The sequence below is a fragment of the Cheilinus undulatus genome, linkage group 5, assembly GCF_018320785.1.
Source record: "Cheilinus undulatus linkage group 5, ASM1832078v1, whole genome shotgun sequence".
Lineage (NCBI taxonomy): Eukaryota > Metazoa > Chordata > Actinopteri > Labriformes > Labridae > Cheilinus > Cheilinus undulatus.
This window is the reverse complement of record NC_054869.1, coordinates 45,133,017-45,392,259: the sequence shown is the minus strand read 5'-3', so window position 1 is coordinate 45,392,259 and position 259,243 is coordinate 45,133,017. Positions and strand designations below refer to the sequence as shown.

At 38.9% G+C, this 259,243-nt stretch overlaps 3 protein-coding genes across 6 annotated transcripts; all 3 read left to right on the top strand.

The window, feature by feature from the left end:
- Positions 1–7,697: 7,697 nt before the first annotated feature.
- On the top strand, positions 7,698–72,729 carry ap1b1 (adaptor related protein complex 1 subunit beta 1). 4 transcript variants are annotated; one of them, XM_041787775.1, is made up of 22 exons: positions 7,698–7,759; positions 10,626–10,686; positions 13,108–13,213; positions 13,321–13,456; positions 14,461–14,706; positions 15,472–15,662; positions 15,772–15,993; positions 17,296–17,416; positions 17,527–17,622; positions 18,343–18,458; positions 21,670–21,835; positions 25,310–25,408; positions 26,534–26,793; positions 30,016–30,223; positions 32,703–32,732; positions 32,843–32,980; positions 33,071–33,216; positions 34,660–34,789; positions 42,313–42,397; positions 46,885–46,971; positions 49,545–49,699; positions 71,310–72,729. In XM_041787775.1, the coding sequence occupies exons 2-22, from the start codon at positions 10,650–10,652 to the stop codon at positions 71,382–71,384; spliced, it is 2,850 nt and encodes a 949-aa protein (XP_041643709.1). In that variant the 5' UTR covers positions 7,698–7,759; positions 10,626–10,649; the 3' UTR covers positions 71,385–72,729. The 4 variants fall into 4 exon arrangements, with proteins under 4 accessions (XP_041643709.1, XP_041643711.1, XP_041643710.1 ...); XM_041787777.1 differs by having other exon boundaries at positions 7,746–7,826; XM_041787776.1 differs by having other exon boundaries at positions 7,757–7,843.
- A 9,874-nt stretch (positions 72,730–82,603) lies between these two features.
- Positions 82,604–125,567, top strand: rasl10a (RAS-like, family 10, member A). The gene is made up of 3 exons (XM_041788437.1): positions 82,604–83,455; positions 118,762–118,886; positions 125,116–125,567. The coding sequence occupies exons 1-3, from the start codon at positions 83,240–83,242 to the stop codon at positions 125,384–125,386; spliced, it is 612 nt and encodes a 203-aa protein (XP_041644371.1). The 5' UTR covers positions 82,604–83,239; the 3' UTR covers positions 125,387–125,567.
- Positions 125,568–137,996: 12,429 nt separating this feature from the next.
- Positions 137,997–257,821, top strand: osbp2b (oxysterol binding protein 2b). The gene is made up of 14 exons (XM_041787132.1): positions 137,997–138,335; positions 155,484–155,692; positions 213,777–214,027; positions 227,014–227,212; positions 229,958–230,078; positions 233,299–233,365; positions 233,802–233,954; positions 234,603–234,848; positions 235,396–235,516; positions 238,444–238,547; positions 241,440–241,535; positions 243,292–243,476; positions 243,584–243,804; positions 251,291–257,821. Exons 1-14 carry the CDS (start codon positions 138,178–138,180, stop codon positions 251,431–251,433), a joined length of 2,274 nt encoding a protein of 757 aa, XP_041643066.1. The 5' UTR covers positions 137,997–138,177; the 3' UTR covers positions 251,434–257,821.
- Positions 257,822–259,243: the final 1,422 nt, after the last annotated feature.

Sequence of the window (259,243 nt, the reverse complement as noted above, 5' to 3'; positions counted from 1 at the left end):
ATTCTTAAAGGTTTTAATATAAACACTAATGTAAATTTTGAGCAGAACTAGCATCTTAACTGCTATCATAGTCAATGTCTATATTATAACTTAACAGTTAAGAGAGTTGACTATTTAATTATCTGTGCCCACCTCTGAATATCCGGTTCAGAACCAAAAGACACACAGACCCTAGTGCAGTTTAAATTTGACTTCTTTCTTTCTTTCTTTAAGTGGATTATAAAAGGAGCAGTGAAAGTGGTGTTGCTTTGTGTCATTATCACTGAAACAGAAATGTTGAGCTTTCCCTCTGACCAAACCGTACTCTGGAAAAAACAAACATATTCATGTACAGAAGTGAAGAGAATGAATGTGTACATACATGTTGATGTGCTTACATATACCAGTGGGTTTATGTATATAGGAGGCATTGAAAATACATTTTAATGTACATATTAACAGTTCTGTGCGGCCTTAGCTATGCAATATTTGGTATTTGAAATGCCTTGACAATTCCCTTTGCCTTAAATTTTATTCGCAGGTTAGTTTTTGAATGTTTTTGAGCAAAATTATGAAGATCTGTATGTGGAAAACTTGAGGAACATTGCCAATTCAATTATAAATGATGCTTGGTGTAGGTGTAAAATTCATGTTTAATACATATAATTTATTGCCTCTGAATCCCGATAATTGTGTTTTAACATGAAAAGCCACTTCACTTACTTAACAGATGGATTTTAAGATATGGCACACACTTTGGTGACATCTAGTGGCTAAAGGAAGACATGATTTTTACATGGTAAAGCGGACACCCTTTTGTTCAGTAACTTGAACAACTGTGGCTGATTAAAGCCAATAGAGCTGAGGGCATTGGTACCCGTAGTTGTAAAAAAATTTAATACTTGATGCTCTTTCGATACCACATGGTTTAGAATTAAACAATCTTCAATATTTTAATGATTGATAATATCAAGAAGTACCAGAGCTTTTAAAAAAAACCCTTCAGATTTCTGTCATATTTTTTACCCAAAGATGTGAAGAGCAAAAGACACAGATCTTTTTGTCTGAACTGCACAAATTTATTGGAAACATCCTGAGACCCAGAAAATGTAATTATGACAATTACATTAGTTTTATTTACATGTCACATAAAACATTTCTTAACACATTTTATTTATGTTTTCTGGTCCTTTTTTTTGGACATCAGGATATTAAAGCATAACTTTTCTTGTATTCTAACAAAAAGTGAGTTAACTTGAGGATTGTTAACCTTTTTTGGAAATATTCGGACACTGACACACCTATATCAGCTTAAGCAATGCTCAGCATTTCATATCAACATCAAGAACCAGAGATGGAAAAAGTACACAGCTTAAAAATAGAGTTACCCTGGTTTAAGTGGTTTAAGTGAAAGTAAAAAGTATTTAAAGTTTACTTTAAGTACTGAGTAGATACTGATGAGTTGTACAGTAAAATATGATCTTTTCTTATTGGAAAGAACATCAAGAGAATAGATCTAAAACTCGGTCATTCAGGTAAAGTCACACCTCTGTAATAAAGAAAAATACTCTGCAAAATTGACAGTGTTGATTAAACTCATATAGAGTTATATTTAACACTTTAAAAGTGTTTATGGTCTGCATTACACGTAGTTAAATGACACTTCTGAATTGTTAGATATTTTACAATTTGACAGAGCTGCAATAATCCTTGAAAATCTGTGGCAAGGTGGGTCAAAGCAGAGAGAGTAAGCCTGAAGCAATGCATTGCATACTGATGAACAGTATGCAACCTTAAGGATGACCTAGAGTCACGGGCAGCAGAGTAGACTCAGTGGATAACTTCATTTATAGTGCATATTTGTCTCATATTAAAAACAACTATAATCCACCAGAAACAAGAGCAAAAGAACCACAGCAGGGATCATTGTAAAACAGGCAACATCCAAACACAACTTAACACATCTAACCATTCTGCCCAGGGGCATGATGGGGTATTACACCCACACACCCCTTGATGTGAAATGGCAGTGGGTGGAATTTAGGTGAATTAAGTTTTTACAGCTGAACTAACACTGGTGGATCAACACGGTCAAATAACTCCAACATTGAGGACCATTTCACTTAGAATGGAGTTAAAATTGCACTTTCATACATAAAATCAACTCTGAATAGTGTAAGAAATACGATATCAACACCAGTTTTAACTGGTTTGGGATGTGATGTTTTAATCACTCTCTCTGTGTGCTACTGTAGAATCAGCAAAAGTACAAGAGTATAGTACTCAAATAAAGGTACAGATACTCTGGTTAAAACTGAAGTACAAGTACAATTACTGATTTAAAGTACCCCAAAAAGCTACTCAATTATAGTAATCTAAGTAGATGTAATTAATGACTGTCAACACCTGACAAGAATGCAGTTTTTGCTTTCCAGCTGCAGGAATAACATCTTTAAAAGGTTCTCACTTTCATAAGATAGGTGTCCTTTAATCATGGTTTCACGATGATATTGTGCTTGTGAGCTAGGCAAAGACCAGCATGAGGCCCCTCTCTGTTCAGCTAAAAACCATCAAAGTGAGTGAACAAAATATTCTGAAGCATTTATTCAGTTAAGAAAAAGCCGGAGAGCAGGACATACTGAGATAGAAAAGATTAATGTATATAAAAATGCAAAGTAATAGTATTTGATCATCAGTTCCCAGAAGACTATTACAACTCAAATTCACCACATCAGGATGTCTATGTCTAGAGATGCATGCTCACTATTGGAGCGATATCTCTTCCTCTACCACAGATTATATTTCTTGTATCTACTGCATGACATTTGCCACATAGCAATCCAACATATTATTTGAAATAGTCTATGGAGATCTAGCTATAATTTGATTGATATGAGAAAATTTGGTACTTTTGTGCCATTTAATTCAGTCTTGCCCCTATTTATTTTTAAAATACAGGTCTTAATAATTCAAATAGTTTTAGATATGCACTAAAAGTTGTGGCCCCCTAAAAACTTAAGGCCCAAGGCAGTTGCCTACCTTTGACTCATGATAAGACCACCTATAACCAGATAAACTGAATATCTGCAGCTTTAGTAATAATTCTAACCAACTAAAAGTGAGCAAACATACTTTTTCACTATTCCAGCGTTGTTTGAATGTTCATCTGCAATCCTTCGCAGAATTTTCCCTGCTTCAGTCAAATTCCTGTCACGTGTGAGTTCATTATTTTCCAGAAAAAAAGTTGATTAAAGTTTGTACCAATATTCTCCAGGGAGGTCATCGTTAAACTAGACTATTAGGATGTTACATCCTTTTTTGCATATCAATAGCAGCAATAACAGCTTTTAAAGCTACTTAAGAAATTCCTTTAGCCAAAACATTTCAACTTTTTGCTTTAAAAACAGCATGCATTTGTTTACTTCAACATCCAAACTCTCTTGCCCCCATAAAATGCAGCCAGGATGTTGTCTTTATGGGACTAAGAGGCTTTAGCCTCAGAAAAACTTTGGACATTCTTGTCTCTTAAGAAGGACAGATAAGAACTGCCAGGTCTTGTTGGTGTATTTTTGTGCAGTTTAGACAATGTGTAGTGATTTAACTGACATCTTGGACTTGCATCTTTGTTGCAGTGGTATGGAAACGTATCAATATCATTTGATTTCTACTAGAATCATTTTAAAGTTTAAAATCTGGTATCATGACAATCTAACTGATATAAGGTTGAAGTTAAATGGGTGAAAAATGGATAGAATTTCAGCAGCAAGACTTGTGCAAACAGCACAAGAGGCCAGATCCCAGCCAGTACTTTACTTACGTTTGTGGTATTGAACAAGTGTGGACTAATTTATTTGAAAGAGGGAACATGGGAATTGTAGTGTGAGTGCCCTGCAGAAACTTCAGTCTAACAGACATCTCAACAGATGTTTGTGGACATCTTTTTGTGGGGCACTGACATGATAAGGCAAGAAAAGGAGCGTGCATATAGTTGTGTACATACTGTATGAGGATGTGTATAGAGTGAAGATGGAGGTGATGCTGGTTTAATTTATTTATTTATGAAACTGTGTCTCACTGGGTTTGAGTACCATCTGTTTCTATGGTGCAGACAAATGAGCTGTAAGTGTGTAGGGATTAAGTGGGGATTTCAACAGTTTGCTATAAAATACGGAAGCCCTAAGTGGACAAATGGTAGTTTCACATTAGGGACTTGGGTACAGATCCAAATACACTTGACCCTAGGGATGCACATTATTGGATTTTTTTTTTTTTTTTTTTTTTTTTCAGATATCTGATATGCTGATATTTCCAGACTCATTTTAGCCGGTACCAATATATGCATGACTTTTTATGGTAAAAAACACCAAGTCTTCCTGTAGTAGAGCTGACCTGTTTTTGAAATAAATTCTCTTAATGAGGCAGCAGATTTGCATAGTGCTGAAAATAAAACAATAAAAACACAATTATATTGAACTGCAAGAAATCACAGTACCTGTAGTTCACACCTACAACGTCAGTCAGAGCACTTTTTAAACTTTGAGGAATGAGGATGAAAAAAAGAAGAAAACTCAAGCTGTTTAAGTGTGCTCAGACACAGCACAATGTTACTAATATGAAAGAAGATTAGTGGGGGGGAAAAGCAATTGTGCTCAAGCATGGTACGATACAATCATGCCTAATGTGAAAACACTAATACATTTATAGTTCTCTTTTCCCCCCATGATAACAGGTGATTATTTTTAGGCATATTTTCTCAAGGTATCGTCTTATTTATGCCGTTATTTGGGACAACCACTCTGGTGTTCTTGTAATGAAGGGTTTGTTTATTGAGATATTGAGAAAACAACAGAATTTAGCTCATTATCATGGGAAAAACCTGTGCATTATCCCAACATAGCAGCATAAGTAAGCCCAATTTTAAGAAAACAACAACACTCACTCATTATCCAGTGAAAACAGATTAAAACATATATGGATCCATGTCCTCTAAGGGCTTCCGTAGTTAAGAGACACAATCCTTTAGAAATGTCAATTAAAAAAGAAACTTGCAAGACCCTAGAGACTAACCTGACATAATTGGGCTGTTTTGCATTATTCAGTTACATGATTTTATAAATTCTAACCCCTAATTCTACAAAATATTGATGATATATATATTGGTGATATATTGGTTTAGGGCTGCATTGATTTAAAATGTAGCTGTTATAAGTTTCACTTGTAAAAAAGACAGAATTTTAGGTGTATTTAATCATTATAAATTTGTTTTGGCTTTTTGAATGCATCTGTGTTTTGATCAGCTGTTGTTTAAAATCTTTGTGGACTGTAACATGTCATTACATTTAGTCGCACAAAAGAACTAGTGATTGTCCTTACACCGCCTGCTCTTTGTCCAGCACAACTCTGAACATTTTAAGGAACTCTCTCTCCTTCTCTTTATCCCAAATCAGAGAAAATTTGAATGTTCATGATCAGACAATTCTTTGTTTGCTAACGTTACTGTCACTAAAACTTCAGTTTAATGTACAGATTGCTTGACATTGTGGAATTTGTACGTATGAAATAGCAATACTGCAACATTTCACTGTTTTTTTTTTTTTTGGAGTTGAAAATGCCGTCAAGTTGTTCTTGTAATAAAAATTCTCCTCTGAAGTTAAGCAAGTGTCTTATTTTTTCTTCTGCAGGAAAAGCAGATTGCAGAAAGGACTAGCTAGTGCTTTCCTGAAAAAGGTGTCACATATAAAAGATAACGCTGAAAAATCACAAAATTATTCTTTGTGTGTAGCTTAATTACTAACTTTTCCTACTTAAAACATCAAGTCATGTTGCACAAGGTGTTAAATTCTGAGTAATCTTCCTGTTTATCCAGTTTACTGATGGCATTATTGTTCATTCAAACAAGTCAAACAAACAGTGCAACAAAGTATTTTTCAATAATATATTTTATTAGATATGAAAGGAATCAACTATTTTAGAACCCGATGGTCACACTGACAGAACTCAAGAGAGTGTGAAGATGGGACAAAGTTCCACAAGTACAACCATCACTGCAGCCCTCCACTAGGCTTTATGACAGGGTGGTGCAATACACAAGAAATCCCACTTTGAGTACGCAAAATAAAAAAACAAGTGAAGCACTCTCACACTGTGAGAAATGAGATTCTCTGGTCTGATGAAACCAAGATTGATCTGTTTGGCCTCAATTCTAAACATTATGTCTGGAGGAAACCAGGTACCACTCATCACCTGCCAAGTACCAACCCAGCAGTGAAGCATGGTGGTGGCAGCATCATGCTGTGGGGGTGTTTTTCAGCAGCAGGGACTGGGAGATCACTGTTACAGCATGATGATGACCCTGAGCACCCAGCCAAGACTACACAGGAGTGGCTTTGGGACAACTCTGTGGATGTCCTTGAGTGGCCCAGCCGGAGGCCTGAGTTGAACCCGACTGAACATCTCTGAGAGACCTGAAAATAAGTCTTAGTGCTTATGTCAATGATATATTTAAGTTTTTTTTTTAATTGACTGCATTTATTAAACAATTTTTGTCTGTTTGCACATAGGATAATGGTTAGAATCTGGCATATTTCCATATTTCCATAAATACTACTACTACTATGACTATTTAAAATAATAATAATAATAATAATAATTATTATTATTATTGTTATTGTTGTTATTGTTATTATTATTACTATTATTATTATTACAATTATTATTATTATTATTATTATTATTATTATTATTATTATTATTATTATTATTATCATTAGTGGTAGTAGTAGTAGTAGTAGTAGTAGTAGTAGTATAATTTGGCCCACTGCAAAATGTTTGCTGAATTTAAGATGAATCAGCTTTAAGTTTCAATAGCTGGCAAAAAACAGTCTTTAAACTATTTTGTGAAAACTCAATTAAAATTTGTGCACTGGATTAAATCTTTTTTGTTTCACAACATTTTTTTGCACTTAAATGACATTTTGTGGGTTTGAGTCATACCCCCTTTTATCTTCTTTTTAATTTATCTGTCTGTGTGTAAAGCACTTTGTGCTACATTTTCTTGTATGAAAAATGCTATATAAATAAATTTTGATTGATTGATTGATTAATTTGTGACCCATTTTTTATTATCTTTTAGAAAAAGTCAATTAATCTTAGAACTCTGACTTTTTTTCTCAGAATTCGGACTTTTCCCACCAAGCACTCTGAGTTAAATTTCAGAATTATGAGCTTTTATTTCCTGATTAGGTGAAAAGAATTAATATCAATTAAAAAAGTGAGGGGCTTTTATCCTCTTCATATTTTTGTGATTGATTTATTTGTTTTTTTTTTATATGAAAATATTTCAGTATGAATACTAAAATATTTTGTAAGTGAACTGATTAAGAGTTTGATGAAATATTTTTCTTTCAAAAATTATTTGTCCTTATTTTTCTCTGTCTTTGAAAAGCTTTTTAATATATATTTTCATTCGACAACAATAATATTTATAGATTTCAAAATAATTTTAGAGTCACATATGTATTTGTTTGTCTTCATTTTGTAAATGATGTAAATAAAATAACATTTATGTAGCTGCTCTTCTACAAATTAGTTTTTCAGAGACTACATTACTGTGAAAAAAGTGTATCTTGGTACTGTCTGTGACATCTGTAATCATGAGTGACCCTCTGTGAATGAAAGCTGACGTTGCTTGTCTGTTTGCTAACGTTACTCTGTGGAAACACGGAAGTAAATCGAGTAGGAGGGGACGTAGGCCATCACAGCCCCATCCAAGCCTGCCACGGTAAGATGTTTGTGCAGATTTTCTCCCCCAATTCATTGTGAGGCGAGTCTAATTTTAACTCCAGAAGGTACGCTGATTCGTTGGGTAAGGTTTAAATCTGGCTGATAGATTAAGAGCTTAACTAACCCGGCAAAGGCTTCCTTAAGCCTGTACTTAGAAGGTCATGTCTCAGCTGTAGCACACTGGTCAGGCGCTAGCTGACACTGACAGGCACACTGCACCGCACTGCTAGCCTTTAGCATCACTCTCATTCAGCTCATCATAACACCCGCAAACATGCAAGAATGGGCGAATCAGTTATGCGTGAGTACTCTAAGGATAGATTTTATCAGAAGAACCTTAATGTATAGCCAAACAGGCTCAGTGTAATGTTATAAATTAATTATATTTCTGCTTTAGCCTGCTATGCTAACATGAAAGTACCAGTAGCTTGATGCTAACCAGCTAGCTCTTCTCTAGTTACTCTCTGGTTAAAGTATAACTTTGAGTCAGCCTGTGGAAGTTGCTTATATCTTTAGCCAAGAACATATTCAAAAGTCCGGGTTAAGTTCCTTGTTATTCTCAATAAGTAGTGGTGTGAAATATCATACAACCGTAACTGTTAGCTAAATTCTTGCTAGCCGACGACGGCAGTTTAAATATGATGAAGTAAAGGCTAGCGACCTATGTGATGTTGACAGGTGTTTTAGCTGCAGCTCAGTGAATATCGACATGTTTTAAGTATTATTCGTGCAAACACGGACAATGTTAATCAAAATTAAGTTAAAGTTGAATGGTTTCAAGGCCCGTGGTAATGTTTGAAGTGGATAAAGTACTGTTGACATTAGTAATTATGAAGTTTCATTCAATTAAAAGTAAGGGTTGGAGTAACGTTAGCCCCTTATATCATTGTATAAAGGCTTTGTTTATAAACATTATACCTGAAATATATATATATATATATATATATATATATATATATATATTATTTTATTTTTTTTTTTTTTTACATTTTGGTAGGGCTAGGCCATATGGACCAAAAATAATGGATGAACAATACTATCAGCATGATATCAATATGGTCAGATATTTACATAAAGAGTTAAATATCTGCAGATATGATAATTTCTGCAGATGCATCAGTTTGACATCCTCATAGGCTGATTTTGGCCTGTTTACAACCATCCGCCACTGGCCAAATAATATATCATGGACAAATATCAGTTTCCAATGTTTATGTTGTTTCCATACAGTTTTATGTGGGGATCTGGTATATCTAGCTGCTGAATCAAATACAGGATTTTATAAAGGACAGAAGAAGTGACCAGTTAGACAAACTGATCTGTTTTCATGGTCAAATGTGAAATAATTTGTAAGGACTTGTGCACCAAAAGAATGAATAAATGAAAAAAATCATTGATATCAGCATCTGCATCGACTAAATTGTTTTATCAATGGTTCATCTCTAGTCTGAGCTGCATTTATATACTGGTATCCATATCAGTATTGGCTAAAATGATTTTGTAAGTATCAGCATATTGGATATCTGCAAAAATCCAATCCTGTGCATCCCTGCCAAAAATCATTTAATGATATTTTAGTTGATTGTGCATAGTATATTTCTAGGGATGCTTGATATTATTGGCAAGATATGAACATTTCTGCCGATATTTTGGCTTTAAAATTTTTCCTTTGTCAGCCGTAAATATTGGCTGTACAGACAAATAAGTTAGTGGAGTTGAAGCTGGACTGGCAGACCTATGTCAGCTGAAGTCTTTGTCTTAATCCATCATCATTACTCCCACTTTAAAGTGAATTGAAAGGACTGAAATTTCTTCATTTATACATCCTCAAACTTTGAATTGTGTTTTAAAGACTTAAGTTTTACGTCTGAACTACATTTAAATAGTGGTTTCAATATCGATGTCATGCACCCCTATATATTTCTTTGCCTTTTTTTATGCCAGTAATAAAAAGTATTAAAAACAGAGTCAGCTTTTAGTCAGATCCACATGGCTCCAAAGCCCAATGGTACTTTTTGTGACAGCAAACTGTGCTGTCAATATGCACATGAAAAATGAAAGTTACCTGGTACCTATGGGAAAAGAAGAAGTAAAATGCTTTTGAAGTACAATGAAGTAATTTAAATGATAATTTACCTCTGAGCCTGAACATTTCATTCAGTATATTGATGTATAAGCATTAATTTAGATTTCAAATTTGCTGGATTATAAAAGACCTTAATATTTTTTGATTAAGCTAAGTATGTTTGCAGTGACTTGATATTTTGTACACAAAGAAAAGTTGTAACTGATATGATGTATTTACACAATTTTAAGGAAATAAATGACCGTGCTGGTTAACATAAACAAATAAGGAAGTTAGTTACTTAATGAGGAAAAGGTGGGATTTATTAAGAATATACTTCTCCTTTTTGGAAATGCAAGTTAAATCAAGTTCTTTCAAATTTTCTTTTTCCCTTTATTTGTATTGTCTGTTGCTGTAATTTTTGCATCTGTGATCTAAATTGTATGATTTTTCCTTTTGCATGTTCAAAATTACAATTTAAAGAAAATCCCAATAATCACTGAACATTTGGTATAACAGTAAAGGAGCTAAAGGCAACATAATATAAAGCATAAAATAACATGCACAAGTTGGTCACAAACATGCTGACCGAGATGGTTCATGTTTTCTCAGCAGAATCCATTGTGTTTTTCCTCAGATAGTTCACTGCTATTTGCCCAGAAAGAAGACAGGAATTCCTTTTGTTTCCCTGTGCTTGCACTTCTTGTGTTTCCTGTTGCTCTCATGAAACTCCAAGTTTCCACTCAGGAAAAGTTTTCACGATCATCTCTCTCTCTCTCTCTGTCTCCATCTATTACAGGAGAATCGACAATTTGGATCCAAGATGACGGACTCCAAGTACTTCACCACTACCAAGAAAGGTCTGTGAGCTCATGTTTTTGAATTTTAGAGATAGTGTATGAACTGTTTATACAAGAAAGTTATCTGTGACTTTTATGATACAGTCTGTTTGGAGGTGCGGAGTTATCTCTGCAAGGAGAGACCATTAACTTTTTAAATGCTGTTAAAATTGCTGTTTGAATAATTTTAACCAGTTCACTGGTTTCATAGAAATTAAAAATGCACCAAATAGAACTATCTTATTGATCCCATTTGGACTTGCAATAAACAAAAATATCCTCTATGTTTTGTCCTTGCTGCCAACAACTGAATGTCTCTGCTTTTCTAAATCAGATTAGATGTATTGAGCACAAGCTTTTAGAGATTTAACCATCCTGCTGTGCCTCCTGTTGCATCAGTTTAGCTCATCTCACATAGCTGAAATCTGTTCATATTCCCATAAAGATGGCCAAGAAATGCAAACAAATCCTTTTTAAATTAACAGTTTTAATTTGTAGATTTGTTTGGATTGCTCTTGACACAGAAGAGTGTGATTCTTTCTGCTCATAGTTTGAATTTTCTCTGTGTTGTTGTGTACAGTCTGTTACGAACATCCTGTAGGAGATTTTGGGTGATTAGTGCTTCACAATGCTGGGAAATCTCTAAGTAGATAGACACAAAGTTGAGACCAAAATTGATGGTTTACAGACATTAAATGTTTGTAAGGCTTAATTCAGATGAGCACACTAATGACTCAGCACTGTAAATGAGTCATAATTTTACATAAATGCATCAATGCATGTCTTTAATCTAGGAGTGGATTGTTTTACACTAGGTTTTGAAAGCCTATACAGGCTTAGGGCCACAATACTCACAATTATTTACACTTATTACCAATTTCTCTGGACTACTTTTGTAATAATTTTACTCAAAATAACAACGAAAATTTTACTACCAAGTTTAGATTCTTAAATGTGAAATGTTATGTTGAATTACGGCAAAGCCCTACTCATGAGCAGTCACGGCACATGACTAAGTTTACTTCTAAAGGACAAATCTGGCGTGACTGTGAGCATTCCTGTTTATTAATTCATACAGCACATTAAGATACTTGCATGATGCTTAATGCATAAACATTCACTTCCTGCCTGGACGGAGACAGGTTATGAGCTGTCTGGCTGGCAGAAGGTGCTTATGTAAAGCGCTGAGCAATCGGAAGTTGCTCTGTAATCACCAAATTTATGATTTGCCTATTCCTCAATAAAGACAAAAACATATGGATGCACTTTTTACCCATGACTGGCATCCCAAACCACTAATGTTGTAAAAGTAGTTATTCATGAAAACTTATAACTCATTGTCAGATGAGTTTAGTTGGTGTCTTGTGTTTTTTGCATCTTTACTGATGTAAAGTTTTCCCATTTAGTGAAATGATTCAGTAAAAAAATAAGCAACAACTCCTGGTTGGAGTCCTGGTTTGGCCAACAGAAGGAAATCACTGTGATGACAAAACACAAAATTTTTAATACAAGTTGAATTGACCAAAAAAGTAGTAGATAATAGGAATGGTCAGTAAAATAAAATTTAAAAAATAGCCACCATTTGAAAGCAGTGCTGTTTGATAAGAACATATTTATAATGAATTCCTTCTGAATATGTGACTGCTTCCCCTTGCGGCATTACTGCCTGTGTGTAAAGATGCTTTATCAGTGATGACAGAACTCCTCTAAATGGTGTCAAATAACAAATGCATGCAGATATACCTATATACCTGTGCACCATGGCGCACCACAATGCTAGCACAGTGCTAAATCAAACTGTTGAATGTGCAGTACTGGTTGTAATATTGATTGATTATTTAATAAACCTAAATTTTAAGGCATCACAGAAACTAACTTGTAAAAATTTGAAGAAATAGCTTTTTAACAGTGTATCTATGTCTTTGATATGGGTCTTAATGGACTGAGGACAAAAGTTGTCAAAATTGTCAGAAATTCTATACTTTTACGATACTACTTCTTTTTGAACAACTTCATCTCTGTTATTTTATTGATCAACAGTGTCAAAAAGTACCATAACATTGAGAAAATTACATCTTTTTCTTAAGATAGATACATAGGAGAGGAGGTGGTAAAGTTTTGGAACTGAATTGTTGCCTATATATTGGTGCAAATTTTACAGTGAAGGAGAGTTTGCCTATTATTTTTGGTAATTAGATCAACAAATTACCCAGTATTGTGTTTCAAGAACATCAATTTTGGTGCCTTGGTATTGAAGTAAGCAGCACAAAACATGAATGAGATACAGCAGCATCAAGTCGCAGTTCAGGCTTCCTGATGTTGCAGACTTAGATGTAACATCTAGCGTTTCCATGAGAACGATTAACATCTCCTGTCTGTCACTGCAGCTCTGATAAACGGGCTACTTGATGTGTGATTCTCTGTTGTCTTTTGTGTTTTCAGGGGAGATCTTTGAGCTCAAGGCAGAGCTGAACAGTGACAAGAAAGAGAAGAAGAAGGAGGCTGTGAAGAAGGTCATTGCATCTATGACGGTTGGCAAAGATGTCAGGTGAGTGTGGGAAATAATGTCAGGAACATCACACTGTAATAACATACTCTCACACGTCACCTTTTGCTGTGAGACGGTAGTGATATGACACCTTGTCCTCTCCTCAGCGCTCTGTTCCCAGATGTCGTTAACTGCATGCAGACGGACAACCTGGAGCTGAAAAAGCTGGTCTACCTCTACCTGATGAACTATGCCAAGAGTCAGCCAGACATGGCAATCATGGCTGTCAACACATTTGTAAAGGTAAATCTCAATCTGTCATGAAACTGTATGAAACTTGCTGTTTAGGAATGTTTTCCACTTTTTCACTTTATAAAACAGTGTCATAAGAGCTTTCCTGGTCAAGGTTTGAAAGTATTTTGAGAGGTGACTTTATTTTAGAGCATTATAAATACATATAGTGGCTCAAAGTTCTCTACAGAGTTATAAAACAAACATTTTGAACATAAAAAGCGTTAAAAATGGGAATAAGCAAAAACAAGGTATGGAAAGATTAGCTAAACCCAGAGTTTTGGCTGATGTGTTTCTACCCTTGACTTTCAATAATGACTCCAGAGTATCATGGACAGAGCTGGGAGGGGAAGGAAAAAGAAATGCCCACTCCTTCATTTTGAGCAACAGCATCATATATTCTGTGCTGATTTTGTGGATTTAATTACTAGCAAGAATATCGTGCCTATTTTCCTTTGTCTAACTTGAATCTGATTGGATAATCACGACACTTTTAAATTAGTTGGTGTGCTAAATCAGACAATCATTTGATTTGTTTTCATACAGGGTTTCCCCAGATCCTTAAAATGTAATTATAGCAAATGAAAGAGAGGGAGAGAAGAAAATAGGGAAATGCAAGGTATATAAATATGTCCTCAATATGAATGTAGAAACTAATTACATTCACAAATTACTGGAAGTGAGTAGTTTTTCAATCACTTGTACTTTTTTGAGTACATTTTGAACTCAGTATTTTTACTTCTATTTAAGTTTTAACCACTTACTTGAGTACCAAAGTTGTGTACTTTTTCCACCTCTGCTTATCATGGAACAATGGGAATGAGAGCCATTGAGTCCCACATAAAACTACAACAGTCATGCAAATATAGAATTTCTACTTCTTTATTTGGGTCTCAAAAATTCTTAAATTTGGTTATACGCTGCAAGCTTGTACTATGTCTGTTAGTTATTTTTAATGCAACAAAAAAATTAAACATTGTGACAATACTTTTGACCTTCCTGAACCTTCCCTCTAGGATTGTGAAGACCCTAACCCTCTAATCCGGGCACTGGCTGTTCGTACCATGGGCTGCATCCGTGTGGACAAGATCACAGAGTACCTCTGTGAGCCACTGAGGAAATGTCTGAAGGATGAAGACCCGTATGTGAGGAAGACAGCAGCTGTGTGTGTGGCAAAGCTTCATGATATCAATGCCCAGCTCGTGGAGGACCAAGGCTTCCTGGACACCCTCAAAGACCTCATCTCTGACTCTAACCCCATGGTACGACACTTTCTGCTGACATTATATCTCTCCTAAGGTAACTCTGCTGGCCATGAGCCTGGTTCCTGCTCTTTACTGATAAACTCTGGTTTATCTTCAAATATCTGACACACTACAAAACTGTTTTACTGCAGTCCCCACCCTTTTCATATCCAGAATCCCTTCTGGAAACTAAAGGTGATTAGGGTTTTTCAGTCGAAGTCTGCAGACTGAAAAACACTACAGATAATAATAAGACAGGCCACCTCTTTAGCTTCTTATAGATGCACCCTGAGGGCTTTTTTCTGTATTCCAGTTACTTTTAGTAGTCTTTTAATCAACAAAATGTAACTTCTCCAACAGTTAAGAGAGGTCACAGTTCGGTTCATACCTCTAGTTTGTAGTCAAGGTTTGGTACAGGCTTTGCTCAACAGGAAAAGGGCCCTAATACACATTTATATCTTTCTTTTATTGATTATTTTAAACTGGCGATAGTGATGGTCCCAGTTTGTTCCATCTTGGAACCTTGTTCCTGTGGTATAATTAGCAGTGTGTTGAACATTAAACAAAAGGGAAGCAAAACAAAGTGATGCAAAATAAAAGCAAAACAGAAATGAATCTCCTGATTTAAAATATTGAAATAAACACACAGAGAAAAGCGAATGAATATGTAAATCCAGGAAAAATATTAATGAACACCTTTTATTGTTATTTTTTATTTTCCTCATAGATCATGGCTGCTTTTTTACTGTTAGCACTCATCCGTCCTCTTGTCCTCATCTTTAGGTTGTAGCAAACGCAGTGGCAGCACTCTCTGAGATCGCTGAGTCTCACCCCAACAGTAACCTCATGGACCTAAACCCTCAGACCATCAACAAGCTGCTGACAGCTTTGAACGAGTGCACAGAGTGGGGACAGATATTTATCCTCGACTGTCTGGCTAATTACACACCTCGTGATGACCGTGAGTCCCAAAGGTGAGAGAAAACAGCCTTTTTTAACTCTGAATGTCATTTAGGAAGTAACACCTGCAAACTCTGACTAATTTCTGTCCTTTTTCCTCCCAATAACATCGACATCTGTTAGCATCTGTGAGCGTGTGACCCCACGCCTCTCACATGCCAACTCTGCAGTGGTGCTGTCAGCGGTTAAAGTTTTAATGAAGTTCATGGAGATGCTGCCTAAAGACTTGGACTACTACGGCACCCTGCTGAAGAAGCTCGCCCCACCTCTGGTCACTCTGCTCTCTGCTGAGCCAGAGCTGCAATATGTCGCCCTCAGAAACATCAACCTTATCGTACAGAGACGGTATGTCAGAAGATGAATTAATAGGGTCTTTTATATGGTTGTCAAATGTTAAATATTTGGATATGTTTCAATACCACGTGTTTTAAAACGACGAAGTCTCATTTATTTTTTTTACTCAGCTCCAGATCTGATTCCCTATTGTGAAACTACCCTTATTGCGTGTCCTAAAAGCATATGATGTGAATAGGGTTGGTGACAAAATCAGCTTGATTCTATTGTTTCTTATTTAAGGATCTGAACATTCTGAGAGTGAAGCAGGCCAAAGCAGCGTGAGGCATGTGCTGCAAACGATGTTGCTTTTCTGAATATGAACAAGGACAGGGATAACAAGGTTTTCATATTATCCTGCAGGCAATTTTCTTGATTTTCCTTTGCTGCTCTCACTTGACAGAGCTTGTTTTACAAAGTGGGAATAGTGGTGCATTAATGATACCCATTTTTTTAGGGATGCATGATATTGGGTTTTTGTCAATTTCTGATCTGCTGATATTCACAAAATAATTTGGAACTGATATCAATACAGATGTTTAAATGTAGTTCAGACAAATTAACAAATATCAGTCCTTAAGACACACTTTAAAGTGTAAGGAATGATGATAAATAAAGTAAGACTGAAGCTGCTGATCCAGCCTACAACTCCACTAAAGTATTTGTCCGTATTTGTCCATACAGCCAAAATTTGCGGTTTATATCGGCAGATTTTTATAGCCTCAATATCGGTCGTAAATATTGGCCAAAATTTTCATAACTGCTGATACCGATGTTATACCGTTAATGTCATGCATCCCTATGTGTTCATAAATATTGTGCCCTGACTTTTACTACCACGGAGGCAAAACCATTCAGCTCTCCTCCATCAGAGGCTTGTCATTACAAAGTACAACACCGCTATTTCTTCACCTTCAAAATAAGAGCACTAGATTTCATACAGTTAACAAAGGAAAACCAAAATTCACAGACTGTGGACTGCATGCCTGACACTCTTGTGCTTTTAGAAAGGAGTTTGCCTGCAATTTTTTAGAACTGAAAACTAGAAATTACCAAAATGGAGTGTCTCAGTAATTGTTTTTTTTGGCCATGGTATCAAACACACATCGATATAATTCAATTTTTACCAGCATCTTATTGAAGTTTAAAACTCTGGTATTGTGACAGCCTTAGTCTTTCCCCCTACTCTCTATGCTTTTAGATTAACAAATCATTCAGAATGTTTATGCTAGCTAATGTAACATATTTTGGGTTGTTTTGAAGTGTGAGACAAACAAAACAAATAACTAGAAATGCATCTGTTCCCTGTTTTAGCCCAGAGATCCTGAAACATGAGATGAAGGTCTTCTTTGTGAAGTACAACGACCCGATCTATGTCAAACTGGAGAAACTGGACATCATGATTCGCCTAGCATCTCAAGCCAACATTGCCCAGGTAACACAGCGGCAGCTATGATAGATAGTTTTAAAAGTTTAAAAGTATCATTAGGTTGAGTAAAAATTAAAAAATCATCCGAATGACTGCTGCTCTGTGTTGTGCTGTAGGTCCTGGCTGAGCTGAAGGAGTACGCCACTGAAGTGGATGTGGACTTTGTTCGTAAAGCAGTCAGAGCCATCGGCCGTTGTGCCATCAAAGTAGAGGTGAGTGAAGATTATGACAGTCACCTGATCTGATCTGTTTGTCAAATCCTTGTTGGATCTCTGCAGTGCAATGGTAGAGCAAAGGTTGATCTGTTTATAAAACTAGACAGTCTGACACAGCTAATTGTTTTTATCATAGTCACAGGTTAGCTCTACAGTCACAGTGGTGAATTGGATTGGACTGGAAGCCTTTGTCATTTTATCAGGATACAACTAAACTTAAAGTGCCCCTCCTGTTGGTATTTATCATTTAAATGAAAGGCTTGCATACAAGCATATTACAAAACATTTACAGAGACAAAAGTGCTCTCCACACAAGGATCACTTTAATGGAGATTTTCCAATTTATTTTAGTTTTTAATGTTTTAATTTTGCTCAGTGTTAAATGCCCTCTAATGCTCAGTGCTATAATGGCTTTGTAAAGGGCCTTCATAATACAACATATTGTACAACAAGGTTATAAGAAGAAACTCTGTTTTTCCCCTTTCAAGTTTCTTTGATGTGACAATCTTCAGCCAGATGTTTCAATTTCATGTTCTCAGCTTAAATTGAAATGAATCCTTTTCTGTTTTTCACTTTTTTGCCCACAGCTAAAAAAAAGCCAAATCTTGGGACGTAATTTTAATGAATACATCCTGCACCCATTTATGTATGAGAGCACATACATTTTTTATCCTGTTGGCCCATCATGACAGATTTATCTTCCTCTCTCTTCATTAGCAATCAGCAGAGCGCTGTGTGAGCACGCTGTTGGACCTCATCCAGACCAAGGTCAACTATGTGGTTCAGGAGGCTATTGTGGTCATCAAGGACATCTTCCGCAAGTACCCCAACAAGTAGGTTCACCCTGAGATCTCACTGCTGTCATTCTTTGTTGTCTAGACTTCTTATTCTTAATTTCCATTTACGCTCAGTTTAGATGACTGGGTCCATTATTTAGATCAGTGATCAGCCTTTTCCAACCAAAGATCTACTATTAGATAGACAGAGAAAGCTAGAGCTGTCCACAGATTTACTCAAAAAAGATGTTTACTTTACAGTTGATATTATTTGATTTAACCTCTATTTTAGTTGGTGAATACAGCCTCCCGTTTATCAAAGTAAGAAAAAGGAAGAAATGAAACACAAACACTGGATTGCATTTTTGATCAATTAAAACAAACCCTGCATGATCAGACAAGTTCATCTTGTTGGATAGATACTTGTATGTTTCATATACATATTGAACTAAAAAACTCACAAGATATCTGCATTTTGAGTCATTTGAGTTTATAAATTAACCAGGAGACCGCCATGTTTTGGTCCGCGCTGGCGCTGTGACGTCACAGTTCCGTGGTGTGATCCTCACTGCTCCTAGCAGTAACCTGTTTCAGACTGGCAGCCAGTGTTAGGGCCGCATCTCAGAAATGCAGCACGTCTCACGCACGGAGGATTCTAAAATTTGAGGTTGCTTCTATTTTATATTAGCACCATTTGCACCATGGTTATTTGTCCATCTACACAGGGAAATAATAAATACAGAGCCATGTTTACCTTGTTCTAGCAAATATTTACAGCCACATGGGTAGAAAATGTGTGAAATCTGTTTCTTGATGAACCAGGTGAAGGCCACGAGCTAAAATGTGTTTGTTTAATAAAGTTGTTCCCCGAACTTCTACTCTTTATATAGCTTTCTGTTCCCACACGGTTCAGGTAAAGATAAACACAGAACGAAAGGACTTCCGGATTATGCCTTTCAAAGTAAAAGTCCACTTTAGCATTTCTTTGGAGAAACTCCGTTTGTATGTACATAATACTTTTATTTTGAAAGCTCCTGGCCCTCTTCCATTATATACTGAATTCAGTCACTTGTAGGGAGCTTTATTGAGGTAAAACTTAGAAGAATGACAGAGCCTTGACAGCAGGGAGGCAAAACCAACACACAGCAAACTCATGGCAGCAACAGCTGCAAGCATCAAAACCGTCTGGAAAATGGTTACTGCTTAGCAATGGAGAGGAGCGCTGCGAAACCATGATGTCACACTACTGTGACACGGATCAAAACATGGCGGTCTCCTGGTGAGTTTATGAGCTGAAATGAACTCAAAATGCAGATATGTGGGATATTTAGTGAGTTTTTTAGTTTAATATACATTTGAGACATATATATAATTTTGCAAGGAAGGGTATCATAAAGGCATTCCTTTTCATAACAAAGTGTGGGAAACCCTGGTCTAAAAATAGAAAAAAATAATTAATCAAAATTTCAAACTTTCTTGAAAGTCAAACACCAGCATAAGACATCATTGTGCAGGTAAATTTAAGAAACATGGAGTAACAACATGCTTTGCATTATTCTCTGGGCTACACTATGTATCTACACTTGCACCCTTTTCACATGTGTTCCTGAAAAATTGCAGAAAAATCTACAGAAAGCCTGCCCATGAAATCTACATGAGTGGCATTTTGCATATACCCCTTGTAGTGAGAGACTTTCCCCTTGACAGGGGACAAGGATGGATCTCAGGAGGCAAGACTTGACAACAAAAGACACTGCAGATGCCACAGTTTAGTCACAGTATCAGTAAATTAGAGGGAGAGAACATGCAGACAGAAAAGAGTATTGACATGGTGATTAGTTCTTGTCAAACAAAAACAAAACTCAATATCAACCTAACCACAGAGACCAAAAGTCTCTTGTGTCTTTATTTAAAAATTATTTCTTAGAAAAAAATCGGCAGCCATGTGCTCTGGCATCCTGACTTCCTGACTGTAAATGATTCACCTCTCTTGGCGCCTGCCCATCTGATCTTACTTTCCCATCTATATGCATATCACCTGATGCCAGAACTACCCATTCTATCCAAGTAAAAGCATTAACAAATACTCAGATATTCCGCATAACAGCTCAAGCAAACTTAAACCCAAAGTATCTTTCTTAAAAACAAATAAATGCATAAATCTAATGGTGTGAAAAATGATCAAATAACAATAAACAATGTGAACATCTCCAACAAGCATGAATTGGCTTAATTACATGCATGAATATCCCATCAGCTGTGCAGTGTTTGAAGGATGTGTGTCATTGCTCGGAGTGAATATTCTCAACTATTACCAGCTGCAGGCACACACTGGCTCACCCAGAGTTTTACATAAATTTTACAAAGGGATTAGCAGAAAATATCTGGATTGATTTCAATATCTACGCTTCACTGATCCTCAGAATATATTATTTTTGTCATTGAGTGGTCACATTGAAAGCTCATAACACAAACAAAAAATGTTTCACAAAGGCATTTACTCCAAAAGTGCGCTAAATTGCTTTCATGCATCCCAGGAAATTGTCCTCTGTTACTCTTTGTAGCAGACAGCTTAAACACTCTGCCCTGATTGCACCTGGTCAAAGGTCAGGTAGATTCGGCTGGAGCGTGACTTCTGCTGTAGATCCGACAGACTGGATTCATGTGAAAGACAGAAACCTCACCCACACATCACCGTGGAGTCGTGAGTCTCCAAGGGAGCAGCTTTGCAAAGCTTCCAGCTCAGCACAGCTCAAGCCTTTTAACTGCATTAGTCACTACCCACTCGACCTTCTGCCTTTTCTATTAATTAGAAATCAACTTAATCCTTCTGGCTTGGTATATCTCATGTTATAAAACCATTATGTGAATGTAATGGGTTATTATTGAGCATTTTATACAATCAGAGCTACCTCAAGACTTTGTTAACCTTTGCAGAAGACCTTGACTTGCTGTACATGTAACGAATGAAAGGTATAAAACGCTAACCCTGAGAATGTGTCAGTGAATATTAAATATGTGTTTCAGACAACGTGAACAAACCTCTCAGAAGTTGTTGTGAGTCTGATGGGAGCAAACAAGGACCAGGTGTTTTATAAGCTGGTTACACGTGGGTGATTTATCTATCAGCTTGTCGTGTTTTTGTTTATTTCTGTTCTTTGGTTTATGAGGAATTTGCTGTTTATTGAAATCAGCTTTTTTGTGATTTTACTCGTAATATTTGCAACATGAAGTGCATGTGCTGATGTTTTTGTGTGTCTTTTTGCAGGTATGAGAGCGTGATCGCCACTCTCTGTGAAAACCTGGACTCCCTGGATGAGCCTGAAGCACGCGCTGCCATGATCTGGATTGTGGGAGAGTATGCCGAGCGCATTGACAATGCTGATGAGCTGCTGGAGAGCTTTTTGGAGGGTTTCCATGATGAAAGTACTCAGGTGTGTTTAGGAGAGTGTGGAGAGGCTTTAATTGAAAAAGACACAAAGATAAATTTTAATGTCAGCATCAGGACGAGCCATTTGCAGTCAGCACTGGCAATAGCTGCAAACTTTAGTTCCTGCTGCTGGAAATTATAAAACCTGCTGGACATCTGCTGCAAAGCACTACAATAGAAATAACACAAACCTTGATGAGTGAAATCAAATTATATTGGTTAGAGAAGGGTTGTAATTTTCAAACATCTGGATCAGTTCATTAAAAAAGCAGCAATGCCTTCATCTGTCATCAGTACTGAGAGGAAAAAAAGGTTTGAATGGCTTATGTTCGATTTATAGGGGAAGAAATGTAGAAACAAAGGAAAATGAAAAGGGGCTTTTCTAGGCTACTGAATTTTGGTTTTGAAATCAAGATAAATATAGAGAAATGTGTGTGATAATGATAGATCCTTAGTAGTTAGCAGCTGAAGACTGGGTTACCACCCTGATGAATCATCACCAGTCATACCTTTCGAACACTGTTGACTACCTTGTGCTTGGACTGAGCATTTTTAGACCCTTTTTAGGAGTGCTGGGCCAACCCATAAATTTCATCTCAGCATCCCCAAAACAGGAGAAGTTCCCTGTCACATTATTTTTTCAGTTTGAGAGGAGTGTTGCAAGTATCTTAATTTTGGCAAGAAAAACACTAAAGTCTAAATGATTATTTTCATATTAGGATGCAGGGGAACCATCCCTTCCTTAATATATGGCAGAAAACCTATAAGTTAACCCTCTGAGGCCAATTTTTTCATGTACAACAAGAACAGGAACAGGTTAATTAAATATCTTTCGAACCACAAATTGTAACTACTTACTTTTTTCCCTCTGGAACACCTCAGTTTTGCCGTTCCTTCGTTGCTATCCATGCTTCGTAGCTTTTCTAGCTAGCCTGGCACTTGGGTGACTTTACTCCGATATTGAACATCTCTTCATCCAGCTGTAAATCATTCTTTTGATCATTTCTCCCACCAGTGGCTAATGCAGTCCGCCATATTATTTATTTTGTATCCCACAATGGATTGTGACGAGACTGTGACAACCAATGGCAGGCTGTTCCATCATCACATCACACTTTGTCAAACTGCGCATGGTTGTTCCAGAGGTTAAGGCCAGAATAGCTCATAATTGAGAAAAAAAGAGAAAGGGAGCCCGTAATGTGGCCCTCTGTGTCACTGCAGACAGGAATGGTTTTAAATAATGGCACTAATAAAGCTAACACAAAGAAGCACAATAAGTCTTTTGTCATTATGTAAATATTTTGAAGACTTTTTGTCACAGAATGATTATTTTTTCACTTTTTGGTGCCCCAAAAAATGGGAGAACCAGAAAGTGCAAACAAATTTGAATTTTAATTTCTGTTTAGTTTTTTCTTTTGTGTTTATAGCCACATATTTAAAACAAAACAAAGATGTCTACAGCTTGCGTGTACACCACAGGGTTTATGTTTTACAATCTTTTAAGAAAAGATGTCCAGACAGACATGCCTTTAAAATGTTGGGAAAAGGACTTGTATAATTTACTAAAGAAAAAGTAGAAATAGTACTCAGTGCAGTGCATTCAAACTTTGCTAATGAATAGGTATAATGGTATAAGCATCAAAATATGTCTCATCAGTCATGATCAGACTTATGGTATAGTATGGTAGTAGAAAATATTTCTTGATTTTTATTGAATGAGTGATTTATCAGGAGAAACACTTCAGAAAACTTTTATTTATTATAAAATAATTTATTAAGGAGCTGAGCACCCCTAAAGGTCGATCCTAAAATCACCCCTGAGACTGAGTGTTTAAACTTGTGTGAGTTTAATCTGTGGAAGATAATGAGCAGTTTTCCAGTGGAGGATTGTAAGATCTACAAAAGACAAGTTGGCAAAACTGCACCAGCACAGCTGTACTCTTGAAGCTAAGATGACACTCTTTGTGATTTAGTGCAGACAATAAACAAAGCTTTAAAAACTAATCTTGCAGATGATGGGTATGTTTAATATTTGATGTATACAGCTCCGAAACAAGAGATAAGATAATCCTTCATTGGTCCCCAGCGGGGGAAAAAATCAAGTGTCACAGCAGCACTCATTGCCTGCATACCTTAATCTTTGTTATTTTTTCCCGTTACCAGACTTACTTAGCTTGATTATGGGATCTAATTTGGCACTCTGTAATGCAATAATCTGTACTATGTCTAAATTTTGTATTTTTTTAGACACACAAACAAAACAGACATAATTTTGCAACATCCTTTAAAGATGGTGAAAGTAGACCATCATTCTACACAGCATGACATAGCTTTACATTCTCTGTACTGCTAAACATAAAACTAACAGATACTGTATCATTTTAAAACCTTATAGCCACTGCAGTAGAGTGAACTTTATCTTCCTCTATGTGGAAATGCCAGCCTTCTCTCTTAGAAGTGTTCAGGCACAGTCTGTTAAGGGATTACACCAAGCTTTATGCACTTACACATTACCCCTAAATTATAGATTTTTTCCTCATATAATTACCTTGGAGAGGCTTTCCTGATTGTCTTAAGTGCTTTGTGGGTAGAGGGAGATCTAATGTGCATAGAATGTAACTGTTGTGCTTTTTGGTGATGGAAGATAAAACTAGATTTGAGGGAGCTTCTCGGAAGTGCAACCCAAAATATGATACCTTAGATTTGATTCTCATGCAGTCATTGTTGAAGGATGTAAAGGCTCAAGCAGACATACATCCATGTTTAATTAACTCTTTTCTTTTGAACATGAGTGATTCTCAACTGTTTCCTTACATATGGACCTAAATACATCGTATTTCCAGAGCTACAAAGCACAAATCAAACATAGAAATAGGCTTAACTATTGTTTCACTTTCTTGAATGCTAGAAATGTATCCCAGTTTCACAAAAAAAACAATCTTTATCTCAAGATAATAGATACCCTGTCAAGGTATAATGGAAAAGCAGGATTTGTTTTCATGAGATATCAAAAAAAATGCATTGAGGTTTCAAAAAACAACCAGAAATTGCACATTATCTTTGGAAATTATAAGTTATCTCAAGGTAATGGGGTAAATAAGTGGAGTTCTTAAGAAAACTTGAAGTACCTAATATCATGGTAAATCCAGCGTTGTCATCTAGAGAAAATTTGAAGAATAAGATGACATCTTAACAAGACAAATGAAATAACATCTCTGGGAAAAACAGTGTTGTTCGCCTGAAGTACGTAAGTTAAGATGTCTAGAAAATACCTGGAAATTGCTCACTATCAAAAGAACATAAAGTGAATAAATTGTATGGGTCCATGTCTGCTTCAGGCTTTCGTAGAAAGATTATTTTAAAGAGGCACCTTGGAAATGTGCAGCATTTTAGCCTATAATGTTCTTTTACTACCTGTATATAAAGCATCCCTTTGAGCAGCTGTAACAGAAATTGTATCTCTGGCTTTGCCCTTTAGGTGCAGCTGCAGCTTCTGACGGCGATCGTCAAACTGTTCCTGAAAAAGCCGACTGAGACCCAGGAGCTAGTGCAGCAGGTGTTGAGCCTGGCTACTCAGGTGGGTAAAAATCATTCATTTAATGCCTGTCATTATCTGTTTCTGCTAATATCTGACTCTTTTCATTGTGTTCTCTTTCCATCCTAGCCTCTATTTTATGCCTTTTTCAAGTTCTTTAGTTCTTAATGATACTAAGCACACAGGAGGATTGGATTGGTGTTATGGATCTGAGCCATGCACTTTGCTCAGTAATGACTTAAGTGGTTTATTTTTACTCTACCACTCAATATTTGTGTTATAATTGATTAAAGGAGGAGCTTGTTGTTTTAAAATGAAACCACACTGTCTTTGAAAACAGAACTGTTTTTCTGCCACTACACACTTACTGATCAACATGAACACATCGTGTCTGAATGAGTGCCGTACTATTAACTCTGCAAAGCTGATGAATTAACTAGACTCCATGTCTGTCATCACATCCATCTTGTAAAGCTTCAAGCTGAAAGGCTTGATCCTTGTTAGAGCAGTGTTAATTTTTTTTTATTAAAAAAATGTTGAAAATGTCTGTCAACCTTTATCCATGAATAAGATGGGTGAGAGGATTTAGCATCCTTTCATTCTTCAAATATTAGGAGAGCCATACAGATTTAATCTCATATAAATTTATTATTTTTAGTATTATTATCCACAAGCGAATTATATTTATTAGCCTTGATTGTGGCTTTACAGTGCTCACTCACCCACTGCTTTGCTCTCCTTATGCTCACTTACATATCCATTTGATCATTTTCACACTTAGGTTTTGTTTTCTCTGGAAACTCTTTTTTCACCATGTTTCTTTAGTTTCTAAGCTGAAGCAGAGTAGGGTGTGGTGCCAGTAAAATGTCATTATAAAGCAGACAACCAATTGGCTACTGCCCCTACTCTATGTACCAGTGCTTAGCAGATGTAGATTGCCAGTCCAGCCTGGTGTAAGAGTCACTAGTGGTGTCGATATCAACAGAAATTAACAATCTCCATCCCTAGCTCTGGCACCACCAAGGCTGCCTTATTTTTTTTTATCCCTGAATCACTGCTCAGTGTGTCATAACTGAGCCAAGATAGAGTCTAGCATTAAGTATTAATTTAAAAAGCTCTATGAATACTAATAACCCATCTTCCTAATGGCTCTATCTGTCTTTGCAGGACTCTGATAACCCAGACCTAAGGGACCGCGGCTACATCTACTGGCGTCTGCTCTCCACAGACCCTGTAGCAGCTAAGGAGGTGGTCCTGGCCGAGAAGCCCCTGATCTCTGAGGAGACAGATCTGATTGAGCCCACGTTGCTGGAGGAGCTCATCTGCCACATTGGTACTCTGGCCTCTGTGTACCACAAGCCTCCCAGTGCCTTTGTGGAGGGCAGTCGTGGAGTTCAGCACAAGAGGCTCCCTGGCAGCGCCGGCTCGTGAGTCACACTCTGTTTTTCTTGTCGTAAGCTCTGCTTACAGAAGCACTGAGTTTGTTTAGCGAAATGGGTCGATCTTGCCCCTGGACTCTGCCATTAAATGTGCTGAGTAACTCTCCATAGCAGTGTCAAGCTGTGCTGCTGTTGTACTTTGTTCCACCCTGCTTCTCAATATGCCATTATATCTACATCCCATTTTTTCAGTTGATAAGAATGAGCTATTTCAGTAGTTTAAATGCAGTGTATTAACTGAAAGCTATATAGATTATAGTGTCGGTGACATTCATGGTTTCTGAAGAGGCAGTATAAAGCTTAATGATGGTGGTCACCATGTTGGAAAAGTTATCTTCCTCAGCCGTTCAATTGAGTAATAACAGGCAAGTAGGTGAAGATGAGGAAGGTGTTAAGCCTGATATTTGCCCTGTTTACAGACAGCAGCAAATGTGCAATTGTGGCATGCACTGGTATGGGTTAACAATGTCTGTTTGTTGTGCAGTGCTTCAAAGCTGGCATGCTTGTATACATAAATGCTGATTCAGATAGGGAGCTTTTAGTGAGAAGAAGAAGTCATCTGTTGGACAGACTGATTTGTTTTTATGGTCAGAGGTGAAAGAAAATATTGGCAATGTGGGAGTGTTACACTTTCTCAGAGAAAGATCAGCAACATGGGCTTTATAAGACTTGTTTGTGTGACATTTCTAGAGAAAGAGCAACTGATAGTATTACATTGCTCAGTTACTCACAGCTGGAAGTAACTGGCTACACTAAAAGTTAAAGAACTATTGCATTACTTGGTAATAGGGCTGCAGTAATCATTACCTCCGCCAAGGAGGTTATGTGATCAGGTGGGTTTGTTAGTTAGTTTGTTTGTTTGTTTGTCAGCAACATAACTCAAAAAGTTGTGGACGGATTTTCATGAAATTTTCAGGAAATGTCAGAAATGGCATAAGGAAGAACTGATTAGATTTTGGGAGTTAACTGTCTGGATTCAGGAATTTTTTTAAGGATTCTGTACTATTGGGAGATAAGGCTAATGGTGGAGCTCTGCCCTGTTACGACTTCACACCAGGAGATGGCGGTTATGAGTAACTTCAATCCCAGCAGCATTTTGGCTGTGTTTCTGTTCAAATTTTTGGAGTTTATAGAGTTCGAAAGACGCACGCCCGGTCGAGGAGACGCGTCAGAGGGTAACAGAGAAAGATAGCGAATTGTAGCAAGAATACTCACAATGCTGGGAGGAATAGAGGAATATTCACCCTCTGCCATGACTTCCAGTCGTCCAGTGAGACCATGGGTGAGATTGTCAGTGCATCTGTTGGTACCAGCAGGCAATTCTTCCACCATGACAGTCCACCCGTAGCGAAGCCAATGCTTTGCCTCACCATGTTCCCACCCCACTGGGGAGGGAGTGATCGGCAAATGCTGTGGTGGGGGGCACATGGGGACAGATCCAGGAATTTTTTAAAGGATTCTTCACTATTGGGAGGTAGGGCTAATGGCGGAGGTCTGGGCTGTCCGAGTGCTTTTCTAGTTTCTTTATGTAGTTAAGTACTCTATCGAGTCTTCTGTGGATTAGTTTAGGACTCTAATAAGAAATATAGCATTTTTTAAAATCAGTCGCTTTCGCTTTTTTCAAGAACAACAGTACTAGACAAATGGGAAAAGGAGAGGAGACCTGTAAATGGACTACTTGTATATTAAAAATTGAGATTAACAGGTTCTCTAAAGAAAGTATATTTTACAAAGTGCAAAAAAAGGTCGGATGGCAGATTACATTTATCAAAGTTAAAAGGGAAAGGAAGGTAAATAATTAAAGTATGCCATAACTGGGGTTAAGGGTCTTCTTCCAAGAAATTTTGCGTGCTTATACTTTTTTTTTATATTGTAGTTTAGTTTTATTTTCAAATGTGTTTTTTGGAAAAAGGAAAAAAAACTCTTTTAAACATTGTAAAGCATATATTATTTTTTTGTGTTTATTCTGTGTCATTTTAAGGCTATTTAAGCCTTTTTCTGTTATAAGAATATAGATATTAAAATTTCACATTATCTCGCAGCTCTTGAATATATTTGTTCTGTTCTTTAGTAAAGGGAATTTAAAAAATCTCCCTCATACAAAGCACCTAATTCATTCATGAATTGGTAAAATAATCATCTAGTGAATCTATGATTGAAATATTTATTTGTTGCAGCTCTGACTATAACTGCTATTGTATCTGTGCATGAAATTTAAGCCTAAGTAAACCATTGTGTTGCCTTGAGATGCAGCCACAGCTTTGTAGCAAAGTGTTAAAGTTTCTTGGTTTATAGATTTCATCAGGACTGAGTCAGTACAGGAAAGGTTGAATAAATGTGTGCCTAACTTCATTATAATTACTCCTCCATGGACTTGAGCCTACATCACAAGAGCACAGTTGGACAAGTGCGGTATAGGACAAGCGGGTATGGAAAGGGCCGTCTGATTTGGTTTTCTAACCTCCCATTATGTATTTACAAGCAGATGAAGAATTGAAAATAACGCAAGTAAGCTGATAATTGACTCGTAACAGTCATGTAATTGACTAGAGCCAAAAACGAAGTCAGCTATAGAGGCAAAAACTGTTTCTTGATCTCATCCTGTAGTATGTTTATTTCTGATGTTTAAATGGACAATTTCAAAGGGTATTTCTGTATTTTTGAAGTAAGGCTGTAGAAGGTACTGGTTCTTAGGAATTAAGTCAGGCACAAGAGATTTCAGTCGGTGTTGCCCTTTCAAGGAGAGAATGCTCTGCGAATTTTATAGCAAATTTTTGTAAAAAAAAAAAAACAAAAACCTGTTGGCTTGAATATACACTTTACAGTTAAACAATTAGAGCTGCAAGATTTTATCATTATGATATCAATTTCTGCCAGTATTTACAACCCATATTTTGGCTATAAAAATCTGCCTATATCAGCAGTTAATATTGGCCATAAAAACAAAAACATTAGTGGAGTTTTAGGCTGGGCCAACAGACCTGCATCAGCTGAAGTCTTTTTCTTTATTCATCATCATTCCTTGGACTTTAAAAAGTTTAAGGACTGAAATTTGTTCACTTGTTCATCCTTACTCTTTAAATGTGTGTTTTAAAGACTAAAATTTTAGATCCGAACTACATTCGAATATTAAATATTCAAATACTTTAACATCATCCAAACTGCCTGCTGTTTGGCATCAATGAGGATTTCTGATGTTATTTCCATTAGTGGGGAGAGTGTTGACAGTCCAGACCCTGCTTCTGCTGCTGGAGTTTCTGAGGCGCCCCCTGCTGTCATCCCATCCCAGGGAGACCTCCTGGGAGATCTGCTCAATCTGGACCTGACACCCCCAACCACCACTGGACCACCACCAGCCCCCTCTGCTGGCATGCAGTTGGGTGCTATGGACCTTCTTGGAGGAGGTCTGGACAGCCTGGTAGGTTTTCATCACATCAGTTTGACTACAGCTGATAGGTTCTGAAAAATACCTGCCTGGGTTGCTCTAATAAGATTGATGTCTGTAAGGCTTATAATGGTAAAGCTTCTTTGTGTTAGTCTTATTTTTCCTCTATCTTTGGTGCTATTTCTTCTTCTTTTGTTTGACCTGTGTGTGTTTTCCTTTCTCTGTTCACTGCTGCACCTGCAGATGGGGGATGAGTCTGAGCCGGTAACTACACAGAGGGAGAGGAGATAACCTTTACTTAAGAACATTTTATAGGATTCATTGTACCCCTTCTGTTTGACTCCAGTTTTCATGCATCAGTCAGACGTTTTTCATCATATCATCATTATTCATTCTCATGGTATATGTACAGTACCCATGCTATTAAATCCTTGAGTCCATCTTTTGTCTTACCTCTGGGCTCTGGATGTGTTTCATGTTTCAATCAGCCGCCCATCCCTCTGCGGACGGACACTCCTCAGTCACCTCAGCTCCATCAGTCCCCATCGCCCCCAGATTACAGCCCCACTGAGGTCGGTCCAGGGGCCACAGCATAGACTCCCCTCATGTCCTATGTTGTGCCACTGTGTCCTCTGAATAGTCCCAAAATTCATCTGCATCTGTTTGCACTTTGTAGTTTAGGTTTCTTACTCAATGTAGGTGTGATTTGAGTTGATCATGCCTGTGTTTTGTCTTCAGTGCACTGTAGTTTAGTTTTGTCACTGTGTTGAGTCACTACACCTTTGTGCACCATCAGTTTTGGTCATTGTATTCTCAACCTTTTCACCACCAGCGTAGACACACTTATGTAGTAGCAATTAAAGGTGACCTATTATTCTCCTTGTCCACCTTTGAACACAGCCTCCCTGTGGTCTAAATGGAAAGTCTGTGCTGTGCTTTGGCCAAATATTTTATGGATCAAACACCAGAAGAGGTTTTTGGCTTTGCTCTCAGCTGGAAAGCTCTTTTAAAACACTCTGTTTTGGTGTATGCCCCTTTAAACCCAAATGAGCTTCTCTCCTAATGCCTCTCTTTTGTGGGGTGTGCGTTCCCTTTGGAGAGAAACATGCGTGTTCCTGTTTGCCAGTGTAGAGCCTGACATTGAACATTATTCTCCTCATCAAAACACGCTGAAGTCGCCAACCCTGATCCTTGAATTAAACAACACAACTTTGTATGCAGACCAAAAGCTAACGTTGCTAACCACACAACATGAATAAAGCATGTTTGTGTGCAGGCCAGCTGCTAACATCACTGGCATAGTTGGCTTGCTAGCTAAACAGCAAAGAAATACAAAGCATACTAGTATTTTGAAACACATAAGCCTCCCTCATCGGTGGATTTGCCACAGACACTTTATGTTTTCCTGTCTTTCAGAGGGAGTTTGGCAGCCAGTTGTTGTACTGCCTAAAATTGATGAAGCGGTTGGGTGTAAAGCCCACTTAAGATTGGGCACACGAGACCCACATCTGGGCCTCGACATAACTTGATTTTCACATGTTAACAAGTTGACTGCCTGTGCAAGCGCTGTGGCTCTCCTGTTTTTTTCCCAAGCCCTGTTTGGTTCTTGGCAGAAAGAGACAGAAAAATGATCCATGGAGAGCCATATTAACCTAGTTTTAGAAGATATGTATGCCAGCATTGGTAGAATATGCCTGCACTGTGTTTTCTTGATGACCCTGATGAAGACCATAAGCTAAAATGCACCAGTCTAATCAAGCTGTTCTCTTAACTTCGACTATGAGTGGAGCTTTCTGTTTCCACACTGGTAAAATATTTCACAGGCAAGATAAACACAATTTGAGTATACTTCCAATTTGTGTTTATCAAAGTAAAAGGCTGGTTTAAAGTGAGAAACCCCCTCTTTTGTGTAGAATGCTCTTATTCTAAATTGTTTTTTTTTCACTGCTCAATTCAGCTATACAACAAATCAATTGTAGGAAGATTTATTGTGTTAAAACTTAAGGATAAGTGTTGGTCTTAAAAGCCAGTGACAGAGCAGCTTCTATGCTAGATTCTGGACATAAAAATGGCTGATCTAGACCAAAGTATAACTCCTCAGCTGTGGGTTGAGATACTAGGGGGGTCAGGTATTATTACAGTTGATTTTGAAGCAGCATCCCAAGAACAAAGAACTACTTTGCATTATTACACATTTTGTGATTCTGTAGACACTCCAGATACCCACATATTGATATTATATGCACAAAAATACTGAAAAAGAATGTTTTCATAATATGCCTACTTAAAATAAATTAATTGATTTCTATAGTTTCAACAATAAATCGTGTTAAATTGATAGAGAACATTAGCTGTTTTGGTGGTTCCTCTTGTTGTTTGTTTACAGTGTAAACCTCATAGCTGTAAATCACAAAGACATTTTTGGCCCTCACACCCTTCCATCAACTTTGTCAGATAATCCATAACTCAAATAGGATTCTGAATTTTCTGTATTTTTCTCTTTTCCTACCAGCTTGGCGGAGACCTTGGAGGAGGTTCAGCTGTAAGTCTGACTCTACGTATATTGTGCTTTGATTGCCAGTATAAATGAAGAAGACATTATGAGTGACATTAGATATGTTGTGGTGTAAAGAGTTAATTTGTGACCCACAGATGGGTGCTGGTTTTGGTGCTGCTCCCGCTGCCATGCCAGCCTCTTTCAATGCCCCAGTGAGCGGCGGTCTGGATGACCTGTTTGATCTTGGAGGTGGAGTTGGTATGCCTATGGGAGCCTACAGCCCGCCTAAATCAGTAAGTCCTAACAAACTGAACTCGCACATACTGAAGAATTAAGTTAGAACCTTCGGAGCCTCTCTGACAGAATAACTGATCTTTGTTCAGGTTTGGCTTCCAGCCATGAAGGCCAAAGGTCTGGAGATATCAGGCACATTTTCCCGCCGTGCTGGGGTCATCCAAATGGAGATGACCCTCACTAATAAAGCTATGAGTGTCATGACTGATTTTGCCATCCAGTTTAACAGAAACAGGTAAGGAAACTTTCACATGATATCTTAAAGTCTGGACCACAGTAAAAGATTTTTAAAACCTGAACGGATGTTGTAATTTGTTAGCATCCACATGGAATGGCAATACACATTCAACATTTTTTTTTTTCTTTTAGTGTGTGTAGCGCAACATGATGATTATTACAGCACACCCCAGATTCATTCACCTAACAAGAGTCCTCACTCTAAAAGTGGAAATCTTACCAAAAATAGGGGTATTTTATCAAATGCAGCCTGATCTGGAATTATCAATAGCAAACATTATGTTTTTATATTTAAGATTTGAGACTGGGGAGACTTTGACTCTGTCTGGATCACTAAATTAATCATATTGACAGCACACACGTGAGGATTATTTGGACAAATTACTGGTTGTGACAAGCCTTAACCTCCCACCAATTATTAGGAGTTGGTGTAAGCAAATCGCCTAAACAGGGCTGAAGATCATTTGGTGTGTAGCTATCCTAACAGTCATCCTAGTACATGATAATCTCAATTGATCTTTGTTTGTTTAACGTCAATTTGTATCTGAAGTTATCTCAAGACACTGTACAAAAAGTACAGGCCTAAACTGTACTGTCTGTTGTGGCCTGTTATAAAAGACCAATGTTAATCCGTTTATTTGTAATATTACCCTATTAGAGACCAGTGTTAATCACCATGAGGACAGCACTAGCAGTACTTTGCTTCACTTTAACAGGCAGGAATGCTGAGTAGACAAGACTGTGTTGACAGCCCTCTGCTGAAGCTGTGCCGGGGTTGGAAAGTGCTTTCTGGAGGGTTAGGGATGGGAGAAAGCAGGAGGAAAAGGACAAGAGAAACGACAAATGAAAGTGACAGACAAATTTATGGCTGTCATGGCCATAAACTTATATGCCATTTTATAGGATATGGGTGTAGCATTAATAATAATGGTGACAATATGTGAAAAATTGGCAATAACTATTACTGATTGAAAACAGAACATTGCTATTGTAGCATTAGCAGCAAGGTAATTACATAGAGAACTATTATTAATTGTTATTGCAGCAAAGCATAATTGCTCTTAGATTCAGCTAACTGTTCTAGTAATGGCAATAGAAATCAGGGAAAAGTTTGTAAATGAAGCATTTTTATAGGGAATAGATCCTTAATACTAGCATTAGCAAAAATAATAGCAGTGAAGAGAAAAACGTATAGAATATATGAAGGTGGTAATGGCAATGCAAGTTGAACAGTTCTTAAATTCACTTTAAGATTTAAAAAAAAATAATGACAATGATAATTGCACTGGCAGCAAAAATTAAACATCAGAGAATCACGACTCTGTACTGATGGACGGGCAGAAACAAGCTTTAAATCAGCCCCAGTATCTCCTGCCATGAACCTTGCTGATGATGAACACATTTTGTGACTTCTTTTTTCCCCCTCTTTGCTCATCTGTAGCTTTGGTCTCGCTCCAGCTGGTCCACTTCAGGTTCTCACCCCCCTCAGCCCAAACCAGAGCATTGAAGTGAGCCTTCCCCTCAGCACTGTGGGACCAGTCATGAAGATGGAGCCTCTCACTAACCTACAGGTAACAGCTTTGTAATATTCAGAATTTTATAACCTCTGATTTTTATCATGTTTGTAACAGTGATGCAGCTTGTTGTTTCTGGTGACTAATTTCCCTGGTGAAAATGTAAGAAAATATAAATTCAGACTGTTCAATTTATTCAAAGTAACAAAATCATTATACATTTTGCACAATTTGTTTAACACAGCAAAACACAAAAAATGTCATCCAAGTCTTGAGTAATGAAGCTGGTAGTGAATTGGAAAAGCTGCTGAAATGTGTGGCACCTTGTGATGCATTTCTCTGTAGGTGAACAGTGTGAAACTGTTTTGTGTGGCCAATGTTTGCAGTGCCAGCAACACTTGCCTCCTGTTCTCATAAAGTTTATGTACCACATGTGGTGGAGTAATTACTGGTCAGTTTACCTGCACTGCTCTCTCTAGATGCAGTCTGCCCACTGTGAGGTTTATATTTGAGCAGTAGAGTCAGGAGAGTAGGCCCATGTACCAGAGCTCCAGCCACAGCTAGTGGATGGCTGCATTATAGCCTAGACGCATCGCCTAACTGGAACTATGAGCCTAAATGAATAAACATATTGTAATTGGTGTAACTGACGAGTAATTTCATCCATTTCTGTCATTTAGATGACAGGTGTCCAAACTGCTGCCCATGGGTCAACTAGACCAGTGGTCCATTTTTAAGTGGCCTACAGCAAATTCTGAAAATAGATGAAACATTGCTCACATTGCTCATGAGATGGCAATGTAGATGATACGTACAAATAATATTAAACTAATGATAACTTGATTTGTAGTGCCTTAGTGAGTAAATGCAGAGGTTTGTAGCATCAAATAGCAGCACAAATCCCACATCTGCTCCATCTCCAGGTCCAATTTACAAAGCATGTCAGGCTTATCATGTTAAAGTACCAACACTACTTTTTAGTTTGACAGATAAGCTCAGTTTGCTCTTGTTCCAATCTCTGCTACATGCAGCATCATTCTCATCCTGACTAAGGGTTGATCCAGTGGTAGCTGGAGCCAACCAGGGCCACCCTGAAATCTGATTGGCCACCCTAAAATTCATAACAGTCTTTAGTTATTTGCCTTGTCAGACATTAATGTAAAGCTGTGACGTAGACTGCTTCCTCTCTTTGGGCAGATTAATTTACTATGCATATCTTAACCTATATTAACTCTAATACACTGAAGGTGAGGTATATCAAGGTTGTATTTTTCTGCATGTGGCCCTGAAAAAAGTTTGCCCATCCCTGATTAAGATGACAAATCTTGTACATCCCTATTTTCAAGCTAGATGTGTGTCAGATGATGGGTACCAACTAGGGGCACATTGTCTTGTATAACTGTTTTCATTTTGTCATCACTGGTCTTATCAGGACCATGATGCCTGAGGTTTACTGTCCTCACTTGTCTTCATACTGCGCCTGGAGCCTTGGACATTGTGACAGCACTCTGTTAGAGTGCTACTGAAATGCTGACAGAGTGTCCAGAAGTATCTGCAATACATGTTGAATTTCAAATAATTATAGTAGCTAAATTGCACGTCAGAGTTGACAGTGATTTAATGCCTCATTCAGTCATCATCATATATTTGTAGTTTTCAGAGCTGATACACCAAAATGCTTCATGGTTGTGATTTTATGGGCTCTTATATGCTCAGATTTCTTGAAACTAGTGTTTTCAGGACTAGAAAAATGTAATTACTTGATTTCATGGATCAAATGTTGCCATGAAACGTTTGCAGACTGTCTAAATTACACAAAGTATACAGAAAGTTGCCCTCTGTCTTTGTTTTACCATGCAGCAGCATTTGGTTAAATGTATGATAATCTGTCATTTTTTTGTACATCTTTGGTTTTATAGCAACTTAAATTGTACTGTTCCAAAACACTTTGTAATGAAAATTTTGACTACAGTGCTTGAAATATGAAGTTTTTCCCTCCTGAAAAAAGAGTGATGTGTCTTAAACCACTAGTAATGCATCCTCTTTGTCATTGAGTTCTACTGTTGAATTCCCATGTTGTGGATAAAACAGAATTAAAACATTAAACAGCCTTCAGAACAGCTATGATAAGGAGCAAATGAAAAGAGCGGCAGACACTGGGATGTATTTGATCAGGATGGTTCTTTTAACTGGGCAGAATGGTGTACAGCCGCTCTGTGCAGCTGGAGGGAGAAGATAAGAGTATCGAGGGGGATGAAGGAGGTGGGGGCGGTCATTAGTGGTCACACAACACATGGCTCCTTTGTTTTTCACCAGCCTCTGCAGACCTGCTAACCTTTCTTCTCTGCTGCCTCCAGGCTTAGCTTTGATGGGCACTTTTGTCTGTTTTGACATTTTCTCAGATGTTTTGTTTTTTGAGAGGCTCTGCAATGTTTTGGTCTCCGTAGTAGATGAGGTTACTGAATATTATTTTGAGTGCTCTTTTAACTGCTGATGCGAGGAAGCAGTGTTTTGATGCTCCGCAGTCAATAAAACCCTTTCATCACAAAACAGCACACTGTAGGGAAATGTTGAGGGAACTTTGGAGGCAAGTTTCTCAGCTATTTTTGCTACTGAAGGGCCGTTTAGAGGGCACTGATATTAAATGCAAAAACTTCAAAGCTCTGACTGTCACTGAGGCAGCTTGCTAAATGTATTTGGTACTGCAGCACACAAATTATCAAAGTATTTTAATGCGAATCAGGACTGATGTGCAGAAAAAAACATAACAGTTACCTGCTGGTCAGGCTTAAACAACATCCCACAAAGGATTAATTCATGGTTAAGTGGCAAAGTGTTACATGAAAATAGAGACATTATTTCTGCTGTTAGTGTGGTGGTGCCAATGATAGTTTTAGTTGTTGTTGATTTATAATCTTAAATGCAAATAGGATCTGAGTTAATGAAACAGAAAAAGATGCGAAAAAGCATATTTACACTGTCTTAGTTGATGTATTTGGAAGGCAGTCCAAAACTCAAAGACATTTAAGCTTCAAGAAAACTAAATGACATAATGATGCTCTTGTACTTTTTGTTCTATGACGAGTTTGGCGTCCTTTCTGGAAAAAGCAGCACATGTGATCTCTTTGCTGATCTTAAATCTTCTGATTTAAGATCTTGTCATACTGTCAGGCAAAATTAGTAATTGATCTCTACTATTTTTTTTGCCTGTTTGTAAAGTACTTTAAAGTTTTATGTAAAATACACACTTTTAATACCTGTGTTCTTATTTAAAGAGTGGGCTGGGCCTTGATATTTTAACTTGACCCGCCAGAAAGGCTGTTTAACACATTTATATCATGGTCTATATTTCAGATCCATCTTCATAAACAGTGTTTGGAGAGGGAAGAAACAAAACAAAATAAAACTTGAAGGACCATTGCTTTTACAGGCCACAAAAAGCAACAGAACATGATGTAGAATTACATCGGTATGTGTCATATGACATAGTAAACTGCATAGAGTGAGCTTTGACAGGCAGGCATATCTCTGATCACTAGAGGCAGTTGGTCAAACTCTTGCTGGTTGGGAGAAGAGCAACATCTTTCCTGCCAAGAAAAGCTTTTGCTGCAGTGTATGAAGTGTAAAGAGCCAAAAAATGAATTACAAAAGATAACATGACACAGAAGACAGCACAGTAAATCTTCAAGGGACATTTCAGGGTTTTTGAGTTTGGGTTATATTAGGTACTTGGCTATAGTAGTGGCATTAGCCTCGGGTCGAAATCGCTCATATTATCTTTGTTTTAGCTTGATGTGGTGTTGTTATCCCTGTAGAAGCCTGCAGACCCACACAGCTGATTAGATAACCGTGCACGGAGGTGAAAGGTGACAAAATGCCAAAAGCTGCATCGTAATTTAGTGCCTGACACAGAGGGGTTTTTTGGGAGAGATGAAGCGCATTGTACGTTTTCAACACAGCGTACAGGTGAGCCAAAAAATATTCTTGGCCCATTTTTACATAAAACGTGGTAAAATGTTTCCATATATAGCCACTATACCCCAGATCCCTCTGAGCTCGTAATAACCACAGGAGCAACTTTCACAGAAATCCCTGGAGGCTAATGCCACTACTATAGCCAAGCACCGCATACAACCCAACTTCAAAAATCCCAAACTGTCCCTTTAAACATAATTAACAAAGGTTACGCGTGGTAATAGCCATTGCTCCTTTGTACACATCTGGTGTGGTGCATGTCAGTGTAGTGGCATAGCCACAAAATCACCAGCTGAATCATGTCATGCAGGTATTGCATGGGTCTCACTGTTAGGTGGCAGTATAAAAGCTACTAAACCTTTGCATACAATTAGGTTAAGAAAGTTTCTGTAATCACACAGTTGAAGTTTCTGGCTGTTTTATCCCTGTTTGTTTGAACAACGGTAACTTTCTTTTTCATGGCAGGACATCAAACTTAGACCACCCACAAGAGCTACACCTCTTAGTTTTGTATGAGAACTTGAAAACTTTTTCCACAGGGTTTTTTCTTATCTTTCTAATCTTAGAATGAGACCAGTTGTAACAATTGTGTTGGCTTCCTGTTGATTCAGATATGTAGGTCCAAGAGATTTTTTTGTAGATCCTGGCATTATAAATGTGCCTACCAAGTTTCAAAACCCTCGGTTGACTGTGCTGCTGGGGCTGATTTTTTTTAACAGCCATTTTGAAAACAAACAGTATTGTATCCAATGTTGGACAAAACTGAGATTGACTCATTCTCATGAATAAAGCAAATTAATTCAAATATTAGGTTGGTCAAGAGCCTGGAGAAAATTAGTTTGTTGTACAGATACAGATAATTCGCTTGCACTGCACCATCTAGGTGTAATGTCAACATTACGTTTTTATCCACCTTTAGCTTCACTCGTATTATCAGTTGTGTTTGGCATGATTAACAAATCAACACTGAATTGAAAGTAGGTCTAAGTGATGTCAAGTTTGTTTGTACTGATAAATACTGATTTTTTTATTCTTATTTAGCTTATTCTTGTTCTTATTTAGCTTTATTTTCACGGCATAGCTGCGTGTACCTTTAAAGTTTACACACTTCTGTATCAAGCCCTAATAAGGACATCAAAATAACATTTTTTTCTATAACTGAACGTCAAAGAATACCCTAAACATATGCTTTACTGAGTCCAAGAAACATCCCTTTCTACAGCTTTTTGTGATCTATTTGTCCATTTAGAGCAATTGATGTAGATCAAAATTGAAAAAATACTTTTAAAAGAGTTTACTGTCATCACTAGCAAGGTTAGTTGGAAAAACAAAGAATAGTTTCTGCGTGAATTTGTCCTGACAGTGGAATCGTGCTGTCTGTTTACTCAGTACAAAGACTGATGGAGCTCTTTTAGCTCTGTGTACTGTGTGTGTGACGCACCATGTCACTGGCAGTCCTGCATTGCAACCAGGAATAAGACACCGTGTTGAATAATTCAGGAGTCCTTCTGCTCTCCCCTGGCTGAACTCCCATTCTTTACTCAGCACTTCTTCTGCAAGCAGCTGGATCGATACTGCTCGCTGACACTTGTTACTTTAGGTGCCTCCATCATCCCACTGTTGTTCTCATGTTTCACCATCTTGTCTTTTTGCCACCTGGGTCTATAAAGTAAAGAAGCTCTGCCTTGGGAGTAAAGTCTGAAAAATGTCTCTGTTTGTGCGACAGCTACATGCTGTTACACTTGACACTCTTTTGTGTCTTGTCTTTGTATCAGACACTTTATTTTTAACCCCAGTCTGCTATTTTTAGCTCCTCCTTTTCAAATTAATTATATCCTCAGATAAAAAATGTTCTGTAGGCTGTCTGCAGAATAAAAACTGTTCAACGTGCTATGGTTAAAAGTGCCCAATAATTCAGTGGCACCTTTTAAAAAGCTGAAGTCAATGAAAAAAATCTTAGTTTACTGAAATTACACCCACACACCCACAAATCGATTGGTTAATTTAGAATAAACCACAACTGCATATTATCTCTTGATCAGTGGTTCCGAAATTGGGGTCCAGTCAGCCCTAAGGGGGTGCAGAACCATGTATGCTCTAAAGTTTTCAAAATTAGATGTGCATATATAGTAGTATTCATTATTAAATAAAGAACGCTAAACAACAATAAAGAGGATCTCTTCCTTTTTTAGGGAAAAAAAATTGAGATTGTGAAGTTTTATATTTACAAGAAAATAAATTAAGAATACCTTAGTTTTATGGGTCACAAATTTACGAGAGACTTTTAAAAGTCTTACATTTTGACATTAGAAGCTGAAGTATGTCAAGTTTTTAAAATCACAAATTTAAAACAGTGTGAAGTCAAAAATTTACAAGAAACCAAATGGAAAACAGTAGTTGCATTTTCTGGCTTAATAATCTAACAGAGGTCAAATTTTGGTTCATGTGTGAGTTCTGGGGTGATTATCTTAGCTTTTTCTTGAATGCAAGTAGTAGCTCCCTAAAGAAAAAGGCTGGAAACCCCTGCTCTAGATTGACCTAACTTTGACAGTATCCTCAGAGCACCCTCACGTTACTCTAAATGAACTTAAACACAGCAAGCCTTTTGCTGCATATATTTCTTCTTACTTAATACAATATTGTGAACCTTATTTCACTGTGCAGGAAAACCTGACTCAAACAATGAGGCACCTCCTGTATTTATATGATTATATTTTATATGATATTATATGATTTCCACAATCCCAGTACATCAACTACATTATATACAAAATAACTTTAGATAATTGTTTAGTCTTATTTTACAACAGTAACAGGTAAAAGGACCCACTTGTTCCAGCCAGTGCTTTATAAAAAATTAGAAATAAAAATACTGTATTGAGACAGAATGCCGTGTAAATTTACTAAAAATTAGGCTGCAGGTTAGGAGGTACAGATACTCTCTCGTTTGCGTTCTGTCTACCTGCAAAAGACATCAGTGTTAGCATGTGCATTTTAGAGAGATGATAAAGGGACTTAATACATATTTGCTGACAGGTAAATAAAACACCTGTGACAAACTTCTGTGTTTTTAGCGCCCCCATTGTGTAATTAAATTATTGCAAATGTTATTGTCCATTTTATTATCAGAATAGGTGGTAGGGGTAGTAAATTTAAGTAAAACTCTCAAATCCTGTTTCAAGGTCATACAAAAAAATCTTAGCACAATCAAAAAATAGTCAAAAGGTGTAGATGCAGAAGACGGTCAAAATGGGGCCAGGTCCAAGCAGGACACAGTTGGAACTGGCAGGCTGTGCCTGGCCCACAGGGCACCTTTGTGTTTCCACCATGCAGTGTTTACATACATGGTAGAAAAAAAGTATGTTCTGTTTGTAATTTTGAAGTTGTATTTTGTAATTCAGCTTGTTTTTTCCTTTGTTTTTTTGGAGAATGAGATGCCTAAAGCACGGTACATTTCTTGTTCAGTAAACAGCACACATAAACAAGCAATGTCTATTCTTGAAGGGCACTTGAAAAGTAATTACCCATGTGTTGCTTCTTGTTTCTCCTCCTGTCCTCCTGCTCTACCCCTACCCCTCCTCCCTGGGATGTAATCACTCTCGCAGGTGGCTGTAAAGAACAACATTGACGTCTTCTACTTCAGCTGCCAGTACCCTATCAGCATGCTGTTTGTAGAGGACGGGAAGATGGGTGAGTGTCACTTGGCTAAATCTCTTCCCTCGTGAGCGTCAGAGCCTTGCTGACGTCAGAGCACATCAGTCTTTCTGTTAGGTTAATATACAAGCATGTGAAAAGTGAAGTTGAGAGAGACTCAAATGTGAGAAATTTTCTTCTGTCTGTATTCATCCACCTTGTGAGCTGTGCAGTTCCTCCTAAACTGCGCTTCTGTGCCAGTTTGGCCTTGTTTCCCTTCTTTGTGTGTTTTGGTTGATTTATTCTGTGAAACTATGTTGGCATTTTTCCCTGTGGAGCCTCCTGATGGGGGTGAGCTGCAGCAGGAGGCTCCATGTTTAATGTGGAATTAAACCACACACAGACTACATTAGTAATTTTTCATGGCAGTTACTGTGGAGTCCTAGAGGTCTTAAAAATCTCAGATATCAAATTCAAGGCCAGGGAAGTTTAACACTGAGTTTCTTACCCTGGTGTATTGGAGGGTGGGAATTTGATGGTAACTCTGATGTGATGTGATGTGATAGAAGGGATAAGCAGTGATGGCAAATATTTGAATAATCTTTAAATGATTAAAAAAATAAATTTAATAGTTTTCTATTTTTCCCATTGTTTTTTATAGCATCAATGTAGTACTACACCCTGATGGTTATGCCTGGTTCAAGCCTGGTTTAAAGGCTTATGCCATGCCAAGCACTACATGCTTGTGTGTTTGTGTTTGTGTTTATATAACTCTGCAGTACTCAGCCCAAATGCAATAAATGTCCAGTTCCAGTTCCTGCTAGCTTGTGTAAACTCATGACATCTGAAACAGAGTTTATTATGTTGGAAATGAAGTTGATATTTAATAAGTATTAGTTGGTAGTACTGCAGTTATTGTAAAGATCAAAGAAGGGAAACATTGGTAGAGATAGGAAGTAGTACTGCTGATTCAACAGAGGCAGAGAATGGGGAATATTTTGCAGTCGTTCTGCCAGTAAGAAGGAGATGGATCATTAGTACATGCCTGATATTTTTGGATGTTGGCAAGTCAATTTGACTTGTTGAATCACCATCTGCACCATTTATCTCACGTTAGAGTGCACACAACATGCCTGCCGACATTATGTCGAGGCTGGCTGTCACCAGTGCTAATCTGCGGACCATTCTTAGAGCTTGTGGTCCGTGCCGTTTCGATGCGTAGTCACACTTTTTGAGAAGTTGCGTGTTGGCTACATGTGTAGGACTTTAAGTATGGTTCAGGGCATCATGGACCTTGGCTGTAGGCTGCAGTATAGCCCTGATGCAGGAACATAAATAGGGCTATACTGTAGTGCATCTGAAAGTGTTTGCTGTTTGCTAACTAACTGTTTGCTTGTCGCCACTAACTAGAAGAAAGAAGTAGAAGTTAATTTTCAATGAAACACAAGAGTTGGTAAGACACTAACTTTGTTCTCCTAACTTTAGCAATGATCTATTTTACTGAACATTTTTTATGTTAATGATTAATGTAGTAGTCTATTTAACTCTGAATTAACATTGGCACAAAGTAATGCTAAATCTGCCAGCCCATTAATGGCAATTTCAGTCGAGTGCTAGCATCAAGCTAACAAACTACAAATTTGGTTTGTAGTTAATCCCCATATATCTCCTAAAATGGTTTAATTTTTCTTCAAGTAATTACCAGTGACTTTTAAAGAGTAGTTGTCCTTTCAGTGTCTAGTGTTTTCAGTGTCCACAGTCAATGATGGTTTGGGGTGCCATGTTATCTGCTGCTGTTGGTCCACTGTGTTTTATCAAGTCTTGAGTCAACGCTGTCAGCCATCTACCAGGAGATTTTAGAGCACTCCATGCCCCCATCTGCTGAGAAGCTTTATGGAGACACTGATTTTTCTTTTCCACAGTAAAGACAAAACTACCAGAAACTGGTCAGCTGACCATGGTAGTACTGTGTTTGACTGGCCAGCCAACTGGTCCGACCTGAACCCCATAGAGAATCTCTAGAGAAATGTCAAGAGAAGTATGAAAGACACCAGACTCAGCACAGACGAACTGAAGGATAAGGATAAACTTTATTGTGCCCTGAGGGAATTTTTTTCATGGACAAAAGTGAAACTTAGCTGCTCACAGTCAATACATCTTAAAAAACAGAAAACACAGAAACAGACAGTCCACAGTGTCCCAAGATAAAGGATTAAAGATAAAAAAGAAAATTAGAGGTAAAAGTTTATATTGCACAAGCCCTGTAATATTGCACAGACCTCACTGCCATAAGCAGATTGAAATATATTGCACATACACTTTATACAAGATGGCAATATGCCTGAGAATTGAAAATAAAAGAAAGCACATAATAAGATAACCCAGTAGAAAAACAAAACAGTTTAAGAAGTGCAATTACACAAGAATACAATTAAAATGAAATACTAATGCAAGATAGATGAGCAAGTTCAAATCAGGTGGAAAATGTTGCGATGAAATACCAGTGAAGGCTGCTATCAGAGCAACCTGAGTTTTATCCTCCTAAGACCCTGCGTGCACATATGAGGATATTACATTCTGGCTTTCTTACAACATACCATAGTAATACTCTCTACTATTAAAACTTTTGAGAAAATTGTCTAGACTGTCCATTGAAATATAAGTAATTCACATGCAATACTGGGAGAATTTTAATGAAAATTTTAGGGATTTCCATGGATAATTTTGGGATTATTTCTTGGAAGTTTTCATTAAATTTTTTTGTATATTATGTATATTATTTTGTATATTTTTGTCAGTTTCATTTTAAGTTTAATTGCAGTGGAATTTTAGAGTATTTGCATGAACATTTTTGATTTTTTTAAGTTTTGGAGATTTGAAGGGTTTGTCATTTTTGTGTTGATTTGGAAAATGTGTTTGTATTTAGGGGGGAATTTTATGTGATTTTTTTGGGAATGATTTGCTTCTATATTTTTTAGGTATGCTCACAGAAACTTAGGATTTATATATATATATATATATTTTTTTTTTATTTTGGGAATTTGATAGGGAATTGGGAGGCAGTGTATCCTTTGATATTGCTGGTATGTAATGGAATTTTCAGAAGAATTTGTTGATTTGTTTTGGGGAATTTTCTGACATTTTTCATGGAACCTTGGAAATATTATTTTGGGGAATTTGCTTTGGGAATTTTTGATGAAAGTTTAGTTGAAACATTTGTGGAATACGTGAAGAAATTTGGGGTACTTTTAATGGGAATTTTAAAAATATGATTAAGAGTTTTTCACAGAAATTTGGGTAGTTTCTTTGGAATTTTAGAAAATTTGTGTTTATATAGGAGATCAATTTTTGTCCAAATTAATTCCTATTAAAATACTAGGCTGAGTTTTTCGAACTTATCAGGTCCTAATTATCCCAAGTAAGTTGAAGAAACTAAAAATGCATTCCAAACAAAAGCTCAGGTCTTAGGAGGTTAAAACACCCCAGCAGTGCCACAGACTGATTGGCTCCATGCCACGTAACATTGCTGCAGTGATTTGTGCCAAAGGAGCTCCAACCAAGTACTGAGTGCATAAATGAGACTAGTTTTTTCAGAAAGTCAACATCTCTGTATTATAAATCCTTTTCAGACTGATGTTTTGTGACATTCTAAACTTTTAAGATGCTTGATTTTTTACTTTCATGAGCTGTGAGCTGTAATAATGATCAAACAAAAAACTATTATTTCACTCTGTATGAGATGAATTTAAAACATAATGGAAGTTTCACTTTCACAGCAAAATTTTTTCAATGATATTCTCATTCTTTGAGATGAACTTGTATATATCTAGGACCTTGGTTGTTAACTGGTGGGTCAGGACCCAAATGTGGGTGGCGAAGCCATCATCAGTGGGTTGCAGATGTTTGCCTGGAAAAAATATGGCAAGTTGACGATGATGTGCTTTTATTTTGAAGGATGTCTCCATCTCTTTGTTCCATCATATGATGAATGGATGGATGAAGTACAAACTGCCACATCTTTGATTAAAAACATTTGGTTATACTTTAAATTTTGGTCTTGATTTGATGTTAAGGAAGTGGTAGTGGGTCCTGAAGCTAGACTGGTTCAGAACCACTTAATACCTAATAATACATAAAAAGCCTTTCAAAAGGTATCGTGAAGAAAAATTGTGTTTATCCTCTGTAATTTGTTGTCAGAATAACCCCCCTATTCACGCTTCATCTTTATCTTTTCAATGCTCTTTGTCAACATCCCACTGCCTTCTTTACCATGTTAACTTCTTCTTTAACCAGTTAATTTCAGATCACATTACCCATAATGAAGTAGTGCAGTGTTGAGTCAAATTGGCAGGGAGATCTGTTAAACTTTTAAAACAAAATATCAAATTTGGCATGAATGATTGGATAATTGTGTATTGAAATGCCATAAAAAAATTTTTGTCCCACCTCTAGTGGGCCTCCATGGTTTTTGTCATGCTGTTCACATCACAGTGTGTATTCTCTGTTTCTGGACTCATCCTGTGATTGTCTCTCTTCATCCACAGAGCGACAGGTGTTCCTCGCCACATGGAAAGACATTCCTAATGACAATGAGTCCCAGTTTCAGATCAAAGACTGCCATCTCAGCTCAGGTGAGGAGAATGAAACAAGATCAGAGAGTCCACCACCTAAAGGACACTGCGTGCTGCAGCCACATCCTGCAGCTTGTTAATATGTGAAAATAGTGTGACAGAGCAGTGACCATCACAAATTCAGAGCTTTGCTAATGAAGCAAATTGTATTTGATGAGTACTCATCAGCTGCACTCCCTATTTATGTGTGATAGAAGCGTGAGAGCAGCCGAACTGCAAAAGAATTCCTAATGACAGCTTAATGGAGATTTCCTCCTGCAGATTAAATTTCTTCTTGGTGAACAAAGAGAGAGGATTCACATCCTGCTGGGCCACAGCAGCAATACAGAGTCTGAGCTGAAAAGATTTTTCCGAATTAGTGACTGAATCTTTGCAGCACAGACAGCCTGGAGTGAAATTTTAGATGATAACAGGGGAAAGAAGTCGTGCATGAACTGATACTTAAATGACTGTTAGAATGAAAATTAATTTATATAGACATTTATTGTCACTGCAGTGGATAATGGACTATACCGAAAGATTGGTTGGCTGTCCTTAGCAGTGCAGATGGCATTTAGAAAAAATAAAAAAGAATATGGACATCATCCCATCCATTTTCTTCTACTTATCTGGGATCAGTTGAAGTGGGAGCAGACTAAGCAAGTTAACCCCAGGCATCCAGCATCATTTTCTAGCGCCTTCTGGGTGACCCTGAATCATTGCAGAAGGGATATTTAATCCCTCCAGCAAGTTCTTGGTCTACTCTGAGTCCTTCTCTTAGTTGGCAAGCCAGGAAGACCTCCAAAAGGAGGCACACTGATCGGATGCCTGAACCACCTCAACTCGCCCTTTTCGATGTGTAGTACCAGCGACTTTACTCTGAGCTCCCTCCAGATGTCTGAACTCTTCACCTTATCTCACAGGCTGAGCTCATCTTCCCTCCTGAGGAAACTCATTTCAGCCGCTTGCATCTGTAGTCTCATTCTTTTGGTCATTACCCAAAGCTTGTGACAATAGAAGAGGGATAGAACATAGATCATCTAGTAAATCGAAAGCGTTGCTATTTGGCTCGGCTCCCTCTTCATCACGACAGTTCAGCACAACGCCTGTAGTACTGCCCAAGTCCATCTGTCAATCTCACAGTCCAGTCTACCGTCACTCGAGAGGCAGACACCAAGACACCTAAACTCTTTCACCTGGGACAGAGACCTGCTCCCCACGCAGAGTGAGCATTCCCTGTTTTCCAGCAGAGCGCCATGGCCACAGACTTTGAGGTGCTGACCCCCATCACAAATTTGTCACACTTCTACACAAAGCACCCCATTGCCTGGTGGAGGTCACTGGCTGAGAAAGCCAACATCTGCAAACAACAGAGATAAAATTCCCCCACAGAAGTATAGACAGATCACTGGAAGGCAATACTAAAACAATAATTAAAAGGAAGATGGTGCACATTTAGATGGATGGATGGATCAGTAATTGTTAACCTTGGGGTCCTACCCCCTGCAAGAGTTTCAAGATACTTGCTAGAGTTCATCAGATGTGCGTGTGGAGAGATAAATAGACAGTGCCTGTACCAGTGAATTTAGTCCTAATGGTCTGTTAGGATGTGTTTTTGTGTGGGGTTGCAACTGAAAAGTCAACGAATGGTGGGTTAGATGGGTCGAGATGGATGCACTTTACTGATTGCAAACAGAGGATTGAGGTGTTACAGCATCAAGATAGAGTAAATAAAGCAAATAAGGAATAAATACACTGTAAATAAACCCTAACAAAAACAAAAGACACACATGCATAAAAAAGTTTTGCTTAACATGACTTATAAAGTCTTGAAATAAAGAGAGCATTATGAAGCCATAACCACTGTAGTGTTTTTAGAGTGGTGGCCTGCCACCTGAAAACAAGCCCCTGCCAATCCCAATGAAGGCATGAAATACTTTATTTAATTGATGTAGGTAACTGATTCTCTATTTAACCAGAGAATGAACATCTTTTATGCATTTGGCTGTTGTGACCAATTTCTCTGCTCTGCTCATGTTTCTACCAAGGGGAGCATTTTTGTCTTTGACACAATCCTACTGACTGACACGTCCTTGTCCGAAGGCAGTGTTTTAAATTTTATAGACCAATAAATCTGTTTTTTTGTCATTTTTTTGATTCTGTCTTCAGAATATCCTCTCTTTTTGTTATTTGGATGGCAGAAGGGAGCATAGATCGTCGTTGGGCAATCTAATTCGACTTTGAGCTAAAATCAGGCTTTATTTTATCTAGTTTGATGCCAGCCTTAAACGCTTAGTATTCAGTGAAACAGTTTAAATGCTGACTGTATTATAATATACTGTTCTTGTTTAATCCATAGGTTTTGTCATATGGTGGATGTTTCAGTGTTTGTTGTAGTATTTTGGTCAAAGGAGTCATCAACCTTTCTCAGAATCATTGTTAACATTTTTTAACTAATGCATTGCATGTTCTTATTAATGCATTTGAATATATATGTAAAATCAGTGACTAATCAGGTTTTTAAATCATGACAATCTGATTAAGATTTTTGCCATAATTGAGTAGCATCATTGGGATGTGTGTTCCCTCAACAGATGCAGCATCCAACAAACTACAGGGCAGTAACGTCTTCACCATAGCCAAGCGGACAGTGGAGGGTCAGGACATGCTGTATCAGTCCATGAAACTCACCAACGGCATCTGGGTGCTAGCTGAGCTGCGGGTGCAGGCAGGAAACCCAAACTACACAGTGAGTATTCAGTGATATTTTATTAAATGGAACTTGTGGCAAGGAATCTAATTGCTGTGGTGCTTTTACCAAAATATTTGGTGTATAAGATACAGTTTTGATACCTATTTTTTGTGTAAAAACAACTTGTTGAAATTTCATTTTGAATAAAAACCCCAAATTGATCTGAACTGTGATCCTTCAAAGTCTGACTGGCAAAAAGAGGTTTTGAGGACTATTATAATGTAATAGGGTTTTTGAGAGCCCCTATGTCTCAGTATGTTCAGGTTGAAAGTAATTGTATTAACTGTCCCTGCATACAAACTGAAAGTAAGCATTTTTATGACATATCGCCCAAATTGTGTTATAATCATAATATTAGTCAAAAATTGTGATATATTTTCCTCTATGTTCAGTAGACCCAGATGGTAATCATCAATATGAAAACCAATGAGAGACAAATTAAGTCAGTCCCTATCACAGGAGGTTCTTATCAATAAATGAAACCTTACCGTGCTCTTCATCACTGCTAAAATGGTCCCAAGGAGAATTTCAGTCTTCTACACTCAATTTTAATTGACTTTGCACATGCTGATGCTTTTTCTTTTACTGCTTTAAACTTTATATGTGAAGCCTTGGCTTTTTAGAAGCATTAATTATAACCATTGAAAGGAAATAAAACTGCTACTGAAGATTTGTTCCTTTAGAAATCAAAGAGTTCATTTTACTAACTAAAGTCCAACCAGGACATCTTTTACTTTGATGCTGAATGGCCTCATTGGTTTTTTTTATAAGTTTAACAAGGAAAAGCTTGTCGAGATAAAACCTTCCCTTTTTAGAGACTTTTTATACCTTCATCATAGAGAAGGAGAGACAAGTCTGAGAAAGGGATGAGAGCACAGAGAATAACATGCAATAAAGTGGCACTACACCCTTCTGTGGTCCCAACACCACGTTTCCTGCTTGTTTCCTGCACAGCAACTAAACCTGAGGATATGATTCTGGAACCAAAACCTTTTAGCAGCAGTTGATTATATGAAGTTATCACAAAAAAAGAGAGGAAACATCAGAGGAGATAAAAAAGTATAGTCACTGAATCGGCTGAGTCAGAGGATGGGGAGATGTTTGCACTGGTTTAGTCACTGAGATGAGGAAATGCAATGATGACATGCACAGGCATGCATGAAGGTTCAGGGCTATGTACACTTATATTAAATGCCACAGCGTAGATTCAGGGTAGAAATATGAACCAAGCCTTTGCCAAACCCGCGTTGAAACATATGCACTTATGTGCATGAAATATATGAAAAAACATTAAAAATACAACAAATAAAAAGTACTAAAGCAAATGCATACTAGATATCTTTTAACACATTAAGTTAGTGAAGTTTATGTAAAATACGTAAAAGTATGTTTGACATGATTTGAGGATAGAAACCAACCTGCTGCTGAAAGTTAGGCAGTGGTAGATTGCAGTCAGTTTACATCAGGAAGTTATGGAACATCTCAACACCAGAACAATGATCAGTGTGTAAAATTTGGTCTTGCTGCATTTAGCAGAACAAACTTGGTAGATATGGAACATAATATTCATTAGTAGGCCTACAAAAACTAGTGTTTATTCACCTGAATATATAAAAGTGTTTTAATTTTTCATTAATTCAGAATAAGCATTTTATTTATAGCTAGGGAATGTCCCCTAGATGAAGTCTACGATTTTTACATCTTGCATGTTTCTACAGTACCACAGAAGAGGCCAGTGAACAGCTATGTATTTCATTAATGTGATTGCTAAATGTTTACAATAACAATTTAAATCACTAGAAGTGCTGAGGCTGCTAATATATATTCAATCATTTATGTCTGTTTTGCCTTGAAAATGTTGCCATGGTCTTGTTTTTCGTGTTGCTTTCCAGACATCTAGTGAAACAAAAACATTTTCCCCACATATTTATATCAGGGATCTGGTCTGCTTCTCCATTATCTCTCCATTTGCTCCCACAGTTTCTCTGTCACCACAGTATTTGCACCAGCAAGGATGTGAGCATGATGTCAAATACAAGAATGTTCCAGTGCTTTTGCCTACATAAGAACAAAGAAGAGCGTACAGAAAACATCCACATATGGAGTAGGAGTGTATTTCCTGCTTCTACTTTGCTCTGGAGTGCAAGGCAAAAGCCTGACATGTTGAATTAAATCAGTATGATGCAGCAAACAACGCTGTCATGACTGAGCTTCATGAATAAAGACAAATGACGGAGCAGCAGCTGATGTGAACGAGCAGAGACATGACAGGGACTGATGTGCTGTAAAGAGAGTGACGGGCCAGCTGAAAGGTGGAGGCTGGTTGATTGTGCAGTGATTGAAGTGTGGCACTAGTACTGGTGACTCGTATGTTTCTGTCTGTCTGTGTGTACAGATCTATTTGTTTGTTGTCTGCATTGTGTCAGCACGTTTGCTTTGTCAGCGTGCCACGCTCTGCAGAATGATGGATAGTGTTTGGCTCAGAAATTCTGCATGACTAGTTGGGAGCGATGACCTTGGTACGACTCTGCTGCCTCTTCATCACTCAGTCTGATCTCAGATGATGTTTTATTTTATGAGGGCAGCTTTAACTCTTTGTGTATTTGTCTAGACTATGTAATTGTCGCTCACCAAGCTCACTCTTAAACCATTCCATTTTGAGATCTAGAAATGTTCTTTTGGTTGTTATTAGGTGGAGAATCGCAGTGTAAAGCCTGGTTTACACTTGTGTATCGAAGCTACACCGTGGTGACAGTGTTGTTTTTATTACAACATACTTGCATGTTGGAGTGTCTGCGTTGCTCTGCAATACTCCCCTCAACACTAAGCAGCAGTAAAGTTTTTATGCCAGTTTCCAGCCAGGGCGTTGAGGGCATCTGGTTTGGTGGCCTCAGGATTAGGTCTCTGCTTTTTGCGGATGATGTCGTTCTGTTGGCTTTATCAGGCTGCGACCTGCAGCTCTCACTGGAATGGTTTGCAAACGAGTGTGAAGTGGCTGGAATGAGAATCAGCACCTCCAAATCTGAGGTCATGGTCCTCAGTCAGAAAAGGGTGGAATGCCCTCTCCAGGTTGGGAATGAGATCCTGCCCCTAGTGGAGGATTTCAAGTATCTTGGGGTCTTGTTCACGAGTGAGGGAGGAATGGAACAGGAGATTGACAGGCGGATCGGTGTGGCGTCGGCAGTGATGCCGTCTCTGCATCGGTCTGTCATGTTGAAGAAAGAGCTGAGTCGAAAGGCGAAGCTCTTGTTTTACCGGTCAATCTACGTTCCTACCCTCACTTATGGTCACGAACTGTGGGTTGTGATTGAAAAAAAGAGATCATGGATCCAAGCAGCTGAAATGAGTTTCTTCCGCAGGGTGTCTGGGCTCTCCCTCAGAGATAGGGTGAGAAGCTCGGCCATCTGGGAGAGACTCTGAGTAGAGTCGCTGCTCCTCCGCATTGAGAGGAGCCAGATGAGGTGGCTCTGATGCCTCATGGACACCTCCCTGGGGAGGTGTTCTGGGCAGGTCCTACTGGGAGGAGACCCCGGGGAAGACCCAGGACACGCTGGAGAGACTATGTTGCTTGGCTGGCCTCGGAACGCCTTGGGATCCCCCGGGAAGAGCTGGACAAAGTGGCCAGGGAGAGGGAAGTCTGGGCTTCCCTGCTTAGGCTGCTGCCCCCACGACCTGACCTCAGATAAGCGGAAGAAGATGGGTGGATGGATGGGTTTCCAGTCCTACTGCTGCAGTTTGATTGTTTTTGAAGAGGAAGCCATTGCATCTGAAAAAGAGCATTTATGTTGGAGTTGGAGCTGTTAAATATTAGTCAACAGTCGATTAAACTGCAATTATTGTAAAGACGAAAAGAAAGCAGACATCAGAGGAGAAGGAAAGTACAGATGCTGAATCCACTGGAGCGGAAGACATCGCCCAGATGAGGAAATGACCTTCCGAGATCTTTTGGAGCTAGCAAGTAATTGTATCACCGTCTGCAGCCGTTTCCTGCAGTACCCATATATACCTGTAGAGGGGCTTGGGGCTTGCAGTTTGCACCATTTCAACATGTTACACATTTAAGGTACACATTGGGCTATCTGCCTTTGTAATGGTTCAGGGCTATCAGTCAATCAGTCAGTCTTTATTTGCATAGCCCCCTTTTAAAACCAAAGTTATCTCAAGACACTTTACAGGCAGGCAGGTGTTGACCATATCCTCTGTTCTACTATCTACATTTAGCAAAGTTACCTTCCCTTCACTGGGTAGCAACCTCAAACAGAACCAGACTGATGCTCAACAACAATCTGCTAAAGCTGTGCTGGGATTGAAAAGGGACAGAGGGAACAGCAGAGGAAGTGAGAGAGAAGAGAAGGGTGCAGAAAGAGAGAAAAGGGAAATTGAAAAAAGAGAGAGGCAGGTGAAGGTAGTAAGAAAGGGATGGGGCTACAAAGATGAAGAGAGAGGTTCAGTAGTGTGGATTCAGCACAGAAGTATGAATCAGGCTTAAACACAGGGACAATTTTACATAGGAGACCAGGGACAGTTTGGTGCATAAATGCCCACAAATTCAGCTGTTTTTTGGCCCCTGTGCTGACAAATTTCTGTTTTGGACAGATATACCCTTCATCAACTCTTCAAATTCAACAAAGGGAGGGACTTCTAATATCAGCTTTTAAACGATAATGGCAGATGAGAATACAAGCTGACACACCATCAGCCTTTATTTATTTAACCAGGAAAAAAAACTAATTGAGATTAAAAATTTAAATTACAAGTGTCCTGGCTTTAACATGCAGCAAACTTTTGAAATGTCTGCAAATAAAACCAGATATTAAGCATGAAAAAAAGAAATACTTTATTATTTATTATTACCAATTGTGAGAGATTTCCTTGAGCGTTGTGTGTTTGTCATTATCTCACTTGAGTGGTTGCGTTTTTATTTCCCATGAGTGTCAGTAACTGGTGTAATCTCATTAATTCAGGGGGTTATTCTCACCAGTTTGCGTTCTGTTCCCCCTCTTTCAGTTTGACTTTATATTAATTTTATTGTTCAGATCCTTCCTGAGTGCAGTTGGAGGGCTGGTCTTGTTTTTGTGTATGGATCATGAATTGTTCAGCGAAGAGGAGACGAGACTTCAGAGTTAACCATGCTGCATGTACAGCTTGTTCCCTGATGCTCGTCTCTCTGCGTCGCTGCCTGCTGCATGGTCCCTGCACTCTCTTGGCACAGAACATAAAAGCCGAGCTGCTCGAGCCTTTTGTCGGCTGCTATTTTTAGACCTGAAGGAGCGAAGCCATAGCGCATGTTTTTTTTCTCTTATTTAATTGGGGTTCTCAAAATGAGAAAAAGAACATGTATAAATGACTGCTCTTGTAGAGACATGTGAAAGTTTCTTACCCGTTATTTTAAGTTTTTCCTCATTTCTCTTAACTTGATTGGTTTAATCTCTGTCATGATAGATCACCTCCAACTGTGTCCCAACTGTGGGTTTGAATGCTCATTGCATTAAAAATAGAGTCAGTGGTCACTTTTTCCAGTCTGATAACTAATTTTAGAAAATTTTCCATGATGTAAGTAGCATTGAGCTTTTATAGATGATGGAGATAAGCAAATGAAGCAATGCTGAGCTCTTTTATTGTATGTTATATGTTTTTAGTAACAATAACATTGAGTAACTTTATTTTTAAGGGTTTTACAGAAGCATATTTTTGTATTTAGAGCTAAATGCTTGTCATTTTTGTCACTGGATAGGATAAAGTTACTCTGCATGTGGACCAAAAGTCCTTTAATAACAATTTCAACAGACAGGAGTCAAAGAGAGCGATATGATTGTCATTTCACTCAGTTTGAGATCACTACATATACATGAACAGTGTGTAAATACTAGGGTGGACAACTTCCACTTGGTCGATCAGTCTGTTGGTCGATATGCTCTTATCTGACTAAGACCCTGCTGTTTTGTTGGTTGTGCGTGCATGTGCTTGTGAGAACAAAACAGCTGGAGCATGCAGCTAAAAGACTGAGAGTCAAGCGGCAGAAGACAGAGAGGAGCAGTGCAGCGCCGTGCAGTACAGACAGAGAAGCACACAGAGTGACACAGAGCATGTTATATTCTGATTTTTTCTAAATGTCTTAATTCACAACCCGTGAAATGTTTCTCGTGGCTCCATTGTGACACGTTCTAGGATGAGCCTGGTTCATGACGGAGACATATCTATACATTTCAACTGTATATACACTGCAGGATGCAGAGTACATGATGTTACGACACATGCACAAAAGAGATAGGAGAAAAGGGAGATTTTGCACAAGTTTTAGTCACAGAAGGTGATTGAATGTCAGCAACTGTACCTGGATAGTCCATGCACTGGCTGGTGAGCCACCATATTTATGTGAGGGAGACACAGCTTTATTACAGTCACCTCTACTCACATCTGCCAAAGAAGGATGCATATATACAGTGCTTAACAAATTTATTAGACCACCTGTCATAAACACAAGAAAACATAAGTATTTTAGAAATCTTTCAAAAACTTGTTTAAAACCAAAAATGTTATTTTTATTTATTTGGCAAATAACAAACTGAAACAACTAAATAGTCCTTTTTCACACATAATAACCAAAACACTTAATATTTTGTATGCCCTCCTTTGGCCTTGATAACAGCTTGCATTCTGCTGCCATTGTTTTTATGTACTTTTCTACAGTCTCTTTTGTTATTGAGTTTCAAATAGTTTCTAGCTGTTCCCACAGACTTGCTTTAGATGAAACTTTTGTGCCATCAATCTTTGAATCTACTAAAGCCCAAATTTGTTCAATAGGATTCAAATCTGGACTTTGACTTGGCCAGCCCATCAATTCCAGTACTCCAGATTCCTTTTTCTTGCTCAAATAGTCTCTGCACAACTTTGAAGTATGCTTGGGGTCATTGTCTTGTTGGTGTATGAACCCATGACCAATCAGATTCAGTCCAGAAGGGATTCCATGATGCACTTGTTCATGATACCGTCGATTTTCACTCATTTGCCCCCGCCGTATCCCAGAATGGAACCCCATACCATAATGGAATCTCCACCGTGTTTCACTGTGGGTGAAATGCATCTGGTATCAAAACGTTCTCCAGCTTTTCTGCGGACATAAACACGACCATGCTGACCGAAGAGTTCAAAATTGGACTCATCCGTCCAGAGTACCTTCTTCCAGTCATCAGCAGTCCAGTATTTGTGCTCCCTGGCAAATCTGAGGTGTTTCTGGATGTTTGCGGGCCTCAATAATGGCTTCTTAGCAGCTATTCTGCCCTTTAAGCTTTGTTCCGTCAGTCGCCTGCTTATGGTCATTCTGGAGACTTTCACAGACTCTGATCTAGAAGCATTCATCTCTGCCTGAAGATAAGCAGTGGTCTTCCTTCTGTCTCTAGTACTTCAAATCTTGAGCTGTCTGACATCTGCTTTAGTTAACTTTGGTTTCCTGCCTCTTCCTTGGCGCGTTTTGTAAGTACCAGTCTCGGCAATTAATTCCAAAGCATACTTGACCACACTGTGAGAACACTTTATGTCTTTCCCTATTTGTCTCAGAGACCATCCAGCATCATGAAGTGCTTTAATGCGGACTCTTTCATTTTTAGTGAACTCTCCATGTTTTACCATTTTGAACAGGAATGAGGAATTTCAAACTGAATTCACCTTTTTATACCCAAATTTGAGCTGGCTCACTGAGCTTCTCTGAGAAGTCAGAAATCAATCAAGCATAACATTCAACCACTAAAACTCTTTTTTTTTTTTGTAAATCAGTACATTTGAAAATTCTTGGGTAACAATAATTATATTTTAGCATTAAAATATCATTTTGGTTAAAGAGCTTCTACATGTTGGTGTATTAACCATTGCAGAAACATAAAAAATGATGCAGCTGTGGCATAAACCTTGCTTTGAGTGGTGGTCTAATAAATCTGTTAAGCACTGTATGTGTTTGAAAAAAGTGCAAAAAACGATCCGGACTTATGTTGCCCATCTGCTGAAACCCTTTATCATTTCTTCAATGGTGCAAATGTTTGTGATATGATTTTAAAATTATAGTTGTGGTATTGTCTGACATTATATAAGAAAACTGAATATATTGTGCGTGATTCCCGCAATCCTGCACCAAAGTTCAGGCCCAGTAAAATTTGTTGTTCCCTTGGGGAAGCACACGAATCCAGGGTACAGGCAGGGCAGCATCATTGCATGAGCCTCTGCAGAACTGATGGACATATTACATAGCATCCTCTGCTATCAGTGTGTTAGTGGTAAAGTGTGACCTGGGGTGTAAAAACCACTTTGAGTGGTCAGAAGACTCAGGTCCATTTCTATTTACATACAGATGATAGGAAGATATGTGCGGAAAATAAAATTTGCTGGTGCACATGCACATGTGCAAAAAAGAAAAATGGACACAGTGGTGACATACTCATGGGTGCAAATGCTTTAAGTGAAGGGGAAAAGACAAACCACGGTATTTATATTGAAATGTTTCAAATCTTTTTATTCTTTACTGGATAGCACCTAGCTTGATTCATGTGTACACAGCTCCCTGCTGGGCACTTCAAAACTGCGTTTCCCCTTTGTGCACAGTATGAATAGACATAAAACTGCTCGTGTACATGTGTTTGGGATTGCCAATAAATCAGTAATATAGGATGATTACCTGTCATGAGTGAGCAGGCTTATACTTCTGGACATAAGCTGGTCTATCAGTACAACTTTGCCCCTAAGCTATCAGCAACTTTCAGAATAATTGGTGCCAGTCAAGTGACATGGAATAATCTTTTTGAATATTTATGGGATTCCTGCAGAAAAAAACAGCAGACAGACTTTTAAACCGTGGGTCATAGCTAATATGCACTTATAATTTGGTCTATTAAACCTTTATCACAATATTGTACCGTATTTTCATGGATTGCATGCATTCTCTTTACATGCTGGCCCACCACCCGTAACTAGGTATCAATTCCAGCTGATTTGCTAAATCTAACACCGTGTCCTAACTGTATGATAAATATGGATATTATCAATGCACCTCCATCTCCGTTTTGCGTTACAAGCTCTGTTGGACAAATTAACTGTAGAAAATCAAGTAAATCTCTCCATAGGAACCCCCCTGCACTCACTTGATCTTCCTTTTTCCCTGCTTTCAGTCCACGTCAACACAAGTAGTAGAAACAGAATGTTTGGGTAGAAACAGCGCGCCCCACTGCATTGCTCATGGGCTGTTGGGAAACTAATTGGATCAGGAAATCAAGCACCCGGCAGTCACTGTGCTGTTAGGACACAGTAATGAATCTTAACAGTTTGACTCAGCTTAGTCTTTATCAACAACCTTTGGCTAATAAACAAAGTTGTGTAAGTGGGTCAAATGCTGGGATTATGGTGTGTTTATTTTTAACTAAGATGCCTTTCTTGGCTCTGCCCTTTGCTGTGCTGCAGTGCTGCATCAGACAGCTGCAGTGGCTTCAGGTCTGGAAAAATGGAAGTTTCACAAAAACCCTATTGCAATATTGTCAAACTTTTATTTCTCATATATCAACGATACAAATCTATTTTATGCCCACCTTTCTAGCATTTTTGGCATTATGGTCACACTGATTTGTTTCAAAGCCTTAGAAACACTGAGTTATAAAGACCTTGATACTTTAAGTCCATTTTTAAACTTAGCTGCATTTTTCTTTTTCAATCTATACCAGATAAACTGAATCTTCTTTATTGTTTCTCCAGCTCCCTGCTTTTGTTTTTGTCTCCTTTTTTTCTGTCTTGTCACCAGTAATTTCATCTTGATAATATTTTAGCAGCAGGCCTTAAGTTGAAAACATTAATGCACCAGTTTGCAGCTCTCCTAATAGCAGGTTTCTACACAGCGGCCGCAGCGTTTCCTCACATCTCTTACCCCATGCTGACAGGAGAGCGGCTGCCTAAATGTTGCCAGCAGCAGCATGCATTAGTAAAGAGCCCTGAGTGCTCAGAGGCAACACTTAAGGAGCTGGCCAGTATTACGCTTTTTATTCCTCTGCAGCTCTGTGGTATCCAAAATCACACTCTGCATCACTTTTGTTTGATATTAGCATTTATTGAGGCGAGGAGGGGCACTCTTCAGAAAGTCTCTGGTGAATTACTGATCATGTAATTATTGTAACAGTGCCAGACTTTAAGAGAAAATGCAGAAATTTCAATTTGAGACACTGTTAATTGAAAAATATTGATATTAGACCCCAGAAGTAGAAAATAAAATGTTTAAAAAAGAATAAAAGCAAACCTTGGAAATTCTCATGATGTTATTCTGAGGAGGATTACTAAACATTTTAATCAGATGAACAAGATTAAGCCTTATTACAACCAGAGAAATATTTTTCGTACTTTGTACCCGTTGGTGTTCTCATGCATTGATTATGTTTTTACTGGCTAGAACAGCTTATAAATACAAATTCAGCATTTCTCTTGCATTGACTTTACTCAATGAAGGCGGGCTTCCAGTGATATTAATGACTGCCAAAGCAAATGTAGTGACCCATTTCAGCCTTTTTATATACTTAACCTTCATAGAGAGCAACAACCAGGGATGGATTAATCAATGAACAATCATCCCTGAATCAACTCACGCGCCTGACAGGAGGGCTGCTCACAATCACACACCCTGCAGGAAACCAGAGAGATGTCCTCTGATTGTGCCACCATTTACATGAATTTAGTAGAGAGATAGCATAACAAGATAACTGAATAAGACAGAGAATTGAGTTAAACTGACCTGGAGAAAGAAGAAAAAACAGTTAAAATATGGTGCTACGTTGATGTGCTCTTTAAATACTTTCACTTGATGCCATCGAAAAACATGGGACAGCTTCACAGACTGTGTCATCACAACATGTCTGCTTTGAATCTGGCTGCACAATGTTGCTTTCTTAGACTTTTCCTGGGTGTGCTCTGAGTAAATGTGAGAGAGCAGCTGTGGTCCATTCAGATTTACAGGTTGGCAAAAAGTGACGGTTCTCAAATCCTCTCTGCGTCTCTTAAAGATTCAGAAGTTTATCTGTGTGTCTGCGAAAACACAGAGCAGAGGAGGAGATGCAGAAGGTGACACTATCTAAACTGCATGAATACACTACAGTGTTTACCACAGGATTGTGCTCTTCCTGGCCGGTAGCAATGGGTATCATGAAGTTTTGTGGATATAGATGCCCTTATCAGTACTCCTCATTGACCCAAGTCCTTGTCAATACTACTGTCAATACTTACAGTATCTGTTGTTTAGAAAGGCAAAACAGCACTGTTTTAACAGAAGAGAGAGCTGAGTTAAGAATTAAAAAAAAGTCACAGTTCCATTTATTATATCTATTTCATACTGAAATAATGATCAACTTCCTCTTCCTCACACTCAAGTTTCTGGTCTGACCTTGAAAACATCATAATATAACATCTGTAAGCTTGTTAGGTGATCTGATTAACATTAATTCTGATTACTTCAACTTTGGATTAATATTTTTAACTGACGGGACTTGCTACAAAGTTTGGGAGCACTTTTCAGCACAGATGAGGAGGATAACTGTCAAGCAGCAGCAGCTAAAGCCAGTGTAATGAGTGAAAGCTACTTCCAGCGCAGCAACAGTTTTTTTCCCCTTTTCAAGCAAATAGTCAAAGTACTGCATTTAATTTGATGAACAATGCTGATGTGCTTTGAGCTTTTGTTCCTTCTTAACTGACCCCATGTATGTTTGTTCACCAGTGGTACAGAACCCTGAGACTCAAAAGCTGTATATATTAAGCTAAAATGTTAATAGTTTTCTGGTTTTGTAAAATCCCAAACCGTGCCCCTCTGCCACACTTATCATAGCATTCATGTTTTAATTATCATGATAACAGTTAGTGATAACCATGCTTTCATATCATGGTAAATAATGTCCAGACGGCATTTTACATAGGTTTGTTTAATAAGGTGAATGGGGGGACAACAATCAAGGAGGACGAGGCATGCTGTGTCTCTCCTCTGCTCTTGTCCGCACCTTTGACTTTGACTGCAGGCTTAAAGCGCACTTTAGCTGCAGGCTAATCAATTCATAAACTTAAAACACATCAGAATTGTGAATAAAATTAAGTCAAAAGCAGAAGTCTACCTTCAACTGTCGGCTTGATTAAAAAAACCATCCATACTGTAGTTATAGTATGACACTGGCTTTTTCTGCTCCTCATCTGCTCAGAAGGTCCATGGAAAGCACTCCCAAACTTTCGAGCAGCTCCTGTTATTCAAAGATATTTTCCAATGTTAAAATTCAGGTTGAAATCAGCAATAGATGTTGATTAGTTAGCTCACTTAATGAGCCGACCAACTGATGTATTTGTGATGTGTCCAAGGACAGTTGGATCAAATGACTGTGCAAGTCTAAGTTAAATGTCATCTATTTACATGTCACATCAAGAAAACACAGTGTTTGTCCAGAAACTTAAATAAATCCAGTTGTGAAAATGAGATATGTGCTTGTTTTTTAGCAGTAAGAATTATGACCTTTTAAACTTTACAACTCAAAATCTACTTATACCACTTATGCTACAAACAGAGTGTCAGTTGTCTTGCCACCAAACAACAGATAAGTATCAATAGTGGTACTGGTAAGATTGATAAGGTAGCATTGTTTATGACCAGAAGGCACTGTCTTTTCTCTCCTCTGCTCTCTGTCTGCCTGTCAGACACTAAAGCTGACATGTACATTTTAACCAGACGATAAAGGGACTTAGTATCTGTTGAATTAAATAGGAGTTACAGCTGTGCACTGACACTCTCAGCGCCATTTCAGTACAAATAGTTATTTACAGCCTAACCACTATGAAACAATCAAAATACAACATGTTCTGCATCACTTTGTATGCCTCTCTACCTGGTTTGACCAGGACTGCATTGCTCCTCTCTGTCTCCTGCTGCACATCTGTCAGTCAGCTATGTGCTCCCAACGTGTCATTTTCACGCACATGCACCCAACTGACCTTGTTTGGATGAGCGCTCATCATCCAACCTACCAACCAACTGAAAGTTCTCAGCCCTAGATCTGTGGTATTCTGCTACAAGACAGAAGCATAGTTTTATTTACATCTGTCCAGTCTCACTTGGAGTGATGGGACTGCAGCTGTCTTCTAGATATTACTATTACTATGCACTGCTCAGTAATAAGAGCTGGACTTTTAGCTCTTTATTTGGTACCACTTAACCTTTTTTGTTTCTTAGAGCAACAAAAAAAATTGGAAAAAGAAAACACCTGAACAGGAGCCAACTCCTGTCACAAACATAACTGTCTGTTAAAACTGTTCATGACGACATGTCTCGACTCCCTCATAGCTTGTCATCTTGAATTGAGCTGACATTTCTAACTGGTACCACACATGATTTATTTGCTAAAAAGTATATCATTGTGTCCTTGAAATCATGTTCATGATAAAATGGAGAAATGCTGTTAAAGAGGCACTGCTTAGCTGGGATTGCATATAAATCCCTGTTATTGTGCTGTATAAACAGAGTGATTTGGTATTGTTTGTATGGTACTGAGGTTTAGAATTCTTGCATGGTAAAACTCTTATTCCCAGGCTACATAGTCTCATCATCTCTGGTTTGACAAAAATGCTGTGTCAATCCAAGTCTCATTTCCCAGGGAGCTCTGTGCTGTCTGCTAACATAATGACTGAAAAAGAACTAGAATTAACCATTTAAAACCAAAGGCAGGCATAAAAACTCAGTAGGAGTTTCCCTGAACAGCGTCTTTAGTTTCTCATGTGTCTACTTTGTTTGTGTTTGTCAGTCAAAGCAGTCACAGGGAGTCTGTACCTGCTATCTTAAGCAAACTTGCTCCGTGACCCTGCAAACTTTCCAGTGGAAATAATCGACTGAGAAATGACAGTAATGAAAGCTGAAAGAACAGCGCTGTGAGAGAGAGGCAGAGCTGCTCCATGTGGACAGAGAGGTGGGCGTTTCTGTCAGCGAGGGTCTCAAACATGCTGGCTGTGTCCCGACTCGTGTCTCGTTTCAGACATGTGGGTTATTAAGACATCCATTAGTCATCTGAGAGAGCACAGCTGGGTTTAGTGTGCCGTAATTAATAAGAGAAACATTTGAAAATATTCCCCATCACCGTCTCCTGTATTTTATTGTCAGTGTTAACCGCAGCATCAGCACACAATATGTCCTGATTTAATAAACTCCAGCTGCCTGCTGTTTCCTAAGCGTCTGGCTCTGAGGAAATAAAGTCAGCATTATGATCACTGATGGGAAAAGAAACTCACTTTCTGAGGCTGTATCAAATCCTAAACCTCCTCCCAGCTGAGACCAGCTTCAAAGAGAGGCTTTGGAGAGGCAGCTACTGGATATCTACTGTGTTGATGTGTCTGTATTTCTGTCTGCAAGAGTCTGAGTGAGGAGACTTTGAATGAAAAATTATTTATCATCAGAACAATAATGAACTTGTTTACAGAAACTACGAAACTTTTGGAGTTTATTCTGCTCATTTCTTCTACGTTAGTGTCATTAACAGTACAGGATGTTGTACGTGGTGCCACTGGGTACCATCACAAGAAAGCCTGGGCTATCTTTTAACTGTTTTGTGGATGACACACAATTATATCTGCTGCTAAAAAGCCACAGCCTGCAGTCTTTAAAATCACTGTTCCCTTGATTCCAAGACATTAAAGATATAATGGCACCAACTTTTAAATTTAAACAAAAAATTATGGGTTTTCTGCCTTCATTTGGAGTGTTTTGTGAACTCCAAATGGGCTATCACGCTTTTTGCAGTGAGGAGAAGCTTCTGTCTAGTGCGACCACATCACACCAGTTTTAGCGTCCCTCCACTGGCCCCCAGTCCGCTTTCGCATTAATTTTAAACTTCTTTTAATCCCTCTTAAAGCCCTCAATGGTCTTGCCCCTCTTTACTTGTCTGAACTCTTGCATCGCCACTCCCCAACCAGAGCCCTAAGGTCCTCTGACCAGATGCTGCTGGAAGTCCCCAAAACCAGACTAAAGTCTAGAGGTGACAGGGCCTTTGCAGTGGTTGCCCCCAGACTCTGGAATAGTCTCCCCATCCTTATTTTCCCCATCCCTAGAGATTTTTAAATCTTCCCTAAAGACGCACTTCTTCTCTCTGGCGTTTCATAAATGAGCTCATGCAAATCACAGGCACTGTAGTCTTTTTTTGTACTTTTACTGTTTCACTGTACTGTTTTTTTCTTTAATTCTTATTGTTTTTATTGTTATCTATCTATTTATCTACTTCTTTTTATGTATTTTATGTACAGTACTTTGATGGACTGCTGTCTTCTTGAAGGTGCTTTATAAATAAATTTGACTTGACTTGACTTGACTGTCTAGCCACTCAGCCATAAGCCCAGATCGGTTGAGGGCTGCAGTGATGGTCAACCTTCTGGAACTTTGTCCCATTACCACACAGGATCTCCAGAACTCAAATAGACGGACCATCGGGTTCCTGGTCACCTCTCTGACTAAGGCCCTTCTCCCCTGATCGCTCAGTTTAGCCAGGCAACCAGATCTTGGAAAAATCCTGGATGTCCCAAAATATTTTCCATTTGAGAATTATGGAAGCAACTGTGATCTTGGGAACCTTCAGTGCAGCAGAACTTTTTTGTAGCCTTCCCCAGATCTGTGCCAGTCAACAATCCTGTCTCTGAGCTCTGCTGGCCATTCCTCTGACCTCATGGCTTGGTTTTTGCTCTGACATGCATTGTCAGCTTTGAGGCCTTCTATAAAGAGCTGTGTGCCTTTCCAAATCATGTCCAAACAGTTTGATTTACCGTAAGTGGTCTCCATCAAGGTGTTGAAACATCTTGGGAAGCATCAAGAGATATGGGAGGAGCCTAAGCTAAATTTCAAGGTTTTTTGCAAAGAGTCTGAATACTTATGTACGGAAGAGGATTAGGGACACTGAAAAAAAAATTTAGAGACAATTTTTTTTTTTACTTCTAACAAAAATGCCGGAATTCTGACTTTTTTCTCACAAGTGGAAAAAAAAGCATCTCAATTTTTTTTTTTTTTCCCGTGGCCCTAATCCCCTTCTGTACTTACGTAAATGCAATATTTAAGTGTTTTTTATGTTGGATTCATTTGTGAAGTTCAAAATTTCTGTTTTCACTTGGTCATGATGGGGTACTGAGTGTAGATTACTAGGAATAAATTTATTTATTTATTTTTTCATCTTTAGCATCAGACTGCAACATAAAATAAAAAAAATTGAAGGGAGTCTGAATACTTTCTGATTGCACCTCATGCTTTTATTGCCTTTCACCAAGTTAAGGTGATGGTCGCACTTGCATTAATATTTCAGCATTTTATGCTGCTATACCGTTTACATGATGAGAATGTATATACTTTCTAAAGTATATACTTCCTGATATATGAAAATGTCACAAGTATTTCCTCATTTATGTCTTCAGTGGTTGATCAAGCACCAAAATTCCCCTGTCCACTGCAACAGCCATGCTTTTCTTCTCCTCTGAAGTCTCCAGAAACTGTAGTTTTAATCAGCTGCTGCTCAATATTTATCAGCTCCAAATCCAACATACTGTAATACACTCAGTTTCAGTCTCCATGGTTTCCTGAAGACAAAAGGGCTTTGCACACTGAGTCAGGTTTTTTTTCAAGAACAAAAAGCCACATTCTCAAACCTTGCACTCTGAGTTTAATGCATTTTATTTGCATTTACTGTGAAAATGCATAAAGCATGGCAATTTGTTTCGTCTGTCAAAAGAAAAAAGAGTGAAGATGATGCTGTGTCTCTTTCACTCCTTAAATAAAACACACTGGGTCCATCCATCCTGACACAGAGCTTCATACAGCACCAGTTTGCATGACAAAGTGCTGTGTCTAGTTGGAGAGATAGAGGGAAACTCTTTAATTCAGTGTTTTATGTGGCTGTAAGTACAAACTTTGGCAGTCTCACCCTGATGTCCTGCTCACAACACAGTCTGACTGGCTTGTCATGCACCTACCAGCCAATCACCTCTGAGGCCTGGGGGACACTGACTCAGGGAGTGAGTCTTCCCGTTTCCTGCTCAAGCTGACAGAGCTACTGCTAAAATGCTTATTTTCCTTAACTCTTGAACATGTAGTTTTACTTTAGTCACATTAAGTATGTTTTTTTTTTTGTCATAAAATATGCATAGGGATTCCAAATACTGGATATTTGTCGCATGCACATCTAATAATCTGTATTGATTTCGGCCCTGAAATAAACAGTTGCTTATCTCTTAATCTGCTCTAGTCTGTCATGCACTAAGGAGCTGTAAACTGCCATTTGAAAGGCATATTAAGTGTTCATAATACACAGCTTTTAGCCTACAATTATTGTTTTATAACCTGATTACATTAATACAAGTAGACAAAAGAAAATCAAAATTAAGATAACTTTGGTCCCAGATTTGCAAAATAATGTAGTATGAATAAAATTGGTGTGCTTAAGCCAGTTGAATAATTTTAAGAAACTTGCCAGTGGAAAAATGACATGATCCTAGATCTCTTGAAATAAAACATGATGGATTTTGTTATTTTATTGTCTATTCATCATTGTTAGATCCCTGAAGTGATAACCATCAGTTGTTAATGGCTGTGGCGGTTCCTAAAGTACCTCTCTTTCATTTAGCAGAATTAGGATATTGAATATTTTGGGTCTTTCTTCCTCTTACCCTAGAGATTATTGAATTCACAGTTGATCTGAACACTTTTCTTTTTAAAAAACAGGATTGGATGAGTGTCTCATAGCTCTGTGGTACTAGGAATGCATAATGTTATTGGGCTGTAGGGGTGTGCGATAGGGCGATCTTCAGTTGTGAAGAATAGAAGGTATCAACAATCTGCCAAAGCACAGAAACCACCTTATCACTCATTCTACCGTTGCAGCTCTAACTGCTCCACATGAATGCTACATGGCTTTCTAAAGCATCAGGGTGCCAAAAACATTTATGTGCACAATCTGCACAAAATTTACAAACTTTTTGGCAATCTCAAGATCACTACAGTCAGCATAGGTGAGTGAAGCAGAGGCAGACATGATCCTGTTGTTCTAATAGTTACAGTTGATATTATTTTGCTCTCTGCGTTTTGCGTTATTATTAACAAGCCTCTTCATTCCAGATAGAGCTTTTGTTAGGGAGGCAGATTGTGATGTCTGTTAAGTCCAAACCTTGGACGTTATTAAAGAATGTTTGGACACTGTAATCACAGAGTTCAGTGCTTTTATTTACACACAGCGCTGCTCAAAGTCCCCTCCCATTCTCAGTGTGCAACAGGCAGGTGAAAGTGTAACGTCAACCACTTTATAGATAGAAATCAAGATTATGTTTTAAAGAAAATAAGGTAACTTACTCACTGCAGGACTATGTGTTAAAGATACGAATCCACTCCAGGCTGTGTTTTAATTTGCTAATTTTTTCATTTTTCCTAGACTACAAACAAAGTTGACAAAACTGTTGGTACCCTTCTGTTAATGAAAGAGAAACCCACAATGGTCACTGTAATAACTTGAATCTGACAAAAGTGATAATAAATAAAAATTCAATGAAAATTAACCAGTGAAAATCAGACATTGCTTTTGAATTGTGGTTCAACAGAATTATTTTAAAAAACAAACTCATGAAACAGGCCTAGACAAAAATGATGGTACCCTTAACCTAATATTTTGTTGCACAACCTTTTGTGGCAATCACTGCAATCAAATGATTTCTGTAACTTTCAATGAGACTTCTGCACCTCTCAGCAGGTATTGTGGCCCTCTCCTCATGAGCAAACTGCTCCAGTTGTCTCAGGTTTGAAGGGTGCCTTCCCCAGACTGCATGTTTCAGCTCCTTCCACAGATTTTCAATAGGATTTAGATCAGGGCTCATAGAAGGCCACTTCAGAATAGTCCAATGTTTTGCTCTTCACCATTCTTGGGTGTTATTAGCTTTGTGTTTTGGGTCATTATCCTGTTGCAAGACCCATGACCTGCAACTGAGACCAAGCTTTCTGACACTGGGCTGCACATTTCTCTCTAGAATACCTTGATAGTCTTGAGATTTCATTGTACCTTGCACAGATTCAAGACATCCTGTGCCAGATGCCGCAAAGCAGCCCCAGAACATAACAGAGCCTCCTCCATGTTTCACAGTAGGGACAGTGTTCTTTTCTTGGTATGCTTTATTTTTGCGTCTGTGAACATAGAGCTGATGTGCCTTGCCAAAAAGTTCCAGTTTGGTCTCGTCTGTCCATAGGACATTCCCCCAGAAGCTTTGTGGCTTGTCAACATGCAGTTTGGCAAATTCCAGTCTCGCTTTTTTATGATTTGTTTTCAACAGTGGTGTCCTCCTTGGTCATCTCCCATTAAGTTCACTTTGGCTCAAACAATGACGGATGGTGCGATCCGACACTGATGTACCTTGACCTTGGAGTTCACCTTTAATGTCTTTAGAGGTTGTTCTGGGCTCTTTTGTTACCATTCGTATTATCCGTCTCTTCGATTTGTCATTAATTTTCCTCCTGTGGCCACGTCCAGGGAGGTTGGTTACAGTCCCGTGGATCTTAAATTTCTGAATAATATGTGCAACTTTAGTCACAGGAACATCAAGCTGCTTGGAGATGGTCTTATAGCCTTTACCTTTAACATGCTTGTATATAATTTTCTTTCTAATCTCCTGAGACAAATTTCTCCTTCGCTTCCTCTGGTCCATGTTTAGTGTGGTACACACCATGTCACCAAACAGCACAGTGACTACTTGTCACCCTTTAAATAGGCTGACTGACTGATTACAAGTTTGTAGACACCTGTGATGCTAATTAGAGGACACACCTTGGTTGAACATGTTCCTATGGTCACATTATTTTCAATCTTTTCTAGGGGTACCATCATTTTTGTCCAGGCCTGTTTCATGAGTTTGTTTTTTTAAATAATTCTGTTGAACCACAATTCAAAAGCAATGTCTGATTTTCATTGGTTAATTTTCATTGAATTTTTATTTATTATCACTTTTTTCAGATTCAGGTTATTTCTGGGACCATTGTGGGTTTTTCTTTCATTAACAGAGGGGTACCAACAATTTTGTCCACGTGTGTAAATGTATTTATGAACAGAGGGTTGCGTATCTGTACCAAGCTGCAGCACTAGTGATTCTGCTTTTAGTTAGAATGGGCCTGATGAACACTTAAATTGATTAAAAAACAAAGAAAAGAGGACATGCAAATCATAATTCTAAAGTGGTGAAAATAAACACAAATTTGCTAGATCAAATAGATCAGAATTCAGGAAAGAAATGTTTAAAATATTCAGGAGAAAACCTCCAGACTCCCCTTACCTGATGGTGAAAACAAAATTGACACATATGTTGATGTTAATGCACTGACTTTCAGGTTATTGTTAAAGGAAAAGAAAGAAATTAATAGACTTGACTTGTAAACGCAATATTTGTGCATATTCAAAGATATATGGAAAATATGTTTTTTTGGTCTGTGACTTACTAATTAAAAAGAATCAGGCAAAATGATCATGATCTGGCCATGAAAAAAACCTTATAGGATTTTTTTTTTTCCATGTAGCCCTTTATTGGGATGATACCAGTATCGGCAGATATTAGCTTAAAAAGTGAAATATATCGGCAGATATAAAAATGACTGTCAATATTTACAACCAATATTTTGGCTATAAAAATCAGCCTATATCAGCTGTAAATACTGGTGTGACAAACAGATAAGTTAGAGGAGTTTTAGGCAGGACCAACAAACCTATATCAGCTGAAGTCTTTTTTTTTTTCATCATTCCTTAGACTTTAAAGTGTTTTAAGGAATGACGTTTTTGGTCTGAACTACATTTAGATATAGGTGTAGAAATCGGTATCAGATAGTTATTTTAAATCAGCAGAATCCATTATTATGCATCCCTAATTAGTATTTTAAAAGTATGTCAGACACATCACTGATGCTGGGAGCTAGCTGCTAATTCTAGGAGCGCAGCTTACGAGCCACGTTGGTGCACCTCCTGTAGCAAGGGAAGTTGGAGATGATGTATGGAGGAATCAGCAGGGTTTGCAGCACTGAACTTGTTTCTGCTGGAAAATTGCATTTAGGATGAAAAACAGAATGTTTTTAGAATATCAACTTCATGACATTTTGACTCGATTCACAGTCTTGAAATTAATATTTGCAATTCTGACATGGATCCATCTTTTTTTTTCCAGCACCTTTAGCCTCTACCTTGTAGATTTAGCACATATGTATAAATCAGACTCAACACTCTGTTTTTTGCCGTCAGACTATAAATGTGCAACAAACAGAAACCACACCCCTTTAATACTGACAACTCAAACCCCCAAGCACAGATTCTATATATCTATGCAGAATCTGTAAATAGGCTGTCACAATGTTTTTGCACGTTTTCTCTCACATTGGCAGACCGACTCCATCAGACTGTCTCTTGATTGTTGATTCTTTCTGCATCTTGTTTTCGCCTGTGATAACTTGTGTATATCCTGCAGCAGGTATTTATGAGTCCTGCTCCTTGCTGATGCGTCTTTCAAACCTTGCATTTTAATGTTTAACTTAACAGTCCGATCATGCTCATCTCCGCTCGTCTCTTCTCTCCCTCAGGTGTCTCTGAAGTGCAGAGCTCCAGAAGTTTCGCAGTGCGTGTTCCAGAGCTACGAGGCCATGCTGAAGAACTGAAGACACGACCCTTCATCGACCCGGCCGCTGCCCTCAAAGACTCCTTCTCCTGCTCCCCCCTCCTGACCCTCCGACCATATCACACTTGCACGCAGAGCAGGGGCCTCTACCTGCTGTGTCGGGGCCCAGAGGCTGCACTCTGTGTCATCCAGCTGTTAAACTAGGATTAATGATTTCTGTTCCTTTTCAACCCTTCTCTTGTAGTTTATCCTTCAGAAAACTTTAGAAAGGTCTGATTTTTGTCCTTTCTCTGTCACATAGCTTCAGTTTCATTTTCTTAATCAACACTTTCACAGTGTTCTTCGCTCCTCGAGCCATCCAGTGATTCTTTCGGGGACAGACGTCAGTAGGACTTGTATTTCATGTCTGTTTTCTCTGCATGAGGCTCTCTAATCATTATCCAGCCCCACTTCTCTGCAAATTGAGTCTATTTTTAGCATCTGCAAATCAGCAGGTGAACCATCGCTGTCGGCACATTTATTTCGGGTACTCTCAGTTCAAATGCGACAGGCTTTAACCCTCTCCTGCCTGTGTGAAGGCCTTGGAAGTCTCATAAATTCTTCCGTATTTGTTGTCTTTGTCATTTTGTTGAGTTTAAATTAGCATCTTTTGGACTATTTCTGGGCTGCTCCATTCAAGCAGATGTGTGCCGTGTGCATGGAGACTGTTTTGATGTGTTTTCTTCGTTTTTTTCTTTGATATTTGGACATTTTATAGACGTGCAGCATTTTTCCGCTGCCTGCTCTCTTAGTCATTCCAAGCTTTCGTTTGTGTCTGTAGTCTTGTTAGCACACATGTGGCAGACGGGGAAAGAGCCACAGGTGTTGAGGATTTTGTTTTTGCTGCTTCGCCCTGCATCAGTGTCAGCCACTCGGGCGCTCTCTGCCACTTTGCTCTCCTTCCGTATCCTGATAGCAGCTCTGTACAGTACCACCACGAGATGAAGGCTCAGGTGAGATATCTCCACACTTAAAAAGATATCATGCTTTGTCACACCCGAGTAATAATTTGCGTGCATGTAGGAGGCAGAGAGGAGGCTAAAACAAGTGGCAGTGCCTCTGTTTTACATTCAGACTCGAGATGAATTGGATCCTTTTTTATGAGTCATTACACCGAATCTCTTTTTATCAGCTCTACAGGATGTATGCACTCACTTTAACACCTTGTTAAGATAACAGAGGAGGCTGTGTATTCTGAGTGTGTGTCTTTGTGTGTGTGTGTGTGTGGTAATGGCTGATTCATATGCTGTAAAAAAAAATCAAATATTTAATCAAATGCTTTTGATTTTTTTTCATCGTGTGTACATCATTTGAAAAAAGACCTATTAAAAGTCTTGATAAATTCACATGTATGAGTCATTTTTCCTCATTACATAATTTTGCTGCACACATGAACAACGGCAAAATAGAACAAAAAACACAACACATGCATTGCATGAAAATTAAGAAGTCGATAGTAATAACTAAGGACATGTGGTGGTGAAGCCAAGTAAAATAAGGCTCTATGAATATAAAGGTGTTAAAATGAATACATATTATATCAAAAGCAGAAAGAAGGAAACCAATAAAAGAGACACAAGCATTAAAGAGATGAGGTGAAAAAGGATTGAAAGATTAAGAGAAATTAAAATATGCTAAATAAATAAAAAATATTTAAAAATCTGTTGGAAGATAAAAACCAAATAAGAAGACAACATCACATAAAGGCACATACAAATGCGCCTTTGGCTGTAGTCACAGCTCTGAGTCTGTGTGGGTAGATCTCAATCAGGCTTGCACATCTGGACACTGCAATTTACTCCATTCTTCTTTGCAAAACTGCTCAAGCTCTGTCAGGTTGCAAATGGATCAGGTATGAACAGCCCTTTTCAAGTCCAGCCACAAATTCTCTGTTGGTTTGAGGTCTGGGCTTTGAGTCTGCCACTCCAAAACATTCACCTTGTTGTCTTTAGATCTGAACGAACTGAAAAATATTGTCCTCCAGGATTTTCCTATAATTTGCCACATTCATTTTACCCTCTGCCTTTACAAGCCTTCCAGGGCCAGCTGCCAAGAGGCATCCCAACGGCATGATGCTGCCAACACTGTGCTTCACAGTGGGAATGGTGTGTTTGTGATGACGTGCAGTGTTTGGTTTCCCCCAGTCACAACCCCGTGTCTGAAGGTCAAAAGCCTTCGGTCTCATCACACCAAAGAACTTTCTTGCACCTGACCTTGGAGTCTCCCACATGCTTTTTTGTGAACTCTTGTCAAGATTTAATGAGTTTTCTTCAACAGAGTCTTTCTCTTCCCCACTCTCCCATAAAGCTTTGACTGGTGAAGAGCCAGAGCAACAGTTGCTGTATACAGATATTCTCATCTCAGCTGCTGAAGCTTGTAACTCATTCAGAGTAGTCATACGTGTCTCCGTGGTCTCTCTCACTGGTCTCCTTCTTGCATGGTCACTCGGTTTGTGAGGACGGCCTGATCTAGCCAGATTTACACATGTGCCATATGCATGTGTGTCATGGTGGATGAGGGTTGCTGCTGGAAGGAACAAATCGATTTTGTCACAAAGAAGACCTCTAAAACAGTTGGAATCATCAGAAAAATCATCCCTTATGTTAATAGATCCACCTTGTTAACGGTATACTACAGTTTAGTTTATCCTTACCTCACTTACTACAATAAAGTATGGGCTAGTACACCCCCCTCCAATCTTAACAAACTACATCTAATACAAAAACGCTTTGTAAGACTTGCAACAGATTCTACACCCAGACAGCCAACAGCACCTCTTTTCTCTCAACTCAGAATCTTACCGATTTATAGCATAAATATTTTACAAATCTGTACATTCATTTACAAAACAAAATACATGATTCATAACCTCCCAATTCACTTTGAACTATATTTTTCTGATAATTCCAACTATCACAAATACCCAACTAGAAGAGCAAACCAATTGCGTGCCCCTCAGTGTCACACCTCCAGAGCACAGTGCTTCATTAGATACAGAGGTGTCACACTGTGGAACACCTATTCACACCGCCAAGAAAAAACATCCTTCCTAAAGATGTTCAAAAACTGTTTAATTAATAAATTGATTACATGACACATTGGCTGTCTATACACACACCTAAACAAATGCGTAATGTACTTTATATTTTGAGTGCAATAGTCTAGCACCTCCTTTACAACCCTAGTATGTGCATATCTGTTTATATCTGTGTATGCTATATTATGTACAAGGATGTTACTATTGTTGGAAGTAGGAAATAAGAACATCAAATTGTCATCACAGAAAATAATGCCTCGAACTTAGCACTTTTCGTTTTCTACACTGCCTTACCTGTTATGTGTTTTTCCATTGTTCATTTTAAATTTTGACCATAATCACTACTGGTTAATAGTTATGACTACTTACGGTGAGGTTTAACTAAAAGCCCTTCTCAGGTTTCCTTACCTCACCAGCACAATCTCACATGTGTGCTTTCCTTGTGAAAAATGTGCACAAACTGTAAATTGTTATTTCTTTTGTGCAAATGCAAATAAATAATAAATAAATATGCCTTCTATATCTTAATGAAGGATTTACCTGATTCACTGAACGTTCAGTGGCTTGGACATTTTTTGTGTATCCATCCACTGACTTGTACTTTTCAGTAACCTTTTCTCTTAGTTGCTAGGTATGTATTCATGGTGTAATGGTAGCCAGGAATACTGATTAGTGACTGGACCTTCCAGACACAGGTGTCTTAATACTACAATCGCTTGACATAGCTTCACAGCACTCAGGTGATCCATATTTCACTTATTGTGAGATTACTAGCATCAGTTGGCTGGATTTCAGTTGAAATAGGTCGGCCACGTTAAGGTGGTGAATATTTATGCAGTCACTTTTTTTGCATTAAAATTTTTTTGTTTATTGACATTACTTTGTAGACATCTGTTGTCACTTTAACATTAAAGAGGGTTTTTATGTCTTTTTTTGCCAAGAAAACCAAATTCTTTTGACCATGATTGAATTATTTTAATTCTTTTATTTTATTTAACCAGGAAAACCTCTTGAGCTCAATAATCTCATTTACAAGAGTGTCCTGGCCAAGATTGATTATAAAATCAATAAAAGGGTAAAAAATCCAAAGGGGTGAATAGTTTTTATAGGCATTGTATGCTCTCTTTTCATATTTTCGGGATTTTTAGCAGATCTGGTACGCACGCCGGTCAGTCTGAGCACCTGTAGTATTCACACATTTTAAACGGTAAAGTGCAGATATGGTTTGTTTTTGTGCCAAACTCCCTGTGTCACAGGCTGCCTAACGTTATCTCAGTGTTATTTGCTTGGCACAGTTCACACTCCCAGAGTCCCTGGGAGCTGGCGTGTCTTGTTTTCACACATCATACTTTATAATCATTGATGACCTTTGAGGCTTTCACTCCTCCTCTCAGGCTCTGCTGCGCTCCACTGCTGCACACTTTGCATACAAAGTCTTTGAGTGCTGTTCGACCTTGAGAAATGAGCCAAGTCTTGAGATGACAAGTCAAATACATTTTTGAGCTGCTCCTCTGAAGCCGAGTCGGGGTTTTCAGAGTCCGAACTGCATGATAAACTAAACCTAGACTTTACCTGCATCCCTGAACACCTCAAAGATCTCTGGTCAATTTCTGTCAGCATTATATGTGCTGCATTCAGAGATTCAGACTTTATGGCCAGAAGTGACTCATTTGTCCAGGACTGTGACAGTCTCATCTTTCAATAGCTGATCTATAATATTGATCCTGTGTGATGGATGCAGACCAATAGGGGGCACCACTGCACTGCCTTTCAGTCCATTTAGAGGAATGGTCGATGACTTCAAACCTCTGAGACAGTGATGGATGTATTATTACACTCTGAGATAGAAGCATACCAGATCAGATCTGAAAACATAGAAGCTTTCAGTTCAACACGAAAAAGGCCCAAAGTTATTTACTTGGATATTTATATTTAATTCAGTAATCCTTCATTCCTCTACATAAATTATTTGCCAGTGATGTAGAACCAAATATTGCTTCATTTATCAGCACAACTAAACAAAAGGGCCTGAAGTCAGATTATTTATACAGTATTTATCTCAACAAATAATACACTGTGGAGTACATGTAGAGGCTGGTGGTTTTTACACTGGAGGTCAGGACCCCAGAGGCGTCCCAGGGACTTAGAGTAAAGTACATGATCTAAACCGAATTGCTTACTTATTCTTTACTGACATAAACCTAAACAATAATTAACTTACTTGGTCTTAGACCATTAGGCTTTATCAAACAATGAGATAAAAGTTAATTTTAAAAATCTGTTTTCTTGATAAAAGCAACACATTTTTACATAAAACCTTATTAAAAAATAAACACTTTATCACTGAAATATAAATCTTCATTGAAAATAATCCTTGATTTGTTTATCCTTATTAAACGTGACTTCATGACACATTTTTTATACCAACAAATCAAAAGAAACGGATAAATAGGCATGATTGTTTGCACCATAGATATTTTCCAAACCCCAATACCAAAAAAGCTGGGACATTGTGTAAAATGTGAATAAAAACAGAAAAAAAGTGATTATTTTCTACCTTTATTCAACAGAATAAAGCACAGATACAAGATATTTAATGCAAAACTGATCAACTTAATGTTTGGTAACTATACACACATTCTAAATTTGATGTCTGTGAGATTTCTAAAAATGTTGGGATGGAACATATTTCACACAGTGTTTTATCACCTTTTTCTAACTCTGTAAGCTTCTGAGGACTGAAGAAAGTGGAATTCTTTCCTACTCCTTCTTGGACATTTTAAGTTGCTCAGCAGTGATGGGTATCCATTTTCACATTTTGCACTTTACAATGCTTCATATTAGGGCTGGGCAATTAATTGAAAATGAGGTTAAATCCTAGCTTTTTTTTATATTTCTTCTTAATATGAGAATGACAAAAACCCTTTAATGCAACAATTCATTTCCAATTTGCAATATGAGTCACAATCATCAGAATAAGATATTGTTACGAATTGTTCAACCTTTGTTTTGGAATATAAGAGAGCTAAGGAATTACCGCATATCGAATCACAATTGCAATACTGGTGAAAAAAATCGCAATTAGATTATTTTCCAAAATTGTTCAGCTCTACTTCATATTATGTCGAGGGGAGACAGGTCTAGACTGTATACAGGCTGGTCTATACTGTGCAGCCATGCTGTTGTAACTGGTGCAGAATTTGGCTTGCATTGTCCTGCTGAAATAAGCAGGGATGTTCCCAAAAAAAAAGATCCCTCTCAGCATTAATGGAGCCTTCACAGTTGTACAAGTTACCCATGCCATAGGCACTAATACACTCCCATACCATCACAGATGCCGGCTTTTGAACTTTGCTTAGATGACAATCTGGATGGGTCTTTCCTCTCTAGCTCAGGGGACTTGACAGCCATGATTTCCAAAAACAATTAGAAAACATGGACTCGTCAAACCACAGCACACTTTGCTATTCCAGGTCAGTCCATCTGAGATGAGCCCAGGCTCAGAGAAGGGGAGGGGCTTCTGGATGTTTTTGATAGATGGCTTTGGCTTTGCATGGTAGAGTCATAACTCACATTTGTAGATGCAGTGGCATACTGTGTGAACTTGCAGCATTCTGAAATGTTCCTGAGCCCACGTTGTAAATTCCATCACAGAATGATGCCAGTTTTTTAAATGCAGTGCTGCCTGAAGGGTCAAAGGTCATAGGCATTCACCACTGGTTTTCAGCTTTGCCCCTTAGGTGCAGAGATTTCTCCAGATTCTCTGAATCTTTGGGTGATACTATGGACAGTAGATGGTCAAATCTATAAATTCTTTGCAGTTTCACATAAAGGACAGTTGTTTATATACGGTTGAACCATTTTTTAAAAAAAGAGAGAACCATTATTGACAGTGGTTGACTGAACCTTATTTTTGCCCCTGTCTCAACTTTTTTGAACGTATTGCAGGCATCTAATTCAGAAAATGTGTATATTAAAAAAAATTAAAAGTAAAAATGATTTGCAAAACAGTGTCCATAAAAATACTGATGATTGTTTTCTGTTTTTACATTTCTGTATCTGTTTGTATTTCATGGAATGTTTTTGCTTTTCACTAAATATTTCTGTGTTCTGACAGCTGTTTTTGCAATTGACCTTGAGGACCACTGTAGCAAATTTATCTCTATTAAATTTTTCGTACTGACTCCTCAGACCGTCCCTGAGCTGGGCAGCAGCGTGCTGTTGTCATCCTGCAGTGATTGATGGGACGGAAGGCCTCTTCCCTGCCAGAGGAGCCTCTCCAATAAGAAATCATCTTCCTTAGAGAGATGATATTCGGGCTTGCACTGCCTCTCCATGACCCTCTCACACTCCGGGATGATGTATGGTACTGGTTCCCAAGCTGAGGTCCGGCATCGCATTGTCAGGGTGCCATAGATCTTGTGACAGTGGATAGAGTCGGAAATGGGAAGAGACATGCAGTAAAGGGCCACAAGCCAGATTCAAACCCAGGCCGCCCGCGTACATCGGTAGCGCCTTAGACTGCTAGGCTATGGCTAGGCTAGGAGGAGCAGGGGTATTTTATTTCAATCTATTTGATATAAATTTCAGTCTGTTGTTAATTACTAAGTAAAAATAAATAAAAACACACTTTCATTGCAGGCTTCTCAAGGGCCCCTCCCTACTGTGGACCCGGGTAATCAGTACCCTTTTTCCCCGCAGTGCTACACCCATGCATGTATGATATGTTTTATTATATGCTTATATGTAAATTAGCCCCAAAGCTAACTCTGGTTCAACAGCTGTGTATTCCATGGCCACTGTCATGAGTCTATATGAAACTAAACTTAACAAAACTGACATTTCAACAGAACAATGCATATCAACATCCAGCACTGGCACATGGACTTTAACCTACAAGGAAGTCTGTATCTAGTAAAGTTTAAATACATTATCTTTGATTTTGACTGAGTTTTTTCTTTCATATAGACTAGGGACAGATGTTTCATACAAAGTCAGTCAGCAAAAGCCAGTGGTAATTCTTTAAAAAACTCTGAAATGACCACACTGCTTCTCCTCACCTTTTTGCTTTTTATGCCAAAACACAGAGCATCATTCACCTACATTAGCATTCAAAAACACTACATGATGTTAAAAAGACTGTAGCACAGCCTGGATAGAGAAATGTATGTGCACACATTTTACAAGAGCAGTGATGGGAACAGAATGAAGTGAGTAACCAAGATCTTGTTAAACAATCTGCATGATTAACACAGATCTACATTATGTTGAAGGCTGCAGTAGAAAATAATGGAGGGAAGCAATTTTTAAGATATGAAGTCACGTAAAAGTTTTAATTTTTTAAACCGAAATAATTGACTGCTTAAGTATTTGTAAACTATGCCCCATCTTTAATTTAAACCAATTGGCCTGTCTGAATTTGAATTTCTGTTAAGCCAAAAACAACCATAATTCCTAAAAAAGTTGGGACACTGTGTAAAATGTACTTTAAAACAGAATGCAATGATTTGCAAATCTCATAAGCTCAGATTTGTTCACAGTAGAACATAAACAACATATCAGATGTTGAAACTGAGACATTTGACCATTTCATTAAGTATATAAGCTCATTTTGAGTTTGATGGCAGCAACAAAAGTCAAAAAAGTAGGGACAGGGTCATGTTAACCATTGTGTGGCATCCCCTCTTCTTTTAACAAGTCTGTAAATGTCTGGGAAGTGAGGAGACCAGATGCTTGAGTTCCGGGGGAGAAATGTTGTCCCATTCTTGTCTGACATAGGATTTTAACTGCTCAACAGTCCTGGGCCTTTTTTGTCAGATTTTTTTTTACTTTATGATGCTCCAAATGTTTTCTGTTGATGGGAGGTCTGGACTGCAGGCAGGCCGGTTCAGGACCCGGCCTCTTATATTGTGAAGCCACGCTGTTGTGATGGATGCAGTATGTGGTTTAGCATCGTCTTGCTGAAATATGCATGGCCTTCCCTGAAAGAGACATTGTCTGGATGGGAGCATATGTTGCTCTTAAACTCTACATACTTTTCAGCACAGAGTGCCTTTCCAGTGTTGTACTCAAGACCAGACCATCTGAGACCAAGACTTGCCTGAGACCAGAGTGCATCAAGACCAAGACAAGACCAAGACTTTTGGGGGTCGAGACCGAGTCAAGACAAAGAACGAGACAAGCCGAGACCAAGACAAGACCAAGACCATGAAAATCAATTTAAAAAACCATGACAAGGTTGAACAGTTAAAGAGCATTCTCTCTTTATTTTTGTTTCTTTTAGATAAATTTGATAGATAAAAACAAGGGGTCTCAACTCTTTCAAAGCACAATATGCAAAAATCTCAAATCTTAACAAATTTGTTCAGCTAACTTCTTGTAAAAAATAAATCCTCGTATGTATTTAAAAGCCCCTGACAAATCCAGAATTATTTTAAAAATCTGAAAATGAGATGTTTCTTGAGATTTGTCAGGTGAATGAGGCCTTAAGTAAGTGTTCAGAGGTATCTCTGACTAGAAATAAGATGGACTGATATCTGAGTTTTTGCAGGTGTAGCTATATGATGTTTTAGCAAGTGCTTCTCCTTCTTATCACATTAATGAAGCCGAAAAAAAGCAGATCAGTGCTGGTCTCGACCGGTCTTGATGGAAAATTCTGAGTCTGGCCAGTCTGAGGCCAAGATGAGACCGAGTAAAAATGCTCTTGAGTCTGAGACAAGACCAAGACATTTGCAAAATGTGGTCTTGAGACCGGTCTCAAGACCAAGACCGTTCTCGAGTACTACAACACTACTTTCCAGATGTGTAAGCTGCCCTCGCCATAGGAACTTATGCAACCCTATACCATCAGAGATGTTTTTGAATTGTACGCAGATAACAACCTGGATGGCCCCTCTCCTCTTTAGTCCACAGGACACGACATCAGTGGTTTCCAAAAAGAATTTCAAATTTTGGCTCATCTAACCATAGAACAGTTTTCCATTTTGCCTCAGTCCATTTAAAAAAAAAAGCTTTGGCCCAGAGAGGACGGTGGCATTTCTGGATCCTATTCACATATGGCTTCTTCTTCGCACAATACAGCTTTAACTTGTATTCATGGATAGCACAGCCAACTTAGTCGACAGACAATGACTTCTGGAAGTGTTCCTGAGCCCATGCAGTGATTTCCAGTACAGAAGCATGTCTGTTTTTAATGCAGTGCCCCCCGAGGGGCCCAAAAAACATCAGCATCCACTATTGACCAATGGCCTTGTCCCTTGCAGGCAGAGATTTCTCCAGATTCTCTGATATCCATATTTTTTAGATGCACTTCTGAGAGACTCCTCCTCTCTCCTACTTTTTTCAAATGTATAGCTGCCATCAGATTTAACATTCTGTCACATCTCTATGGGCTAAATCAGAGCAAAAAAGCACGTGACGTAGCCGCTAGCAAGCTGCGCATGTGCAGCTACTGAGGGGGAATAACGGGAAACATGGCGACTAGAGACATGTAAGTACTTGACTTTTGTCGTTTTTGAGAAGAAAACTACTCACTGCTGTTCTTTGTTCTTCTTTTAACCAAGAAATGTCGTCAAGTTCTGATAAAACTGGCGCTTTAGCAGCATCCACGCTAATCTCTTCCTCCATAACTGCACCAGCACTTGCTGCTGCTTGTTTACATCACGAATCTGCTGCCTGAAAGTCTGCCCGTCGCTGATTGGTCCTGTCACTTTCTAACCGGGCCCAATTGGTTCAGATGGGAGCTTTGCAAGATGGATTCGCCAGTGAAAAACAAGGAAACGAGCGTGTCCATCTGCTTCGCAAGGATACAATTGAAATGCTTTTAAGTAATAATAACTTCTAGACCATTTCTGACTGGATTTTATAAAAAACAATGAATAATGATGTTCATTCTGACATTTATGTATCACATCCTCCTGTTGGGGTCCTGGGGGCCTTAAAGGAAGCAGGTGATGTTACGGTGTGTGGCCTGCTCCAAGCTTTCACACGCTTCGGCAAGAAATGATCCTATTGGACGAGAGAGAGAGAGAGAGAGAGAGAGAGCAGTCCTCCTCGGTAGCTTATGTGTCTCTGAAGACACAGACACACATTTCTTGCTAACAGGCTCCAGATGCCTCCACACTCTCAGAAAACGCGCATGAGCAGCACGCGCGGTGCTTCTTCTCTTCTTTTACGCGCTCGGATGTGAATCTATCGCTCCTTCATCGCCAGGAAACACAGATTATGGGGTTGTGCGCGATTTCAGAACACGTGGAGAGCTTATTGGCGAGGCCGGCGTTTGCTGCGTGCGCGTCCTGGCTGTGATGGAGGTTTGTGGCTGTGGTGCATCGCTGGGAATGAGTGAGAGGTGCAGAGGAGGAGATCATCAATGAAGACACCAAGGGCTCGTTTGGACAAGGTCAGAGTGTAGCCTGGGTGAGATTATGTCCATGTGGAGACGACAAGGACGGACTTTTACGCTTCCTCCGTGGGGAAAGGGTCGCTCGGGGATGTCTCATCCTGGAAAAAAACAAGAGTTTGTGTCTCTGTGTTGGATCGCAGAGGCAGAGAAAATCCCTCCATCTGCGTGATCATGGCTGGGATTAATTTCTGATCACCTCCACGCTGTATGGAGATAAAGTTTGTGCGCTCTGCATGATCCGCTCGGTGTAATCTCGCGCAGTTGAAGCCAGTTAAGGTGATTCTGCGGGATTGAAATTCCTCCAGAGCAGCAGCAGTGAAGCAGCAGCAGTGAGGCATCCAGCTGTGAGTGTCTCTGCTCGGTCACATCTCGTGGTTGTCGTCGCCGCTGTCCATGGTGCTGAACCCGAGCTCCAGGAATGGTGGAGACGCTGAGTATCGCAGTCATCGGTGCTCCCGGAGTGGGGAAAACTTCTATAATCCGCCAGTTCATCTATAACGATTTCTCGGAGGTGTACACGCCGACCAGGACCAGATATGTGTACAGACCCTCCGTCATCCTTAACGGAAACATGTACGAGCTCAAGGTTTTGGACGTCCCGCCAATCTCCTCCTTTCCATCCAGCTCCAGCCAGGTAACAAGCCTCTGGTTCCACTTCATCACGGATTTAAACAAGCTTTGTAACCCTTTACATCTCTGCTGTATTCCCTGATAACCTATAGAATTCCTTAAGACAAAAACACCTATTTTATTTATTTCCCCCCTCACTGGAAGACGTCTCTAGTCTACTAGTTGCTATGGAGACTAGGGCTGGGCAATATGGACCAAATATCATATCTTCATATACATCCCAAAATTGTTTTCTGTAGGCCTAAAGAGATAAATGGTGGTTGATAGGCTACTATCAAATTTTCTTCAGTCAGGAACACTCTTAACCGTTTCATTGCAAAATGGACATACAGTTTTACTTGGCGGAGAAGGTTCTGCTCAAAAGATGCTCCCTGGGTTTGTCAAGCAGCATGCTTTGACTTTCCATGGCGACAGACACCCATGTGGTTAGATACATTTATGACAATGCACATTAAATCCAATAAAATTATTTCAAAAGCAATTGCACCATAGTAGCATGGATCTGAATATGAGGGTGCAACAAGCTTTGTGCTATAAAGGAGGAGGCTGGGGTGGAGGAGGTTAAGCTTTGCCAGCAGCAGCAGTGTGTGCATCAGCATTAATGCAAGCAGTGATTAGTGAGAAGCATGTTGTATTTAAATTCACCACTATGGTTAGAGAAAGAGCTGTGATTGGCTGCGGGAGATGATACAATAAAGACAGTTTGTATCCTGGAAAAATACCGCATCTGATTACAGGAAACTTTCCTGTGGGGTACAATGAGGGTCAATCTTGGGACCTCTTTTTAAAAAAAAAATGTATTTTTTTTAGTGATGCAAAATAGTCTGAGACATGTGATGTGATAAATACATACATGGAACAAGCAATGCAGTGTGAGGAGCAATAACATGTCTAGACATTTAAGACGAGAGAAACAGAACAGAATAGAAACAACAGAAGTACAGTTTACTTTTTTTAAAAGAAAGAAAGTGTTAATTGGAGAAATGGGAGGTGAAGATGCAGGAGATAAAATTCATGAAGTGATTTGGCTCCTTCCTCTTCTTTTGAATGATCATTATTACCATTATATATTCATCAACTTAACCAACAGCCCTCTCCCTACCTCTCTTCCCTCCTCTAACTTCATTTCCTTCTTTAATTATAGGCAAGAGGCAGAATTATAATTACAGTTGTTGAAAATAAGATCAATAAAGTAACTTAGAAACTAATAGTAATTAATTATACACGATAATAAATAAATGTTAAATAAGGGGGGGGTAAGGGATGATGATAATAGTCCACAATCTATCTCAGACATCCCCTCCCTCTACTACCCCCTGGTTTTTGTCTTGTTTTCCCCCCTTTCTCTCCCTTTCTTTCTTCCTGTCCTTCTGTCTCCCCTCACATGTGATTATGTGAGGTGAAAGTGACCCTACATCAGACGCCCCGGGGCCCTTCAGAGTGAGTTGGTCGGTGGGTTCACCTTATGCCATCCACTTTAAACAATCCCCAGACCCTCTAGGAGGGAGTCTGTTTACACGGTTAAAGAATCAAAGCACTTTATCCTCAATTATTACCTTTTTTAATATATAGATTAATTAGCTAATTTATTTATTTTTTTCATCCTAAATTTATTTATATTTCCTTTCTCCCAACTGAGGACCTGCAAGGGAGGAGATGTGTAGGGCACCAGGAGAGGTGAGGAAGGAAAGGCTGGGCAATATTGACCAAATATGTCTCGATATACAACCCAAAATTGTTTTCTGTTGGCCAAATGGTGGTTGATCCTAAAAAAGTCTCAACAAATCCTCCAAATATATGATATAAACCAGTTTCAAATTTGTTTGTTTTCTATCTGTCTACTAAGTTCAGTTGATTCAATTCCCAAATCCATCATTACAAACAAAGTCAGCCAATGATTTTTGTCCAGCTTTCTTTTTTTTTTTTAGGATAACCTTTTCACAATTTCCATCTGATTTTAGGATCTCATTGTTGGATCAACTTACTGGTTCATATCAGAAACTGTACCTGGTGACGCTTTAGCTCAGTGGGTAGAGCTAAAGCATGTGCTCATACACCCAGACTGTAGGCCTGGTTGCACAATCATTTCCTGGCATCAGCACTGAGGTGACGTCATAGCACCAAACTTACTGTTTGCAACGTTGTAACCAGCATGATCAGCTGACTTTCTCTCTGGGATGGAGCTGCTGATCTGTTGCACATAATGTGTCTTTCATGTTTTTGTGAGTTGACAAACTGAATAATAGGCCATGCCATCAATCAGCCTGATTTAAGATGCAGTTGTTCAGTTTACACAACTGTAATCATCCCCTGCAATTCGCCTGAACTTTGCATTAGAATATCATGTGTTGGGGCACAGGTGGCCGAGTGGTCATGGCGCGCCCCATGTACGCGGACAGCTCGGGTTCGAATCTGGCCTGAGGCCCTTTACTGCATGTCTCTCCCCCACTCTCATCCCTGTTTCTGACTCTATCCACTATCCTCCTCTATCAAACAAAGGCACAAAAATGCCCAAAATAAACCTTTAAAAAAAGAATATCATGTGTTTCAATGATAAAATCTTCATTATTTTGATGATGGATGGTATCAAAAACTGTAGAAACGTAGTAATATTCATTTATATTTTCGACCCAGAGAGAGAGGGAGAGAATGCTGTCTAAATAGCACAAATAAAAGAGAAACCGTACTCCTCTTTACCAGCTTCACCCACTTGTTTAGATGCTGCCATCATATTTGTGTGATTTGTATAGTGTGCAGGAGCTTGCCTGCAATTGTTGACAATAAGAAAAGATAAATTTCACCAAATAGGGTGTGTAGCTCTTTTAGATTTGCTTTGTTTTTTGATTATAGTACAAATCTGTCTTAAATCAAACAAGATAAATAAAAGATCATTCCTCTGTTGGACCAGAGACTTTAAAAAGATTATCTTGTGATCAGTAATTATATTTTAGTCAGGACAACTTTGTCAAGAAACACACTTGATTAGCAGCTAGCAGCTGTTATTAATTAGCATTTATGCTGTTATTTATTTTTGGCCGTGTGGCTGTTCTAGGATCCCTCTGCCATTCCACAAGCCTACAGAAAGCACTAAGCAAGAACAGCACACGTTCCTGCTCTTCCTATGCCGATCAGGAAAGCATGAGGCAGGAAGGGAAGCAGCAAAAACCCAGAGCAGAAAAGACGTCAGTGACAACAGACTGACACTGATTAAGTCAGAGCAGAATGAAGGAGGAGCTGGGGTGGAGGAGTGTTGCAAGAGCAGCTTGCAGAGCGTAGCCAGGCAAGAGCAGTCTGCATAAAGGCCAGCTCAGACTGCATGAATTCAGCCAGATTTAAGCCTGACTGCAACGTCGCAGCTCATCGTCAAAACTCGGGCCCAATTTAGACCGTCAGGAACGACAAAGGGTCTTGTCGTGTGACATAATTAATGACGCATCCACATCGACCATGATTCAATAACACTAGTATGTCAGAATTTTTCGTACATTGTCATCTAGTTTGACACCCTGACCTGACGTCAACGACCTGAATCCTGACATCTAACAACAGGAAAGCATTTGCTCATTATCTTTGGATCATCATTTACAAGATTTACCACTTTTATCCCCTCTTATTCCCTAAAACTAATGTGTACATTTTATTTTATTTTATTTACGTTATGAAATGCATACCTTAAGTTCTATCTGAAGGAGAGCCAGTCCATATTGTCCTCCTTTTGATACATCCATAACTGTTATCCATAATCCAATCCATAGTTGTTTCCTATTTTACTTTTTACAAGCAAAAGACCGCTTCAGTCACACCAAGTGCTTCTGTTGCGGAGTGATTGACACTCTTTGGCCCGCCCCCCAACAACCTGTGAACTTGCACTCAGTCACGGAGACTGTGGTGACGTCAGCGTATGGTGAGCGGTCGAGATCACTCTTGTAGTGTGGCCAGGCTGTCGGCCAAGACAGGGCAAGATTTGGTCGCATGGTGAGCTGGGCTGCAGCTGATGAGGGTTTGCATGAGATCAGCTGATCTGAATTATGGCAACGCTTGACCCTGTGGCTAAGCTAATGCTATACACTTGATTATTACCATTGGTTCCTTCTGTAAACAGTCTTTTTAGTCAGTGTTAGACATCTATTTTTTAATCAACATAAACTTTATTGATAAAACCACTGTATCATCTTTAAAAATGTATCAGTATAACTTAAAAACTGGATATTTTGCCCAGCCCTAATGTAGACCCAGCAGACTTAGAGCTTCAGAGAGCTTCACTTAGACATTTTGAACTCTCTCTCTCTCTCAGAGAAAAGACTGCCAGCTTGCATATTGTTGTTTATTAATCCCAACACGTCTCTGATCTGAGAGGAGAGCTTGTTCTCATCAGTTCATTCCTTGCTAATACAGGCACGGGTTGAATCTGCTCTCTCTCTTACACACAGAAAATGAAGTCAAGATTTGGCTGCAGGCATCACCTGGTTCAAGTCGGGATTTAAAAATAGAACAGGCTGCCCTTTTATTCGTAGCTACAGGTCAGATGCCACACCTCATTAGCTGCAGACACATCTGATTGCAGGGTCATGCACCGCGGCGCTCAGTGCACAAGGTTTGTTTGCAAAGCAGGTGCAGTGAGGAGTTATCTCACATGTTCTCAGTGCTTTTCAGCGATATGGAGGCGTTTTTTTTCAAGGATAGCTTTTACCTTTTACATGTCTGTCTGGAAACATGTTCTTATCTTTGTGCAAAAATAACAACTATCTGAAGGGTTTGTGCATAAATGTTAAAAGAATCACTTCCTAAAGCATTTCCAATCTGAAGATAGCAGGAAGAGTCATAATAGAAAACTCTGTGCCTGGAGAGGCAGAAGGGAGAAATAAAATCAATATGGCAATATATCGTCCTCCTGACTTGTTTGATAGTTATCGGATTGCTGGTCACAAATATCAATGAGGAAAACTGCAGATTTAACAAATTTCCCCGTGGGTTTGTCTCACATTACTCGACTTTAAAAGCCAAAGAAGAAGAAAGGGAGTGCTGGTAGCTTAGTAGTTTATATCCATCAGCATCTTTTCAGAGGATGTTCTCAAAGCGTGTGGCCCTGGTTCAACCCTGGGCTGTTGCTCCTTTTCATATCAGTTCCCACGCTCTCATCAGTTTCCAGCTCTGTCTACTGTCCTATCTCTACAATAAATAGTGAACGTGTTTATAAACCCCAAAAATAAATCTAAAAAAGAGGAAAGCATGATAACTTCAGGTAGCAGTGAAAAGAAATTAAGAGACGAGGCATGATTGGACATGAAACTGACACCAAATTATTGCGAATAAAAGCTTTAGTCTTGTTCTTTTCCTTTTAGGTCAGATATTATGGTGTTTCACTATTTGTCCTGTAGTATATTAAGGAGGCCATACTTGTCAACCTACTGATTAGGGGCTCCTCATAGGGCTGGTTATTTCCAATATCCTCTTGATACAATACAGAACATGTTGTTCTTTATTGTAGATGGTAACAGAAAATGCATAATTTTAAGGATCCTCCACTTAAAAACACTTAATTTCAAACCCTAAGAAAACCAAGAAGTAAATCAAAATGATATATTAATAGTTACATGAGCCATTAATAAACACTTTTAAACATGTTGTCTCTCTTTGCTGTTGTTTTTCATGCAACAGTAATATTCTGATACACTTTACTATGAGTCCACTTGTATCTGCAAGAATCTCTTTTGGCTTCAAATCTGCATTAAACAGAAGCACCAGTTAGTGTAATGAGCCACCAAGAGAGGATTTAACGCCACTCACTCAATACGCAGCTGCTTTGCGCCTTAATATCAGTTAGTTCTGTAGGGCTCAAGTCTTAACAAACAAAGCTGCTTGTAATTGTCTTATTTTGACTTTACAGCATCAATCGGTGCTCAGTGTAGGGAGTCTAGCTGTTTAGCCTGGTGTCTTGTTGTGCAGATGAAGATTGCTGCAGTATTTTACCTTGTTTTTGCGCAGCTTGCATGACTCATATCCAACTCCAGACTTTCTGGTGTTTGAAGAAACCAGAAATAATCCAGTATCTTTGCTTTCAGTCTTGCTGGCAGCAGACAGACCTTCTCATCCATATTGTTTTGATTTGAAGCATGCATTGACTCATGCAGTTCAGTGTCTGCTGCCATCTGTTGGCTTTTTTTTTCTGTTGGTGGGTTTTTTTTTGTATTGTATCTTATTGTAGCATCATAATGTATCCTATTATATGGTATTGCTATTGCCTCTGCCAATGGATGACGGGCACTACAGCACCATCAAGTGGACGGAAAAGGAATTAATTTTATTTTTCTAGTATCATCGACTTCAGTTCATATTAGAAATCAATATGAAAAAAATCTTGCCGGACGTGAATCGATATGATATTACCACGTAAAATACCTATCATAATACTATGCTGTATCGATTCTTTCCTTTAGCCCTAGTATCATATCAAATCCTATCGTATCAAATCCTGTTGCACCATATCAAATCCTATTGTATTGTATTGTTTCCTATCATATCATATTTTACCATGTTGTTTCCAATCTTTAACATCAACTCTTGTCCTGACATATTGACTCATATCATGTCGTACAGTGTGGTATTGCACCAAATGGTATCACATTGCATTGCATCCTGTTGTCCATCCATCTTCATCCGTTTATCTGTGGCCAGGTCATGGTGGTAGCAGGTTTAGCAAGTCATCCCAGACATCCTTTTCCCCAGCGACACTTTCCAAATCCTCCTGGGGGATCCCAAGGCGTTCCATGACCAGACAGGATATATAATCCCTCCAGCCCTTTCTGGGTCTTCCCGAGGTCTCCTCCCAGCTGGATCTGCCTGGTAAACCTCCAAAGGGAGGCGTCCATCCTGATCAGATGCCCAAACCACCTCAACTGGCTCCTTTCGATGAGAAGGAGTGGCGGCTCTACTCCTAGTTTCCTCCAGATGTCTGAACTCCTCACCCTATCTCTTAGGCTGAGCTCAGCCACCCTCTGGAAAAAAACTATTTCGGCCACTTGTATCCATGATCTCATTCTTTCGGTCATTACCATGAGTTCATGACCATAGGTGAGGTTTGGGAGAAAGACTGACTGGTAAACCGAAAGCCTCACCTTCCAGCTCGGCTCCTTCTTCACCACAACGGTCTGGCACAATGTCGGCAAAACTGCTGACTTGTCCATATTTGACCTTTTTTAACCTGTGTATGTTGCCTGAATACTTCTTTGTCTTCTTCACTTTTCTTAAGCTGTTCCAAACAAGCTTTGTGGGATGTAATTTTATTTGCTTGATTTAGTTCAAGCACACCTAATAAAAGACTTTGACTTTATGATGAACCCTAGTAAATGCATGTCCTATAAATATTTTTTAATGCAACATTATACTTAAACACAGCAAACAAATTTCTCTGTCCTACTGTCATATAAAAGCATCCCAACACTAAAGTTAGAGGACCACAGCTGTCCATTAAATCACCCATTTCATCTCCTGCCTTCAGGACAAAGATAGTGAGTCTCTTTGTGCAAAGAGAAACATTTATAATAAAAACTATTTTGTGCCAGTTGTGATTAAATATCTTGATCAGGAAGGATGCCTTCATGTCAGCCTGCTGCCTCATACAACACATAGCACTTTAAATGTTATTTAACAACCCTCTAACATCTGTCATTAATAACCAGGTGTCTTTTTATGTAGCTCTGTCTGTTTTTTATCAGGAGTATGTTGTGCTTTAAAATGTGTCACCTCGTAAAAATGTGTTACCTTATCTCTAAATAACATATTTGCAGAAAACAAGGGATGCTGATTGGATTTATGATCACTTAAAAACTCAGTATGTCAAATTTTAGCCCTGAAAATGTCTAAATTAATTAAAAAATGACTGCAGCTGTGTCATATATGATTTAGCTGAGTACTAACATTACCTCGGATATTTCCAGCAGCTTTCAAAGCCAGAGAAATGCTTCACTACTATAGTTGTAGTGGGACATGTTGCCTTCAGGACATATATAAAATGTTGCCTTTAATCAAACATGAGCAAGCAGAGGTTGTATATCGATTTGACACGGCAAGCATGCACCTCACTCTGCTTCCTGTCTGAACACATCCCTCACTACTGTATCAGTCCATTTTAGACTAGAAGTATAAACATTCTCATATCTACCACATTCATAACAACCACACCACACAACTATTTTCAAGTTAAAACAAGAAGTTTTTCTTAGCATGTCATCGTGGTTTTAACAATGTTTTGAAGAGGCTTCTTCTCAGTCAGCAATATTTTCTTTCCATGTATTTATACCTTTGAATGTTGACTTCCCTGTGATGTTAATGCCGATGCAGTCACCTATAATCTCACCACTATTATTGGCGTGGTGTCTCGATTTGCACGCAACACCGTTGCTCCGATTGTCCTTGATACCTCTCAGGAGACTTCTTGGGTGTACTGGTTCAAAAATTAATGAATATGGACAGATCATAGAAAGAACTGGACAAAGCCTGTGTGACGTCAGCTGTCTGCATACAATAAGTGGACTCAAACAGCTTTTGAAGCCAATCTGTGGAGGCTCCATAATGAAATCACTGTCTCAACTGAACTTTGGATCAACCTAACAGAAGACAAGAGCCTGCCCACTGTGCTCAACTTTCTGTCAGCTAAGCTACAACTAAAGCTAGCCTTCTGGTGGTAGCTTAGCCCCCTGGTTCCCAACTTGGTGTCCAGGACCCCTGTGTGGGGGGGGGGTTCAAGGGGGCTGTCTGCTCTGAGGATGTTAAAATTAGGTTCACTCAAACTACCTAAAATCATGATGAAACCCATATGAATGGCGTAGCTCTTCTTAGATATGTGAGGGGAGGGAGTGTAAATATAGTTAACAACAAGCACCATCACTGTTTAGCAGCTTTTCTCCAGCCTCCCTTTCCTCCTTTATTAAAACTTAGCCTAGCTTAGCTTCAGCTTAGCACTTAGCCTTGGCTTCTCCTTCTGCCTCTGCCCTCCTTCTCTCGCTTGCCCGGTGTGCCAGATGTTTAGTTTTACCCCGTCCTCCTTTACCGATCATGGTACTTGAATTAAATGTAGCTTATTTTGGGGGGAAAACGTGGCCTGATAGGCAAAGATGGCATTCAGACCTGTTGCCACGGGTGTATAAAATCAAGCAACTCCATATTAAAGTACATGTATTTGGATACAATGTCATTACAGTCTCTGTTGGTATGACAGTCAGGCGGCCAAATACTTTTGTCCATGTAATGTATGAGATGCCAGCTATCCGTTTTCCTCCTTCTTCTTTTAGCAGCCATAAAAGTACTAAACGTCTAGTTTTAGTGTTTGTGTCTTGGTGTGTGTGTGTTTGTGTGTGTGTGTGAAAGGTCACAGAGTTTTGTCAGCAAAGTGCATCCCTTCCAACCTTCAGCTGACTCAAGTTGTTTGTTCACCTGTTCTCCAGTGCAGCCTCAGCGGAGATGCTTTCAAGATAGAAATCTCTAAGGTCACCACACCTGACTCTACAGCTACCTCCAGAGCTGAAACATTTCCCCTTTTCTCTCCCCGCTGGTTTCACACATAGCCCTCCCAACAACAGCTGTGGTTATCTCCACAGACGAGGTGAGGCTGAGAAAATGAGATCGGGCCAAGGAGGAGAGGATGAAAAAAGAGCAGCTTGAACAGGAGGCCTCCGAAGTGATGGTTTGAAAGGCGCGGTAAACCTCTGACAGAGAAGGCTGCTGCTGAATTACATGTTGCTGTTGTAGATTTTGTTACAGAGCCTGAAGAGGTCTGGCTCATTGTTTTCTGTCCTCAGAGACTCTCGGTAAAGAGACCCTGATTGAGTTTCTTCTTTCTTCTTGCTGAACGGTGCTTAACCCCCATTAGAGAACAAGTGTGGTGATGTAAGTGTGAGGATAGGATGAGTCTGCTGAGTGTATTTGTTAAGCACAGTAGTACTTACTAAGGACATTGATTTAAAATGTCTACATTCTTTCAACACAATTTCATTCACTGATAATTTTATCCATATGAAAGGAATGAATCCATCAAAAGATGCAGGCAGAGTCCTGGACACTTGCACAAAAGCACACTTAACCTTCTTATATCGTTCATCAAATGTTGAAATTAGACAAAGATAACCCAAGTAAGTAAAAATGCTGTTTCTACATGAATGACTAAGGGAAAAACAGCCAACCAAACCTACCTGGCACTATGTGAAAAGGTATGTGCCCCCCTAATATCTGGCTGTTCCAACCTTGGGGCAAAAACTGCAAGCATTTGCAATAACTGTCAGTGACTTTTTTACATCACTTTGGAGGAATTTTGGCCATTTTGCAGATTTTTTCTATTTCAGCCAGATTTGAGGTTTTTCAAACATGAATGGCCTGTTTAAGGCCATGCCAGAGCATCTCAATCTGATTTAGCTATGGATTTTGGCTTGGCCGCTCCAAAGCTTAATTTTGTTTTTGATCCATTCAGAGGTGGACTTGCTGGTGTGCTTCAGATCATTGTCCTGCTACATAACCCAAGTGTGCTTGAGCTTGAATTCATGAACTTTCTTCTTCAGGGTTTTCTGGTAAAGACCAGAATTGAAGGTTTCATGATACCCAAACCATCACACATCCACCACCATGTCTGACTCTTAGCATGATGATCGTTTTATGAAATCCTGTCAGTTTTCCTCCAGAATTAACGGGAGGCACACCTCCAAAAAATTCAACTTTTTTCTTATCAGTCCACAGAAAATTTTCCAAAAGTCTTGGGGGTCATTAAGATATTTTTTTGTAAATATGAGATGAGCCTTTGTGTTCTTGGATCTCTCCCATGGACGCCATTTTTGCCCAGTCTCTTGCTTATTGTTGAATCATGAATTGTGACCTTAACTGAGTCAAGTGAGGCCTGCAGGGCTTTAGATTTTGTTCTGGATTCTTTTGTCATCTCTTCGATGAACTCTTGGAGTGGTTTTGGTAGGCCGATCACTCCTGGGAAGGTTCCTCACTTTTCCAAGTTTTCCCTAATTGTGGATAGTGGCTCTCACCATGGTTCACTAGAGTCCCAAAGCCTTGAAAATGACTTTGTAACCCTTTCCAGACTGACAGATGTCAGACTTTGAATTTCTTTAGGTGGCGCCATGATGTGTTGCTTTTTGAGATATTTTAGCCTTCTTCACTTTGTAAGACAGGTTCTACTTAAGCCAGGTAGGGTACATGTTTTAAAATGAGATTATCTCAATCAGGAATGCAGGTGACGGACTGCACATTTTCTTAATTGTATGAAAACATTAGCAATATTTCTGAACTTTAAAGTTTATAAGCACAATTTAATGTGTAACGTGCAAGAGTTTGTCAGCAACCTTAAGCAAAATTTACCCAATATTGGATAAACTTTTAAATCTCTGTTGCTGTGCCGTCAGTACAGCCTGTATTGATACCCTTCGATTTACATGCCTCATCATGCTTTCAGGTTGTCTTCTCTCACATCGATACAGGCCACTTTTTAACACAACATCTCATCAGTGGTTTGATGGATTATCTTTAAACATTCCACAATTATCCCCTCTGACATAAGGATAAACTGATTAGAGTTTTGAGGTCAAAGGTCAAGATCACTGGGGTCCTTTGCATCCCTTGGCTGCCATCCCAATATCCTAATAAAGCTTTGAAGGATGAACTGAGTAGATTCTGGAGGTCAAAGGTCAAGGTTTTTGGGCCTCATGTTATCTTGTGAGTCCACAGAATATTTTCCCAAAGGCTTGGGAAATATCAAGATGTTTTTTGCAAATATGAGGTGAGTCTTTGTGTTCTTTTTGGTCAGCAGTGGTTTTGGCCTTAAAACTCTCCCATTGATGCCATTTCTGCCCAGTCTCTTGCCCATTGTAGTTTTGAGGTCATAGGTCAAAGGTTGAGGTCAGTGGTTTATTTTGCATCTCTTACTTGTAAACTCAATATCGCAATAAAGCTTTGAGGGCTTTCCTTAAACTTCCTTAAATATCCACTCTGACTCAAGGATGAATTTAGTAGATTTGGAGGTCAAAGGTCAAGGATATTAGCCCTCATGTTCTCCATTCCTTTAAGATTTTTATAAATCCAACCAAAATGTCCACTGCACGTTCTCTGTCCAGTCATTGTATACCTAACTGAAACACATGACCTCTGTAGCTCTAGTATCATATTGAGGCTTGAAATAGTAGTATTTAGACAACCCTGATATGATTTAGTGTGAAAATCTTTTGCTTATTTCATCGCCTAGTGCCTGTCCAAAGGCCTCTTTGTTGAAGGTGGACAGGCTGAGAAAACCATTAGCCGAGTGCTGCCACAACATTTCTCTTGGACAGATTTATGGTCCCTCATTTACGGAGGAACAGCCCGGTGCAGCTGGCTGTACTTTTGCCTCCCTGCCTCTGTCCTGCTCACTCTCTTTGTCCTCTGCCCATGTTTAACTCTCCATCGTCGTCTTTATTCGTCCTGCAGATAGAGAAATACACTCTGGGCTCGGGACAGTGGACACAATGAGAGGCAGACACAAAGAAAACTGATTGAAATTTACTTTGAGCACAAAGCCGATTGAATTAAAGCGCAGCACACCGCTGGGAATAAAAGAGCAACAGAGGAGACAGTAGGAATGTGCTGCAGTCAGTTAGTAAAGGTTGCACAGAGTTTAATGGACAGCGTTGAAGTTAGGACAACCAAATGAGGTTTTCTAATGTCCTCTGAAATTTGATGAATAAGCGGCAGAATGGAGTGAGTCAGCCCGCCTCCATGCCTGTGCGGCGTGTCAGCGTCTCAACACTTCAGATTATATTTGAAGGAACAACAGTAATGTTCTGGCACGCTACTTGTGACCTCATTTTAAACACGTAGACAGACATTTTTATCCTCTTCTGCTCTGGAGACAGCCCAGATTCTGTCTTACTTGCGATGATTTGTTTGCTCCACGGTTTATCTGTGTGTTGCTGATAGCGTTGCATTTAGACGGCATCTGTTACAGTGTGTCAATAGGATATGATGACAGATGGATTTAAACCTCACAGTAAATTCGCCAATGATTTTTCTACTTCTTTTATGTTTTTGTTCCTCCCTTCATATATCTCCATGACTTCCTCCCACTCACTTCTCCCTCTCCTGCTCTTTCTGGACATTTTTCTGAGATATCTCCGTTGATCTCGTCCTTGATAACAAGCTGAAAATGAAGCTTTCTGTGACAGAAATAGATTAATTTGGCTTCAACTGACAAAGCCAGAAATTTGACGCGTGTGCACATGGAGCAGGAATAAGGCGTACAAAGAACTGAAGTGTTTGCATGCCAAAGTTTTGCTTACATAAGTGGTTATTGGAAAATAAATATTACACAACATACAGTAAGGGAATGAATCATGCTGTGTTCTTAGAATAGTGATGTTTAAATTTAGTATAAATCATTTACAGCACAGAAGAGAGTATCATTGTGGAGCCTGATGATACTACAGGTAACAAACTATACTGTCTGTCCCTTTATAGACTTCTCCAAGGGCTTTTACACTGTATATCATATTATCTATTATTAACTAGTACCATCTCAAAGGTACTGGGTTTTTGGTCTTTGGTCTTACTATACACTTATTAGGCCAGGATGTTGGCTGATGACCAGAGGTACCTACTAGACTCTTTGTGACAACTTCTCTTTGACACATTTTTGGATATCGTTGGCAAGATTGTGTCTAATGCTGACGTGCTCAGAAGAGCATGGATGGGAACGTTCAGCTGCCTGACATAGGAACAGCAGCTGGGCACCTTTCCCAGGCCTGATCCAGCTTACCATATTCTTGGTGCCCAGGACCCTGTGGGCTAGTCCAGGTGCCAGGGGCAGCCAAGTGCATCATGGCGGCAGCAGCCAGGCGGATACTTTGAGAGATGGGCATGGACCTGACACAGGCCGGGATGATGACCATCAGGTGACCAGAGCAGTACAGGACCAAGGCTGACGGGGTGAAGTGCCAAACCGGCATATGCTCCCATACCTAACCTGACTTTTTTTATTATTTCTATCAATTGCAAAATATATCAAATGCATCTTTTCCTTTTATGCGGATGATACAGTTACCTATAGCTGTGAGCCTACGTCTGTACAAGTGCAGATCTTCAGCATGCATTTAACTCAGTCTTAAAACAGCTTTGTTTCTAGCTTGTTCTAAATGCAGATTAACTAAACTCATGTAATTTACATCCTAAAGATCCACCAAAATAACTTTTTTTTTTTTTTTTAAGATTTATTTTGGGGCTTTCTTGCCTTTAATCAATAAAGGAGGACAATGCGTAGAGGTGGAAACAGGAGAGAGAGTGATGCAAAGTGTAAAAAAAGGCCCATAATTGCTGTCAAACCGCTCTACTAGATTCCCCCCTCAAGTTAGTACGTTCCAGCCACAGGATGTCTGCACCTAGACTGTTCCCCCCACATTCTGTTACAGTTGGTATGGTCCGACTCCGGTACATCTGCAGCAGCAAGAGCAGAGCGAGAGAGGGTTAGCATGGTTTGTCACATTTCTACTGTTTGTAGAGCTAAGTTTGTTCGCTTTGATGCCTAAACGACCAATTAATAGTGTGCGCTGTTAGCTTCAGTTTCCTGTGTGATGCGTGTATTAGCTAATTTCTGTCTCTAAAGTGCTTCAGTGTGCCTTTGTGTGTAATATCGCCATGTTAAGTTAGGATATGTAGTCTAATCTGCTAATTTGTTAGATTATTATTGCCTGCTCCTTTGAGAGCTATTTCTGCAATTTAAGGATGAGCATTAGGTCTTACAGCGCCATCTTGTCATAGTTTGGACATAGCGCTTAGTTAGTTAGTCATTTCATGACTGTAATTATTGACACCTGTGTCTGTATTTATTTTTTCTTTCTTTTAGAAACCATACACACACACATATACCAATGTTGTACCGTTGTACACCCTGTGAGAGACTTTAATAAATCATCTAACTGGGATACCTGACCAGTCACAACAGTGGTGGGAGGTGATTTCCGGAACCTGAGTTTGAAAGAAGCCATAGTCAGCCGTTCTTTCTTTTAGGCCACAGGCCACAGGCTGGGTTTGAACCTGGGCCGCCCACGTACATGGGTAGTGCCTTAGACTGCTAGGCCATCTGCCTAGCAGATTGTCACTAAATTTAGGATTATACTACATAAACAAGTCCGGTTTTTCCTCCTATGTCTAAAAAAGACTAACAAAGAATACTTTTTTTAATACCTGGCCTTGATAATGGTGATTAATTGTACTTGAACAGTTCTGCTCAGAGTCTTCATATGCTGGACAGCGTGTGTCATGAAGCTTTGATATCTAGTGCTAATTGTAAATGTCTCACCATTGTACTTTATATTCTATAGCCAGTTGGACTGTTTTAAGTACATGTTGTCTTGGACATTAGTACGTCTTCATTTACAAAGCTATTCCAGGCAAAATTCCAGATGATCTTTTTTCTCTTTTTTTGATCTTGAAGGATGGATTGCACAACTAGGGTTTCTTGAACTTTGTGCAGTTTGTTGTTCCCAAAGTCTGAACTGAGTTCAGGGAAAAATCTTTTAGGTTTTCTGTGTAATTAGCTTGGAAAATCTGCAGACTGAGTCTAAACTGCAAAACTTGGTGGGTTTTGGATACCAAAAGTAAAAAGTCAAAAACCTGACCTGCAAAATGCTTCATAAAAACAGGTAAACAGTCTGCTTAGCCCATCCTCTATGAAAACATCCTAACAGTTAATGCAATCAAGGATAAAGCCAACAAAGCTAAGTCAGCTACGTTAGCTACATTGGCTATGTAAGCTACCTTAACTAGATTGGCTATATAAACAACTTGAGCTACATTAGCTATGCATGCTACATTAGCTATTTAAGCTTTGTAGGTATTGAAGCTTTGTAGGTAAAATAGCTAAAGCTAACAAAGCTACATTAGCTATGAAGGTATGTAGCTTTGTAGGTTACATAGCCCAAGCTAACAAAGCTATGTTTTCTTATGCTACATTTACTAAAGCTAAAGAAGCCTTTCATAAACTACAGCAGCGTTAGCGTACAGCTCAGGTTACTGCCAGCACTGCACTTCTACTACCTCATCTCATCTTATCACTCTGATTGGCCCCTTATGAATGTGGCCGACAGAATGTTCAGTCACCTTCTGAGAATTTTCAAAAAGGTCCCTTCCAAATGCTTTGTATGGGAGCTTTCCCAGATGAATGTGAAATATATCATTTTTAATGGAAATATGAAAGAGTCTATCTGGCATTCAGGTTAGGAAATGATCAGAATCTAGTCAACAAATGGTCTGTTATGACTTAACTTACAGAGGACTGCAAGTGTGGGGTAGTGAGTTGAGTTGGAGAGGGATTTCTCAATGGCTCTAGTCTCTTCGAAAAACAAAACCCATATGCCCTAAGCATTTCCTCTTCTAAGCTGAAAGGTAAATGTTGATGTAAAAAGAAAACATTCATTGTAGCAGGATAGACTCCTTTGACGGCCATGAAACATAAACAATCACCACTCAGTAATGGTCCTAACAGTTGCTTCTTCTTTCTTCCTCCTGGCAGATTTGCAAACCAGCAATGTTCATACCACAGCTTAATGTATCAGACTGTGTACATATGCAAGTGTGCTCAGACATGGACTAATGTTACTAATATGAAAGTAGACCAGTGCAGGAGAGGGGTGGAGGGAGTAGTTGAGCCAGGGCCCAATATGTAACAATCTTGCCTAATGTGAAAGCACTTTAATGCTGTTGAAAGTTCCATAAATTTTCCTGAAATGTAGAGTATAACTTCTACATGATTAAAAATAACATTATACAAGATGCAGGTCAGACCAAGCACTCATTGGCATACAGAGCACACATCCAACAGGGAGATTTTGCACCTCTATACTCTGTAATTTCAGAAAATGTTTCTTTTGCAGTGTCCAGAAAGCTGTGGCTTTTGTGTGCTTTATGATCAAGACTGGCTTCTTTCAGTCTGGGCTTTGCAGGTTTCTCTGTGAGCGACCTTAACCCTATAGAACCCATCGTAGTGCTGGTGCTACGATTAGCATATTCATTTTTGATTGGGGATAGAGTTGTAACTGGATAAGATAGATTGATTGTTCTTTTTGCATATAAAATCTGGGGAGTTACACTATCATTTCACACATTCACCATGTTTCAGAGTGCTTTTTCATTGCAGTGATGGGTTTGTAAAAATAAACAATAAAGCACACGCAACAGTCTTTATAAACGAGACCACGAGTATTTGCAGCACTTTGTACTTTGAAATAAACATCATCACGTTGTGGGCATGACCTGTCACATGCTTCTTACGTGTCCCTACCCAATAGCCCCCCCCCCATACACTGAAGAGCTTAGCCTGCACACATACTTGCCCTCGCTCTTGTGTCACCCCTACTTTTTTACAAAAACACTCAGATACAGATATCCATCACACACACCCTTGACACACTTCCACACAAAAGCTTTCAAACTAATTACAGTGTCACATGGAGACTCCAACTACTCATCTGGCTCTTTTTTTTTTTTTTTTTACAGGCTACAAAATTGACTACATCTGAAAAAGCAAGTTATGTACGGACTCCAAATAAATTTCCTGTGGTTCCAAAGGATATTGTGCAACTTTTTCACATTTACAAATTTGAGGGATACAGCTGTGCAATTTCTGTATTTTGAAATATATGTGAAAAAAACAAAAACGATTTTCTTTTTTTTTTTTAGGTTTATTGCACTTTTAAGCAATTTATTGTAGAAGTTAAAACATAAGTCAATACATATTATTAAAACTTGGGATATAAGGGTTATATTGATGTAAAGCAAATAAAAATACTCCCAAAAATTGCTCTACAGTAATATAAATTCAAGATATTATTGTTATTATTATTATTATTATTATTATTATTATGTAAAAAAGTAAGAATATGTGTGGACTTGCACAGTGGTAGGTTTTAAAGGGTTAAGGTGAATCAACTCATTTGTGTTAAGGAGGATAATTCCATTATATCACTTTCTGTTGCTTTTAAGGCTCTGCAATACACCTGGGACACAAATATCAACTGAGATGCAGTAACCAAATGTCAATACTGGTACCTCTATCTTTGGTGACTTCATGGAAGTCTTGTGTCTGCAAAAGGTCAATAAAGGTTGATGAAAACAAAAAAAAGAACATAAGACAACACACATTATTTTACGCAAAAGCTATCATGGAAAAATAGAAGTTTAACTCAAATATGGGCAAAGATAAACTAGAACTAATGGAATGGCTGGAAAAAAATAATGAGAGGATTGAAGCTGAACTTGAACTAAAGGCCATCGAGCAGAGATAGGTCTTCAGTGGCGACTTTTAAATGTCAAGTGACTGAGCTGATCTTATACGGCTAGGTTGGCTGATCTGTAGCTTAGGAGCAGTCGCCACTAAAGCTCCATCCCCTCTGTTTTTCTGTTGAGATCTCAGGAGTCTTTAGAGCAGCCGCTTGGCCGACATGAGAGATCTTACTGGAGTTTTGTGCAGCAGGACATAAGATATGAAGGTGCTGTCTCATTTAAAACCTCAAAACAGTCAACAGAATCTCAAAATCAATCCTCAAACAGTCAGAGGGCTGGTGAGGAGACAGCCGAGTTGATGTAATGCTGCCATCTTTTTTCTCCTATCAGAGTCAGAACGGATGGAAATCTGTCTGAACAGAAGGAGACCAAACACATCAGAGCAAATAAAGCACAAGCTCAGAGATTAAAAGCTGTATCTGATACTTTTTAAAGCAGAATTAAAGATTATGTGAGTGAGAAATGAGAAACATATCCGCCTCTACAGGTCATCTCAAACCACACTGCAAAACACAAACCCTTACAGGCCTGTCTCGTTTCTAGAAGTTGCCCCCCTTTTGCAGCTATAACAGCCCTAACTCTTCCTGGAAGGCTTTCCACAAGATTTTGGAGTGTTTTGTGGGAGTTTATGTTTCAGGAGAGACTTTATGAGGTCAGGAGCTAATGTTGGACCTGGCTAACAATCATTGTTCCAGTTCCTCCACATCAAACTCATCAAATCATGTCTCTCTAGTCCTTTACTGTCCACTAGGGTGCAGTCGTTTTAGACTAGAAAATGGGCTTCACAAAGCTGTTGCCACAAAGTTGGAATCATAGCATTGTCCAAAATGTCTTGGTATGCTGAAGCATGAAGATTGTCCTTCACTGGAGGTAAGGGGCCTAGCCCAAACCCTGAAAAACAGCCCCATACAATAATCCCTCCTCCACCAAACTTCAGCGTTGGCACAATGCAGTCAGGCCAATAACGTTCTCCCCGTATCCTCAAACCCAGACCCACCCATCTGACTGCCAAATAGAGAAAATTCCTCACTCCACGGAACACATTTCCTGCTCCACAGTCCAGTGCTGTATGCTTTACACTAGTGGTTTTCAACTAGTGGGTCACAAAGCTCATTCAAGTGTTTTTGCCATGCAGCAAAAAATCTACATACAGAAGCCATAAGGGGATGTATAATTAAATTACATGTGTAGTTTTAAGGTTTTCCTATGATTTCAGTATCTATCTTGATCTTTCTACTTATATATCTCCTTTTCTTTACACAACACACCCAGTTTTCCCAACATGACAAGGAAATTCCTCAAGAAATAACCAAATTTCCATGCTGTCTTAGGAAAATGGAGTGTGCTTGCATGTCCTTCTGTAATGATGCTCTTATAAAACACTGTTTTGTCTCTTTGTTCATCATGGGATTTTTTTTTTTCCATTTAGGACCAAAAAGACTTTCATTAAATAAATTTGGATGGATGAACATTTCAAAAATCTGGGTCGCACTTTCTCCTAAGGAGGTCGTGGTTGGTCCTGGTGCACAACCAGTTGAGAACCACAGCTTTACAGCACTCTGTCTGATGCTTGGCATTGGACTTAGTAATGTGAGGCAGCTGCTCAGCCACGTAAACCCATTCATGAAGCTCCAACCACACAGTTTTTATGCTTACATTAATGTCAGTGGAAGTTCAGAACTCTTCTTTTAGGCTTCTTCTAATTGTTCCAGTAGTCACAGGTAACTTTAGACTAGGGCTGAACAATTTGATCTAATTATGCTTTTTTCCCCCAGTATTGCAATTTGATATACAATTGTTTTGAAATTCTCCATCTTGTGTATTTGAGAAAAAAGCACAAGCAATAAATCATTCTATACCATAACAAATATAATATTGGGTAGATTAAACTAGGGCTGAGCAATTCTGAATAAAAAAATATCTAACTCTGATTATTTTGACTTTTACTGCAAATTTTATGATTCGTATTTGTATTTTTTGTATTTATGTCATTCTGATTTCGATTTTGAAAAAGCTATAAAAACAAGGAGAAATGATTTTTGCAAACAGTTTTAGAAAACTGACAGCTGAATGCTTGCATAATGCATCACTGATGTTGTATAAAACCAGTATTTTGATATACATTTCAGATCAAAGAAATATTGCACCTTCTGCAATTTGAAAATTGCAGTACACCCTATTTCTTATTTGATCTAAAATGCAATCGATTGCCCAGCCCTACTTCAGACCATCTTCGATCATCCTGGAGCTGATCATTGGCTGAGTCTTTGCCATTTTTGGCTATTCTTTGATCAGTTTGAATGGTAGTTTTCTGTTTTCTTCCATGTCTTTCTGGTTTTGGTTGCCATTTTGAAACTTTTGAAATCATTTTAGCTGAGCAGCCTGTCATTTTCTGCACTTCTTCATATGTTTCCCACCCTCCGATCAACTTTTTAATTGAGGAAGGCTGCTCTTCTGAACAATATCTGGAACTTTACTCTGATTTTCAGAGAGAAATGCACTATAACTAGCATTTAAATTTGCTGTCTTCATCCTTGAATAAGCGCCACCTATTTGACTTTTTTTTTTCACAGAATGAAATACTTCACTTACTGAGCTCCACAGTGGTATTATTTTGAACAATTATAAATGAAATAACACAGAATCAGCTGCATGCATATCATGACCTTTGGGTTTGTTGGTTTTCTATTACTCTACTACACCTACAAGTAAAGTCTTTGCCATGTAAAAACAGAAATCCTACCAAAACAGTGATTGATCTGGTTAGTGATTTTGGACTTCTATTATTCTGAGCACAGCTTTAACATGCCAGTTTTCCTCAGCACAGTCTAGAAAGTTTACACAGGTATCGGTCAGTAGTTGGTATCAGCTGATTCCCAATGCTCTATATCTGCATCAATATTAGGAAGGAAAAATGGTACTGGAAGATCTTTAAAAAATTAATCTAATTTCAGGACAGCAATTATGTAAAGTGTGCTCCTACATTGGTGAATGATTTCCCTCATTACAAGCAATTCAAGCCTTATTATTTTGTGTTTTATATATCTAAAAATACAATTTTTATCCAGACCTATCAGTCAGAATTGCTAAAATAAGCATAATCAGATGTTTTGACTAAAAAGCAAGCATACTGGCCAAGATACGACTTTTTATAGCTTGATACACATGGCTAGCTCAAAAGGACAAGCCGGCATGCAGATGTTATTGGCTGCCTGTTACAGGTCAGCATTGAGTAATGGAAGCGTCATCCCCAGGGGAACATCATAGATTTTAATTCAGAAACAGCCGGCAGTGCCCGTGTATGACAGATCTCTAATTGCCCATCACCCTTCCCCCAACAGGTTACAGCGGCCCCCCTCCTGAGCTCGAGTATTGATCGCAGCCACTCATTATGGTTAAGCTGCCCCCCCTCCACTGGGAGACACGACAGCTTTGTCATAGGTGGCTCAAAAGTGACCGCGGCCTGCCGTCGTCAGGGAAACATGTTCTGTTTGGCTCGATGGATGAGATGCTCTTTTTTTGTGTTAAGAAGACTGACTGGAGGCTACAGACAGTGGCTCCACACTTCACGTTCACGCTCCCACGGGCACATTCTCACATCCTGTGAGCACACACACAAATAAACATGCCCACACATGCATTTTAAGTACATTTTAATTCAGTTTCTGGGCCTCGTTCTGATGCGCTGTCTTCCTTCATTTCTCCTAAGGCTTGGGTTTGTTTAAATGCTGTTCCTTTTTTTGCAGCCCCTCCTCCACATTTAAAAACAGGACTTGGATGACAAAGAGATATGAGATGAGAACACAAGCTGCTATTTTTAGCCACACGGGGATGTAAGGCTGCAACTGAAGCCACCACGTGCATCGCACGTTGACAATTGCTGCAATTACCAGGGGAATTGTAAGCTGAGATATGTTTTGTCTTGATTGTTTTGCAGGAAAAGGTGAATATTTCCTTCATTGTTGGCCTTCTTTGGATTTAAATCATATCAGACAAGAGATTATGGTGAAATAATACTTCCAGTAACACATTCTCGTCCCTGTTTTCTATCTGATTCAATCTGGAGAACAAGAATTAATCCTCCTCTCCTCCTTTGCTTTCTCTTCCCCTTCTGATGACGGGGATCCTGGTGTTTTTCTCTGTGCTTAATGCTCCTCATTATCTCTGCTGATGTGTGAGGCTTGTCTTCCCCCTCTCACCTCAACACAAACCCACAAACGCCCTCGTTCAATCTGAGTGAAGGCAAATTACTCCTCCGTGACACCTATGTATTACTGTTATCATCATTAGAAGCTGCACTGATCATCCCTAGCTCCCTGGCCGCCTCTGTAAATTATCACCTGATCGTATTTGTGCAGATTGCCTGTCTTGTGTTGCATGTTGATTCAAAAAGCACATTTTCTCCCATCATGAGAGCGATGTAATTGGATTTCTCACACTCTCGTTTCAAGTTGCACAAGCTGTTGCCAGAAGAAGAAGAAACAACGTAAACAACATGAGTAAAACAGCTCTGATCAAATCAATCATCACTCCATACAGGATTCGCTGATGCTTTTCAAAGCTATAGACACAAAAGCAGCTATAATAAGCAGATAACTTGTTTTTCAAAGCAACAAAAGGATATAAACAGACACAATACCAGCTTTATTTACATTATACTGGAGTGCAGCACAATGGAGCAAATTATGGTGGCAGTTTCTGAGTTGAACTTTAGAGGAAATGTTGATAATTGTTAAAGATCAAACAAAACTGCAGTGGATGTGCAAATGAGCACAAGACAGCAGCAGTCAATATGCAAAGTAAGAGAGCTCAACACATGAAAATCATCAAATTTTCCTATGTTTTTCCAGAGAGAAAAGTCCTTCATTGTTATGCTTCCAACAGGACATGACTTGTTATGTTGGCTGTCATGAAAAGCTACTGTTTGGAATGTTTCAGATGAGGACGAAATTATTGGCCCACCCTAAGACAGTTTCCTTTTACAGTATTTCCGAAGTGCTGTTAAACAGAGCAGGGGTGGCTTTTCCATCCTCGTTTTGTTTTGGATGCTTGCATTATTTTACATTTCACACAGAAACTAAATTATTTCACAAAAAACAACCAGGTTCTAAATTAGCCCCCTGATGCTAATAGAAAGTTGTGTCTCCTTTTTTCTGGATAACAGCCTTCAGTCATTTGTTGTAGTTTTCAGCAAGTCTCAGACATGTCTCCTGAGGAATCCCAGCCCATTCTTCTTTTGCCAGTCTCTCAAGCTCCTCCAAATTTGATGGTCTTCTGGCATAGACCTTCATCTTTAGTTCACCCCACAAATTTTCAATGGGATTCAATTCAGAGCTTTGTGCAGGCCAGTCAATAACACTCACTTTAGTATAGACATGGGCCATTTGTAAACAAGCAGGTCCAAATAGCTCTTTTAATGCCAACAGTAAGATCTGGATCCCATTTGAGAGCCATTTAATATCATTATTACTATGACTATTGTTTATTCATTTATGCTGTGTGTCTGTGTATTATGTGACTGATAGGACGAATAGCCGCGAATAGTGAGGGAGATTGGGAATGACAAACACCATGGAGGTAGAGACATGGTAGAAGCCTAGAGCAGAAGCCGTAAGAGAAAACGCACAGCCAATGCACCACCTGGTGATGTCAGAATATGCAAATGACATGACTGAACTTACTCCCATCACAAAGTTTGGGTCATACTGAAGATTTTTAAAGGATTCTTTACTATTTGGAGATAGGGCTAATGGCGGAGGTCTGACAAAGCGACGACTTAGACCCAGTTTTGCTGCTGAGTGCTTGAGGGTTTTTTTCATAATCGTCTCATATCCTTCTTTCTTCATGATTCCATCCACCTTTACCAGATTCCCAGTTCCAGACACACTGAAGCATCACCACAGCATAATACTCCCATTGCCGTGTTTCACTGGGTTATACACCTCTCCCTTCTTCCAAACATAAGCAACATGTCTACGGCCAAAAAGCACTCGTTTGGTCTCATCTGACAAAAGAACATGCTTCCAGAATACAGAATCTTTCTCCAGCTTGTCCATAGCTGAGTTTTTATTGGTCCATTCCTGTGCGGGACTCTAGTGATGGTCTTCTTTGAGAGTACACTTCCTGACTTGCCTAAGTCCTTCACTAAAGTCCCAGCAGTTGTTCTGGGGTCTTTAAACACATCTCTCACTAGTTTTCTTCCCAGAGTCTTTGATATCTTTCTCTTCCTTCCTCTACCAGGCTTGTTCTTGATGATCCTTCTCACTCGAAAATTCTGTGATAACTTTGTAAATCCTTCTCCTGCTCTGTGATTCTTTTTCTCAAGTCTAAACTAATTTCTTTTGTTTCTGCCACAATGCTTTCTCCACTGACAGTTCAAAGCCTCACTGAAGTTTTTATACTGTGTGTAAATGTAAAGACAACCCTCAGTTTGAACTTGATTTTACACGTTTTGAACATTCCAGAGTTACGCACATCATTGCACAACAGTGGTTTGTGCTATGGTTCAACAAAAAGATCAGTCATTAAGGGGGCTAATCATTTAGACCCTGGTAGTTTTTTTTTTTTTTTTCGGGGGTATTTTTGTTTCTGTGTGCAAAGTAAAATAATGTGAGCTGAAAATTTTTTTTTTTGTTAAAAATGTCTTGCTCTGTTTAACAACACTTGAGAAATACTTCAAAAGTCAAATTTTCATGGGGGGGGGGGTTAATAATTTTATCCTCATCTGTAAATGACAGACTGCTACATAGAGCCCCGTTCAGACAAAACATTTGATGAGAGCGTTTAAGAAAATCACTGGTGACGGTCACAGCTGTCTGAACTGAACTGTTGCATCTCAAATCAGCCCGTCTGATGATGGTGCCTGCAATTCAGTTGTCAAGTCACAGACAGCTGGTTTCAGGATGTTCCAGGCAGATAAATGGAAATGGAAATCTTGTTTTGAAAGGCTGTAACACCAACAATTATTCAAAGTAGAATGTTTTGTTAGATAAAATCATGCAGTAAATTTTGGAAATGTTAACATCTGTCTTTGTTTACTTTTCTTATGGAAACTTTCGCCCAAAATCACTCTGGTCCCCTCCATTACCTGCATCCAAACACAGCTGTGCTATTTGAGCTCATGTGTGAGAAATCTGAGGCTGTAGGAGCTACATTTTCAATGGAAACATTATTATCAGGGATGTCTTAAGTATGCAAGATTTAGCTCAGTAAATCCTTTTTGTGTTTCTAGGTGAGGGAAATTTTGCTGCCATGCTATGATGATAAATGAATTAGTGATGAGCAGGAATCATTCAGCCTGATGTTACACATCTTAAAGGTGCTAAAATTGCAGAAAAAACATTGATGTGCAATTCTGTCTCTCTTGTACACAGCAAGAAGTGAGTGTTGATTTTCTTAATGTTAAACATATCAGAGTTGATTTTAACTCTGCTTTGAGTGAAATGGTCTTCAGTGTTGGGAGTTATTTGATAGAGTTGATCCGTTAGTGTTAGTCCAAATCTGTAGAGGGTCAACTGATCTGAGTTCAGCCCACTGCAATTTCAAATCTGGGGGCAAATGCTGGAAGATTTTTTTCCCATCATGCCCTTGGGCAGAGTGTTTAGATGTGTCTAGGTGTTGCCTGCTTTTTCTTGTGTTTCTGATGGGTTTTTGGTTTTGATGTTAGACGAAGTTATCCACCCAGTTAGGGACTTCCCACTAGGGAAGGGCTGTCATTAAAAACACTACACTGATGCACTATCCCCTGCTGCCAGAGGACAATCTATATTACAAGGGTTTAACAGTATACTTACCAATCACAATGTTATGTAAAAGTTGCATGTCTAGTATTTCATGTTATTAAATGTGTAAATACACTAGAGTTGAGTGAGGCCTTGCGCAGTTACTTCTTTAACACTGAAACGATACAGTGCTGGAGCAAAGGTCTTTGCACACTGAGTCAGTTTTTTCGTACGAAATTTTCACACGTTGAAAAGGGGAAAAAAAGCTCATTTTGTGTAATCATGTTTGCACTGACCCCAAAACTTGTGTGCATCATTATTTTTTTGGAACAGTTCTATTTTTTTTGCTTGTTTTTGCATCAGTCCAAGTCATTTAAAAGGGTGATTGATTACAGAAACCTCACTTTAAACATAGTGATTTGCACATGTATTATGTGGATATTGACCATGGAACATAATCGATAGTGTGCCAGAGTTTGTGCTCACAGCCACGTAACAGAAACAGAATTAAAAAAGTTGCTCTCCATGTCTCCAACTTGGCACAGCGCTATGACGCATAAGCTGGTGCCATATAAAGCTCTGAGTCAGGATGGATGGACTTAGAGAGTTTTTAAGGAGTCAAAGAGTCACAGAATCACCTTCACTTTCTTTTCATTTGTCAGTACAAAACAATTTACCCCATTCTACAGATTTTTGTAGGTGAAAAGCCTGCCTGGACTACCACCAGTGAATCTAACACCAGTTAGACTGAAACACTGGGCTTCTGTTGACACCGACAAATAACATTAACTGGCACCCCAGCCACCTCCATTCAGTTAATCAGCATCTAGTCCAGATCCTCGCAGCTCTCCTGCTCATCTTATTCTGCATACCTTAGTCTCCTCCTCCATGCCACCTTATTGGTTCCCGTGCCAGCTTCTCAGTAGTTTGCTCCTCATCTGATGCTGCATCTCTCAACACCACCATCAGTTTTTAGACTCCACAGGGCAGGGGTCATCAAGTACATTTGCAAAAGGGCCAGATTTAGTCTCGACAGAAACTCTGGGGCCAGGCTTTCACATAAACAAAAACTCAATAAATATTTTGGTCTTATTGAAATATTATTGTAGAAGTATTTGTATTTTCTTTCAAAACGCTGGACATTTTTAGGCATTATCTATAATGCAGCAGAACACAAGGAGACAGGCCTGACAACAGAACTGGCTGTGGCCCTGAAAATCCCAGAGAATAGGCCCTCCACAATTGTGATTCAGCATGGTATTAACACATTTTTGACACTTTAAACCGTGTTTGATATTTTTTGCCTCTTCAGTCCATTTTTGCCATTCTTGAACCCATTTTAAACCAGTGTGTTTTATCCCCTTTGTGCCACTCTTTTATCAATTTTAGCCACTTTTCTTCCAAGTTTTACCACTTTTTAACCCCTCATCATTACAATTTTTCAACATTTTTTGCAATTTTAAAAGCAAATTCTGTCACTTTTAACATTTTTTTGATACATTTTGCCTATTTAACCCAATTTTTGCCTCTAGCCATTCTTTAACCCAGTTTTTGCCATTCTTGAACCCATTTTAAAACAGTTTCCCTGTGTGTTTTATCCCATTTCTGCCACTCTTATCCATTTTTGTCACTTTTTAACCCCCCATCATTATAATTTTTTCAACATTTTTTTGTCAGTTGTAACCAATTTTTGATAGCTTTTGCCCTTTTTTCCTCTTTTGACAATTTTTGCCACATTTTGCCCTCTTTTCACGACTTTTTCTGCCAATGTCTGCTCCTTTGTGCCACTCCACAACCCGTTTTGCCACTTATCACCCATTTTTGCTACTCTCTAACCCCTTTTCACCACTTTATCTGGTCACTTTTGCAGCACTTCTGCCAACCTTAACCCTTTTTAAAATATCTACTAATTATGACGGTAAATTTCAATTAAAAACAGATCAAATGTAAAATCATTCTAAAACCATTTCAATATTAATTGTCTGTGGGATGGATTTTACAGCTGCAGACATTTAAAGCCAAAGGATACTCTTAAAACCACAACATCTTCTTTTCCTCCTTTTCTGAATTTAATGATCTTTTGGGGGCTGGACAGGAAGCTTTGGGGGGCCTGATATGGTCCCTGGGCCTCCAGTTGATGATCAGTGCCATAGGGGGTATCTTATTCTTGCTGTCCGCCTCATTACCCCTTCAAATACACAAAGTTGTCATCAGGATGGAGTCCAATCACCAAGAACTTTGCACATTTCTCTTTCATCAAATTTGTAAAATAAATAATTGTTAAACTCATTAAGTCTCTCCTGATTGAACTATTAAATGATGATAGCACAGTGCAGTGACTCTCACTTTAGCAAAACACTGATTAATTCTTTAGAACAAGGAACTCATGTGTGCCTCTTTGTTTTCATTGGTGGTGCAGAAGCAGGGGATCACTCCCACAACTACCCTCAATAATATTTCATCATTGTTATGACTGAAACCCCCCCTCTGGCAGCAGAGTTTAGATACAGTGTGTTTGAGAATCAAGTCAATATTTGCAGAAATAAAATACTCAAGCTGCAGTCATACATGAGTTAATATTTATTTCTGAGTCACTGTTTTGTCAAATTAAGTTCGTTGTGCAAAAAAATACTACGAATTAAGACACAACACTCCAAGGCAACACAGCGAAATGAGAAAGTCTCCTAACTCCACCACACTCAGATTAAACACAGGAACATTTTAGGGAACATTTTTATTTATTACCTGGAATTGGACCAATGACAAGTCCCCACACCCAGCCAGGAAACAGTCTGGAAAAACACCCTCTCTAAAACCCCAATTTTCTGTTAAGACTTCTTTGTTTTCTAGTGGATAGATCAAACTGATGACTTCTAATGTGTACATCAGTGAGCTGTGAAGCCGCTGCAGCTGTTGGAAGAACTTATCTTCCACAGCAGGACCTGTCACTATGCTTTGTTTAGACACTTTGTAAACACTCAGGAAATGCTGGCTGAATTCATCATTATGCTACACGGAGGGAAAAAGACTTTGTGTTGTTTCTCTGAAAAAAACCACAACCTTCTTTGACTTTTTAAAATTGAATTGGGAGAAAAACTGGTCTGAGAATTCTTCAGTTGCTGAGGTGAGGTTTGTTTATGAGGAGCTTATTCACAGCAAAAAGAAAAATCCCCATTTCTGAATATTTGACACCTGCCAACATAGAGCTTGTTAGCTGATTGGTGTCTGGAATCTATAAAAATGGCTGTGGATCCATTTGTTCAAAACTAAAGGAGACCTCTGGATGAAACTTCACAGACTTTTGTGGCACTGAGCAAGTGTAGGCATGCCTCTGTTATTGTGCTGCTGTCTTTGGATAGCATGATATGAGAAGTATCAGGTTAATTCGTGGGTAGGGAAGTTTGTCATTGTGGTGGTTGTTGAGGGATGCATTACACCATGTTCCAAATTATCATGCAAATGATATTTCTTGCATCCATTGAACTTGTGAGTTTTTGGAGAGTTTCTGCTGGAATTTCTTAGCAAGATGTCAGAATAGCTTCCCAGAGCTGCTGTTTTGATGTGAACTGCCCTCCACCCTAATAGATCTTTAGCTTGAGGATGCTGCAAAGGTTCTCAAAGGGTTGAGGTCAAGGGAGGATGGGGGCCACACCATGAGTTTTTCTCCTTTGTGCCCATAGTAGCCAAAGACACAGAGGTATTCTTTGCAGCATGACATGGTGCATTTTCATGCATTAAGATAATTTTGCTATGGAAGGCATGGTTCTTCTTTTTGTACCATGGAAAGAAGTGGTCAGTCAGAAACTCTATATACTTTGCTGAGGACATTTTCACACCTTCAGGGACCCTAAAGGGGCTTACCAGCAATCATGACTTTGCAATGACGTGTATAAGCCATGTGCAGACAATGGAGCCCATCCTGCAGGCCACTATGGATGTTTTTATTATTCTTAAGATGCCAGTGACAACCCTATTCCCTCTTCCACATCTACTGTTCAGCTTAGAGGATGAAATGAGCTTTTGTTGCATAGGTATGACCTTTTTTCAAGAGGCAGCAGATTTTTAGTATCGACTTTACAGCCCCACTCACTGACCAGTATGCTGTTCTAAGTTCAGACCACCTCTTCAAGCGGTGGTCTGAAGCGGACTCCATTCGGAACTTTTTTGTCATATTGGATTAATTTGGCAAACAGGGAAGCCAGAGTCGTTTGCTCTGAGGCTGGCTCCTTAGACATTTTATTTGGTGAAGGTGAAGACATGGACATGCAGAGTTTTAAGCATTCTTTGCTGTATAGTGGATGGTATTTCAGGTGTTGAAACAAATTTGTGTTGCTGTTACCTTTCGTAGCAACAGTCTTGCAGGGTATTTAACAGTTTACCACATTTTGTTTAACGTCTTCCCTTTGAAACTGGAACCACTGACAGATCCAGTGCTGTTTTTCTTCAGGAACAAATCACCTGTCACCATCTCAAACTACCGTCTCTTAATACTCCCTAACTAGCCTTTGCTGTCTGTTTACACTTTTCTGCTCTCTCATGCTTCCTTCCCCCCTATTCTGATACAGAAACATGCACACCCAGAGGAGAAGAGGTTTCTGGCTGGGCCGAGGAGTGTGTGGTCTGCTGTGAGGGAGGAGTTAGGAGACAGTGGGAGAAGCAAAACTCGCGAGGGAAATGCATGCTGACAGCATAAATCTTTAAAGTTATTTATACTCCATAGTCACAATATAGTCATTTTAAGCATCTCACAAGGCAAAAGCAGCGATACATTGCAAAACACCGATCACTAAATGGGCAAATTTCCTTGATTTGTTGACACATTTGTATTGTAGATCATGTTTAAAGGAAAGCTGGGCCATACTGTCCTCTTCTTGATACAGGAGTAAATCTGTTCCTTCATCTGTGTTTTCTTCTTTTAGAGCAGAAGACTGTTACCATTATGCACAGTATTTCTGTTGTAGATATGACTGACTCTCCTTGATCTCCTTGATAGAAGTCATGTCAGCAGCATGTCATGATTGGTCAGGATCTCTCTAGAGTGTTTCTAGTCTATCTGTCAAGACGGGACAATACTTTTGTTGCAAAGCCTGACCTGGTGCATCACAAGAGACAAAAAAAACGTGTGTATCTGATCCAGGCATTAGATCGTGCAGAAGTTTGCCTCAAAATATGGCGACTTTGTGTTGTTTATATGTGACTTTTTCTGATCAACTGTCATAAAAATATCATATCTCATTCAGGAGCAAAAACTACTCCTATTTGAGTCCCTCTGCCTGCCTGCAGTGTGATGTCGTCTGTGTATGGTGACAGAAGAATAGCTTGTCAAATTAAAATGTTTCATTATGAGCTCTAAATCAGAATCAAGATTTTTCTGAGCAGATGAAAGCCATGTTTAATGCTGAGTGCTGCTTGAAATTGCAACTAGAATGGGAATATCTGATGAGTCTCATATCGTCTTGATTGGATGCTTGACGTTAAAACATACTGCAATAAATAGCTTGTGAACTAATGGACACCCTGCAGCCAATCATGATTGAATTCACCCAGACTGTTGTAGTTACAGCCTCAGATATACGAGGGCATCAAGGCTAGGACCCTTGCTCTGCAAAGGAAGTAAATTGCACACAACAGATACATTTTTGTTTGGATAGTATGGTGTGTTTGCCTCCTAAATTCTATTGAATCAACCCCAAAGAATGAATTTAACCTGCACAGAGCTCCTGACAGTCTCGGGGTCTCGAGCCCCTTCATTAGCGGTGTGTTTGCACCCCAGAGGTTATGTTGACAGTGTGACTGCTCATCTCTTGATCCTTCACCGCTGCTTTTTTCATCTCTTCGACATTCCCTCAGGGCTGCGTTTGTTTTCTCATTTCCCTCCCTCAGCACATCCTTTCTTCCCGGCCCCTGATGTTCCTCTCTCTCCCTCGTCCTCTTTTATCACATCAAATGCTTATAAATTCATTGCATGCTGTCGGGGGCGGTGTCGGCGGTTGTTGTGGTGGGTTGGAGAGAGCTCTGAGAAACAGCATGAATAGAAGAATGGGTCGCTGTTTTTCTCTTGAAGCTTCTGTCCCCCACTAAGGTTCAAATGGATCCTCTTATGAAGTGTGTTTTAATTAGAGTTTCAAGCTTATTATCATCAAACAAATGTTGCTGTTTGGCCTGCTGCTTGTGCACTGCATCTGAAAGATGGAGCAAACAACACATGTTAAACAGTATCATGTGTTCCTTTGTAATCTCCTGACAGGTCATGATTTCTTATCTTTTTTTTTACGCTGTAACCTTTGTGTCTGTCCTTGTAGCTCAGGCGGCGTGCAGAGCTGACTGCCGGCCCACAGCGTCACCGTGTTTTATGACTTTGTTCTGAGCTCAGAGACTTCATGCATGCTCCAGGATTTTATTGACTCTGCACTTTTCTCACGGAGGCTGAGCAGCAGAGGAGGCGGGCAAACTTTGACTTTGACTCAAAGTGCATTAGAGGGATTTCACAGAAACACACGCCACATTTTGTCCTCTACTATAATTGTTTTTAGGAGTAAATGCATCAGAGGAGGCTGGATCTATGAGGCTGTCATCAGGCATGGAGAGGATTTGAGCTAAATTTGGCATCAGTAATGTGCGTGTGATGAATAAGGCGTAAACTTTCCCTTTTGGCATCAGATCTGTAGATTTTTGTCCTGTTGGCATGTAAGAAGGATTCTCCTTTACTTTAGATGCACTGGTATTGAAACATCACCAAAGCCCAGACTTTTCAGTGTGATTGAAATGAGGCTGTATTAGGGTCAAAAGTGTCAAAAACCTACAGTTTGAGATGATAGCTCTTTTTTCCTACAGTTGTCAGCTGGTGGCAAAAAGATGAAGAATAAAATACCCAATGCGACAGCATGTTCAGTGTTAGTGGCCCTCCAGGCCTCACTGTGGTCATGTGGCTGTTTGTTTATTGATGACACTGTATATTATTATAGTGCTGAACTAGAGCCGCTGTCTGGTGGTTATGTACCAATTATCCAACTAACATATAACCACCAGTTAGCCTCCTGAGTGTGCATGTCCATATAAGGGCGTTACATGTTGGCTTGCTGACAACAAAGTAATCATTTCTGCTGTTAGAATTTCCAGATAATTGTCCAGAATGTCAACAGAAGTTGAAGAATCTCCCGTGAATGTTGAGGAAATTTGCATTATATTTTCTGGAATTTATCCCCAAATTTTCAGGGTATGTGTGTTCATTTTGGAGAGTTTGGTTTTGTTTATTTGGGGGATTTTTTTTTAATGTTTTAGATTCTTTAAAGGGAATTTGGGAAATTAAGTTGTAAAATTATGTGAAACTAGGAGAAATTTCCTAAAAAAAAAATTCCCTGGATTGTGTTTTAGATTTTAAGAACTTGTTTGGATCTTTGGAAGAATTTGTTTGGAAATTTTCCATACTTTTATGAAGTTTGTGGGGGAAATTATTTGGAAAAAACTTTGGGAATTTGATTGGAAATTTTGGATGGAATTTACTTTAAACACATGGAAGAACACTGGAGAGACTGATTTGAGGTTTTGGGGAAAATGCTTGAAATGTTTAGGGTACTTTTACAGATATTCCAGAAAAATTATTTGTACGTTTTTGAGGAAATTGATTCAAATATTTTTCCTGAAATTTTCCTGAATTTCTAAAATATCCTACATTTGTTTGGATGTTAGATGGAATTTGTTTGGAAAGTTGCATCATTTTCAATGAAAATTTGGGGGTATTTGTTTGATTTTTGGTGAGGATTTTGATTTGGTATTAAGATGGAATTTGGAACTTCTTCTAAAAACAATTGCTGAATTTTTCTGGAAATCTAAAGGGTTTTTTTATGTTTTGGAGGATTTGTTTGAAAATTTTCCATTTGAAAAACTTTGGGAATTTGATTGGAAATTTTGGATAGAATTTGGAAAATTTCCATAATATTCTAAGGAAATTTGGGAGAATTTCTTAGGATATCTAATTGAAAACCTGATTGGACATTTTGGATGGAATTTGGTTTATATTTTCAAGCACTTTTACTAAATGATTTTTGGGATAGGCTTGCAAATACTGGAGAGATTGATTTAGGATTTTGGAGTAGTTTGCTTTGAAATCTTTAGGGTACTTTTACAGATACATGGGGAACTCATTTGTAATTTTGGGATGAAATTGATTGGAATTTTGGGGTGAATTCCACCTGAAATTTTCCTGTATTTCCTGAAACTTCAGGAAATTCATTAGGTTGTTGGATGAAATTTTTTGGGAAATTTCCACCATCTTCCATGGACATTTAGGGAGATTAATTTTGGGGGGGACTTTGATTAGAAATGATGGATGAAATTTGCTTTGAAATTTGCATTTAATTGCTTAAAATTTCAGGAATTTTCATGGAAGTATTTGGAATTTTTTTAATTTAAATCTGCAGCCTTTATCCCATAAAATTTTACTGAAATATCTGAGGATTGTTTGAGGAATTTATGAAGTGATTGAAAAATGCTGTAAAATAATTTTAAAGGAAATTGCATTCCAAACAAAAGCTCGGCTCTTAACAGGTTATATAAACAGTACAGCTGTGGGTCAAGAAGATGGGCTGGGGTGTTTTCTGTGGTCGTGTGCTTCATAGAAATGTCATAAGCAAAGGCTGACCATAAGGCAAAACAATCTTGACCTATGACCTCCCAAATCTAATCAGTCCATCTTATGTGAGACAGGACATTTGGACAGAAAGGAAACAGGAAAAGGTCTCTAATGTCCAAATTTTTTATTGCACTAAAGTAGTGATATTTGTACCATTGCTGCTCTTCATCAGACTAAAGTGAAAGTGCATAGCTTGGCTTTGACTTTGCTACAATAAATATTTTGAAGATTGGATCACTGCAGAGTTTGAGACATGTTTTTTCCTTTTTGACTTAGTACCTGCCCACATGTTCAGACCTTCAGTATTATTGCTAGTATTGAACATCACATTTCTTCCTCATTTAGTGCCAGCCTAAGAAAAGAATAGGTGTCAAACTGCAATATTTTTATTTATATAAACAAAACAATATTGCAGTTTGACATTTTTTTCCTATTTGATTCAGTCCCACATCCTGCTCATGATATTTCACAGTAGAAGAGTTGACATGCTACTGATGCAGAGTTCATGTCTCAAGTCCAAGCTACTCTTTGGTGGTTGAGATACAAATCTAGATCAAACTGAAAGGTAACAAGTATATCAGTCTGTGATAGTGATGCATCTTTATACCATCTTCCAGTATATATTTTTAATACTCTTCTCTCTGTATGTCCGTCCTTTAGGAGTGGCTGGATCTGCGCTGCAGAGGAGTTCGCAACGCCAACGCCTACATCCTGGTGTATGACATCTGCTGCGTGGAGAGCTTTGAATACGTCAAGATGATCAGACAGCAGATAGTCGAGCACAGGTATGGACTGCAGAAACTGAACATACATCCACTGACATACAGCTTGTTAAGCCTGACTGGTGATTTCTGTGGACACCTTCATGTCAGCTGTGAAGAGACAGCAGACATTTTTTATGCCGGTCTGCCACAAAGCCATTCAATTACACATTTGTGACAGTGTGACAGTGATAGATCGTCTGCTTGTAGTGATATCTTTTAATCCAGCACACTCCGCCCAGCATCCTGACAGTTTAGTAATGGCATTTGATTCTGGCATTTCTGCATGAGAGCTGCCTGAAACATCACCACATCCTCACTGGTTTAATCATTCCCAGGATATTTCAGGTTCAGAAAGAGCGTAGCGTAGAGCCACAGGGAGTCATAAAATAAAGGTCTCCTGCCCGGCTTTTAACCAGTAAAAAAGCTGAAAAGAAGCCACCACTAGTGGGAAAGGATGGATGAAAAAGCTTCACCTGCTCCGTACTTCATGCTGCTGACATATCTGCATATATTTACATATTTAAAGGTGCAATGGGTGGCCTCATTTGCTCTGCTATGTTGTAAATGTCCAAAGCGCCAGCAAAGATCATCTCCACCTTCTCTGCAGCTCTAAATGTGTTACCATGAATGTTTATGGCCCATGACAGAAAACCATTATCACCAGCAGCTGGGGAAGTGAGGGTGAGTGCCGGAGGAATGAAAAACAGAGGAAATGTGTGATCATGCTGCAGGGAAAAGACCTAAGGTCAGAGTGGAGGAAGGAAGGAAAGATTGGAGAGGAGATGGATACTGTGTTTAAACTGCTATCAGGGTGAAGCTATAACAACACAGGATGGCTGTACTGTAGTACTGAACTGTAGTTCATTTCAGTTACAAACAAATCATACAACAAAAATACAAAATCTTCAGCATTGTCATGGTCAATCATAGTCGATGTAGCTGGACTTTTTTGACCAAAAAAATGACAAAAATCCCTCTTTAATGTCAAATTGAAAACAGATTTCTACAGAGTAATGTCAATTAAACAAAATATTTAATATAAAATAAATTATTAATTATTAAATACTCACCCCCTTAAAGTGAATGACCTAATTAACAGAGGTCCAGCCAACTGGTGCTAGTAGTCTCACAATTAGTGAAATGGGGATCACCTGAGTGCAGTGAATGTCTCTCAAGTGATTGTAACATTATGACACCTGTTTATGGAAGGTCCAGTTGCTGGTAAATCAGTATTTCTGGCCACCATTATACCATGAAGACAAAATAACACTCCAAGCAACTCAGAGAAACAGTTATTGAAAAGTGTAAGTCAGTGAATGGATACAAAAACATTTCAAAGGCACTTAACATGCCCTGGACTTCAGTTAAATCCATCATCAAGAACTAGAAAGAATATGGCACATGTATAAATCTGCCTAGATCAGGCTGTCCTCACAAGCTGAGCGACCGCGCAAGGAGACTAGTGAGAGAGGCCACCAAAACACCTATGACTACTCTGAAGGAGTTACAAGCTTTAGCAGCTGGGATGGGAGAGACTCTGCGTACAACAACTGTTCCCCTGGCTCTTCACCAGTCAAAGATTTATGGGTTTATGAGTGGCAAAGAGAAAGTCACTGTTGAAAGAAGCTCATATTAAATCTAGAGTTCACCAGAAGGCATGTGGGAGACTCCACAGTCAAGTGGGAGGAGGTTCTTTGGTGTGATGAGACCAAAATGGTGTTTTTTGGCAATCAGAAAAGATGCTTTGTTCACTAGACAACAAACACTGAACACCACCACCACCATTCCCACTGTGAAGCACGGTGGTGGCAGCATCATGCGGTGGGGATGCTTCTTGGCAGCCGGCCCTGGAAGGGTCATAAAGGTAGAGGGTAAAATGAATGCAACAAAATATAGGAAAATCCTGGAGGGCAATCTTATTCAGTCAAGAGAAAATTACGACTTGGGAAAAGATTTGATTTCTAGTGAGACAATGACCTGAAGCATACAGAGAAAGCTACACAGAAATGGTTTAAAGACAACAAGGTGAATGTTCTGGAGTGGTCGAGTCAAAGCCCAGATCTTAATCCAATAAAGAATTTGTGGCTGGACTGGAAAAGAGCAGCTCACGCCTGATTCCCATGCAACCTGACAGAGCTTGAGCAGTTTTGCAAGGAACAATGCAGTAAAATTGCAGCGTCCAGATGTGCAATCCTGACTGAGACCTATCCACACAGACTCAGAGCTGTGATTGCAGCCAAAGGTGCTCCTACAAAAACACTAACTTGAAGTGGGTGTATATTTATGCAGACACTGATTTTACATTAAATATTTTATTTGATTGACATTATTTTGTAGAAATCTGTTTTCCCTTTGACATTGAAGAGGTTGTTTCTAATTTGTTTTTTGTAATAAAAGCCAAATCATACTGATCATGATTTATTTAAAAAAATTAATAATAGGGTAAAACATCCAAGAGGGTGAATACTTTTTTCAGACGGTGTATGCTGAGGTTATAGTCCTCAACACACTGGTTGCAGGGTCAGTTCCCAGTCTTGGCATTGTGTGGTACATGTCACCCCTCTCGCCCCATATACTCTGCCTCTCTTCACTTGTCCTATCAAAATAAAGGCAGAAGAGCAAGTCAACATCAAAAAATACATCTGTTTGACTCTATTAGATTCAGGGATCAATACAACAGTAATAACTGCTGTTCATTGTCCATGTGGACTCAAACATTTGGTTTGAAATACAGAAATAATTACATTTTCAATTATAAAAATGTAATTAAGGAACACCAACGGGGTAGCGGTTAGGTCATACCCCACTTATGAAAGCTAAACTTCCAAGTGGGTTCAAGTCGTGCGGCCCCTGTAGTCCTGCACATTATTCCCCAGTCCCTCTCCCTGTTTTCTGATGCTATCCACAGTCTTGTCCTCTCCAATTAAAGCCTTAAAAGCCCTAAAATAAATCTAATAAAGGGATAAATCATGATTGGCCATTGAAATGAAGTTATTAATCATGATTTTAAAATTGATGAACCTAGTTACAAAAGATTGCACATAAGGTGAATCACAATATCAGTCATAAATTTTCCAGTTTTTCAGTCCTCTGGTAATAAATTTGTGCACTACTTATATTTGGTTGCATCCTTGTTTGTTTGTTCAAGGAAAAATGATCTCATTTTGGATGCAAAGGTCTTGAAAGTGTGGGTATCAAACATGATTAACTTGGCCCAAAATACACCATAAAATCCCTCTGAAAAAATCCAATGAAAACAAACCAAAATGAGATGATCTATTTTTAGCTCTGACACGTTTTCTACCTTCAACTGAGGGAACACTATCACAGCATTGGCTTCATCACTCCTGTATATACTCACACATGCTCACACAAACAGAACATCACGTTGTGCAAACAAACTGAAGCTGGAGCAGATATGTGAGGAGATATTTTTACGTCTGTTATGTGAGCACAACCTGTGAGAAGGTGAAAAGTGAGAGGATTACGGCAATGTGCTCTCCAAATCAACATTTTCAATGAGCTCTTTTCAGAGACTGGAGATTTGTGCTGTACATTTCTCTCTGTGTGTCTTCCTCTTTGTCAAACTATGTGTCCATCTGTCAATGCAGACATGCAAATATGCACAAGTCGGCAAATCTCTCTCTGAAGATTTGAAATGATGTAACAAAGAGAAAGCTTTATTCACAGAGACGAATGCAGCAGCTTTAACAATTTACACCACAGCTGATGTTGAGCTCTGCAAGTCAGCAGGTGTTTGCTCACACTTCACTGCTCCTTCAGGATTCATAACATACCTGAATTAATCATCAGTGCTCAGTGAATTAAACTGGACCTACTATAGAGTGTTTTTATTTTCATGAAAATAAGAACCAAGGAGTTCAGCTCCACCGCTTTTGGCTTTCTAATCAGAGTCTTTAAAGTTAAAACTAATCTTATTGTTAAAAATCCGATTAATGTAAGCAGCCTTTTTTCCTCACAGTTGGTGCTTTCAGTCTAATCCAGGATTTTCTCAAGGAGATCTTTTTCTAACACTTCACAAGTGAACTATCGATTACATTTTTGTAAATTAAGAGTCCACTTAGATTTCTATGGAGACCCTAAGTAGACATGTTTTCACATGTTTATTTTTTCTCTGATAAATCTAATCAAAGGTATCAAAATGGAGAGTCCTTTACCAGCCATGCTCAAACTGGATCGATGAAGTCATTATGGGGGTTTCCACATTAAGGACCTGGGCCCGGATGTGAGCACACTAGAGCAGTGGTTCCCAAAGTGGGGGTCACGAGACAGTAAAGGGGGGTCGCAAGACAGTTGAAGGGGGTTGTGGGATGCTTTTGAAAAAAAACAAAGAGAGTTTAAAGAGAGTTAAAATCATACATTTTTTATATTATTGTAAAAAACATTGTTAAAAAGAGTTCAAATTTAAAAAAACATAGTTAACAAGTGATTTTTGTGCTTTAATGTTAGTAAAAGTTATAAAAAATTACCTAAAATGCAAGTTTTATACATGCTTTGTGCAACATCCTGCCTTTTATCCCCCTGAAGGGAAGGTGGGGGAGTCACTGTGAATGCAAACATACCATCCACTGGAGAGCTGATCTTGGGGATTCAAGTGGACTAGGAATGCGACCACACTGAGTTACATCAGTTATATGGCATCAACATGATATGTGTAGATTCTCATTCTCAGATGGAAAAACATATTTAAACAGTGGTGGCAGATTAAGACATTTCTTATCCCAGGACCCAACATCACGCAGCCCTGGCAAACCTGAAGATGCCCAGAAGGACACATCCTTAGGTAAAACAGGGCCAACGGCCCCCTGAATGTCCACACGGAGATGAAAACGTTATGTTTCTGTTTTGTTTAGAAAAATTTTTCCGTAAACACGGGATCTCCCGTCACATTAGAAGTGAAGAAGCCTTTTGGAGGAGAGGCAAAACATCTTCAAGAATCTTTATCTAGTCCAGTTGCCCTTTTGACAAAGATTTGGATCACCATAATAAAAAACTTCTTTCTCTGGGTCATCACTTTGTTACACTTACCTGTACTGTGGAAATCATTAAATTACGGTCGACAAAGGCCAGTTAGAACTTTCCTTACAGATGACCACAAGATGTAGGGAGTGAGTAGAGTTACAAAGGCATACATTTTATTTATTTTTATTTGTTTGTTTAACCTTTTTTTAACCAGGATTTATTCCCTTCGAGATACAAAAATCTCTTTTACAAGGGAGTCCTGGCCAAGACAGCAGCGCAATAAGTTTCACACATGAGACATTAAAGAGGACATAGAACAAAGGTTACATCAGTCAACAAATCAGCAGCTTTCAGCAGAAAAACATGTGCACACACTGGTCAAATGTTCCCTAATTCTAGTTTTGAAATCTCCTAGACTAACGCAGTGCTCAAGTTTAAGATGGCCCTGTAACTCTGACCAACCAAGGTTAGAGTAGGATTAACCAAGTTTCTCATATAAAACACAATTAATATCTTCTATCTCTAAAAAATGGTCATATCCATGCAGCATGGGCCTGTTTTATCCTCTGAGATGCCTGGTAGATGTGTGAATTTTAAGGTCTTTGCTGGTGTCTTAAAAATGATTTTTTTCAAACCATCCATGGTGGGAGGATGAAGGATAAGGACTCCTTTGCCAGCACGAAAAAAAACAGTCCTTGCTTAGGTCATGACCCAAGTGTTGTTTCTTCTTCTTTCTTTGCAACCCAACGACATGCGTACTGCCACCTATTGTATCAGACAATTAAAAGTGAGTTTGGCACAGAACAATGTTACTGATGTGATAAGCAACCCAGGTGCGAGGTACTATTCTCCTTTTTTCACTCTGTATAACTGTGTGATATTATAATAATATATTAAGCCTTCTGGTATGGTACCTTCCTGATAGATGTTGATGTTTTTTATTAACACTGTAAAATTAAGCATTGCAAACAGAAGTCTGTAATCTTGAATATCCTCCTACTTCTGGCAGTGCACACTGTTTCACACTTTATAATGCTGTAAACCAGTTGCTGCTGAGTGTGGTGGGAGGCCCCTTGAGCCTGTGAGCTGTAATCCTCCGGTCCGCCCCCGCACACCTCAGAAAGAAGGGAAAAAATCAGTACATAGACATCTCTCACACGCCCAGCAAACCACTGTGACAAACACCAACACGATGGCTCTGCTTTTTCAAATGAACTCTTTCCTTTTTAAAAAAAGAATCATTTCTGCTTCTTACATGTCTCTGTAGGGAAGGCAGCAGCAGTGAGGTGCCGATCCTGGTGGTTGGTAACAAGAGAGATCTGCAGCGACAGCGTTTCATGCCCCGCAGGGCTGTGTCAGTGCTGGTGAAGAAGACGTGGAAGTGCGGCTATGTCGAATGCTCGGCAAAGTTCAACTGGCATGTCGTCCTGCTCTTCAAAGAGCTGCTGGGCATCGCTGTGGCACGGGGCATGAGACAGAATCACACCTCCATCCGTCTGCAGGGGGCGCTACAGAGGAACCGGTGCACGATTATGTGACCCTGAGAGCCCCTCCACCCCTTCTCTTACCTTCTGTGAGGAGCGGCAGTGGATATAAGGACTTTTATCTCAATGGCTGGAAAAATACCCCGTGGCCTCCTGCTTTACTGAGCTGATTTTTCATAATGAGGTTTATTAGACTCTTGCGCTGTAAAGACACTAAAACTTCACACATGGTCATCCAACCACTTCCTACACAAATTCTGCCAAATGTGAAGATGCAAGAAAGGAGGTAGAAGAAGAGGAGGCAGGTGAAAGCCTACATAACTAGAATAGCACAGTTTCAGGGAACACTTTACAATAAGAGACACAAAAAATGGCACTGTTACGAGGCAACTAATGAGTAACTAACAGCAGGTTAACCTCTTAACCAGGTGATGATTGAGTCCAAAATAACTCCACTCTACAACAGGGGACACAAATGGAGTAATCAATGAACCAGTGATCATTAAGTGATAATTCAGTCTTCATTAACTACACAGTATGATAATCAACTAAATGTATCTGATACTTTATAAAATGTAATGAGGAGCTACTCACTGATTACCCATTTACTAATGGTTAACTAGCAGGTAGATTCTTATTGGTTCACTAATAACATTAAAAAATCTGAGTTCCTTACCTTACATTAATTACTTATAGACTGCCCAACAGAAACATGACGAAGTTCTCACCTCTACATGTTGACTAATCCTTAACTGGAACTTAATTTCTCCTTTGGTTCCTTGGTTAACTAGCAGTTAGTTACTCATCTGTCCCTGGTTAACTAGCAGTTAGTTACTCATCTGTACCCTGGTTAACTAGCAGTTAGTTACACATCTGTTCCCTGGTTAACTAACGATTATTTACTCATCTGTTCCATGGTTAACTAGCAGTGAGTTTCTCATCTTTCACCTGGTTAACTAGAAATTAGTTACTCATCTTTCACCTGGTTAACTAGCAGTTAGTTACTCATCTATTTACTGGTTAACTAGCGGTTAGTTGCTTATCTTTCACCTGGTTAATTAGCGGGAACTTACTCATCTGTACCCTTGTTAACTAGCAGTTAGTTACACATCTGTTCCCTGGTTAACTAACGATTATTTACTCATATGTTCCATGGTTAACTAGCAGTAAGTTTCTTATCTTTCACCTGGTTAACTAGCGATCAGTTACTCATCTTTCACCTGGTCAACTAGTGGTTAGTTAATCATCTGTCCCTGGTTAACTAGCAGTTAGATACTCATCTGTTCCCTGGTTAACTAGCAATTATTTGCTCATCTGTTCCATGGTTAACTAACAGTGAGTTACTTATCTTTCACCTGGTTAACTATTAATTAGTTACTCATCTTTCACCTGGTCAACTAGCTGTTAGTTACTCATCTGTTCCCTGGTTAACTAGCAGTTATTTACTTATCTGTTCTGTGGTTAACTAGCAGTTCATTACTCATCTTTCACCTGGTTAACTAGCAGTTAGTTACTTATCTTTCACCTGGTTAACTAGCAGTTAGTTACTTATCTTTCACCTGGTTAACTAGCAGTTAGTTACTTATCTTTCACCTGGTTAACTAGCAGTTAGTTACTTATCTTTCACCTGGTTAACTAGCAGTTAGTTACTTATCTTTCACCTGGTTAACTAGCAGTTAGTTACTTATCTTTCACCTGGTTAACTGGCAGTTAGTTTCTTATCTTTCACCTGGTTAACTAGTGATTAGTTACTCATCTCTTCCCTGGTTAACTAGTAGCTAGTCACTCATCTCTTCCCTGCTTAACTAGCAGTAAGTTAGTAGTCCCTTCCCAACTAGCAGCTAGTTACTTTTTTGTTCCCTGTTAACTAGCAGTTAGAATCTCCTCATCTGTTCTCTTGCTGACTGAAAGCGACTTGCTCATTCTTCTCCTGGTTAATTGGATGTTAACCACTCAGTGTTTCCCTGGCACAAGGCAGAGAGTAACTTTTCCTTCGTTTCCTGGTTTAGCAGCAGTTAGTTACTTATTTGTTACCTCAAAACAACACCAATTCTTGACCCGCCTAACTATTTAACCTAGTTTACTACTAACTAACTATATACTAGTTAGTTAGTAAGTTAGTTAGTTAGTTTCATCTTCATTTCCATTGTTAACCTAGTTAGTTCATCGTCCATTTACCCAGTGACCTAACAGTTAGTTACTTTTCGCCCGGCAAACTAGAATGTAGCTACTGTCTTTTTCATCAGTTACCTAACAAACTAGCTAACTAACAAACAAATTAACTAACTAACTAACTAACTAGCTAATCAAGTAAGTTAGAACTAGCTTAGTAAACTAGTTATCTCCAAACCTCCTAATTAACTAACTAACTGGCTGGCTTACTAACTAGGAAACCAAGTAAGTTAGAACTAACTTAGTTAACAAGTTCTCTTCAAACCTCCTAACTAACTAACTAACTAACTAACTAACTAACTAACCAAGCAAGTTAGAACTATTTAAGTCAACTAGTTATCTTTAAACCCCCTAATTAACTGACTAACTAACTAACTAACTGGCTGGCTAACTAACTAGGTAACCAAGTAAGTTAGAACTAACTTAGTTAACTAGTTCTCTTCAAACCTCCTAATTAACTAACTATGTTAACTAACTAACTAACTAACTAACTAACTGACTGACTGACTGACTGACTGACTGACTGACTAACTAACTAGGTAACCAAGTAAGTTAGAACTAACTTAGTTAACTAGTTCTCTTTAAACCTCCTAATTAACTAACTAAGTAACTAGCTAGGTACACAACTAACTAACTAACTAGCTAACTAAGTTAACTAACTAACCTGTCACTTTAACTATAGTTAGTTACCTTGTCAGTCAGTCAGTCAGTCAGTTAGTTAGTTAGTTAGTTAGTCATCCATTTACCTTGTGACCTAACAGTTAGTTACTTTTTCATTGGTAAACTAGGATGTAGCTAATATTCTTTTCTTTAGTTAACAGTTCTTATTTATTTTCTGCTTAACTAGGTACTCAGAAGTTCTTTGGTGAACTAGAAGTTCTTTGTTCACCCCTTACCTATTTAACTAGCAGTAAACTACTTTTTCATTCCCTGGATTACTAGCATTTAGTTACAGATTGATTGTAGATTAACCACTTAGTTTCTCTTATTCCTTCTCTTGTAATTACACCAGTTTAGAGTAGATTCACTACTAGTCAGTTCTTAACCATCAGCTTTTTATTTATTCATTGTCATCTATCTGCCACTTTGTTAATCATTCATTCTAACATGAACTAGTAGTTGGTCACTCATTCTTTCACTGATTGACTAGTACTTCTAGTAACTTATGCATTGTCTCAGTTTAGTGTAGAGTCACTGCCTGTTATTTACCATTTGTTTCCTAGCCAGCTATCCCCAATTTTAGACATAATAGCATTTAGTTTCCCTTTGATGCGCAGACAACCACCATCTAGTCACTCATGCATTCCCTGTTAACTACCACTCAGTTAATTATTTCAAATCTGCCCTCTTTGTCTAGAGATAACTTAGGTTATGCACTATCCAAACAAAGATTGATTGATTCATTATGTCATTCCCATATTAACTAGCCTTTAGTTACTTTTTTACCTTGCAGCTTAGCTAGTTCAGTGTAGAAGATTTATTTATCAATCAACTCACAGTTCCTTTGTAATTATGCTGTTAATAATGTAGATTTACTCACAGTTAGCAAGTAATCCACTCCCCGGCTGTCCAGCAACTGGCCATCATTCCTCCCTTATTTACTAGCAGTTAGTTACTCATTAATTCCTACATGAGTTTGTAGTTGGTTAAGCATTCATTCCCAGATTGAGTAGCAATTAGTGACTTGTTCTTTCCAAGGGTAACTATCAGTTACTAACTCTGTTAACTAGAAGTGAGTTGCTCCTTTGCTCCCAGGTAACTCTGCCGATTTTTGTGCACCCTTCTGTAAAGTGTTGCCCATTATTTTAGCTCACATCAGTTAGACAGCTACACGTCTGCAGCGGTGTCTCCTTTAATGACACAACTGCAGGTGTGCAGAGTCGTCCTGTGGTCTGACAGGATAGAAGCTGCAACCGTGAGACTCAAAACAGAAAGGCAGCAATATCATCGAGTCTTCCTTTAACATTTATCATATTCAGTAAAGTCAAGCACACGCTCATACCTGACATGTTTGGATTTCTTTGAAGGTGTGCAGCTAGTAGTCAGCAAGATAGAATAAAAATGGGCAAAAAAAAAAACTTCAATGGGGAGATTGTCCCAAAATGTACAGACGGTATTAGATGGTTTTAACTTTAGATTCTAAGGAAGTAGCCTGTTTTATTTTTTTCTTTCCCTGTCCCTGTTTCAAACTTGGCCTACGGTGAGAGCTGTTAGTTCAGACGAAGGATGTTTTAAGGTTGTCTTGCAGCAGAAAATACTGCAGTCCCTATCACGATGTACTGTAGGGCTTTAATCTGCTCCCTCCCCTCACTCAGTGTGTCTGTTTCTGATGAATACATTAAATCTAGGGAATGGGGAACCTGCAGGAGGCTGCAGAGTCTGAAACAAGAAACATGTGCATGCGATTTCGATGTGTAAGTGTGCAAGAAAGAGATATGGGGGGGGGGGGTGAAAGGGAGGCAGGTTTGATAGCTGACATTCAGGCAGAGCAAAGGACAGACACAGCATGATGAGACACAGATGTTAAAGCTTTGGATTAGGAAGGAGCAATAAAAATCCCACTGACTATATATACCACCACCTTCTACTAAAATGCCTCACATACAATAGATGTACTGCACTCAAGCTAAGATTTCATGCATAAATAAGGAATGACTTCCCCATGAGTGCATCACAGACACACAGGGAACCTTGATAAAGCTTGCATATCAGTATCTGAATACTATCTAATTGGTAATATTGTAGAATTTGCTTTTTTTTTTCATTTGATTAGGCCTAGCTAGGTTGTGGGGCTGGGCAATATGTTGGAGATATATCAGTTTATATTTTCAAACAAAATGTAAAGTGAGACAACAAATTACTGTTTATGGTAAAAGCCTCCAACTGTGATATGCTCATTGAACAGAAGTTAGGTGAAAAGTTGAATGAATGGGTAGTTACCCAAAATGGGTAGTTACACTTGTATTTATATTTTTTTATAGGAACATTGATGTTATCAGTACAGATTGTATGATATTGCAACCTATGAGATAACAAAGCAACAAAATAGAAGTCGTAGACATCATAATTATGGAAATTTATTGTTTAAGTTATCAAAAATGCAGGCAAACTACTACACACTTTTCAAATTGCAAAAAATACATTGTCAACATTTAATTAGAGTGGTTGTCAAAAATGTCTATACTCTTACACACCGTGGTTTTCAAAATGATCAAATCTTTATTATATTATTATCAGGGGTGTCAGAGAGAACAGATATGAAAGTGTTAAATTAATAGAAGTTCAGTGAAATAGTTTTATTACACTATAGAATGACTCAATAGTTTATGGATCAACATAGTAAATGTTTTAAAATAGAGCGTAGTCTGCACTTAAAGCACACTTACATTAGTTATAATAATATACCTTGGTTAGGGCTGGCTTAGATCTGAACTGGCCCTTAGGTTTGTTGCGATTGGCTTAAAAATTTCCTGTTTGATAAACACAGTCCCAGTTCTAAGACTATAGGAGCAAAACTCATGCCGAGGTCCAGTTCTATACTAAAGTTACATCCGAGCTAATTCCACCTCTTTACCTCCCTGTTCCTGCCTTCCATTCCAATCTCAGTGCAGCTTCAGCAGAGGGCTGTCAACATTAGTCTTTTGTCATCACTGTAATGAGACTAAATACTGCAAGTGCTGTGCTTATGGTCATTAATGCTGGTCTTTATTATAGGCGATAGACCCTAACAGAAAGTATGGTCTAGACCTGCCTTCTTTGTAAAGTTTCTTGAGATAACTTCAGTTATACATTGGCACTATACAAACAAAGATAGACTTGTCTTGACTTATCACTACACTGGCAGCAGCCATTGTATTCACTGTCTTACAGTCAGACCTAACCCCTCCAATGACTATTGGAAACTCATGCCCAAGTAGGTCAGGAGAAGAGCAGAAACACATTTTCCATCATGAAAAGCTTTCTGTGCAGTTCGCTACCATTCATTTAATTAAGAAAGGTGGTCCATTTCTGATAAATGTGCTAAATGCTACATCAGCGGCAGCCATTGCGACCCTCTCCAAGTACAAGTGAACCCCTTTCTCCTCAAATGACGCTGATTGGTTAGGTCCATTTTCAGATCTGGCAAAATTATTGCAGATTGGAGCTTTGCAAGATAGATTTGCCTGATGACGGACGTGGGATCTGCCGATCCATCTGCTTTAAGGTTCTCTCCTGAGTGAAGCAAGGTTGATTACCCGTGATTTAACCTCTCTCTCACCCCTGTGAGTTTAGTTTATAAGCTTATTTGGCAGGGGTCATGCACAGCACAACTGTAGAGCCAGGGCTACCTTTAAAGCCAGTTTACAACCATGTGCAGGAAGATGTAAAAACATACAAAAAATACACAAAAAAATAAAAAACAAAACAAGCTTCACAAAACAACACATTTTAAATCACATTAGATTTTCAGCGGCAGGCATGGATCCAGCCCCCTGAGACCCCATATGGGACAAGTGAAGTAGATAATGGATAGCCAGTGTGTGGGAGTCTGCCTGCTATTTTTGATGATAAAAACAAACCATTGCCCAATATTGGCTGTTTAGGACCTCTGTTTTTGCTATTGTAGTATCAAATAAGCTTCAATATCATGCCAAAGTGTATTCTTCTGGTATTTTAACAAATATTTGTTATTTTTTCATGAAAACAACAAGATATATATCCTGTCTTCACATTCAGATAGAAAGATAGATAAAACTTTTGGTCCATATTGCCCAGCCCTACATGGTAGTATGTGAACATGACTGCACTGAAAGAAAGCAGACCTAATGTATATAAGAGTGCGTCATAGAGTAATTGAATTGCATGCTTTTGTTGGTAGAGCCAACGGGTCAGGGTTTAATTGCACTGATGTGAAAATTTGATATTGTGTTTAATTTTTGTAATACATGGTTTTCTGACACTGTAATGAGCAGCTGAGTGGAGTGAATGTGGTCGTTTTTCACTGGCATGTGAGAGCACAAGCTCATGATTCTCTCCAAGATGTAGTGTTGATCCCAATCAGGACAGATGGCTATGTTAGATTTTTTTAGTAAGGGAAAAAATTAGAAATATGTAGCAGAGATATTCTAGAAAGCAACTGTGTGTAGCATGAGTTCTCATCAGTTTGTCTGCTGCGCGTTTTCAAATAAAAAGGGCTACTGTTTTTTATCAGAGATGTTACCTGTATTTATTTTTACTGTGTTAGTACTGTGAGTAATTCTGTTCTTTTGGACACATGAAGAATTATTAAATGCATTTGAGAACACCATCTTTACTCTGGTCACTTTTCAATCCTGTGCACAAACACCACATGGAGATTAGCTCGACAACACTGCCACCTTGTGGTGAAGGGATGTTATCAGGAGCAAAATCAGGAACAACAACACGTTTCAATATCACCTGTTTTTGTATTTCTTCTTTTAGCTACTGTTCTTTAAACTATATGATGATCTCAGCATAAAAAATATCTCACCTACTTTTATTTAAGGCTCAAATGTTTGATAAAACGACTGTCAACACATGAAAAAAACAAATACATTTGTCAGATACACAAAAGGAGGAACAAGGAAAAATATGAGGAAGGAAATACTGAAAATGCCTTTAACAGCTAACTCCTTTGAAAAGGTTTCACTTAGACAACCCTTGAAAGATAAGTTTACTCTGTAAATCACTGCTAGACCAGCGTAGCACTGATTATATTACTGAGCACACTATATGGACAAAAGTATTCAGCCAACTGACCAATACACCAATGTGGACTGTAATGGCATTGTATTCAAATGTACTTTAATATGGAGTTGACCCCCCTTTTGCAGCGATAACAACCTCCACTCTTCTCAGAAGGTTTTTCATAAGGTTTTGTTGTGGTCCTGTGGGAATTTGTATCCATTCATTCTGTAGAGCATTAAAGAGGCTAGGCACTGATGTTGGACAAGAAGGCCAAAGTTGGCCAACAGGGTTGAGGTCAGAGCTCAGTGTGGGCCAGTCAAGTTCCTCCATATCCAGCTCATCAAACCATGTCTTTATAGTCCTTGCTTTGTGCACTGGGGCACAGTCATGTTGAAATAAAAAAGGACCTTCACCAAACTGTTGTCACAAAGTTGAATGTATAGCATTGTCCAAAATGTCTTGGTATGCTGAAGCATTATGGTTATCCTTAAATGGAGATAAGGGGCCTAGCCCAAACCCTGAAAGAAAAGCCCCATAACATTATCCCTCCCCCACCAAAATTCACAGATGGCACAGTGTAGTCAGGCAGGTAACATTCTCCCACCATCCACTAAACCCAGACTCCCCCATCTGACTGCCAAACAGAGAAGTGTGAGAAGTTTCCACTGCTCCACAGTCCAGAGTCTGTGTGCTGCTCTGCTCCATCAGATGCTTGGCATTGGACTTGGTCCAATGACCCTGCTCTGTGATTACACATGGTCTTCCGCAGCAGGGATGAAATCTCACAAACTGTCTTATTGCAATGGTAACATTCATCATAGTATCACATTAGAAGTTACTGAGCTCTTTAAAACGACCCATTTAGTATCACAAATGTTTGCAAATGGAGACTCCATGGCTAGGTGCTCAATTTACACCTGTGGCAACGGGTCTGATTGAAACACCTGAATTCATTAATCACTTTTGTACTTATAATGTATGGTAACAGTCATCTCTCTCTGCCCTGCATGAGGATTGGCTGTCTTACAAAGTTATTTCAAATGTCATTGTTTTTTTAAAATCAATATCTTTTTGGTATAATATACAATATTAGAACCATCCTAGCTATGCACAAGGCAGGGTCACTTCATAAACTGGAGTACTTAAAAGTCTAGAATGTGAACTGAAATTTTATAGTGATGTATCTTTCTCGAAGCGTGGTTCCTCTGAATTTAACCCATCCTCTTGAATGTTATAATAGACTTTATGTTTTAGATTTTTTTTCAGAATTTTTGTCATATCTTTTCTGTAATTCTTTTTGAACGCTGCAGCCTGGCAAAACAATTTCCCTCCAGACTAATAAAGTTCTATCTTATCTCCATCATTTGACCTCCATTATCGCCCCACTTTCAAGGTCTTTAGCCGAGGTGTCCTGTCAGAATCAAAAGATTCATTTTCAACGGGAAGTACAGATTATTACTGTGTCCCGTTATTAAAACTCTTGTGAGAAGCTGTCAGTGTGTCATTGTAGCAGTTCTCTCTAGTATTGTGTGATGAACAAGGCAAAAGCTTTCACTTTAGGCTCCAGCACAATGTTTAGCCTGATAACAACAGAAGCATATCTCTCACAGCCACTCTTGTAGTGATAAGCTCTAATTCTAAAACTAACAAAGAAATAATTGGGCTGACTGTTGATTTACAAGCTACAACATAGAGATCAATAGTGAATCTATGATTTTAGCGAGAAAAACATAGCAACATAGTAAGCCTAAATAGCTCAGTGACAAATAAATATAATCATACAAATGTTTGAGATTGATTTTATAAATTCTCACAAGCACAGTATATTGATAACTAATACTTTTATCAAGGAAAAACAAACTATTTTCCAAGAGACTATTACAAATCAACTTACCTCAGAGACAGTATTGCGGCCCAGCAAAGGTGCAGTACCACTAACAGTCTGCAGAACCTCCATCAGAGGGCGCTCTTGTAACACAAAGTAGGTTTCAGTGGAAACTCTTAAAAACACATGAACAGTAACTACACAATCAAAGTAACAAAACAAAGGCAAGAGAAATCATTTACTCTACAACAGGGGTGCCCAAATTCTTTTCAGTGAAGGGCCAAAAATGAATCAGGGTGGAGGGCCGCGGGCCAAAACTAAACATTCATGTTTTTTTTTAAACTAAACATTCATGTTGCAGTGTGTGAAATTAAATGTGCCTATAGCAGAACTGTGCAAAATAATAATAAAAAGTCATTTTGAAAAATGAATAACACTATTCTTTACAGCATGAAATTACTTAACATCCATATGGCACAAATACTAATTGGGCATACCACCTTGAAATCAATTTCAATAAAAAAGTACTCATGTTCCCAACTATTTTTAAACTTTCTCTTATCAGTGTGCCACTGCCTCACACGCTCCATCTCTGCCAAGAACCCAGCATCTTCTCACTGACTCACTCTCTGGTCATGGGCTTCCAGATCTGAGCTGACGGGACCTCAACAGCGCCACCCTACCCCCGATGTAACGCAATGTTAATTTGTGGTCAGGAGAGGAAGTGCAACAATAAATAAATATTGAAAGAAATATTTAGACTGCTGGCGGTGGGAAAATAATATTAAAAAAAAAACATAGAACATGGGCAACGGGCCAAAAATAATAGCTCGTGGACCAAATTTGGCCCGCGGGCCCCAAATTGGACAGCGCGGCTCTACAACATAAGTAGTGGTTTGCTAAAATATCTCAACCTGCTCTTTACGTCTTTACTTTCCATGTAAAAATATAAAAACACCATTTTATGTGGTGTACCAGATTTAGAACCCAGAGGTGACTGAACATTTTCTGTGGTGCCTCCTACTCTGTGGAATGAGCAACACTATATGGACAATAATATTCGGCCACACCTATTAATAATTGAATTCAGGTGTTTCACTAGACCTGTTGCCACAGGCATATAAAATCAGGCACCTAGCCATGCAGCCTCCATCTGCAAATATTTAGGCTCCAAAATGGATCATTCTGAAGAGATCAGTGACTGCAAGCATGGCACTGTGATAGATGCCAAATTTGCATTCAGATGGTTCATGAAATATTATCACTGCTAGACACTCCACAGTCAACTGAATATGTGAATATGATTAGAAAGTGGAAGCGTTTAGGTACAACAGCAACTCAGCTTTGAAGCAGAGGACCATCTAAAAAACAAAGAGCAGGATCAACAACTGCTGAGTTGCATAGTGCATTAAGAGAGACTGAGAGCTCACTGTGAGAATGTTACTTATGAGACTGCACTGTTCCAACTGTGAAGTTTGGTGAAGAAGGGATAATGGTTTGTGACTGTTTTCAGGGTTTGGGCTAGGCCCCTTATCTTCAGTGGAAGCCAATCTTAACGCTTCAGCATATCAAGAAATTTTTGACAACGCTATGCTTCCAACTTTGTGGCAACAGTTTGGGGAAGGTCAATTTCTATTCCAACAAGACTGTGTCCCAGTGCACAAAACAAAATAAAGGTTTTGAGTGACCTAGACAAAATCCAGACTTAAGTCCAATTGAGCACATGCTTGAAAACTCTCCAGTGTGGCTGAATTAAAACAATTCTGCAAAGAGAAATTGGCCAAAATTCCTTCACAAATGGAGGGTGTGAAAGACTCATTTCCAGTTATCACAAGTGCTTGCTTGCAGCCAAGGGTGGCACAACCAGTTACTGGGTTTCAGGGACAATCACTCTTTAACATAGGGCCAGTCAGAGACTTTTCTCTCGTAATAATTGATATCATCATGGAAATCCTGCGTTTTGTATTTGTATGCTCAGTTTTTTTCCGTCTAATATTAACATTTATTAGAGGTCATTCTGAAACATTTAAGACTAGCAAACATGCAAAAAGTAAGAAATAAAAAAGGGGACAAATACTTTTTCATAGTGCTGTACAGTCTGTTTGGTTGGATGGGACAGCACAGAAAAGGCCTTATTCCAAAAAATAAAAACACAATATGATCACATTTTTTTCGGCTATTGACGCTTTGCAAATATTCATGCTAGAAAATGGGTTGTAGCATAAATATTAGCATAAAGGTTTGCAAGCATTTTCCTCATCTCATGAATTACACAGTTAGCCTCGGTTAGTTGCTTTCCCCTCTCTACCTATATGATGTCACATCCATAATGTTGTTTTATTTTTAATATATGGGGTCCCAGCTCGGGTTAGAAAAAGTTAATTCCATTAACAATGTACGTTTTTGAATAAAAATATAACGGAAAGTCACACGTCATTCCAGTCTCCTGCAGGCACACGTGTGTTGTTGAATATAACAGCTTCAAATCAAAAGCTCAGATTCGAGGTTATTACAGTTAACTAAAACCAACTAAATAACAAAAACTGAAACGTAAACATTTTTAAAAAAAGCAAATGAAAAATTCAAAAGTGCTATAACCTTGCTCTGAACTAGCTTAACAGGTGTCAGGATTGAAATGAGCCGCCAAACCACATGTCAAATGTCCAGGAATGTTTAGATAACAACATCACATGATCCAGGTCTGGAGCATAGACTTGAATTCATAGAGCGGTAGTTTCCATTCATATTCAAACTTCATGAATGGCCAGGTCAGCAGCCTGTCTTTGCTAATATCCCTGCCATTAAGTGCTCAGCACTGCTGTCATGGAAATCCCTGTTGCTTTAATGATAGCACTATCAGAGTACACGGGGGCTGTGTGAGCCATTTCCTTTCTATCGGGTCCAGCTCTGTGCTCTGAAGCCTCTGCAGTCTGCATCAGCAAAGTGTCTTCTTGGCATCACTTCTCGTCCTTCCTTCGGTGTCCATTCCGCCGTCATGTGAGCGGAGTTCGCGGTGGTCTCCCTCGCCCTCCTCGACCTGGACCCTCCTCCGTCGAGCTCAGCCGTCAGTGCCCGAACTCCTCGCTCTGGTAGTCCAGTGGGGTATCCCCCGCTGTCTCCCGGTTTATCCTGCACCCTCCGGCGTGCGGCGAAGCAGAGGATGAGCGAGCAAGGGAAGGGCTCGGCATCCGCCTCTGCCGCGGCCCCGGCTCCTGGGTCGGATACTTATAAAGGCTGGCTTTTTAAATGGACCAACTATTTGAAAGGATACCAGCGGAGATGGTTTGTCCTCAGCAATGGCCTTCTTTCATATTACAGGTAAATTATGCACACACGGTGAACAAATGTATCAGAATAGACGCCTAAATGTGCTCACAGCGAGTCATACCCCTGTGTCAGCGCATCATTACAGCTGGCTGCTCAGCTGGCTAGCAGCAGGCTAAAGCTAGCTGTCAAACGGTCACAGTCAGCTGTGTTTACTTCGAGATGACAGTGAGAAAAGAAAACACATGTTTCACTTTAAATGACTGAATGTGAATGAAAAGCACCAGCCCGGTTAGGCGCACACATACCAGCCATAACATTAATGTGTCTCAGTCAATAAAATGTTATAAATGTGGCTACGGTTGAATCAGACGTTAGCTAGCAAACTAAGCTAGCTCTGTAGCCCAAACCATTGGCAACTGACAGGTGGAGATCTAGCTGTCCTCTTTGGTGATAACAACACAAAAATGAACTTTGAATGTGTTATCATTAAACTGGACTTCCAGTTAATTTGTTGCTGAAGTGAACGTCATTAATTTTAACATTTATGTCTAAAAACGTCACATGATAATGCGATATTAATCCATTTTTTGCCCTGAGCTAACATTTGTATGGTCATTATGATCATTTTAATCCGATTTTTGGCACAATAATCATCCTATCTCCTCTTTGATTATATAGATGCAAGGTTTGAACCTGCTTTACCTATATCAGAATAACAAACACCTGTGGCGCTCATGCTCCTTACAGTGAAGTCATATACCCACAGGTGTGTGACCAGACATAGCTGGGAAACATTAATGGAGCAGTAACTGGGACTGTGCTTCACAACTCAGACTCCTGGATATTTTAAGGCTTATCTAGAGCTGGTTTGACTGTTAGAGGTCCACAGCTTAAAAGAACATTATGTACAATTTTTTAACTGAAATGTTTAAATGAATTAAACAGAATTAAACCTATGTTTCGCCTCAAATATTGTAGAACAGCTTTCAAAGCCAGATAAATCCTTGATTTTTACAGTTTTTAACCTCTTATTGTCCTGTACTATGGCTGTTCAAATTCATCAAAACCCAACAAAGTATGACATGCAGACTGAATGTGTATAAACTGAACCCACAGATTGTATCAGGAGTAAGCACAGGGAGATCGTCCCTCCACAGGGACATGAGCTGTGTCTGAGCACATCCCTCAGGCCGTATTTGTCCAGTTCAGACTATGTGCAAGTTCAGACATTCCCAGATCTGTCAGATTAATAATGACAGGGATGCTGGACATAGGTATGATACAATGCTACAATAGGTAAGCAAGCAGCGTGATTGCTTGTTCATGTTGTTAACAAGAGTCCTGTAAAGCCATGCCAACAAGAGCTGGCCTCAGCATGGATACCATAACAATATCAGATAATGATAGCACAGCACAGTGCAGTTACTCATGCTGTAACATAACATTGTTTCATTCTTGGAATAAGGAACTTTGATGTGCCTGCTTGTTTTTGTTGGGTGGTTGGAGTAAAGGGGAAGAATAACTGATTCCCCTTCAACATAATTGTTTGTTTTTGCTTTGATTTAGAGCCCCCTGGTGGTGGGATTTACATATTGTGAGTTGAAATAACTTGGGTAAAAACGTAAGGTTGTCAAAATTCTACAATACTTCATGATTCCACATGTTTTAAACAACATATTCTCTATTGTTTTAAGGAAAATAGTAAGGAAAAAGCACTAATAATACGCCATACTTCATAAAACTACCCCTTTTTCATTAGTTAGGTGCTAAAGCGAAGTTTGAATCCCTCATAATTTGCAGGCAAACTCCTGTACACTGTTTAAATTTGCACCAAAACTTTCAGTCAAAGCATTTATTTTCTTGCCTAAATCAGGTACCAAATCATGGCAGTGTGTTCTATGCACCCTTCCAAACCTGGGGTCCCTGCTTTCTACAGCTGAGAGGCAGAATAGATACAACTGCATTATTTTTTGACAGATTTACCCATGGTAGACAAATATCATGGATTTTGAATGTCCGACAAAAACTACATTACATTTTAGTCTCGTTTTAGTCATCTTGACAAAAACTAAACTTAGTGTTTTGTCAGTTTTAGTCATCAAACATCTATTTTTGTTAGTCTTAATCTAGTTTTTGTCATGGAAAAAAGGCAGTTGACGAATAGTTTTAGTCATAGTTTTAGTCGATGAAACACTGGATATTGTTTAGCTAAATTTTACATTTATGATTTCTAAGGTTAAACTTCTTCAGCTGTTAGTGATCTGCAACAAACCTGAATGTATAAAGACTTAAGAAAATCAGTTTTCCTCAAGAACAACAAAGTCATCATCAGTTTAGTTTTATTGCAACCTCACTAGCACTTCTACAGTCTGGGGAAGCAGTGCCTTCACTTTGCAAACTAGGACTGTCATGTTAGCAGAGTTTTAAACTTTAGTAATACACCACTAAAACTCAAACAGTATCATGACCTTTTTTCAGACCATGACAACCAAAGCAGAAGTCCTAGACACCCAATGTTGAGTAATTCCTTGTTTTCACCTATTAAACATTGCAAGTAAACTACTGCATGCTCTTTTAATTGCCAGTGTATTTGTGCAATTTGGACACCGTGCAGGAGTTTGCCTGCAGCTTCCAATGTTCCCATACCTCTTCTTTGCACCTGTCTTATAGATTAGATGCATTCCTTTAAAAATATCTGTAATTTTTGATATTATAGTATTCATTAAGATAGCAGAGATTGGTACTGAAAAGCAACCATGAATGAAAAACGTTGACAACCTTACTACAAACAGTGTCAAAACGATCTCAACTTTAATGTCTGATTTCAGCCCATGTTTTTGATATCATATAAGAGGCAAACATGATTTCTCATAAAAATGTCCCGAATTGTCGTTTGTATTATTATTATTTTACACAAGCATTGTGCATTTCATTATTTTCAGTGCATGGCTCTTGCATGGTGAACCTGCTTTCTCTAACTGCCTAAGTCAACAATAAAATGTTTCCCTATTGGCTGCTAGGTCACACTCCACCAGGACAGGTTGATATATTTCTCTTTATATTGATTTCCAAACAGCCAAAATGTATTAATTGCAAAGAATACCAGTTCATGAAAAGGCTTAACATTGGTCCTTTTCCCCTATGGGGCATGTATGAATCAATTAACGCTACCAAAGCAAATTGATGTATATATATTCTCCCCACACACACAAGGGAGGATGGGGTATTTGTTACAACCCTTGTTCTTGCTGCCTGAAACCATTTTCCTTATTAAACAGTTCTTAGCAGGGGAGTTAACCTTCCTCAGCTAACAGTACTATTACTCAAATCTGTCTAAGGTTCACATCTCCTCACAAATCAGCTTGATTAAATAACTTCTAGCTCAAATTTCCCTATAATTGCTTGCAGTAGCTAAAATAATTAACGTGACAGAAAGCTAAGCCATCTTGGATAATTATCTTTGCAAATGTCATATTTCATCAGAACTGTGAGGTGCTAAATTGGCTATGAAATAGGAGTGGATTTACTGCACTTCACTTGTTTCAAGACCCTTCTACAGAGTGATTATTCTGTCAGTGTGGGAAATTACTCTGGGGATCTTTCCTAAAAGGTTTTGATATTTGGGTACTCTTTATGAAACACTATATTTTAAAATGTCATTTCAGCTTTTTCATGATTCATATAAAAGTACCAGAAAAAGCTACTAATCTCATAAAATAGTGAATGTTACACTGATGCCTCTCACTGTAAATTGCACAAACAGATTGCCCACATTTGAATATGTGCAAGTCAGACAGTGTGCAAGAGGTTGCTTGCATTTTTGGGTAAACATAGCAAGAAGTGTCCCAATACTGGCCACCTAGGACTTTTATTTCTATTGCTGTGGTGCTGAAACTGTTATCGATGTTATTCCATTTTACTAGCATCATATTGAATTTAACATTCTGGCATTGTGACTACTCTATCTTTGACTCACTTTACTGCTGCTCCCATAAATCATAAATCCAACCTTCAAAAATTTTACATTTTACACATTTCATTGAAAACATTATCCATTGTGTTTAGAGAAAATCGCTCTGAAGGTCATTTCATCCCCTGCTGCAGCATTGCCACACACCTCAGTGCCACACTCTCCTAAGCAGCCCTTGTGTTTCAACGCTGTTATTTGACACAGAGGTAGTTTAGCCAAAGCAGCTTGTGGTGAAAGGAAAGACGCCTGTTGCCTCTCCCCTTTATTAATAGTCCATTATGTTGTAAGGTGACTGCCGTCCCTAAAGTAGAGGTAGCCCGGTGACATCTGAGCACACAGGCAGTGAAGCGCTAAAGTCGCCCCCTCCCTGATGTCTTCCTGCCTGGCAGACCTCTTTGTGTGTGTCTGACTTCAGGCCTTGTCTGCTTCTGTCTGTGTCTCCTTTGGCCGACAGTCTGCACTTCTACTAGGAACAAAGTGAAAGGGAAACAGACAAATGTGATGAAATGCAAACAGAAATGTCTGCAGTGAATGTCAAAGCAACAGAACCGTCTGCAGTGAATGTCAGAAATATGTGCTTTTATCATTTCCACAGTTATGTGGCAAAAGCACTGATAATATGATTGAAAGAGGGTTACACTGAAGCTAATCAGTTTTGTCATGGGGAAGTTGTAGCTCAGTAAGATGCATGTACCATCCTTTGTTAATGAATATAATTATGCATTAGTGTATAAACTAAGTTAGAAATTCCCTGACTGACTGGAAGCAGGCTTCTCAGTTGATATTGATTAATAATATGTGATTTGAAGATCCAGTTTAATGCTTGTAGTCACTGATCTGATCACATGCTGTTAATATTCTGGTTTCTTCACTTTTTATGCAGTTTATTGTAACAATATAATTGAACTTCCAGTTAAAAAGTGTTTATCAAATCAAAATTATGACTCAAATTAAACTGAATACATCACTTTTGACTGTTCTGTTTAAGAGTAAGTAAAGTAAGTAATGAGGATGACATTTTTTGCTCCTTTTGTCAGGTTACACTGCCACCTGTAGGAGGCCCCAGTACACTACAAAGCTTGGTGTACTGATCAGCTGCTAAACCGCAGAACACAAAATATAGTCAGTATTGGTCTGCTTCACTCAATGTACAGTTCCCATAACAGGTTTTCTTCCTCTTGGATGTTTTACCCTTTTATTAATTTTATAAATCAATCACAGTCAATATAATTTGGCTTTTGTGAATTTTTTTTTTTTTTTTTTTTTTTTTACAAAAAACCTCTATAATGTCAAAGTGAAAACAGATTTCTACATATTAATGTCAGTTAAATAAAAATATGTAGTTTAAATCAAATTAAATTAAGTAAGTAATTTCATAGATGTTCACTGCCTTTAAAGTGACTGAACTAATTCAGCAGAGGTCCAGCCAACTCTTGCTGGTATTCTGACAGTTAGTGAAATGGGGATCACCTGAGTGCAGTGATTGGTCGAAAGTGTTTGTAGTATAAAGACACCTGTGTCTGGAAGGTCAAGTCACTGGTTAATCAGAATTCCTGGCTACCGTTACACCCCAAACACAAAAGAACACTCCAAATGACTCAGAGAAGAGGTTAACGATGTGTATAAGTCATAACCTGGCACGCCAGATGGATTTGTTTCACACATCCACTTGGAAAACCAGTCATACACAGCGTTCAGGAAAGGGCAGAGCCTTTGAAAAAAAAAAACTCAGAGTGTGATTGGATGAACGTTCTGTCTGTCACATCTTTACAGGCCAATCAGAGCAACAAAACACATGACATAGCTGCTATCTAGCTGCGCCCCTACCAAGGACTAACTCCGTAGGGAACTGCATAACGTGAACCATGGCAACTATAGACATGTCAGTACACGACTTTTGTCGTTTTTGAAAAGAAAACAACTCACTGCTGTTCTTTATTCTTCCTTTAACGAAGAAATGTTGTCAAGTTCTGTTAAAACTGGTGCTTTAGCAGCATCCACACTAATGTCTTCTGCCATAATTGCACTGGTCTCTTGTTGCTGCTTGCATACATCACTACTCTGCTGCGCCAGAAAGTATTGCCCCTTGACGATGATTGGTCCTGTCACTTTCTAACCGGGCCCAAATGGTTCAGACGAGAGCTTTGCAAGATGGGTTTGCCAGTGAGATACACAGAAATGGAGAATCCATTTACATAAGGTTACATAAGTCAGGGATGAATACAAAAAATTCCAAGGCACTTAACATCATCATCAAGAAATGGAAGGAATATGGCATATGTGTAAATCTGTTTAGATCAGACCATCCTCACAAACCGAGTGACCATGCAAGAAGAAGTTGTTGAAATTGTGAAAGAGGCCACCAAGACACCTATGACTACTGTGAAGGAGTTACAAGCTTCAGCAGCTGAGATGGGAGAGACTCTGCATACAACAACTGTTGCCCAGGTTCTTCACCAGTCAAAGCTTTATGGGACAATGTCATGTTGAAGAAAATTCACGTTACATCTTGACTAGAGTTCACCAAAAGGCATGTGGGAGACTCGGTCTGATGAGACTGAAATGGTGTTTTTGGCCATCAGAGAAGATGCTATGTTTGGCAGAAACCAAACACTGCATATCACCATAAACACACCATCCCTAGTGTGAAGCATGGTGGTGGCAGCATCATGCTGTTGAGATGCTTCTTGGCACCTGGCCTTGGAAGGCTCATTAAGGTGTAGGGTAAAATGAATGCGACTAAATACAGAAAAATCCAGAAGGACTATTTTATTCAGTTTGCCAGAGAACTACAACTTGGAAGATTTATTTTCTAGCAAGACAATGACCCAAAGCATACAGTGAAAGCTGCTCAGAGGTTGAGTGGTTTTGCAAAAGGATGGAGTAGAATTGCAGTGTCTAGATGTGCAAACCTGATTGAGACCTATCCACACAGACTCAGAGCTGTGAATGCAGCCAAAGGTGCATCTACTAAACACTGACTTGAAAGGGGTGAATATTTATGCAGTCACTTATTTTACATTACATGTTTTTATTTACTTTGTTGAAATCTGTTTTCATTTTGACGTTAAAGAGGTTTCATGTTTAAAAAATGTTATAAAAGCAAAATTGTATTGGCCATGACTGATAAGTAAAATCAATGAAAGAGTTAAAATTCCAAGGGGGTGAATAGTTTTTTTTTATAGACAATGTAGATTATCAGTATCTACATTGGTAATACAAAAATATGTGAAGGACATCCCTTCTATAACTTGCTAGGTTGATAAAAGGGATGCGTGATGTTCTCAGCAGATATTGGTATCAGCAGCATTAGATTCCAGGTAATGTGTTCAGAAAATAACATTTTGGCAAAAATTCAATATTGTGCATACCTAGCAGATACATCTTAAAGATGGATGCACCCTAAAGCCCTAGAGACTCATCTCACCTCCTTCATTGATGAGGTGTTTGATTTTCAGCCTTCACTGTATGGTTACCTTTTGTAAAGGCCAGTTTACATTGAAGTCAGTGGTGACTAACCGTCAATTAAAAGCCCAGCCAATAACTGAAGGATTGCTTTCATTACCAAGGCCTGCCATGTCTTCATTCTATTGCTTGTAGCTGAGAAGGCAAAGAGCAATGAAGGATCATAATCAGTGCTCTGACTCTGTGGACGGGCTGACACACTCAGCACTTGCGCCAGTTAAAATGTAATGACTTCAACATTGCACTTGTCATTGATTACTTTTGGCCCAAACACTGCAAAGCTGGCTGTCTTTTCTTCCACATCAGCCTTGATCTTCACTTTTTTTCCTTTAATGCACAGAAAGAGCTTCATTGCGCTCTTCTCCCTAGCCATGTGACATCTTTTCCCACCTCTTTCACACAGCTTTTTTCATTTCTAATTTCCTAATTGGCTTTTCCTCCCACTTTTAATACTGTCAGCAAAACTTAGTCATCTCTTGAAGTGAATCTGGCTTGGTGCTTTAGGAAAGATTACAAGGCATTAAATGTGCTATTGGAGCTGCCATATCAGTGGATCAGGTCTTGTCTTTCATAGTAGAGTAAGCCTGCCACTTTCCTTCTCAGCTGCAGGAGAGCAACAAGATCGTATCAACTTAAGTGCTCAATGGGGTATCGGCACCGTTCGTGTCCCTGCTCAGAGTCAGGTTATGGTGTTATTGCTGGCATACTCAGCTCCTGGGTGCAGACGGCGGGGTGGGGGCGGGGGGGTGTTGAGCTAGCCAACCCTGGGCCCAGCTGGAGGGCAAAGCCTGGCCTGGGTCCTTTTTACTAACTTGGCACAGCAGCCGAATGACTGGAGCTGGAGATGTGGATGCTGTGATCTAATCTTGTTAATGGGCACCTTGTGGGTCTTAGTGTGTTTGTGCATGTGTTTAAGTGTCTCTACGTGTGTGTCCAGGGGGTCTTTGTCTTTTTTTGTCAAAGTGAGAGCAGCAGAGTGACATTACAGAGCACATGGAGTCTGGCCATATTCCTGTCATGTAGCAATGCATCAACAGTGTCAGTGGTATTACTACTGCAACAAATGGATTTTTGTAATCCCGTTATGTTGTTATGAAGATGCAAGGCAATTCGATCCCACCAATGCTTACCCTTCCAGCAGCAGTGGCAGGCAAGTTAATAGCAGTAGTCCAACGGAGTGATTTTAGACAAATAAGGGCTCGGACTAAGTTCTGGTCTAGTGTCTCTTTGGTGCTCTTAAATCACAGCCAGACAGACTGACACACTCTTAGACTGATACATTTGTCTCCTTTCCAAGTTTGATGTCTGTAATAGCAGCAGCATGAAGTGTGTGTTCTTACTTCGCAGAAAGTCTCTGTTGGACTATTTGGGACTTTGATACAGGCTATGTGCTGGAAGGCATCAACTCAGTTTGTCTTGAGCCCCGCACTGCAGCAGTTTGCATCTTCATTGCAACAGCTTGAACAACTGCTCAAAGGAGTTACAACCGTTTTGGGCACATACAAGACGATGTTCAAATCTTTTAAATTTAAAAAATGTGGGTGACCACGGACCCGCAGACCTGCCAACAAGCTCACAGTGAAGTGTCCCCACGCACACTATTTCACAGAATCTCGCGTGATCAAACGTTATTTCAAAAGAAACACAAACATGGATGACTCTCGATATCCTTGGCTGGCTGTCCCTCCACAGTAGGCTGTCTTGGTATGCGTTACAGTTGCAGCTAAAAAATATAAAACAAGGAAAAGAATCAGGATAAATTCCTAACTATAATAAAGGTATAGTTTGGTTTATGTTTGTGAGCCGTGCAGGGATGTAACAACCAGCTGGTGATGCTGCGCAGACTGATTGCTCTCATTGATTGTTTTGGGTGTTCCATCAGTATTACATAAAATAATATCATACATGTTTGATATTTACAAATCAAGTTCTAGGATGCTGAAAGTGTTTTGGAGTAGTAAAATATTTGTGTTTTAGTTCTCGAAGAGCTTCCACCAGAAATATGCCCCCACAATTGTTGTGGTTTGGCAACTCTGGTCTAAAAATGGGCTTAAAAACATGTAGTATGTAGCCAGCCCTAAATCCATGAAGATTCTTCAAAGTGGGCTGTGGCTCTGATCATTGCCAAAGAAGCAGCTATAAACCCTGTAGCTCCATACATTTACTGCAAATTGTATCTCTGCTGATCATCTTTTGTTGATTATATGCACAGTTGAGTATCACATCCCTAGCTTGTAAAGGGGGGAAATAGGGTGGTAGTGGTAGTAAAATGCATTTAAATGCTTGATCCCTCTCCATTTTGTAACACCACAATACAAAAATATACCATGATTTAAATTTAAGTCCATATTGCCCAGGTCTCGTAGTGTTATGCCATTGTTTTAGTTTTAGCTGATCATGACAATTCCATTCAGTGTAACAGCTGTAGTTAGTGTTCACTCTGTCAGAAGTACACCATGTTCCCAAGCATTACATGCTAAGTGATATACCACAATTACATCTTCATTGTCATGCTCCTGACACTGCTCCACATCCCTTGCCTGCACGTATGTCTCCTCATGCTTATGGCTGTCTATTCTGTGTTGTTCACTGGTTGTTGTTCTGTCATTACATGCTCCAGATCGGTGGATATGTGTTTTATGAGGATATGTGCACAGGGGACAGACAGGTAACGCACTGCAAATTCTCTGCCTGCTCAGCGCATCGTACAGGACCCTGTCTCGTGCTCTCAGCTGCCCCCATCTCACCTCTGCCCTTCCTTTACTAGTGCCTCAGTGCTCCTGTAGTCCTTATCTCACTTTCCCAGCTTTTGTAGAATCTTTGACTGTATAATTTCATGGCCTTTGCATGGCCTCGCCTCCCCACAGGGCAGAGGCGATCAGAGCTGTGGATCTCGTCTTACTCATCAGCAGCACATTCAGTCTGCTGACCCACTTACAGCCAGGATTGTGCAGCTGAGCTTGGCTGGGCTCGGCTGGAAACTGGGCTGCTAAGGATCCCTGCCCGCCATCCACACGGCTTCGCATGGCTCCAGCGCGGTGTTTTCTTCAAAACTGATGTGCGTGGAGAGCCAGCAGGAGAGTAGAACAGTGAAACACTTGTTCTGCTTTGGCTTTATAACAAATCTTGACTTCAACCAGTTGAATCGGTGTGAGGGAAATCACAGTCTGGCTGAACATACAAACACACTTCAACCTGTGACTTAATGAGGCTGCAGACACCTTGTCAGTGTCAACAGAGAGTGGAGCTGGTGGAGAGAGAGCTTAGTGCTGCTGAGAGGCAGCTGCTGCTGGCAGTGAGGGCTCTCTGTGGCTGAATGGATGGATGCTAGCACCCACAGAGAAACACAGACACTTTTTCATTGGGCTAGGAAAAATGTTATGTTTTTGAGATATATTGATACATTTTATAAAGATTTAACAGGTAAGATAATTAATATAGTTTAAGTTACATTAAAATAATATTATATGTTTCTTCTGACTTAATCTGGCCATTGCTGAATACAATACTGATTGCATTGTTTGAAACAAAAAGTCCAGGCATAAGCTCAGTGAAAAGCTGATATAAAGAAGGCACTGCTTATTAACCAGAAAGCAGTCTTTGAAGTTTTTTTTTTTTTTTTTGTGAAACGAGTATTATCAATTTATTTATCCGATACATTATTCCATTTAGAAGAATCAATGATATTAGTAAAAATCAAATGACATTGATGCCTGTTTTATACCACAGCAACAAAAAAAAATCCTTAACAGCCAATATTGGATAATATTTTGTTTTTAATTATCAAAAAAATGCATAAAAAAATAATGCACAAATATGTTGGCAACATTTGTGAAACAGGGAGGGACCGGCAAGGAATGAGGGATTTTCTCCCTCAGTTGTTGAATTTAGACAGTGCTCCCTCTCTTTTTAAGTTACAATTTGTACTAAAGATCATTACCTTCCTGTATGATGGCAAAAATCCAAATCACCATTAATTGAAATTTTTACCTCAGTTACAACTACTGAATTATTATTCAATATATTTAAATAGATATTTAATATGTTGATATTTTTATGATATTTAATATATATTAATATATATTTGTTCAATAAAAACATGAAAACATATCATTGTTTGTGCGGTATTAGTTTAAGCAGACTGTGTTTGTCTATTGTTGTGACTTAGATGAAGATCAGAACACATTTTATGACCAATTTATGCAGAAATCCAAGAAATCCCAAAGGGTTCACATACTTTTTCTTGCAACTGTAAATGGACATTATTAACACTCAGTTCATCCCAGCCTGTTAATGTGACTCTTGAGTCATTAAAATCATAGAAACAGAGAAATGTTACTGCACCTTTGTTTCTCCCGGAATCCTGAAGTATTTGGGAATAACATAACACAAGACACACAATAACATAAGAGTTTTTATCATGTTTTGTATCCGATGATTATCAATGCTGACTGATATCTCCTGATTAAAGATCAGTCCCTTGTTATCGCACACTTACATACTGAGGTTTGATTGTTTGAAATAAGAACATTATGAGATTTCTTATTAAATTATGCATTAATGAATCACTACCTAGCCTGCACAAGCAGGAGACACAGAGAGAACAGCAGAAGTGCGCACGTACACACCAGTGGTGAGAAAAAACACATCACACATGGACATTTGGTTCAGAGCAACAAGTGCAGTTTATACAAAATGTTTTAAGCTTCTTCGCCTCTGCGGAAGAGCACTGTCTGTGATGCTCACACACACAGTGGCATTCATCGTGCTGTGCATTTCAGAGTGGTTTGTTTGCTGTATGCACAGCATGCAAAGGCTCGTGTGCGTGCGTCTGTGCCAACTGTGTAAAAATAAGACTTTAGTGGCAAATTAGACTATGACAGAATAGATTTGACCATGTCTGTCTCGGCGCCTCTGTGTAGTGACTATTTCGTCTTTTGGGTTTCTGGCAGGCAGCATGCCTTGCAACACTTGGCTGCCAGTCATATGACTATACAACCAGGTGTGTGTTTTTAATGGGCTGGTGCGTTAGTAGAGGAGAATTACAAGGGGAAAAAATGAAATAACTGTCAAAGCAAGTTTACGTCCGTTAGAGGCTCTAAATGTTGGCTTTGATTATTTTTGGATTAATTGCCCAACACTACTGTGATCATTAAAATGATGGAGATTCGATCATTTTGGAACACATAGTTATCAAGTCATATCCCACGTACAGAAGGTAGATATTTATGAAAACGGGTTTTCCTCCTTAGTTTTCATAAATAATCCTGTTCAGATGTAACGTTTAAAAAAAAAAAAAAAAAAAAAAAAAAAAATATATATATATATATATATATCTTAATCCATATGACCAGGCTATTCAGTTGGAGGCCCTGGGGCCAAATCAGGCCCCTAAGGTCCTTTTTTATGGCCCTTTAAATATGCAACATGTAGAATTTCTGCACTTAGATATCTGTATTGATTTAAAAAGTGACCATTCTGAAACATAGACACCCCCCTTACTTGACATTTACAGCCTCCTTCACAATACTATATATATATATATATATATATACACACACACACAATGCTTCTAGTTTTGAATAAAAAAAATCACCTCATGAGGTTACTTACTAAACAAAAAACAATGTCAGTTTTCATGAATACACTTCTCATAATGAAGGAGAAATGTTCAGAAAAAGGCACTTCCAGTTTTGTGCGGGAAGTGAGTGCATATGTACCCCTGGACTGTATCCAGCCTCTTCTGTTATGTAAATACCCCTTAGTGTGTGACCAGAGAGACCTGGATGACTTGCTGTAATTGATGGAACCATGAATTCTACTCTTTACCATAAAATCTCAAAGGGGAAATCCAGCCATCAGTTCATGACGTGAAGCTCAAGAACACTTGGATTATGGAGCAGGTCAATGATCCCAAACATGCCAGCAAGTCCACCTCTGAATGGACTAAAAAAACTAAATGAGGGTTTTGGAGTGTTCTTGTGGCCTTAAATCTGATTGAGATGCTGTGTCATTACCTTAAACAGGCCATATCTTTCTTTATCGAATCTTTAAAAATCAGTTTGATGTTCTGAAACATTTAAGTGTGACAAATATGCAAAAAAAAAAAAGGGAGAGAGGGAGAGAGCAACCGAACCAGGAAGGGGGCAAATAATTTTTTCCAGCACTGGCCCTACATATAGATGCTTTCTCAGGAAGTGGCCCCCATTCCAAACTAACTGAATAGGCCTGTGATATGAAAACACAGAAATGCACTGTATTTCATGAATCTGCATTTAACTAACAAAACATCAAGATGGTCTGTATTTTTGGTCTGTATCTCCCAGCCCTAGAAGTTGTACCCACAGACAAACTAAGACACTTTCACATGATTGCTTTTGGAGTTGCTGTTTTCAGCAGTGAGGATGAGCATACTGAACATGTGACCCTGAGAGTTAAGGATAATTTTGTTGAATTTGAAACAACACAGCATGTGATTTGGCTGATTAGCTGCTGCTCTCAGTTTGAGGGTGTTAATCAGAAAAGTCATCTGTCTGTGGCCTGAGTGCAGACCTGTGTAAGCCTCAGCATCCCTCAGGGTCATGATGAACCATGCCTGCAGCTCAGCTTGACTGACCGTGACAGAATGAGAGAAAGCCAGTTTTACCACACAGAACTGCAAATGCAATGTGTTTCTGTTTACTTATAATCCCATTAGTTGCAGTAAGGGCACTCTAACAAGGACGTTATTTAAAAACTTGCAATGATAAATAGCTGCCCCGTATTCATGACCTTTAGTAAACTACATTTTTTTTTGCTGCTATCATGTTCAGAAGCTTTTAACATTTTGCTGCAGTGTTGTTCACTGTCAGGTTCTAACTTTAAGAGGGACTAATCCCCAGAGAGTTTTTGCAGAGGTGCATCTACCCTTAAATCTTGAGTGACAGTTTAAGAAGGCCTCCTGTAGGCCATGACCATGGTGGTCCAGAGCTGGATCAGTTTGAAATGTTTTGAATCGACAGCTGATGCTGGGGACTTGGATGGGCAGGAGAGGATGTGAGTGGTAGATGATTCCCCCTAGAGGATTTTAATATTATAGAGCTTAACAGTGTATCTGCTGGCAAAATTCCAAAAGTAAGAATCCCATTCATTTTTTATGACGCATATTTGATTATAAGTCATAACTATCCATGATAGCCTAATCACGAGCAACTTGAGTATGAAAGATGGTACATTGTGCTTCTGTAGAAGACACAAATTTGTTTGATGTCAACCACTTTTGAAGAAAACAGAGTTCATGTTTGGGTGAAGATAACATAACACACAATCCTACAATATCACAGAGATGTCTTTCATTGATTTGACTGCTGTTGGTATGACAGTATTTACAGCCCTGTGAACTTCAGCTTTCAGTTTCTACTTCTTCTGAAGTTAACGGTTGTTTTTAGCTACAGAGATAGCCTGATACACAGTGAATTCAGAAAATATTTAGACCCCCTTCACTTATTTCAGTTTTGTTATGCTGCAGCCTGGTGCTACAGTCAGAAAAATCATTGTTATTCTCATGTATCTACGTTCATTAACCATGACAAAGTGAAAACAGAGTTTTGGATTTTTTTTGCAAATTTATTGAAAATAAAAACTAAAATATCACATTGACATAAGGATTCACACCCTTTGAAAATACACCTAAAATTTTGCCTCCCATTTCTCTTGATTTTTGCTGGCATGTCTCTATACCTTTATGGGAGCCCACCAGTGGAAAATTAAATTGATTGGACATAATTTGGAAAGGCACACACCTCTCCGTAGAGGGCCTCACAGCTGACAGTGATATCAGAGCAAAAACCAAGCCATGAGCTCAAAGGAACTGTCTGCAGAGCTCAGAGACAGGATTGTTGCAGGGCACAGATCCGGGTAAGGCTGCAAAAAGTTTGGCTACACTAAAGGTTACCAAGAGCGCAGTGGCCTCCATAATTCTCAAATGGAAGAAGTCTGACATAACCAGAATCATTCCAAGAGCTGGTTGCCAGGCCAAACTGAACAATCAGGGAGAGGGGCTTTAGTTAGAGAGGAGGAAAGAACCCTGATTGTCACTCTGACTGAGTTCCAGGGATTATGTGTGGAGATGGGACAGTGTTCCAGAAGGACAACTGTCACTGCAGTCCTCCACCAATCTGGGCTTTATGGCAGGGTGGCTAGACCGAAGCTTGTCCTCAGTGCAACATAGTAAACATGAAAGCCCAATTTGCAAAAACTGCAAAGACTGCATTCAAAGTGTAGAAATATGTCAGCAAGGATCCAGAGAAATGGTAGAAACCTAGTAACCTAGTCTTGCAAAGGATCTGAATACTTTTGTCATTGTGATATTTTAGCTACTTTTTAAAAAATTTTTTAGAAAATTTGCAAAAATATCAAAAATTCTGTTTTCATTTTGTCATGATGGGTAAATGTTTTTTTTATTGTAGCATCAGGCTGCAACATAAGAAAATTGAAAAAAGTGAAGGATCTCTGAATACTTTCTGATTGCACTGTAATTTAATCATTAATAATTTAGGATGTAAAGGTCTGTGTTGCTTCTGAAAGAAGCATACCTGATACTGATTGGTCTAGTCATTCTTAGATGGGGCACAAGCGTGTAAGATTGAAGCTTTACCAGCTAGATTCACCTGATGACAGATGTAGAATTGGCTTATAATACAAGGAATTGCAATTGATTGTTTCATACGAAGTAGTTCCTTCATTTTCTGAAAAAAGATAAACATAGTCTTACATCTTTGCCTTCTTCTCCATTTTCAACATTTTTATCTTTTATAGTTTTCAGGCCTTGAATATTTAGCCAGCTTGGTAACTTGGCTTCATAATTAAAATGTTGATATAACGATTCTCTGAAATGTCAGTGGAGCGTTCAAACAAGAAAACACTTCTTTAACTAGAGCCATAAACATTCAGCAATATTGAATTCTGACAACAGCCAGTAGACTGAAGTTGTTATGCATTTAACTACTTTGTACTTAGATAAGATTTGTCGACATTTCTTCACATCCCAGTATTTAAGTTTTCAGCCAAAGAAAGTGGTCTGGGAGTTTAGTTAGTGTTCATTAGACGATATATTCAGGAAACACTCAGTCTACATGTTTGGCTTTGACTTCCACAGCACGTGTATGTACAACACTCTTCCCTTGTCCTTGCTCTTTGTTCTAATCTCTTGCTCTGCTGCTTTGGCTCTGTCCCCTGCTATCTTTCTCTCTCTTTTTTACACTCTGTCCTTTCTTTGTTCATGCTGTTATTCATTGTTTGGTTTTGCTCACTACAGAGGCTTGGAGCCAGACAATGGCCTTATTATCTAGACTACTGTGGCCCACTGAATGTGCAACAGTTGGTCTTAGTGGAGGCTACACAGAATACCCACAATTCAGCATGCTCACAGCAGGTCAGGCAGGCCGTGCTGTGTGAGGTAGAAAACAAGACTATCGCATTTGTTTTAATGTCAGGTTCAAGTTTCATGAATAAATGTGGTTCAAAGAAACCGTGTCTTGTTCAGTGTAATAACTAAGTTCTTTCTCTGCTGCTTGGCTTCAAATGAATCTTCATGATCTGTGGCATTTCTGTGTCTCTCCTCACCTCCCTGCTTGTGCTTCTTGGCCATTGAACTGTCAGTTGTACTTCCCTTCCTGTGATGAGAAATAAGGTCTTGCAAACATGTCTTCAGCATGGTTTTGTGTCTGATTTTTCTTCCTTTCTCTCTGTCCTTTGTCCTTTTTCCTGCCTGGTCTTTTCTGCAGGACGCAGGCAGAAATGGCCCATACGTGTCGTGGGACAATCAACTTAGCCACTGCACACATCGACACAGAGGATGCCTGCAACATCGTCCTAAGCAGCGGCGGCCGTACCTATCACCTGAAGGCAAGCACGGAAGTGGAGCGGCAGAGATGGGTCACTGCGCTAGAGCTGGCCAAAGCTAAAGCCATCCGCATGATGAACGATCAGTCTGGTAAGGGCAGCTGCAGTAAGCAGCTACTTAAATGGAAAGTTTAAGCTGCATGGCATGCTTTTTATAGCCTAAGTGCAAGCTGCAGAGGCTTAATACACCCATGAGGCACTAATGCAAGGCATTGTGGGACAAAATTTAGCGTTGATAAATAAAGGCTGGGCTGGAGCAGCCCTGTGCAAACATGAAATTGTGTTTATCTTTAATAGCTATTCAGAGGCCTTCAAGGTAAAAGGTGTGTTTAAGAATGTTGGGCAATGCTCTTCAGGCCAGTCGAGATAAATATATTTGACATTTGTTTTTCAGCACAGCAGGCATCAAGGGCTGGGAAATATATCAAGTAAATAAGATATGTTGATACATTTTCAAACAGGGTAATGCGTAAGACAATATTGTTGAAATCCATATAATAGATGATATTTTACATTATATGTTTCTTCTAACTCCATGTGGACATGAGTGATTTCAATGAGTAAAATTGTTTTGAAAAAAACATGCCAATGCTCAGTTAAACATTGTTTGAAGTAAAAACCACAAACAGTAAAATTCCTTTTCAGCACAAGATGCTTCTCAAATGTTTAGTCCAAATGGATAATTGTCAATTAAATATTGAGATTTATTAAGGAGCATTTATTTTATTATTACCAAAAAACTGAATAATACTAATACCTGTTTGGTAAAATGATAAAAGAATAGAAGTCCTAGATTTGCAGCATTGTTTTTTTATTATTATTATTATTATTATTATTATTATAATGAACTGCAGTCAAACTCCTACATACTATAAATTGTACAGATACTTTGGCAATATTTGGAAAGTGGATGGATGACACTAGGATCGTCACTCTTTAATAGTTCCTCCCACCCTTCCAAACATTATCAGCTTATCTGTGCAATCTAAATAGTGCTCTCTCATTTTTGGTTAAAAATTTAATTTAAGGGGCACTAGTTGCCTGGAGCAGTGGTTTCAAAAATGTTCACTAATGGCACAACTAGGATTAAGCCAAGGCAACCAGAGTATTGTATTGTACACCAGTGTGCCTTGGGAACAGAGAACATAGTCCTCGAAGCAGGATGCCCAAGTTTTAATAAAGCCTAGGGCTCCTTTCCTGCAAGTCGTTCACCACTCTCTTTTCACATTTTCTGACTGTGATTGCTTTCTTATTGCTTTTCTAAATAAAGGTATGGAAGCCCCAATATAAATATTAAAAATATGACTTAAGATCTATTTTTTCATTTCTACATTGTCTAGGACTTCTGATTTTACTGCCATGGTATCAAACCAGTTTTAATGTTGCGGTTTTGACTTTTACTAGAAACATCTCAAAGTTTACAATTCTGGTACTGTGACATTGAGATTTTTTAAAGTATATTTTTATATTTTGCATTGCTATTCAGCTTAAAGATACTGAAAGTGATTTTTGGTCCATGTTGCCCAGCCCTCCTTGCACATTAGCCCACCTTGAATGCAGTTCTGATTCCAATGTAGGCCAGGAGGGGGCAGTGTGGCATGATTTGTGGAGTTGGAATCAGACAGTATATGCTAATGGGACTGTGACAACTGGGCTTCCTTTCAGCTCCTTCCTGACCACACAACACTCTCCTATCCAAGGGGACTTATTCTTCTATGGCTGTATTAAGTGTTGCTGGTCAAAGGCTGTGGGAAAGTCCTGGGACAGCCATTATTCTACAGTCACCCTGGCGTCATCCCAAAACCTTTCTACCCCAGTCTTTTGCAGACAAGGTCCACAGAGACTGAGACGGGCTATATATTCCTGTGGCCTCCATTTGAAAGTCATATCACTAAATATAGACTGGGAAAGAATGTGGGTGCTTTATACCTCACCACTTCCAGTAAAGAAGAGAGGGATATTGCTGGTATAATTGTATTTGGAAAGTGTAGGCCATTGATCCACCTGTGTACAGGATTTGATTTGTGTTTGACATTATTTGTTTGTATGTGCACATTTTCTGCAGCATGGTTTTGTTTTCTCATTCAGCTAAAGTAAGCATTTTCCAGCTACAATACAACACATTCCCTATGGGGTGTCAATATTTTTGATGCCCTATTCTTTTTTTTTAAACAAGGTGTTCAAAAGGATACATTTTCTGTTATTTTAAGGAACAGTAGTATGGAGAAGTACTGAAAATTAACATTTATTTCTTAAGATAGGTGAATTAATACATTAATAACTGCAGATAAACTGTAAATCAATACCATTTAATTCTATACTAGTATACAAGTTTAACATTGTATTACAGTCTTGATGCGTTTGTTTATTATTTTGTATCAACCTTCTGTTTCCCGGATAGATGTAAAATATATCCCATGGATACGTGAAACGGTGTCAGGTTCATCTGCCATGCTTTTTCTAACAACAAATTGTTTGCCCTTTGTTTCCCTCATTAGCTGCTTTTAGGCTTACAAAATGAACGTGTCTTTGTGTTCTTTAACATTCACTTTCACAGCTCATCCAATTGTGGGAGGAGGATTTAAGTGAATGTGAGAAAAGGGGCACTGTGCGAGTCTAAGTATATGTAGCTGCAATGGGTTGGGTAAGAAATACTGCAGGATCATAGAGAATTACTTTATGTTGTAAGAAATAGGGATGCCATGATACCAAGGCTTAAACTTTCATACAGTGCTAGGTAATTTTTTTTACCTGTGACATTAACATTTGTAGACCTATAATATCAACATTTGTAGACCTGTAACATCAACATTTGTAGACCTGCAACATCAACATTTGTAGACCTGCAACATCAACATTTGTAGACCTGTAACAACAACGTTTGTAGACCTGTAACATCAACATTTGTAGACCTGTAACCTCAACGTTTGTATACCTGTAACATCAACATTTGTAGACCTGTAACATCAACATTTGTAGACCTGTAACATCAACATTTGTAGACCTGTAACCTCAACATTTGTAGACCTAACATCACCATTTGTAGCCCTGTAACATCAACATAACATTTATAGACTTGTAACATCAACATTTACAGATCTGTTTTATCAACATTTTTTGGCATGTCATTAACAGTTTAGCCATGTAACATCAGCATCTGTAAACATGTATTATCCACATTTGTAGACTAATTACATTAACATTTGTAGACCTTGTTCATCAAAATTTGTAGCCCTGTTATGTCAACATTTGTAGACCTTGTTCAGCGATATTTGTAGACCTGGTACATCAACATTTGTAGACCTTGTTCATCGATATTTGTAAAACCTCTGTTACATTTTAATACTTGTGATAAACAGGATAAAAGAGATTGTATCATTTTTAAACATGTGGTATCAAAAGACGCACTGAATGTTTGAATAACCAATGTAAGAAAAAACTTTATTTGTAGATCGTATTGCCATCATGCTGGTTAAGATCATCTCATTTTATCTGCTTTTTTTTTTTTTTTTTTTTTCTGCAAAGATGGGTCGGTGAAAGGCCTGCTACATTTATTAACCTGCCCTCCACAGGGGAACAAAAAGCTCCCATCGATCTCCTCAGGAGAATACCATGTTCAGCCTCGACACATCATGTGTTTGCATAGAGATCAAAATCATTGATACCCTGGATTTGGCTGTTTTTTTTTATTACCTTGTGTAATTGGTCCTTTTTTGGATTCTTACTTATTGGATTCTTACTTACTTTAAACCCTCTTCTTACAGAAGAGGGTTTTAGAAAAGTTAAAGCCAATAATACTCTATAAGACTTCTGTCCCAACTTTAATCTTTAGTCTGTCTTTTCCTGGCATCTTTGAGGTTCTTTCTCATGACAACAGACCTGAGCCTGAGGATCAATAACTTTAGCTCCCCATTAGCACTGATGTCACACCTAAAGCCTTTACCATTCTTAAGCCTCTTCTTGTAAATTGCCTGTCCCTCTTGCTCTAAATTAGTGTGAGATTGGATTTCCAACAGCTAACTAAAGCTCCTGCCTGTAGTGTGATACTTAATCCAGCAGGGGGCAGTGTTTCTCCTCACTTCAATATGACCTCTCTTATGGGTTCGTCTGCTTTGTTTTCACTGCTGCTTGTGAAAGTGGGATCATCACAGCCCGTTGAATCAGCTGTTCCAGCGGTAGCTTCAATTTGTGAGCATGACATAGACTCATATTTAAATTTAGCCTGAGTGAATACTTGCTGACATGGTGCATTTTGGCAGAAACAGGGAAGAGGTTTAGTGATGAATTCATAGATAGTGGAACTGGTCATGCACTCATTGGTTTCTCTGGGTCTAAACGAGTTCAAACGGATGTGGCTGAGGGAGTCAGCAGCAACTGCAGATCCACAGCAGATGTTTTTAGCTTTTAAAGTGATGCGTCTTCATTTCACAAACAGGGTTATATTGATCTTTGACAGCATCTGATCGTAACATGAGTGCTTACAGTACAATATGTACAATTTCCACACTGAGATGTCAAAATTAGAAATACATTGGTTTAACAGCCAATATTAGCCCTTTCACAAGCATCAGCTCTCAACAATTACAGTGACTTGATCTGATATTTGTAATGTTTTTATGCTGTACCAAGTAATTTAATTTTGGTATGCACTAGACCTAACAGCGGAATTAAAAAACAGATTTAATATTGGACAGATGAAGTGTTACACAAAAGAGGTGATAAAAACATTATTAGATCAGTAATTGTCTAAATTGTGACTTTCAATATCTATATTGGTATCATCCCTTTAAAATTTGGTGCATCTCTAGTTGTTAATTTAAGAGGGCTGAATGTATTTTATTTATAGTTTTTAAGCACTGGCTTTACCTTGAACATTTCCAACAGTTCAGTCAGGAACACTCTAGTTAAACATTTAACCATTTTATTGCAAAATGGATATACAGTTTTACTTGGTGGAGAAGGCTCTGCACAAAAGATGCTCCCTGGGTTAGTCAAGCAGCATGCTTTGATTTTCCAGGGAGCCCATGGCTACAAACCCCCATATGGATAGATACATTTGTGACAATGTGTATTGAATACAATAAAATTAGTTCAAAAGCAATTAATCCATGGTAGCATGAATCTACAGCAAGCTTTATGCTATAAAGGAGGAGGCTGGGGTGGAGGATGGTGCATCAATATTAATGCAAGCAGGGTTATGTGAGAAGTACGCCATATTTAAATACACTGCTGTGTTAAGAGAAAGAGGTGTTGTTTGCTGTGGAGCTTGGAGGCGACAATTAGCATCAGCTGGGGGTCAGCTGATCATGGCTGCATCAAATAACTTTAGGTTTAATTTTTCAAAGCAAGAGAAATATTTGATTTCCTAGTTTTAACGGGCAAGTCTTGTCAGGTGTTTTGACAATGTTTCTTTCTGGTTCTTATGCTCTCCATACCCCTCAGAACCCAACAAAGTGATGATATGTAGACTGAGCGTGTATAAACTGTTACAAATGGTTGTATCACAAGTTAATGCAGTCCTCAAAAGCCACACCCCTAGAACATATGCCTGGATAAGCTCCAGTTAATCCAATACTGGTTAAACTACCACATCAGGGCTTCTGACACTGATAGCTAATACTAAGGCAAACATTGGCTCACCTCAGTATGGATAGTGTTATAGTATTAAATTAGATTAGATGATATAGATACTTTATTGATCCCAAAAGGAAATTTAAGATGATGCCAGCACAGAGCGCTGACTCACACTGTAACATAACATTGTCTCATTAATTGGAATAAGGAACGTCTACATGGGAGTTTGTTTTTAACAGGAAGTAGAGGTATGAAGCAGAAGAAAATTACTTCCCCCACCACCCTTGATGTCTTCCTTTGTTGTTGTTTTATTCGAGGTGATTCAGGTTACTCTGGGTTGTGGGTAAACTTCCTTTCCACATATGACCTTTTTAAAGTTTGGTCTCTGCAGATATTTACTTCGTCATTCTGTCTGTGCCATTCCTTTTTCTTGTGTCCTCTTTTTTACTTCTTGTATCTCACATTCCAGCTGCTCTTCTGCTTTTACAGTAAAGGTGGAGCTCTGTCCATGGTCCTGAAACAGTGAGAACAATGTAAGGACATATTAGGACAGCCTCAGTTAAATTTGCTCCTTCTCCCTCCATCTCATCTCACGGTCCTGACCGTCTCCCTGCTTTACTTTTTTTCTTTTCGCATACATTTGCTCCGGCACTCGCTCATCCTCTCTCTTCCAGTCACCCTCTCCCTCGCTGTCTGGTTTTCCCGCCCCCTCCCTCTCCCTCTCTGTCCTCCCCTCTCTCTCAGTAAGCCGTTTACTCTGCTTTCCACCCAGCGGGGTTTAGTCCTGAATGGAATGACCCTCTGCTGCTTTCTCCTCTCCTTTCTTTTATCTCCAAACATTTTGGTTGTGCTGCAAAGTCTGGGAAAAGAAAAAGAAACCGGATAAGGCAGAGTGTTTTTCTCCTGTAAGTACTCGGCTTTTCATGCATGTGTGTTTTTCTCATGAATGTGTGTGTGTGCGCGTTTGTTTGCATCTAGTAGCACTGGTGTCAGATGCCTCATGGTAACATGATTAGATACAGCCCTGTGTTAATATATGGCTTATATAACAGTATGGCATTTTTAATTTATAATGAGTACATAAGGAGGTATCTGTTATTGTAAGATTGAGGCTGTGAACACTATCATCTGTCCTAGAAACATTAAACCTTCTTCAGGAGGCAACTCTGCTTTGAAATTGGACAATATTGGAGAATAATTGAAGTTATGAGAAGGGAATGTGTGAAAACATGGACTGAAAACAGATTTAAATGGTTTTACTCCATTATACATTGCTGGGGAAAAGATGCTTATCTCTGCACAAGGAAGGAGAATTCAATAGTAGTTATAACTGTGTGTTGTGTTTTACCAGTTTGCATTGAATCCTAAGGGAATTGCATCCTTCTTTAAATAAGTAAGGAGTGTAACAGTTCACAGAGATCAAGGTTCATTTTGCACTTCAGTTTTGGGGTCACAGATTGGTGCGAGATACAAGGACTAAAGCAACAAAAGGTCCCAGATGCATAATGCTAGCTTAGTCTAATTAATTTTCAAGCAATGGGACTGCAAGTCGTTTGTTTCATCTGGTGTTATTGGGAACAACGTTTTAAAGTTAATCCTGCTTGTAGTGTATGAAACAATGAGGTTCATAAATATGATATAAACACGACCTCGATAAAAAGACACACCTTTGGAGCAATGTATCCTCATTAGGGTTTCTAAAGTGTATGTAACGTGTCCATCAATCCGTTGTTTGTACTGCTGTTGCCGTTTCTGGTGCACATTGAGAACCTTCTTTTGGTGATTTTAATGGGGATTTATGATAACATTGACTTGATAGCAGTACAGGGAGATATTAGCTTAAAAATAATGTTTACAACCAAAATATTGGCTCTAAATATTGGCCTATATCAGCTGTAAATAAAATGTCCCATTTTTTGTTAGGCAGGACCAACAGACCTGTCAGCTGAAGCCTTTTCTATGTTCATCCTCACCCCTAAAACTTTGAAGTGAGTTTTCAGGACTGATGTTTTTGATCTGACCTACTTTTATGTATTTGTACCGATAAAGGTATCAACTAAAACTAATTTTCAAATATCTATATATCAGATATTGGCATCATGCATTCTAGTTTTTCAGTTTTTTTAATTCAGTTCTCTGTATGACATAGCTACTAATTCACTCCATGTGGTCTGAAGTTTTGTTTTTCTCTTGCATTTTTAATTTGAGAGGACTGTGCTTTGTTAAGTCTCTCCTCCTGAAAACACCCATTTACTGATATGCTTTTTTCAAATCAAAGGCATGTTTACAGCAGAATCACTGGGTACTTTTATTGTTAAGAACTTGTTGGAAATAAAATGCCTTCTTTGTTGAATTAAACCCACAGTATGTAAAATTCTGCCACCAGGAGCTTCTCAACCAAACAATAACACAATCAAGTACAGACCAGCACTGCCCATCTCCACTCATCTCCACTTTTTACTTCTTGTTTTAAATGAGGACTCTGTTCATTTAAAACAGCACCCCCTAAGACTTATTTACTATACAGAAAACTGACGTTTTGTTTTCATCCATAAATTTATCATAATGGCACTTGCAGGTTTGCGCTTGGAAGGTCACAGGGTGTGCACATGTGCTGTAGCTTCACTTTCAGTGCACATTTGCATCCTGAGAGTGCTTCCAGCATGAACCTGGAAGTGCTCTAGTATTGAGACGGAGGCCACAGAGGTGTGGGGCACTGAGCAGTGCCGGTCTTAAGTTGCTGGAAATGCTAAGTGTGGGGTGGCTCTATTAATATTATTATTTTTGTTATGGAGGTGAGTTTGAACTTATGGCAGCCACCATGACAAGACACGTCCTTTTACAACTAGGGCTGAATAATTTTGGAAAATAATTTAATTGTTATTTTTTTTCTCACAGTATTGCAATTGCAACTTCGTATGCAATTTTTTTCTAAGTTCCTCCTCTTATATATCTCCTAAGTAGCATGTAAACAAAAGGTCATTCTATATTACAAATCACACATTTGGCAGATTAAACTCCCAAACATTTTGGTAAAACCCATTCAACTGTGATTAGTTTGACTCGTTGCAAATTTGATATACAATGTCACAGTGCCATTTAGCAGATGCTTCTATGCATCTGAGGTGTTCAGGGCATCAAAGACCTTGTCCAAGGGTACACTCTGGATACTGATTGTGCACAGATTGATATTTGAACCCCCAGTATCCTGTACCAAAGTCAGTGATGTAAACAACCGAGCTATCCAGCTACTTGAACTCCTGTGTTAAAGGGAATCGTGATTTCATGTCAGTCTCGTTTTGAGACAAATGTACAAAAACAAGGAAAGTAGGTTTTTCTGTAAACTATTTTAATAAATAGACATTTAAATGTTGGTATGATGTGTAGAGCATAAAATCTATGCAGCAAAAAAATTGTATTAACCAGGTGTTTTGACACACATTTCATGTCGAAGAAATATTGCACCTTGCAACTGCCCAGCCCTAGTTACAATTATAGAAATTAAGAATTTCTCAGTCTTTGAAAACTTGGAAATATTTAAGCTACTGTAAGAATTTAAAAATATAACAAAGGAATGGTCACTTTTAAAATTGATTTAGACATTTCACTAAAGAAATTCTACATATTATATTTCTAAGGGAGTGGAGCTACATCCAGTGGGGATTTTTGTTAAAGCTGTCAGATGTGGCAGAACTTACAGCTGCTCCTTTGACTATGAGTCACAGCCACATACACACTTTTTGAAGTCATCTTGGACTTCCTTTAATCGAGGCATTAGTTTAAACACACCTTCAGTAGGTAGACTTATTGTTTGGGATGCAAATCTTTGCTGCCCTGGGCTCAAGTGACAACAGACCAATCTGTTTCAGCTCACAGCCCATTTTGTAGTTAAACACTACTCTGACATGAGGAGGAGGCATGGCTCATTGGTCAGTGAGTATGTTTCTGTCACAACTCTGTAATGCTACTTTTATCCTGCACTGTGACTGGTAGGTTTAGAAAATGACCTGAAAGTGGACAAAAACACTCCTAGTGTGGGGTTTATGTCCAGCCCTTCTGTAAAGACTGCCATACCCGTCTTAGACACATTCGTCATATAAATGTTTGCACCAAACCATAACGTTTTAACTGTGACCAGTTTGGATGGATGTCAATACCATTGAATAGATACATGCATAAAAAATGTTTTAATATTTACTCAGCAACAAAACCTTTTTTTGCATTAAAGAGCTTTGAAAGAACCTCACTTCAAACAGAAAATATTCACTTTTACAGAATTAGTCTACAGGAAGAAAAAAATGTTTGAAGTAACTGTGTATTACTGGCTGCTGTACTTTCTGAGCTTATGAAGGGCAGTTATGAAATTACAGATTCCATTCTCGTCATCATGATCAATTAACGCTGCAGCAGCTGTGTATTGAATAAGTTATTTGTCTTGGATGTCGGAGCATGTGTCTGCAGAGCTCGAGATTCTAGGTCAGCCCAGTCTCCAGTGACAAGGAAGATGAAAACAGAGACATCAGTGTTGTAACATAACAAACATCACTGCCAGATGAACTCCTCACTCATTATCACAAACATTGAGGCTGCCCAAGTAGACAAAAATCCTCCCCTTGTGGGTTTCTGTCTCCTTTCCACTGTTTTTCCTCATGTTTTACAGCCATATCTACCTTCCTTTTCCTGTGTCTCTTAAATCTAAATGTGGTATCTCTGTGGTTTCAAACCCTTGTTGTCTCTTAATGGATCTGACCTCTTTGAACACACACTCTCTCCATAAACTACATGACCCACCCACTACTGCTGGCCACACAGGCTCATCGATCTTGGAGTTACAGGCCACCCACTTCCTCTCCCACAGGTCTGACCTGCTCTCTGAGACTCCTTTGTGTCTCTGTGGTGTCCTGTTGCTAAGAGTAGCTCCTAAACAATTCAAGCTGATCAAATAAACTGTATTCATCCTCTTTCAACTGGGATTTCTTCCTGTTATCTGACACAAAGCTGCTTAATTCTTCCTCCTACATCATTATTTTACCTCCTATGTCTTTATTCTTGTCCTTCTCCATCAAAAGACTCCAAAACCTCACCGCCTTTGCAGTCAAAGTAATGGCACGTTAAAGTATTGTCATTTTGCTTTAGAAGGGATTTTCTGGGGGATAATTTGACTGCAGGCTCAGTCCTCTGAATGAACAAACAGTACTTTTTAGCTACCCTACTACCCAGTAGCACATGCTCTTTTCTCAGGTGAACTTGTGATCAGTGATTGTCAGAGTTAAGTTTTGGCCCAGTTCTGTATTTCTTTGTAATTTCACCTTTCTGGTGATGAACTAAAGACTTAGGCATGGACTTGTCATTGAATTTTAATATTTTGTCAACTTGATTTATTGTTCTTTTAAAAAGTTATATTTTCACTTATTTTTTATTATATCTGTCCTGTTTTTGAGTATTTAGAGGTCTTCTCCGGGTCTCCTCTGCCATTGCTGTTGACAAAGCTGATCTCAGAAGTCCCACCCTTTCTTAATTTTGATTAGTCAGTGAGGGAGAAGTGGCATGGATGAGCATCTGTTCCAAAAGCTTAACTTTTTCCAGCTGAGAGAGCTGTTGTGAGCGCTGTTAGCTAATAGCACCAGCCTCCATTCAGTGTCCATGTACAGTTTCGATGTATCGAGAAGGTTAGTGTACTTCATTTTTCAGTACTGAGCGTAAAAATGACACCCTTATCAAAATACACAGTAAAATCATCAGTGTTAATTAAACCCCATTGTGTTCAGTCTAACACTTTTTTCACCAATGTCTCATGAGTTTTGAATTAAAATAACACTTTGGAAAGTTTTACTATTCTAACTCTCTTGTAGTGATCATTTTTAACACTCGGTGATACAATTTTTTACACATCTTTTGACACAATATTGTGCAATTTCTTTCCCCTTCCAGTGTGAATTTGTGTTATTTCTAACTTTGATGATTTACACAGAGCAATGCACTTTTCATTCTTTACAAGTATTGCCACCTCATGTTGAACACCTGTAGTAAAGTCAGGTGTGTTCTTACAAAGATGGAGTTAACAGTAGTGGTGAGGGTATCGATACTACAGTATCCATTTATTGATATCTACAAAGAATTCTTTTGGTATCGATCTCTCTAGCAACGTATCGATACCAAATGAGTACTATAAAATACATCTCACCACCCCCCCGCCTCTCTCCTTAAGACTGTTTTGGCTTTACCTCTCGTCCATGTCACATGACTTTGGAGACCAATCAGATATGTCAATCCTGCCATACCATGTGACTTTGGGGGCCAATCATAAGTTAGTAACAGATTTCAGCAACTCTGCACGCTTGCATATTCATTTTACAGTCTGTGATGTGAACCCAACTGTCTTCCTCATTCATGTGGTCCCCAGGTAAATTCCAAAAGGTAAGAAAACAAAAAAATACTGAGACCACATGCCAATACCATAAAATGTTTGAAGACCACATTGTAGAGGTATAACAAGATAAATATTTCTATTAAAATCTTTGATGACTTGTATTCCTTTCATTTTTGCTTGAAACTAGTGGCTATAGTGGCTACTGTAGCCATTCTATCTGAATTTTAAAAAAAGAAAAGAAATTGGGCATTTTTATGTTGTAGATATTTTAATTCTATATAGAAATTTGTGCTACGATCATATTTTATTATTTTATTTTTTACCTGTTGCACAAATATTTTAATTTAATTGAAGTTTCTTCCTAAATGAATTTCTGAATGACCTGTATATGCCTTTTTACTTGCCTGAAATGTGTACCCTTTGAAAGTTTGCAAGTCCAATATTTTATTCTTTCTTCAAAAGTATCGATCAAGGTATCAGTATCGATAAAATTACTTCAAAAAGTATCAGATTATAAAAACACTGGTATCAGCAATCTCTAGCAAAAAGACACACACAGAGCTGAAATCTGTGCTGAGTTGCGAAAAAGTCACTAAGTTGACAACACTGCCCCCTGCTACACCCAGTAAGCAACCAATGTAGTGGCCCACTTCACTTGTCCATTGCTGACCAGCTGTCTATTACACAACATCTTAACACATCCAAACACATCTAAACACATCTAAAAGACATCTTAACACTCTGCCCTGGGGCATGATGGGAAAACTCTGCCCCCCAGATTCAAAATGGCAGTGGTGAAGCTTAAATCAACTGACTCTCTGCAGAGTTGAATTAACACTGAATGAATCAATCATCATTTCAGAATTGAAATCAACTCTGAGATGTTCAACACTGTAAAATTTAACTCCCCAGTTCTGTGCTGTGTTTTGCCACATTTATAGGACTTTAAAAAAGATAAATTTTTTAATCAAGTTTAAGCTCAGAATGTCTATCCATTTTAAAATTCCTCTATTTTGCAATTAAAACTGTTTTTTTGTCATTTTTGATTTGCCAACTGCCCTAAACCAATGGTATTTGACTTTCTGTTTGGGTACAGACTTGTTTTTTATACCAATCAATTCATCAAACTTTCCTTGAATAGTACTTATCATACAAAATAATGTAGCAGAAAGTTCTTTACACCAAACAAAATAAATAACCCCAACTGAAATGAGACATTAAAGGTGCAATGTGTAACATTTAGCCTAGTAGCATTTAGCAGAACAAACTTGGTTAAAATGAACATAATATTTCTATAAAGTCTATATAAATGAGTTTTTAATCACCTGAATACAATAAAATGATGTCTTTTCAATTAACTCAAAATTTTTTCTCCACATATGGGGAGGGTTCCCTCCACTGATGCCACCATCTTGAATTTTTGAATTTTGCATGTTTCTATGGTAATATAGAAGGACCTGAATAACAGATACACATCGACTTTTAAAATTCCACTGGTTGCCACAGTTTCCACACTAAAATGATAATCCCAGTCTAGACTTGAAGGAGCAGTGGTGATCTTATTTTACGTCTCTGTGTCTGCAGGGAGATGCAGATGTGACCTAGCTTAAGTGTGTTGAAAGGGACAATAAATCATGCAATTAATCGTCATTAATAAAAATTAATGCACTAACTATGGACCTTAATCAATCGAGTTTAAGGCGATTACAGTCCTACAGTTTTGACAACCTTTATAATTGTTGTTCTCCGCTGTCATACAGTCATCATTGTGGACCTCTTTAGAACAAAAACATAACAGACTGGCACACCTTAAAGCATTACTACACTGGAAGACTATCAGTGATGAAAATAAGGAGTCAGAATGAATGAGACCTCTTCTTGTGTTTCAGATTTAGGTTAATAGTTTTAGTGAAACATTGCCTTTGCATTGTTTGAACATCAGCTTTCAATTTGAGCAGTACAGACCATAACGATCAGAATATAGCTGCAAATCACAGAAATTATTCTCCTACAAGAGTGTTACATCTTAGAAAAGAATATTAAGATGAATCTATTTCCCCACTTCTTTGTTCTTTGTTTGTTTTTGTAGTAATGTTTGAGTCTTCACAGGGTTTTTGTTCAGAGGCTCTTAGTCGACTGGCATTGTCCTGTGATAAAAAGTCATCTCTGGTTGTTCTTAATTATCTAGTTATCTTATCTCTGTGACAGCATTGCTTTTTTTCCAAGTGATAATGGGATGTTTTCAGTTTTATCTGAACTCATTTTGGTTTTTCTCTTGCAATAACAGCACCTCCCAATGAGAAAAAGAAGCAATGAAATAAAATATGAATCTAGTCAGTCATGTCTTCATACCATTGGTGGTCAGAGCTATTGATTTGCTGCACTGTTGAACAATCCAGCCAGATCACTGGTATGATTGTGCTGCCTTTTGTTCTTCTTACTGGATTGTGTCTGCTCTGTATGGGTCAGTGTGTCCAGTGACCTGCTGCTTTGTGAATGAAGCTGAGCTCATTATGAAGCTCACATTGTGTCCCAGTCGACTGCCACATTCCTCTCTGTCGCTCACTGAAGCTTTTCTGCTTCATCAGCAGGAAGTTCAGAAACTGAACACGCTGATACAGGCAGGTCATTAAAATATAAATTAGTTTAACTTTGTGTGAAGCCGTCAGTAAGGACAATGGGGGTTCAATGTTCATGGTTTCTCCTTTTTCCTTCTTCCAGGAAGTTTCTGTGTTGTGACTTCTCTGTTTCACTGGTCTGCTCTTTATGCCAACATCTTACTTATTCCACACAATTGACTGAGAGGTTTTCCCATCATGCTGCATTCTGCTACAGTTGGCTGGATATTGACCCCCGTTTAAAGAAGCTCTCATCGCTGTGAGCAGTAAAGTTTAAACCTCAGCGCAGAATTTCACACAGTGGGCTCTAGCGTACACGCGGTACAAAGCAATTTTGCATCCAACACAGGTGTCTCCTGTTTACCATGGTGTAGATGTCAATAATAATAATGAGGGGTCAGGCCCTCATTGTCGAAACCCAGCCCACACATTACATAATTAGTTTGCAATGGATTCATTTAAAGATTGGCAAAACATACAACCCCACATTTAAGAATACAGAGTGATAATTGTTAAAGTCTTGAATCTTAGAGATAGTGGAAACCTCCAGTTTCTATAACAACTCATAGCACTGAAACTGGTCACCCATAGCAGGTTTGGACTGCTAAAGTTCTGCTTTGGTATCCAGAGACACAAGGTCCCAACCCTGAGCCTATTAAACTACACATGTAAGATATCTGGCAATTATCACTGCACTGAGACTCTGCTCTAATGGGCAAAATTTGGACATACTGCTGTTTTTCTGCAGCTGTGGTCTGCAGCCATGGAAACAGTCAGCTGAGGTTATCTCTAACATGAATGCCCTGTCACATCATGGGTTTAATATTCATAGTGTTTTTAAAAGGGTGGCTGTTTAAGGGTAGCATTTAAGGGTAGCATTTAAGGGTTTTTAAAACTGTTCTATATATGTGAGGTAGGAAATCATTGACTGGGGATGGAGTGTTTTTGTTGCTGATACTGCTACCAATTAACCTTGCAAAGCAGATGGATACACCAGTTTCCTTATTTTTCACTGGTGAATCCATCTTGCAAAGCTCCTGTCTGAACCGTTCAGGCCCATTTAGAAAGCGACAGGACCAATCAGTGACAAGGGGCAGGACTTTCAGGGGTGGAGTCGTAATGTAAGCTAGCAGCAACAAGAGGCCAGTGCAATTATGGTGGAAGAGATTAGTGTGCATGCTGCTAAAGCGCCAGTTTTATCAGAACTTGAGGACATTTCTTCGTTAAAAGAAGAACAAAGAACAGCAGTGAGTTGTTTTCTCTTCAAAAACGCCAAAAGTCATGTACTGACATGTCTACAGTTGCCATGTTTGGCGTTATTCCTCAGTAGCAGTGCACACGCACCTAGATAGCTGCTACGTCACGTGTTTTGTTGCTCTGATTGGCCCGCAAAGATGTGACAAACAGAACGTTCATCCAATCGCCCTCAGAGTTTTTTTCAAAGCCTCTGCCCTTTCCCAAATGCTGTCTTTGCAAGGTTTCCCAGATGGATGTGTGATACAAATCCATCTGGCGTGCCAGGTTATTATAGAGGACAGTGGATAGAATTGGAAACAGGAATGACATGCTGGAAGACTTGAACCTGAAAGCCTACCTGACCATCTCTGATCAGCAATGATCGATCGATCACATATTTTCATGAAAATCTACTGATAATGGTCAGCTGCCAATCAATTGGGGGAAGTTTGTTTTCCTTAACTTTGGACAATTTGCAGGAATTTTGAGTGTTTTGTATTTTGGACTCCCATTATTTCAACATGTCAAGATGTGCTTGGATATTTTTAAAGACAGTAGAAGTATATAAGTAACAACTCACAAAGGCACTGACAGCTCCACAAACAACAGCTGCCATTCAAAGAGGCACAGACCTGGACTTGACTTTATTTGTAAGTGATGACTCAGAGCAGGCAGCGCTGGATGATTCACTGCTCAAGTGTATATAGAGTCTTCTGTAATTTCACTCTGCTTTTTATGAGTTATATATGAAGTGCCGTGTCTGTTTGTGATTGCTCAGCCTCTAGCTAATGTATGGTTTCTCTGCTGTGAGCTAGTGCCAGCTGACGCATGAAGCAATTACTCTTAAATTTGTGGTTAATTAAATATCTTCCACCTCCTTTGGATAAGTTGTTATCGCTACGGGAGGAGAGCTTGTCCATTAGGAGCCCTCAGATTCAGGCTTGTTTTTCGATGCACTCAGTTGTGTCTTTCTGGTTCCTGGGTACCAGTTGTTGTTTGTTGCTTTAGGGATGGTATAACGGTGTTCTCAAGCTTACCGTGGTCTTTTCACGTGGATCAATAACATTTATAGACTCACTGCTGCTGAAACTTGCAGAGTAATGTTTCTAATGGTCTCAAACTCAGAAGCTGACAATATTTTTTTGTCAGTTGATTCCCTCGGAGGGTAAAAAAGTTTTTCACAGAGCAGTTTGAACTGGTTTTAATGAGCTCAGTGTTTGTGTGTTCACGCTTTGGGGAGCGTTTGGGGCGCTGGAACTAAATGCAGTAATTGGCCTAATGAGACCGTAACTTGTGCTCTTTAAATGCCCTCCTTCTTTTTAGTTTGTCTTTCAGATGGTTTGGTCTTCAGCTGTCTCCCCTGCAGTCAATAAACAAGAAAATGTGAAGATTATTTTCTTTAAATGAGATTTTTAGGATAAAAAATTTAAGTCATCAGGTAATGAAGATACTTTTGTTTATCTTTTGTTTCCACAGGCACACGTGTAGTTTGTATGCCACTATAGACTAGATATTAACTTTAGCTACCTGCCAGTGTGGTTGGCTTCAGAAATCTACCAGCCACTTTATTTCAACTGGCAAGAAACACGTCATTTTAAACACACCTGCAGTTGTGATGGACTTTAGGAATGGGTGGTACAATGGTAATACTGTAAACTAAACTAAACTAGCCATGGTATTGATTTAAATACAGTCATGAAGATGGGGCCGTACTGTACGCACATGTTTAGAATAAATTCCTGAAAAGTATGTTTCCATTTCCACCTGCAGCACCACTGCCTGTGTGGGAAGATGCTTTAAAAGTGATGACAGAACCTGTGTTCATGCCAATTTGTGCACATGTGCATACATACTGATACACTGATATACTTGCACATCCTACCACATCACACCATAGCACTGACACTTGACTATAGTCTTCTCTAAAGTCAAATAATTAATCATGCATTTCTGGTTGTAATGAGATCCACTGTAACATGAGTTTAAGAACATTTAAAATCAACCTTGACTGATGATGAGTGGTAAAACATTTGTAAAACCCAGTCTGCTACCTCCAATTCTGATATTTGGAGGGAATTCTCCTGAAAGAATATAATAAGGTTTTTTTATTACTCCCAAAATCAAATATCTTGAGCTGGATGGTAGTTTCAGTACTATGTATTTAGGGAATTCACCCTACATGCTTAATGCTCAGGACATATACCTTCTTCAAAAATTACTGGTTGCAAGCAAAATAGCAATAACCAGGAAGGTTTTGGATTAATATTTCTCATTTACCTCTGAGAGGAAGGGAGGAAAGAGGGAGGAAAAGAGAGGACTTATGTGCCATGTTAAAATAGAGAGAAACTTAATTTGATCCTCTGTCCAGTAGGGGTGGGAATCACTAGTGGCCCCACGATACGATATTATCATGATCCTTATATCACGATTCAATATTATTGCAGTTTTAGACATTTTTCAATACACAGAGTATTGCCATACCATGTATTGCGATATATTGCTATACCTCATTTTTAGCATTAGCCTTGCCTTCATTTTTTATCATATTACTGCAGTATTTTGTTTTCATGCAGCACTCCTTGCGGACACCATGTGCCATGTCCATGTTGTTCGTGCTCTGCTTGCAATCGGAATGTCCTCTCCCTGGTGCTGCCATATTGGTTGTATGAACTTTCTCCTGCTGTACGACCGTCAGCTCTGCTGACCTCACTGGACAAAGAGCGCAACAGCATCATCAAGTGGACAGAAAAGCAACTGATGCTATTTATCCAGTATCATAGACTTTAGTTCAAATTAGAAACTAATTTAAGAAAAATTGATACTTGGCGGAAGATACAATACTATATACTGCCATACAAAATATCGCGATACTATGCTGTGTATCTTTCCCTCAACCTTATTGTCCGGATGGGCAGGACTCAGTTTACCTGTGGAATGTGAAAACAATGCTTCAGCTAATCACTTCCAGCACTACTGTAAATTTTGTTTCATAAACTTCTTCTTCTTTTTTTTTTTTTTTTTGAGAGCTAAATCATTTTGTTAAAGATGCTGGCTAATGCCTGTGTAAGGATGTTTTTAAACACCTGGCAGTAATACAATAAAATAGTTATTTGGGGAAGGTTTGATGGTATAAAAAAATGAATACCTCCCAATCCTAATGGACAGTACAAAACATGTATCAGCCACTATACTCAGCTTCTCTATGCGCTGGTAATACTTGCTTGTTTTTTAACAATGAAAAAAGGTTTTATAAATCACTATCTGTATTGCAATCAGTCTAAATATTTGGAAATATCAGTATCAGATATAGGCAAAAATCCAATACTAGTAGCATCACTAGTTAATGTCCTATACCGCCACATGTGACTTCCTTTTTTTCTCCACTCAGACATATCGTCATATGACTTTATATGATTGATGATATGATATCATATATTATATGATATGATTGAACTGTGATGTCAAAATCCTGATAGTTTGATACGAATAGGAATACTGTTACACCCTTGTTCTATACTTATTGATACCACGTCTTAAAATGATAATGTCTCTGTAACATTGACGAATGATAGCATTAAAAATAACCATCTGTAAAACAGATGTTCAGTGACAGATTGAATCCATTAAGAATATAAGGCAGTCTCCTGTACACTGTCAAAATTACACTAAACGTCGGAAATGTTTCGGTACTGAACAAGGCCGGTGTTTTCATACGGTATAGATGATGTGCAGGGGACCTGTGATTTTTAAAAACAGAGACAAGGTCTTAACTAATATTGGGTTTGTAGGACATCTATTCAACCCTATTTTTCTGAAACTCCATATTTTAAACAGTGTTAAAATACAGCACTTAAAAATATATCAATCATAAAGATTGCATCAAGGTTCTTTCTAGAGGAGTGTTCAGCACTGTGTGGGATTCAAATATCTTTATTAGTAACTTCATTTTTACAAGATTGAACCATAGATAATGATAATAAGAAACTTTATTTAAAAACACAAAAAATACAGCCTAATACAGCTCTAATTTCTTACTGACTGAAAATACCTTGAAATAGTTTATGGATACTCTGAAAAGGTAATTGATGAGCAAAGGCCGATAAAATGAGCAGATACGCTAAAGAAAGCCTGTGATTTGTCCGTCTCTCCTCACATAATTAAACTCAGCTGTATTGAAGAAAAGAAGTGATGAAGGTCGAGAGTGAAATTAATGGTTTCACGCTTCATTTCCCCTATGAACATGCCCCGGGACATTTAGAAGATGTTATTTATTTACAGTCCAGCAATCTGTCTCTCTCAGCAGCACTTCCCTCACCTCACTTACAGTGCGCGGCTGAGCTCCCCTGTTACCTGTTTCTGCTGTTACAGGACATTTCACAGAATCACTGCAGCCGCATATAAGAGTCTGCAAGCCTCATGCAACACTTGAGCAGTGTTTTAGTCAGCGAAGGGTCTCGATGTACTCTTGGCCTAATTTGAACAACTATTTTTGTGCATTTTATTCACGCTTTTACGCACCAATTTAGTATTGCATGAAAGTGTCCCAGCATGTGCTTTTCTTGAAGCCATATTCCACTGAAGTTCAAAGCATTACTAATATGTGGAAGCTGTTTTCAGCACAGAAATAGATGTGGAATGTTTCATCTGAGGGTGTCCTGCTTATTGCAACACATTGATTATCACTAACACCCTGCAGAGTTTGTTCTCAGAGGACGGTCAGAATGCTGCTCGAATGTGAGATGATTGAATGGCTGGACATGTAATTTGATGCGAACAGTTACTGCTGCTATTCTCAGTCTCATCCATAAATGTGTATAGAGCTCAACAGTGTGGTTGCAGAAGTAAAAAATGCAATCATATTCTCCATAGAGGATTTGATTACTAGCCATAAAATCATAACCATTCAAGGCAGACTTACTACAAGCTACCCGAGCATGACATGATGGTATATGCTTCTTTAGTGTTTAAGATATCAACCTTGTTTGCATTCTCAGGGAATAGAAGTACACTACACACAATCACAGTGGGTCACAGTGATGAGAATCCGTCTTTGTGCCAAGTTAAACGTTTTATATTCCCAAGTATTCTGGTGGCAGGCTTGCTTCCAGGATCAAAATATTGATGTGAGGAATATCAGAGGTGTCAGCGAACATAGCCTTGCAAAGCCAATGGATACAGCAGCTACGGGCTGTGATTTAGTTGAAGCAACTGCAAGCCTGTAAATAAAGGTGACAGGTGAAGATATCAGCAGGGATGCAGCTATAGCAGCAGTTTTATCAGAACTGGACAATATTTCTTTCTCTTTTTTTTTTTTTTTAAAGAGCAAAGAACCACACTGAAAGTTTTTCTGTGCTGAAATGATGTTTGTGCTCTCCTTCCAACCAGCTTTGTCAAGAGTTAGATATACCGGTTGGCTCCACTGATTGTGAAGAATCATGTACTGACATAACAGCTGACTGTTAAGCTCACCGTACTCCTCTGCAGCGATGCATGCTTACCATGTATCATTTTTTGCTCTGGATTACCCCTTATCACTGACAGACAGGACATTCATCTAGTGCATTTCTTTAACACCATCTATGTGGTATTGCCGAGATGGATGTGAAATATTTCCCATGCCATGCATATGTAATATCGGATATCTGGTTTATTTTAGAGACCGGATGCACCAAATAAGTGGGCAGTCACTGTTGAGTTCAATCAGAGATCCCAGCTGATTTGGGGGCAGGGGATACATTTGGTCTTTGTGCAGCTTTAAATCTAGATGACATGCTAAAAAAGTTAGAGACAGGCTCCAAAATCTTCCTGGTTGTACAGATTGCTGAAAGTAGATTTAATATATATAACTGAGTACTTATTGGCTAGAATATACACTATATTGCCACCTGCCTTGACTGGCATATGAACTTAAGTGACATCTCATTCTTAATCCATAGGGTTTAATATGACATTGGTCCACCCTTTGAAAGTATAACAGCTTCAACTCTTCTGGGAAGGCTTTCCACAAGGATTAGGAGTGTGTTTATGGGAATTTTTGAACATTCTCCCAGAAGCACATTTGTGAGATCATACACTGATGTTGGGCGAGAAGGCCTGGCTCTCAGTCTCCGCTCTAATTTATCCCAAAGGTGTTCTATCGGGTTGAGGTCAGGACTCTGTGCAGGCCAGTCAAGTTCATCCACACCAAACTCTCTCATCCATGTCTTTATGGACCTTGCTTTGTGCACTGGTGCACAGTCATATTGGAACAGGAAGGGGCCATCCCCAAACTGTTCCCACAAAGTTGGGAGCATGGAATTGTCCAAAATCTCTTGGTATGCTGAAGCATTCAGAGTTCCTTTCACTGGAACTAAGGGACCAAGCTCAGCTCCTGAAAAACAAGCCCACACCATAATCCCCCCTCCACAAAACTTTACACTTGACACAATGCAGTCAGACAAGTACCGTTGTCCTGGCAACCGCCAAACCCAGACTCGTCCATCAGATTCCCAGATGGAGAAGTGTGATACGTCATTCCAGAGAACGCATCTCCACTGCTCTAGAGTCCAGTGGTGGCGTGCTTTACACCACTGCATCCGACGCTTTGCATTGCACTTGGTGATGTATGGCTTGGCTGCAGCTGCTCAGCCATGGAAACCCGTTCTATGAAGCTCTCTACGCACTGTTCTTGAGCTAATCTGAAGGCCACATGAAGTTTGGAGGTCTGTAGCCACTGACTCTGCAGAATGTTGGTGACCTCTGCGCACTATGCGCCTCAGCATCCGCTGACCCCGCTCCGTCATTTTATGTGGCCTACAACTTCGTGGCTGAGTTATTGTCATTCCCAGTCGCTTCTACTTCGTTATAATACCACTGACAGTTGACTTTGGAATATTTAGGAGCGAGGAAATTTCACCACTGGACTTGTTGCACAGGTGGCATCCTATCACAGTACCACGCTGGAATTCACTGAGCTCCTGAGAGCGACCCATTCTTTCACAAATGTTTGTAGAAACAGTCTGCATGCCTAGGTGCTTGATTTTATACACCTGTTGCCATGGAAGTGATTGGAACACCTAATTTCAATTATTTTGATGGGTAAGTGAATACTTTGGCAATATACTGTATTTAACACAAGCATTTGTCGGAGACTAAAGTTAAGAAGTCAACAGTAAGCATGAAGAGTTACTTCAGATTAGGTCTGGGCAGGAATAGTTGGCCAAATGCTTAAAGGCCACCACCCTTGGAGGTACTATTGACTTAAATTACTCCATTCTACTTATTCTTTTTTAAAAAACAAAAAACTATTTAGGCCCCAGTGCTGGTTTTATTGTGTCCAAGCTTTAATTCAGCAGTCAGCCACTTGTCAACTTAACTCTAGTTAAGGGCCTTTTGACTCTGTTTCTAGGGCTTGCAGCTCCCATTTTCAATGATCAGAACAAGGATGTTTGATTTTTTCAGTGCTCAGTTCACGGAGTGCAAAAATACCCTGTGCGCAGCAGTCAATTGTTTTATTTTTAATAGCTTGTCATTGTTACGTCTTTTGCACCATCCAGTCAAAATCAAGAAAAGGTGGGACTGCTGAGATGGGCTTTGCCATTGACAAAGGTACAGGAGAAACCAAAGGGACTTGTGTTTCTAATGGTACATTATCCAGGTCTAACGTGGCGACATAGGAGAGGATTTTCATTCCTGTGCTGACCCAATCCAACACCAGAGTAAAAAAAAAAAAAATCCCACCCCACTCTCAGTAGAATAACTGAATAACTCCTGCTGCCATCCCGTGTCCCTTTTTGTATTTTTTTTTTACTTCCATCCCTTCCCACTCATTTGCATAGTTGAATATATAACCAGACAAGGGCTTTAATGCTGTGTTAATGTATTTGAGAAATTATTGGAGGAAGTGTCGGCTGTGGCAGTGCTGTTTCCAGTGTGGGAATTGTAGTTCATTTGGTTTGCGATGCAGTGTTGGCTTAATGAAATAAAACTACTAGGAAAATGTCTGCCAAGTGTGGCCAATAGGCAGTGCTTTTGTCCTTCCTCTGCAAAAAATAGATAAATCAATAACCGATGAACATAAAAACTGCATGTAAATGTTATATACATAAAAATTGGTCTGTTTTTATGGTGGTTCCTGCTTCCACCCACTCCTGCTCACTATTTTCCTGTCCCATCGAGGGATGGAACCGATCTGATCCATAATCGGTATCAGGTCCGACATGGCCGTAATTAATAGATCGGATATCTGACTGACGGCGCCGATCCAAGTGACTGATCCAAATCCATCCTACAGTTTGCAGTAGACCATAAACGCACTGCAGTCTAACACGAGACAGTATGTGTAACTGAGCTAGTATTAGTTTGGATGTTCTTAGCAATATAATTATCTAGTAGATTAAACATAAATCTATATTTTGAATAGTCAGAACTAGTCTGAGAGAACACAAAGAAGAGTGGGCGTGACGTTAGGCTGATAATACTCGACAGTGGGGCTAGCACTGAAAGCTAGCGCCGCCCGCCTTCATTCCTCTTTGCAGATTAATATTGTGCTTTGATATTTGGCCTCTTTTCACTTCGGGTGAGTAGTCATACGTGAGCTTAACCCTCAACAGCCCACATACCACTTTATTTCCATTTACTACTCTCGGAAAACTGTCATAATGCGGTCTTCCTACTATACGCTAACAGCTTACCCACCGCCGAGCTTCTCATTGTTTACATCCGGTTAAGAGTCAGAGAAGCCATTAACTGAAGCTACAGCGGTCTCTAGTGGTGGGAGGTTCATTAAAGAGCATTTAGGGTAAGCATTGTTGTTTATAACTTTTACTCAGTTGTTGTTGTTTTTTGGATAATGTTTATTTTTTTAGTAGTTAGTTTAGTGTTTGGAGTACATTTAAATTCAATTCATTTTTGGTTTTTATTTTGTTTTTTTGCTTTTTAATAAGAGGAGCTGGGTGGTTTACCACAGCCTCATGTAACCTCACACATTATACCAACAACAATAATAATTGTTAAAAAATATATACATCCGAATCAGTATCGGTATCGGCACATATCTATCAGAATTGGATCGGAACTGAAAAAAAAATGGATGAATCCCGAAAACTTCCCTTAGTCTAAAGCTGCCACTTATGCCAGGACAGGATACTTTTATATTATTGTCATGTTTCAGGATGATTTTTTTAATTGAATAAATATAGAGGACATTGGGCTAGCCTATATAGACCTTAAGGTCAGGTGGCACTAGCGCTGGCAATGCGATGAAATCGCTGGCTTGTATCAAACACAGTAGATGGATGGCATCAGCACTGTTACCTGCAAGAACTGAAAGCTGGTGGTTCAAGCAATGCTTGTGTTAATGAAACACAGCAAGTCAACCTGGCATTGTTTGGTTGCAGAGGATTGCACGTCCTTAAGAACTTCATATTTCAGCAGCATAGAAATTGGTATCAAACTACCTGATAAGGTGATGAACTGTTCAAAATAACAATTCCGATGTCCGTTTTTAACAGCCTACTTAGGTTACTCAGATTCGTGTTTTGAACAGCTTTAAGCCACATTAAATATGTTGCGTTTCTTATTGTTTTCTTATACCTCCACTCATAAACTAATGGGTTACTATGAACAGTCCAGATTAAAATGTTCAAGGTGACCTTGTAGCACAGTATCAAGTGTAAAGTACATTGGTAACTTTAATCTGTTTTTGAGATGAAGAGTGAGGTTTGTTTGTGGGACAGCTCTAGCTAAATCTTTCTGTGAGGGCACAGATTGTCCATTCATGGCAGGTGATCTGTGCCTCTAAGACACACTGATGAGGATAACAGAACAGACACACATCAGCAAATGAGAGGGGAAAAGATATGACTGAGAATGTTCTTTATGACATTTTGCCCTTTTTGTAGTTGAACCCATCTGTTCTTGTGTTGTAATTTCATCTGAAATCCTTTCATTCCTCTTATCTCATTATGCATAAGCTCCATGTGGTGCCATTCTTGGTGCAAAGCAGCCTTAAAATTAGCTCTGACATTTAGCTGTCTTTGAGTATATGCCACTTGTCTGTGCAGAGAATTCAGCAGGCAGGGGTTAACACAGAGGAAGCAATGCATTCTGGTCTTAGTTTAGTAGATGACTGCTGGCTGCCAATGGCTCTCCTCTCTGCCTCACTCACTCCCTCCTCCCTCCCTCCCTCTCAGCTCTGCACTGCACTGAGAGAAGCATGTGGAGGAGAATTGAAAATGTGCAGAGCTTTGTGAATGTGTGTATCCAGAGTGTGCGTGTGTTTCCGGATAAAGGGAAGCAATGCAGGAGAGGAGATAGGAATTACAAGTGGGGGCGCCAGCATCGCTCCCCTCTCTGTGCACTGTATGTACGTGTGTGACTGTGCATGTCTGTGTGTGCACGCTGCAATGCTGAACAGGGAAAGTCGGTGCCTCTGCCCCCCCCTCGCTGGGATTATGTAGTGACACAGGGCAGCGTTACGACTCAGGGAGCGTGGAGTGGGATCAGGCCTGCAGTGAGTGGGATGAAGGGCCGGAGCTGCTGGGAGTCCGGGACGGTCCGCTCCCTCTGCAACTCGAGCTGCCTGAGTAAACTCAACAAGGGTCAGTACGGCTATGGCTAAAGCTAAAACACAGGAGCACGGCGCTGACGCACTCCAACAAAGCCTCATCGTTCTGCCATCTCCTCCTCATTGTACATCTGAGAGCTAGCTGTCATCCCTCCATCCATCTTCCTCTCTCTGGCATCTGTCGCCATGGATGCTCACATTTCAGCTGCCTCCCTCCACAGAGCAGTGTCCTGTGCTGAAAAAGTGCAGTCTGTCCTGTCACTCCTCGATGCATGCTGTCTCCTTCTCTCTCTCTCTGCTTTTCTCCTGTGCTGCTCACTCAGAATCATTTCCTCTCTTTCCTTTGCGCCTGCTCCACCTCAGATTTGCATATGGATGAATCGGAGTCTGCCGGGCCTGTACGCACCTGTGTTTTGCTTATTCAGAGTGCAAAATTCTCTGCACCATCTGAAACAGTAATGCACATTGTTCTGTATATCCACAATCTGGCAAATGTCATCTGGAGCAAATTAGGGACTGGTAGAGTACTCTGGCACTCAAGGATGCTTTGTTTCAAACTTCCTGGGTTTACCTAACTGAATATACTTGGATGAAAGTAATTAACAGGGGCCATGGATTTGACTTTTTTGCACAGTGTGACACATAACAGTAATAACTGTACCAGCTTTACAGCAGCTATGGTAACTCTGAAGTGACACAATTCTCTAAAGACATATAACAAGCAAAAATGTCTGTTACACTGAGTCCTAACAGTATGTGAGTGTTAGATGTCACCCGACATCCCACAGTGCTGCACACTTAGTGTCCACACTAATAGCGATGGTTTGATGGCTATGAGCCAGATAGTTTTGCCTCTGTGTTGAGACAAGTCGGAACACAGCTTTAAACCACAGACTATAACCAATGCAGAACTACTGTACCTCCACTTTGTAAAGCATGCTAACAGACTCTGTTGAGTTAGGTAAATTCATAAAAAGCAAGGAAATGTTCTTGTCAGACACTCCTGATGTCTTGTCATCTCCCTCTTTCCTTGTTCCTCGCCATCTAAACATTGGGGCTGACAGCCTGAAGTTGATTGGTTGATTAATTTGTCGATGACCTAATGTCCGACCAAAGTCCAATTGGTCGAATAATCGCACGTGGTACTTTAATTGGAAGAATCCATTTGTTTGCAGGGGTGAGAAGAGAGAGTCATGTGTTTTTATTTTTTCAGTTATCTAGTGTTACAAAATATAATTTACAAAAAACCTATGAATATAACTATTCATATATAATTTATTTGTGCCTTTAAGAGTAATAAACTACAGGTTTAATGCCCAGCAAGTCAAAACAACATCACAGGGACCCTCCCACCTTAGAGGAGCGCAAAGCCCGTGAAGCACTTTTATACTCCATTTCCCGTTAATTGACAACATGTTGAAAAAGCAGTGTGGCAACATTTTGTTAAAAAGGATTATTATTTAATTACAACATAAGGTGATTATACTGCAAAAATCGTAAGATTCTTATGTTCATTTTGGGTTCATTTTGAATTTTAATTACCATCTAAATGCACTGACTACATTGTCAGTGATAAGTTTGATGTAGAAAAAAACATGAGGGTTTTTTTTTTTTCTTCTTTTTTGGTTTGTCCCAAGACCAATCGATTAATTGATGATCTGGTGCAATTTAAGTTGACCAAGTTTTTCTTTGGTTGACTACAGCCCTGTTAAACATGAAAGACAAAGAGGAAAATAGGAACAGAATGACGGGGAAGAAACATTGCACCGCACCACTTGGATGCTGTCAGGTTGCTACCATAAAAATCAATGTAATCAGGCTGAGCTTGTTGCTTACTCATGCTTGTGTCATGTCCAGTAAGGACTCAGTGTTACACATGCACCATGTCAGCAATTAGCAGGAAGAGTGTTGTCTGGAAGTTCTCTGACAAGAAGATGACGATGACATACTCATCAAAGAAATATTAATTTGGTGTGTAAATGTATGAGCTTAAAACTAGAAAAGAAACTAGTGAAGAAAGACAACAGGAAGTCTCAAATCACATCTTCACCATCCTGTTATTACCATTAGCATAAGTCATTATGCCAATACCAGAGTGGAGATTACCCCGCTAATAATGAGGCTGGGGACTAGAGATGTGCTTCCATTAAATGTTGCAAAAGAAGAAGGCTTTTGCCGGCTGATGGTGTTAGCTGAACTGGAGTAAAACCACCGTCACGTCTAACAACAAAGGACAAAAAATGTTTGAGAAAAAGCAGCAGAATTGAGTGCTGATTTACATGTTAATTAAGTGGATATTACTACAGACTCATAAACAGATCTTTACACAGTTATATATTACTTTTAGCTCTTTTGTTCCAAAGTAACATAAAGCTTGCAATGTTCCCTCTAATTTTCAAAACTCCTGAGCATGGATTCATCTCACCTGAGCACCTACTTCAGCAACCATGGGTGACATCTGATGTGTACGTGTAAGTGGCTTTAACTATGATGATTAATAATCACTAATCAAGTCATGAATTTCACCATTCATTCATTCATTTATTCACAAGTGACTGTCAGTTTTAGCTAACCATGATTTTGATGTCCAAAAATCTTGTTAATAGAATAAAGGTTGACAATAACATGCTAAAATTAACTTGAACTTGATTTACAGTCCTGAAAACAGAAATCTCTGATTTTAATTTACAAACATTTGCCCTCAGGTGAAAACAGATTTTAACAAAATTTGCAGTTTCATATTAAAAGGAAGATATCTAGAACATCTGGGGTGAGACAAAACACAAGCTCTTTTCTCATGCTTTATCAGTAAGGGCTCCTAAAGGACGTCTCCCTGCGCAGCTTAAACAGAACATGGGGCAGTGCAGATGGTCAAGTGGTTTGAGGCACTACTCATGTGTTCGAATCTGGCCTGTGGCCCTTTACCCCATGTCTCTCCCCACTCTCTTCCCTGTTTCCGAGTCTATCCACTGCCCTTCCTCTATCAAATAAAGGCATGAAAAGGCCCAAAAATAAATCTTAAAAAAAAAATAAAAAATTGAACAGAACATTACAGAGAAGTGTGTCACACTGTTAGAGACATCAGGTAATAAATGCTCTTGTTATCAGTCCATTAAAGGGGATCCAACTCTTTCCTGGTCTCATTAGTAGTTCATTTTGGCCAGTTTCATTCTTAAATTTCACTTTATCTGTAGTTAAGAACATGGTATCAGCAGTGTTTTATTTTGAAGGATGAACACAGAAGTGCTTTATTTCAGTACTGTTAAGAAGTTGACGCCAATGGCTGAATATTTTTTGTACTACCTTAGTCATGCTATCTTGCTCTGTGTAGATATTTTTCTATATATTTATACAGTTATATCAGAACTGTGAACCCCTGTTTACTAGAGATGCACTGATTACAAGTACCAATGTTTAGCCATTTGCAGAGACTGATGTCAGTCTCAGACTTACGTCACTTTAATTGGCAATGACTGATGTATTTAGCAACAGAGCCAAGATCAGCCTATACCAATGTTAAACTGATGCATTGATACATCCCTATCATATATAATACCATCACATACTTTATGCAGAACTGTGATTCAAAGTTCTCATGATCAGCACATCACAGTAAACAAAGTGGGCCATCATAACATGTTATCCTCATGGTAAAGAATACTACACAGGACAAATTAAAAGTCAAGCTAATAGCATCAAATACAATGTTTAAGATTTACTTGTTGTCTTTTAAGTTTGTTGGAGTTGAGCTAAAATATTTCCTTTTCTTTTGTCATCCTTCTTCCATCTCCCACCCTTTCTGTGACTTCATTGCTGGGTGTCTTGCCGATGGCACAGTTGGACGTTGTTGAGTTGAACAGCTGTGCTCTTAAGCCCCGAGCTTTCTGTCTCCTCACTCTGCCTGTTTGTTCACTGAAATGAGTCTGGCATATATGCAGTGTTGTACCTGTTGTTTTAGGACCTTGTATAGTTTCAGCTCCTGCACGCTCTCTTTAATATGAATGTTGGAATGAGATTAAGTCACAGAAAGAGCAGAATTCAGAGTCAGGATGTCACAGATGAACATCAGTCAAATCATTTCAAATCCTACAATATAAATGTCCTTTCAATACCACAGACACAAGAATGAAGTCCTAAGAATCCAAACTGGGAAACTATCTTGTTTTTTTTATCAAACATTATGAAGATTCAAATACTATATAGATTACAAAAATACACTTAAGTATGAAAGTGCTTATATTCATTAGTACAGTCTAGACCCCTCCGCTGTCACCTTCTCTGCTCTCTAATCATAAGACATAAACTTAACTTTTACATCTTTAAAACCATGAAAGAAACCATGAGGACTTGACAAACTTAAGTATTTGCCAACCTGATTATTTGAAGCACTGCTGCTCTTGTGTTTTTTGCTCAAAGCAGCTTCTGGTTAATATTAAGGCTGCCACTTTCAATGAATTAATCCCAATTAATTAAAGTCCATTTAAAGTGATAAAAAAATTCTGTGTCTTAGGTTTGTTATATGACAGGCCACTGTGTTAGGAACCACCAGGCCAAATTTCAGTCATGAAAACATTTCTAAGTTTATAAAATTAAGCTTCAAAATCATGAAAAATGAGGGAGTAAAATCCACCAGAGAAGCCACCAGAGAAACAATCACGTTTATGTTATGGCAGGCAGACAGTGTAAAGCTAAAAAGGCTTAATTTCATTGTCCCATCATGTATTTAACGCTTTAGATATTCCTTATCTCATTTTCTTAGTGAGGAAGTTAAGGTTCTCTTACCTGCTTATGAAACGTCTTTGTTGTTTAGTTGCTACTAAAAACACTTTGTTTCCCGATGCTGGTCTTCAAAATAAAAGTCTTCATTGATGATTAGCACAGGAAGCTCTTGTTGTGACAGATCTGGCAGGAATAGAACCTGTCTATCATTGGATACTTTACTAAACTTTAGCAACGTGACGCTACCAGACAGAGAGAATTTAGCTGTTTCTGCTCTGAGAGAGACAAAGCCAGTCTGCTTCTTTTTATCATCCAAGACTAGTAAACTAAGTATGAACATGGATTAAAACACACTTTCAGCAGGTAAGATGTTTGTTCCTGCTGCATCTGGTTCAAATGGAAAATAGACAAGCACTCCAGCAATTAGCTTGCCCCTTGACCTTACGAGGCCTTTCAGTGTTGGGGATTAATTTACTGTTTTCTGGAACAAACTTCTCTACCTCACAGCGAACAAAAACACAGCATGTAGCTGGCTGTAAACTTTTAATGAAGGCAGTAAAATCAGCTAACCCCAGACTGTATTGAGATTAGGGCTGCAACAAATGATTATTTTTTATGTCGACTAATCTGGTGATTATTTTTACGATTGGTCGACTAATCGTGGCTATTTGGCATACTATTTTGGATCCCCGTTTTACCTTGCCTCCTTATGCATGCACACCTGTGAAAACTTAATGGTTTAGCAAATTGACATGACATGTCAAGTTGCTACATCTTCAAGGTTTGTTTTTCCTCTAATATAAAAGTATTGAACTGGTAACTAAAGTAAATTGCACACTAAATAGCGTTACTGAAAAAAACGTTACCCTAACAAATATTAAAGGTGGTTTTCCCACTGATTAACGTACGGCACCAACGTTATAAGTAGGCTACTAGAATTAATCCTCTTGCCTGAAGCAGAAAGGGCTCAGTGACTAAATGCAAAAGATCTAAAAGATATTCATTCAACTTGCAAACTTGCCCACTCGCGGTATTTGAAGACGCAGCAGCTACAGTGTGTTTACGTTTTCAGGTGTTCGTGCCTTGCCGTAGTGCTGACATGGTACGAGAGTTTGACTTGACACAGTTTGCAGTTGACTTGTTTTGCCAATTTGTTTTCTGTAAAATGTTCCCAAACTTTAGAAGCTTTTGGTCGGCTTTTGGTGTGTTCTCCGTGCTTTCCGCCATGCTTAACTTCTTCTTCGTAGTTTCTGTGAATAATGTAAACAGTGGGAGCGATACTGCCCCCACCACTTCTGTAAGTACAGATGAGTCCTTACCGGCCGGTACTAGATTTTACCAATATAAAAAAACAATAATATGACGCGTCGACACTTGAACTTCCGTGTCGACAAATTTTTATAGTCGACACAACCGATTATGTCGACGAATCGTTGCAGCCCTAATTGAGATTAACTACACACTGATTTGACATCCTTGTAGCGTTTGGGTGACTTTGGGGCCTCCTGTGTTTGCCCTACCCAAATTAAACCCAGCCAGGAAAGAGGTGAACAACGTTCTGACTCTCTAAATCCAAAATTCAGTCATACATAGAACTCAGAATTGTTAGACGTTTACATCGGCCCTTTTCCAACATATCTAGTGTTTTAGGACACATAGTTTGGATTTCACTTTATGGGGACTTTAAGGCCAAGAATCAGAGATTACAACAACACCATTGTTTTGGTTTACAGTATAACTAAACCCAGCCTGTAGCTGCTGCTTCGTTCTCCTCAAATAAAGCTGAGTGATCCAATCTCAGACCAGCACAATCACTTAAACTGGAGCTTTGCCAGATGACAGACATGGAATCCAACCAGTTCATCAGCTTTGCAAGAATATGTTATCTCATTATCAATCACAGTGTTTTCATTGTGATTTTTCCCCACCAAGAAATCATATTATCTAGAAATTACTCATATTCAGGCACAGGTGGCCTAGCTGTTTTGTTGTGCTGCATTTACTGACCTGTGGCTCCTTTCTTGCATGTCATTCCCTGCTCATCCTTGTTTTTGACTCTATCCACTGTCCTCCTCTATACTAAAGGCATAGAAATCCCCAAATAAACCTTAATGGTTGGAAATTACCCACTGGGTGTCACCTTTTCTTTTTATTGCCGCGTTATCAGACAGAAAAAGGTGTCATTTGATTTTTGTTTTGAATTTTAAAATCTGGTATCATGGAAACACTGGTGCTTGAATAACACTTAGTTCTGTTTTTAATAAACAGAACAACTCCTTTAGAGATTATCTGTCTGGAAATCTGTCTGTACTTACTTAGCTGCAAAACACACGAGTGGTGTCTGGGAAGGGAATAGTTGGACTTAGATGACTTTATTAACTACAGTGAAGTGGCTCTGAGCAGGTAAAACTTCTGTAACAACTGGGCCATAAATGAAATTTTATGCATACGAAGGTCCTGTACTGTAAACATGCATAACCATAACAGAGTTGACAGCAGGGTTGGAATTTAACTTTTCTTTCTACGTACCACTGTAGCTGGTGGATTCAAAAATCTAGAAGTCGCATACATTTTTTACCAGACACTCTTTTTTCACAAGCAGCATTATTTAAAGACCCCCCTGAAATTAGTCTGTAAACACATTTAATATGTTGGAATTTGGTAGCTGAGACCTTGTAAAAAAGACAAAGAACTGTGTCTCACTGAATAATGGATTTAATTAATGAAAAAAAATCGGTATCATCTTCAAGGCAGGCCCAATACATGGGTCCATGATGTAACCAACCCATGCATAAACCCACCCCTACATTACACAGTCATATGAAAGCATTATGCAAGCTAGCATCTTTGGTTCTCCCGCTGGATTTCAAGTAGCATTTAAGCTAGCATGACAGACCACCACAAATGCATCCTTCCTGTATGCGGAAATAGGAAAAGCAGCCCGTCTCCCTTTTCAGATTTTATGGAAAATGAGGAGCTATGAGGCAATTGGGTCAATGTTTTGAGGAGGCACCATGACAATGAAGTGTGGATTAACAAGGGCACAGTCTCAGGTCAGTCTCATAAACCTGCACTGGAAGAATACGGGTTTTGACGAATCGTGACTTAACCTTGTTAGTGGTGCTGAACCACCAGTGTTCCTCCTGGATCATAAGCCAAACACAGCACATAGTTAAAATTTTACTCCCACTTTTACAGATTCATCTCATCCCCACACATTGTATGCATTTTTAAAGAGGGTTAAAGCCGGGGGTTGGAGGGCAGGGTAAGCCTCTGGAGCTCCTCTTCACCCTCATTACTCAGAATTTTTTTTAATATTAATGCACATTCTCTCAAAGCTCATTTTCTCACACAGGCGACCCGACAGTTGGTATGATGGATCACAATCTTTACTCACTCATGATTATGATCTAGCTAAATCTTTCAACACAGTCAGGGTGTGTAATAAGAAACAGTAAGTCAAAGTCAGTTCTCATCAAACACAGACTGTCTGAGTGGAGAAATTCATATTTTTCAGGATGTTAAATCTGTTTGAGGTTTGTTGAGTTTGTATTTCATTGCAGAGAAAGGTTATGCTGATAAAATATAAACTATATACAGTGCTTAACAAATTTATTAGAGCACCTGTCATATTTGTCTCAGAGACCATCCAGCATCATGAGGTGCTTTAATGTGGACTCTTTCATTTTCAGTGAGCTCTCCACGTTTTACCATTTTGAACGGGAATGAGGAATTTCAAACTGAATTCACCCAAATTTGAGCCAGCTCACCGGGCTTCTTTGAGAAGTCAGAAATGAAGCAAGCATAACATTCAACCACTAAAACTCATGTTTCTGTTCAGGAATGCCAGTAAATAACAATAATTTGACAGATTAATCAAGAAATATTAATGTGCTTCACTACTTTTTCAGTTTTTTTGTAAATCAGTAAATTTGAAAATTCATGGATAACAATAATAGTTCTATTTTAGCATTGAAAATATCATTTGGGTTAAAGAACTTCTACATATTGGTGTATTAACCATTGCAGGAATATAAAAAAATGATTTTGGTAATTACCAATGCTGTTAATCTAGGGCAACTGTGGCATAAACCTTACTTTGGTTAGGGTTAGGGTGGTCTAATAAATTTGTTAAGCACTGTATATTTTTTAACTGAACTGTAAATATGTCTATGAATAAAGTCTGCATAGGCTGGGTCAAGCTAAAACCTCCAGTGTTGAATCAAGCCAAAAAAAGTGTAAAAAACTGCATTTCCCTGAGTGTCTAGAGGCGCCAGCTCTCATTAATGTCCATTCTAAATTTTCTGATCCATTCTGACAGCCAAAGTAAACCTGTTAACTACGGGTGGGGTTAGGGCTGGGCGATTATGGCAAGAATCAAAATCACGATTAATTGAACTCTTAACCTTTATTATCGTGTGTCCTCACTTTACAAACCAATTTTTTCTCATTTGTATTCATTTTTGCATATTTTTAAAATGTTAAGAGTGTTCTGTTCAGTAAATTCATGCAGTGCAGATGCTGTAAAATCAATGAATAATCATGTTGAATAAGTGTGATCTCATTATCAAAATGATCAATCGGTGTTATGACTTTGCCATACACAAGCAGCCCTTATCTCCAGTTGAGTGGCACCTTTAAATCAAATCATTGTTGCACAAGCAGTTAGCTAAAAAGATTTGGAATTTGATAGAAATGTCTGCATGTGTTAATTCGCACCCAGGGCCTAAAACATGGCCTAATGTGAAAATGCTGTAGTCTTAATCATTTTAGTCCAAAATCATAAATACTACTTTAAGATTGTGCCAAAGAAACTCCTAATTAACTCTCAGCACTGCTTATAATGACCTCATGCAGATCAAGTAGAGTTGCTTTGATCAACTTTGTGATAAAACAGTATTTTCATCTGTGACAGATGACATTTTCATGTGTCCTGCTCATGCTTTGAGGAATATATTCAAGTATTATGAGGTCTGAAGCTGGAATTAGTTCTGGACCTTTAAATATACCGATGAAAGTCGTTCTTTAAGCTGTAATCCCAAGAATATAAGCTCTGTAAAAATAAAAGTGAATTGATGATTTCCAGTAAATCTCATTCGCTCTATGTCTCATGTCAAAACCTGTGGACAAAAACAGCAGCACAGCATGCAGCACAGTAATCGATTAATCTTAATTATCTTGTTTTTATGATCAAGGGAAGCCAAAGTCATAATTGAAATTTGATCTTGATTAATCACCCAGCGCTAGCTCCAATATCATAGAAATACACCAGTACAGTGTACCTCTCTAAATGAGACATGACTTACTTTGTAGTTTATGCTAATTTTTTTATATACCAATACTCTTTGTTATGAGGCAGCTGTCAGCAGATCCTCCTGTCACAGCCGTTGTAAGTGTTTTCACGTGTTTTGATCAAGAATTGATGTGTGAACATGCATTTAGTTAATGTGTGCATGGCTTTTAGCTCATATCATGTACATCAGACAGACTGATTCGAATGGTAAACACATGGCTGGATGTGTTGTTTGTAATTCATTTTCTCCCCAGAGCATTAAACTTCTGTTTTTATTTTTATTACTGCTTTAACATCAAGGAGACTTTGTCATGGTTATCAGACATGTACAGACAAGCTAAGTTAGCATCCTGAGGATGTAGCATAATTAATGACCTCAACCTTAAGAGTTATGCAGTAAGCAAAAGCCATTTCCCCACAAACCATCTGGGATTTTATCAAATACAGTCAGCATATAAATCTAGAGTTTAGTGGCCAGCAGACTGATCGTTTTTCTTTTTGTCTATCCCAGCACATTATAAAACTGTGCTGAATTAAAAGTCCTTGCGTTGTTGCTGCAGTTTGCTGTTAATCTTTCTTTTGTTTGCTGCTCTCTGAGAGCATTGGATTGGATACATGGCCAGAGCTGTACTGCAGAGCTTCGGGGACAGTGATGAGTTGCACTGCACAGTTTCTCATTTGCTTGTGGAGAGCTGAATGCTGTGTTACTGGATTTAACCTGCTGTCTCCTCCGTTTGGCTCCTTGTGATGTATCTCTGGGGAGAGATGGGGCAAGTTAGCAATTACCGGTCAGGATTACACTCTCCTGGTCCTCTGGGACGCATCCTCACTCTTCATCATGATTGTTTTTTTGCTTTTGTTTCTGATATACTTCTCATAAATTCTCTTTTTCTGCACACTCTATCAAAACTGCCAGCTGCAAAGAAGTCCTCTCACTTTCTCATTGTGCTGTCAGAGGTGAGAGAAATCTGTCCAGTGAGGGGTTTAGACGCCCGCCCTCTCTGCTAAAAATACTGCAGATTATGTGTGCATTCAGGAAGGCTTATTTTAATCAATATCTAATGGTTTTGCATAGTTCATCCAATATTCTCACTGGATTGTGCAAAAGGGAAGATTATTACTTTGGTTCGACTTAATTCATAGCAAAAATTATCAAGATATCCCAGTATGTTTTTTCATTATTGCCATGCTCTACAGTGTCATTGCATGTTTTTCTACAAAAACAAAACGAAAACTTTAATATCAAAGTGAAAACAGATTTCTATGAAGTAAAAGTGAAAGAAATTAGTGACTGCATATCACCTCCCTTATGTCAGTATTTAGTAGATCCACCTTTGCCTGCAATCACAACACAGAGACTGTGTGGATAGGTCTCACTCAGGCTTACACATCTGGACACTGCAATTTCATTCTTCTTAGCTAAACAAGCTCTGTCAGGTTGATCTGGGGTCTGGGCTTGGACTCGGCCACTCCAGAACATTCACCTTGTTGTCTTAAACATACAGCTTTTACTGTGTGCTTCAGGTCATTGTCTTGCTAGAGAAAAAATCTTCTTCCAAGCCGTAGTTTTTATGCAGACTAAATAAGATTGCCCTACAGGATTTTCCTATGTTTGGCTGCATTCATTTTACCTTCTTCTGCTACAAGCTGAAGCATCCCTGCAGCATGATACTGCCACCACCGTTCTTTACATGGGGATGGTGTGTTTATGATGCCGTGCTGTTTTTGGTGTCCACCAAACATAGTGTCTTGTCTGACGGCCACAAAGTACCAGTTTGGTCTCTTCAGTCCTAAGAACTTTCTCCCACTTGACCATGGAGTCTCCCACATGGATAGTCAAGATGCAGTTTGAGTTTTCTTCAACTTATACTTTTCAGTAACCTTTTCTCTGAGTTGTTTGGAGTGTTCTTTTGTGGTCATGGTGTAATGGTTCCCTGGACTTCTGATTAACCAGTAACTGGACCCTCCAGACATGGGTGTCTTTACACTACAATTACTTGAGACACATTCACTGCACGCAGGTGATCCTCATTTCACTAATATTGAGATTACTAGGACCAATTGGCTAGAGCTCTGTTGAATTAGGTCACTCACTTTAAAGGGCGTGAATATTTATACAGTCACTTATTTAACATTCCATATTTTTATTTAACTGATATTACACCCAGGAATCTGTTTTCAATTTGACATTGTATTTTTTTTCTTTTAAAGCCAAATGATATGGAAGGTGATTCATCAGTGTCAAAACTAGGGCTTAGAGATCTTTTAAATTAATCAAAATGCAACCCCCCTCCCATTTTAAGATTGCAGTCTTAATATGCAGTTATTTAAGTTCTTCATCTTGTGTATTTTTCAACAAACATGAGTAGTAAATCATGTACTCTTAATTGACACGGTATTAGACTGATGAAACATAACTTTCCTATATGTTAGGATGACATTAGATGATGCATCATTAGTATGAGTGACATATGATAATTTATTATTTATATCACATGCAAAAATGTGAATTGCACTTTTTAAACAATTCTACTAGACAGTCTAAAAATGAATAATCAATTGATCATGAAATCAATTATTCCAGTCATTATCATTACACATACAGAAGAGCAGAAGAGAATTAAGGAGAACATATTATGGCAAGAATTGTCACTTGGATGTTTGCATAATGTGTAGAGAAAAACATCCCTGCTGCTACAAGAAAATAATGTATAAATCTGGTATTTTGACTCATATTTCAGATTGAAGAAATATTGCACCTTCTGCAATTTGTGGCAGTGGGAAACTTTGCAATTTAACCTAAATTGCCTGAGCTTAAAACTGTCAGTAATGCCTTTACTGTCATATTACTCTGTTGTTTTATTTAATGCTATACTTGAAACAAACACCTCACACCCCCACAAGTCAACCATGCAGACTGGTGGGCAGTAAAAATGCCAGCACTTCACCAGGGTTGTCCATTAGGAACTCGTCTTCACTGGTGTTTGATTCAGCTATTCCCACAACACCTCCAGAGGGCCGAACAGTGAGCTATAGCGTTCCAGTGCCACCCCCCCCCCCCCCATGCTGGCTCTCACTGCCCACCATCCCAACATGGAGGTATTCCTTATCTCTCATACCGCATAGACATCGCAGTCAGAACAGCAGTGCTACCTTCAACAGACCCAGGCTCTGTACATGTAAACTCCATGTAGTGACCATGATGATACTGCCTACCCTACACATGACCCATTATTGCCACTACACCATTCCTGGAGGTGACATTACTCATAAAACTGGAAAGAGAGCACAAATAAAAATAGAAAGAAAAAACATGAAGAAAGAGAGAACAGGTAGGATATGTAAATTATGATAATTCCGTAAGGTATTTTGTGCCAAAATGAAACACTTGAATCTGTGTTTGATTTGGCCTGGTAGGTATCAGACATGTTGGCACTGGTACCATGATGGCACCACATTTTGGTACTCATCCCTAACCACTACCACTCTTGGAAAATATGTAAAGATTACTTTATCAAAGAAAGCGTAACTTAGTTTTCCACTAAGAAACCACTAGATATACAAACTGTGACTAAATTCAGGTAATTCCTTGGAGACATGGAAGGATTTATACTAAGTGAATCCAACAAACTGGCAATGGAGTACAAACATTATGCAATGCTCTGGATAAAAATGGCCTTTCTGTTTGAATTAGTATTAATCTTTTAAGTATACTAGTCCATGCCCAAAACAAAGAAGGTGGTATGAATGAGATTAAGTTAAAGAGCATATAAAGGCTATTATGAATCCAGCCAATATTACGTAATGTCTACAACAATGGTGCTCTAAACCATAACGAAGTCTGACTACACTCAGACATAAAACTCCCTTAAGGCAACACTGGCAGCATGTTAAATTTGCTCTGCTCTCTGCAGTGCTACTGTGACTCTTATCTGCAAAATAAAAGCTAATAACCAACACATACTGTCTTTACAGGTTTAAACACACCAGCTTGATCGTAGTTCTCACATAAGGCAAACAATAGCTCAACATAGTACTTCAGGACAACCAGCTGTTCAGGTGGGTTCCCTCTTCTCCAAGTTTAATATCTGCAAGTCACAGAAAGTGAGTGTACTCTCTTTGCAGAGAATCTCCACAGATCTATGTGGAACATGGACTATGTGCTGGAATTACTGGGCTTAGTTTATCTGCAGCAGTTTACATGGCCATTACAACAGCTCTAACAACTGCTTACAAGTGAATTAACATGGATTATCTGCTTGTTTTAAGTCTAAGATGATCAAGGAAGCAGACGAGGTGTTTTCACTGTAATGAAGCTCTGCCTTCTTCACACCTTGAGAGATTCGTATTGCTACTGCTCTGGCGTGCATTTTGACATCACGGGACGGAGAGAAAGTATGGCACAGCAGGAGCTCTACACACAAACACACACAACCTGGCATGAACAGACACAGCGGTACGCTCCCTGCTGGCACTGCTCTCCCTTTTGGCCTCTCTTACACATCGGCTGCTAACTCTAAAGCCACACAGTTGTCCTCCCTTTACACCCCTCTGTCGTTCATTGCAAAACATCTCAGGGGAGTTAATATCACTGTTTTTAACAACACTTTCAATTGGGCTCGTGGCTCTGATTGTGGTCACATTGGTCTAAGAAGTAGCTGCAAACACTGTAACTTCATCATCTGCTGTTAAACGTGACTCTGCTAAAGCTATGTTAATTTGATACACACATGCAATTTCTTGTGAAATCTTTACATTAGAAATCTCATCCTGTTATGTTGGGGATGTTAAAGAGACAGCAGCGAAAATGAAGCGTTTCAGATGGAGGTTAAAAATAAGGGTTTTTCAGGACGCCAGTGTGAGAAACATGAGTTTTTTGAGCTGTAAACCATGTGACGCTACTACGTGGGTATCAGAGAGATGGTGTAAAGCCTTGAAAAAAAGGCATAATACCCCTCTTTAAGGAAAAGTCTTCTGATTATTGATTTATGGTTCTTTAGAATAGCAGGAAATGAGGACAATCATATTTTTGGATTGGGCAATAAGAACTGTTTGCTTTACTGGCACCAGTTAATACATTAATATTACTTGTTGGTTAGGAATCATGGGCTAAATGTTTCAGACATCTCCAACAGTTTATTTAGAAAAAGTCGAGAACTAATCCTTTTATAAGAAGGGGAAAAGGCTAAACTTTTGATAGTAGTAGGCCCAGACAAAATTGTAATCCTGGCGCTGCATCTCGTCCGTCCTGATTTCACTCATCAGTGTGGGAACACAGATCTTGTACAGACCGTAGTATGAGCACATAGCTAAATCTTGAGTTTTAGTTTTGTGTCATAAATGTTTCACTTGCACAGCGGATGCTGAGATTAGACCACTATGGTCTAAGCAGAGGCAGGGATAAAACATGGGATGAAAATTTATCATCAGAGGGGGGAATCAGAAGCAGAAGGGGGGAAATTCCTTCCTGCAAACCTCTTTGATGTCAGCTTGACACTGCTCCAGAGCAGGACCATTCTAGGTGCGGCCTTGCACGTCTGAACTGATGATGGAAAAGTAAATTAGCATGGCTCAGTGCTGCCAAAAGTCATACTGGAGGAGCCCCACATGTGGAGCCACAGATCCTACATTGGCATTTAGTGGAGAGGAACAAGTGCAGGGACATTTCTGTGTTTTACGTGAAATGTTTCAAAGCTTTGTCTCAGCTCTTTTGTGTCCCCAAACAGGCTAATGGCTGAAAATATCTTTTGCTAACTAGCGTTTATCCTCAAACTGCACTAAAAGTGGACGCAAAATTTGACAACGCTAAACCTAGAGCCAGTAATAAAATAAGTGGTAACATTCCAAATAACACCAGTTAATTTAACACTGGACAGTGGAAATGATCTCCGCTAACTGAAAACAACAGTGTTATTGATCACAGAGAATACACAGCGGACACCAAACAGCTGGTAAAATCCTCAGCTCTTCATCATCCTCCGAGTTATCCAACCTTTCAAATCTATCTCCATGAAAACCTACTTTACACCTAGTAGGAGGTAGGTGTAATATTTAAGCTATAACTGAAGTCCATGCTGAAAACATCTCAGCTGCAACTCCTTAGATGTTTGTAGAGCGTAAACTCTGTCTTAAGTAAAACCTTTGGCTCAAACTAGGCTACGTTTGAACCTACGCAGAGCTGGAGCAACCCACAGCAGGAGAACAGGATCATTTAAGAAGCAAAGGTATAAGAAGCTTAATTTTAAAAAGTAGACGTCACTCCACAAACAATGCATCTACTTTAGAGATCTAAGATCTACTGTTAACTCAAAGAGAAAGTAAAACACTGTGATATAAATCAGCTCATATATCTCAGCTCTGTTACATAATGTTACATAATTACTCTATAGAAATAAATGGTTTGCTCTTTGGCAAAAAAATTGGACACATTGATAAGAGCCTTTGCCCTTTGGTATTTCTAACTTCCACCTTAAATCCCGAGGGAGTGTATAATTTTCCCATATGCTCTTCTGTCTGCCAGAGGCTGACATGTTGTCAGCCGGAGGCCGGGCTTGGCTGATCTGACAGCCCGTCCTCAGGGACGAGCAGAGAGACGAGCCCTGACGGTGGGACAGCAGAGAAGAAGAGTACTGCTCCTTCAATTACATTCTTTCACATCCCTCTTCATCTCTCCCTCTCTCTCTCTCTCTCTCTCTGTCTCCAGGGCTATTATGATACTCACACTGAGATGGACAATAATGTGATGGTGAAGGGCGAAGAAGCTGTGCGCGTGATAAAAAAAAAGGGCTGTGTTTTAATGTGTGTAATGTGATTTGTGATCCGTGACTTGTTAATGAATCCTAGCTTGCCTCAGACACTTCTATTTGCTGCTTAAATTATATTATTATCCTGTGAAGAGGTGACTCCAGGAGAGATACTCACGTTGTTGCGGGGTGTTTTCCGAGATGCTGGGCTGTGGGGAAAGGATGGAGGAAGTTCGCCCTTGAGGCATGACTGGCGTGGTAATGGGCTCCCGGCCTCGCCTCGCGGTGTCGACTTTGCTACAAAGAGTCATCCATCCTCATCTGTTGTTGTGAAGTGAAGGTGTTAGAAGTGTGAGAACTGAGCTGGGCAGTCAATCTGAAGTACAGACTGTACAGACAGGATATTTATTGATGTAGGGTTTGGTGTAAGATGCTGCTTTCACTTTTTATTCCAGGTCTGAGTGATTTACAGGTGAGGGAATATGTTTAGGCATCTTAAAGGTGTTTTTCATCTCCAGTATTTAAACATGTCTGCTAGTGCTTGGCTGATGCCGTATGGATCTGACTCAATGAACAAAAAGGACTCCACAGAAAGGACATTTGTGACTTGTAAAGCTTCATTCGTAGAGGCTTTGTGTCCTTGTTTCCCCTTGTCCTTAAAGGGTGCTAGCACAGAAGAGCCAACAGCCAAAATGTGCGTTCTTGCAGCTCACAACTTGTTTCTGTGAGGTTTGGAGAGAAAATTAGTTTTGCAGGCGATGTGGTGTAAGCAGAGTCCCTTCTAAACAAATACGCCTCGGTCGGTACATGTGACGGTTTATTTATAAGTTGCTTCGCTGAGAGCTGCTGAACTCATTGGCAGAATGAGGGTGAATTATAAAAGTGAGGCTTCACTGCAGTCCTTAAATATGTCTTCACTTAGCCTCGTTTTTAAGTTCACCCCAACAGTACCCTTTATCAAACATACCCAAAGCCAGTCCCAGTATATTTCAGTCCTCTCAATATTGCACAGATTCATCCAAAGAGTTGCATGATGTTCTAGTGTCCCTGTAGATTACCTACATATCATCCAGTCCTACTCTGTAATTTCACACTCTCAAATGTGGATGTGACATCAAGGATCGGGATTGAGTTTCCCGCAGCTCAGTCAGGGGTGACTTTGCCTTTTAGTGATTTTAAACATCTGTTTTCTTTAAGGATCCATCTCTGCTGTTCACTTAGGGCACTTTCACATTATGCCCAGTTGTTTTGAACTGCAGTGCGATTCCTCCCCTCCCCTCCCCCCTGCTGGCTTGCTTTCACACTAGCAACATCGATCCGTGCACGGGCACACTTGCGTATGTACTCAGTCTGAAACAGCAGGTGGCAGTATGCACATAGCTGGTTTACAACCCCAACAAGGAGAGAGAAGAAAGTACCATGGCAACCACTCGGGTCATGACCTGAGCGAAGATTGTTTTTGTTTTAACCCAGCAAAAAGTCAATCATGCAGCCATGGATGATTAAAATCACTTTTTAAGATGCCAGCAACGTCGCTCTTTGTATCTGCACATCTACATGCAGCTCAGAAGATTCAATGGACTTGCGCTGCACAGATACAGCGGTTTTTGAGGTGAAAGGAGACTTTAATTGCCTTTGCACCTCATCTCACTGACTCCAATCTGTGTCCATTTGTAAGGTGAGTCACGACAGAGCATTTATTGACTGGATTCTGATGATTTCCAACCTTTATGGAGAAAAAAATGTGAACAAACTGCCGCGCTGTGAAAAGGAGTTTAATTGTTACGATGACGTCATAAAGCTGATTCGACACTCTGTCCCGTATCAGGGCACAGTTGCATTCACATCTCATCTGAACTGTGCCAGAGTCCACTTGAATCGCACCCGAGACCACCTCCCCAAATGGGCCCGGGCCTGGGCGTCATTCGTTTGCATTCACACTACCAACACGAACCAGACTTTGGGCTCAAGTGCGCTCAGATCCGGGACTGGGTCCCTAGTATGAAAGCACTGTTAGCTGTTGACCTTTTCTCTGATACCAATTTAAAAGTTTTTGGTCAAACTTAGGACAGGATGCCTTGACTTTTATGTTGCAAACTCAACAAAGCCCAGCATAGTCCATGAAATATCCACTCAAGCAGCATGCCCTAATAACACCCAATACAAGTGAGCCGTGGTGACAAAATCAGCCTAATTCCACTGATTCCTATTTGAGTCCTAACATCCTGAGAGTGATGCAGTGTGAAGGAATGCAATGCCTGGTTTTACCCAGGCGCCCTGATTTGATCTTCTTTTCAGTCAACATGGAAAAGGAACAAGGAAAGATGGAGATCGACAAGGCGAACAAGAATATATTCTTGATTTTCTTTCATTTTCCTCTCTCAACAAAGCTTGTTAGCCTGTCTTGCACAGTGGAGATAGCCAGCTCACATTTGGAAATGCATATAACATTTATGGAAGCAGCAGAACTTAGATGCATTTGGCATCCAGGCTCTGACCTCATCATACCTCATAGATTTATTTTACATGCAGAATTTGAGGAGTGATGAGCCTACAGGCATGCTGGGGTGGCGATGCTGCTGAAAGCAAGCACGTAATTCTTGCTTTAATAATGATGTATATCTGATGTGAAATCAGTGCAGCTGAAGTTTATCTTCTTGAACTAGCCCACAGGTGCTGCTCCATTGGTGTGTTAATATCCATAACCATGATTTAAATGATGAGCTTGGGTGAACACTGGAGACAAACTTTACTCAGCTCACTGCCCTCAATAGCTCGTACAGTACAAAGCACATCATGCGCACTTCATCACATTAAAAAGTAATAAATATAGCACTGTTTAACAGAAAACTGAAATTACAGAGCAGAACAGCAGATATTCAAGGCATGCATCCTTCTTTAACTCTCAACCCAGCTGTATCTTGCTCACTAGTTCATTGATTATGCTACAAATTATAACAAAGTTTAAAACAAAAAACATGTTGGCTCATTTTATTTTTTGTAACCTCTAGTTAACAGGATGTAAAAGATACATAGAGGCACATCACCGCAAAACACGTGCATGACATTGCATTTTTGTATGGAATTTAGAAACAAAAATTCACACATTTTCATTGCTGCTGTCATGCAGGACCTTCGTGTTTTCCTTTCAGAAGTGTCCAAAATACTTATCCAGGGCACAGATGGTCTAGTGGTGAGGCTGCTCCTCATGTACTGTAGTGGCAGTTTTTCTATGCTGCTTATGAGAAATGAAATAGAGACGTCTGCCGGCCGACAAAAAGGTTTTATTTTTTGCAAGAAGGTCAATTGATACACACGAGTGGTCAGTATGCTGAAAAGACCCAGAGCATGGGGAGACTAAAACATTTATGCTTGAGGAAACGCCCCCTCTAAGGTATGCTTGACACCCCTCTGTCTGGGAAGAATCCACACCAACATAGGGCTTTGTTTCCAGGCAGCCTGGACATCACAATTTAAAAGACAAAAGGACTTTTTGATTCAGTCATGAGCTCCAGGTTTAACACCTATTCAGGAACCAGCACAGTCATCCTAGTTGCTTCGTGTTTACATATGCAGGAAAGTCGACACCTTCCTAGCCTTATCGTTTTCCCATGTGTGTGAGAGGGTAGACTCCATAGAAAAGAGAACAGTTGGGGGTGTTGGGGGAAAGAGGTGAGACAAAAAAGTTAAAATCCCATTACAGTACTCTGAGGTCCAATCCGGCCTGTGGCTCTCTCACCACATGCTGTTCCTCTTTCTCTCATCCTTGTTTCTGACTCTATCCACTGTCCCATCTCTACAATAAAGGCAAAAAGCTCCCAAAATAGATCTTAAAACCAAAAAATATTAATTTGTGCTGAGATGCTTGTTAAAACCAGCATATCAAAGCCTGTCAGCTCACTCAAGCTGTTCGTGCTGTAGTTCACTTAATGTGAAATAAGATGCATTTAAGGTCCAGTTGGAATAATGAATTTGAGGCAAAGGTTAAGCCCTCATGATGTGTTAACATGCTACCTAAAGAAAAGGAATGTCAAGCTTTCCAAGAAACTTGAATCGATGTTTTTTTTCACAGGTTTTGTTTATTTTCTCAACAATATTGATTAATTGTTTCAGCTTCATCATTCAAGTGAGTGAATGCTCTGAACTGTATGATTTTAATTCATTAGACTATTTCCACTCTTTCACCTGTTGAACAGGCTCAACCACTTCTTTTCTGTTAATATTTGTCAGTTCATATGAATGAACTAGGGCTGCAACAAATCGATATAAAAATCGATGAAAATTCTTTAATTAAAAGTGTTGGCAAAAAATTTGTTTATCAGTCTGTTGTGTCGCGCAATAAAATGATAGAGTCACTGCAATCAATCAATCAATCAATCTTTATTTGTACTGCGCTTGTCATGCACAACAATGTAGCACAAAATTAAAAGGAAAATACATGAGTTCATCCCATCCAAACCCCTCTCCTCACCTCCTCTCAGGCTCTTAGATGGGGTAAAATATTTGCAGTAGGTAGCAGTAAAAGCAGTATCCCACCATAACTAGAATCTTTGATTCCCAGCATATCCCTTGGCTGTTGTCATCAGTATGATCTTAAAGTGATTGTGTATGTTAGTAAGGATGAGGCAAGGTAAAAATAAAATACATAATTTTGTGTGTGTGTGTGTGTGTTTATTCTGTTAAGGTTATTTAATTTAACAGAATTCATAAAAATTTAGTTTTCTTTTAGTTTAAGGAAAATAGACATTGAGATATTCACATTATTCTTTGAATAGCTTTTGAATTTCCACGTTCCATTTAAAAAAGAAAAGATAAATCGTGTGATTCATTTATTGATTTTGGAAAATAGTCATCCTATTAATCGACGACATAAGCAGTCGTTTGTTGCAGCCCGAGAATGAACACATGTATACAAATGAATCATCGTATTACTTCAGTTGTCTTTACTGTAGGATATTTGTTTCATTACTTCCTAGGAGGTTTTTATTCTAGTCTGTTACAGTCCAGTCTGTTATTGACTTGAGGATGGTTTTTGTTCTCCTTTCATCAGTTTACACTGCCACCTGTAGGAGGTCCCAGTACACTACAAAGCTAGTAGACTGACCAGCTGCTGAATCAAAACAGAATCAGTATCTGTATCTCTCATAGTGACTGGCATCAATGGCAAAAAAAAAAAAAAAAAAAAAAAAAAAAAAAAATGGACCAGGGCATTCCTACCTACAGACACCTATCCCAATCTGCTGATCACATATTTTAAATGAAAATCAGATAATCTTCCGGCCTCATCAATCAGAGCATTTTTGAATCAAAGATTATGAAAATGAAACATGGAAAATACAGGACACTAACATTAAAACTATCCTGATGAAGTAGAAGGTTTTGCTCAGTCTGCAGTTTAGTCTGGATTGACTCTTAAATCAGATCAGCCTGGATGATTTCTGCACTTGCAACTGATTACATCAGTTATTCATACATCACCAGCCATGATGTGGTAAAGGCATCAGTACCAGTAAATATGCTGATGAGACAGTTTTCAGATTCAGAAGGGTGAGAAATAAAATGCATCACCTGGTCTCCAGAACTCCTTCATTTATTGACAAAATTGACACAACTGTAAAGTTTCTCTAACCAAAGGGAGCGACTTCACCCACTGGAACCGTGCAGAGATCGCGGGAGATCAGTGATTTCACGCAGGAATAGCATGTCAACAGCTGATTATTTTACCTTTTTGGGGTTAATTTATCATCCCTTCCGGTAGGAGTCCATGATATTATTGCTTATGCCATGGGTGAGTACATTAGTAAATTAAGAGGTTTATGTTGAATGAAGGGTGTTTGGTTTTATGTACACATTTTTGGCTAAATGTTCCCAAAAGTGACCTTTTCCTCACAAATGGTGTCGTTGTAGCTCTGTAACCCATGACCTCCTGCTGACCTTTTGCTCTAGCTGCAGGATGAGGTTGTACTGTTGATATAGTGATGATTTACGATCAGGAGTCCCTGCATTGTGTTGTATTTTGACAGCAACGGATACTCTGTACTTTTGACTGTTTGGACTGGAGCGCAGGTAGTGGAACAGCTCTGATTGACCAGAGAGGGAATGATTTGCTTCACAGTATGATTCACTGGCTGATAACGCCGCAGCCTCTGTAAGCAGAAATTACGGGTTAAATGAATGAATTGTGAAATTGCCAATATGTCTTGTTTCTTTACACTTCATCAACCAATCCACCAAACAACACCAAACAAGAGTCAATGACAGAATAAGCTGTTTGGCTTTGGCAGACAAGATATGGCCAGTTTTTCATGGGTGCAACCCCTATACTCAGCTCTGCTGCTCATCCCACAAATGCTTACAGATGTGGCATCATTTAATAGGCTGTCCAACAGTCTAAGATTTATTGCAAAGAAGCATTGTTACAACAAATAAATAATCTACAAAACACAGATTTTTCTACTCTTTGTGCCAGATTTATAAACAGAGCTTTCTGAAATGGAATAAGTAAAAAAGTTCAATAGTGCAAAAGAGGACAAAGGTTATAGCAGTAAATAAATATCTAACAAAGCTATATAAAATGGATGAATACGGAATCAAACACATTTTGAAGTGTTTTTAGTAAGAATTTTCTCTGCAGTTTAGATAGTCTGAGACTCATCCTGAACTCTGAAAATACATCCAATTAAATGTGATTTGGGGCAGGCTTATTTTTGTCTCGTGGGAGGAAGTTCAAAACGGCACCAATTAACCAACTAGCTTTTCTGTTTAAAACTGCTCTTCTACAGTCACACTTGATCAATTTAAGACTTATTTCATTATCCTCTCCCACTCTTTCCCTTCCCCTTCTCCTGTCTTCCTTTTCTTTTCTCTTGAGCTGCACGTCTCTCGACACAATCTCCAGTCAATTTTCTGACTGTACGCCGTCAGCTTTTCCCTCCTCTTTACCTGACTGTGTCTGCAGTAAGTGTATTGAAATTCAGCGTTTTAAGCTTTCTTCTCTCCTGCTGGTCTTTAATGGGTGGCCTCTAGCGTCAGCTCTGATCCGTATTCCTGGTAAGGTTTCATTGTCGCTGTCTGACTCCTTGCTCCTCGGTTGACCTTTGGCTGTACAGTTTTGTTTTCGTCTCTGATGATCAGATAGTTGTGTGTCTGAAAGCTGGTTTGACATGTTCACACATTAGCTCGGAAGCTCCTTGGCCCATGTGTGCCGCTTCTGCCAGCCTGAACTCTGGTTACCTTTGGGTGGAAATGGATGCCAAGGAATTCAAACATGGTGAGAGATCATCGCTTCTCTTTCTGCATTTTGCCCTTCCTCCACTAGTTTTGTGTTTCTGCTTTAGCTTCTCTTGGTTTTCTATTCCTTAAGACTAGCTCAAATAAAAGGTCAATTTTGTTCTTGCATTGAAAGATAACTACAGTATATTTTAATTGTAAATGATCTGGTTATGGCTGATAGTTTAACTTCAAGACATAACAGAACCATGGCCACATGCCTACACAACTTCAAGTTGATCTGAAACAAATCAGAACTGACTGTTTAGGATTGTTTTTGCATAGAAATGTGGCTATTTATATTTTAATAATATATATGATGAGGTACTTGTCATCATAAATATTACTTGGTTTGGTGTTTTCTAAATAAAAACGTCATGATAAGATATATTTCACACAAACTTTTTAATTTGTTTACATTTTATTACCACCAGCTGACTTTGATACCACTTAGTAGGTTGTTCAGATTGAGTGAAGCATGGATGCAGCCCTGCTTATGTTGCAGGTACTGTGTGCACACCTGTCAGTGGAGTTGTTCTGGAAGCTACACTTCCACCTGTCAGACATGCTGTCACCTCAATCCAAAAAGAAGAGATGGACAGAGCTGCTCCAAAAATACAACTGCTTGCTTCTGGCCAACAGTGGGCCAAGATAACGCAGAGTAAACCTGCCAATAGCCAGAGAAGCCCTTGATTGCTTTACTGACGCAATACTCAGCCAAAAAAGACCAAAGGATCCTATGGGTGCACTTGTTATGCTTCTTAGAATGTATCAGACACAGATAGGCCCCTGTCAGACTTAAGACTAACAAAACCAAACAAACAATATGACACATCTGAGATGATCAGCAATTTAATGGAGTTTTTAATCAATAAACTTTTGAGTTAGCATGCTTTTGGGACTAAATGAGGTCAAGAGTTGCAAGTTTTGTCTGTTGGACCCTTACTGTCATCTTTCTCTCTGATTTTTGGACTACTATTTGACAGAGAAGGCAGGCAGCACAAACCATAAGTTTGATTTTTTTCCTATGTTTTCCTCACACTAAAATGCTAGTTTCTTGGGGTGGGAGAAAAAAATCGATACAGCATAGTATCGTGATATTTTGTCTGGTGATATATCATATCGTCTCATCCACCAAGTATCTATTTTTTTCAAATTAACTGCTAATATGAACTGAAGTTTATAATAACGGAAAAATAAAATCAATTGTGTAAGACAATTGTTTGTCCAGTGAGGTAAGCAGAGGTGGCGGTCATAGAGTAGGAGAAAATTAGTACAACAAACATGGCAGCACCAGAGGAAGGACATTAGGAATACAAGCAGGGCACGAAATGGATGGACATGAAACATGAGGTTTGCAAGAAGTGCTACATGAAAATAAAACACTGCTGAAATACGACATTCATGATGGCAAGACTAATGCTAAATCAGCTAAAAAGTTTAAAAATGGTGTAGATCTCAATATATTGCAATATATGGTATCGCAATTCTATCTGTTTTGCAAAATGTTTAAAAATCGCAATATCGAATCGTGACCCAAATATTGTGATAATATCCTATCGTGGGGCCACTAGTGATTCCCACCCCTACTAGTTTCTGTTTCTGTGTATCTGTGAGCCATTACTGCTGGACTTTGCAAAAATCTTGAGATTTTTCTCTGTGTAATGCGTGACAAAGTTTACTCAGTATTTCTACTTTGAATGACTGTTTTAACTTCTTAAATTCCAAACGGCCAGATTACAGGCAGTGCAGAAGAGAGGGTTAAGTTAATTATGTGTTCACAGGGTCCATAGTAGTTCAGGGCCCCAGGCAACCACCTACCTTTGCATAATGGTAAAGTCTGCCTCTGTTTGAAAGCAAAGGCTGTCTTTTCTTACATATTGTGGGGAAGTGAGCATATGTGTTACACAGAGGAAGTAACGTGGAGCATGGGGAGGGGGCAAACTGAAGCAACATGTGCAGTATGTATTTCTGATTTTTAAGGCACCAGTTTCAAGCCAGTACACCAAATAAGTCTTCTGAGAGTTATAAAGGACAAACGGAGCAACAGCATGGTGTGCAAGTCAAGACAAACACATAGACAGACAGACAGACGGACAGACATGCGCCCATTATCGTAGTAAGATGACAGAAGTTCTCTTCCATCATTTTTTAAACATATGCTTTACTAAAGAAGAATTCTGTCTAAAACATCTTGTCCTTTATGGTCCATTTTAAACTTTGATATGTTGATTTTACATTCAGTCAGTATATTGGCTCTATTGGGTTTAGTTTCCTATTAGTCCATGATACGTTTATCAGTTTGGATGTGTAGGCAATAATGCCAAAAGCATGTTAAGACTTTTTTTTTCATGGAATTTCGCTGCCTCAGTAGTTGGTCATTAGATTTAAGTGAGATAAAGGAGCACCTGGCTTTTAATCAAGTCTCAGTTTCAATAACAATTTCCATGAAAACAAGTTAAACGATCTCAGTGTTAGTTCATGCAGGACACGGTAGTCTTACGCCCACCTGTGATCAGCTAACAGTCAGATGATCCCAATTATCACCTTCCATCCCCCACAGCCAATCACAACTCTTTCTCTCAACACAGTGGTGTATTTAAATATGATGTACTTCTCACTAATCCCTGCTTGCATTAATGCTGATGCACCATACTGCTGCTACTGCTGCCAAAGCTAGACCTCCTCCACCCCAGCCTCCTCCTTTATAGCATAAAGCTTGTTGCACCCTCTTATTGAGAGTGTTGCTATTATGGTTTAGTTGCTTTTAAACTAATTTTATTGTATTCAGTACATGTTGTCATGAATGTCTCTATCCATATAGGAGTTTCTAGCTATGCACTCCCTGGAAAGTCAAAGCATGTTGCTTGGCTAACCCAGGGAGCATCTTTTGTGCAGAGCCTTTGCCACTAAGTAAAACTGTATATTCACTTTTCACTAAAATGGTTAAATGTATGACGAGAATGTTCTTGACTGAACTGAGGTTAAATCATTCCATGTTACTAGTAGCTGATGCTGATGAGAATGTAGTGAAAAACATTTTCCTATAAGTGTGCTTAAGTAAAAGTTCAGTTACTGATTTTAAAAACCACACCTGGTAATTGGTGCATTGCATTCAGATATCAGGTAGCAGTAGTGAAGCTTGACATTTCCCTGGAGGACTAATGTTTTGGTCAGATGTGATCTCTGTATGATGCTGTTACATGCTGTAGTCCTTATATCATCCCTTAGGCTCGGATCCATGTAACACTCGCTGGAAGGAAATGGACATGACAGAGGTGATAGTCTCACCGTCTGCAAGGTCACAGCGTGCTGCGATGTTCTGAGGAGAAAGTGTTGCTGCCTCTCGCCAACACTGACAGGCTGTGTATCAGCTACATACCAGACCTTTTCAGTGTGACAAAGCAGACTCTGTATGGTGCCGACAAGGTGTAGACATTAGCATTTTAAGGTCAGAGAGGTGACGCAGAGGATGGAGAGACTTTCTCTTTGCACCTCTGTGTCTTCTCTGCAGTCAAACCTTTAACCTGAGGTATATTTTTCCTCCACATTTCCTCTCGGTACTCATTTTCCTCTCGACAAGCTCCTTCTTCACCTCCTCCCTCTTTAATATGTCACTCCTCTGGTGGGATCGGTGGGATGTTATTGCTTTCAGCAGGCCAGAATGTGTTTGGAGCTGGTGCTTTGAATTTATCTCAGCCATATGGTCTTGTTTTGTTAGCTTTATTTATTCAAACAGAAACACAAACACAGACGCGTTTATGTGGGGGAAATATTCTTCTCTGTAAATAAAGATGTGATACACAGTTGTTTGAATGTATCTTTCTTTGAAATGAGCAATTTCCCTCTTTTTTTGAGTTAAAAACAGAATCTATTATCTTAGAAATAGTGTGATTTAACAACCTTTATACATCATGTTGTTGATTGTGTTTCCCCCTCGGACTTGTTCCTTTTATGATGTGACAGCGTTTTTTATGGACCTTGGCTTCACCCTCTGTGTATTTCTGTCGGTGTGTGTGTGTGCTTGTAGTCTGTTTGTGTGGGTGTGTAATATAAGGCTGACTCTGCAACGCTGTTCTAGTATGTTCTGTTTAAGCTCGAGTAACCTCTCTTTAGTGACATCAGAGTGAGAGACAGCTGCTCCCGCAAAGGCTCACGGGTATGGGCGAGCTCTCTGTATCGAAATGCCCTCATACAGCTCAAATTTATATTTAATAAGTTGCGAAATGTTCTGCAGAGTCACTTGAATTTCGTGTGTTGACATCTAATGGGTGAGTTTGTGGGACCGTCTGCAAAATCACAGCTGTCCAATTAGCTCTAATTTTATTAAAGTTACTAATCACAGTGGAATGATTTGTTGCCATAGAAGTCACTTGTCTTCTTTCATTCTGAACATTTTTGTTTCATAAGTTTTATTACTGAAAGAACATCACTAAACATGCCATGAAAGAAATGAGAACAAAGGAAGATGACACTGTAGTATCTTTATAGTTTTAGCACAGTTCGAAAAAAATGTAATGAGTATACAGGTGCATCTCAAAAAATTAAAAACTTCCATTTGGATTCATTGAATACAAAGTGACGCATTTAAAGGCTGTTTTACTGTTGATGATTTAAACATAAAGAAGAAGTGAAACATCCTTATATTTTAGAGCAGTGATCATCAACTGGCAGCCACATCAGGCCCACCACAGCATCCCATCCGGCCCCCAGAAGATTTTTAAAATCAGTAAATGTGCGGAGGATAAATATGTTGTTGTATTCAGGGTGTGGTATTTAAAAAATCCCACTAGCCTTTAAATATTGGCTTAATGTTTGATCCATTTTACAGAAATCCACCCATCAGTCATTTTTAGTGAATATGATGCATGAGAAAGTTATACTCATGAAATCATCCTTGATCAAAGCAGCTGTTTTCCATGTCAACTTTCCACTTTAGTCACTTTAAGAGTTCCACCACAATAGACTGGTTTCCGGACCGTTTCCTCACCAATCACAAAACAGCATTCTAGCATCAAACCCAAAGATGACAACATGCCAGCCCCATGAATATATAGCACAAATATCACAATCCCCCCCTAGTGGCAGCTGCATTTTAGGCCGCTGGCATTGATCTCACAGCCAAATGCAAAAACTTATTTACATTTTTGGAGGAAAAAAATAATTAAACAATTATCTGTTGATTGGGCCAAAATAGTTAGTTAAATTTAGTTTTGGGAAGGCCTTGCCCATTCATTGTCTTCAAGTAAAAACTGGTCCTTGTACAAATGTAGTTTACGACCCATGTTTTAAAGTCTAGACACATCATTACAAGTGAAATATTTCCATAACTCCATGTGAAAGTTAAGCAGGCTTTCATGTGTTTTCCACTGAGGAGATGCTTCTGTGTAGCCACTCTGCCATAAGCCCAGTTCTTTGAAGAGTCCTGGTTGTGCCAAACTTCTTCCATTTGAGAACTATGGAGACCACTGTGCTCCTGAGGACCTTCAATACAACAGAATTTATTTTGTAGCCTTCCCGAGATCTGTGCCTTGCTACAAACCTGTCTCTGAGCTCTGCAGAAAGTTCCTTTGACCTCATGGTTTGGCTTTTGCTCTGATATGCATTGTCAGCTATGAGGCCTTCTGTAGAGAGGTGTGTGCCTTACCAAATCATGTCCAATCAATTCAAATGAACACAGGTGGACTTCAGTCAAGGTGTACATGCTGTAGATGCTTGCTGAACTGGTGACTGATAGATACTGTGGAAACCTGCAAAAGTATTAGAGGCAAAATCAGTGTTACAGTTCAGTGAATGACCCTGTACACTGGTGAGTGTAAGTTAAGTCCATTCACGGTTGCATGGGTACTAGATATGATTTTAATCAAATTTATCTTGTGAATATATTTTGACATTTTGATGTAAAAAGTGTTTGCCAGGATACTGCGTGTTTTCAGCAGCTGCTGTAATGATGACTAGGGATCTACGTAGTTAAACCATAGACTGTAGAAAGAATTGGACAAACCCTGTGTGACATCAGCCACCTGCTTACAATAGGTGGACTCAAACAGCTCCTGAAGCCAATTCGTGTTGGCTTCCATCTTGAAATCGCGGCCTCAACTGAACTTGGGATCAACCTTACGGCCCGCCCACTAAGCACAACTTCCTGTCAGCTAGCTATCTAGCATTCTGGTTGACAGAAACGTAGACTCTGCCAGTCGAGCTATCTGTCAGTCAAATGAGACGTGCCATCAGTCCACAGTGAAGTTTTAAATATAATGTAAACTATTGTGCTACAAAAAATTCACCCCCTGTACAGTCAGAGCACATGAAGATATTAGCTAATGAGACACGTTTGGTTTTTTGAACCAGGCTGTAAACCAGTTTATTTCTAGTTTAAATACAGTCTGTTTAACAGGTGTCCACTTCCACATTGGCTTCATTTTTCAGGACCGGAGGTTGCCGCTTTAGTTAAACAGTTAGATTAATTTATCAAGTTAGCCGTCACAAGGTTTTCAGAGTTGGTTAAACTAATTATCTATCATTATTCATAAACACAGGCTTAGAATGCAAGTGTAATGTTCTTTTCTACTTTAATAAAATCTCCCGCCAAGCTGCTGTAGCTTCAGTTAATTGCTGATGTGTTCCTGTCAGAGCTTTCCCCTAGCCCTTCGCTGGGAGTAAATATAAGAAGTTTAAGAGTTAGTGTGAGGTAGGAATAGCGTGGTATGACATCTTTCTGAAGTAAAAAAATGGAAATAAAGTGGTATGTAGGTTGTAGAGGGTTGAACTCACATGTAACTACTCAACCGAAGTGATAAGAAGCCACATATCAAAGCATGACATTAATCTGCAAAGACGAATGAAGGCTGGGGGCGCTAGCTGCTAATGTTAGCCATGCTTCCCAGGGTATATCAGGCTCACATCATACCTGCTGACACAACAACCCTGTAATGAATGAGACTGTTTTCTAGGTATTTTCTCCTCTTTAGACTAGTCAGTAAAACGTGGTTTAAATAAGTGTTTAGCCAAATGGGGAAAGAGACGCCTGGGAACATCCTAATGATGTCATCTATGAACGCAGTTGACTCAAGATTATTGCTTGTGAAATCAAAATACCAGGACTGTTTTTAGGGAGTGCAGACAGGGCAGATGGTGTGTTCTTTACTGGTCAACGGTCACCTTAGCTGATCCAAAGTCACTGTTGATTGTTGATATTTCTTTTGAGGTAGTTCTGATCCCAGAATTAGGGCATATTTACCTTCCTGTCCATTTATAGTTCGTAAACCATAAGTCAGGTGGTTGTATATGGCTGAAGCTGTCCTGTGGGCCCACTAGAGGTATCTACCAGTAACACACATTGCATAAAGGCTGGTGTGAAACAGTACTATGTACGCATATACTAATACTCATGATGCAGCCAAACGCCTATGATAAATGGCATAGGGTTGAATGGCAAAGTCATAGGTGGCAGATCAAGTCAAGTAGCTTACTCATGCTGAAGAAAAAGGCGCTTTTTTTACACTTTCTATGAAAAAGACTCTTAAAGACTGAACAGACTGAAATTTGAACATTTAATGAAAGTAGAAATTGATTTTTTTGGTAAATAAACAAAAAGAACAAAAAAGGTTTACCTATGTGCAGAATATGTACATGATATCTGCTTTGTCCATGGAGTTGCCAAAATAAAACCAAACTCAAAAGTTTCATTCATGAGCTTTAATTCTGTCATTGAGCATAACAAGTTTAGATCATTCCTTGGAAAAGTTGTATATTTGCCAGTTTTGCAAATCCCAATAACAAGTGACATCTGACCTCTTTCTTCCAGATGACTCCGGGGACGAGGAGCCTACATCTCAGTCAGACCGCAGCGAGCTTCAGGGCACCCTCAAGATACTCGTCAGCAAGCTTGATGACCTCAGCACATGTAATGACCTAATCGCCAAGCATGGGGCCGCCCTGCAGCGCTCTCTGAGCGAGCTTGAGGGTCTGAAAGTCCCTGTGGAGGGAGGGGAGAAGATCAAGGCAGTGAATGAGAGAGCCACCCTCTTCCGCATCACTTCCAATGCTATGATCAATGTAAGTAACTGAGACAGACCAGGGCACAAGATGCAGCAACGACAGAGAAGGACCTGAGTCCTACAGGCTTCAACATGATCAATGTGACACAAGTACCAGTCACCTGGTGTCACAGTGTAGCATGTGAGCAGGAACAAAAGCACTGTCGGCTGCAGGATGAGAGTAGTTCCCATACCTTACTAGATCCTGTCAAAATAAAAGTTAAAAAACTGTCTCAGAATATTAAGCTGGTTGTCATAACAGAGGTGATTTTCTTCTCCTGGTTGCAGTTTGATAAAACTTTTGTCAAAATTCAGACTTTGCTGAAAAAAAAGGTTTTCTTCATAAGTTTGTTCAAACAAAGTGATTTAGTTTGCCAAGAGACCTTTAATAAGTAGGGTACAACATCACTTGGACTTGTCAGCAAGGCAGTTATCAAAAAAGCAGTAAACTCTGGTGCCAAAAAAATGAAGCCTAGGCAGTTCCTCAAGTGTCCACTTGAAGTTAGCCCCAAAAGCAAAGAAATATCTACTAGGACCCTTATTAGGGTCTGCATTCACTGCAGCATGTTCTGTGCTTGAAGCACCCACAACCTCAGCTGTAGAGCGCTTCATACTGGCATTTACTGCAAAAAAAAATGACAGTGACAGTTGGTTCCTATGTAGATAAAAACTACTTGCACAATATTTCTCTTTTAAAGAAAATATCATGAAAACAATCTAAATTTTGTCTTGATAGAAGCAGCAGCTCTACACCTGTAAATTCTACTCCTGCTCCTCATTTTTATTCTAACTGACCAGCAAGGGAGAAGTGACATTGACAAGACTGACCCTATTTTCAACAAGGACCCTGAAAGTGCAACAATAAAAAGCAGCTAATGCCAAGGGCATTTTTGTGCTGAATGCTGACATCACTGCACTATTTGGTTTTGATAGAAAAGTTGGGCCCAGAGATAAATGGTGGCTGTGGGCACAGGCTCTTTAAAATTTCAGGTTTTTTTTAAAGATATTCTGGGGGATGTTTTTTTCCTTTATTGAGGGGGGGGACGTTGAATAGAGTTGAAAATAGTGATGACAGAGTGGGGGAAAGACGTGGGAAAGAGGCCACAGGTCAGACTTGAACGCGACACATCAGGTCATGTACACCCGTAAATGTCAATTTTGACTGAAGAAATAAACATGTTTACAGCCTGATGCAGAAAATGCCCTATGGCTTATTTCTTCAATCTGAGGGTTTTTTAAATGATTATTCTTTTGGATCAGATTAAAACTAAGAGTGATGCTGTTTTACTTAAGCTAAATCCATTAGTGGACCTTTATCTGTCAGCCTGCATTAAATCTACCTGTTTGTATATTTCTTATCATGAGTCTGGTTCTAGTTGAGATCGCTGCCTGTAATGATACTAAATATTGCCAGTGCTGAGCTTGTGGTGAATAATGTCGGTTTAGACCTGCCCTCTTTGTCAAGTGTCTTGAGATAACTTTGGTATGAATTGGGGCTAAACAAACAAAGATTGATTGATTGATTGATTGATTGATTGATTGATTGATTCATTGATTCATTGATTTTTAATTTCACTGGCTGTGTAGTAAACAGACAGATAAAACACACAGATGAATGTGCATAAAACAAATGATCTAGTTAGTGGAGATATACAGACTCACACAGAGCAGCAGCCATATAGGAAAAAGCTTTTCGCTGCTTCCTCAACTTCCAGTGAAGTTGAGGAAGTAGTCATGGGGGAGTCAAATGAATGATTACGTAGGCAAAAGATAATAATCTGTTTTTGCTCTTTACTTCTCCACTATGATGTGTAGCTTGCAGGACTGTTTGAAAAAATAAACAATATCACACTCAAAGCTGTAGTTGTTTTAACATCTAGTTTACAAATGGTTAGCCTACTTAGCCTTGCAGTATTGTTCTTTCCTGTCAAAATGCTTTTACCTAATTTTTTCAACAGAGCAGTGAAAAATACTCCCAAGGAGCAATGCAACATGTGTCTGTACAGTAAGAATAACTGAATGACACAATGTGATGATTCATTCATTACACTTGTTTAATTATGTGAACACATTTATTAACGAACTGAAAAATCCATTAAGCCTATTAACTTGTCTGTCCTCAGAGGACAAAGGAGTGTTAAAGAAGAGTTCTGTGGCTCTGAGTGCAAACTAAAGAGGAGTAAAGTGGTCAGATGTGGGACTGGTGTTATGTTCCTACTGACTTTAATCCTGAGATCCCTCTGTGACAGCAGCACTAGTCTTCCGGCCTGCAAAAACCTCTCTTTTTATAAGATTTATTTTAGGGATTATTATGCCTTTATCTAGAGAGAACAGCGGATAGAGTCAGAAACAACAAGGACTATTTCTGTGAAGACGAAAGAACACTCCAAGCAACTGAGAGAACAGGTTATTGAGAAGTATAAGTCAGGTGATGGGAACAAAAAATACTGCAAGGCATTGAACATCCCCCAGAGTTGAGTTAAGTTAAATTTACCAACAAGAAACTGAAGGAATATGGCACATGTGTGAATCGGCCTGGATCAGGCCGTCCTCACAAACTGAGTGACCATGCAAAAAGGTCTAGTGAGAGAGTCCACCAAGGCACCTATGACTACTCTGAAGGAGTTACAAGCTTCAGCAGCTGAGATGGAGAGACTCTGCATATAACAACTGTTGTGCAGGTTCTTCACCGGTCAGAGTTCACCAAAAGGCATGTAGGAGACTCCATGTTCAATATAGTTCTTCAGTCTGATGAGACCAAAATGGTGCTTTTGATCATCAGCCAAGGCACTATATTTGGTGGACGCCAACCACTGCACATCACCACAAACACACCATCCCCACTATGAAGCACAGTGGTCACAGCATCATGATGTTGGGATGCCTCTTGGCAGCCGGCCCTTGAAGGCTTGTCAGGCTAGAGGGTGAAATATAGGCAAATTCCAGAAAACAATCTTATTCAGTCTGCAAGAGAACTATGGCTTGGGAGAATATTTATTTTCTAGCAAGACAATGACTTGAAGCATACAGCAACGGCTACACAGAAATGGTTTACAGACAACTAGGAAAATGTTTGGGAGTGGATTGAGCAGTTTGTCAAAGAAGAATGGAGTAAAATTGCAGTGTCCTGATGTGCAAGCCTGATTGAGACCTATCCATGCAGATTCAGTGCTGTAATTGCAGCCAAAGGTGCGTCTACTGAATACTGACCTGAGGGGGGGGGTCAATATTTATGGACTCACTAATTTTACATGACATATTTTTGTTTAGGTAACAATACTGTGTGGAACATTTTGGAGATTTTTTGTCCAAAAATGAATAATATAATGACCAAAACATCCCAAACATCCAAGGGGCTGAATGCTTTTTATTGGCACTGTGCATGGGGCAGGACTTGAGCATTAATGTACCATTATGTTGCCTATTTTTAGGCTAAATAGCTTTTATCCTGCTGGGTTTCAGCATTGATTTCAACATTGGAGTTTTATTTTCCAAGTAACAGGACTCACTACACAGTTTGGAAGTTCTGCCATGACTTTTAGGCTGAAGGGTAGAATGCTGATCCACAGCAGCAGAAGCAGCAGATACAGAACTAGATGATATGACAGGTTTTTTTTTTTTTTTCCATTTTAAGCTGACAGTCAGAGGTGCTGCATTTCAGTTTGATCTGATTCACAGTGCTGTGTGCTCAATACTTATTGGCTGGCAATTTAATTGGTCCACAAAAGAACACTATCACCATCACTTAATGACAACCGGTTTGTAATAACTGGTTCTTGATCAATTTGGACATCTCTAGTGAGGCACACAGGCACAGCTCAACCTGAATCAATAACAGAGTGACATTTTTCAGATGAAAAAACCGTAGGAGTAGCAACAGAAAAAATCCCTCTAAAAACACGTCACCCATTATCACTTTTGCAGCTGTATTTAACAAGACAACAACAAACTCAAGCAGGCTTTGAGTTCCCACTTCTGTATGTGTTGTATCTGTTTACCAGCGTCATCCTCTACTGTATCTGGCCCTGTTCCACTCTCCTCAATGCTACATACCATTGGCTTTACAGTATATTAGTAACGGCTGAGAGTTCAGGGAGGGTTGAGGTCCTGAAGGAGTGATACTGGATATGATATCAGGTCGGTGGGGGCAGACAGGAATAGCCCCTGCTCCCCCCTTCTCATTCCGTGGACCCTCCCCTCACAGTGGGGAATGTCAGAGCTTTCTGGACTCACAGTTAGACAGACCTGCTCTGACTAAAGCCAGACAATCACACCAGGTTTGCCTTTCTCTGTTTTTCTCGACGGCTTTGTAGACAGCATTGTTTTTCTGTCATTGGTGTAGTGCATGCCTGCTTAATATCTGGCTGTTGGTGTCAAAATCCTTTCAGAAGGGGTAAATCTGTGAGAACTTTGACCTTAAGATCATGTTTGAAATAAAGCAGAGGAAAAGGATAATCTCCAGAATGCTTAAGCATGTGGTAACAACGGCTGAGATGAGAAAGTGAAACGAGATTATGCTTTAATTATGTAACAAGGCCTTCGCTCAAGATAATAAGCCCCTATTTCTCTCTGTCATCCATTTATTTTTCCTATAATTGGTACTGGAAATTTAAAAGTACTGGACAAGCAATAAAATTGACTCTTTTGGATTGCCTTACTCATTAAAAAGCCATTTAGTTTGTCAAGGACGTGTTTCTAATGAGGAAAAGTGCTGCCACAAACTCCCTGTAATGACTTTTGTTCTTTTTAAAGGTTCTCCTTAAGCAGAAGGTGAGAGTCAGTATTTGGATTTTTGGAGCTATGTTTTTGTGGCTATGGAAACATTTATGTACTTTAACACATGGAGTTTGAGTGATTTATGTCAGAAGAATGCATAATGGCAGGCACAACTGCAGTCTCTCTGTGATCTGACCCTGGTACTGGAGAGGGTTGCTCTAGTTCATTTCATGATGATGTAACTTCTCAAGTGAGTAATTTAATCCAGGCTTCTTCCCCTTTGTGTTTGCATGTATTTACATACATACCGCTCAGCATATTCCCCTTTTTATTTTTTCTTTCTCTACCTTGTCTTCGTACCTTTTCATTGATAAATTATTAAGAAAGATGCACTGCCTTGGTGCTACTTGTATGTTTTTTCATTCATATCAAATTGGATAAGTCAGACTTCTTAAACTTAGGCGTAAGTCCTAGGCGTCCATCCTAAAAGGTGTAAAAACGTTTTTCAACGGTCCCCTTTTTTTTCTTGCTAAGTGAAGCTAGTTGTGTTCCTGTAGAGGAAACCTTTTTGGTCAGAGAATCATGTGGATTTTTGAATGTGATTTTTTGATCCAGCCAGATATCAGGATCTCAGTATTCAGGAACTGTTGTGGTCGTGATAGTTAAGCCATGTTAATGAATAACACGCTTTTGGTTTTGTTTCCTTTAAGAAGTAGTTTCAGATTAATCAAAGCATACTGTAATTTGTCAAAAGCTTGCTGAAGTGTTTGGTTGGCTGTATGAACAGTGTTATAGCAATACAGGACTGTATCATTGGCTGAGCAACATAGGTGTTACAACTTGTTATAGCAGATATAATACTGTAATACGCTCACTGGCCACTTATTAGGTACACCTGTTTAATGCTATTCACACAAATAGCTAATCAGCTAATCATTACAGCAACTCAATGCATTTAGACCTGTAGATGTGGTCAAGACCACTTACTGAAGTTCAAACCAGACGGGGTGTTCTGAGTATTTCAGAAACTGCTGATCCAATGTGATTTTCACACAGAACCATCTAGGTTTACAGAGAATGGTCCAAAAAAGGGAAAATATCCAGTGAGTAGCAGTTGTGTGGATGAAAATGCATGGTTGAGGTCAGAGGCAAATGGGCAGACTGGTTCAAGATGATAAAAAGGCAACAGTAACTAAAATAACTGCTCATTACAACCAAGGTATGCAGAATACCATCTCTGAATGCACAATACATTGAACCTTGAAGCAGATGGGCTGCAGTGGCAGAAGACCACACTGGTAGCCACTTCTATCAGCTAAGAACACAAAACTGAGGCTACAATTCACCTGGGCTCTCCAAAATTGGACAAAAGAAGATTTAGAAACATTGCCCGGTCTGGATGGTCTTGATTTCAGCTGCGACATTCAGATGGTAGGGTCAGAATTTGGCATAAACAACATGACAGCATGGATCCATCCTACCTTGTATCAACAGTTCAGGCTGGTGGTGGTATAATCTTGTAGGTGATATCTTCATGGCACACTTTGGGCCCCTTAACCCCATATTGAGCATTTACTATAGCCTACCTGAGTATTGTTGCAGACCATGTCCATTCCTTTATGACCACAGTGTACCCATCTTCTGATGGCTGCTTCCACTGAGATAATGCACCACAGAGCTCAGATCATCTCAAACTAGTTTCTTGAACATGACAATGAGTTCACTGTACTCCAATGGCCTCTGCAGTCACCACATCAACACCTTGTTGAAACTATGCCTCAAAGAACTACGGCAGTTCTGACAGCAAAAGAGGGTCCAACCCAGAACTAGCAAGGTGTACCTAATGTATTGGCCAGTGTGTATACTGTTTATTGTAAATAAAACAAGACCTAGTATTGAACCTTGTGGGACCCTTCTTTGGTAATGGCAAATATACAAAACTATGAATACCTAAAACCAGGTGTTGCTGTCTCTATGACAGGTAATCTAAATACATATTTAGCATCAGAATTTTTTACTATAACATGCATTCTCCGAAGTGTGCCAGGATGTTCTCAACTTGTCATTGTGATGGTTACTCAACTTTTACTTCTGCATGCTCATTCACTTTATTTAGCCTCTGTCAACTCTGTTTTACCCGGTCGGAAGTCACATGCAGTCTGTGTTTCTACTGGAGACTCAGCACAAAAAAAAAAAGTGGAACCATCGTATTTTTTGAGTGAGTGTTGAGTTTCATATCATGATTCTTCCTGAGGAAGTAGCTCAATGTCATCTGTCCTGCTAACAGTTAAAGGTGAGCCTCAGACACTGGTGTTTAGACATTTGAAGCAAAACGTGAAGGTAAGAGACTGGTTGGTTGTGTATGTCAGATTAGTTGGGATTTTCATTCACAGGAAATTAGTCTTGTCATGTTGAGCCATGTGCATGTGATCTTGAATGGTATAGATGAATTGTATTTTGTAATTAACATTTAATGAAATGGTACTCTTACCTATATATATATATGTGCCTATATATGAAATGTGCCAATAAACAATGTTCAGTATTACCAATATAACCATATGAAGTGTTATTAACAAAAGTCAAAGAGGCACATTACTTAGACTTACTGGTTTATTTATATCTGCTGTTCTTTAAAAACAGTTGCACACATTACCTGCCTTAACAACATTTTTCTTCTAGAATCCAAAACTAGTTTAAATAACTTTGTTTATCACTATTAAACTGACAACAGTAGTGTTACAGTAGTGAGCCCTAAAACCTGGAAGTGTATTAGCATTTTAACACTTCTGGTTCCATCATCCGGCATTTTTGAATGGCATCTGAAAGTGCCAACATCTTACAAAAGGCAGCTGCTAACAAGCGACTGACTTAAGCTGGCCACACAGTATGTAATTTTGTACATGTTAAACAATTTTAGAAACATTGGAGACCATAGATTTCCATTTTATAAGCCTCTGAATGCACACACTCTGTGACTCGGCCAGGCTGGGACCAATCACCTGCCGTTTGTAGTAACAATTTCACTGTGAAGATAATCCACAGATGAGAGCTCACAGAAACTTGTGTGATCAAATGTGTCTGGAAAAAAAAAAGAACACAGAGGTCGATCAAAATCTGTAGCAGACTGTCTTGCACATGTTACAGCTGCAGCAAAAAATCACAAAAACGTGGAAAGGAATGAGATCAAGGTATGGCTGTGGGATTTTGTGAGCTGTAAAACTATGAAGTATCTGGTTGGTTCCACTATCTGCTCTCGCTCTCATTGGTTGTTGTAGATAATCCATCTGTGGTAGGCTCTAATGTGGTAGGGAGCAGTAAAATACTATTTTGATGCCACACACTTGAGGATTATTTGGACAATTTATCATTTGCAAAAGCCTTGAATCAGGATATTCTCCCAGATTGTCTGGTGGGCAAATCTGGCCCTAAAGTCAAGCTTAAAACAGTGTGAGGACAGCTTTAGACTGCGGACATTAAAGATCATAGTCAAACTCATCTACTAGAAAATTAGCGCGACCATGACCACTAACTTGATCAGGTCATCCTAAGGAGAAAGTCTTTAAAGAAGAGATAAGAGCATGAAATAAAAGTTGGGAGCATAGTAGTGGTGATGTTGGAGTTATGTGACTGTAGTGTAATTCTTTTATAGATTAAATGTAGCTTTCTGCTTTTGACTGATTTTGGTCAGTGTAACCTGTATGATGCTAGATTCTCAGTTGGCATAAGAGATACATCTTGTCATCCTTGTAGTACTATATTAATGATGGTAGTCATACTTAGACATCCATCCAACAGGTTAAAAACACACCCAGCAAAAAATTATTGCTCATTTACATCAAGTAATTTTCCTTATTAACTGCAATAAGTTCAGACTTTTGTGACGTGTGGGAGGCCGTATCATGATTACAATGAAGTCTTGTTTAATTGTAATTTTATTCCTGGCTACCATTACACCATGAAGGCAAAAGAACACTCCAAGCAACTCAAAGAAAATGTTATTGAAAAGTGTAAGTCAGGGGGTAGATAAAAAAATCCAAGGAACTGAACATTCCTGGTGTTCGGTTAAATACATCAAAAGAAATAGAAGGAATATGGCACATGTGAACATCTGCTCAGATCTGGCCATCCCCATCCTCACTACTCTGAAGGAATTAAAAGATTCAGCAGCTGAGATGGGGGAGACCTCAGGACTGAACCAGTCAAAGCTTTGTTTGCCAAAAGGCATGTGGGAGACTCCATGTTCAAGTGGAAGAAAGTTCTTTGATGAGACCAAAATGGTGCTTTTTGGCCATAAGATAGGGTGGTATTTTTGTGTTGGACACCAAACCCTGAATATCACCACAAACACACCATCCCCCACTGTGAAGCATGGTGGTGGCAGCTTCATGCTGTGGGGATGATTCTTGGCAGCTAGGCCTCAAAGACTTGTAAAGGTATAGGATAAAATGAATCCAGCAAGTTATGTACTTTGTAGAAATCTGTTTTCAGTCATTCAGTTTTTTTTTCACCAAACAGCAAAATTATATGAACCATGATTGATTTATAAATCAATAAAAAGGTAAAACATCGAAGAGGGTGAATTCATTTTATAGGCACTGTATGTTCACCATGTAAAAAATACTTAAAAGTCAAGCAGAAGACAATATCCATAATGGGGGTCAACAAATTATTAAATATTAAATATTTGCCTTGCTGATTATCAGGGACAGTGTTTGTAATTTGGTCATTTGTATAAATCAGCATTTTATTTCAGCCATTGCTCATACTCTCTATTTGGTAATTGTCATATTCATCTTTAGTGATAAATAAGTCTGGTTTTTAGAACAGGTTGACATCCTTTCATATAAAGTCTAACACTGAAATGACTTACACTTACTAATACCTTATTTTACTGTGAATGCATATCAGCTCCAAATATCAGTTGTTGGTCAAATGAGCAATTAATAATCATTATTGGTATGAGCACAGAAAAATCAAGGTTGGTTGACCTCTCACCCACTTATATTGTCATGTGATTTTAGGGTTAAGTTCTTAAATTTCACAAAAAAATACCTAAAGGGAAACTTAGTGTGATTTTTAATGTGAGGAGAAAAAAGATGAACTTAGATTTGGACAGAGGCTTAAAGCACTTCATGAAGGGAGTTAGGCCTCACCACATCCTTGTTTTTCTTCCTGCTGCCTTAGACTGATACTGCACAGAAAATGGAGATTATTTGACCTATGCAACATGGAAGTCCTTCAGCTGACTCTAAGCAGCTCTGAGCACTCAGTTTAACCTCATTTTATCACATGCTGTTCCTTTCTGCTGAAGAACGATAACTCGCAAACAAAATCGTATAAAAATGCTGGGAAGCTGTTTCACAATGATTATTCAGAGCATGTCCTCTGAGGCCCACCATGCTGACAGCTCAATAGCCGTCACATGACATTTTCACTGTGCGTGTTGTGAACTGTGAGGTGTTATTTAGGTTCATTGACCTTTGAGCTCACTATGATGCAATGCTGTCAGACATATGATGCGGTGCTGACATGATAGACGTGTTTGATCTAAAGTAACCCTTTTGTCTGAGCTGTGAAAGCAAAGCAGCAACAATGATGCCCTCTCTCGACTCAAATGTCATGTCTGCTTTCCAATCAGGGGTTTAAGCTGGTTCATCGCTCTGATGTTAAATGCTGTGCCCTGAGGCACATTTAACACAGCAGGGAGACGCAGTAATCAGGGTGTGATGACTGCACCAGACAAAGATGATTAACAACTTGATTTCAGTAATTAACTACCAGTTCACAACTTTGAACCTTTTCTTATTCAGACTTTCTCTATGTTGTTGTTGTAGGCTTAAATATGTAGAAGCATTGTGATGTTTTTTAGCAGTTTCATCTTTCGACTTGAGTTTGTTACGTTTAGGTTTAGGGATGCACAACATTAGATTTTTGCTGATATCTGATATGCCAATGTTTTTGACTCATTTTAGCTGATGCTGATACCAAAACCAATATTTAATGGTGTATTATAATAAATTAGGCATTGTGGAAAAGCTAATTTATTTCAGTAGTTCAATTCAAAATGTGAAAACTCATTTATTATGGAGAGATACTCAAAGTTTGTATTTCTTTTGATTGTAATGATTATGGTTTAATGCTTATAAAGCCCCAAAATCAGTATCTCATAGAATAAGAATATGGTGAAAAGTTCAATAATATAAATTTATGGTGTCATACTCTAAGTAACTGAAAACACCTGCAAAGGTGTTGAGGCTGGAGTCAGTTCCCTAAGAGCCCACACGCACAGATGTAACAAGGAATATGGCTACAACTTTCGCAGTCCTCGTGTCAAGCAACTCCTGAACCAGAGTCAATGTCAGAAGTGTCCCACCTGAGCAAAGGAGAAAAAGAGCTGGACCGTTGCTCAGTGGTGAAAAGTGCTCTTTTCAGATTAAATTAAATTTTGAATTTAATTTGGAAATCAAGGTCCCAGAGTCTGGAGAAAGATCAGAATGGCACAGAATCCAAAATGCTTGAAGTCCAGGGTTTTCAGTTTCCACAGTCAGTGATGATTTGGGGTGCCATATCATCTGCTGCTGTGGGTCCACTTCTTTTTCTAAAGTCCAAAATCAATGCAGACATTTCATTTCCCCCACACTGCCATAATCACCAAGAGCTGCTTAAATGGCCAAGATATTCCTGTGTTTGATTGGCCAGCAAACTCGCCCACCCTAAAGGCTCATCAAAGCAACCTGGGCTTCATAACACCTCAGCAGTGCCACAGGCTGATTTGAGTGCATATATATGAACATACATTTCAGAAGGCCAGCATTTCTGTATTAAAAATACGTTTTTTATTGGTCTTGTGTAATATTAATTTTTTATGAAGATACTGAATTAGGGGTTTTTATTAGCTATGAGCCATAATCATCAAAATTAAAAGAAATAAAGACTTAAAATGTTTCACTTGGTGAGCAACTAATGGTTTCCTGTCTAATATTCTTAATGCTCTTTTTGATGCTTAGAGAACATCATGCAAACTGTTTTCTTAAAAGAAGACATGATTTGTTAAGCCAGTCCTGAATGTGGCTGAGGTGAGTATTAGGCTGGCTTCTTTGACATTCTTAGCTGGTGCAAAAATTACAGCATTGTCTGCATATATCTGAAAATTAACATTTGATGAGCATTAGGAAAATCATTAATGTCCAGGTACAGAGCAGCTGGTGAGTCTGGTTTTTCTGTCAGCCAAGTGAAGTTAAAATGGTCTGTAACTAGTTTGAGTTTTTTTTCCTATCCTTCTTATTGTCCCAGTTAATATTTAAGTCACCAACCAATATAATTTCATTACAGTGATTACATAAATTAGGAAGTGTTTTAAGCTGGTCATAGAAATCTCCTTTGGCTGTAGGTTTTCTATATAAGCAGATGACTGTGAATGACATTTCTTTTGAGAGTGAGATATTAACACCAACACATTCAAGCTTGATGCCATTGGGCCATTCTGTCAGGTCACATTTTAAAGTGCTTTTGATATACAATAAAACCCCACCACCTTTCCCCAGGTCCCTGTCTGTCTAAAAACATTGTAACCAGGCATCATTACCCAGCTTCAGGTGAAGAGTGGGTTAGCCAAGTTTCAGTTAAGCCTAAGAAATCAATATTAGAGTTGCTCAGCAGGTGCTCCAGTTCTCATTAAAATGTCTGCCTAGCAGTCCTTTCTTTTACTTTGTGGGTCCCATATTGTCTTTGCCTGGTTTAAGGTTTGAAAGATTTGTGTGGACTGATGTTTCTTAAACATGGGTTTCCTACATGGAACTTTAATTTTGCACTCACCATTAACAGCTTGTGATGGCAGGATATGTGGTATTTTAGACGAGTGGTGCTCCAGTTCAGTTTGAGAGTCATTCAGCACGGCTGTGTGCCGTAGGCACGAGACCACTGGTGAGACTCCAGGCGGGACCACTGCTGTAGCGATGGAGGGGTGCTGCTCAGGGTGGAGGTCCAGCTGTTGGGCTAGGTGCCGTATATTTGCTGCATGTCACCCTCCACTCTCTCCTCAGCATTTTCTGCCTTTTTTAGGCCAAACTCCATCTAAAAAGATGTTATCTAGACCTGAAAATCTACTTAAGGTTGTCTGTGTTTCTTAAATACCCCTCCTGTGGCTCAATGTAAAGCCATATGAAGAGGTTTTGGATGATACTTTAGGATTTTTAATGTAAAACTTTGAGACTTTAGTCATCGCTAATGAAAAGAAACTTTCACTACTGTCTGTGCACTTATGTACTCGTGTGTGTCTTTCTCCAGGCCTGTCGAGACTTCTTGGACCTAGCAGAGACTCACAGTAGGAGATGGCAGCGGGCGCTGCAGTATGAGCGAGAGCAGCGCACCCACCTAGAGGAGACCATTGAGCAGCTAGCCAAGCAGCATAACAGCCTGGAGCGAGCGTGGAGAGAAGCGCCCACGCTTGCTTCCACCACACCCAGTGCCCCCACCACCAACAAGGGTGAGTCTGTCTGTGTTCGTGATACTAACTTCTCTGGGAGCCTCACTGTATTTAATAAAAGTCATGTGTGTCTTAAGGCTTTTATTATATACCTTCCTTGTGTGGAGGAAGAATATTTTAAGTTGTGTGAGAAAGTTTGAACAAGATTATTGCTAAGCAAATATTCTCAATAAGGACGGCCTGTCCTGTGGTCTTATCTCTGACTGTAAATCTGGAATTTTATGTTTTTTGCTAGTCTTCAAATAACTACATGCCTCCTAAACAAATACATTTTCTGTTTGCATCCTTTTCCCAAAGAAGTGAACTTTTAGCTTTTAGTGGCCACAAGGCCTTAAGTCTTAACTCTAAAACCTCTTGATCTTAAACAGTAACAGTGTGGCTCTGGAAATAAAACCCCACCAGTTTTGTTCATTGTGGATTTGATTATCAGCCATAATGTCATAACCATTCAAAGTAGACTTACCACAAGGATGATGATATGTGCTCCTGTAGAAGACAAAGATTTGTATTATATCAGCCTCTTTTTAAGAAATACAAGTTTTGCTCATGATCTTGGGTAAAATAATTACTTTACCCAGAATCCTCGAGTGTCACAGGAATGTCTCTGATTGGTGGAGCCCACTTTTTCCAAGGAAAAGCCTACTGCTCCCAAATTTTGGCTGTCTCCTGCAGCCACTGAATTTAACGGCTGTTTTTAAATGAAGTTTGAGTTGATTTAGTTTTAGGACTTTAAATGTAAAAAAAAAACAGGTCCATGCATTTTATGGAAGAAGTGTATTGAATTATTGTTTGATGGCTTCTGCTGGAAAAATGATCGTTTGTACTGAATAAGGGAATCACAGTAGATTGTGGGATGTATAGTTCCTTCACTCTCAGAAAAAAGAATAGGTTCCTTGCCATTGCTTTTTTCCTTGTTTTTAATTCTGTTTTGGGCTGAATCAAATTTTTGTAGCCAAATGTTTTCAGGTTGCTGGTTGCTTAGTCCCAGGATTGAAAGTATTGATATGAGGATTTGAGTGGAGATACTTACCTGCAGAACCAGATCTTTTGAAAAGTGGGCCGTCACTCTTCAGCTCTACTGTGTTTTACAATGAAACCTTACCTTTAGAGACTGCTATCTCTGAAATATGGCATGATAATCTTTTTCTCATCCATCCCAGAAAAACATTTGTTGTCTAGAAGTAGAAAGAATATTTTGTCATTATTGCATAGTGATGGACAATATTTATTTGCAAATCAACTCCAACTCCAGTTGAACCGAAACAAGAAGTTTGAAGGAATTGTTGGTTATACATCAAGTCACTTAGCAACACACAAACAGAAACAGCTACTAGGAAGGGAGCAGAGTTGCTGTTGACGTGATCACCACCGTCCTGTCTTAAATTTTTTTAGAGTAGTGTGCTTTCTCAGAATACACTTGCGAGCAATTTAAAGACAGTAATAAAGAGACACTTCAGTGTTGGTGTGTCTTCTTTTCTCAGTTACTTTATCCTCTCCTTCACACTGATTTCTGCAATGAGGGCTCCAGATTCCAGAGGGCATAGCTGACTGTACATCTGCCTTTGAATGTATTGATTCTATGTCTTTGCACAGCCTACTTTACAGCTCAAAAGCTGTAACTCTGCAGCCTAATAACAGATCAATAGGCACAATATAACCTATGTAACTGCCAATATAACTGCTCTTTAATATGCTCACTCTGTGACAGTGAGCTCAGCAGAGACAAACAGTACTAGGATCAGCTGTTTTAATAAAAACTGTAGAACACAGGGTGCACAGAAGGCATAAAAGCCCCAAAATAACCTTAGATAAAAACAATACATCACAAGTTTTTGATCATATCTTGCATGTCCATGTTGTTTATGTCCCTTTCGTTGTCAAATTCCACATAATGGGGATATTTTCATAAAATAAAAGCTGTCCTCATCTCAGATAGTTAACTAGCAGTGAATGCCCAATGACACAGCTGTAGGTTCACTTTCTGCAGGTATACAGCAATACAATAGGAGAGAAACAGAAACAGTGCACGTGCTTAAGGGGTTTTCTTTTTTCTGTAGAGACTAAAAGGGAAAGAGAAATATAAGATATACAAATTACTTTTATGGAAAAGTATATGACTACTGGATTACTTGAATTAGAGGACTAATGCGTAATGCTGCACATTACAACAAAAAATAATCAAAGTACTCAGATTACTTTGTCACATAATCCCTAGATTAGTTCCAGATATCATGAATTATTGTCAAACAAATTCTCTGCAGCTGAGTTCAGTTTTTATCATATGAATTCCTTCTTATGTCTAACTTTATAGCATTTGATTTATACTGATAACAAAAAATGATATTAGAAAATGTTGTTCAGTGACTGAAGGTCATCTTTAATCTGTATTTTTTAATGAAATAACCTCTCACTCAGCTCTCTGACTGCCTGATGTAAGGTTTATCCTATTTGAAGCTCTAGTTTACACGCATAATGAGCCTGTGAACATACTAAATATTAAATGTTGAGTCCTGAATATGAGAAGCACACCCCGAGGGCCTGACATCATTCAGGCTAGTTAACCAGCAGGAACATTGCCAATTTGACTAAGCTGATTATTCCTTGATTAATTGCCATGGGTACGTGATTAAAGGCCACTCTCTCCTGAACCCTGTTAAAAACAATCTAACAGTCATGTGACGGTTGTGCTGCTATTGAATGCTGTTTGCAATAACTCAGTGATGTGGGCTGTACGTGTCCTGACAGAAGGGAGTGAGAGGCTGCCAAAAGAAGAAGCGAGTGACGATGAGGATACTGAGTATTTTGATGCCATGGAGGATTCCCCTGCATTCATCACAGTGACGGCCACGGAGAGCACACAGCACAGGTCAGTCACAGGTCAGGTTGTTTGTCTGTGCAGGATCAAATTTGTAGCAACAATGAATATGAAGAATGAATGTGACAGCTGAAATTTCCCCTTCTGATGGCTGATAATGCTGAAAATCCTACGGTGCAGTACTGTTTTTGTTAGAGATTTTCAATCTAAGGTTGTCATGGCACCAAAACTTTGGTGCAATACTAGAAAAAATACACATATTTTGATGTCTGTTTTGATACATTAGCAATGGAAAATAAATTCCTAGGTGCCCAGTATTGGGAAATTTCTTGGTTTTAATTAGCAGAATTTGCAAGCAAACTCCTGCTGGCTGTCTGGATTATATAAATAAGTTGGCAACGTTTCTGTACTGAAATGCTGCCAATGAATTTGAGCAAATAAGACCGTGCCCCCCTCTCTCTCGCTCTCATGGCAGCTTTCAGCTTTAACCTTTATCCAACCAGGAATATCCCCATTAAGATTTAAAAATATCTTTTACAGTCTATAAGGAATACCTGGCCATGACAGCAATACTAGTTTACTTACAACAAACAGACCAAAACAAACAAACCCTGATTACCTTAATCAACTGATCAGCAGCGTTCAGCTGTAGAACGTGTGCAATTCTGCATATCTGAACTAAGTACAGATCTAAGATTATATGTTTTTTTAAACATGAGATCTAAAAGTTTTAAAGTTTTAGCAACTTCAGTTCAACTTTACTAAAGGTCTGTGTCTACAAGGGGCACTTTTAGTGCTGGCAGCACTTACTTCTTAGTAAAAACAATGTATTCCAGTGTTTTAAACGCTTTCAGCAACAGCTGTTTTTTTTTTTTGTCTTGCTCTCAGTTCTCTAAATGGTACAAAGTTTACATTTTGGAACAGCATCGCAATCATAAGTGTCATTTCTTCTTACCAGCTTTTTCAACAGCAATGGTGGAAGAGAAACTGATCAGACCTGTCTTTTTAGGGGTAAAGGTTTTTTGTTCTGAAGCTGCTGCAAATGCCTGGATAGAATTCCCTTGGATTGCTCTCATGTTTTGTTGGGGATATTCCCTTGGAAAAAACTAAAAACAGTAAGCACATGGAGCTATTTCAGAAGGATGTTATGGATACTGGGGTTGTAAGATTTGGGAAGATATTCTAATTGTGATTTTTTTTCCATATTGCAGTTGCATTTAGTGGGCAATTATTTTCTAAGTTCCTCATCTTACTTATTTTTTAACAAACACAAGCAATGAATAATTCTATTATAACCAACAAATTATCAGATACACTGCCTGGCCAAAAAAAATTTTAGTAGTTTCTGCAATCTCCTTAGATGTTTTCTCTGCTTGATGCATGCCAATGATTTGACCCTTCTTAAACAGACTAACATCTTTTCCACGACCACAGGATGTGTCTTTCGACATGGTTGTTTAAGAAATGAGATGTTACTCATTGCATCAGCTAGAGTTAAATAACTTGTTGCCAGCTGAAAGATAATTACCCATGCAGTAATTATCCAATAATACCTATTTGCTTAGTTAAATCCAGGTGGCAATTTTTATTTTGGCCAGGCAGTGTAGATTAAACTAGCCCTGAACAATTTTGAAAATATAGAATTGCAGTTATTTAAGTCATATTACAAATATAAATTGTTGCATCAAATGGAATGAACATTTTTACATCAGTCTCATTCTAATGAGTAAATCAGAAACAAAAATAAAGAAAGTATGATTTGATTGCAAAATAGTCAAGAAAAAATTGACGCCTGAATATTTACGTGACTTATGAAACCTCTCTGCTGCAAAAAAAATATTTAACTGGTATTTTGATACACATTCCAAGGTATTGAAATATTGAATTTTCTGCAATTTGAAAATTACAGCAGGCCATATTCCAATTTAATCTCAGTTTCGATTTATTGTCAACCCATAATGGATACTATCGAGGAAAGCAGAAGTCTACTTTCATAACCAAGCAACAATAAATGCTGATAAGAAGCCCTCTCACCTAAACTGAGGTTGTGATTGCTGCCAGCACTGAAAGTTTCTGCTGTTGACACTAGCCCGAACACAGACAAAACATAAACCTACCTCTTGTCTACTTTTGTTGCATAATAGCTTTTTTAGTCACTCTTTCACTGCATTTATTTCAGACATCGGTGTCCTATAAATGAGTCAATCTTTTGCTAATAACTTTTTTTAAATCAACATAAGAAAATAATAACTTCAATGATCTTACCTTATACTTTGGTTTGAAAATGTATTGAAACACCCTCAAAACTCAGTACACTGCCAGGCCCTGGTTTCTCCATTTGGTATTCTCAGATTTTATGCTTCCCTCCTTTATTTCTTATAAAACTGTTGAAGTCTTTCCCATTGTTTGGACTTAACTTTTTTAACAATTCCCCTGACTTTTGTGAAATGGACTTGAGCTTTTACAGCACCCTTGAACTTGAGTCATACCCACCCATTCGCCCCACATTGATACACTGAGTTTGCTGTGGAGTTTGGCCATCAGTATTAGCTAATCCCAATCATTCATTCAAACACACCCATAAACATTTACACACCACCAACAAAGCAGTGGGAGCAAACTGCACGAGCTTCAGGAGGAACCCACAACTTTCCAACTGTGAGACAACCGAGTCTACCTACTGAGCCACAGTCACCCATGAACCTTTGAGATTAATCAGAAGTGTTGAAAAGCATTAAAAGCCATTGTTTACCATGGACAAATAATAGCCAGTGATTCCAGGCAGCCCCTAAACCCACACTTTACACTGCTGCCATTAAGTCACAGATACAGAACTCAAAACTAGTGAAGAGCTCACGTCAGAAGAGCTTTGTCCCCTCTGCCATAACAGCACTCAGTAACTTCCCAAGTGGGCAGCACAGGATTGAATTTGATCTGTGGCTCCTGTCCTACATGTCCTTACTCTTTTTCCTGATTTCCATCGTTTTGTCCTCTCTCCAAAGAAAGGCAAAAAGCAGAAAAAAAATCTTGAGAATGTGAGCTCATTATGCGCTCATGTACTCTTCTCTTTGTGTGTTGGTGTTTGCTTGTCCACACAGACTGTGAGAATGAATTTCCCTATGGTACAATACAGGCTATCTTTCTGTCTGTCTATTCAGTTATAATACCCAGCAGGCCATCTTCTCTGTGTTTGTGTTGGATGTGTTTGTGATAAGGAAATGAAGGAGAGGGATTGAGTCTAATTGTAGAAAATATTTTCACTGTGTTTCAGGAGATCTCAGAGTAATTTGAGCGGAGCAAGTGGAGGTCAGCCCAGTGACTGGAACCAGGACAACCACGTACGTTTCTGTTCCCTAATGAGACTAACAGGACTGACATTTACTGCAGACCTTTATTCTGTCAATGTGTATCTGTTGGTGCTGCTGGACAGCATGATAGGCTGTCGTTTTTTCTTCTCACAGTTCCCTTTTCATACTACCCTTACCTGGCACACATGCACACAGACTTTGTGTGTGCTTGTTATCCCTGTGGTGCTACAGACATGCAGCTGCTACGTTCATATAAATCTTAATTACCAGTCAAACATCTGCTCTTCTCTCCCTCAACTCTCCACAGCTCCTTCTTCCCTGTAACTCACATCTGTCTCCTTCTATTGCATCTCTCACTGTCTTTATTTTACCTGCTCTGTCAGTCTGCCTTCACATGGTGTTTTTATTCCAAGCTGTCCATAAAGTTTTCTCAAACTTTCTTTCTTTTCCCCTCACCTGCTCCCAGATGTCTCCCAGCTATAACGATGTGTCTGGGAAGGAGCTTCAGCCTCGCAGACAGAGGCGGACTCGCGTCCCAGACAAACCCAACTACTCCCTTAATTTGTGGAGCATCATGAAGAATTGCATCGGCAAGGAGCTCTCCAAAATACCCATGCCTGTAAGTGTTTGAGACATGGCCCTCCTTCTTTCCATGTACATCTCTCCAATGTCATACCTTTTTGTTTGTTTTTAATTTTTCTCAAACATGCGCTCTTGAACTTTCAACCTCCAAAGTCCTCCTGTGGCTCTTTTGTGACTAACTGTGGCTCTTTTAAGAGTTGGGAGTAATAGACAACACAAGATCCCTCCTTTTTTCTTTTCTACTCCATTTTGTAAATTGTTTTGGACTGGTTTTCATGTGGGAAGTAAAAGATGAATTAAAGTTGTGTTGAAACACCACTGGGTTGTCTGATAGTCTTAAACACAGGATGCAAAATTAATTTGAAATAATAAAAGTAAATAAGTGATTCTGGTAATCCAGAAAATTGGTTGTATTTATATAACCCAGTTTTTGGTAGCTTTTACTCAACAACCGAGTAATTTTAACTTATTACAACTCAGGGTTGGTTCAGTCCCTTTTGAACCCAATGCAGGGTTACCAAAATAACCCAAACTGGGTTGTTTTTAACCCAGCAGTTTTAAGAGTGTATCTGCAGATAATTGATAAGTTCTAAGCCAATATCTGCCGATACGATGTCATACAGATGACAGATGCCTCCCTAGCTAAAACATAACTTCATCCATCCATCTTCATCCTCTCATTAAGGTGAACTTCAACGAGCCATTGTCGATGCTGCAGCGTCTCACTGAAGATCTCGAGTATCATGAGCTTCTGGACAAAGCAGCTCGCTGCGACTCCTCCTTGGAGCAGATGTGCCTGGTTGCTGCCTTCTCTGTCTCTTCCTACTCCACCACGGTCCACCGGACAGCCAAGCCCTTCAACCCCCTCCTGGGTGAGACCTATGAGCTCGATCGCCTGGAGGAGTTTGGCTACCGCTCGCTGTGTGAGCAGGTAACAGTGGCACAGCAGGAAGTTGTTGTTTACACATTTGGTGATGTGCATTGCATACAGGAACTGAAGCAAACAAGATCAGACTGTGTTTTTGTGAAATGTTTGCTTCTGATATAAACACAAATCTCGTATCAACTCCACCTTAGAATCAGAAGAAAGCTTATTGCCAAGTAAATTTCCAGTAAAAAGGATTTTTTTGGGGTGTTTTGTGCAAAAAACAAAGCATATGGAAGAAATATTGAAGTAGAAAGCTAGAAAATGGAAGTACTCCTACTGTCAAGGGACCTAAATTTCATCAGATAAATAAAGCAATATAGCTGTCACAATACAAAATTTGAAATTTTGATTTAGCAGTGAAATTGTTTTTTTTCAGTTTGCAAAAACTGCAGGCAAATATCCTTCTATTGAATCGATACAATTTAGACAGTGTGCAGGAGAGACTAGAGAGAGAAATATATTCTTTTCCATTCCGCCTTTTCTGAAATGACAACTTTTTTTTAAAGCGTCAGTACTTGAGTTTATCTTAAACTGTCTACTTTCCCCTAAGGTGAGCCATCACCCCCCTGCAGCTGCACATCATGTGATTTCCCAACGAGGCTGGACCCTGTGGCAGGAAATCACCATCGCCAGCAAGTTCCGTGGCAAATACCTCTCCATAATGCCTCTGGGTGAGAAATTTTATCGTCAGCAGAGAAGTAAACAAACTTTATGTGTAAATAAAGGTTCCTGCATGCACACTGAACAGATACACAAGGCAGAGTGGACTCCCACTTGAGAGCAGGAAAAGATTGTGCTGCCTTGCACACAATCTGAAGCCACAGAAGATGGTGTGAGAATGAATCAGGAGGATTTTATGACCCTTGTGACACAATCATAAAGTATGGGTTTAACGGGAGCTCTCTGTTGCTCTGGGATGGCTGGACTCTGTTGGCTCAGATAAATGAGAGATTTGATAGATGAAGGTCCAGCCAAGGGAAGCCGTGGTCTATTTTCTGACTTTTGGCACCACCTGCTACATATATTCCTGCTGGGAGATGCCCTGAAACACAAAAATAGGTTAATTGAAAGCAATTATGGTCAAATGCTTGTTGTAAAATTTTCGGGGCTTTGTTACTTTAGCAAAAGATAGAAATATATTTCCTGTGCATGAGGCAGATTTGTGTTAGACTGTGTGATTTTCTGCAGGTATAAATTACCACAGATTTAAACAGTTTCTCCACCAAGTAGTCTGGTTCAGTTTGTTCAGTAAAGCATTCAGTTATTTTTGTTTTTATTGTTTAAAGTTGGAAAAGTTCACAAAATGACTGATTGGCACTGTCCTATTTTTTAAGTAATAATAATAATAATAATAAGTTTATTTTTATAGCACCTTTAAAGAACAGCGAGGTCACAAAGTGCTTTACAAAAAGGTAAAAGAAACACGAGCAATTAATGCAAAGGTACAATAAGAGAATACACAGTACACAAAACAGATCAAGTAAAGGCCAGACCAAACAAATAGGTCTTAAGTTGCTTTTTTTTGAAATCCTTTTGTCGGAGGTATACCAATCCGATCTACGTATAAGGTGGAGTCTGTGGATTGGTTGAAAGAATCATCATCCCCCTGCAAATTCACAATTATTTCTATAGAGCAAAGAGGCTAGTGGTGCCTTTTTAACAGTTTTTCTCCCTCCTTTTGTCATGAACACACTTTCAAAGGAAATAAACCTAGTGAAGGGCAGATTACCTTGAAATAGTCACTCAAATCCAGTTGACAAATTCCAAGCCAGTTCTAAGAGCCGGCTCTTTTATGTGAACAATAAGAGTCTGCTCCTATTTAAGAACAACTTTCCATTTTCTATTATGTGGATCACTAGTTCTCAACTGGAGGGTCAAGACCCAGAAGTGGGCCGTAGAGCTGTCTTCAGTGGGTTGTACAGTCTGATGCCTTTTTCAGGCTGGCTGTTTGTGTGCTTGGTGCATCTCCCTGTGGTCATGGCCTTGTCCTTCTTCATAGGTTTCACTGCAATAAATCTCCCTACAAATGACTTGATTCACTGTATAATTGAGCTAGGAAAAATTCTGAACAAAACCATTCTGTGCCCACGGGGTTAGTATGGTTTCTTCTGTTGAAGGCTAAAATGAACTTTTATTTTCAAAATCACAAACCATAAGGGGGAATCAATACTGTGTTTATCTTTTCTGTGACATATTCTACCAACGTGGAAACAGAAAAATCCAGCAGCACTTACAGTTAAGAGCATTTGTACCCAAAGTGGGGGTTTGGTACCCTGACACGCCAGATGGATGTGTTGCACACATCCATCTGGGAAAGCTTCAATAGGAAACGTTTGAGAAAAGGCAGAGGCTTTGAAAAATCCTCGGAGTATGATTCTGTCACATCTCTATGGGCCAATCAGAGCAACAAAGCATGTGACGTAGCCGCTAGCAAGCTGTGTGTGCGCAGCTACTGAGGAATAGCGCGAAACATAGCGACTACAGACATGTAAGTATTCGACTTTTGTAATTTTTGAAAGGAAAACAACTCACTGCTTGTCTTTGTTCTTCTTTTCACGAAGAAATGTCGTCAAGTTCTGATAAAACTGGCGCTTTAGCAACATCCACGCTAATCTCTTCCTCCATAACTTGCTCCAGCTCTTGCTGCTGTTTGTTTACGTCACGACTCTGCTGCGCCTGAAAGTACTGCCCCTCGCAGCTGATTGGTCCTGTCACTTTCTAACCAGACCTAAACGGTTCAGATGGGAGCTTTGTAAGATGGATTTGCCAGTGAAAAACAAGGAAACGGGCGTAACCATCTGCTTTGCAAGGTTAGGGGTTTGGACCACCAAAGGTTAAAGATTAAAGAGTAGAACAAAAGAATAGTCTTGAAATATTTCACTTTGTATGAGATGAATCTAGAATATATAAGTTTTAGTTTTGAATGAAATCACTGCAAAAAAAGGAATTTTTTCACAGTATTCTTATTTTTTTAGATGTACTTGCCATAATGAGTAAAATGATAATTTGTGCATTTCTCAATATTCCAAAAACAAATTAAATATATCAAAGTTAATGAGTAAACTAAAATGTCAGCATCTTCAGTATGTCCTCCTTTTGGCTTCCTTGAACTAGACACACTTTTAAACATTTTTGTTTCGTCTTTCCTCTTCCTTTAATCACATATTTTGTGTCATCTTTAGCCTGAGCTGCCACTTCTAGCATTAGTTGGTTTAAAACTTTTGAAAATTTGGGTGACATTTTCTCATTAAGACGTTGATGGCAGTTGTTAAGATAAACCAGTAGAGAACCACTGGTTAATAGACATAAAAACGCCCTAATTAAGATCATTTGGGAGCAGAAAGACTGACTCTTGTTATTGAGTTGAGTCAAATTATTCATATCTCTAAAAAAGGAGTTCCTATTACTCTGAGTGAGGCTGGACAGACACTAACTGTGGAAACACAGGCAAGATTACCATGCAAACTGGACTGTTTGATGGAAACACCATAAGAACCACAAAAGGAAAAATAAACAATATAACACTGTCAGAACTGTTCAGATTGGTAACAAAGCAGCTGTGATACGCTACCTTCAACAGTCTTTTGTCCCTCCCCAGGTGCCATTCACCTGCAGTTCCACGCCAGCGGGAACCACTATGTGTGGAGAAAGGTCACCTCCACGGTGCACAACATTATCGTCGGCAAGCTGTGGATTGATCAGGTAGGTTTTTCTTCCCTCTCCATTAATGACTGTGATCTCCCAGAGCAGCCCATAGATGTTTTTCTCTCCTATATAGCACTGATGTGTGGTGGAGAGCATCAGAGCAGAGAGATGAGAAGAGGAGAATCAGAGCTGAGCCTTACAGCACATGAATAAGGGGCTCCACAGTCTCGAGGGATTTATCTATAGCTTTGATCTCTAATAACGCCCTAAAATAACAGCTTCTTCTTTCTCCAAGATGGCTCAGATACAGGAGGGAGGGGCCGCTTTTGCATCTGCGTGTCAGTCAGTCAGTCATTGCACAGTCATGTGTGTTTACTTGAACACTTCTAATCTCTTCTAATTCAGGCTCATGTTATGTGTTGTACCAGTTGGTGTTTGTGTGGAATTAAGGTAGATTCATTGAGTCACAGCTCTTTAATTTTTTCTTTTAAGAGCATAATTTGGTGTAGGGCATGTAGACTTATCAGCTGCAGATAACTTTTGCCATTTAAGTAATTTAATGTTAAACAGAAGCAAAATACTGTGAGTAAGACTATCACCAAACAGCTCCAGCTGAGAGGAGGATCAGGAGGGCCACATCCATTTCCTCAGAGGGGTGGAGTCAGACAGTTCAGTAACATTTAAAGATACAGACACAGAAACAGCTTGTTCTGAGCTCGACTGAAACAGAGGGGGTTTTTCAGCAATGCAAAAATCCAAACTGGAGGGGGTTTTTTCCAGAAAAAATCTTCACAGGCATGTTTTGGGGAACTCTGAGACCAAAATAAACTTGCCTTAAAGGGGTAAAATATGTGACCTTTGAGCAGATCAACACTGTGAGCATAAACTCTGAAAAAAAGAGTCATGAACCATGTGGTAGTGAGGCTTTTTGGTGGATGCTATTCCTCAAAACTAGTCGTGTTCCATCTCTGCTAGAAGACTTCTATGCTCCTCGTTCTGAGCTCCTCCTTTATTTGGAATAATCTAAAAAGTTTTGAAATCGTTTTTTTTTCCCCAAACAGAATTTTTATTGAATTTTTAAAAGATCAACAGAGAATACATATAGTTTGCCATCTTTTTGTTTTACATTCAAGAAAATGAAAAAAGATAACTGATTACAATGTCAAATGGTAAGGTTAAAAAAATAATAATTAAAAAAAAGAAGAAAGAAAATAGATGCTGCCATCCATGTCATGAATAGATACAACTCTCATAGCTGCCCACCTTACCTACTCACTTTTGTTATTAACCCACCATTTACATAGTCATTTTTGTTCTGCACAGTAATGACACTGACTGGATCGTTCGTCACCCAGTAATCTAACAATTAAGGGTACGTTTAATTAACTCAAAGTTTATTAACAAAATAGTGTTCAAGTGGTAAAAAAAAATAGATATGAAATAGGGACACCTAATTTTGCAGTAGATATGTTTGACCATTTTATAGAACTTTGGCCCTTCAGCACCAGCTGAGTCGAAATCATATTTTTAGATCGAGGGATTTCTTAAAAGTTTGTACAGCGAGGTTTGAGGAGATTCAGCTCAGCAGCTCACCAGTTTGTGATTTCACTTTGACTGATGTTGAACACCTAAAGACTTCTCATTTGCCTCCTCTGTCCTCGTGTCCTCTGCCTCACATCTCTGTTTCACTTCCTCACTGAGAGGAGCAAAGACTCAAGGAAATGATGTGAGAAAGTTATATGAGGAAACAGAAATAAACTTCCCAGAAGTGTCTTTTCCTCAATCCTTGCCTCCTCCAGTTGCATGTAAGAAATCTGAGGATTCTTCATCATCATGGTGGAGGAAGATGATTTTCAGGTCAGTCGAGGAGAGGATGTGTAAAGTAATGAAACCAGAAGAGCCCTTAGCTCTTAACAGAGCTCTAAAGATGAAAGAGTGTTGAGAGTGGTGAGAAGGACTTCTAAAAGACTTAAGAGTTCCCTGAGGTTAGGAGAAAATGGAGAAATGTTCTCCAAACTCTGGTTGAAGTATATTCTTATTGAATCATAAGTGCACTGAACAGATAAAAATCATTTATGCAGACATTTAAGTGCTTTCCTGACTTCTTTTAGTGATTGCAAAGAGAGTTTCTTTAAATGTTTTTCACTCCCTAGTTGCAGCTAATTACTTGCTAAAGCTTCTTTACATACTCTGATACAACTATTAGCGTGTGAAGAGGCTTCCGTGCTTGGCTATTTAAAGTATGGCTTACAACAGAGATAGTTACATAAAATATTCTTCATGTTATATAATGTGCTTATTAGTCTGTTCTAAACAATATCATCTCTGCAATGATGCAGACTCATTAACTTGCTCAATTTTTACTTGTAATGCTGATACCATTCAATAAATGTACCCTCTAACACCACCTCCATGCATGACTTCACCGCTCTGCTGCCCTCTGGTGCAGAACAGCATCAGTCAGAAACTTAAAACTAGTTTATAATTTTTTTTCTCCTCACAGTGAATGCAGAGAGTGATTACAAAAAACAAAGAGAACATAAGGAGAAAAGGTTGAACTGCATGGCACTAGCATAAGCATCTTTCACAAATATAGTGAACATGTTCTGATTTTTGAATTTTGATTCAGTTCAAGTTGGAATCCTTGTTTGCTCAAAAATGACAGTGAGACAATCCTTGGAGGGGACTTTTTTGTTCTCAAAAAAATCTCAGAGGGGATAAGAAGCAACAGAATATAAAATAAATGAGGTATAAGATTGGACCGAGTAGAATAAAATGGGATGAAATGCTCATTTTTACCACATTCAACCAGAACTTTTCAATGCTAAGCTGATTCTGCTTGCTATTTTCCCATATATGTTTTGCTGCTGACACCCTGTTAAATAACCAGAATGACTATCTTTAGTATAAAGTTCTCATCTCTCCAACTCTCTCTCTGTGTATTTACAGTCTGGGGACATTGAGATTGTGAACCACAAGACCAAGGAGACCTGCCAACTCAAGTTCTCTCCCTACAGTTATTTCTCCAGGGACGTTCCACGCAAGGTAAACACTTTAAACCATCCCTGATGCCTGACCTTGGCATGACGTCATACATGTATGATGGCTGGATAATTTGTGTTGTGCTGCCTCCTGCTGGACAGCTCTAACAAATCTATCAGTACTATCAGGAGGGAATTCATTAAGAATGGGTAGTGGCTGCTCATAGCTCTAAAGCCTGTGCATCAGTTCTTCCTGCTATCTGCTCCATCCCAAAGTCTCAAAGACTGTAACAGCTGCACACGTCTTGTTTCTGTGTAGTTTACGCCTCTCTTTAGTCCCCTGTTGGGGTTTAATTTTGCCTTCATACAGATGATGAGCCTGAAAGTCCAGAATTCACAGATTTGATGCAAGTTTTGTTGTTTGTGTCTCAGGACTGTTCTAGAATCATGATTTATCATTTTCTCACGGATGGTATTTGCCTCTATTTGACCAAAATTCCAGTAAAGTCAACAGTTCTATTGTATTTTTACCATCCCTTCTTACTCTTGTGTTGCTGCAATGCCAACTTTTCCCCTCTGTGGATAATAAAGTACTATCATAACTTATTTTACCTTAGTAAGACTAAACTCAGGAAACTGTGTCTATGTCTGCAACATAATCATTGTCTTTTATTGGTCATTTATGGGTGATTATTATAGTAAAAGTTTGGTGTAATGTTTTCAAACTGTATTTGCAGATAGTATCACCTATTGTTTGGTCATGCAAAGGTAGAATTTTTGTCATTCCTCACAAATAATGATGCACAGTTATCATCAACTCTCAGCAGATGGAGATTCTTTTTTGCTCTGTGTGCAGCTAGTAGTGCTGGCATTTGTAAATTAAGAGTTGTTTTTTGCAGTGAGGTTAATTTGCAGAGAAAGAGGCTAATTTGGATGAAATTCATGCAGAATGGCTTGTTTTGTTACGAGCAAACAGCCTCAACATACATATGGACATTAGTGCCAATAGAGAAGCATTAAACCATTTAGTGCTTTGTGAATTAGTCTGTTTTTTGTTTTTTGTCTCATTTGCACAGGTTTAGTGGGTTAGCAAAGCAATACAGTACTTTCATGAGCTATAACTCAAGAAGGCAGTGCTAATTTTTGTAGCTTTTTTAAATTCAGACTCAGTCTTTAAATTAAACTGCCTAGTCGTTTTAGTCACACTCTAGTCATTTGCAGCCTTTGATGTTTTAGTTGGTCAAAACACGTTTTGGTCCAGTTTCAGTCAATTAAGTCCTTACTTTTTCGTCTTTACTTTTGGTCACAGTGTTATCCTCTTTGAAATGATTTAATCAGCTAAATTGTATAATTAATATTAATTTAAAACACTCATTTTGATGCACTTTCAATGCTTTTCTTACTTTGAAATATACCTTGAATTCATACCAATCCTGCACCACATAGTGCACTCATTAAAGTTTAAAGGATTAAAATAAGAATACCTAACTGTACCAAAATCATAAAAAATACCATGAAGTTAGAATTAAACAATATTTAAAGACTTTCAGTCCAAATGTACAATCCAAAGTGCTGTTTGCACATAAAAACATACCCATATACCCATACCCTTTGTTTACTGGATGTTACCAGGACCTCAGTGACCAATTTCATTCTTTTTTTTTTTGCATAGAAATGTAGACTGGAATGACAATAAAACTCCTTTGAATCCTAATGGAGATTTACTAATGTCCTTCAGAGAGGACTGTGATTTTACTTGCTCAAGATCGGGAGGAATTTAAGTCTTCTATTTTTCCTTTTTTCCCTCATACTCTTTCTAGGTGACAGGTGTGGTAGCTGACAGCGGGGGCCATGCTCACTACATCCTCTCCGGTACGTGGGATGATAAAATCGAAAGTGCCAAGATCGTCCAGAGCAGCAGAGGGGGTAGCGGATCAGAGGGCAAGCAGAAGACCGTCTATCAGACGCTGTCCCCCAAACTGCTATGGAAGAAATACCCTCTACCGTAAGCACTTTAATCATCGACCTGTATTTATGTTTCAAAAGATGTTCCGACAGCTGCAATGTTCATCGATTGTACAGTGGAATCAATATTCCCTCTCTGTCTCTCAGTGAGAATGCTGAGAACATGTACTACTTCTCAGCACTGGCCCTGACCCTGAACGAGCAGGAGGAGGGAGTGGGACTGACCGACAGCCGGCTGAGACCGGACCAGAGGTTGATGGAGGATGGCCGATGGGATGAAGCAAACTCAGAGAAACAGAGGCTAGAGGAGAAACAAAGAGCTGTGAGGAGGAGGAGGGAAGCAGAGGCCTCGGAGGCTCTGGATGAAGGTATGAAATGAACTGATGTGTGTGATAGGCTGTAAAGTGAGTAGAAGGCAGGGATAAAAAAAAGGATGAAGAAAAAATGCATTATGGTTTTTTTTTTTTTTTTTTTTTTGGAAGGAAGGGCATCCAGGGTCAGCGTGGTAAAAGTCCCATTAATTTTCTGCCTCAGTGGGGTTAGGGGAGTCAGAGCATGAAATTGTATAATCAGCAGAAAAAGATAAGCCACTGAATCAGAAAATACCTGTTTTTTATTTAAAAGCCAAAGATCAAACCCTCTGAACAAGGAGAAAAGTTAATTATAACCCTAAGGACCTTTATTTGGGGAAAAAAACTAATCAGTGAGCTGAAATTATGTTGGGTGGCAGCCAGAGATTATGTATTGTAGTGACCTGTAATATAACACAGTCAGCAGTCTACTCATTTTGCTTTCAGAGTTTGGATAAACTTTGAATGGATTTCGCAGTGGAAACAAATGGGTTTTTCCCAAATTGCAAGAACAATCATTTTTGAGTCCCAAAGGCTCTAATTTACAACTCTGACCAGCTCACTCCATGTAGCAGTCACAGCTAAGCCTCGTGGTTATTGTAGTCCCAAGAGCCTGTGTCCACTACAGTGATTTTTGCACAAGCAATTTTCAGTGCCTCAATTACCTCCAGTATCACTAGTGTGTAAAACTCTTGACATAACACCAAGCTAAACAATTGCAATGAAGACAGTCATAGTAAGGTTTCTCTCATTTACCAAACTTTGCCAACATTAACATGTGGTGAAAACTGCAAATGAAGATACAAAAACATTCCATCTCTACTACACCAAAAAAAAAAACTATATCGAACATGCACATGAAATAAACTACAAATTATACAAACATAATTCAACAATATCCTATAAAATACAAAGTCCAATATCTCTTATAACACAAAACACTCACAGCATTTCCCCTCATATGCTTCTAAGTGGATGGCAGTGGATTGTTCCCATCTGTCTGGCTTCAACTGTCGACCAACTTACCAACAAAACAAGCTCACCCACGAAAGTTCCGTAAGCCAACCCACAAAAGCCAAGAAAGTAAATCCCTGAAGTGGCAAATGCCACTAGGCAACACATCATGCATATTAATCAACATTTCTGTGAATATGCCAGAATTAGCCAAAAGACTAATTTCCATTTGTGATTCCTGACCATGTCAAATCTGGCTCCCTAAAAAGAACAAAATAATTAGGGCTGCCACAAAAGATACATTTTTTTAATTGTAAATTTCTGTAGTTAATCGCAATTAATCACACCTATTTTGCATTTTAAACTATTTTTGTGTCATTTTGGTTGTCTCTACCATCTTAAACTAAGGGTAAATGACTTCCTGTTTGGATACAGACCATTATAACATGCTCTTAACCACAGAAAAACAAACTTGTCATGGGATTTGAAATAAAATAAGAGATTGTTAAAAAGGTGCAGATGACTTTTGACTTGTACACTGAGCTATCTGTGAGTTTTTTAAACTTGAAATTAGACATTCAGGAGCAGTGGTGGACTTATTTTACATGACTGTGGCTGCAGGGTGATGCTGATGCGCCATAACTAAAGTATGTTAATAGGGACAATAAAACATGCAATTATTCCAATTTAAAAAAAATGAATGCACTTATTGTGGACCTTAGCTAATCAAAGTTATGTCCATTAATCTTGACAGCCAAAATAAATAATACAGGAAGGGTAAGGGAAGAAAAACAAAACAAAAATAGAGTGCAAGCATTGCCTGGCAATGAGTATTACCAAAAACTATATATAGATATAACATTTCATTTCTTGGTAGTGACGTTAAGAGTGTCTAAAATTCCTAGATAGAGAGATAGATAGAGAGCTAGATACCTTAATCCCAAGGGAAATTCAATTCATATGCTTCATTTTCTATTTTTTTTTCCAAGAAGATTTTTAAAAATAGAATGGAAGGAATTTGTGTCCCGTCAGTAGCTAAGCTTCTAGAGCTGAACAATTAATTATTGAAAAAAATTATATACAGTACTGTGCAGAACTTTCAGGCATATTTGGGCCAAAAAAATTGAGCCTGAAGTAAGGCGAGATGTGGCGGGTAAGCCTCCCATCAAGTGGGAAGGAGGACTGAATCCTGCCTGTGCTCTGGATGTCCTTGCATATTACCAGGGGCATGGGAAAATAATATGTTCGAAAAAATAATAAAGTCCACACCTTAAGGGCAGAGCAAGGGGTGTGGCGAATAAGCATGGCCTAAGGCAGTGAACATCAACTGGCAGCCTGGGGGCCACATCTGGCCCCCCTCTGCTTCCCATCTGGCCCCAAAAAGATTTTTAAAATAAAAAATATACAGAGGAAAAAATATACTGTGGTATTTAAGGCATCCTTTTTCTTTATATCCCAATAATTATTAAAACAACCTCTAATACAATGAAGATTAAAACCATTTTGAAAGTAATGGCTTAACATTAAATCTTTTCTACTGAAATCTACCTGCCGGACAAAAATAAACAAATTAGTTAGTCTATTCTTGATTAAAGCTGCTGCATTGTGGATTCAGGATCTTTCAGAGTGTAATTTTCCCTGCCTGAAAATCAAAAAAAAACGGCTGGTTTCTTTTCTCGTGATTTCATCAATCAAGCATAAAAGCATCAAACCCAGTGATGGGCAACATGACAGCCCCAGAAATATGAGGCCAATATAACTCAATTGCCACTCTGTGGCTGGTCATGGTAAAGGGAATCATGACTGAACTCACTGCCAAAGGATAAAATTTATGTCCATTTGAAAAATAAAGTATTTAAAAGGAAATGCATTAATGAGTTTATTTCAAGTCCGGCCCTCAAAGCATCTGTCTAGGAAAAAGCTGGCCCATGTACAGATGTAGTTGATGACCCTTGGCCTAGGGCAGTGGTTCCCAACCTCTTTTCCCTTGAGCCCCCCTTACTTGTATCTTAGTAAAGAGGACTTACCCCCCCCCAACAGCCTAGGGTACTGTCAGGGCAGGTAGTAGGGTTGCCATGAGCCCCTGGTCATACTGTGGATGTCTCAAGGGCCTGAAAACCAACATTGGACTCCGCCCATATTACCATGGCTGAAAAGACCCAGACAAAAGAGATGCTGTTGAGCTTGACCTTGGCACACATATGTGTTGACTTTGACTCTACTCCCCCTGCTTCCAGCTCCAGGTTGTGGCTCATCAGGGCGCACGATGAATCCTCAGTGCCCTACATACCTTAACTTGTGCACATGAATATATGTATTCAGCAAAGTTGGGTTTTAGTAGTCCCATCCCTTTTGACTGGTTAGTTTCAGGTTTTATACCAAAATTCAAACTATTTTAACTTGAAGTGCAAGTGGGTTAGTCCAGCCACAAGAATTAAGCCGACACCAAGAGCATTTTTGCATTTCTTTATTTAAGATTTATTGTCAGGCTTTTATACCTTTATTCAGATATGCCAGCAGATAGAATCAAACTAGAAAGATCTATAGAAGGGAAAGACATCCCAGGTTTTATTTGAGCCTGGGCATTCCATTTCAAGGACAACAGCCTCTGTTTATGGCGTGCATGAACATAAACACTAGGCCACTGGCGCCCCTGAATGCTGGAACTCCTAACTGCTGTGGTATTTTAAGTAAAATAAGAGCTGAGAGGACAGAAAATGTTTGTGGACACAGGCCCTTAGAGGAACTCACAATACCTAATTAATGTAAGGAAGATGAAACAGATTTTAAATTTTTAATAAAATAAATCTGTTTCATTGTGTGACTCTGGCTGGCAGAGTTTCTGTGTCGACTATAAATGTATCTTCAAAAGAAACTTTGAAATGTGAAAAACACTCTTAAAAGCAGCTGGTCATCCCCCCTTCAGAAGTACAGTCAAGCTTAAGATATTTATGTTCGGCTGCTGAATTCGATGTTTAACGAAAGTTTATAGCTAGTTATAAATGAAACAAACAGCCTGAACAGATTTAAAATGAAGCCTTAGTGGTGCAATGGATCACAATAGAGCTGTGGCTCGTATATGGCTCAGTATGCAGGCTGGAAATATTTATCACAATGGTGTAAAATATGTATACTGCTAATAAATCTCTGTGGAGCTTCAGCCATGTTGAAGTTGTGTGTGTAGGTGCCATGGACTTTTTTGTGTGTACTATGTTAATATCTTGTGAAAGAGGAGCAGATTGTGCAGTGTTACTTTTCTTCCTGCTCCTTTGCATTCAAGATTAGAGATTTTATGTTTTATTTAATTGTCTGTTGCGTTGATAAATAGAATAAAGTAAAATTCAATAATAAAACTTTTGCATTTTGATTAGTTGAGCCTTAAAATGCTCAGACTGAGTTTTACAGATTAGATATCTTTTGTGTACATCCAGTACATTGATGTTATTTCCATGACTAAAATTCATGAAACCTTCTGAACTGTGTGCTTTATGATTCATTGTACCCCTACTTAGGCATGGTAAAATCAAATAAAATGATCAAGAAGTATTAACAAATCTGCAGTCTTAAGATTCTTTGAGGGTGACAGTCAAAGCTGCTGAGCTCATTCCAATCATAGCAGATCACAAGGCAGAAATTAACCCACTAAGAGCGATATTTATCGATGTTTCATCCTGGTGGCAGCTCTGTTTGTGTGTTGTGTATGTGTTGTGTGTGTAGGCTAGACTGTATTGGATGTACCCATGACTTGTCTTTCTTTTCCTCCCTCTATTGGTGGTCAGAGTGTGATTATGACTCTGGTGAGTGGGGGTCGCCCTGTGCCCCTCTGTTGTACATCACTCCCACACACAGACACACACACGCACCTGTACACTCACACACCATCCTCTGTGTGTCCTCTGTGTGTTCTGCCTCTGTGTGGGAACTGCATGATATCCCCTCATGATGATAACTCAGGAAAAAAAGCCTTTTTCCTGCATACATGTGACATTTTCATGCAGAAATAGCCTTCATGTTAAGTTACTGTACATGACACAATAGAAAACTAAACTCTATTATTAATTTTAGTGTGCTGTGGTGAAGCCACAATAGCAGGTGATTCATTTGCACTGCATTGTCATTGTCTCTTATCTGATTGCTTGTTGGTGCAGAGATGGTACACTGACCAACAGAATACAAGTTGCCACATGCTTTGCTCTTCTGCTTCAAGTTTTATAGGGGCACCACAACATTATACCAAGTTTAGAGCACTGAATTTTAACCAGGCTTAAAATTGATTCTTTTTAAAAAAAAATATCTAATAACGACTGGATTAAAAGTTAATCACATTTAAACACATCTTTTTAATTGCATGTTTAAATATTAATTTATTTTCCATTTTCACATTAATTTTAGGTCTATGTTGACAATATGCCCCAGTTCTTACCGTTGGCTTTATCAAAGAAAGTCGAAGGGATGTATTTTATAATTTTGACTTCTAGATCGAGGATTTAAATAAGTGCAGCACTGGCAGTCCAGCAGTTTCTGAAACCACGACTAAGAGCAAGGATACAGCTTCAAAATGCTATTCTGCTTTTCTTAACACTGTTATACATCGAGAAATATGCAAGGATGCATGTACAAAATGACTCACCAGCATCTAATGATTCCCAGGTAATGCAACACATTTAATTTTTTTCAGGAATTCATGTTTCATTGTTTTCTCTGCAGAAGTATACTGTAAAACCCAAGTAGTAAACCTGACTTTAAAAATCATGCAATCCAAAACTAAGTAACTTGATTTAAGTAACTTAAGATACTTTATAATTAACACTTAATAAACTAAGTATGATGGAAAAATGACAAAGTGCGGACATATGATAACAATAACTACAAGGTGCACACTGAACCAGGACGTCCTATTCCATCATGTTCTATTGTGTATTGTGGTTGCATCCCACAGGTAGGACTTCTCTAACTGAGTCAGTAACTTTACTCATGGTGCAAAATTGTCTAATGCCTAGAGGCATCCAGGGAAAACTATGCATATTAAGGGAGAATTGTCAAATAATTTCAGTACATTTACAAGAAAAAAAATTAAATAATGATTGAATACTGTTTACTTAAAACTAAAATGTGTTCTATCAATGCAAAAAAATGGAGCTGTTGTAGCTATTTTTCAGTTAACATGACTCAATTGTTTAACAACAGTGCAGAACAGTTGTGTGGTTTCTCCAGTGCAACTTAACGTAGTTGGATGCAAGGTTTCTCTTCTCCAATGAACAGCCAAAGTAGGGAAACAGAAGCCCACAAATGTGCACAGATCATTTATTTTTTCAGGATTTATGCAGTATTAAAAAGCTGCAGACTTCTTACAATCAGAGCAATGATACCTAGGCCTTACCTTATAATTTCAAAAACATCAATAGAGTCAAGCAAAAGATGAAACCACAGAAATATTGAGCTGTCTGCACTTCTGTCTGCAAAGCGGGCAAACTTGGCTCAAACACACGCTCAGATGGCTCAGACTGTGAAATATATTTTTCTTTTTCTGAATGTTTCACTTGTTGTTAGCTTGTTTTCCAACATGAAGATAGTCCTGCATTAATAATATCCATGTTTGAAAGGCTGTGACTGATTTTTTGAAAGCAAAACTATGTGGTTCAAAGCCATCAAAGGTTTGTCATTACAAGCACCACACTTCTAGTTCTCCCCATTCAAAATAAAAAAGAAATGTCAAACAGATGTAGTGGATAGCCAGCATACAATGCTGCACCATCCAAACTGTGTCTGATACTCGCATGATGTTAAGTGTTATGCTTTTACTTTGTAATTTGAGCTGTGTTAAGCTATGGGTACTTTAATTCCTTTTCAAATAAAACAATGATATCTTGGATGAAAATGCAAAACTTATGTTAGATCAAAAGATAGCTGATCCACTGAAAAAAGAACTTGCAATGGATAGGGAAGGAAATAAAGATATCTACAAAGTGCAGATGACTTTTGGCCTGTCCACTGAGCTGTCTGTAAGTTACAGTGGTGATCTTATTTTCCATAAATATGAGAGCAAGAAGTTGAGTAGCATCCAGCTGCTTCCATGCTATGGTAGCTAAATTACAAAGCACCTAAAATGACAAAATAGCATGCAATTAATGCAGTTTTAAAGCTATTTAGACCATTTTTGCAATAAAGACCTTAATCACATTGCAATTAATGCATTAGCATTGACAGCCCAAACTTTAAAGCCTTCATGCGTTCATCAACTTATTGGATTTGAAGAGTTCCAAACTTCAATCATAATTTTCCCATTCAACATGATCAGTCCAGGTCGTTTTTAATGTTTTCATTTCTATTAAATCAACACTTTTTCACCAGTCAAAAAGCTCTATCCACATCTGGAACCATCCCAAATGTAGTGCACAGCGATTGGTTGCTTCCCATACATATGCATATGAACTATGTATGGAGGAGAATTGATGGCTCAGTGAATTGCCTGCTTGTGTGGCTTCTCCACTAGAGTGTGTGATTTAAAGAAGACATCTGAATGACCGCTGTTTTCTCTTTCTTTCCACAGGTAGAGAATACGAAGGCTACCAGCCGCTGTGGTTTCACCAGAGGAGAGACTCCATCACTGGAGAGACAAACTTTGTGTACAAGGGAGGCTACTGGGAGTGTAAGGAGAGACAGGACTGGAGCATGTGTCCTGACATCTTCTAACCCAGGAACTCGCCGCGATTCACTCCTAACCTCATCGGGCAGGGAACTCCTCTGCTTCTGCTCCTGAAGCAATAGGGCATAGCAGGCTAGTGAGCACCTTGTGGACCTTCTGTGAGCACGAGAATGTGTATGTTTGACACGCTCTCGAATTACACTGTACCTCCAAATGTGCACTCTCTCATTCTGTTTTTACTCTGGGGATAAAGACGGGGTATTCCCCGCGTTGTCCTCTTTGACACTTTATTGAAACAGCTGAGAGATAATGTGTGGATGTGATGTGGTGCTTGAGTTGTAGCACCACACAATAAAGGCACCTACACACCCCTGAAATCAGGTGCTTTCTAAATCCTACCCACAATGCACTTTTCTGTGTTCAACCCATTTTAGGAGACTTAGAGATTGGACAGACAACCCATTTCAATACAGCTCAAGGTTATCCACTGATAGTTAACAGGGACAAAATCAAACAAGGACAAAACATTTAAAAAGTGTCCTCATCTTTGGTTTTATTCACCAGTACTGAGTTCATGATTGCCACACTTTATAAATCTCAGATTAGATCGTTATTGCCTTATTGAGTTATTTCAATTTCGTTAATTCCCTCTTCTTAATTTTTTTAAGCAAGAGATGTTAAATAAATGCCTCTTTATCAAAAAGTTGAGTTGATCCAAAGTGTTTAAGTCAAATTCATAATTGAGACACTGTTGAAAAATGAAAGGGCTGCCAGATTTAAAGATTACATCATGATGTGATCAAGGGACAATTGTAATGTTTTCAGGTTTTTAAATCAAAATAATCAAGTTCTATATTTTTCATTTAGGTACGCTGTAGTTAAGCTACCATATGTGGAAAGCACCGTAGGGTCTACCTGCTCTCACACTGATGAAAATTAAGGACACCACTGCTCCTGTGAATGTTTCGTTTGACTTTAGATAAAACTCACAGACAGCTAAGTGGACAAGTCAGAAGTAATCTGCACCTTGTAATAGCAAATATTTCACAACCTCTTTTTTGCCTGTCTAAGCTAAAATTGTATCGTACTAAAGGTTCTTCTTTTTGTTTTAAGTGAACACAAGTTTGTGTCCAGCAGGAAGTAAAGCGCCCTTTTCTTAAGACAATAAAACTACAAAGTACCAAACTGGGTAACTTAAACACAGGGTGTCTGCAGGGTCTTTAAAGCATTAAAAGTTGATAAATCAATTTAGCCAAAATTAAAGCTCTTAAAAAGTATTAAAAAGTCTCAAATGAAAGACTATGGGGTCTTAGATGTTGTTGCTTTTTAAATGTGTATTTTCATCAAAGAAGGCTATTAAATGTTTTTCTTCTTTTGAGTTAAAAGTCATTTTAATCACATGTGATGTTCTTTTGAAACTCTGTCAGAATAGTAAAATGAGCATAACTCAACTATAGTGAGCTGTATTTTATCAGCTGCAGCAGTACAGTGTTCATGGAAACATCAGTGCATCAAAATCTAATTAAAGAATGTTAAAGAATAAGTGTCCTGAAATGGGCAATAATGCCATGTTGTATTTTTTTCTCAGACCTAAATTTATGCTGTTCTACTTTTTTGGTTTCAACTGAAGTGCCGAACTAGTAAAAATTTACTTTAATTCTACACTAGGTCATTTGACTAAAAATAATCAGACCTTCTGTTGTCTTATGGTATCAGACCAAGGTCTTTTCCCCCTTTTTCCATCCTCAAAATGCTTCAAGAAAGCTTAATTTACCTACAAAGATAAGAAATATTACTGGCCTTTTATTTTCTATGTTGTCTCATTTTTATCCTATCATCAACACAAAACAGATATGAATACCATGTCACTTATGTAACAGGTTCAAAAATATAGATCCAATAGATTTTGAAAATGTATCAAGAGGGTCTTAAAAAGGGTATTAAAAAGTATTAAATCTAATGTCAGATTTTCTTCATATGCCCTAAACAGAGAGAGAACCAAACATGAACACCTGAAATTGTAAATGCTGTTCCATCAGCCAGGGATCACTGGACATCATTGAGTCATTTTGTACATGCACTCCTATATATTTCTTAATGTATAACAGTGTTATTTGCCAGAATAATCACTCTGAACAAAATTGACCTATTTTTTTTTAAATCCAAACAAACAAGCTGTTAACATAAATATTCTTACCCAAAGACAATTGTATGGATTGTTTATAAGTAATACATCATGATTTAAGTTATTATGTGCAAATCTAATTTTAACAACCTCAGAGCAGATGGAGCCTCATGCCCCCCCCCCCCGAAAACTCTGGTGTCCCCCTAAGGGGGCCGTGGACCCCAGGTTGGGAACCAAGGCTCTAAGTCATGGTTTTAGACCACACTAGTGCAGAAATCAGCACTCATTTTAATAATCAATTTTTAAGTCCAAATCATAAAATACTTCTCTTAGACCCCACATGCAAATCAGATTAATTTTAATCATAGTAGTGATTTGATTTATCATGATGAACTTTTTAAATTCAGCTATCAATGCTGATTTATGGTTTGACAGCCCTGGTATTTATCAATATCAGTATGGTCTCAACGTTGTACCGTTTTCCATTAAACACTTTGGATCTTCACGACAAGCAACTTTTATCGTACGGCTCTTTTTATACAGTGGAGGCTGGTTTATCTGAACGTACGACACTGTATGTGCAGAAAAATATTCAATCAGGTGTTAGTGTTGCTGTTGCCCTGTAGGAACATAAAATTAGAAGTCAACTATATTCTAGTCAACGTAGAAAATATAATATTTAGTTCAGAATTTTAATATTGTCTCTGTGTTTCGATGCATTTTCATCTAAAACAGCTTGAGACATTTTCCATCGGTGATTCTTATTAGTAAAACTCTGCCGTGTCAGAGCACGTTTAGTTGTTACACATTAGTGCGACGCAGCGGTGCAACCTTAAACACCTGTATCACTTTAAGATAATCTTTACATTAGTACATATCTCTGTTTGATGTGTAGGGATTCTTTACCTTGTCCTCTTCTGGTGCTCTTCCATAGTAACACATCCTGTATCCACAGTTTACTGCAGTGACTCTATATACAGTTGGGGCTGGGCAATATCAACCAAAAGTCATATCTTATTAACTTATGACTTCTACACAACATACCTTCATTTTTTTCTGTACACATATTTTGGCACAATACCAGTTTATCAAAATGGATATGATTCTAGTAAAAATATTGCCCACGATGTTGGGAAATTTTTCATTTTCAAATACTGAAAATTGCAGGAAAAACTCTTACAAACTATAAATTGTACCAAAACACTGGAAACATGTCTGCACATGGAGGTTGTGAAATTTTTCTGTGCACTTAAATATTATATGTTTCAAAATGATTATCTCCATTAAATTGATTATCGATGGAATCAAAAAGTATAGAAATTGAATTATCATCAGTCTTATTTAAACCTAAGACACAGTTTACTGTCTAAATTGCAGACATTTTTGGCAACATTTAGAAAAGTGGATCCCTCACTCCTTGCTAGTTCCACCCACTTGTCCAATGTTGCCAACGGATTGTGCAATTTGGGGTGTGCTCACACTGGGCAATCAGGCCTGTGTCCAGGCTCATTTGACCCTCAAAGTCCAGTTTGTTTGACCAGTATGCTTGCTCCGTGCCATGTAAGATGATGGTATTCCTCTGAAGAGGTGTAATTTGGCACAGTAAGATTGTTCATGCATGAACGTAGACATGGGAATGCAACATGGACGTGACATATAGATGTAATCCGTCATCAGGCATAATAGAGAAATCAGGGAGTGTTTGAGAGCCGTGCGTGACCAGAGCAACTCAAAATAAGCCACAGTGTGAGTAAAGTTGCTGTTGGGCTGGAAGCAATGTGATTGCAGCCTTCAACAGTGTGTAAGAGTTTGCCTGCAATTTTTGATGGTTAAAACAATAAATTACCCAATTAAGGGTGACCAGGATTTCTATGTTGTTTCTGTGGTATCACATATTGATGTAATTTATTTTTACTAATAATGCAAATGCCCATGATAATAAATCAGATTATACTTTTCCATTTAGACGGAACATTTCAAACAGATTATCTTTCGTGAGCACATTACTGTGAGTGGTTCTCACTGTAAAAAATATTTTTTGGGGTATTAGACTCATTCAATTGTTTTTCATAACAGCATAAACCACATCAGTATTAATGACAGTCTGACCCCATGTTTGAAAATTTATCGATATGTCTTACTGGATGTATTTCCCAGCCCTAGTATTCATACAAAGTACCAAATCAGTGACACATTCAGTGTTTACCACCAGTTCATCCTCTAGCCTGCACCTCCACAGATCCATCACTCATAGTTTGTAGCTCAGAGTTTTCCAGCAGGACTTCACATGAGGCTGGAGCCGTTTTGTATGGAGGTTTATTGAAGCAGACAGGGCTGGTTCCTGTCGCTCACTGCTGTGCAAACTAATGCAGACACAGATTACTCCCCCTGCTGGAGCTCTCCACTCAGCCCACATGTGATTTCCTTTCATCCAGTCTTCGTAAACCAGCTGATCTGGGATCAGCTTCTGAAGGTACCCTCGGTCTTTTGCCTTTAACTGACTGAACAAGGGAACGAGTCCCCTGACCTGTGCACTACACGTCTCTGGTGACAGCGTTTTGAAAAACAGTTATTTTTTGTAATTATTGTTAGGAATGTAGAAATCAGGGCTGGAGGTATCGTCTCTACCGCCTCGTCTATTTGTGTGAATATTTTGTGATAATGAATGATATTGTAAATTGAAGAGTAATTATACTAATCTGAGTATTAATAAGTTATCTGTACAGCATAGTTCAAATCAGAAAAAAAACATCTGAATGAGCTTGAAGGATTTGCTTTAAATCAGTATCGATTCTGCTTAGATGGATGTTAAATCTGAGTCTCCCTCAATTTGGCTGCAGGTTTCTTATTTTATATCAAAATAGTGTTAACACAAAGAAAATATTTTTATAGATTCCTTGATGCTAGCACATCAGTTAATGTGGTTCAGTGATGATTTCATGGATCAATACATCTGACAGTTCCTTCTTTCCCCTCCTAAAGTTGAATCAAATACACCAAAAAATAAACATCAGACATTCACACAGAGTGAGGGAGTCTTAAAAAAAAAAAAATAACAGAGTTAGTGAAATGTTTGCTATTTAATGACTGATTATGAAATAACACCTTTTTGACAAAGTTCTGCCTTTTTATTTTAACAAAGATGTTCTTCTACTCATTGACATAAAAGGTTTTATTGCATTTTTTAGTTGTTGGAGTCATAAGCAGTTGGACACAGTTTAGAGGATTACCTTTTTGCAAAGAGCTACCTAAAAAATAAGACCCTTCATATCAAAGATATGTTTCGGAAGCTGTTAGCTTAGCTTTGCAAAAAATGGAAACAGAGTGAGACAGCTAGCCTGTTTGTCAGAGGATATCAACATCCACCTACTGGCATTTCTTGAAGCAATTTTATCTCTCTTTTCTAGTTTAAAATAGCCATTTCAGAGTTGATCAGGCAATGCGATAAATTTCAACAGCACCATGCAACTTTGGCAGCAGGCTGTGGCTCTCTGCGAGAAATGCATACAGCTTTACTGCTCTAGTTCAGTTCAAAACAAAACTACCGACCTACAGTAAATGTAGCCATTTAGCCACAAATTATAAACATCATGACAACAGTTAAATACACATTCATATACTCCACATGCAAACGACAGGCTGTAGATGTTAGCGGTCATATTTGCTCGGAATTCAGTAATATTTCTGCACCTTCCCAGTCAACATGGTTTTATGGTTTCGCAGACATCTTTCTAGCTTGAACACCCTCTTTCAGCAAATGCATGCTGTCTATAAAATGCACCATGTGTGTTTTACAACAGTGCAGTTGCACCCATCAAAAAACTTCTTATTGATGCATAAGTACAAAAGGAAGCCTGGTCCACACACTTTGGAAACCACAGACCATTCTATTATGTTAAATTGACAACTGAACTGTGTTTTCAATTCATAAAAAGGGCTGTTTTTGCTGAATTAATACTATTTCAGTTGGGGCAGCTTTGTCAAGAAATGTGTGGTTTTTGGCAATGAATAGGATTTAGTCTCCTGTTGGCTTTCGACACACTTTTTCTTCTTAAAAAGTATTGATTCAGGCACCGTTTAGACACCAGCGCTGAATAAAAAGTATGGATTTAGCACCAGTATCAGGAAAAAAAACAACCTAATATTCAACCCTTTTAATTTGCACCTTTGGTTGTTATATATGTTAGGTGGTGTGGCTGTTCTGGGATCCCCCTGCCATTCCACGAGCCTGCATGGAAAGCATCAAGCAGGAACAGCACATGTTCCTGCTCTTCCTATGCCAATAAGGAAAGCCTAATGCAGGGAGAAAAGCAGCAAAAACCCAGAGCAACACTGAATGACACTGATTAAGTCAGATGCTGAATAACGGAGGAGCTGGGGTGGAGGAGGGTTGCAAAAGCAGCTTGCAGAGAGGGCAGCAGAGGGTAGCCAGGCAAGAGCAGTGTAATATGGCAGCATCAGAACGATTATCCAGTAGCGTGCTTAGAGCAAAACGGCTGCCCGTCAGCTGGATTATTTCTCAATTATGGCTGTGCTCGTCTCCATGGCCTGCCTAAACTGATGCTATATGCTCGATTTATGTTATTGAACCAGGAAAACCTAGAAAATCTTATTTAATATAACAAGACCAATACATTCAGAAAAACTGTGAAGATTTGTATTTTTTCATAAAGAATTTTCGTTGAAATCCAAGATCACGTTCTCATTTACCCAGAAAAACAGCTTGATCTCCTGAAATTGACAAGATACAAAAGTTTTTGTTTTAGTTTCCTCCCCAAGTAAACACAGTAAATGAATGAATGCATGAATTAAACCTCCCCCAGGGGAATTTGTCTTGCATCAAGAGTATTAAAATATTGATGACAAAAGACATAGATCCAGAGTTAAGACATAAAATCTTTTTATCCATCTTTAAAAAGGCACCGATGTAACAGAGAAATAATATGATGCGTTAAACTTTGGGTACAAACAACAAAAACAAGGCATAGCATGATTATTTTTTAGCTTTAGAAGGGCTAGTAGGAGTTTTTTTTAATCAACCTTTATAGCCATCTGTTTCCAGTTTCTTAGCTAAGCTAAGCTTACAGGCATTAGCACCATGCTAAACACCGATATGAGTGGTATCAGTCTTCATGAAACTTTGCAAAGAAAGAGGCAAAGAAGTTTGCTTTCAAAATGTCCAAAAAGTTTCTGAATTTGACTCATTACTGGGGTTTTTTTCCGTCTCCTTTTACCCCATTCAAACAGATTCGGTCATCTTGTTTACAGACATAAAATGTTGTGGAGCCTTAAAGGGATACTGACTGAAAAAGTTGAAAATAAGTTGTTTTTGTGCACAAAAAATGTAACCCATGCCAATTTTTTGTGCTCAAGAGAAGTTGTATGTGGTGGTTTGGTGCGGTCGTGAGGACGTTTTTGTGCACAAGAGAGGAATTTTGTGCACAAGTGAACCTCATTGAGATTGCAGAAGACTCTTAAGATGGCATAAACTTTGTAGACATTGTGATAAACTAGTGCACAAACAATAATTTTCTGAGTGTAAGCAATGATATCTTGCTCACAGGATTGGTTTTGTATGTGTAACTGGAACTTTATTTTTTTAATATTTTTCCTGCCAGTGTCCCCTTAGGGCCTCCATAACTTGTTGCTTAAAATCCCAGTCCTATTAGTTACGTCAGATATGAGGATGGAAACTGATGCAGGGATGTTTCATTTCTTCTGTCATGAAGTCA

Bases quoted from the DNA above. Each gene is read 5' to 3' on its own strand.
- osbp2b (XM_041787132.1), top strand. From the start codon at position 138,178: ATGAGCGAGCAAGGGAAGGGCTCGGCATCCGCCTCTGCCGCGGCCCCG. The intron at 230,079-233,298 runs GTCAGTCACAGG...ACTGTGTTTCAG, and splicing joins ACGGAGAGCACACAGCACAG to GAGATCTCAGAGTAATTTGA. The intron at 243,805-251,290 runs GTATGAAATGAA...TTCTTTCCACAG, and splicing joins CTCGGAGGCTCTGGATGAAG to GTAGAGAATACGAAGGCTAC.
- ap1b1 (XM_041787774.1), top strand. From the start codon at position 8,036: ATGCAAGAATGGGCGAATCAGTTATGC. The intron at 21,836-25,309 runs GTGTGTTTAGGA...TTTGCCCTTTAG, and splicing joins TCCATGATGAAAGTACTCAG to GTGCAGCTGCAGCTTCTGAC. The intron at 46,972-49,544 runs GTGAGGAGAATG...TTCCCTCAACAG, and splicing joins AGACTGCCATCTCAGCTCAG to ATGCAGCATCCAACAAACTA.
- rasl10a (XM_041788437.1), top strand. From the start codon at position 83,240: ATGGTGGAGACGCTGAGTATCGCAGTCATCGGTGCTCCCGGAGTGGGG. The intron at 83,456-118,761 runs GTAACAAGCCTC...TCCGTCCTTTAG, and splicing joins TTCCATCCAGCTCCAGCCAG to GAGTGGCTGGATCTGCGCTG. The intron at 118,887-125,115 runs GTATGGACTGCA...ATGTCTCTGTAG, and splicing joins CAGCAGATAGTCGAGCACAG to GGAAGGCAGCAGCAGTGAGG.